The sequence below is a fragment of the Lemur catta genome, chromosome 2 (assembly GCF_020740605.2).
Source record: "Lemur catta isolate mLemCat1 chromosome 2, mLemCat1.pri, whole genome shotgun sequence".
Classification (NCBI taxonomy): Eukaryota; Metazoa; Chordata; class Mammalia; order Primates; family Lemuridae; genus Lemur; species Lemur catta.
In genome coordinates, this window is record NC_059129.1 from 79009047 (window position 1) to 79297404 (window position 288358).

Consider the following 288358-nt stretch of genomic DNA (forward strand, 5'->3'; position numbering starts at 1 on the left):
TACTGCCTCAGCCTCCCGAGTAGCTGGGACTATAGGCATGCGCCACCATGCCTGGCTAATTTTTTTTTTTACATATATATATATTTAGTTGTCCAGCTAATTTCTTTCTATTGTTTTAGTAGAGATGGGGTCTCACCCTTGCTCAGGCTGGTCCGGAACTCCTGTGCTCAAACGATCCTCCTGCCTCAGCCTCCCAGAGTGCTAGGATTACAAGTGTGAACCGCTGTGCCTGGCTGTCTTACTTCTTATTTGGTTCTAAACTCAGGATAAGAAAGAGTAGTTACTTATTATCCCCTTCAAACTGCAACAGGAGTAGAGGCTATAAAACCAGAATCACAGAATTTGAGAATGGAAATGACCTCAGAAATCTAGTCAACACCTTCTATTTTTAAGAAAAGCAACTGAGTTCCAGAAGTTTGATCTACTTGCAGAAAAGTGTTGAATCTGGTTCACATAACTTTCTCCTACTTGATTATTGATTAGATGGTGTTGGGAAAATGACAAACTATAAATAGAAATGAGAAGCTAGGAGCATGGACAACAGAGAAGTGGAAATGTAGGCCTGGAGTTATAGATTTGTTTAAGATATTTTTTTTTCTTGTGGAAGTTTTTATGTTTTTGGTAACCAAATGTCCCACTAATTCATTTATGCTTTCCACCTAGGGTGGCATGTATTGAAAGTCCTTCCCCCCTTTATATCATGAGAAGATATAAAGGAATACAGAAAATGTAAGTAAACATATACGATATATATAGAAAATGTAGGTAAATATTTATGGTTTTATTTTTTACATTAAGAACTTTAATCCAATTGGAATTTTAGTATATGGTATGGGGTAGGTACTTTAAATTTTCCTGTCAAAATACCATTTATTGGAAAACCCATCCTTTTCTCACCGATTTGAAGTACCATCTGTATCATATACCACTTCTTATGTACGCCTAGGAGTATTTCTGAACTTTCTTCTTGTCCATTGATCTGTCTGGCTGCCTTTTTGGCAATTCCACTCTATCGTAGATAGTATTGGACTTCACATAAACATCAACATGGGCAGCACGGGAAAAGGTCAGGTATTGGATCCAAACTTCTGTGGGTTTGAATCCAGGCTGTATCACTTGTAGATGTATGTTCATAAGTAAGTGAATTAACCCTCTTTGAGGCTTGGTTTACTCATCTGAAGAGTGATAAGGGAGGCAGGGTGTGGTGGCTCATGTCTGTAATCCTAGCATTTTGGGAGGCCAAAGTGGGAGGTTTGCTTGAGGCCAAGAGTTCAAGACAAACCTGAGCAAAATAGCGAGACTCTGTCTCTACAAAAAAAAAAAAAAAAAAAAAAATTGTCCCTAAGGGACAGAATTGCTCTGAGGAGCAGGGAAAATGCATGTAAAGTAAAAGGAGTACTTAATCTTTTTTGTTACACAGAGAGGAGAGCTACCTTCACCACTGGCTTCTGAGAGATGTTGGAAAGAGATGGGATCTGTGAGCGACAGAGAGAAGGGGAAGTCCAGGGATAGGGCTTTGAAGGATACCTGGGTTTACACGGGTGGAAGGAGGAGGAGGACCCTCTGAAGGAAATAATGGAGTGGCAGGGGAAATAGGGGAAAGTGAAGTGGCAGATGAAAAGAAGAAAAAGAAATTAGTTAGTGGCATCAAATGTCCAGAAAGATGAGTGCTAAGAAGAGGCTGGTGTTTAGAATATCACTTTTTACTTTCTCTAAGACGACAATTTCAGGGCAGAAGCCAGAAAAGTGTCATCATGGTTAACTCCATTTGCTTATTCTTATTGATCTGGTTCTTTCTACTGACCCTACGTGCATCTTGATTTATGACTGCTTGTGAGAAACCGATGTCACCTCAACACGAGCAATCTCCAGTTTGAGACTCTTCAGGACCACTGCTAAAACTCATCTCCCAACTCAATAAAGCAAAGCCCAGACTTCCTAACATGGCATTTACAGCCCTCATGACTTGAGCCCAAGGACTGTTCCAACTGTGTTCCTTATTACTGCTTGTCCTGTATCCTTTGTCCCATTCCAAAGGAACCTGTTCTTACACACGGCTCTGCCTTTGCCCAAACTATTGTTTACCCACCTGGGATGTTATCCCTATATTCAAGGCCCTGTTCCAATGCCACTCCTTTCATAGGCCTTCCTTTTCTTAATAAATAAATAAAATAAATCTCCAATATTTAATTTTTAATCTTTATACCATAGTCAGCTAACAAGCCTGTTAAAAATGCAATGGGAATTCAGAGGCCCCGTCCCAGCAGATACCAATTCAGGAAGTCTAGAGTCGAGTCTAGGACTTTGTATTTTGACTTGCGTTCTAGTTGGTAATGATACAGTAGTCAGGGACCACACTGAGAAACACTTTTGTATTCTTTAAGGGAGTTATTTATTTCTACTTTATATTATACACTACATGGATTGCAGAATGGTCTCTGAAACAACTTGTTTATATCTGTCCTAGCTCACACAGGTTTCCAATGAATTGACATTTCTGTGCAACAAGGTTTTTACAGTTGGAAAGGAGTTCCGTGTTGGTTGGTAACTGCACCCAAAGAAAGAAGTAGCATTAACTATTCATCTTTTTAACCTCCTATCTATGGCTCCAGGGCAGGTCCAGGAACGCTTCCCCCTCAGGATGACAGACATTGGTGACTACTTGAGCCACACAGATGGTCATGGCATTGCCTGAACAGGAAGGACAAACTGGCTGTAATGCCAGTGAAATGATGGAAGGTCTTGGGGTTGGGTGAGTTAGTTCAGAAACTATTCTACAACACCATTTTTTTGCCTTTGAGATTAAGACTTCTGAGGGCATGATTTCTGTCTGGTTTATATTAGTCTTCACACAGTATTCAATACATTTTTGTTGAATGAAAAAGATAATAAATAAATGCTATTTTACTTTGGGAAAACAAACACATGAGTATTCTGATACCAATTGCAAATGGGTTTGGAGAGAGTGACTTTAATTAAGTAACTTATCCCCACATGTGCACTGTTCTTTCTTTTGTAAATGGAAACTTGTGATACCTGTCTACTATATACTTTAATGTTTTTTAAAACCACGAGGTGTTTTAAGCCTCTTGCATATGGGTATTATCAAAGCATTTTGCATTATTAACATGCTTTCACTTAAAATTCACTCACAGTTATGTCTGCAAAACTCAATACTGTACATCTACACCTAAGCTCATAAAGCATAATAAATTTGGAGATTGCTTCTTACATTTTACTCAAAAAAGAGTTACTTTAGCTATTTCCTTATTTATACTTCTTTAAATACTTAGAAAATTTAAATCTCAACCTTCATAAATATACGTAGTACACAGATCATTGCACAATTGTGTTCTGAACAGTATAAAGTGGTAATAATTTTTATTATCTTTCGCCACCTGGTGTCTTGACCAAGTTACTACAACCCATAATTGTGAGTTTTTAATAAAAATGATCATAGCTAATATTTATTAGACTTTTTTTCTGGAATAGGCACATATAAACCCCTTACATGCATGAGAAACTGCTATGCATAAGCAACTTTTATGTATCAATGTGATTTTATTATCGTGACATTTCTTTAGGTAGTTCTGATGTTCTTCCCATGAGACTTCAGGGGAGTTAAATGGTACATGCAAGGTTATATAGCTAGATATGGAAGGACTGGTATTTAAATCAATTGCTTCTCTCACTGCCTCTATTATTTGTGTAGCCATTTTTCTTTTACAAGACGATCCTTCCAATATAAAAACCTTATCAATAATCTTTTAATATAGTTGCTTTCTTTGGGGTTAACTGAATATTTATTCCATTTTAATTCTTCTATTTGATTTTTAGCTATATCTCTTAGAAAGATTTTTTGTAGTGGGTGCTCTAGGGATTGCAACATTCATTTTTGACATCATTGTCTAATTAGATTTAATATCACACTACTGCATGCAAACTGTAAGAACCTTGAACAGTGTAATTCCATTTACACCCCATCTTTTATACTGTTGTCATATATTTTAGATCTAAATACATCACAAATGCCACAATACAATGTTATAATTTTTACTTTAAACAGTAATTTGTCTTTTAATAGAATTAAGAAATGAAAAAGAGGATAGCTTTTATATTTACTCATCAATTTAGTGTTTTTGGTCCTTTTCGTTCTTTCTATCTGATATAATTTTCTTTCTTTCATTTCTGATTCTAGTAAATTGATTCTTCTCTCTTTTTTTCCTGGTCAAACTAGCTAAAGGTTTGTCAATTCTTTTGATGCTTTCAAAGAACCCAGCTTTTAGATTTGCTAATTTTCTCTTATTTTTTTCTATTTTGTATATTATCAATTTCCACTTGAATCTCTATTATTTCTTTCCTTCTGCTTGTTTTAGGCTAAGCTTATTCTCTTTTTTTCTTGTGTCTTCAGGTAAAAGTTTAGGTTACTGGCTTAAGATCTTTTTTAATTTGGAATTTTGCAGTTGTAAATTTTTCTCCAATCACTGCTTGAGCTATATCTTATAAGTTTTTATATCTCGTGTCTTCATTTTCATTCATCTCAAAATATTTTTTAATATTCCTTATGATATCTTTTCTGACCCATGGATTATTTTGAAGTGTATTGTTTAATCTTACATACCTGTGAATTTACCAAATTTCTTTCTGTTATTGATTTCTAATTTCATTCCATTGTGGTCAGAGGACATACTATATATATTAGGTTACTAAGTATAAAATATCTTATTTCCTTAAGTACTAAGTTTGACAGTTGGTATCTCTGACATTTCACTCTGACACTTCTTGTTCACTCTGACACATCTTCATTCTTTGAAACCCATGGTTTGCCTTGTGATTATCTTTCAAATTTCCTAGAGCAATTTTTGGTGAAACCATGGATAAGTCAAAAATACATGTTATTTTCTAATGCGAGTCCCATTGTGGAACCAATGCAGCACAGCTCAAAATCTCAATGACGTGTTTGGGAAGGATGTTGCTAATGAAGACACAGCACGTAGATGGTTTGAGAAGTTCCATTCTGGTGATTTTAAACTCAAAAATGAGCCATGTGGGTGACAAGAGACCAAGGTGGACAATGATGAGCTGAAAGCTATAGTGGAAGTAAATCCATCTCAACGTATGTGTGCATTAGCAGCAAGTTTTGACATTACTATTCCAATAACATGGGAGCATTTTAAACAAATGGGCAAGGTAAAAAAGCTGGTTAGATGGGTACCACATGAATTAAATGAGCATCAGAAAAGAAATCATCTCAAAGCTTGCCTTTCTTTGCTGTCACGACATAAGGGCGAACCATTTCTACACTGTATTGTTACATGTGATGAAAAATGGATTCTTTTTGACAATCACAAACATTCGGCACAATGGTTGTATAAAGATGAAGTTTTGAAACACAGTCCAAAACCAAATATTCATCAAAAAAAGCTAATGGTGTCTGTTTGGTGGTCCAGCACTGGTATTACCCACCACAGCTTCATGCAACCTGGTCAATGGATTACAGCAGATGTCTACTGCAACCAACTGGATGGCGTTTGTCCCCTTCGGATTCCCATTTGTTTGACAGGCCCTGGCATTTTGTGTTGAGGATCCCCGGTATTGTCTGTTGTTTGTGAGTTTTGTTGCAACATAAGGAAGCTCCATCTCAAAATCTCTTGGGGAAAACTTTGGCCAAATGGTTAACTTACAGCTATAGCTATGAACCTATGTATAAAGAGAAGGTTGGTTATTGTAATCCAATGTACATGCTGGAGTGTGAGGAGAAGTGGCTGTTAATGAGAATTCCCATTCGATTGATAGGCAGTGGCAGAAGGTGAAGGGGGAGCAGGCGTATCACATGGCAAGAGAAGGAGCAAGAGAGAGAGGAGGGAGTGCCAGGCTCTTTTAAGCAACCAGCTCTTATGTCAACTAATAATAAATAGAATGAGAACTCACTCATTATCATGGGGAGGGCACCAATGAGGGATCTGCCCCCATGACCCAAACACCTCCTACTAGGTCCCACCTCCACCACTGGGGATCAAATTTCAAAGTGAGATTTGGAGGGGCCAAACATTCAAACCATATAAACAGGTAATCAACATTATAATATCATACACAATATTTTCACTGCCCTAAACAACCTCTGTGTTCTGCCTATTTAGCCCTCCCTCTCCCTAACCCCTGGCAACCCCTGATCTCTCTCTTTTTTTTTTTTTGGAGACATAGTCTAGCCCTAGAGTGCCATGGTGTCAGCCTAGCTTAGGGCAACCTCAAACTCCTGGGCTCTTTATTTCTATTTTTAGTAGATACAGGGTCTCACTCTTGCTCAGGCTGGTCTGGAACTCCTGCGCTCAAACGATCCTCCCACCTCGGCCTCCCAGAGTGCTAGGATTACAGGTGTGAGCCACCACACCCAGCCCCCAGTGTTTGTTTTTGTCTGCTCTGTTGAAAATCAGCTGAGTGTAGGTATATGGTTTTATTTCTGGATTCTCTATTCTGTTCTATTGATTTATGTGTCTACATTTATAGTACTACCATGCTGTTTTGGTTACTATGGCCTAGTAGTATAATTTAAAGTCAGGTATTGTGATGCTTCTAGATTTGTTCTTTCTGCTTGGGCATAAATTTTCAACTCATTTGAGTAAATACCAAGGAACACTATTGCTAGATTATATGTGAGAATACATTTAGTCTTGCAAGAAATTGTCAAATTGTCTTCAAAAGTAGCTATACCGTGTTTTATCCCCACCAGCAATGAATGAGAGTTCTTTGCCCATTTTTTAACTGGGAAATTTCTTTTTTATTGTTGAGTTTAAGAGTTTTAAAAAATATTAATATATTCTGAGAGCTGGGCTCAGTGGCTTACTCCTGTAATCCTAGCACTTCAGGAGCCTGAGGTGGATGATTGCTTAAGGCCAGGAGTTTGAGACCAGCCTGAGCAAGAATGACACCCCCATCTCTACTAAAAGTAGAACAATTAGCTGGCCTTGGTGGTGCACGCCTATAATCGCAACTACTTGGGAGGCTGAGGCAGGAGGATTGCTTGAGCCCAGGAGTTTGAGGTTGCAGTGAGTTATGATGACATCACTGCACTCTAGCCTGGGCAACAGGGCGAGATTCTGTCTTAAAAAAAAGTATAAGTATAAATATATATATATTTTTTCTGGACACGAGTTATTTATCATTCTGATTACTGGGTCTCCTCAAGTTCCATGGATCTTGATGCCATATCAGCATCTCTCTTGGTCACGAGGGAGAAGCATTCTGCTGTTCCAAATGCCACACCACACTGGGGACTTAGTGACACTACTCTAGGCTCATCTACAAAGAAAGATACCTACAGCTCTTTCTACTTAATGGCTCTACTTTCGTGGAAGGTGGGAAAAACTGGCTCCTACATCAGCGTGTTCTTTATATCTTTTGTTTTGGTCCTAAGCTTTGTGCCCTATGTCATTCAGTTTTTTAGGTTTAATACTTAGAAACCAGTCTTTAAAACTCAAATTATTGTCTCTGACACCAGCTTTAAAACCTATTTTAAAATTCAAAAGCAAGAATTTGATTTCTTTGCCATCTGCCTCCCTGATACTTGTGTTTGAATTTGAATGGGGACAGGGGCCAAGATATAAGGATTTAATACAGCAAAAATATTATCTTGCTATATAAAATGGTTGTCTAAAAGCAAGCTGGGTCTAAACAGGTGCGGGTTGCACAGGTAGTGAAGCTCAGTGATAGAAAGTGATCAGGAGGCCGGGCGCGGTGGCTCACGCCTGTAACCCTAGCACTCTGGGAGGCCGAGGCGGGTGGATCGCTCAAGGTCAGGAGTTCGAGACCAGCCTGAGTGAGACCCCGTCGCTATTAAAAATAGAAAGAAATTATATGGACAACTAAAAAAATATATATAGAAAAAATTAGCTGGGCATGGTGGCGCATGCCTGTAGTCCCAGCTACTCGGGAGGCTGAGGCAGTAGGATCGCTTAAGCCCAGGAGTCTGAGGTTGCTGTGAGCTAGGCTGACGCCACGACACTCACTCTAGCCCGGGCAACAAAGTGACATTCTGTCTTAAAAAAAAAAAAAAAAAAGAAAGTGATCAGGAGTCATTCTGAAGAGTGAGTAGCACCTTTGCTTTGTACTCCAGCTCCATAGTCTCGGGTTCTGTATGTGTTCAGGCAGGCTAAGGTGTCATAAACACAACTGGAAGTAGCTTAAGCAAAGCAGAGAACCCATTTCAAGGACACTGTGGTGTCTCTTAAAACCCCAGGACCAGAAAGCAGTTAGGCCTCAGGAACAAACAGAATCAGGAACTCAAATGTAGTCATCACATTCTTCACCTTTTCTGGTTCACAAAATTACTGAAAACTCCTAGTTTTTGCATTTCCCAGTGACATTCAAGGATTACCTGACCTTTCTTTTTAAATTACACTTCCAAAATTTCTGGAAAAGGACAGTTGCCCAATTTAAAATAAATGCAATGTGGCCAGGGCTTGGGGGACAGAGGACGTCTCACTCTAATAACAGAAATTTCCATGGTTACTGGGCAAATGGTGTGATGAGGATAGAGAAAATTTCCAAAAAAAGCAGTTTGCTGGGCAGACAAATCTGGCAGGTGCTCTCTTTGTTGTTCCTGACTGCATGTAGCTGGAAGTCCAAATTTCTCAGAACAGCATACAAAGACCTTCAGAATCTCCCTTTAATCTATTTTTCCTACTTCTTCTGTCAACCCTGTATCTTCCTCTGTACCCTGAATTTAGCAGCAGTAAGCTACTTTCTCTTCCTGGAACCCACTCTGTTATTTTGTGACTGTAAATCCTTGTACTTGCTTTTTTCTTTGTCTGGAATACCCTTTCCCCCATAGTCTGCCAGGTATCATAACTTCAACTCATCTCTTGGGCCCAGCTCTGTGTTACTTATAACAGTCTTGATTTCCAAAGCAGACTTTGTTGCTCTCTGTTTCACTTTGCACTATTTTAGAGCCCTTATCACATTGGATTGTAGCTGTTGTCTAATCTATCTCTTTTTTTCTAGCAATTTGGATATTTTAAACGTAAGGCTATGTCTTGGTCTTGTTTGTCTCAGTGATGGCCTGAGTTTGGCTGGTATGTAGCAGAGGTTCAGTAAAATTCTCATTAGTCCTGTTATTATTTTTCTCTTTTTCTCCCAGACCTCACTTATTGCAGCAACCCAGCTCCCTGCACTATTTGCAAACTGAGAAAATAAAGCTTGATTCATTTTTATCTTGCTCTTTGCTTTCTTTCTTTTAAATCAAACTTTGACTATGGGTCAGATGTGGTGGCTCATGCCTGTAGTCTCAGCATTTTGGGAGGCTGAGGTGGGAGGATCACTTGAGGCCAGGAGTTCGAGACCAGCCTGGGCAATATAGTGAGATCTTGTCTCTACAAAAAAATAAAATAAAATAAAAAAATAAAAAATCAGCTGCACGTGGTAGTGTGCACCTACAGTCCCAGCTGCTCAGGCAGGATGATCACTTGAGCCCAGGAGTTTGAGGCTGCCCTATGATAATACCACTGCACTCCAGCCTGGGTGACAGAGAAAACTGTCTCTAAAATACACACATAAATAAATAAAATTAAATAAAAAATACTATGTAAATGTAATTTCATTTTGTTACCTCTCTCCTTCATTACAATAAAATAAAAATACCCTTTATGCACACATATTCCCCCCACATACCGTTAAAACAGCAGAAGTAAACACTAACAAGAACCCAGATTAAAAATCCCCAAAATGTTGAATTTTGGGGCTTAGCGTGGAATAGGAATAATGGAGACATAATTCTGGTCCTCTCTTTTGGCAGTTTTTAATTGCTGTTTCTCAATCCCAGTCAGAAAGCAGGCAGCTGGCCTATCTCTCTGTCTTCCTCTCACTCCATTTCTTCTCTCTCCTCCCTTGCCACCATGTAAAACCAGATGGGTTGGGAAGCCAGGTGTAACAGAAGAGGAACTTTTTGTTTTTATTTTTTGAGACAGAGTCTCACTTTGTTGGCTGGGCTAGAGTGAGTGCCCTGGCATCAGCCTAGCTCACAGCAACTTCAAACTCCTGGGCTTAAGCGATCCTCCTGCCTCAGCCTCCCGAGTAGCTGGGACTACAGGCATGTGCCACCATGCCCAGCTATTTTATATATATATATATATATATATATATATATATATATATATATATATATATTTTAATTGTCCAGCTAATTTCTATTTTTTTTTTTTTAATAGAGACGGAGGTCTCGCTCTTGCTCAGGCTGGTCTCGAACTCCTGACCTTGAGCGATCCGCCCGCCTCGGCCTCCCAGAGTGCTAGGATTAGAGGCGTGAGCCACTGCGCCCGGCCGAGAGGAACATTCTTTTCCTCCACTCCTGCTTCATCCTCTCTTTCTCTTTTCTTCAAATTCTGTTTTTGGCCTGTCTTTTCCCACCCTCCCATCTCCATCTGGTGGACACACTTTCATGTTTGTCTTTTTCATATTTGATTTTACTGTCATATTTCACATTTTACATGATTTTTTTTGGGTAAATTCACGGACAAAGTATCCTTTTAAATATATATATATTTTAAAAGTAAAATTTGCAAAGTTAAGTATTGTACATGTAAACTAATGATTCAAATTCACCAGGTTTCTAAGCTATTCAGAGTAAGTCAGTCAGGTAATTTTTGCTGCATCTGAGCAAAAATGCATCTGAATTCCTGTTAAGTGGATTTGCAAGATGAAATCTTAAGTGTACCTCTTTCATGGTCATCTAAATCTAGAAAAACAAAATCAATAAAAATCTATTCATGCTTATTAAGCATTTCAAGGAGGGTGTGAATAAAGAGCCGAGGCTGGGAGCAGTGACTCCAGCAGTTTTTCTGAAACTCAAAACTAATAACCAATGTCAACCAGTAACTCTTTCCTCCCCTTGTTTAAAGAATAATAGAGACAACAGGAGAGGATAAAAAAAAACCCAGTTATATTTTTAAAGAAAGTATACATCTTAAAACGAAAAACCCATTGGCAATGGCTTTGTAAAAGACACCGGAAAAGAACAAACCCAGGCACGTCGTGCAACACTGCAAACAGCTGACTTTGGGAAGGCGTCACCCCCAGACACAATCTCACTGGAGCGCCCCCCACGCCTAGCCCTGCCCGGGTCCCCTCCCCGTCCCTCTTCCGCATGCGCACACCGAGCGGACGCCGGCTCCGTGCGCTCGTCGCCTTCCCCGCCCCCGACTTTCCGACTCGGGTTGGTCTGTTTCGCGGGACCGCCCCTGCGGCAGGACCAGTGTGGCAGCCGCCCCGGCGCTCCGCCCCGCCCGGCGGCCGCGTGCGGCTGCTCCGCTCGGAGCCGGGCAGCGAGCGGGGATGGCGGCGGTGGCGGCGACCGCGGGGCGGCTGCTCGGGCTCCGTGCGGCCGGGGCTGAGCGGCGCTGGCGTCCGCTTCGTGGCGCGGGGCTGGCGCGGGGCTTCCCGCAGTCCGCCTCGGCGGGCCATGGTGCGGTCCAGAGGCGGCAGGTGGCTCACTTCACTTTCCAGCCCGACCCGGAGCCCCAGGAGTACGGTGAGCCCGGGGCTACCCTCCCCGGCCCCGCTGCGGCCCGGACCCCCAGGCCGGGCGGCGCGCGCAAGGAGCGCCGCTCCTCCCATCCGGGCCGGGCCGGCGGGCTGGTCCCGCATCCCGGCTTATCCCTCCCTGCCTTACTCTCTGGACCCTCCCTGCCCCAGGGGCTGACTGTGATTCCCTCCTGGCTCTAGTCTTTGTGACTGTTCGCCCTCGAGACGCAGCCCCTCCGCACCCTCGAGATGGGTGAGACCGCGTACTGCTGTCTGCAAGGGCGCGAGGGGCAGGGTTGGTGGCCCGGGACGCCTCCCTCCGCCCCCCTCCATCCCTGCCTTCTCAACCCAGGCCTTCGGTGGTGTTCCAGCTTGCCCAAGGCTGGGTCACTAACTTTAGGCAGTGGCATTTGAAAGCAAAAAAAAAAATATGTATTTTTCCTTTCAGTAGGTAAGAAGAAAACCAAGGGTCTAAGTAACTGAATTGATTTTGCCAAGGTCACAGAACAAGTTCCTCCTAGAAATGGGAAGGAATCCAGGCTTCTTATTTGAGTTTAGTACTGAGCTTGAGCTGGGCAGTGCTGCTCCTTAGCCAAGGAGAGGTAATCCATGAAGGTGATGGGAGGAGGCAGCCACGGGAAGGGCATGTAGCAAACTCCACGTAATATGTTGCATACTGTTGCAAGACTTTTACCATTTCTTCTGCAAGTTTTATGTGATCTCTTAAAGATCCAGTGTCTGTTATCAGAATATCGGGAAATACTAAGAAAACATTTACCATTTGCTTTTCTAATAACTTCTCACGGGCTAGAGCAGATGTTTTTGAAAGTGTGTCTTGTGAATAATAAGAATGAGCATTTATTGAGTGCTTACCACAGGCAGGCGCTGTCTGGGTGTGTTTCATCTCTTTTGATGCTTAGGACAACCTTAAAAGGTAGGTAATGTTTTTATTCCCATTTTGTAGTTAGGCTAACTGAGTTCTTGAGATAGTTTGTCCAAAGTTACACAGCTAAGTTAGTGGTAGCTCCCGCTTTGGAATCTAGTTGATTAGTCAGATTCCAGAGCTTCCATTCTAAACAACCTATTAAAATGCATGTAGAAATAATTTACTAAGAGAGTGCCCCAGTTTTGTGAAACAGTAGATACCATAAAGGTGTTTTGTCACCAACAAGATAAATCCTCAATTCTGTCTTCAAAGTAAAGAAATTTTGGACCAATACGGAAGCAATAGAGCACAGGCCTTCTTAATCCCCCCTTCCGTAATTGTAAACTTACTAAAATCTCAGTAAAATGATATCACATTTATATGTTCATTCTCGTAAAAATAATACAAACATATTAACAGATAATTTGGATAATAGAGAAAAAGTAAAAAAAAATAATTTCAACACCTATGACAATAAGCATCACTAACATTTTGGCGTGTATTCTTCAGGTATTTCCTTCCAGTTTAGTGTAGTCTTTTCCATAATTGCAGTTTTAATACAAATACAATTTGCATTATTTAATCAGAAGCATTTTGCTATGATGCTATACTGTTTTTATAACCTTTTTAGAATTTAGAGGACATGTTCCATGGAGTAGAGACACAATTCAGTAATCAAAATCTTGACTCTGGAAACAGATTGTCCTAGGTTTGCTCTTGTCCCTGCCACCTATGACTTTGGAGTTATCACTTATGCTCTATAAGCCTCAGTTTCTTTATAAGTAAGGAGTTAATACCTACTTGAGGTTGTTCTGAGGGTTAAATAAAACAATCTTCATAATGTGCTTAACATAGTGTTTGACAACTAAGAAGCAAGATTCACTCAGAAAGAGGAAACTTTAAATATTACCATTTTGCTTTTGTTGTTAGAGTTTTGCAATGTTATGAGTAATGCAGATATGAGCATTTCATGCATATGGCTTTTGTGTATCTGAGATTATTTCCTGAGGTTAGCGTCCCAGGGGTGAGATTTCTGACTCAAAGTTATGAATGCTTTAATGGATTTTTAATGCATAGTTCAAATGACCAGATTGGGCCACCTTCATTAGGATTTGAAAGAGAAGGTAATTGCAGTGTAGACACTCCATAAGTATTGGAGATCTGATAGAAATTATCTCACTAAAATTCTCACCATAGCCCTACACATTAGGTATTGTTTTTCTGGTTTGTATAGAGGAGGAACTGAGTATCGGTAGTAAAGTTACTTGCTCAAAGTCACAAAAGGATTAAATGGCATAACAGGTTCCGCGCCAGGCCTGCCTTATGCGAGTATGTTTACTCCCTTTATTATACTGTGTTCTCCAAGAAGAGCACATCCTGGCCTCATTATGCCCCTGATTCTTGGGCATTGTGTGTGTGTGTGTGAATTTGTTTACTTATTCATTCTATGCATTTTTATTTTCTCCTGGATGCCAAACTCTGTGCCAGCTGCTAGGGCTATGGTCATGGCCCTATCCTCATGGAATTTGAGGTCTAGTGAGGAGACAGGCAAAATATAGCAATCAAATACATAATTAAAACAATCCCAGTTGCAATAAATTAGTGGATGGCAATGTTCAGGCACTAGGAAAGAGAATAATAGAGACCTGGCAAGGATCCAAATAACATTTAATGAAGCTCTCAGAAAGGAGTATGGAAGGAGGTGTGAAGGGGGTACCAAGTGAAAGGGGTCAACATGCGTGAAGGTCCTGAGGTGGCAGAGAGCTTGGATGGTGGAACTGAGAGAAGACTTGAGTGGTGATCTTTGGGGACAGTGGTGCAAAATGGGATCATTGAGGTGGGCAGGAATGGGATCAAGCAGGCCTTGTGAATGTGAGGACTGGGACTTTATTCTAGGTTTTTGTAGGGTTTTGAACAGGGGAGTAACATGGTGTAGTTTGCTTTTTAGGACTCTCATTAGAGCAGCTCTTTGATGAATGATTTGGGAAGTGGAATGAATAGAATGAGGGAATGGTTAGGATGCCACTTCCTGGAATGGGAAACATGGTGAGTTCTGGAATAGGACACCAAGAGTTCAGTTTTGTGTTTGTCGAGTTAGAAAAGCTCAAGACACCAAAGTTGAAGAACTGAAAACTGTTGGATATAAAAGTCAGGAGCTAAAAAAGTCTGGCTGGGTTGGAGATAACCATTTGGGAGTCGCCAGCATATAGATGGGTTTAAAAATCACTTAGAGATTGAGTAGAAAAGGAGCCAGCCAAAGGAAGGGAAGTACCATAGCACCATGACAGAAGTTACCAGGTTGGTGCCCCAAGATGGGGTAACCCAGGGACTCTAGCTACAGTCTCTTCAACTTTAAATCGTAGGTCCTCTCACTTTTGGCAACCCACTCCCCTATACTGTTTATTTCCTTTCTTTTCATGGGTATGTGATATACACTGGTACCTTATAGATCTTTCATTTACTTTTTTTTGAGACAGGGTCTTGCTGTGTTGCCCAGGCAGGAGTACATTGGATATTCACAGGTGTGATCATATCACACTGTATCCCCAAATTCTTGGGCTCCAGTGGTTCTTCTTCCTCAGCCTCCTGAGTAGCTGGGACTGCAGGCATAAGCCACCGAGGCCAGCTCATTTACATTTTAATACAAAATGTCCTGCCCTTGATATTTGGATTTTCTCTGAATCTTACTTAATTAAAAAATACTTCACTGCTGAAAAATGCTAATAATCATCTGAACCTTCATCAAGTCATAATCTTTTGCTGATGGCAGGTCTTGCTTCAGTGTTAATGGCTGCTGACTGATTGGGGCGGTGGTTGCTGAAGGCTGGGGTGGCTGTGGCAATTTCTTAAAATAAGACAACAATGAAGTTTGCTGCATTGATTGACTTCCTCCTTTCACGAGAGATTTCTCTGTAGCATGCGAGGCTGTTTGACAGCATTTTACCCGCAGAAATTCTTTCAAAATTGGAGGCAATCCTGTCAAACCTTGCTGCTGATTTATCAACTAGGTTTATACAATATTCTAAATCCTTCATTGTCATTTCAACACTGTTCACAGCATCTTCACCAGGATTAGATTCCATTGTAAGAAACTACTTTCTTTGCTCGTTCCTATGAAACAACTCCTTATCCATTCAAGTTTTATCATGAGTCTGCAGCAATTCAGTCACATTTTCAGGCTCCACTTCTAATTCTAGTTGTCTTGCTAAACTAGAGAACCATATGTGCAGTGACTTCTTCCACAGAAGTCTGGAGGGTTGGAATCAACTTCTTCCAAACTCCTATGAATGTTGACATTTTGACCTCCTCCCATGAATCGTGAATGTTCTAAAATGTAGCAGTCTCCAGCCTTTTTGGCACCATGGAAGACAATTTTTCCCAGATAAGGGGGAAGAGGTCAGAGATGGGGGTGTGGGGGGCAGGGTGGTAGAGGCAGAGCCCAGGCAGTGACTTATGGCCCTGTTTTTCTAACAGGCCATGGACCAGTACCCGGCTGCTGCTCGGGGGTTGGGGATCTAGAATGGTGAAACCTTTCCAGAAGATGTTCATTTTACTTTGCCCAGATCAATCAAAGGAATCACTATGGCAGCTATAGCCTTATGAAATGTATTTTTTAAATAATAACACTTGATAGTTGAAAGTACTCCTTGATCTGTGGACTGCTGTATGGATGTTGTGTTAGCAGGGATGAAAACAACACTAATCTCCTCGTACATCTCCATCGGAGCTCTGGGGTAACCAGATGCATTGCCAGTGAGCAGTAATATCTTGAAAGGATTCTTTTTTTTCTGAGCAGTAGGTCTCAACAGTGGGCTTAAGATATTTAGGAAACCCTGCTGTAAACACAGGTGCTGTCATCCAGGCTTTGTTGTTCCAGTTATAGACCACAGGCAGAGTAGATTTAGCATACTTCTTAAGGGCCCTAGGATTCTTGGAATGGTAAATGAGCATTGCCTTTAAGTTCAGGTCACCAACAAGAGAGTCAGCCTGTCCTTTGAAGCTTTGAAGCCAGGCGTTGACTTTTCTCCAGCTATGAAAGTCCTAGATGTTATCTTCTTCAAATAGAAGGCTGTTGCATCTCCACTGAAAAATCTATTGTTTAGTGGAGCCACCTTTATCACAGATCTTAGCCAGATCTTCTGGATAACTTGTTGCAGCTTCTCCATTAACACTTGCTGCTTCACCTTGAACTTTTATGTTATGGAAACAGCTTCCAAACTCTGCCAGCTTCAAACTTTTCTTCAGCTTTCTCACCTCTCTCAATCTTCATAGAATTGAAGAGAATTAAGGCCTTACTTTGGATTAGACTATAGTTTAAGGGAATGTTGTGTCTGATTTGATCTTCTATCCACACCAAAAAGGCTATTTTGGTTTCTTAGTTGTTCACTGGAATAATCTTTTAATTTTCTTCAAGAGCTTTTCCTTTGCATTCCCAACTAGGCTGTTTGGCATAAGAAGCTTGGCTTTCAGCCTGTCTGTCTGGGCTTTCAACATACCTTCCTCACTAAGCTTAATCATTTCTAGTTTTAATTTAAGAGAGAGATGTGTGAGTCTTCCTTTCACTTGAACACTTAGAGGCAGTTATAGGGTAATTAATTGGCCTAATTTCAATATTGTTGTGTCTCAGGGAATAGGGAAACTGGGGCAGACGGAGAGACTTGGGGGAATGGCTGGTCAGCGGAGTAGTCACAATACATACAACATTTGCCAATTAAGTTTGCTGTCTTATATGGGCGTTGTTTGTGGTTACAATAGTAACCTCAAAGATCACTGATCACAGATCAAAATAACATATAATAGTAATGAAAAAGTTTGAAATATTGTGAGAATTACCAAAGTGTGACAGAGAGACATAAAGTGAGCACATATTGGAAAAATGGTGCTGATAGATTTGGTCATTGCGGGGTTGCCACAAACCTTCAATTTGTAAAAAACGCAATATTTGTGAAGCACAATAAAATGAAGTGCAATAAAACAGGGTATTCTTGTATCTATTAAATGATGTAATCTTAGCCCTAAGAAAAATAAATTTTGAAGTAGTTATGGATATGTGGTGTGATTGTATATCCTTTGGCAAGGTGATATGCCAATACTTGCTTCAGTAAATTCCTATCATCCCCACCAGAAATAAAAGTAGAAACAGGTTATTCTGGGCACACAGGGCAGCAAGACATATCTGACTGGGGATTGCCAAGACCTGAAGCCTGGGCATTCAGTGCTGTTGAAAGGCTCAGAGAGACTTCAGAAGCCTGGGAAGGCAGAATATCAGAAGGCCGGGGTGTCAGTGGATAATAGAAGGATTAAAGAAGTCATAGGTCAGAGTCTGCTGTGGAGCCAGGCCAGGCTAGAGAAGGGAATGAGTCTCCAGGAAAAGTGTAAGGGACCACTGTGTCATGCGCAGGGGCTTGAAGGCAACAGCAGTAGCTATTGTGACCCACACTGGGAATTAGACCTTAACTTTTGGGGCATCCTGTACTGCTGAAGCATGGAGCCTGGATGGTACAGTGGTCAGGGTAAGCAGCAGGTACCGAAGGGATTTGATGTCAGCATCCTGTGGGATAAGGTGTCCACCAGTGCATAGATCAGGCACTAAGGGAAGACTGGTCTGGGGATGGGAGACGATGTAGGCACAGGCCTTTCTGTGCTCTGAATAGTGCTTTGGGAGAAGAGTTGATCTAAAGCTCTGGGATGACTCTGGGCGCTGGGCAGCACCTGGGCTTAAAATCAAAGTTCTAAGGTCATGGTGTTTCTGAATTCCAGTGCTTGGAACTTTGTCCCATGAAGCTTTACTATACTATTCAGACTAGTACAAAGACCAAGATGAAGGATATAGACAAAGCCCAGAATCTAACAATAAATAGCTAATATTTATTCAGCACTCACTGTGTCAGGTACTGTTGTAAGTACATTACGTGTATTGCTCCATGTATTCCTACCAAAAAATCCATTTAGGGGGCTAGGCATTGGCTCACAGAGAGTCTACTTCAGTAGTGAGACAACAGGAAGGACTAAGTGAGATGTGTGCAGGCGTAGGAGTATGATGTTCTCCAAACTCCAGCAGTTCTGGGTACTGAAGTTTATCTTTGTTTTACAGTCATCCTCACTGTTTTATGGTTCATGACCATTTTCTGTTGATGGCATATTTAACACATGCCACTGGTCACGTGCTTTCTTTGTGGCTTAGGTTCCCAACTCCTGCCCTGAGAGTGTCTTTCCAGACTATTCTCACCGTGGCTGGTCTCCTTTGCTGACCTTCCATAGCTTTTTTTGTCTGTGCACATTTAGCCACTTGGTTATATTCTTTCTTCCTTTTTTATACTTGTTTTTTAATTGTTTAATATGTATAATTTTGTACATTTTTTTTTTGGGACAAAAAAAATTTTTGTCCCATCAACAAGCTTCTTCAGGTCTGTATTGCTTTTGTATCTTCTACGGAGCCACCATCGTAAATAATTCAGTAAATTCACATAATATATTTTATGTTTTATACCTTGATTTTAGTCAAGTTGTAATAAACTATTAGGAAACAGGTTGTTTTTACATACCTTACAATGTATGAAATATTTTTTGATTTTCACAGGGCAAACTCAGAAAATGAATCTTTTCCAGTCAGTAACAAGTGCCTTGGATAACTCATTGGCCAAAGATCCTACTGCAGGTAAACTTCATTTGTGCTTCACTTGTGACAGCTGTGTTAATTCCGGAATTGAAGGTTTGCTTGAAGTATGTATGTGGAACTCAATGGTTAACATCATATCTGCCTGGAATTTTTAAAAGACCTGATTAAAAATTAAGGGTAAATAATCAAATTGCAATATTATTAACAAACTTTTAATCCACTTATTACTAATTAGCTTTCATGTATATCTAATATCATCAAGTTAACTTTCTCTCATGGTATGTATGATCCTGATATATTAATGCCTTCTGGATTAATACCTACTGTATACTCTTGTTTCTTTAGCATATAGAAAAAACAAAATACCACTTTATTCAGCTAGCTATTTATCAAATGAGACTTGACTTCATACTTTCCCTTGGGATACATTGTCATTCAACTTGTAAGATTTTTTGGAAATAATTTTAATATAATATTTATAATTTTATAAATAAAAATATTTATCTTATTAAATTATTGATGTAAAAACAATTGTACTTCCACTGTATGTTTTCTAAGTTTTATTGCCTTTACTTCACATACGTATGCACATATACTTGTGTAGGGGAGCCAGAGATTACCTCCATCCCCTCTTTTAGTTCTTAGTGGGCTCTTTAGCTGGGTCTAGAAACCAGATTGACACCAGGCAGATGAACCAGAGAAAAGCATATACATTTATTAGTTTTGCACGTACGTGGGGATCTTCACAAGAGAGTAAAGTCCAAAGAAGTGGCCGAAGCAAGATGCTTTCATACTTTTTAGACAAAGCATAAATTTAAGAAGAACTTATGGGACAAAGAAAATCTGGCTAGGGGCAGTAAATTTTCTAGGAGAATCACTAGGATAAATACGGGAGGTGTAAAACAGGTGGAAGATAAGGGTTACTTTGTTAAGTATGTTTATTCAGGTCCATTGCAACCTTCAGTTTTAAGTCACTGGTGATACTTTCTCTGGTATAGAGAGGGTATCCCTCCCAGAGGATTCTGTCGCTTGCTGCATGCATGAAGTGATAGGTCAGCTCACCCTTTCTGAACCTACAAGTTCTCCAATGTTTTTAACTTGAAATAATCCATATAGCAATCTGGCTTATATAGGGATAGCACATCCTTCACTCTTCCTTTTCCCTGGTCTGAAACTCACCAGAAGTTTCAAACATTAAAAGCTGATTTGGTGGCTGTGGAGAGAAAAGTTGAGTTAGTAGCTGTGCCACAAGGGATCTGCAAAGGAAGAGAAGAACGTAAATTAGGATACGAATGAATAAACAGAAAAGAACTAATCTAAGCACTGTTCCTCATACTCTATTAAACCTGTCTCCCATTCCTGGGAATAGGTCCATCCAATAAAATGTTTTGGCGTCATTTATATGATGAAGAATGTTTATCTTGTCTTTTAAAAGGTGTCAATTAGACTCTGTCCAGAATGATTCATATAGAAGCAGCGTTTTTCTCCAGTGATTGCACAGGCTCCTCCCTCTTAGGCTGTCAGTGTCTCTAGGACACAGCCATTCTGAAGGACAACAGAGGCTAAGCTATCAACTTCTAATTGGAGTGTTTTTAATGTGTGCATAGTAATGTTGAACTTTTTAAAAATTTTTCTATTTTTAGTAGAGATGGGGTCTCACTCTTGCTTAGGCTGGTCTTGAACTCCTGAACTTAAGCAATCCTCCTGCCTCGACCTCCCAGAGTGCTAGGATTACAGGCGTGAGCCACCATGTCCAGCTGATGATAAGAACTTTTGTTCTATTATTTCGAAAAGATTTAGAACTGCCTTTTCAATCTCGTAAACTCCAATGCCTGGGAAAAAAATCTTTCAGCATTGAATAAACTTAGAATTGTGATATACAAGTGGATTTTTAATGTTCCGTCTAGTAAATTTGTGTAGTGCTAAGAATTGTGATATATAAGTGGGTTTTCAATATTACATTTAGTACATTTGTGGGGTACTACCATATGAACAAAGGAGCCCAAGTGTGTGATTTGCCTAACATTTAACATAGAGTACCTGGTGACAGTGGTGCTAAGTATCTGAATCTATGTTGCCTGGTCATCTAGGTAGGAATCCTTTATATGTATTATTACCACATAAGATAAACAGACCAGTGTTGTTCACAGATAAGGTCAGAGTAGAATTTTTGACCCTCCCCCTCCTGCCCAAGTTGGGCTTTGTTGTGACTTGTCTTCTGTCATATTGACCTCTGCACATCTCCATCCTCCATATGTCCCTGCTAGTTCATAGGAACAGAACAGGTTGCAAAATATCTGATATAGGAGGCCTTTAATTTGGTTTTGGCAGTCATAGGGCTTAATTTTATTACCTGGCCAAATTAGTCCAGAGTTTTTGTCTTTTGTATGTAATCTTTTTTTTTTTTTTTTTTTTTTTGAGACAGAGTCTTGCTTTGTTGCCCGGGCTAGAGTGAGTGCCGTGGCGTTAGCCTAGCTCACAGCAACCTCAAACTCCTGGGCTTAAGCGATCCTACTGCCTCAGCCTCCCCAGTAGCTGGGACTACAGGCATGCACCACCATGCCCGGCTAATTTTTTTCTATATATATATTTTAGTTGGCCAGATAATTTCTTTCTATTTTTAGTAGAGACGGGGTCTCGCTCTTGCTCAGGCTGGTCTCGAACTCCTGACCTCGAGTGATCCACCCGCCTCGGCCTCCCAGAGGGCTAGGATTACAGGCGTGCGCCACTGCGACCGGCCTAAGTCCAGTTTCTTGACAGACTTTTCCGAAAGTCCGTTTAGTGTCCAGACTTTTATGTTCCACTTGTCCTGAGGATTGTGGATGCTACGAGATATGAAATTTTGAGTACCCCAGAGTTTTTGCGAGCAAGTGGTTTATCTCTGCTGTGAAATGAGTTCCTTGGTCTGACTTAATCCATAAAGGAATACCAAAGCAAGGAATGATCTCAGTTATCGATTTAGTGATAAAGGAGGGATAGGTTAATAGGACTTGCTCATAGGTGATCTGTCTCCATGTGGAGAGGTGCTGTGTCTTAGGAACTTGTAGGAGAGTGGATACAGCATGGGAAGGGAACATAGAGGTGAATGGGAGAGCCTAGCTCAGGAGTGTTGCTTTATCAATTAGGGCAGCAGCCGCTGCTACTGTGCACAGGCATGAGGCTTGCCTGCTGCCACAGGAGCCAAGTGGGCATGACACATATGCTACAGGGCATATCTGAGAGGCAGAGGGTTGCCCTAGAATACTTGTGTTATTTTCATGACAATACAGGTGAAAAGGTTTATTAAAATGGAGTGAGCCAAGAGCAAGGGGTGTGGACAATGCTAATTTTAAGGCTTTAAAGGAACTTAATGCCTCTGAGGGCCCCCTGGAGTGGTAGTGGGAGGAGGACATACAGTGGTTTGGCAATAAGAGCAAAATTAGGACTCCAGCCACAAGAGGGATGGACAGACTGACTCAAGGCATTTTGGAGTGAGCTTTTGAGTGCCCTCAGGTATTTTGTGCCTTAAGTAAGTGGTAGTTGTTTGTACTAACTGAAGGTCAGATCTGGAGGCTTTATTTAGCTAATGCCTTTAGGAGAATGAGAGATTCTGTAAGGACATCTTGTTCAGTTTGGTCACAAAGCAGAAGGTCATCAGCATATTGCATGAGGGTGGAGCCTTGGGTGAAGGCTGTAGAATCCACGTGGGCTTTAAGGATTTGAGAGAATATTGAGGGGGACTCACAGTATCCCTGAGGTATGGAGTCCATGTTAATGTCTCCCTCTAAATGTAAACGCAAAGAGAAACTGTGAGTCAGAGTGCAAAGGAATTGAAAAGAAAGCCTAGCAGAGGCCAATTAGTGTCAACCGGGCTGTATCAGCAGGAACTGAGGTAAGGATAGTGGCCACATTGGGGAGGACAAGGTGGTAGAGAGTTACAAAGGAGTTTATGGCTCTTTCAGCCTGTACAAATTGATAGATTTGATTTCTGTCTGAGTCAGATATCTCTTCCTTTTTTACTGGTAAGATCAGGGCTTAAAATAAGTACACTCTGCTGCAAAAGGCAGTCTGTAATAGGTTTGATTCCTCATTCTGCATCTCATGAGAGGGGTACTGAGCTACTGATGGCAAGGGTTTGTTCTTTTCCATGCAGTATGTACAGGTTCTGCACTCAGTAGCAGTCCAGTCTCATTTGCCTGTGAAGCCTGGAGATGAGTTGGGACATCTTTTAAAATTGCATCTTCTTTAGTGGAATTTGAACCAAGATGGCTTTCCATGAAAAAGAGAATAGGAAATTTAGAGTTTGGTCTGAAGGCAGAGAAATTAAAGTGCCTTTCTTATTACATTGTGTGGTGGCATTAAACTTACATAATAAATCTCTACCTAAAAGGTCTGCTGTGAGGAGTCAAGAACTAAAAAGGCATGGTGGGTGTTACGAGGGCCTAATGATACTGGGGCAGCCTGAGATACAGGCAGTGAAATAGGTTGCCCAGAGAGTCCAACAGCTTAAATAGAATCAGAGGTAACAGGTAAAGATAACTCCTGAGTGAATAGTAGAGAGACTTGCACAAGTGTTTATTTAAAAATCCGATTCCCAGTCCTCTACTTTAAGCTTTATGGTGGGCTCTGGGGTTTGACTGAGGATTGGCTGACCCTGTCAGTCAATGGGGTATTGTCCCACAGGAGGGAAAAAAAAGCCTTCTGAGGGTGCTGGGTTTTAGGGAGAGTTTCTTCCTTTTTTTTTTTTAGAAGTATAAGACAGCAGTTTTTCCAATGCCCTGGCTTTTTGCAGTACCTGCAAATTTTATGGCTTCCAAAGCCAAGAGGAGACTGAGTTGTTCTCAGAAGGCTGCCTTTGTTTCTGTAATGATTAAAGCTTCAAGGCAAGGACTGTTGATTTCATTGCCATTTTCCTCTTATTTTCTTGTAAGCCATTTTCAAAGAATTGTGTAGCCACTTCTATTATAACACTTAGAGATTGACCAGCCTAACCAATTATACTATTTTGGATTTTCCTTTTTATGTTGGGAAGATTTCCATCCGGAGCAGAGATTAGAAGATTTCTATGCTCTGGAGTTTCAGGATAGAATGCAATAAGCCTTTGAAAACCTTGTATCAATTTCTTGACAAATGCCTTGGGGTGCTCTTCCCCTTTCTGGATACACAGTGCAACATTAGACCAATTCACCTTAGGGGGGAAAGCTCGATATTGCTCCTATTAGGCCCTGAATGACAGCGTCCGTCTGCGCTATCTCTTCATCATTTGCAGGAGGGCCAGGAGGGGCTCTGGCCATCTCTTCCCTCTGTGGCAGGGGTTTTCCCCCAGAGGCCTTCTGGCCTAATAACTGCAGTTTAATCATCAAAGGGAAATATTCCCCCTAGTAGCCAGTCAAGCTCCCTATGTGTGAGGTTATGGATGGCCACTAATCTCTCCAAATCTTTTCTAAGCTTGGTAAGATCTTCTGAAAGTGGGGGCAAAAGGGCTTTTTATGATTTAAAAGCTCTGCTGCTGTCCAGGGCACATGAATTCTTTGAGTAGCGAGTCCAAGAAACATTTGCAGAAGGCATTGCATAGGGAGGTCTGGAGGTGACACGGTCTGATTACAAAGCCTGGGAAGTAGGAGAGGTAGTAAGGCATCGCAAAGCAAGCCTTGCTGTGGTTCCTGGAGACTATGTCAGATCTATTATGCTTTCTGGCTGTCAGCTTTTACACAAATGATCTGTATGCCTGGGGCTTTTAGATCAGGCTAGAGGGCTTTTTGTAAATCATCCAGAGAAAGGGGGGTTAAAGCAGGCAGCTGGATGTCTAAGGGATTTTCTGAAAAGTGTGGAGGAGTCAAGGGATTTTCTTGAGGGGACAGAGGAGGAGGAAGAAGCTGAGGGGATGGAGTTGGATTTTGAGGATGGGGTGTTTAAACCGGGGGCCCAGAGAGCCAATAGATCTTCTGGTGGGGCAGGGACAGGGAGTTGGGGACAGAGTGGAGTATAAGTGAGTGGAGCGGAGGATTTATAGTGGGAGCGGATTTTAACTTTTGCTCTAGATCTGTTTTTTTGTTCTTTAATTTTATTAAGGGAACTTTTAAGGCTGGCTGTAATACTTTTCTTAGTTCTTCGTTCTATCTAATCTTCCCATAAATATCAATAGGCCAATTGTTTAGAATGAGAGCTCTCTAAAATTTTTTTCAAATATAGAAGTCTTTTAATTGAAAAGATCCATCTTCTGGCCATTGGTAATTAGGATCTTTTTTGCTGTATATATTTCAATAGCGACCTAATCCAATAAACCTTTTTATGGAAAGACCAGGAGATAACTTTCCAGACTTGAATAAATCTTTACCAGGGACACAAGGTGCGTTCCTGGAATGAGTGCAGAAAATGTAGCCCTCGTGATCCAAAAATTCACTCTCAGAAACAGACTAAGAAAGCAGAGATTTTTGTTGCCACAGGCAGTTAATATAGTGTTTGTATAAACATTGTCTCCAGTCTCTCGCAGAATGTGAGACACCTTCAGTCACAGCAGGCAATTCTGGGGTGGGAGTTTCCCAGCACAAATCCAGGCAACAAGGTTAAGACAAGAAAAGCCCTTTATGGATTGGCCTCTTACGACAAAACTCTCTTGAGAGTGTGACACATACGGACAAAGAGAGTGCCACGTAGTATCTTACGTGTCTCGAGTCCCCAGTCATTTCAGACTAGCTGCCTGACACAAAGCTGATACTTTGTGTCCTTTGGATGGCAGAGACCAGGGAGGGTATCCGCTTTGGTCACAGAGCCAAGCTTTCAGGACATAAAGCAAGACGAGAGGGGGACCGCCTCTATTTTATTTTTTGTTTCAGGGCTCCGCAGTTTGTCTAGGTAGACCCTGGAACTGATGAGAACCGTAAACTGGCCAGTCTGTGGAGGCGGTTGGAACAGCAGGCTTACACAGACTTATGCCTTGTTCTTACCCTGTGGTTCCTGGCCTTATGACAAATGACACAAAAAGACAAAGGAAGACAAAGACTATCTTTGAGATCAAAAGGATCAAATAGAAATCGAATGTACTCACAAAACACCAAAAGTTGCTTTTTACCCAAGGAACTAGTTCACAAACGTTTTCTCTTGTCGTACCCAATTTAGAGAGGAAAGAGTCTTACTGCTCCCCCACAGCAGAGATCCAGGAATCTGGTGGTGAGAAATCTTACCTCTGCAGCTTTTGGTCAGAGGTCCAGGATCTCAGCTGCAGCAGTTCCGAGCGAGCAGCGTTCCAGCCGGTGAATATGGCACCACGCTGGCTGCCAGTTTCCGTAGGGGAGCCAGAGGTCACCTCCAACACCCTTTTTAGCTCTTAGTGGGCTCTTCAGCTGGATCTAGAAACTGGATGGATACCAGGCAGATTAACAAGAGAGAGGCATACATGTTTATTAGTTTTACATGTACATGGGGATCTTTGCAAAGAAGTGGCCAAAGCAAGATGCTTTTATATTTTTTAGACAAAGAGCATAAATTTAAGAAGAAATGACAGGACAAAGAAAATCTGGCTAGGGGCAATAAATTTTCTAGGAGAGTCATGGGAGTCACTAGGAGATATATGGGGGTAGGTGTGAAACAGGTGAAAGATAAGGGTTGCTTCCTTAACTGTGTTTATTCAGGTCTGTTGCAGCCTCCAATTCTGGAGTCTCTGGTGAAAAGGGTTACTTTCTCTCCCTGGAGTGAAGAGAGTACTCCTCCCAGAGGAATCTTTATTGCTTGCTGCATGCTTAGGTTTCTGACCCTACAATTTCTCCAATATTTTTAATTTGAAATAATGAATATAACAATCTGGCTTATTTGAGGATGACATGTCCTTCACTCCTTCACATATATATTTACATATATATTTACTATACCTTGGGCTTCTACTTGAGAACTTGTAGTTTTAAGGTTAAGTGAGAAACACGTTATTTTTTAGGGGGAAGTGAAAGCTGGACTAGAGGATGCTTGGATGTTGAGTTGTTTTGAATGCTGAGCGTGATTGAACTAGATGAGTAAATTCATAGAGGAGGGTGAGTTATTTTCTTGAGGTCCACCAAGCTGATCAGGTACATTCATGGCACTAGGGCTCAGCTCCATGAACACCCCTGTTTTATTTTCCTTGCGTTGCTATAAAGCTCCTCTCAGTTTCCACTTATAGCATTCTTTGCCTTGCTCAGTATGTCCACCATACTTACCTCCTTTTTGTTTCACACAGTCTAAATCTCTTCCTTATTTGTGGCCATTCCCTTAGCTTGGGATGCTTTTCCTTCAGCTCTTCAGAGGGCTGACCCTCATCGTGTGCTGTGTCTAAGGAGAAACCAGCGGCCTGGGAGCCTGGACTGTGAGTCACAGTTCTGCCTCTAGTTTTCTGACTGGGCCAGGCACTTTCCTACTTCTCTGGAATGAGCACTCTGGCCTCATTTTCTTCATAAGTGAAACAAGATGAGATTCTATATCAACTGGGGTTTATGTTAAACTGTCCCCCCCACCAACTTGCCTTATATTTAACAGTGTAAGTGGATGTACTTTTGTCACAACTGTGTGTGCGAGAGAGAGAAACTGTCATCCAGTGGGCAGAGACCAGCGATGCTGCTATATGCACAGGAAAGACCCCCTCAAAAGAGTTATCTGGTCTAAAATGTCAATAATGTAGGAGTTGAAAAACCTTGATCTAGATCTATGGGCCATTTCTGTTTTATGATTTAAAATGTAAACATTTAAATTGCTTATTTCTCATTGTATTATTTAGGGATTATTAAATAAAATATGTTCCTTAAATATTGTTTTTCAGTAATATTTGGTGAAGATGTTGCCTTTGGTGGAGTCTTTAGATGCACTGTTGGTTTGCGAGACAAATATGGTAAGTCAAACCTGTATGGACAATATTCCTATAGAACTTTTACTTAAAGATCTTGAAAATACAAAATATGCTTGTTACATTGTGTGGATGGGTTCCTTTTCACTTCTGTAGCTACCTGCAGAATCCTTTGGCTTAAATTTCTCCAAATGTGTTGTAACTCTAGCATTCTTCCACTCTAGTTCATATTACACATATTATAGATTCCAGAATAATCTTCATTAAATGTATTTGTTTATTCCGTCATTCCTCTGTCCAAGAACCTTTGGTGTCTTATTGCTGCCTGCTTTAGCCAGTTTCTATTCCATTGCCTCCAGTTCAAGATTCTGATTGTTGGTCTCTGTTAATGGCTTTCATCTTGGAGGTGGGGGAGGGGGAGGAAAGAAAGAGAGAGAGAGAGAGATTTATTTTTTAAGGAATTGGCTTATGCAGTTGTCGGGGCTGGCAAGTCCCTAGGGTAAACTGGCTGGCTGGCTGGAAACTCAGGCAGGGTTTCCATGTTTCAGTCTTGAGACTGAATTCCTTTTTGCTTGGGAAAGCTCAATCTTTTCTCTTAAGGCCTTCAATTGATTGGATGAGGTCCACTCAGATTGTGAAAGGTAATCTGCTTTACTCAAAATCTGATTTAAATGTTTAATTGCATCTAAAAAATGCCTTCACAGCAACATCTAGACTTGTGTTTGACTATAGCCTGGCCAAGTAGACATATAATGAACCGTCATGTTACCCTTCCTATCTGTTTTATCCCAGCTGATCTGTCCTTTGCCTGGCTTGCCTAGCATTTCTGCCTGTTGCTTTTACTAATTTTATTTGACTCAGTTAGACTCGGAACCATCAGAATGTGTTTTGGCTCATCTTTGAATTCCCACTCCTCTGACTTACTGTGTAAGGAATGTGTTTTGACCCCTTACTGATAGGGATACCTTTGATATGCTTTTGACTTTTATTTCTTCTCTCAGTCTTATTAGATTTATTAATTAGAAGTCAGCAGAGCAGTTATGTCAGGGTTAGGAGGAGTTGGCATCTTCCTTTCTTCTTACCTTTGCCATTGCCCTATAATGTGTATGTTTGTACAGGGTGAGGAGGGTCTTTAAGATTTTTTTTTTTAAATTATCTTTTTTCCTGTTCTACCATCTCTGAGGTTGTTAATATATTATACTTGAATCCAAGAAACCATAGCATGTTCCTTCTCACTTATTAGGAACTTCCAGCTCATTCTTTTCTCTTCCATTTATAGCAGGTTGAGTTTCTCAGTCTAGTCCCTGTGCTTTCTCTTAGCTGTCTATTTCCAATATGTGCTGAGAGATAATTGGGCCAAGAGATAATTGGGCAAAATATTATCTTTATTCTCTTTGAGATGCCTACAAACTTTTGGGTCTTTAAAAAAAAGTTAAAAATCTTTATACATTTGATTTTAAAAGTAATGCATATACACCACAGAAAATTTGGAAAGGACAGAAAAGCATAAAGAAAAGAAAACTGAGATTGCCACTGTACAAGCCTCGGTATATATACTTCTTGAGTGTATTTGAATATGTTTGTATATATTAACTAATATTTCAAACATAGAATTATACTTTGTAACTTAGTCTTTTCTATATGTGGTACAGCTATGCTGCTGAGCAGTTTCTGGCCTTCACTGATCTGTCTAGCCTGGCTCAGCGTGGTGGCAGGCTGTGTGCTCATTTAAGTTGGTGGGTCCTCTTTGGCTATCTGCCCAGGTTCTCCTCCATGGCATTACTGTACGCATTCTGTCTGGGGCATTTTATTCATGCCATCTGCTGTTCACACACTAGTGACTCTTGAATTTCTATCTCTAGTTCAGACCTCTGTCCTGAGCTCCAGGTTGGGACATTCAGTATTGTACTGCACATCTTCACCTCAATGTTCCACAGTCACTTCAAACTCAGAATTTCTAAAGCTAGATTCATTATAGCTACCCAGCAAATCCGTGATTCCTGCTGCATTTCTTATTTTGTGAATATATCACCATCTATTCAGTTACCTAAGCCAGAAACCTGGGAGGATCCTAGTGTCTTCCTTTTTCATCATTCCTCACGTTCTGCCAAGTCCTACAATTTTATCTTCATAGTTTATTTATAATCTGGCCCTTCCTTTCCATTCTTACTGCCCTGGTACATCAGATATTTAATTTTCTCTGCCTGGAGAGTTTCATTTCTTTTCTTAGTAATCATTCTTCCTTTAGTTTCATCTTCCCTCCAATGCATTCTCTATCTTGTTGCCAGTGGGATCATTCTAAAATGCACATTTCTTAGCAGAATATACAGAAGATTTTGAGATCTACTTAAGTAGCTACCTGACCACATCCTCTTTATTTTTTAGCTGATGTTGAATTACTGAGTGTTTCCCCTAAGCCCTCTGCTGTTTTCTACCTCTCTTCCCTTGCACATGCTATCTAGATCTGTCTTCTTCATCTGACTACCAGGCAGACTACTATTTCTCTTTCAAAAGGCTCCTCTGTGAAGCTCTTCCTTACTGTCCAAGCAGACTCAGGCGCTACTTTATCACTGTTCAGATTACGTCTTTCAAATTTTGCAAGTTATACTGTAATTGTCTCCCCACTATATCTCCACACCAGACAGCTTCTCAGAGGCAACAGATCTTTAAGCTATCTGTGCAACTCTAGCACCTAATATTGTGTCAGGCAGCATTTATTAATATCAAGTGAATGTTGTTGAGTAAATTTACCCTTTGCTCTCTTACTAAGACTGTGGTCTACTGTCTCAGAAAGCAGATTTCCTTATCTGCCTTTAACTGTTTGGGTTGGTCTGATTTTTTTTTTTTTTTCATAACAAATAGGTTAAAACAGGGAGAAACGAACTCTTACTTGCAAAACTCCAGGACTCTTAGAAGGCACCTGCAGATTTCTTTCTACATGGTAGGGTCCGAGCTAATCAATGGCTAATTAACTCTTTTGGCTTCATTGTCAGCAGCTGCTGTGAATTTTTATGACAGCTTTAGGACTATGAATTCAAACTTTTAATAATTCTAGGTTGATGTTGATCAAGGTGAACAGTTAAATCATCACTACTCTCCAATGAGAGTGAGTGATCTGTTTTCGGAATTGAAGAATAAAGGAAATAGTGGAGAGAAAAATATGTTAAAATAAATTTTTCTTGCATAGTTAAAAAATCACATACTTAAAAAAATTCTCTGCCGTTTTGAGTATAGGTGAGGAATTTTTACTATACAGAAACATGTCTGCTTAGCATTCTTTTTTTTAAGTTAAGAGAATTTATATTTAAAATAACTAAAAGATTATATTGCTATAGCTCAATACAACAGCAAAATCATTACATTGCCTTAAATGACTTAGTAAAGAAAACTTCTTGTTGAGAAATCAGCTTTCTGGGGAGAACTGAGCGTTGAGTTGGAAGAGGGCACCGTCAGTAGGTGGCAGCCTACACTTTGAAATGAGACCATCCCTGTTTGCACTGTACCAGTGCTCTGGAACTGCTGCGAAGCATTTTATACTGCATCAGAAGATAGAATTTGAAGGGTTGCGGTGAGGGTTACTAATACAATATTGTAAAGCTGAATACTGCTTAATATAAAAAAGAAAGAATTGCATAATTAGAGGCAATGCTTTAAAAAAAGGGGAGGGAGACATAGAGCTATTTTTCATTCCTGGTGATCCAGATGAGTGTGGGTTTAGCAGCACTGAACTGATTCTCTCCTCCTTCCTTGTCTTTTGATAGGACAAAATAATATGGGCTTCGAAAATGAAAAGAAATAGAATAGTACATCCCCATCAGCACATTTGTACCAAATGGCAGCTTTAACCTCTTTATGGAAAGGAGATCAGGAGCAACAATTGGAATGAGGGGAATTCTAGGGAAGTGAGGATAGGAGAGGGCAGTTAAAGGTGGTCGATTGTGGGGTATGTGTGATTTGATGCTGAATGGCACACATGCTTCCATTTATGTAAGTGATGGGACAGATTCCACGCCATTTGCAAAATCTGTCCTCATTATTGTCATTCACTCTGAGAGAGACAGTGTGTGTGTTTCATTCAAATAAGACTTTGATGTGTCAGGTTCAAGGTGTTTTTATTTAATGCTATTCTGTACTGATATAGACATTGTTGGCTGTGGTTCTTAGACTATATTTGGCCCACTTATTGGATGAAAATTAGGTGAGAAAAGCCACAGCAGAGGACTTGCTGAATTAGTCAACAGGCCTAACCATCTGTCTTTTCATGGGACTTGATGTTTTTCCATTACTGTATTCATTCCTTTGCACCACAAGTGTGGCCTGTCATAACCGCTTGGGAAAACTAATAACACCACTTGCTTGTTTTCTTATGTAAACATCACAGAAATTGTATAACCAGATACTTTAATACACTGAAGTCAGGAAGGAAAACTAGGACAGGCATTGGAGAAGGCAAGTTTCCTCTATAATATACCAATACTGGGAGTTAACTTTGGGTCTCAGTGTCCTCGTTAGTGAATGGAAGGGAAAGGACCAGATGGTCCTCATGGATCTTTCCAACACACACACTCAGGTTATCCTTGTGCTTTTATTTCTTTTTAAAAAGGAGGAACACAATTTTTTTATGTTTTGGTTTCCTTTTACGTTTAGAAGTTTTTTGAATATGACAATTGTTATATCATCTTGGAACCATGGCACTTAATTTGACTTTTTCTTAAGAAGTCACCTTTCCAGCATAATGAATTTTATTTATTTATTTACTTATTTTTTAGGCAAGCATGAAAATGAAGTTTATTGAGGAGAGAAAGATAGGATTATAGGGCAAGAGCAAGATATGCATAATGAATTTTAAAGTTGAGGGCTGTAAGCAAAATCTTTTGAGTGGTCTCTTATATTTTTTCATGGATTATGAAAATTGACATCTTCAACAGAAAAAGTGACCTTCCATTACATGTTCCTGTTGCAAAGAAAGGGCTACTTGGGTGATAATCATACCCTTGATTTTAGTGTCAGGGTTCCATTTCAGAGTGGCAGTCTGTGAGATGAGGGTTTGGCTTCTGGGCAGTTGAAGCTCATTTTACTGAAGATAAAACTTGATAAAATTCATGAACAAAAATTCCTTAGGAAAATGGAGTATGAACATGATTTATTTCCCCTCTTGAAGTGTATATATTTATGACTTCAAAAAGCAGATTGAGTAGCAGATATAGATTGTAAGATGTCTAACTGTTTGAGGAATTTGGAGTGAAAACAGGTCTTAATAGGTTGGTATAAATCTTATTTTCTAACATACTTATTGAAACGTATTTTTAAAGGATTATTAGTAGGTTTAAGTCTTTTTCTTACTTCTGGAGTATCAGATACTTTAAATTGCTCCTGGTATTACAAGGTTCCTTTGTTTTCTAAAAGTACACATGTGGCAGAACAGGATAAAGAAAATGTTTAATATATCTTTTTCTCCTCAGTGCTTAATTGGTTTCTTTTTTAAAAATTGTGGTAAAATATACATAACACAAAATTTACCATTTTAACCATTTTTAAGTATACAGTTCAGTGGTACTAAGTACATTCACATTGTTGTGCAACCAGCACCACCATCTGTCACCAGAACTTTTTTTCATTTTGCAAAACCAGAACGCCATACCCATCAAACAATAATTCCCCATTTTCTCTACGCCAGCCCCTGGCAACCACCATTCTACTTTCTATCTCTATGAATTTGACTACTCTAAGTGCCTCATATGGGTGGAATCATACAGTATTTGTTCTTTTGTGATTGGCTTATTTCATTTAGCATAATGTCCTCAAGATTCATCCATGTTGTAGTATGTGTCAAAATATCCTTCCTTTTTAAGGCTGAATAATATTTCAGCCCATATATATATATATATATATATGTATATATATATATATATATATACATACATACATGTATACACACACACACACACACACACACACACACACACACACAGAGCACATTTTGTTTATCCACTCCTCTGTCCATGAACATTTAGGTTGCTTCTGCTCTTTGGCTATCGTGTACAATGCTGCTAAAAACATAGATATATAAATAGCTGTTTGTGTCACTGCTTTCAATTCTGAAGAACAATGTTGGAGGACTCATACTTCCTTCTTTCAAAACTGACTGCAAAGCCGTAGTAATCAAAACCGTGGCACTGGAACAGTGGCCAGTGGAATAGAATAGAGAACCTGTTATAGGAATAACCCCCTGTATATCTGGTGAAATGATTTTGACAAGGGTGCCAAGACTATTCAGTGGGGGGAAGGATAGTATTTTCAACAAATGGTGCTGGAAAAACTGGATATTCACATGCAAAAAAATGAAGTTGGACTCTTACCTAAAACCATATATGAAAACTAACTCAAAATTGATCAAAGACCTAAGCATAAAACTGCAAAACTCTTAGAAGAAAATGTGGGGGAAAAGCTTCATAACATTGGGTTTGGTAAAGATATTTTGGATATGACTCCAAAGGCATATGTAACACAAGAAAAAATAGACAAATTGGACTTCATCAAAATTAAAAACTTGTGCTTCAAAGGACACTATCAACAGGGTAAAAAGGCAGCCCATAGAAAGGGAGAAAAATATTTGCAAATCACATAACAAATAAAGGATTAATATCCAGAATATATAGAGAGCTTCTTAAACTATAAGAATAAAACCAACAGCCCAGTTAAAAAATAGGCAAATGTCTTAAGTAGACATTTCTCCAAAGAAGATATATAAACCAACAAGCACATGAAAAGATGTTCAACATTACTAATTATTAGGGAAATACAAATCACCACTACACTGGAATACCACTTCATACTCATTAGGATGGCTGTTATCAAGAAAACTAGAAATACAGTGTTGTTGAGAATGTGATGAAATTGGAACCCTTGTGCACTGTTAATGGGAATGTAAAGTAGTGCAGCCACTTTGGAAAACAGTCGGGCAGTTCCTAAAGAAATTAGAATTTCTATATGATCCAACAATATACCTTTCTTTTTATTTCTTACTTTTTTCTAGTTGAAGGAGTTACCATAGAAAATGGAATGAAAATATTATTGATTGCTTCTTCATTTATATTATTTTCTCTTATTGCTTTGATGACCTTTTGTGAATTTTTCTCAAATAAAGATTTTAGAATTTATTAAAATTAGAATTGGTACAAATGGTCCCTATATTTTTAATTTCTCTAAAAATCAAAATGAGTTTTCTCACAGTTGGCTTGTTGACCAGTAGCTTAACAAATAACACTTAAGAAAATATGGTATTTAATATATTTTGTAGGATATTACAGCTGGAGAGAAACTGAGGATTTACATAGTCTAGTAGTTCTTAACTAATGGTGGTTTTGGCAGTGTGTAGAGATATTTTTGGTTGTCGCGACTGGGGGATACCACTGGCATCTAGTGGATAGAGAACAGAAATGCTGCCAGACATCCTACCATGCACAGCACAGCCCTCTCCCACCAAAGAACTATCTGGCCCAAAGTGTCAATAGTGCCAAGGCTGGGAGACTCTTATCCGGTCTATCTCTATGTGATGTAGAAACTGAAGTTCTGAGAGGTCAGTGTTACCAAGTTGCCCAGTGGTAAGTAGGTGAGCCAGGTCTGGAGCTCAAGCTACCTAAAACCCAGTTCTGGGCTTTTTGCACAATATTTTTCCCCCTTATTTATAAATGAGCAACTCATTTATATAAAAATATAAGAAATATAAGGAATTCTAATAAAGCAGAACTCAAGGGTTTTACTTATTCCTGGAGTAGAAAGAAGCTAGTTATCAGAAATCCATATTAAAAAGTTTGAAAAAATTCTCTTTTTGTGATTCTCTTGTGAATAAGATTTTCTGAGTGTGTTAAGTTGTTCTGGGGTGGCAGCTGCTGCTTTAACTATTTTTTTTTCCCTTAATTGATTAAGCAATAAATGTTAGAGCTGCCAACAGGTATTCTCTTTGACACTTTAAGCATCAGTTAGAATGTAATGCCCTTAAGTCACTTTTTTCTCAACCTTGTTTGATAATGCCATGCTTTTAAATTTTCAAATGTGAGCAACAACAGGGGCTTGGAAGGTAGACCTGGATTAAAGTGGGTTGGGAAAAATGGGACTATAGATAGTTATTGTCAAAAAGAATAAAATTGATTCATATATCTTTTTAAATTTCACAATTAAGAATTAGAAAAATGAAACTCTTTATATTTTATTAAGAGCAATACATATGTATATATATATATATGGGGAGAAAGAATAAAGGATCTTTTGTTTTGCATTTTCATTGTTAAGTATGACATATATCACATGTCCACTTAATATTAGGGATGATGTTGCTAAATTAGCTTCCCAAATCTGGTGCTTAGTCTTCTGAAAAACCTCTTGCAGACAAGTACCTTTTAAAGAGGGATGAACACAGACTGTTTTCCCTTTAGTATTTACTACTTCTTGAATTAGGGTATATGACTAGGTATTTTTAATTGTTTACTTTTTGACAGCTCACTTTTTAATTTTTGTACATTGAAGCCAGTGATTTTTCTTTACTTCTTACATATTCAGAACTGCTTCTTATTCGATTCAGATATAATTTTTGAGTTATAGCTTTTCTTTTAGTGAGCAAGAAATATTAGATTAAAAAATCAAATAAAATACAAATATTTTTATTTTATATTGAAATTTTATATTTATTTTATTTTTATTTTATATTGAAATTTTAAGAGATATTTAACATAAAATGCCATCCACTAAAAAGATGAGTCACATTAATCCTAGGTAGAGTTATAAATACTATCTCTGTATTATTGTTCTTGTTGAATATCAGGTATCAAGTAACTTCTTGCCATTCCTGGCTATGCTGACCCTACGTAAAGGTAGGTTAGAACATGGTAATATAAGTACTGTAATTATGTATTTAGCACTTTTCTTTCAGATATAATAATACCTTTTAGAAGGCCACAGGTGTCCCTTTGGGATATGGGAGTGGAAAAAAGCATAGTAAAACAATATCATCATAAAGTTTGTGATTTTGACAAATTTGAAAAATGTAGTAGTGATTATTCTTTACCCCTTTGATTCCCATGCTCCAATATTGGCTGCAGTGGGAGACAGGGTGTGGGAAAAAATTTTGCTTTTGTGCTTCCTTGACCTAATTGTTTAAGACAATTATATTTATTTATCTTTTGTCAGAGTCATTTTCCTCTTTTTCAAAGAAAAACCACAGGCCGTGAAAGAATTAAAAATGGGCCCACTGCCACTGCTGTTATATTTTGGAGATTTGTAGAGTAGCTTGGATCAGACGAGTTACGAAAACTAGTTCTTTTTTTTGTTTGTTTTCTTCAAACAGCTTTTGCCTCTTCCTTGATTTCAATTTCTCAGAGGACCTTGGGGATTATCAATTTAACAGTTCTACCAAATTCTTCAAAATTAAAAAAAAAATCGAGTGAAGAATATCAGTAAATATAGCCAATTTAGATCCCTAAAATTATCAAGGCTGAAAGAGGATCAATGTAATAATTTTTATGGAACAGTTCAGATTGGCCAATATCTAGGTGTGCCTGTATTCTCCTCTCCTATTTTGTTCACCTGGAGGAAACAGATCACAAAGTCTGTTAAATTAAAACCGAGAATGCTCTTCCTTCTAGAAGTTGCATGCCTGATAGCCGTGGGTGCTATATGGCAACTTCATGTTGACATTGTGCTCAAATACTGAGTTGATATTGTCACTGGCCTGAAGTCACTTAACTGTCTCAGGAAGTTTGAATCTAAATGTGTAGGTTATTACACAGCAAGACATTTTACGCCTCTAATTCTAACTTGGATTTCCACTGTGTATTGCCTTTAATGCAGTTATAATAATAATAATAATTAAATTCTCTAGGAAAAATTATTCTCCAGTCAGACTAGGAGAAGCCAGTAAAAACAGCCCTGCATGGAGGACAGCGTTAATATCGTTTGCCAGGTATTTGTTGAGGGAGGCTGCCTATGTAAAAGTCACAGAAGGTTGGAGCACAGTGCTTTGTTTTCTGTTCCTGTTTTACATAAATGAAATTTCTCAGTTGGCATAGTTGATGAAGGATCAGATGGGTAAAGGTTGGCAAATGTCATGTGCTAAGAAATCCGTTGGGAAGTTTGTTGGACAAAAGTTTTCAGTTTCCTGGTGAGCAGCTATACCCAAAGGCAGCTTTAGCAATGAAGTGCTTGACCTTCTCTTGTGGCATCTTGCCATCCCTCCCTTCCATGTCTCCTGGCTGCCAGCCAGGATTGGTGGCATCCGGCCAATCGTAAATTTACCCAAACAATTCTTATTCTGTAGTTTTGGCTCCTGGAAGCTCAAGTATCTTTAGTAATAAGGAATTTCTTCTCAGTTTCTTGGCAGGTGGCTCATTTAACCCATCTTCTTTCTTTTCTGTTATTTGCTAGTTTAGAGTCTAGCAAAAAGAAAGAAACTTGTTTCTAAGCCAAAATGGAACCCACACAAACCTAGTATTACGTTCTTAATCACGATCCTATAGACTCCAGATTTGAGCATTTTGTTCTTAAAAAAGTGGAAGTTCTTCAAACACAAAGGGAGACTTTATTATTTTTGTTTTTAAATAAAGCTCCTTTTAAGGCATGACAAAAGGAAACTTTAAATCACTTTTGGAACATCTTAATTCTTTAATCAAGGAAGAAAAAGCATATTAAATGACATAAACCCATTGCATGTATTTAAATCTAAATTAAACATTGATAGGATGGACATAAAAGAGAAAACTTCCGCAGTGTTCTCAATAAATTCGTAAGTCCAATAAAGCAACTCAGTCATTTGCTTGAAGAAGATACCTTTTCTTTTGGCAAATAAAGATCTGCAGAGTTTCAGCCCAAGGACCATTCAGCCATTTAGCTTTTAATTATTCTGTATATATATATATGTCAAAGAAAGTTATATCTCTGCTCACAATATATAACTCTTTATACAAAATGAGAAAAGTTCAATATATTGGCATACGATTATTGCATTAGTTGTGTTCTCTATAATGGCTTTGCTGCAGGGTCCCAGTGAAGGAAGGAAGGCCCCTGAACTCGCCAAGTGGGATTTTGGCTTTGTGGAGGAATGAATTCGAGAGCGGGCCAACTAGCGACAGACAGTTTATTGAGAGAGACAGACAACAGATCCTGCTCCACAGACAGAGTAGGGGTCCTCTCCCAAGCAGGAGGGAGACCCCTTATGAGACAGTGATACTGTTTTTTTAATTTCAAAATTTTACGGGGGTACAAACGTTTAGTTTACATATATTGCCCTTGCACTGCCCAAGTCAGAGCTACAAGAATGCCCGTTCCATAAAGTGCGCACTGCACCCATTAGGTGTGCATTTACCCATCCCCTCCTCCCCCCTCCGACCTGCCTGACACCCGATGAATACTAACTACTTCCATATGTGCACATAAGTTTTGATCAATTAGTACCAATCTGATGGTGAGTACATGTGGTGCTTGTTTTTCCATTCTTGTGATACTTAATAGAACGGGCTTGAGCTGTATCCAGGAAATACAAGAGGTGCTAGATCACCATTGTTTTTTGTGGCTGAGTAGAACTCCATGGTATACATATACCACATTTTATTAATCCACTCATGTGTTGATGGGCACTTGGGTTGTTTCTACATCTTTGCAATTATGAATTGTGCTGCTATAAACATTTGAGTGCAGATGTCTTTTTTATAGAATGTCTTTTTTCCTTTGGGTTGATGCCCAGTAGTGGTAATCTTTTTATGTGTTCAAAAACCCCGTTAGGAAACAGCTGTATGTGACCTGCATTGTCTTGTGGTCAGGCCATAAAAGTTAATTATAAACTGTTGTCCCAGAAAGGTAAGTACAAACAGTTTGTAAGGCATCTGGTTTAATAATTCATCCATCCTTAGGTAGTCCCGGGCTGGTGACTTGCTGACAACTTGTTTAGGGTAGTCGGGGTCTGGTATCAGCCAAAATGGCTGCACTTAAGCTCTCTAGACCTTCGTTTTCTGCCTTATCCCTACATTAGCTTCTTTCATCCCGCAATCTGCTGAAAGTGAATCAGGAGGGGAACCTGGATCTCTTGGGAGCTTCCAACCTACCCAGCCTCTTCTGATTTCTCTTGGATACTTGTAAGCAGAATTTGAACCAAATGATCTCAGTGAAGCATTCCTCTTACTTAGTTCTGGCCAAATTACCTTTATTTGCCCTCATATATAGTTCATACTATTTCTTTCTTAGAGCACAGGTCAGAAGACAGTTCACAACCTGGCTTTAGCTTCCATTACATTTAAAGATTTCAGGAAAGTAAAATTGCAGTAAAATTTATTCCCAATTTTTCCAGCTTAAGTACTTAGCTTCCCAGTATTCATTATTCGAGGTAGCAGTAGCCAAGTACTGTACAGTCTTTCACTGTTTAAAATTTCCTAGAGCAGTATAGTGCCACTGCTGTTGTTATTTCCATCTTACTTCTCATTTTCTGCAGAATAAGCTCCATGTTCCAAGGAAGTACCAGATCAGAAAATAGGCATCCTTCTTTGTGACAGTTGTACATAAGTACATGAGTTTCAGGTACATAATGTATCAGGATTTGCTTGCTCAGTTTTATTTTTGTAGGTCCCCTTCTGGTATTATTTGTATCTGTTTTGGCCTTTAATTTCTGCTGAACTGCTAAATGATTAGATCCAATTCTTAGCACTTGATGTAGTTTCTCCCTTCCAGACCACATGGAATCTATTTTTCTCCTGTGAGTCCCTCTTGTGGAGGCTTTAACAGTTGGTTAGTGTCTTGCCTTGTCTGTCCTCTTCTTGCTATCACTGTGCACAGCTGTGAGTTGACCGATGTCCAGCCTCTGGAGAGCAACCAAAAAAAAAAAAAGGAAAAGAAGAGAAAAGACTGGTGTTGATGGTACAGTGACATATGGATTGATGGTTCCTGCCTTTGCTAATGTTGTGGTATCAGCGGTGCTTGAGGGGACTTTAATCTTCATCAATTTCCCTAAACCATCTCATGCACACATCAAATCTAAGTAAAAATAATGGGTGTGCTATGAAAATGTAAATTTAAGACAAGCCTTCTGCTTTCAGTTTCCCACTAGAATGATTCTCCCAAGCTCCTCCTGTATAGATATTTTGGAGCCTCTGCTGCCTGGCAACTCCATCGGTTTTATTTGTTTGGGTCAGTTTTATAGTTTCTTCAGAACTGGATGTGTGCCACTCAAAACAGTCCTGGTTCCATTCACACGCGTGATATGATTTCTGGGCCAACTGCTTGCAAATAGTGAAGGGATAACAAGGCAGTGATGGGCTGATGTACACTCAGTAGAGAAAGGCTGGTGTTGACTGTTGCCATGGCCACATTGACTAATGCAGTGGTTCCCAACCCTTTTTGGCATCAGGGACTGTTTTCATGGAAGACAATTTTTCCACAGACTGGGGAGTTGAGGGGATGCTTTCAGGATGATTCAAGCACATTACATTAATTGTGCACTTTATTTCTATTATTATTACATTGTAATATATAATGAAATAATCATACAACTCGCCATAGGTTGAGGACCCCTGGACTAGCAGGCACAGGAAGTAGGTAGTTAATATTACAGTGTCATTTGGTGAGTAGAATAACCATCACCTACCTTTGTCTAGGTTGTCTTTAATATGTCCTCGGATCACTTGGGTTATTTTTGTGGTTACGGAGACCAATTTATTAGCTCTGAGAGCTTGTTGGAGATGCCATGCTAGGAAGGTAGACAGCTTCCAGTTGTATGTGTGCACTCATGTGGGATAAGGATTTGAAATAGGTCTCAGACAGCTGCAACTCTGTTCACTCTGCAGCGCTGCTTCTCGGCCTTGCCTGTATGTTGCAATAATGATGCTTAGATCTTGCCTCAGAGATTCTGAGTTACTGGTATGGAATGTAGCCAGGGTGTTAGAGTTTTAAAAGGTCCCCAGGTGATTAAAATGTGCAGCCAAGTTTGAGAACTACTACTCTACAAGGTACTAAAATTTTTAAGATGTGGTCTCTGCTTTTAAGGAAATCACAGTATACATATGCCAAAGCAGAATTACATTGTAAGTAAAATAACAGGGTAAGAATGAAATAACAATATAAAACTATGTAAGCAATGCTCAGTAACTTTGTTTCTTTTATTTAGGGTAGAACTTAAATGACAGAGTGTGAATTAAATTGTGCACTGAGAGTTTTGATAGAAAATGGCAGCTGAGACTTTTGGAAGAAGAAACAATGGAACATATGCACCTACTTTTGTTCCCTTTCAAACGCCACTAAAATGTCAAGGGATCTTCTTTTGCAAGGCTCTAAATCCACAAGGATGGGGAGAATGAGGTTGGAGACAATCGGAACAAAATGTTGGAAGCCAGAAGGTGAAGGGCTTAGCAGCCTTGGAAAAACAAAATCTGGAGTGGGCAGTGGGGGCAGCCAAGAACCAGTCTGGTTTACATCAAAGAATTACCCAAAGGCTCAGGAACTGGCAATCGCAAGTACCTCTGGGAGTAGGGATGAAGGGGGTGTGGCTCTAGAATAAGGAGAATTGCTTGAAAGTCTTTTTGAGAAGCCCTCCTATCTCCGGCTTTCCTCCACTACCTGCCAGGATCCTGGAGGTTAATTCTCCAAGGAGAGGGTGCAATACATCTAGATGTAAGGGAGGCTGGGAAACATAGTCTTTATTCTGTGTGGATATCTGCTCAGTCGAAATGCTGGAGTTCTGTTGCTATAGAGGAGGGGAGAATGAATACTGGGGGACAATTAGCAGTTGGTACTGTGCTTTTATGCACAGGCATTTGCTACATTGGTATAATAATATTGTTAATGATAATGGTGGTGATGATAATAGTAGCGGCAAACTCTTACAGTGTTTTTTACATACCCAGCACTGCTCTTAGAACGTTACATATATCAACTTACCTAATCCTCACAATCCTGTAAAGTTAGTTCTCTTATTATCCTACTTTGCAGAGAGAGAAACTGAGGCACAAAGAGGTTAAGCAACTTCCTCAAGGTCTCACAAGTAGAATCAGGCCTGAGAACTCATCTCTCTGTGATTAAGCCTTTCAGAAGAAACTGGTTTCTAATTAATGTTCATTGTATTGGTTTTGTGTTTTCTTTGAATAAAATGATTTTACTGATATATATGCTCAAGAAATACAAGGAGTTATTGCTAATTTTATAAAACATTATGTTTGCATAAATTTAAGTAGCATTAGAATACAAGTAAGTTAAATTAACGTTTGATGTCTATTATTTTTTTCCATTTAAAAGAGCTTCATACATCTTGAAGACTGTCACAGAGGGTGGTGAGTGGGGTGATTAAATAGGTACTTTGGAACATTACTCTGGCCACAGCATAGGGGAACTGAGACTAAAGACAGAGAGACCAGAGGTGAGGTGTTGGCTGAGTCCAGGGTTTTTAAAACTTCAGCGTGCATCAGGAGCCCCTGGAAGGCTTGTTAAATAATAGATTGCTGAATCCCACCCCCAGGATTTCTGATTCAGTAGGTCTGAGGTGGGCTCGAGAATTTTTACATCTAAGAAGTTGCCAGGTGCAGCTGCTGTTTCTAGTCTAAGAACGGCACTTTGAAAACCACTGCATCTGTCTGAGAGGTGATGAGAGTCTGAGCTATGGCGGTGGAGGGAAGACGGGCCAGGAAGGTGCCAGCGAGGAAGAGTCAGTCACAGAGAATTGATAGGATTTATGATTCTTTGGAAGTTGAGGCAAATGGAGAAGAAAAGGGTCCAGGGCAATAATGAGGGGTTAAACATTGAATAAAAGATATTGGACCATTTCCACTGGGTTTTGCCATTAGGAGGCCATCGGTGACTTGACCTAAATAAAGCAATTTCCATGGACAAGTAGAGTCAGAAATAGGTTAGAAAACCGAAGCTCCAAGGAGATAGGTTAAATCCTGTAGTATCAAACAGAATCAATATAGATTTCCTTAATTCTGAAATGTTGGATTATACTTAGTGCTTAGCTCATTTTAGCTGGCCATCTGATTTGGGCCAAACTAAATTCTTCCATCATCTCATGTTTCATGATACTTTCTGGCTCTCCACTGACCTTTTGTTTCAAAAATGGATCTGAAATTTTAAAAAAAGGTGTCTATATCCACTTTATTTCATGTGAAACACATCCTTGTACATGTCTGTTTATTAGTTTCAGATCAATGTAGAAACCTTTCTGCTTGCATTTTCTTATGTATGGTGATGTTTAAGCTCTGCTTCCCTCTAAGATCCTGCTTATGGATCCTCAAAACAACTCAGTTTGACTTCAGAGCTGTCAAGTTCTGTTAGTTTTACTTTGGGGTTTCTCTTACTACTGTCTCTACTGCCATTATCATAGCTCATGCTCTCATTACTTTTGATCTGAATGATTATAATAATTGTTATAAGAGTCTTTGTTCTCACTTTCCTTCAAAGTCTAGTTTATATTACATATACCAGTGAGATTAATTTTCCCCCGAAACAGCTCTGATTGCAACAATTCTTTGCTTAAAATCTTCTCCATGGTTAATGGTGAAGGCCAGTTTTCTTAGCTTGGTATAAGACTTTTGTCTCCAGCTTCAGTTTCCCCCCTATATTCTTGGCTGCATACACACCTCCCACCAGTTGTATCTAGTCTTCTCTGCCTTTCCTACACTGTTTCCGCCCCTCAGAAAGCCCTGTCTCTGCTTCAGATTCAATATTTGCTTCCAGACTCTGCACATCTTCCTCACAGCCTTTGCCACCTAGAAGTAATTCCTTTTAATTGTCTTTGTCTGTTTCCATCTGTCCCTATAACTCATTATATTTTTCTACCATGTATTTACGTATCTATACGTATAGTTCATCTTCATATCTTCCATGATGCCCATAATGGTGCCAAACAAAAATTGATTGAATGAATGGAGAATGGGAAGTCAGTTGTCATAATTTAGTGCAAATAAAGGAAATAAAATGATGATTCATTTAACTGACACGGTAAGTGCATTGCATGTCAGTGAATGACTTCTAATGGAATTTTCTAAAGGTGCTATGAGTGAAGGTTTAAGGGACCTCTTCTGAGTATAGTCAATCAACTTTGTCATCTTTTTTGATTGTTCCAAATCTCTTTTATTTAACTTCTTAGTTTTTGATTGTGTCCTAGATATTTCAGTGAGCTGAATACGTGAGATGGATGTGAGATGTCTCTGTGTTATCTTATGCTGTTTTTGACAAGCTTGTTAAGCATCACCTGGATGACACATTAATATATTATTCACATGTGAATTCACACTTTTTTTTCACCTAAGATTAATATGGGCCAACTGTATTTTCCACACAATGGAATTATTAGTTAGATGGATTAATGGGTTCACTAGCCTGATTAATGATCCATACCAGTTACTTCCTGCTTTTTGATATATTTCATTGACATATTTTCTGATTTTGCTCTTATTTATTAACTGGCATATAAACTAGAAAAATACTGTATATAAGTAATTGGATTGTAGAAGTGATGTGTAGGATTTGTTGGTTATAATTGATTTTAGAGGTAGAAACATCTAGAGGTAGCATAAGAAATGATAATGCTGTAAGTTATAAAAATTATAAAACATTTCAGATTTACAATAGAATGATATGATTTAATTTTCAAAACTAACTTGTTTTCTCTTTGGCCAAACATCATTCATTTGGGAGCTTTTAAATTGCATTGCATTTGAGACCATATTAAGGGTTGTAATTATGGCATCTTTGTTTAGCTCTGCCTGTATGTGAGCCTGTGTATTAGTTCCAATAGCAGTGAGACGCACAGATATTTTAAAAAGAGCAGATCAGATATAGCTAGTGAATGTTATTTACTTTGTGGTTAAAACTGATTCTTCATTCTCTTGCACTTTGTTTTATTAATGGCTCTTCAGTTTGGACTTAGAATTCATTTAATGTCAACCCTCTCTTGTTTACAAAGGGGAAAGCTCATTTATTTTTCATGCTTCTTTGTCATGTTGTTCCCTTTGCTTCTGAGAAAAGGGCACCAAGCTATTTTGATAGGGAAGTTTAGGCTATTTATAAAGCTAGGCAGGTTAATTGAAATTGACAGCTTGGTAATGTCCTCCTTGGTGAATGACGCACATGGGTTTTAGATGATGTTGGCATGCTGTTTTCACTTATAGTCAGGAATCAGCTGGAGGAATTTGTGTGCTTTGAGCTTTGGTGTTGACGTAGGTACCGGGTACAGATATGTTTTAGGAAACATCTCATTTCCATATAAATGAAGGAAGATTAAAAAGAAAAATTTAGATGGCTTGCCCTTAAATTCCAGCTGGTATCACAAGGATGATGAAAATACTTGTTTTGACTTTCTGGAAAAACAGCTTTGGTTGTATTCAAGCACGTGAAGTTGTTACAGGTTTATTCAGAAATATTTTTTGTATTCATTTTTTTTTTGAAATCTGTTTACTCAGCATCATCTATGCATACATTTATTTGAAAAATTACACTTTTATTGTGTATTTCTCCAAACTCCAACCTTACTCCCTTAATAAATTTTAGATAGCTCCACTTAAGAAATTTATACAGTACCATCAATAAACTTGTCAGTTTGATTGTAATAAAAGATATAAGAACCAAATAATTTGTTTTCTTTCTTATGTGACAAAACTGTGGTTCTTTCTTTTTTAGAGACATAGTAACTATCAGTTTCACTGAAATGAGTTTTTGTTTTCGTTTTCAAGTATTCCTTAAAGGAGAGTCTAATTTAGGCTTAAATAGTTACTTAAAGGAGAATCTAATTTAAGCTTAAATAGTTGCATAGTACATATTCCCTAAAACCCAAACATTCAGATTACAGTTATTTCATTCACAAGATAATTTCACAAGGAATTTTATCTCCTAAAATCATATTGATCATAAAATCATAAAATCCTGCTCAGAAACAACATTTCAGCTTACATAAGGTGTCCAAATATCAGTGGTTGATTTATTACTAGTTATAATATGCCCTCTGTAGGTCCATAGCCCTCATCCCAGCTAGTGCTGGACAGTTCCTGATGATGTCTGGGGCTCTGGGAATGCTGAGTTGGTCCTGAACTGCCAGGTTTATGCGGTACCTTTGTGATCATCGTGTCTGGCATAGGGCCTTACTCAAATGTTATGGCAAACAGTACACAGCACATAACTCCGGGACACTTGAGGGGAATAATGTAGAGCCAGGGCTTCTAAGTGGATGCTTGCTTGAATAGAACTGCAATCTATTAAAATTAACTGTCCCTCGTTTCCAAGCAGTGCATTGGAGGGCTTTGGGCCACCTTGGGTTCAATCCTTGACTTGCATAGTGTCTGAGTTGCTGCAGATATACAACTGCAGCAGCAGCATTTGTTCTTTAATCTAGGAGTTGCCTTTAATCTTCAACCCTTCATTCTTACTCTTTGGATATCATTTTTGCAGGTTAGCAGTGGCCAGGCCTCCTGTTTACAGCCCTGCTCTGTCCAGTGTTAAACTTTGGGATCTTGGGGTGAAGATCATTGGATGTGAGCCTCTGTTATGCCTATTCATGGTCTCGCTAATGCAACAAGATTTTGGTTCCTAGTTTAGAACTGCCTGTCACAGCCCTTCCACTGTGGCTGAACTTCCTTCCTCTCCCCACCTTTCACCTCAGATATAGAGACAATGCTTATTGTTGAGTGACTCTCGGGGCTGTAGACATCCTCTGCTGGGGTAGATAGAAGTTGGGAATGACTAGGGTGTAGTCAGTGCTCATGGTTTGGGGGCCTTGAAGACGATGCAAAATCTCTAGTACCTCTCAGTGCCGATGTCAGGGGGTTCTTGGCTCCCACATTCCTCACGACTCACGACTGTTAAATCCTGTTGATTCTATAGTGTTCTCAAATTCTTTCTCCTTTCTGTTTTCCTTGATACTGTCCTAATAATAACACTTTATATCCTTATAATGCTTTATGGTTTGCAAAGCACTTACTTGTACATGCTTTGTCTTATTTGATCCTCAGATTGGTAGGCAAGTTAGTTATTTTTATCTCAATTTCATGGATGAGGAAACTGAAGCGCAATTCAAGATCACACAACTAGAAAGTGGTGGAGACACATTTAAACCCAGGTATTTTGACTCCATAACCCATCCATTTAACCATCGTAGTAGCTTGCTTATATACGCCAAGCTTCCTGTCTTTTATCTCCCTTTCTAATTCCTTTATACTTCAGCCTTCTTGTTTCACTTCCGAACTCTGAATTTGTACCTATTTCTTGCCTCTGTGTCTTTGGTCACACTGTTGCCTATTCATTGTGGACCTGCTCATTCTTCAGTGTCCAATTCGGTGGCTTCTTTTTCGTGAAACTTCATATGATTCCTTCAAGCCTAAAGTAATTCCCCTTGTCTCTAATCGCATTTTATTTTTACATCATTTTCTTGTATCATAGTTATTTATATTTGACTTACCTACATATGACATTGTAAGATGCTTGAGGACAGAATGGTGTTTTATTTATCCCTATAGCATTTGTAGCAACTAACTTCAGTGCGTTATACATGGTCAAGTACATGTTGTGTAAATGTTTATTCTACATGGTAAAAACAGATTATATCAAGTTATATTTTTTTAAGAGGTCAGAATCAGAGCCTCTGATGGTGGCAAGAGGCACTTCGGGAGAGCTTGATATTATCCCTTGCGAAATCTATCTAATAAGATTAGGAAGGTATATTTGAGAAACTGTACTCTCTTACTATAGTCTCAGTTTGCTTCCTCTCTCGGGATGCAACTCATTCATTAAGGATCTTATCTAATTTGTGACCAACTGAGCACTTTGTTCATTTTAAAATAATTTCATTCCTATGTTCCATGTAGCAGTCTCGTAATTGCAAATAGTAATTGAATTTCTTGGCAAACAAAAGAAATCTAAATTTTAAGTACCAAAATTATTTTTATTTTATCCTTTAAGATTTATTTTATGATTTATTAAAAAGGAAATTTTTTTTAAATAATTTATGCCTAACTTCAAGAGCATAACAAGCAGGAAATGTTAAATATAATTTAAATTTTTTGGATAACTTTATCAGAATTAGGATAATTGTTGAACTATAAAATTGATATAGTCGAAGATTTCGGTTGATTCTGAACTGATTTGAGGACTTTCGTTGAAAATTCCCTTATCTATTTAATTATTTCCCTTCCCCTCCACCCCTTTTATTCATAAAAATGGATTATGTAAAAACAATTTGACACTTTGCTGCCAGTAATAGCTTAGTTTGATTCACAAGTTTGGAGATTTTACACATGTTTTAGAGGTAGAAGCCTGTACACATTTCCACAGAGTAACAGTGTTAACATTTCTACAGAGTCACAGTGTTGTCTTGTTGTGCAATTTACTATTGAATCAAAGTTAAAAGGTCTTTAAAAATCTATTCTTAATTAAGAGTTTTCTTGACCACCTTTATCACTGTTTTCTTGCAAAGATGCTTTTTATTTTATTTCATTGTTGTTAGTTAGGTCACGCACTCTGAAGGTTTAAAGTAGCCGTTTTATTTGCTTTAGCTTTTTGGACAAACATCTGAGGGAATTTTACGACATTGTCCACAAAGACTTTTGGCATTCGGATTAAATGTTTAAAACTATTTTATCTATCTGTGGTTGTGGTAATTAAGATCTAAATGAATACATTTTAACATTAATGAGTTGAGTAGTTTGCAACAGACAATTTAGGGAAGAGGTTTCCCTAGGCAAGGGGAGGAAGTGTTGGTTAGGGCACCAAACTGCCAGTTTCTGGCTGCTGACTTTAGGCAAGCCACTTTAAATAAAGTCAGTTTCCTTATTTGAAGACTGTGGGGCTGGTGGAAGATCTTCAGTAGTGCTAGGATTTTGTGATGCTCTAATTAGTTTTTCTGCTTGCCACCTTTTCATGCCCAACCATAATTTTTACAGATTATTGTTATCACATTGATTCTCTACTTGATTTCTCCTTTTCGATTTATTTAAAGAACATGTTTTTACCCTGTGTGCAATCTTTTGTGGATATAACCTTGAATTTCTTTTTTCCCTCCTATAGTACAATATAGGAATGCCCCTATATTCTCTTTAACTTAGAAATTCATGTAAATGAAAGATTAATTTACCTGATAACCATGTAATGTTGTTTTCTGTAAACTTTTCCTTTTTTGAATGCTTGATCTTCTGGAGCTTAGTTGGTTTTTTTTTTTTTTTTTGAGGGAGGTGGTTACTAAAATAGTGCTTTTAAATAATTGTCATACCCTCCATGTGTAATTTAATTTTAAAAATGCTTTTTTCCCAACTTATTCTTAAGTAGAATTTTTGGTTCTAAAATTGAACAGTGGAATCTATTATTTTATTTGGTATTATTTTTCCCTTTGGTGTTCTTTCTAGAGAAAAAAATACTGTTTCTGGTGTTAACTAACCCTATGTGTCTATGAATGTATTCTGGGAGTTTACATATTTTCTATGACATTTAAAATTGAGATTTTAATATCAATGATAATCTTAAAAAATAATTTCAGCATATACTGGGTCATCTGGATCATCTGCCATAAAAGCAGATATTACCACATGGTAAAATTAGTGTTGGTGTTTATTGTTGTATTTATGCTGTGTGAAGGCCAGCTATTTCATGTTGTCTGAAGTCTATAAAGGTTTCACTGAGATCCAAATAACAAACAGTGCTAGAAGCATCCCTGCATGCAAAACTCGGAAGAACCTGCATTGTAGAGATAACATTCAAGTTGTAGACAGATGAATTTTACAGATTCCATTTTTTAATATAGCAACTTGGCAACAGTTCATTAGCAGTAAATATATCAGTAAGTACACACTAAAGAATTTTCTATTCAACTGATAATTGAATAGTCACACATTTAATGCAGATTTCAATATGGTTGTGATACCAAACTTATCTTTAAATGACTTCCTTAAAATTAGCATTCAAGGAATTCTTGGTGGTGGTTTTTATTTGTTATAAGGTCTGATTATCCTCAACTGGTTAAGGAAGCCATGAGATTATAAATATTGTTTTGTATAGTACGTTTAAGTGAAAAGGCATTCTTTTCATTAGAATGATTAAAGTAAAAACAAAAAACCAGGAAAAGTAAATATAGAATCAGACTGGAAGCTTCATTGGTGTTGTTATTTCAGCAGAAAACCATTGTTACACTATAAATTTTTTACTGTTAATTTGAATTTAATTGGTTATGTAGTTATTTTTGTATTTAATTTATAAATTTGTTTTCCTTTGTTTTTTTATCAGGGTAATAAATGCTATTTAATTTTATATGTATTAAAATAACATATCATAACTGGTTTAAGTTGACATTAGGAGTGTAAGAAAATATTTTTCCTTTAAGAGTTGTCCATCTGGTACTTAGTTTGAGAAATCTTGGTCTATGATATTGAACATTATCCTATCATAATCCTGATGGTTAACCTTTGCCAGATGTTCCCCATTTTATTGTCTATGAGTTGCTTGAAATTAAGTGACTCTTTTCCGTTTCTGTCATTTTTAAAAATTAATATCTCTAAGATATGGCCACCTGAAGTATAGCCATGAATGAAGTAAGTGATCCACTGATATGTTTATGAATAATTGGAGTTTTAAAATACTATGGTTTGGCCTGATTTTTAGTTTCCCTGATATTGACTATCATTTCTATCTTAATATTATTATTTTGGTCAATTTTATTCATTCATCCATAGAACAAATATATTTTTTTCTTTTTTCTTTTTTTTATTTCAGCATATTATGGGTTACAAAAGTTTAGGTTATGTATATTGCCCTTTCCCTCCCTCCCGACCCCGAATCAGAGCTTCAAGTGTGTCCATCCTCTAGACAGTGCGCGTTGCACTCATTATGTATGTATACACCCATCCCCTCCTCTCCCCACATCTGCCCAACACCCGATTAATGTTATTCCTAAATGTGCTCTCAGGTGATGATCAGTGAAACCAATTTGATGGTGAGTACATGTGGTGCTTGCTTTTCCATTCTTGGGATACTTCACTTAGTAGAATGGGTTCCAGCTCTATCCAGGAAAATACAAGAGGTGCTATATCACCATTGTTTCTTATAGCTGAGTAGTACTCCATGGTATACATATACCACATTTTATTAATCCACTCATGTATTGATGGGCACTTGGGTTGTTTCCACATCTTTGCAATTGTGAATTGTGCTGCTATAAACATTCAAGTGCAGATGTCTTTTTTATAGAATGTCTTTTGTTCTTTTGGGTAGATGCCCAATAATGGGATTGCTGGATCAAATGGTAGGTGTACTTGTATCTGTTTAAGGTATCTCCATATTACTTTCCACAGAGGTTGCACTAGTTTGCAGTCCCAGCAGCAATGTATAAGTGTAGAACAAATATTTTTAAAATTCTGTGTGCAAGGGACTATTCTAGGTACTAGAGATGATTGGATACAGTTCTCATCTTTATGCTTGGGTTAGTCTATAGTCTCTCTTTGCTGCCACATTTTCCTATATTTATATGAAAAATATCATGTGTATATTACTTAGTACATATCTATTTCAACTACTATCTGCCTTGCTGTTGTATCTACAAATCTTAGTACTTGTACTAAGTAAGTAAGTACTTAGTACTTACCACATCATGATTATTATAGACATAAATATCTTTTTAGTCCAAGATGATGGGTCTTTTAAGCCTGTTCATTCAAGTAATTGTATGGAATGACTGCTAAATTCAAGACATTGTGCTAGGTACTACTGGATGTCCAAAGATGAATGAGACATAGTCTGTGTTCTTGGTAGAGAAATTTACAAATTTTAATCTAGTCGTTGAATCTTTGGAACTGATTTGGGCTTTGCTGGATGTGGGCATTGTTGCATCTGCACCCATAATTACAGACTCATTGAACAGAGACACTTTTACGTTTAATAAACATTCATTCAATAAACATTTACTAAGCATATACATTTGTTCCTGGTTGATTTTTATCTTCTTTAATTTTTCTCTCTTACTCATTGTAATGACTCAGATCTCTTGCCTAGGAGTATTCAGAATAATAGAGGTAGAATCTCTAGGACCAAGTCCACAAACAGCCCTTTCTAACCAATGTTTCCTTGAGGTAACCATTTGAAGAATGTTGTAAGATAATTGTAAATATAGGTAAACTTCTTAAATTTGGAACTTTGCAACCTGGCATATTCTGGAACCATAAAAATAGTGCTTCTCTCAAGTGAAAGCAGAATTGGACAGAGGGATATGTCCTGAAGGACCAATGAACAGGACCAATGACAGTCTTGGCCACCCTCGTAGGAACGCTGCAGTCACAATAACCCTTCTGAATTGTCTCTAGTTGGGCTGAGATGACCAGGCCTTGGTACTCTCACAGTGATCACTCAGTGGTTGGGGGCTGCCAAGCATGGCCTGGAGGTTAGGAGGTTCACTGCAGCTGGAACAGTCCCTGAAGGGGGTGGCAGCTGATGTGTCAGCCAACAGCATTCTTAACAAGCAGGGAAAAAAGCTATGTGATCCTCACAAGTGGGTGAGCTTAGCTGTGTGCATCATAGTGTTCACCCTAGGCGGTAAACTGTGACCAATGGCAGGATTGCTTATTCAACTTTTTTTTTCGTTTTCTAGCTGTAGATTATAAGTAGACTAATTTAGGATGCTAATATGTGGTAGATTAGGTATGGGTAAAAGGAGCATTTTATTTTTCCCTTATTACTTTCCACTTAGGTGTTAATATTACTTAACTCTAATAATAGGGTGACTATAAGTCTTGGTTTACAGTCCCATTTGCCTAGAACTACCCAGTTTAATTCTGTTGAGGATCAATTAATATCTGTTAATTATTTTTAGTAACTCTTAACACTCAGGGGTATCCCAGTTTCATGGATGAATTGTGTGGTTTCCTTACATAGCAATTTTTGTTTTTGTTTTTGTTTGCATATTCTTTAAGAATTTTTCTGGCCTATTTATCTAATGAATGGAATATTCTATTTTCCATTTTTTGTTTTAAGAGGCAGAAATGATCTTCTGGATTAGCTTTGTATTTTGGCTTTAGTCAGCCCTAAAACAAATGCTTTTCTTCTGATTTAAGAAGCTGAGAGGAAAAAAAGGAGAGATAAAACAAATGCTTTTCATCTTCATCAAATTTTTCATCAGCTAACTTAAAAACGTTTTGAAATCATGAGATATCCCATAAAGTCTATGACTAAAATTATTGGGATGTATTGTTTATTCTTTTCCCCACTGTTAAAATTGTGTCTATAATGATTTTTACTTTCCTTGTTTATTTTGTAGCTTAGTCACAAATATTTATGTCCTTATTTATTTTTCTGCTCAGGGAATCTGAGACTCTAGCTGTTTGCCTCATGGAGTTAATCATTTTCTGGAAGGCTATTCCAACCTATTCAAAACTGAGTCCTGAGGAAATACAAGTTACTTAGAGAGGGGTAGTTTTAAACTTGCTTTTTCAGAAATTTTTATGGGAAAAAGAAAAAATTAATTCTACCCCAGGTAGATTTAATAACTTGCGGGGTCAGTTTGTTCACAAGTAAAACTCTAAAACTAGTTATGGATTCTGAAAACTGTCTAGAGACAGAAGAGTTTGAGATTTTTCTGAACCTACCTGGAGGTAATTGTCTGTTACCTTAAACCATCTTACGGCTTCTTCTTTTCCCTAATTGTTGTTTCTTTGCCCTCTTTTCGCTATTTCTGGTCTACAAATGTGGCTAAGTGTTGGATAGGGAACAGGGTGCACTGGTGGACTCAGTTTTGCCCACCTTTAATTCTTTGGCTAGAGAATTCAATTGCTGGTTTTATTTTGCAGTTTGACAGCATATAGTGGGCAGTATCTTTAACAGTGCAGTGCCAGTGATGTAAAACTTCTTAATCATGCTCCCTTTACAAAAGAAGAACACTGTAAGAAAGTGGTGGTCTGAGTTTATGTCTGATCTTCAACAAATGAGAAATTGACAAGACAAACCATCTGGCATTCTGCACATACTTTCATTGGCTTGGGCAATCATGAAGTTATACAAAGATATAGCCTAAAATTAAAACAGGAGTAGCAAAATATAAGAAAATATCATGTTGTATGAATTTTTTTCTTTTATTCTAGTTATCTATACTGTTTATAGCAATAAGTTTGTCTAAAATGTTAATTCAATTTTATTCAATTATCTAAGATTCAGAAAGAAGTAATTTGGATAGTTTTTACTTTTTTTCTGACCCAGCCAAAGCTGTTTGGCATTGAGGAACTGTTTCAGAGTAGGCATAGTTTTTTCCTTCAGATGAGGTCAAAGTCACTAGCCACCTAAGTAAACATTTGTTAAGTTTTATTTGTATTAATAGCACTTTGATATAGTGCTCTTTGCAACTTTCTTTGAGTTTCAGAAACTTAACTGTGTCATTATAGACTTCAGCTGCCTTTTAAAGATATGAATTTCAACTAATCCTATATTTTAGTTATCATTTGGAGGAATGTTTTAGACCATCATGTATTTCAGGGATATCCAGTTTATGTACTAACTGAGCTAAAGCATGTGGTTTGTGTGACATTATATTATCACACACATATGACTTAATAGTAATGAATTTGAGCAATTCGGTTCTAAGCAGCCAAAAGCTGAGTTCAGTCATCTCAGAAAGTAGACAAAGACTTATAAAGTTGATTTCTAAATCAAAAGATACTAGCTCCCATTATCTAATTTATCCTTTCAAAATAAACATTTATTCAACACTTTTAATGTGCCAGCTGAGTGCTAAGCACTAACACTATCCTTCCTTGTCATCTGTGGACCCGAGGCAGTCTTCTTTGTTCCTAGCCTGGCTCACTGTCACCCTCTCCACTGGCTCACTTGTCACTTCTGTTGGTGTCCACATGGATGGTCTTCCCAATATTCTGGCTTCTCAGTTTCTTATTCTTCTCTGCTTTGGTGTCTTGTCCTCCACCCTCTGTCAGCCTCTCATTCTTAGAGTCATACCTTTGAAATTATCAGTAACTGTGTCTCTCCGCAATCTCAATTTGAAGCATCCCTGACTCTGACCACCACCTTGATACAATCTCCAGCTCACTGCTTCTAGTTACCTCCACTCCCACAATCTTTTGATTTGCTTTGTTCTTAAAAATCTGTTTAAGATTTTAATCTGATTCCACCGCCTTTTTTCTGTCTCTCCATCTCTGATGACTGTTCTTCCTTTTATACTCAGCTTAAATTCCATGTTAATATTTGCTTGGCACAGTCCAGTTGTAGTTAAACCCATCTCTCTGTCTAACTCCTAAATCCCTGAGCTGAATGTCACAGGAACAAAACGTGCCAATCATGCCAACTGGTCTTAGTTTAAGTTCAAGGTAGTAACCTTCAGGGGCCACTCATGTTGCTGCCATCATGCTGCACATTCCTGGTCCATTCAGGCTTCCATTTTCCTGGATGACTATTTCATACTTTCTTCCCCCCCCTACCCCCCTCAAAGCTGCTTCCCCTATCCTTACTTTTAGGTAATAATCTAGTTTTGTATTTTACTGAAAAGGTAGATGCCACTAATAGAGGACCTGGACAAGCTCTCACCGCCGCATATATTTATGTGCCAGCGTCAGTGCCCATACACACACTCCCTTTCCTCCTGTCAACCCCTCCACCCTAGAGCCCTTCTTCCCTGTCACCTTTGCAAACACACGGTTCCAGTCATTATTCCTTCTTTCCATTTCATTGATTTTCTCAAAATAATCAATTTCCTCTTCTTTGATGATCAAATCCCCTTAGCTGGCAAATATGCTGTTATTTTTTGTCTTAGAAAACCCTGCTTGACCCCACATTCCTTCCAGCGAGCCACTGCTCCCTTTTCCCTTCTCTGCTTTACAGCAAAATTTCTCCACATACTTGTCATTACTCATTGTCTTCAATTTCCCTGCTCTCATTCTCACTGGAAGTCACTGTAATTAAGCTTTTTGTTTACTCCCTCTTTCCTACTTTGCAGCACCTGTCATGTCACGGTCACCAATGACAAAATTCTCAGCCTTCATCTCACTTTCTGATAGCAGCTTAGGACACAAGTTGATCACTTTCTTCTTGGATATATTTTCTTCTTGGAAATACTTTTTTCTCGGATAGTACTTTCTTCTACTTTTCCTCCAAACTGGCTTTTTTTTTTTTTCCTTCTCAACTTTCTGATTATTTTTCACCTGCTGTTTTCTTAACCTTGGAGTATCCAGGATATACCCTTAGGTCTCTTCTTTTCTCCGTGTGTACCCATTTAAACTTACTAAGTTTAATCTTACCCCATGCTTCTTCGTAGCTTCACTTTCTCAGTTACTCACAACTCTGTCCTTCAGGTTACTCATGCCGAAAGCCTTTGAATCATCCATGCTATTTCTCTGACTCACTCCCCATCCATTTCAGCAGCAAACCCTTTTAGCTCTATCTTTAGAATTATGCAGAATCTCATGCCTTTTCTCTACCTTCTCTGCTATTATGCATCATTACCTGTCACCAGGATTATTGCGGTATCCTGTAATCAGCCTGGCTGTGTCTACCTTTGCTACTGACAGGCTGTTCACAAAATACAGCCAGAGGGATACTGTTGAAATGCAACTCAGACAATGGCATGACTTTTCTTGATGAATTCCTGTTACTCTCACGCACCTGCTTTCTGACTCATTCTTACAATAAAAGAGTGTTTACAATGTCCTACCAGGCCCTGCCTGATCTCTGCCACCTCTCCGTGCCACCCTCTTAACTCTTTTGACTTTATCTCCTACCACTACTTCTCTTACTCTGTTCCAGGCACTCTCAACTCTGTGCCTTTCCTCAGATGTACTAAACATGATCTTCCCCCACGGTCTTTGCACTTGCTGGTCCCTCTGCCCAGAACATTTATCCCCTCGGATATATGCATACGACACTTCCTCATTTCTTTCAACTTTTTGCTTAACTGTCACCTCTCAGTGGTACCTTCTTTATCTCCCTGTTTAAAATCACAGTAGTTCCCTTTCTCCATCAACTACTCCTTGCTTTATCATCTAACACACTATATAGTTTACTCGTTTATTTTATTTTCTGTTTCCCGTGACTAGAATGTAAGCTTTATAAGGACACGAATTTTTAAAAATTTGTTTGCTGCTATTTCTAGCACTTAGAAAGGTATCTATACAATATTAAGTACTTTATAAACATTTGTCATATGACTTATTCTAGTCTTTTCAGTATCATGAATCTTCTGTCAGAGATAAGAAATGGAGACTTAGGGAGTTTGGTAACTTGTGGAGGTAACACTTAAACCCAAATTTGTCTTGCCTCATAATACAATCACTGTACGTATTAATTCATCTATCAGGGTACCATCACATTATTTGCATTATAAGGTAGAGGAAGTCATCAATATTTTTTATTTTTTATTATTATTTTTTTATTACATGAAGTGTGAGAGAGAAGGAAGTCAATAATATTATGCATTTTATTTGTGTTCTTACCCTCAATCATTATCTGGAAGAAAATAGAAACAGATTTTTAACATTTAGTTCATGTTGAGGCACTTTCTGCTAGATCGTGGAAACTCATTAGAGAGCCTTGTTAATCTATTTCATCAAGCCAAACATGTTTTGGATTAAAAGAGTTCTGAGAACTCAACTTTTCTGCCTTCTAGTGGCAAAAAGGCTGTATTTTCTTATCGAGATGGAAAGTACCTGAATCCCTTAAACTTGAAGGAGCAAGGGATAAATAACGTTGCTTGTTTGGTTCAGGCCTTCAGGTAGTCCTGGGATGTGGATTCCACCGGAGACAGCTGGCATTTCTGTTCATTTTCTACCACCGAATTGTTGTCAGTTCAATGGAATCACAGATTTTCAAAAATTATCAAGCTACTTGTAGTCAAATAGGGAATTGATGAGGAATAGAGGTCACAGTTTCAGAAGATAGTCACAGATCGTGATGAGCATGAATCATGCTTTAAGTTTTTGCAGCTGCTTTTAGAGTCTCAAACTACAGGATGTGGCTAGTCGACATTTCCCAACACCTGCCCCATTTCTGGTGCATTTTCAAAGGGAATAATTGAGCTAAAAGCTAATTCTGTGTACCAAGAAGAGCTGGTACTCCTGGATTATGGAAATGAAATATGAATACCAGATCTGTCCCAAAACGTTTGGTTATGTGCCCAGACTGTGGCCATTGTTTGTGTCTACCCAAATCCCTGAAGTTAGAATTTTTAAGGAAATGCTGGTATTAGCTGAGAGGTGGTAAAATTTCAAGTGGGAATTGAGTTGTACACTAATAAAGTTGTACCCTGTGGTTTGAATGGAACGCCGAAGGTGTTTATCAAGCTCCGCTAATTTGAAGAGTCTCAAACTCCAAATTCTGTCTCCTCTGTAGTGGGCACAGCTGGAATCTCTGCTCTGCTCTTTCAGTGTCAGAGGATCTTTGCTGCCAGGCTTTTGGAGTATCCTGCAGGCATAGGTGTCAGTGGAGATTTCAGCAATCTACGCACAGATTTTGTAGCGTCCCCATGTGGTGCCCATCTTTTAGGGATTTAGTCCCTCAAGTTTTACCCGCTGGCAGGCTTGGACTCTCTTCTTTGACACCTTGGGACCATAAGACTGAGCCTGTTTGTGTGAATTCTTGGTGTCCTGACACATAGACTGGGAGTCCTCATTGACATGCCTTGCAAATTTATGCTCGTCCACTTGCTCCCCTCCTTTTAAGGGTGAAGGCCCCTCAGTTTATGCTCACTTTTGGCCCTTCAATGCCTTTAAGTAGTTGTTTGTTACATTTCGCCCAGAGTTTATAATCATTAAGTGTGGGAAGGCTAGTCTGAAAGAAACAACTCTGCTATTACCTTCAGAACCTCATTAAGTTGTAACATACAGTTTTTCATTATTATTCAGTTTAAAATGCTGTTTAATTTCATTGTAGTTTCTTTGAGCTATGAGTTATTTAGACATATATTTTAAAAGTTTTCTAACATAAGGATTTTCTAATTATCTTTTTGTTACTGATTTCTAGCTTAATTCCACCATGGTCAGAGAATATGCCCTGCATGATTTTAATCTTTTATAATTGGTTGAGATTGGATTTGTAGCCCAGTGTATGGGCAATTAATGTCAGTGTTTTCTGTTTATTTGAAAAGGATTTGTATTCTTAGCTGTTGGGTGCAGTGTCCTATGTCAGTTAGCTCATGTTTATTAATCATATTTAAATCTTCTATATTTTACACCTCTCTTCTTTTTGATATGTTTTCTGTCAGTTATTAAGACTGGTATGTTAAAAATCTCCCACTATATTGTGAATTTGTTCATTTCTCCTTTTAGTTGTGTTAATTTTTCCCATTTATTTGGAGCCCATTGTTAGATGAGTTTAAATTTAGAATTGTTATGTCCTTTTTGTGACTTGAACCCTTCAACAGTATGAATTTTCCCTCTTTATCTCTGGTATACCTTTTCCCTTAAAGTCTATTTTGCTATTAATATAGTGGCTTCAGCTTTCTTCTGGTTAGTTTTTCCATGGTATATTTTTTTCCTTCTTTTTGCTTACAATTTTTCTTTATAGTTTGTGTTTTCTTTTAAGTAATTGGTTTCTTTTATCCAAGTGTGACAATCTTCCTTTTAATTGGAATGTTTAGATTACTTACAGTTAATATGAATATTGATTGCATTTAAATCAACCATCACACTATTTTCTATTTCCTCCACCTGTACTATATTTCTCCATCCTACCATTATTAGTTTACTGAATTTTCAAATGTATTGTGTGTTACATTACTCCTATTTGCCATATTAACATTGTTTTCATTTTCTAGGAAAAGATAGAGTTTTTAACACTCCTTTGTGTGAACAAGGAATTGTTGGATTTGGAATTGGAATTGCAGTCGCTGGTGCTACTGCCATTGCAGAAATTCAGTTTGCAGATTATATTTTCCCTGCTTTTGATCAGGTGAGTGCATCATATTTTACTATAAATGAGCATTTCTAAGGTTGTTCAGTCTATGAAGTGTTGAAGTATTGCCTCCACCCTCAATCCCCCATCTCAGGAATGTTTGGAGCTGGAGTATTACAGTTATCACTTTCTTATGAGAACATAGTTAAAGATCTAATGGAATGGTTTAAGAAAGTGGATGGGAAAGGAAGGGCTATCGTAACGTGTCCCTTCTTTCTGTCTTCCGCCCAGATTGTCAATGAAGCTGCCAAGTATCGCTATCGCTCCGGGGATCTTTTTAACTGTGGGAGCCTCACCATCCGGTCCCCTTGGGGCTGTGTTGGCCACGGGGCTCTCTATCATTCTCAGAGTCCTGAAGCGTTTTTTGCCCATTGCCCAGGAATCAAGGTATCCTCACTTATGTACTTTCTTTGATCTCTATTTGATGTTTCCATTTTGGTTGATTCTATTAATGTTAACTAATATGCTTATCTAGAGGAAAACAAAGAGAACTTTTGGAATTTATGTGAACTTAACTGTATTTAAGAAAGGGAGGCTAGCATTTGTTTTAAATATACTAAGGCTCAGTTTTATAGAACGTCCTCTTTGAATAGCACTGCTTTGATGCTGGCATTAATTAACTTCAGAGAGTAAGACTGAGAACACAGTTCGTTTCTCTTCTCTGTCTTTCAAAGCTTTATGTTTCTTTCTAATTGATCTTTCTTACTTGACTCTGGGATGATTTTAATAATATCTGTTTAATTCGTATTTACCTCAAAGGTATGGGACTTTTGCTATTAGTCCATTTCTTGTTAAATAGACTGAGAAAAAACTGTTACCCAGATGTATTTTTCTTCTGTCTAGAATAAGGTAATGCTTACTCAAACAATTAATTTTGAAGCATCTTCCTTTTATAGCCTACTTTCCCAATAGCTTGTCTTTTGATAATAAAAATACTTTGAATATTTTATATCTTAATTTTTTATGTTATCATCTTTTCTATTTACTGAATAAGCTTTTTAGAGAATCATTATAGAAATCCACAGATACGTCAATCCAGAGATGTATGTTTGTTTTTTGACCACATGCATTGGTTGTGAACATGTGTCTATGTTTCTTATTTGTTTTTTCCTATCAGATCAAAGTCATAAGGTTTTTCTTAGTTGAGCAGAAGTTGCCTGACATTTTAACATAAGCTAGAAGTGGTAGGTTGGGACAGAAGCCACATTTGAGGCAATAGTTATTTTTGTACTTGAGCCGAACATTGATTCACATTTAATGTTTCTAACATTACTCAGTGTTTTTAAGAACAGAGCTTTACTCTCAATCCCCTATCTTCTCTTTCCCACCTTTTTCCCTCCTCCACTTTCTCTTGCTTTTTTTTTCCAGCCCAAATGAAAATATACTTAAAGGATAAAAGAAGAGAGAAGATAAAGAGAAACTAAAAAGCAGGGACATAAGATAAAGACATTGTGTGCTATAGTTATTATGTGTTCAGAAGTCTATTTACAGAAAATAAAATAGTGACATTTGTGCTATTTTATTTTTAAAATAACAAGCCTTCAATAAAAATGGCATGAAATGATTTTGAAAGCAAGTGTACTTTTCCTCAAGGAATCTTATTTGAGTCTTTGTGATAAATTCGTGTTTATTTTAATGATCATTCTTTCTATGTAATACTTGCCTTTATACAGTTATTCTCCAGTCATTTAAAATTAGGCACAAGTTTGGTTTGAGGCAACATGGCACAGAAGTTAAGAGCTTAGGCCTTGGTATTAGTCAGAAATGGGTGAGAATCCCTGATTTAGCAAGCAGTAAGACCTTAGGCAAGCTACTTGATCCCTCTAAGCCTCGGTCTCTATTTCTAAATTGGAGGAAATAATAATGGCTACCTAGTGGGGTTGCTATGAATAGTAAATCAATTAATCCACACACACACAGTGCTTGGCCATGTTAACACATGTACTTCCTGCTGTCATTATCATCATCTTCCTCATCATCACCCTCATTCTCAAAAAGGTCCTGGAGCCCGTTCCTGTCAAGCAGAAGTATGGAGTGTCCACTCTTCTCTTTTTGCTCTTCCATAACTGGACATTATGGTGCCTGGATTATAAAATTCAGTGGATTACTTCTCCACTTATGAAATGAAGACTGTTAGTTTTTCGTGGGAAAGAAGGGATTTTGGCATGTTAAAACTAGATAAGAGAGTTGCATGCATTCTGAAAGTAGCAGACTGTTAATATTATATCTTTCTTTATAGGTAAATCAGGTAGATATTGACAGTTTTACTTTTTTGCTTTCATGAATGCTCTTTGCAATTTCCTTTTCTTTTTTGTATAGGCAAAGTTAGCTGCTTAAGAGAAGAGCAGTATCTTAGTTATCAGAACATGGTAGGCATCTGATAAATATTTATTTAACAAAAGGAATTTTGTGGATAATATATAAATAATAATAAATGGTATTTAAGTTAAAAATAAATACCAGAGTTCTATTTTTAATTAGTAACAATTGGTTATTTAAATATCAATCCTTCTTGTAAGAGAGTTTACTGGGATATACTTTTACTAAAATTGTCTTAAAAACAATCTGTTTTTGCAGGTGGTTATACCCAGAAGCCCTTTCCAGGCCAAGGGACTTCTTTTGTCATGCATAGAAGATAAAAATCCTTGTATATTTTTTGAACCTAAAATACTTTACAGGGCAGCAGGTAAAGGTTTTCTTTATTTTATATTTGTGAATATCTTTATATGCTTTTTTACAGCTCAAAAAATTGTATCTTCCATAAGCTTGATTTATATTTTCTTGGTAGAAAAAAATTCTGATTGGTTTCTTCTATGTTTAGTTGTCCTCAGGTGTAAATTTTATGTTTGGGAAAAGTCCATCTAGTGGTAGCAAGAACAAAGGCACTATGTTTAGCAACATAGTATGTGTTTAGTAAGAATGGGTTGAATGAAAAAGTGAACAAGCTCATTTTACTAAATAATATCTAAGTTCCCTGTTAGTTAAAGTGATCATAAAGGTTTTCATGTAAATCAGGATGCCTTTGATCATGAAGGAGGCACCGTTAACAATTATGCTGTGCTGTCCTGTCTGCACTGGAATGTCTGTCTAAAGCAACCTGAGATGTTTGGTCCTCTTCCTCTTAGCTCAAAATCGTGCTTCTATAAACATACGTCTGTGACTGCTTTTTTCTCAGCTATAATGGAAATTTTAAACAGCAAATGTTTTGTTCTGTCTAAGGTATATTTTATTTTGAATTCAAAAAACATCGATTGCTTTGGCAAATTATTCTTTTCCTTACAGTTAAGTTTAAAAACACATATTTTTATTGTGATGTGATTTATATACAGTAGAATACGTAGATATTAAGTATCCAATTTGATGGGTTCTTGACAACTCTATCCATCCATGTAAGCACTGTGTAAAACAAGATATAGAACATTTTAATCACTCCCGGGAGCTCCTTCCTGCCTTTTCGCTGCCATCCATTCTCCCTCCCACACACTCAGCCACTTTCTGATTGCTGTCAGATTAGTCATACATGTTTTTGAGCTTCATATAAATGGAATCACACAGTATGTACTCTTTTGTGTTTGCCTTCTTTTGCTCAACCTAATGTTTTTGAGATTCATATATGTTGTTGCTTGTATCAGTAGTTTATTCCTTTTTCTTTGCTGAGAAGCAGTCTATTGTATGAATATTCACTGTTCATTTCTATTACAATAATATTGTACAACTATATACAATATTAGAACATTACTACTAAGTAATGAACATTGTCATTACATTGTCTGAATATTCATTGTTCATTGTTACTATTACTACTAAGTGATAATTTTTCTTGTTATTATTCTAAGTATTCTAGTTGTAAATACTAAGGAAAGTAGCTTCCCTCTTCTCTCTTTAGCAAGCTAATGTCTTGAGAATAGCATTAGTATATTGCAACTATGTTTCTGGGACCAGCCTGCCAATGAATTAAACTAGAAATACTTCTTGGCTATGGGGAAAAGAACACCTGAAAGTATGAGGCATGTACGGTATTATTGAATGAGGCTCATTTTGTTGCATAAATATTCATTGTGTGAATATATAACACTATATTCATGGCCTGTGCAACTGGGCTTCTATTTTGATTTATTCATTCCCCTGTTGGTGAGTTTTTCAAAGTGGTTATGTCATTTTACACTTTCATTGGAAATTTATCAGAATTTCAATTGCTCTTAAGTTTAAAAACAGATTTTAAAGTGACTCTTTAGATTTTTTATGGAATCTATTCTGATCTGTTTCCCATTATGGAATAAAAAATAATGAATGTAGGAATTTAAAATCTTGAGGTGAATAGGAAGACATCAATGAGCAGCTTTTTGATGAAAATGGTTTCTAATACTTTGGATATACTATGGGTATTATGGTTGTAATGTGAGCCAGCTGTTAGAGCCAATCAATGCAGAGATTTTTCAGTATTTAATAAATGGAGACTGAATAAGAAACATTTGAAAAAGTAATATTCACTTTGTTGCAAACTTTGAAACCAGGATTGGCTAGGGAAATATTTAATGTTTTAGGATTCCAGCTAAGAGAATGAGTTTGAGAAACTTGTTCTAGGCTTGGCCCTGGGAAAGATAATGAAAGACCCTGATGAGTTTCAGAGTTTGAAAAGTTTCCACAAGTTTCCTCATGATTGATTATGTGCCATTTCGAGGACCCTATCTAACTGAATCCCTTCTTGACCCCTGCCCCATGGCTCAGTAGAGATCATACAGGCACCATTTCTTTCTCATGTAGAGAGCTTCTCTGCAAAACAAAGTAGGATAAGGAAAAAAGAGCTAGCCACTCAAGTTTTCATATTGGTGTTCTCTAGGTGGTTGTCAGAGTTCATCCCCGGGCCAGCAGAATAAACATCACCTGTTAGCCTATTAGAAATGCAAATTGTTAGTCCTCATCTAAGACCTACTGAATCAGAACCTCTGGGAGCGGGGCCAGGCTCTCTTTGTCTTAGGTGCCCTGTAGGTGATTCTGATCCATGCTGAAGTTTGAGAAACACGGCCCAAGGTCAGGTCTGAAGCAATAACTGGTGTTGCCTATCTCCATTTATGTTATTTTACTCTTAGTTCTTACATGCACAGGATGCTTCTGACCCATGGTTTTCTTAGACTTGACGTCTGGTTCAAATCAGTATCTTGCAACTGATCATATTTTGTTTTCTTCTATTTTTTTTTTTTTTTTGAGACAGAGTCTCACTCTGTTGCCTGGGCTAGAGTGAGGGCCATGGCATCAACCTAGCTCACAGCAACCTCAAACTCCTGGGCTCAAGCGATCCTTCTGCCTCAGCCTCCCGAGTAGCTGGGACTACAGGCATGCGCCACCATGCCTGGCTAATTTTTTCTATATATATTTTTAGCTGTTCATATAATTTCTTTCTATTTTTAGTAGAGACGGGGTCTCGCTCTTGCTCAGGCTGGTCTCCGACTCCTGAGCTCCAACGATCCACCCGCCTCAGCCTCCCAGAGTGCTGGGATTACAGGTGTGAGCCACCGCGCCTGGCTATTTTTTTTTTTTTTGACTCCAAATGCTCTGACACTGATTCTGTAATCACTGCCTAGTTTCAGCCTACTCTTCAGCCCTGTCTGTTCATATCTCAGATTTACTTTATACTGGTGGAGTAAATTCCAAATTTACAGTTGTTTGGAAAGATTATAGTTGACCCTTGAACAATACAGGTTTTAACTGTGCAGGTCCAATTATACTTGGATTTGCTTTTTTCAACCAAATGCAGATTGAAAATACAGTGTTTGCAGGATGCAATTTTGTTATATGAAGGACTCCTGGAATCAATCTCTCCAGAATACCAAGGGATGATTGTACTAGATAATTATTAATAACCTAATAATGGGCTATTTTGTAATGAACATAAATTTTAATTTAATCCTAATTGTTTTTAATTGGGAAGATATAAGAGGAATGGTGCGTTTTTGTTTTGTTTTGTTTTGTTTTGTTTTGTTTTTGAAATAGGGTCTTGCTCTGTTGCCCGGGCTAAAGTGCTGTGGCATCAGCCTACCTCACAGCAACCTCAAACTCCTGGGCTCAAGGGATCCTCCTGCCTCAGCCTCCTGAGTAGCTGGGACTACAGGCATGCGCCAACCATACCCGGCTAATTTTTTCTATATATTTTTAGTTGTCCAGCTAATTTCTTTCTATTTTTTTTTTTTTTTAGTAGAGATGGGGGTCTTGCTCTTGCTCAGGCTGGTCTCGAACTCCTGATCTCAAATGATCCACCTACCTCAGCCTCCCAGAGTGCTAGGATTACAGGCATGAGCCACCACGCCCGGCCTACGGAATGGTGCATTTTTGATTCAGCATTTGATTGAGGAGCCCTATGGAAGATATTTTGTGGTGAAACACAGAATCAAAGAGACAGATAAAAGAAGATGCTTTAGATTCTTTTCAAAGACCAGAGTAGCCTGTTAATTTCTAAGTGTTGGTAATAGGAAGACTTGTAGTATCCATAAATAATAATAATAATAATTTAGTATCCATAAATAATTAAAATAATAGTTTAGTGGATTGATTTTTTTCCCCCAAATCCTTTCCTGAATTTCTAGCATACATTTGGGAACAGTTAAAATAGAGCGGACCAACTTTTACATTTAAAGTTTTTTAAAAGTGTTCATATTGGGATTTAGATGTTTATGGAGTAATAAATATAGATGTAGGATCATTATAAATGCAAGGCTGACATTTATAAAAATAATTGGGAGTTAATGGAAGTTATGTTCATTACATAATAGCCCATTATTAGGTTATTAATAATTATCTAGTACAATCATCCCTTGGTATTCTCAGGAGATTGGTTCCAGAACTGCCTCATACACCAAAATCGCATCTTGTGAATATTGTACTTTCAATCCGCATTTGGCTGAAAAAAATCTAAGTATAATTGGACCTGCACAGTTAACACCTGTGTTATTCAAGGCTCAACTCTAATCTTTACTCAATAGAACATAGTCAAGTAAGAATACAAAAAGATAACTTTTGAATAGTCAATGGCAGCTGTCCCAGCCTTTTTGGCACCAGGGACCAGTTTCATGGAAGACAGTTTTTCTATGGGGAGGAAGGATGGTTTTGGGATGATTCAAGCACATTATATTTATCATGCTGTCAAACCTCTTTGCTAACGAAAATCTGTATTTGCAGCCGCTCCCCAGTGCTAGCATCACCGCCTCAGCTCCACCTCAGATCATCAGGCATTAGATTCACATGGAGGAGGAGCACATAACCTAGATCCCTTAGATCCCTTGCATGCGCAGTTTACAGTAGGGTTCACGCTCCTATGAGAATCTAAGGTTGCTGCTGATCTGACGGGAGGCGGAGCTTATATGGTGATGGGGAGCAGCTATAAATACAGATTAATCTTTGGTGGCTCACTCCCTACCCACTGCTGACCTCCTGCTGTGTGGCCAGGTTCCTAATAGGCGGTAGACTGGTACTGGTCTGTGGCCTGGGGTTGGGGAACCACAGGTCTATGGTATGTTTATTAAAATCTATGAATTCAGGCCCTTATATTTTGTTCATGGAATAGTATCTTAAACAAACACATAAATATGTTCAAGAATTATACAATTCCAAAAAGTTAGATGTACTAGTTAAGCTAACAATAAAACTTATAATCAGACCTTAAGTAATATGGAAATGTATTTCTCCTACATGTAAATGGTTAGACTGACAGCCAGGGCTGGTGTGGTAGCTCCTCAGTCCTCAAGGGCTCTTCTGTCTGGTGGTTCTGCTGTCTTCAACGTACAGTTTTCAGCTCCTGGTCCCAGATAGTTGCTCCAGCTCCCAATATCACATCTGTATTTCAGCTACCAGGAAGGAAGAAAGGAAAAGGTATTCTTCTCTTTAAATAACTTGAAAATTGTACATATTAAATTTCACATCTTATTGATGAGAATTAATCACATGGCCATGGTCACGCCTAGTGATAAGGGAGGCTGAGAGAGGTAGTCGTTAGCTTAAATGCCTGACTAAAAATTATGTCCATCTCTTACCACCTCCAAGCCTTACCGTGGGGAAAACATTGGCCTCTAGGAGACTAGGGTAGGAGGCTGTTTGAACAGCCTATCTGTGAAATGGTGAGGGCCTGAATTAGATGAGGGAAATGAGTTAGAAATTTCCTAGATTGTATGAAATATGTTTGTGTCTAAATGAATTTAAGGAGAGGAAGAAGAGGGAGGTGTCAAGAGTGAGTATAGAATAAGATTTTCCATGATCTCAGTACCTAGACATGTGGTTCAGGCTTTATAATTCTGACTTCTTTTCTGGGATTATTTATGTGAAGACAGAGCTTCACTTTCTATGGGTGGTTTGCCATGGGATAATGTGAAATTGAGACATTGAGACCCTCAATTACTTTTACTCCTTTAACCTTTTTTTGTTTGTTTGTTTTTTTGGAAACAGAGTCTCACTCTGTTGTCCAGGCTAGAGTGCCATGGCATCAGCCTAGCTCACAGCAACCTCAAACTCCTGGGCTCAAGCAATCCTTCTGCCTCAGCCTCCTGAGTAGGTGGGACTACAGGCATGCACCACCATGCCCGGCTAATTTTTTCTATATATATTTTTAGTTGTCCAGCTAATTTCTTTCTATTTTTTTTAGTAGAGTTGGGGTCTTGCTCTTGCTCAGGCTGGTCTCGAACTCCTGACCTCGAGCAATCTGCCTGCCTCGGCCTCGCAGTGTGCTAGGATTACAGGCGTGAGCCACCACTCCCGGCCTATAATAGATAATTGTGACTAACATAGTATATATTAATAATCTTGGTTAGAGAAAGGATGCTTCTCTTTTAAGGTGAAAATATCTTCTGTTGGAGTAGCACAATAAACTGGAGCCTTTCATAATTTAATATAGATACCACTTTTGTGTTAATAGCTGAAATAGGAATCCCATCTGTTTATTCATAATCATACTTCATAAATTTGCTGAGGATTTAAGTGAGATAACCCATATATGTCTCTGCCTAGTCTTTAAGTGCTTTTTGAAGACTTATGTGCTAGACACAACTCTATATTTTGCAGACAAATGGACTATTTCATTTAATCCTCACAGCAACCTTGTCAGGTAAATTGTGTCATTATCACCATGTTTTGGATGAGGAACCTGAGGGTTAAGGAAGTTAAACAACTTGCCCAAAGTCCCATAGCCAGTATTCAAACCTGGAGTCTGTCTCTAGAGCCAGATGTCAGGCATATTTGACACACACAGATAGCAGGTTTAAGAAACTTGCTCAAGCTCACAGCAGTAATAAGTGATGGAGTTAGGTTTTAAACTAAGACATTTTGATGCCAGAGGCTGCCTTCTCTCTAGTATCAGCCTATTTTTCATCTCATTTAATTATTATGGAATGTAGGACATAAATGAAATATAACTGCCTCCCGGTCCTAGTTTCATGCCAAGAAATATGCTGTTTATTTTTTAAAAGTTTCCCACAGAATTAAAATGATCTATATTTATGTATGTATGTATGTACTTGTAAATTGTCAGTCTCCCATGTGACAGGCAAGGATACTTAGCACTATACAAATGGGAGGAAATGATCTACTTTTTAATCGAATGGAAATATATACGGTTGGCCGTTCGTATCTATGGGTTCCACATCCATGGATTCAACCAACCATGTATTAAAAATATTCAGAAAAAAAATTCATCTGTACTGAACATGTGCAGACTTCCTTTCTTGTCATTATTCCCTAAACTATGGAGTATAACAACTATTTACATAGTATTTACATTGTATTAGTCCTTAGAAGTAATTTAGAGATGATTTAAAGTCTACAGGAGGATGTCTGTAGGTTATAATCAAATACTGTGTCATTTTATACCAGGGACTTGAGCCTCCTTGGATTTTGGTATCTGTGGGAGGTCCTGAACCAATTCTCCGTGGGTCCTGAGGGCCGACTGCACTATCCGTGGCCGTGCATTAAGGCACTACATCCCTATGTAGTGTATAGTCTAAGGTTTGAGTATATACTGCATTAATTTCTCCACTGGCAAAGGATTAATTTGCTTCTTTGAAAGTTATAGAAACTACATGTCACCATCTGGTATGGTCACAGGTGGGGCTTTGGGAGCCTCTGCACCATGCAGTCATTAAGGGATCCAGTAAGATGTCCCCAGGTGAAGGCAAAGGCAGCTGGGAAATGTAGTTCTCCTGCACTTAGAGAACAAATGAAATTGGTGAATGCACAGCATTCCCCCTGTCACAGCTCTTCTCAGCTTCTCTGACACTCTCGTTTCTGGGCCTGGTGCCCATACAGTGTTCTCTGTTCTATCCACTGTGCTATGGTGGCTGGCCTACGTGACCAGCCTAAGTTTATAAACTATACAGATGAAAAGAAAAACAGGAAAGTAATGCATTCTTTATGCAGCAATTGTCTTGAATTTTGTTTTTATTTATCTTGAATATATACAATCAATAGATATAAACTGTGTGTCTCCTGAATGTAGAAGGAAAAAGTAACCTAGTAATATTTTTAAATTTCCTGGTTATGTATTGTAATTATGACATTTAAGTACAATTAATCTTTTTAGAAATGACAGAGAGAGATTTAGAAATGGTAGATGAGGAAGAGCAATCTAGGCAGTATCAAAAATGTACAAAATAGTTATGATTCAAAAAGAGAATGAGTCAGTGTGACATTATCAGACACAGGCATCTGGTGGAGAAGATGTTCCTTTATGTCTTCTGAACTTTTGTTTAATTGAATGATACATGACATCAGTGATATTGAAGTAAATGTGGCTTTTATCTGAGGTTCTTCTGGTGAAAAGGCAAGACAGACTAAAATACTAAAAGCCTTGTAATGTCTTTTTGTCAGGATTTTTGTAAAATCCAAAACTATTTCAGGTAAAAATAAGTCATAAAGATATTGAGGAATTTTCTTTTAGCAGAGATACTAATTATATATGAATTCGTATATTTTGAAGAGAAGAATGTTGTTTTAGGTAGCTTTTGAGTGGTAGGAGATTTTAAAAATATTTTTGCCAAATATCAGTGTACATAAAGAGAAGAATTAGTATTTTGTATTTTACATTAAGCAGATTATTTTTGTGCAGGTCAGTACTTTTAACAGTGGGTACACTCATTGACAAGAATCAGTTGGATCCATTCATGAGAGGAAATACATTTGTTAGATTTCTGAATTGGTTTTTAAATTGAAATAATACTTATATGGAATTTAAAAAGTCAAATAATATAACCAAAAATAGCAGTTCCTTACCACACCCTTCACCAAATCCATGTGTCTCTCCCCACAGGCAACCACTTTCGACTTTCAGCAGTTTCCGGTGGTTATTTATTATGATATTTGTAAATAATATGCTTATACTGCTTTTAGAAAATTTTAAGCATTATTATTTTAACTTTCTGCAAAGGGGGACAATTTAGCTCTTTTATGCCACCTTCCTTTCCTCAGCAGGTGCTGTTCCTCCCCCTTATACATCCAAACTGCTTCCATTATCTTCATGGAGTTATGGTATAATTTTAGGTCAGATTGTAAGTTAGTATTTACATTGCTATAGGCTTATCAGTGTGATCCACAACTGAATGAGAAATGCATCCTTTCATTTCCTCTTTGGTCTACAACTCTTTGTTTTTTTCTGGCATCAATAATGTTTTTCTCTCTTCCTTCTCTTTTCATTTGCTTAATTTCTTATGTTCCTATTATTAATGTAGTTCCTAATCTCAGTGTACTCTTTTCTCACTTTATTTGGACACATTAGGCAGTCAATCAGGTTACCCTTTTTCCTGTAGTGTCCCTTCCGTCCTCCTGGGCCAGTCTAATAATGTGGTTAAGACCGTGGATTCTGGAACCAGACTGCCTGAGTTTGAAGTCAGCTCCACTGTTTACTCCGCGAGGGCAGCAATAAGTGCTATGGTCTGTATGTGTCTCCCAGAGATCATGTGTTGGAGACTTAATCCCTAGTGTAGCAGTGTTGGGAGGTTAGGCCAAATGAGAGAGAATAAAATTGTGAGGGCTCTGCCCTCATGAATGGATTTATATCATTATTGTGGAAGTGGGTTAGTTATAGCAAGAGTGGGCTTGTTATAAAAGCAAGTTTTGCCCTCTTGCTCTCTTGAACGTTCTTGTCCTTCTACCTTCTGCCGTGAGATCACCAGGTGCAGGTTCCTCGACTTTGGACTTCCCAGCCTCCGTACTGTAAGAAATAAATTTCCTTTCTTTTTAAATTACGCTGTCTCAGGTATTTTGTTAAAGCAACACAAAACATACTAAGACAATATGGTTTGCTAAATGTCAACTGGATCCTAAACTACAATGAAGTATAGTAGTTCTATTACCCTCTCCAGTTTACTTACTTTCTTCTTTTTCAGTTAAAAAAGATACACACCTGCTGAAAATCAGATACTTTTATATTTTGGTGTAAACAATGTTATAATTAATGGTTAAAAATGCCTTACCTTATTTTCTTGAAAAGATTTATTTTTCTCATTATAAAGGTAAAGCATCCTCTATCTGTGAGCTACTGATGCTCCTAAAACATAGTGGCTAAGTCAACACCTTTTTTTATATAGCTCATCTGCAGGTCGGCAAGTTAGGCTGAGCAGTTTTGGTCTCATCTGGGTTCCCTCATAGGTCTGTAGTCAGTTGCAGGTCAAGTGTGGGTTGGATTTGCTATCTCACATATGTAGGGCTGTGGCTGGTAGGCTCTGGTCTACCTGTCTCTTTGTCCTCCCCAGGACTTGTTCACATGGTGGAAGTAGAAGTCCAGAGGGAGGAAGTGGAACATGCAAGGCCCTTGAAGCAAAGGCTGGGAACTAACACACCATTACTTCTTCTATAGTATGTTAGCCAAAGCAAGTCACAAAGTCGGCCTAAGTTCAAGAGAAGGGCAAATAGACCCCATCTCTTCCTGGGAAGAGCTGCAAAGTCACATTGGAGAAGGGTGTGGCTACCGGGATCGTTGGAGGATTGCATCTAATTTTCAACATTTCTTATGTGCTTGTATTGCAAATACAAAAGAGGATAAAAGGAGCTCTTAAATCCATCCTCTAACTACTGTTGACTTTTTGTTGTATATATTGCCAGACTGTTTTATCTGCGTGTTTAAACATATATTTTTATATTTCACTTTTCATTTATTTGATTACAAGTCATTATTGTTTATTTCATATTTATTTTTTTATGAAGTGTTCAAGTTAGTTTCTATTTCTTCTTGACCTTGTGGGGTAGCATTGATTGTAAACCTAAAACTTCAGATATCTAAAACAAGCAGGATTGCAGTTAATAGCCAATTATTCTATTTTGTGATGAGAATGTCTTGATTTAGTATTGAGTAGCTAAGAAGAATCAAAAAGTGTTCAAACAGCTTGAAGTGCAAAATTCCCTTTGAATTTGTTTATATGTCTTCGGTGATTGATCTGATCAACTGAACTATTCATAGAATAGTGCCCAGTGGAATTTTCTTATACTCTGGCATATTCTTTGTATTATTCATTTTTCAGAGCTAAGTATGAGCAAACAGATACATACTTCTGATTGTTAGCCTTAAGATATTTACATTCTCAATGACTAAGCTTAAGCTTAGTCTACCACTAAAAGTCTACCACTTTTGTGGTAGAGTGATTTGTTTTTTATTTTTGAATACAATTTGCTGCTACGAGTCTTATTCTTTCTTTGTAAAAAGTACAAGCATAAGACTATATGGAATAAAATTAGTAAAAATTCCTTTTCCCTATCCCTTCACTTCCAACTCCCTTCCTTAGGTCCCTTTCTGTGCATTTATATTTATAGACATATATGAATATATGGATCACATTTGTTTACATACACTACAAACATTGTTCTGTAACTTGCTTTGCAAATCTTTTTCTCTCTATTTAGAGAAATAGGTGCATGTGTAGAATGTATATATACAAATAATAAAAATAAGAGCATGTTACAAATATTCTATAACTTTTCTTACTTATCAATATATTTTGGATATATTTTTGTATCTGTTCACATAGACTTAGCTGATTTTTATATTCATAAAATTGCATTAATTTTATATTCATAAAATTTCTGAACATGTACCATAATTCATCCTTTCCCCTATTATGGAACATTGGGTTGTTTCTAAATCTGGCTATATTAAACAATGTTGAAGTAAACATCCATGTTTAGTATATATTTGTACATGTGGAAGAAGAAAATTATGTCTGTGTTCTCTATTGTAAAAACTCTAAAACCTATATTTCTTAATTCCTTTCTTGCTTTCTATAGCCCCATATATTCTTCAGTTCAACTCTGAGTAATAAATTATTGATGAAGCCAGATACTGTGAGTCTCTAAATGGCAGGTAGTGAAAAACTGTGGAAGGATAGGGAGTTAATGACACAGGTACTATGGGGATGCAAGACTTAGTCGGTAACTATTTGTAGCCTGAAAGCTAAAAATGAGAGCAAGAAATGTTTGTGAGATACTTAACTTGGGAATGCTAAGAGTGAAACCTAGTTTTCATTCTCTTGTATTAGTATATCAGAATTTTGCCCTTTTTAAAAAGACTATTGTTTTTAGAATGGTTTTAGGTTCACAGCAAAATTGAGAGGCAGGTACAGAGATTTCCCTTATACCACCTGTCCCCAAATAAGCATAGAGTCTTCCATTATCAGCATCCCCCACCAGAGTAATACATTTTTTACAGTTGGTGAACCTACACTGACATATCATTATTCAAGATCCATAGTTTACATTAGGGTTTACTCTTGGTATTGTACCTTCTATGGGTTTTGACAAATGTTTAGTGACATGTATCTATCATTACAGTATCATAAAGAGTATTTTCACTTCCCTGAAATTCCTCTGTGCTTTGTCTATTCATCTCCCTGTCCCCCCAACACCTGGCAACCACTGGTATTTTTACTGTTTCTATAGTTTTGTTTTTCCAAATGTCATGTAATTGGAATCATACACTACGAAACCTCTTCAAATTGGCTTCTTTCACTTAGTAATATGCATTTAAGGTTTCTCCATGTCTTTTCATGTCTTGATAGCTCGTTTCTCTTTAGTGCTAAGCAATATTCCATTGCTTGGATATATTATAGTTTATCCGTTTACCTACTGAAGAGCGTCTTGGTTGCTTCCAAGATTTGGCAATTATGAATAAAGCTGCTATAAACATCTATGTGCAAGTTTTGTTTGGAAATAAGTTTTCAACTTCTTTGGGTAAATACCAAGGAATGTGATTTCTGGATCAGAGGGTAAGAGTGTACTTAGTTTTGTAAGAAACTGCCAAACTGTCTTCCAAATGGCTGTACCATTTTGCATTCCCACTAGCAATGAGATAAGAGTTCCTGTTGGTGCACATTCTTGCCAGCATTTATATTTTTTAATTATTTTTTTATTTCAGCTAATCATGGGGGTACAAAAGTTTAGGTTATGTATATTGCCCTTGACCCCCATCCTCCCTACCCCAAGTCAGAGCTTCAAGCGTGTCCATCCCCCAGATGGTGCGCATTGCACTCATTATGTATGTATACACCCATTCCCCCCCTACATCTGCCTGACACCCGATTAATGTTATTTCTAAATGTGCTCTTAGGTATTGATCAATGAAACCAATTTGATGGTGAGTACATGTGGTGCTTATGTTTCCATTCTTGGGATACTTCACTTAGTAGAATGGGTTCCAGCTCTATCCAGGAAAATACAAGAGGTGCTATATCACCATTGTTTCTTATAGCTGAGTAGTACTCCATGGTATACATATACCACATTTTATTAATCCACTCATGTATTGATGGGCACTTGGGTTGTTTCCACATCTTTGCAATTGTGAATTGTCTTGCCAGCATTTAGTGTTTTCAGTGTTTTGAATTTTAGCCAATCTAATAGGTGTGTGGTGGTATCTCATTGTTTAAATTTGCATTTTTCTGATAACATATATGATGCAGAGCATCTTTTCATAGCTTAATTGCCATCCATACATCTTTTTTGGTGAAATGTCTATTAAGGTCTTTTCAATTGGGTTGTTTGTTTTTTATTATTGAGTTTTAAGAATTCTTTGTATATTTTAGATAACAGTACTTACTAGATATCTTTTGCAAATATATTCTCCCAGTCTGTGGCATGCCATTTTACTCTCTTGAAAGTATATTTTGTAGAACTGAAATTTATATTTAGTTTTTAAAACCTTTTTTCTGTATTCTGTCATCATAAAGAGTGCCCATTAGAAGTCTACTTTGAAGCAACTAGATCTGAAGAGTTTAATGCTAACTTTGGGGGAGTGTTATCATTACATCTATGTCCACCCACGGGTTCTCATCAAGAACAGCAGTTAACCTATTATTTGTGTATAGCGTATAATGTGTTTTTCTTAAGCAAGTAGAACACAAGTAGAACATTTTCTTTCTGTTCTTATTATCTATGATGTAATGATAATTCTTTTCCAAGAATATGGTTGTCTCCATTTACCCAAATTACTTTTATGTCCATTATTACATTCTATAGACATTTTCAATAGGTTTAGCACATTTGTGGTTAGGATTATTCCTAGATGTTTTATGTTTTGTTGCTATTATGGGTAGGATCTGTTTTTTCCCCTATTATATGCTTTAATTGGTTATTACTGGTATATAGAAAATTTATATGTTGATATTGCATTTGGAGACCTTACTCAATTCTCTAATAATATTTTAGTTAATTATCCTTGAATTTGTAGGTGGAATATCTTATTCTCTATAGCTAATGATATTTATAGCTAAATCTGAATTGCCCAACCAATGGCTATTATACTGCAAGAATAATTCCTTCCTCTTCAGATAACCGTTTTAGACCAACTATTCCTGAAACTGGCTGAATGTCAGCTGATTCCTCTTGTTAAAGTTCTATATATCTTTACCCCTCTCTGCCTCCTGTGTTAGAAAACTCCTAAGTTGTACTTATGCCCCAACATTCTGAGTAAAAGCTTATGTGTAAGGATGTTAATATTAAAATAAAGTCAGTAGCTACCATTCAGTCCCACATTTCCAGTTCTTTTGCATAGTGAGATAAATCAGAGATCTTTTCAAATAGTTGGCAAACATATATCACAAAAGCAATGATATGATAAAGCACCTTCATATTCCTTACAAATTAACCTCACTACATTTTCTAGCCTCATTTATGTAGCAAAAAAAAGCTTTTTTTATGAGACTAATATTCCATAATATGCATCAGTAAGCTTAATATATGTATTAAAATTTAACCACATTTGTAACACAACTTGTTCAATCTTTGCAATTACTCTTAGGGGTATTTTTTTTTCGTGCATTCTCTAGTATGCAGCATGTAACAGTTTAACAAAAGTTTTCCCATCATCAACTTTACTGGCAATTTTTCATCTTTCATGTTTAATATATTTGAATCCCTTCAGTAAGTACTTTCCAATGCATTTTCTATAGAAATGTCTATATCTGAATGAACTTTGTTCATACAAGGTAGATTGGCAAACTGACTAACAAAATCATTGAATGCTGAATTAAAGCCATTATTTTAAAGCCATTCTACATAAGCACATGGAGAGGTTAAATGGAAAAAAATATCACCTCACAAAAAGATCATATTGAGGTAGAAGAAAAATATTTTAATTTTCACTGTCAATTGTAATAAGTAGTTTATAAATAAACTAAAATAAGTTTATTTTATAAACTATTTTAGTTTATTTATTTTAGTTTATTATTTTATAAACTATTAAGAAAAAAACTGCCAATTAAACTGATATGCTTTTTAAATGTTTTATTTTATTCTTATTGAGAGAAAAATTGTAGCCTTAATTAGATATGAGTTTGTATTATCACCCTGATACTTACATAAAAACAAAATACAATATAAGCAAAATAAATTGGTTTAAGCTATTCCTAAAACTCTTTCACATTCACAATGTAATTCTTCTCACTCACTTTTTGACATATAATCGTCAGTATTCATGTTTCTTCACAGAATATAATTTTCTGTGTCACCAAGCACATCAGTGATGTAGCAATTTTTAAATAAATCCATTAAAAAATTAAAAGATTGGTGCTGGGCTCTCAAGCTAGCTCAGTAATTAGGTACAGCCTACTTTTGTCTCCTGCTTCCAAGGTTGTTAAACTATTGTGATTCCCTACTTTCCCCACCCTTCCATGTCAACCAACCACTTAGAACTTGGTCAAAAGATTAGTTCTCTGATGTCTCTGGAGTTTTCTTCTAAGCTGTAGATACCCATTTTGTAGGGACTGTTACTGATTTTGATATTTGTTCATGAGCAGATACTAGCAACTACTGGCCACTAGATAAGAGGGCTGCAAGATGCCACTGATTGTAAGCCACATTCCAATTTCAGAGATGTTAAAATGTGAGAGGGAAAAGGGTATCTTAGAAACAATGAAATATAGTGCCTTATATTGGGCAGATGACTTTAAAACATTGAAGAATTAGTATAGATATTTTTCACATCATACTTTTTGTACCGTTAGTCGTTAGTCCCCTGTTTCCATAAATACAGTGTTACACGCAAGCAGCAACAATTCCCATGAGACACAAGCATTAGCTGTTGCCCACTGATTTCCCAAATGCAGAGAGTAGACAGAAAAAGTCACTAGAGCACACTGACAAAAGACAATTATTTTCAGGTAAGAAAGACAAATGGAGACTACATGATATGTTTATGAGGCTGCAAAATTCCTCATTGCATATTAATTAGGTGGTTTCTTCCTTGAAAGCATGGACAATCTTTATAGATACAGGTTTTTTGCACTGCTTGAAGCATGAAACAGATTTTATAGTATTGTTAACAGTATATTGACTTAGTTTTGCTAATATAGACTGTTAATCTTTAGTTAAATTTTTAATAATTTAAGGTCAAAGGGGAGGAGAAGATTGAATACAACGGTGTTTGGGGAATAATTTAAAAGTGATTGTTAGAAGAAATTGCACTTAGTTTCCTTGTTCACATATTCTTATTTCTAGCATCAGTGTTAAAAGTAATTGTTGGTGTAGAAGTGAAAATGATTAAAAAATGATCATAATAACCTCAAATCTGAAAGGAGTTTATTCAGAAAAGTAACAGTTGCAATATAGAGATATAGTATTAATTTAAGTTCAATATCAATTTTGTACAGTAAAGGATAATATGGATAAGAACTCTTCGTAGAATGAAAACTTTATAGTTTTAGTGACTGTATCACTTGAATTATTTTAAATTGTGATGCTGTTTTCTTCCTAAGAACTGATTGACTTAATGTGTCCTCATTCTGTTCTATGATGTTCCTATGATTACTGGTAGGATACTGGGACACAAAAGTAATATAATGCTTTGTCAGAGACCACCAAGTTAAATAGATGCAGAGACCAGGCTGGAACCGGGCTTCTTGCTGGGTAGATTTACCCCCTCCCTGCCCCTGTCCAATAGACTGTGAATTCTGACAAATGAGGTAGACTTTCTCAGGTTTGGAGATTTTAAGTAGCATCAGGCAGCATGAACCAACATATTTTAAAAATATACTCAGCTTTTAAAAAGAGAACATTTATGTTTTCTCAGTTTATCATGTATAATGGAACATGAATAAAGTCCTACCCGAGTCTCACATTTGTGGGGAAACTGGCATTACTGCAGATTAGCGCTGGGGCAGAGAAATGACCCTATTATCTCTGTAGTGGTAATAGTGTGCTGCAGAGGGGAACTTGCATCATTAAGAGTGAGTTGTTATTTTCTTGCAGATGCTTTCTACACGAATTATTAATATAGTAAATCAGAAAGAATTGGAAAGTGCTTTTTAGGGACATAGGAACATAATTTATTGGTTTCAGCATTCACTTTTACTTGAAATTTTCTGTTAATCTGTGTTTTCATAGATGTATGTACAAGCACACACACAATTTCATGTGTCTGTTTCTTTGGATGTACCTTTTCTTTCTACATGGAATATCCTTTTTATTTTCTCTGGTGTCAAGTCCCTGTTTATCTCTAAGACCTCCGTCAGTCAGTTGTATCCTCCTTGATGAAGCCTTCTTGATCCTCAGAGCCAGGGTGTTGCTTCCCTTATGGTCCCAGAGCAGTTTGTGCCCATTGTCATATCATGCTTTTATTTGCTGGCTCATAAACTCTTTCCATTTTTATAACTCACAGTTGAGTGTGTGCTTCTCAATGGCAATTCAGTTTTCTAATTTCCAGCATCTCGCATTGACACCTGCATATATTAAGTATGCCGCAACTATTAAATGAACGAATGTATATTATACCTAGTGTGTATATTATTTATATACCGTCTCTTTCTAAAAAACATGTATAAGATGGCTTATAAGCAATATAACAAATTAAATGAAAATTGGAAGAAAAAAGAAGGAGGATGTAACATGGGACCAAGGATGGATGAGTTAATTCATACCATGAATCTATAAGTGAATGCGTAGTATGAATATGGGTGGATTTGCATGTACAGGGAAACATATGTAGAAGTTTTACAAAATACATATAAAAAATCTAACCTGTTTGATAATTGCTTCTTTTTTATTTTGGCCTTGGAAAGATTTCTTATTTTTGTAGGTTGTACATTTTGTCACTATATATCTGGTGCTGAAGAGTTTCTCTGGGGAATGCTCATTAGTTCTAAGATTCCAGTGAAATCGGCATGTGACAAAATGGAGTGGTCTCGGTTAGTCCCACTGCTATGAAAATAAGAATCTAATATGACTGTGTGCAGTGCTCTTTAGCTCCTGAAGATTTGTGCTCTAACTCCCGTTACCTGCTTTCTTTCAGAAAGCTCATAGCCATGGGGTAGGAATGCTAGAAAGCTAATTTGAAATAATGATCTTCTCTTGGAATAAATATCATTTAAATTAAATGTAACTAAAAAGTACCTGTGGATTATAGCTTGCTCTCCAGGTGACTCATTTGCCAAGTTTAAATAAATGAACATGTTAAAATTGTAGTCTTATTCTCCAGCTCTCAGGATTAAATTTATGCAAATCTAAGGAGAAGTTTTTTTGGTTGTTAATATTAGATGATTCCTGAGTCTTATTCTCTGCATGATGTTTTTAAAATAGAGAATAAAGCTTTGCTTTGTTGTTCTTAATTAATTGGTAAAATAATGTAGACTTATTCTGGGTAATTTAAGACAACAAAGCAGTTAGTCACTCACTGGCAACTTTACAAGAGAGGCCAAGATGCCAACCCATTTCTTTTGGTCTGCCAGCCATTAGAGTGTATATTCCAGGGATTTGCTAATGATCAGCTAGCTGGCAACTGATTTACAAGGCGGGAAAGACAGCACTCTTGAATGGCGGCCACTGACTCAGAAGCAGGATGGAATGTGTACTGGCTTCCAGCCTTGTCTTCTGGCATGCAGATCTTGCTGCCAGGGGAAAGGGGACTTGATGGCAAAGAGCCCATGTGCTACCTTTGGTGTGTTTGCCAGATGTCATCAGCATTGTTTTTGACCCTTGCTTTGGTTTAGCGCTTGAGAACTGCTAAGTAGCATATAATATTCCAGTTGAAGATGCCTGGCTCCCTGTCTATTTGCCTGCCTGCCTGCCTGTCCATCTGTCTGTCCATCCGTCTGTCCATCCATCCAACCAACGCTGGGTTTAAGCTATCAATGAATGGGTTGGAATTAGCCTCTGAAAGCATTGTTTACAATTGGAGTTGGCAATCTTTTTCTATAAAGGAACAGATAATAAATATTTTACGTTTGTGGGCTGTACTGGCTCTGTTGCAGCTACTCAGCTCTGCTGTTGTAGGGTGAAAATAGCCATAGAAAAAATATAAATGAATGATGTGGCTGTGATTCAGTGAGATGAGGTTTATAAAAACAGTTGACTTGCAGACGATAGTTTGTCTACCCCTGGTTCAGACAGTGGGACTATATGGCTTAACGTAGCTTGTGTGATACACAAAAGCTTAAAAAAATGATTTAACGCTTGTAAGTTTTTTTAACACAGCTTTATGTCTGAAGTTTGTTAGCTTAATTATCTTCTGCTTTGAGATTTACCTCCAAAAATAGTTTTATAGGTTTTTACCATTTTCTTTTTTATTTAGACATATTAATCATTTAAAAAATATTCAGCTGTTTCTGGCACTGGTTATAGAAATGTCATTGGATTGGAAATACATAAAAAATAAGAAATAAAATTCCCTACTATATCACTTAAAACAGCACCATTAAATTTAGTGGTTTTTACTTATATATATGACTTAAAAAACTTTTGACATAGAAACAAGGTCAATCTGTTGCTAAGTGAAAAAAATTGTAGATTGTGGAAGGTTTCCTAATAGTATATAATGTGATTCTATTTGTGAAAAGAAAAAGAAAGATGGATCTATGTATATGAAACATGTATGTTGTAAATATCTGAAAAGATACTGAATCAGTCAGAGTTCTTAGTTTTCAGATGAAATCAACTGTATAGCAGAAAGGATTTATTGAAGCGTAATAAATAGCTGACAGATCTCTGGAGTCCTTGATAGAACTGATTATCTTTTTGGGATCTACAATATTCAGCTTGGAAAATTAAGGTGTTGTCAGCTGCTGTGGTTGATGAAGTGTTCATAGATGCAAGGTGCAAAAATAAAATATACTTGGTCTTGTTTTCCTGTTTTTCAAACCCCCATACATTTACTGCTTGATAGAAAACTGGTCTGAGAACTTAATTCAGTCCAATGAAGTTTTAGCACATGCATTAATAATTTTTAAAACTTTTTAGGTTTTAGATTTACAGAAAAAGTGCAAAGATAGTGCAGAGTTCCCCTACATCACACACACATTTTACCCTATTATGAACATCTTACCTTAGTATGGTATAATTGTTACAATTAGTAAACCAATATTGATACAGTCTTACTGACTAAAGCCCATAGTTATTAAGATTTCTCTAGTTTTATCAGATGTCTTTTTTTCTGTTCCAGGATAGCTGATAATAAACTTGTTCATCTGTGTAGTAATGTCATGGAGCCATATGATAAATGCCATTTCTGTTTTAAATAACTTACAGAATTTGGGGAAAAATAACTAAAATAAAGCTTTGCCACAATGAGGTCCTTACATTCTTTTATGCACAGATGTCACATGAGAAAAAATAATTAACCTCTTATTTTTTTTTTTCCTGTTACATATTTAGTGGAACAGGTTCCAATAGAACCCTACACCATCCCCCTGTCCCAGGCCGAAGTCATACAGGAAGGGAGTGATGTTACTCTGGTTGCCTGGGGCACTCAGGTCAGTAGTATTGATTCCAACTATTAAAGCCCATGTTATCTTGGAAACTCTCATTTATAATCCTATTAAAGCCCATGTTATCTTGGAAACTCTCATTTATAATCCCGATACATGAAGAATCAAAAACGATGTTTCTTTATGTCTCCAATTAAGTCTGCTTGGTGCTACTGATGCTGATCTTTTTTCTTTTCAACTTCTTTGGGATGTAATTGACAAATAAAAATTATATATATTCAAAGCATATGACATGATTTGATATATGTGTAATCAAATGATCACCACAATCTAATTAACACATCTGTCACCACACAGTTATTTTGTGAAGTGTGTGTGCGTGCGCGCGTGCATGTGCATGGTGAGGATCCTTAGCAAAGGGTCTACTCTCTTAGCAAATTTCAAGTAAATAATATGATATTATTAGCTATAGTCACCATGCTGTATGTTAGGTCCCCAGAACTTTACTCATCTTATAACTAGGAGTGTGTGGTACTGATTTCCGATTAAAGGTAAGGTACCCATTCAGTCATATTAAAATAGGTAAGCATATGGTGAAGTCATTAAAAATGTTATAAAACATAAAAGTATTACAGAAATGCATTCATTGAAAATGCTTGTCTTTTGAAGCACATGTTATATGTCCTCATTAGTTTTGCTGCACTTGACTTACAATTTTCTTTTTCATCCCATTTCCTACCTTCTCTCATGATTACTTTGCTGGCCATATGGACCCATCCCATGTTCCAGCCTCAGAATTTGGTCCCTTATCTCTTTTCCGGTGACCCTCTCTACTGATGCACTTCAGCTTTCCCCAGGTCTTGTTAACATGCTCTATCTCCAAACTTTAAACCTCAGGACTCTTTTTCTCTAGCTATAGATTTCTATCTCTTATACTTTATCTTTCCTTTTAAATACATGGAATTTTTTTCTTTTTATGTGTAAAGTAAATACTTGCTTATTTCAGAAAATTTAGGACAGGATAGTACAAAGAAGATAACCAAAATCATTTGCAATCTCACAAGCTCTTATTCTCTTCTCCACTTGATTTTTGGCTTGGGGACCTATAGTCCCCATGGTTCCTACCTGCAGTGGGATAACAGTGTTGCGTGGAGGGTCACATCCCATTGAGAGTACCCATGGTGGTTGTAGTGAACCTTTTTGGCTCTTCAGTCCATTTTTAAATGCACATCTCTGTCACCCTTAGCATGTGACCTTGTTATTCTTTTTAATGGGTCAGTTAGAGTGTATTAGATACTAACTCGAATAACTTGCTCTCCCTTGACACCGACCACTTCTGCTGCTAATCTTTTCCTTCTTCTCTTTGTCTTTGAAGAAGAGGTGTCTGGTTTTGGTAGCTATCTCTCCAATTGAGATTAGGTGCCATTTTACCTTCTCCAGAACTGTGATCCATTAGCTAATCCCTCTCTCTCTCTCTCTCTCTTGCATTTTCAGTTTTTCTATTCTATTAAATATATTGTTTTTATTAAAAAGGTATGTATCTCTTTACTATCTGAAGAATATCTTTCTCCTGAATACCATTACATCTCCCTCCTTTCTTTTATCACTGCATTGAAACAGCTGTTTTCTACTGTCTACATTTAATTCTTTAATTTCCTTATTTTCTTGTACCTACAAGTTCTGTTCCTGTTAGTTTATTAAAACTGTTTTTGTTAATATCACTAATCTTCTAATTGTTACATCCAGTCCTTATCCCATAATGCTATAGTGTGTGATATTGGCTACTATCTCTATGAAATCTTTTCTTCTTTAACTTCTGGGGTACACTCTGTCCTGGTTTTCTATCTCTTGAACTGTTTTTTTTTTTTTTAAAGTGAGTTCCTCTTCCTCCATTTTCCCCTTAAATGTTGGTGATCTGCTGGATTCCATGACTTTTGTCCTTTGCTTCTTTCTCTGCATGTTTCCCCTAGAAGCTTTCTCTGCTGTTACCCTATTTACCTCTGTATGCTATCTTTGTAATCAATATCTCTAGCACTTTCTCTCCCTGTCTCTAAGAACCTCTTTCCAACTGTTTTCTAAATATCTGTAGTTGATTATTTTGGCAGAATATGGGGTTCAACACATCTAAAACAAATTTATGGTCTCCATGCAGATCAGTTCCTCTAACTTTAAACACTATCTCTATTAGTGATGTCAGAATTCAACTAGTTTTTTCAGGCTGGAATCTTTGTAGTCATTCTCTGCATATTTTTCTCCTCATTTCAGGTCCATGTGATCCGGGAGGTGGCTTCCATGGCAAAAGAAAAGCTTGGAGTGTCCTGTGAAGTCATTGATCTGAGGACCATAATACCTTGGGATGTGGATACGGTTTGTAAGGTATGAATATAATATCGATAAAACATCATTTCCTCAAAACCTTGGGCCAAATTTGTTGGATATTTGCAAAGAATTGTTTTGAAATTGTGAGCTGCATGAGCATTTTTAACTACTGTACAACTGTCAAATTTGCAGCACGAAAGGAATGAGTGCTGTATAACCAGCTTAATACTCAAAGAAACAAATTACTTTGGAGTTTCTTTTTCCTTCTGTAGTTTCCTCTGCTTAAAATATTACAAAACTATGTCCTTCATGTAGTCAGCTTGGTTGCGTTGTGTGAGAAATGGAGCTTATCAGGGATGTTGAAGGCACCTGTGTTTTTAACTTATTATTGGTTATGGTTCAGTAAGCTTGGTTTAATTTAGTCAGGTAAATGGTTTGGCTGAATTCTCATTTATCTTCTCTCCAAAAGTGATGGGAATGGACTATTTTTTAAAAATAACTCTTTATATAGCCTTAATACTGTGGATCACAGTTTGAGTGTTAAATTGTGGGATTCTGGCTACTCTGATTTACAGTTTCTTTTTTTTTTTTTTGAGACAGAGTCTCGCTCTGTTGCCCGGGCTAGAGTGAGTGCCGTGGCATCAGCCTAGCTCACAGCAACTTAAACTCCTGGGCTTAAGCGATCCTACTGCCTCAGCCTCCCGAGTAGCTGGGACTGCATGCCCGGCTAATTTTTTTCTATATATATTTTTAGTTGGCCAGATAATTTCTTTTTATTTTTTTTTAGTAGAGACAGGGTCTTACTCTTGCTCAGGCTGGTCTCAAACTCCTGACCTTGAGCAATCCACCCGCCTCGGCCTCCCAGAGGGCTAGGATTACAGGCGTGAGCCACTGTGCCCGGCCTTGATTTACAGTTTCTAAGTAGCCCCTTGACCTTTGACCTGATTAGATTGATCTTGTTCTTACTATTAATAGGATTCACATAGTCATTTCCCTCTTAAGAACATAGTTTAGTCTCATTCGCTTTTCTGTAACCAATATATTTCATATTAATGTCTAGATAATTTAAAGAGCATCTATTTCTATATTGGTACATAAGGAAGGTGAAGCTCTTTTTTTGTGATGGTCTTATCTACCAAAGTCTAGGTAAAATGACATGTATTATTTTTCCTTGCTTCACTGCTGTAGCAAATCAGTCCTAAGTCCTAGGGTATATTATATTTATTATTATTATTTTTTAGAACTTTGGCATTCTTATAGCTTTTACAGGCTGTTTCTTAGGTTAGTTACATGAATGTAATCTACAGACATTACTACTGTAAAAGTGTTGCATAGAGTGTTTTTAGGTGAAGATTGTTTTATAATTTGGTAGGAGAGTTAAGATTTGTTATAGTGAAGGTTATGGAAGATTCACTCGACACCATCTAAACACTTGACATAGTTACAAATGGTTGCAACAGTATCCTAAGCCCTTATATTTGTACTTGCCATAATTAAGAATAGTATGTCAGATTGAAATACTACATGAAATGAATTTAATGCTTTTTGCAGGCATTTTCAAATCAAGTCAGACACTGGGTTCTATTTCCAATAGCCAAGTGTCCCAAATTATGGTTAACCTGGAGCCGGCTTCTTGCTTGCAACATGTATCCCTTTCTTCTCCTGGGGTTTATATTTTCAGTGCGGATGGTGCTTCTGCATAGGGATATGATGTTTTGTCATGGCGCGGAGTCAGGGGTACTGATATGTGGTCAGGACAAGTATTTTTAGAACTTTATTTACATATTTATATACCTTCAACTTTCAAAAAGGATTTGTAGCAGCTGAAACTAAAACACAAATATAATAACACCCCAGAGTGGTAACCAGAAAAGTGAAGAGGAGAGGTAGAGGAATAAAGAAGGGGAAAACTGCTTATGTTTATATGTATCTCAATTTGCTTTTGGTCCCCTTCATTAAATCTACTGGTTGCATCTTTGTCTGATCCTGGAATGTAGATTCAGTTTTTTTAGGGTTTTATCCTACTGGGAAAGATGAAAGGGGAGACTAGAGACTTCTACTGAATGAGAAAGTGATGCATCAGAGCTCTCTCTTGTTAGCGTCATTATCTTAGTTTTATGTTGGGATGCTTTCATCATGTTCTTTCTCTAGTCGATGACCCTCCAATTGTGACAGTGAAGGCTGGCTTTTCATTTCTTGATTACGTTGTGTCTATTTGTGATTCTCTTCGTTGCTGATCATGGTACATCCCTTGTTTTCTTTTCATGTATCAAAAGAGAAAATATTTCATATGCTTTTCCCCCTGGGATTTAGAGATGATTTTAGAAAAGAGGGACGTATAGCCAAATATTTATATTAAAAATGAGATGTGGTTTTTTCCTAGAGTTAAGCTTTTTTCCCTTCATCTTCATGAATTCTATAGTAATCAAAATTTATGTTTATGATCTCTTTCAGTTAGCTATATTTTATCGGTTGTTTTTGTTTTATGACAAATGAGATCCCTTAGCTTTATTCGTTACATGTTAAACTCAACACCAATATGCATCTTTTGGAATGTCCAATCAAGAAAAGCCTATTATAGGTAAAAATGATTTATTGAACACATATATTAGCATATTCTACATAGTAAAATGACTCTGGGATGGTTGAGGAATTCACACATTTTGCTTAGGCCTTGATGCATTGTCCAAAAATTATAAACAAACAAAAAAAGTTGCTGGGGACAGAGAAAGCAGCAGAGTTTTTGAATGCTGTTCAGGGGAGTTACAAAATTGGAGACTTGAATGGACCTAAAATCCACAGCCAGTTTTTCCACTCAATTCTGAACCTGATGTTAAAGAGCTAAGCTGGAAGCTTCTTAAAAGAAGAATAGAAATTCTTCAGTTTTGAGGTGCTTAAGAGACAGAGACCTGCCCTGGGGCACAGGTGTGTGTGTGGGAGTGGAATGGCTTAACAAACCCAGCTGTGAGAGTTCAAAGCCCTGAAATGAGTGGTAAATTGATGCTGATGATCTACAGCTGCTTTTTACTTGATGGCACCTGCCAATTTGGTCTTAGCTGGAAGCTGAGAACCCAGGTGTATAGAACTCAGGTTTTGTGGGCTTTTAGAGACAGAATTGAAATTTTGAGGGGATTTAAACACGTATTCTTTCTCTCAAAGTATTTGCCAAATTCTAAAGCTGCGTATGGTGGGAGGTCAGCAGAAAATATCTGAAAAGTGAAGCTATCGCTTAATGCTGTAGCAACAAAGATGATCATACTCTCAAGTGAAAGCTGTGGAGAGTCAGGTCTTAGATTAGAGACAAACCAGAATAGACCAGGTCATCCCAAACTCACAACACAACCTCTATCGCTCTGAGTTCCTTGTTGAATTAATGTAATTTTCCTTCTGCTCTATCTGCTCAGCAGTGCAAGGAGTCAATCCTCTCATTATTTGGAACTGCTATGAACCAGCATTCAATAAAAAATTACTAAGTATATGAAAAGACAGGAGTACTAGATCAATAACTGAGAGAAAACAAACAATAGAAAGCAGAAACGTGTGGTCCAGATACTGGATTTAGCAGACAAGAAGTTTATGATTTTTATGTTTAGGAACATGGAAGGAAAGAAAAGGAACAAAATAGGTAGGAGGGTGGAGAGTTATCCTAGAGGATTGGGGTGTGTGTGTGTGTGTATGTGTGTGTGTGTGTATAGATCAAACAAACTTCGGAGAGCCATCAAAAATATATATATATCTGAAAATAAGACCTCAATGGATGAGTTTACAAACATATTGGACTCAGTAGATGATAGTATTAATGAACTAGAAAGCAAATTAATAGAAAATGTCCAAATTGAAGCACAGAGAGAAGAAAACTAGAAACTAAATCAGAAAAGAGCACAAAACACATTTAGAATATGGCCAAAAGATCTGTCTTAGATACAATTTGAATTCTAGAAGAAGAGAGGCAATTAGTCAGAAACAATATACAAAAAATATATATCTCATGAAAATGTCAGAACATCAACCTGTATATTACAGAAGCATTGTCAACCTCTAAGAAGAATATATTCAAAGAAAACCACACCTGTGTACACAACGGAATGACAAATTGCTGACTGTGCCAACCTAGAATTCTATACTTAGTGAAAACATCTTTTTAAAATTAAGACAAAATAAAAATAGTTCAGACAAACAGAAATTGAGAGAACTTATCACCATCAGGCTTTCACTAATGAAGGTACTGCAAAGGAGTTCCCTTAGGCAGAAGGAAAATTATCCTAGAAAGAAATATGGAAGTGAAGAGAGCATAAGGTATAGCTCTGTATTGATTGTCTAAAACAGTAGTGATAATTTTCTGTGGAGTTTAGTTATATATATATGTAATTGAAATGTAAGACAATAAAAATACAAAAACTTGTATATGTGAGTTAAAATATTCTTGTGTTCTACGATTAATGTGTTCTACGATTTTCATTAGATTATAATCAAGGATGCTTGTTATAATCTCTAGTGTAATAAGTGAAATAATAGTGAAAGAATGCATATCTAGTACGTTAATGAAGAGAACTATAAATTAATAAAAATATTTGGTTAATCCAAAAGAAAGAAAAGGAATATGCACAAAAATATGAGTGGGTCAATAGAAAACAGTAAGATGACAGATATAAACCCAAATATGTAAGTAATTAAATTAAATGCAAATGTATTAATTAAGCCTGGTAAAAGTATAAGATTCTCAAATTTCATTAAAAAACAACCACCACTACCACATGTAGCTTAAAAGAGCCATACTTTAAATATCAGAACACTGAAAGGTTGAAAATAAAGGGGTGGAAAATGAAAGGTGATATAATTATACTAATTTCAAATAAAGCTTTAAGGCAAGAAGTATTACTAGAAATAAAGAGGAACATTTCATAATGCTATTGGGATCAATCCATTCTGAAGGTATCATAATCCTAAATCTATTTTGTGTTCAATAATATAGGTTCAAAATTCATAAACCAAAAAGCAAAACAAAACACAAATCTAAAAGGAGGTATAAACATACAATCACAGTGGGAGACTTTAAGATACCCTTTAATAAAGCAGACAAAATTTTGGTAAGTATACAAGATCTAAAGAAAACAATCTATAAACTTGTCCTAATATTGTGCACCAAGCTACGCAACAAATCATTCTTTTCAATTGAATATGTAACATTTGTCAAAATTGACCAAATGCTGGGCCATAAATATAACTAACCTTGGAAAATTTCAAAAGCTTGGAATCATTTAGAACTGCGGTCCCCAACTCCTGGGCTGCAGCTGGTACTGGTCCGTGGCCTGTTAGAAGCTGGCCACACATTACTGCCTGAGCTCTGCGCCCAACGCCTTGACCCCCATCAGTAGAATTATCTCCCATGAAACTTAGGAACCTGGCCTCACAGCAGGGGGTCAGCGGTGGGTAGTGAGTGAGAGTGAAGCTTATCTGTATTTACAGCTGCTCCCCATTGCTGGCATCACTAACTGAACTCTTCCAAACCCCTGTCCCCCTTCCCAACCCACCATCTGTGAAAAAATTGTCTTCCATGAAACTGGTCCCTTGGTGCCAAAAAGGCTGGGGACTGCTGATTTAGAGTATATTCCCTGACAACAGTGGAATTCAGTTAGAAATCAAGGGCCAGAAAAGACAACTGGAAAAGCCTTAACTTCCTACAAATTAAATACTTATAAATAACCATGAGTTGTGAAAGAAACTACAACAGAAATTACAAAATATACTGAACTGGTTGGTAATGAAGTTTTAACATATCAAAAGTTTTAGGATTCAGCTTAAGCCATGCTCAGAGAAAATTTATAGCTGTAAATACACATATTTAGAAAACAGAAATAAGAGTAAAAAAATTAAGGGTCTAAGTTTCCATCTTCAAAAAGAAAATTAAACCTAGAGAATGTAGAAGAAATGAAGTAATAAAGATAAGAGCAGAAATTAGTGAAATTGAAACTGTGTAATAGAGAAATTTAATAAAGTAAAATTTAGATCTTTGGAGAGATTACTAAAGTAGATAAACCTTCAACAAGACTAATGAAATAAGTTGGGCAAAACCAAATGACAAATGTTACGTATGAAGACGGGGAAATCATTAGAGTCTACAGACAGAAATAAAATAATGAGGATATTATACGTAATTTTATAAATAAATTTTCAGTAAAATGAACAAATTTCTGGAAAATTCATTCAAAATTGATACAGGAGAACTTAGAAAACCCAAATAGTCATTATCTATTGAAAAAATTAAATCCATTTTTATTAACCCACATAACAAAGAAAACCTTAGGCCCATACAACTTTACTGGTGAATTCTTTAAAATACCGTACTTATGCAAACCCTTACAAAGAGTGGAACCAAAGGGAAAACTTCCAAATTCTTTTTATGAGGCTAGCATAATCTTCATATCAGACCTGTTCAGGACAGCATAAGAAAGGAAAATTATAGACAAATTTTTCTTATGAACAGAGGTAGCTCAAACATTAACAAAGGTAATGTCCACAAATATTAACAAAGCAGTTGATACAATTCCCCATATTAATAGAAAACAGGAAAATCAATTCCATGATTACCTGATAAAGCAGGGAAAGCATCAGTTCAAATTCAATATCCATTTATGATTAAAATTTCTTAGCAACCCAGAAATGGAAGTACATTCTTACTCTGATAAAGAGTAGCTACAAAATGCCTGTAGCAAAAATGATAATTTTTAGTGAAATTTTGACAGCTTTTTCCTTGAGATTAGGAATACCTAGGGAAAAATTTAGTGATACATGTGTCAGAACTTTACATAGAAAATCACAAAATATTATTCAGGGAAATGAAAGACCCAAACAAACTGAAGTATATACCATGTTAATTGATCGTAAGGCCAAGAATAGCCAAGGCACTCTTGAAGGAGAACAAAGCTGGAGGACTTAATTATCAACTATCAAGATGTGTTCTAGGGCTGTAGCAATTACAAAATTACATTGGTATAAAGACAGACAAATAGAATGGAATAGAATAGAAAGTCTAGAAACAGACCTGTTTGGTTGAGGACAAAGGTGACATTGCAATTCAGAGAGGAAAAGGTAGTTTTTTGAATAAATGATATTGATTCCTTTGAATACTGTGAAAAATAATTATCTTAACCCTTACCACACAAACATCAATTCTAGATAAGTTGCAGATCTAATTGTAAAAGAAAAAACAATAAAGCTCTTGGGAGAGAGCGTAGGTGAGTGTCTTTATGATCTTGTGCACTAACAAAACAATAACATTAAAAAAAGGCTGATGACATTGTGCTTCATTACAATTAAGAAAATTTATTCATCAAAAGGGCGCCAAAAGACCCACAGATTGGGAGAAATTCAAGGAAACGTATATCCAGAAATATAAAATATTTAAAAAATAAAAAAAAGACAGACATTCTAATAGAAATATGGGCAAAAGTCTTGAGAAGGTACTTCATAAAGGAAGATATTCAAATGGCCAATAAATACGAAAAGTTGCTCAATTTCTTTAGTAATCAGAAAATGAAAATTAAAGCCATAATATAATGCCACTAAAGCCACACCATTCTGGCTAAAATGAAAAATACCCCCTAAATTACCCCAAATACTAGGTGTCGGCAAGAATGTGGAGCAACTTGTCTCTCATATAATATTATTGGTAATGGAAATTGGTACAGCCATTTTGGAAAATTATTTGACAGTATCTACTTGAACCTTATAACCCAGCAATTCTTCTCCTATATACACATACATATATGTGTATGTACACAACATAAACACACACATACGCATATATCTCCAACAGAAATGTATGAAATACAAGCATATTCGTGGGGTGCTATTTCTATTAACGGTAGCTTCATACTACCTAAAATGCCCATCAACCAGTGAATGGATACATTAGAAGTATTAATAAATAGAATATTGTTTGGCAATAAGAGTGACTGAACTAAAAATTTAATGGAACAATGTGTATTCATCTCACAAATACAACTTAAAGAAGCCAGACTCAAGTAAGTACATACTGTATGATTTCATTTATATAAAATTCAAAAATAGGTAAAACTAATCAATGGCGTTAGAAGTTAGGCCAGTGATTATCCTGGGGGTCGTTAATGGGTAGGAGAGGGCTGTGGGCCGCTGGTAACAGTTTCTTGTTCTGAGTATTGGTTATATAAATTCTATTTTCGAAAATTGAGCATAACACTCACTTTGTGCAGTCTATATGTTATACTTCAACAAAAAGTAAAAAAAAGCACTATCTTCCTTTCTTAGTTTCCTTTACTTCATACTGTCGTGCGTACTTTTATCAAATCAGAGAGAACCCTGGTGTCCCTCAGCCAGGAGGAGTTTCCTTTCTGTCCTGCAGCTCAGTCCATTCCCTTTGTTCAGTTTCTCCCTGTAACTCAGTTCAGCTGTCGCTGTGATGTGAAACAGGAGCTCGTAAGTAGAGCTGCTCTCTCCCAAGCCTTCCCAGGAGTAAGAACGGTGGTTAGGGTTATGGGCTTTAATGGACTTTCCTGCCGAGATACAAACCACATTCAGAATGAGTTAAAAAGTGAGTGCACTGTTAGCAAAGCAGTGGCCAGGCAGAGTTAGCCCTTGAGGCGCTGTCAAGCTTGAAAGGAAGATTTTTCTTAACTGAGTAGAAATTCAGGGAAGCTGCCTACAGAAAATAAGAACTTGATTTTGGCAGGAAACTGAAAGGATTTAAAAGAAACTCAGAATGTCAAGAATCATCGTCATTTGAATCAGCTACGTAAATCCTGCAAAACAGAAAAGAAACATAATTTACAAGGTCAAGGTGATTTTCACATGTTGACAGAGAAGAAAAAATTGATACGTATGATTCTGACATGTTTACGCTTTAACGGAAGATTAAATTATGCTAATTATTGAAATAAATAAGGGTTTGCCTTTACACCTGGCAGTCTTCTTGGCTTGCTTTCTGTGGTGTCCTGCCGCCCCAGATCCAATTCCGAAGCAGATCCTGCTGGCTTCGCCTACATATTATGTCTAAAATCTGACCACTGCCTCTACTTTGGTTACCGTTGATCCTGGTTCAAACCACTAGCATTTCTCACCTGGTTTTTGGCCATAGCCTCCTAACTACTGTCTCTTGCTTCTGACCTTTCCTTGCCATAATGGATTCTTTCAAACTGAGTCACATATTCTTTCTAGTCTCAAAAGGCCTCATAATGGGTTTCCACCATTAAACTTGGTGGAAAAGTCTAATTCCTTACCAAGGCCTACAAGGATTTACCTGGTTTCACCACCTTTTAGAAAATGCTCTTTCCCCAGAGGGCCCCTTGATTCACTCTGTCTCCCTGTTTGGTCACTACTCAAATATTTTCTCATTAAGGCCTTCCTTGATCAGCTTATTTTTGAAACATTGAATCCTATTCCTCCTACCAAGACTCCCTTTCACCTTTTCTTTATTTTTCTCCATAGTGATTAGCACGATCTAACATATGTGATTTTGGTTTTCATATTGTCGATCTTTATTCTCCACATTAGAAGATAAGTTATATGAAGGCAGAGATTTTTTTGTGTTGGTTCACTGCTGAATTCTCAGTGCCTGCAACAGTGCCTGGTATAGGATTGGTGCTCCATAAATACTTCTGAAAAGCTATTATGACTATTATCAAGAGAAAGTTTGATAATGTGCTATGAAAGCTGTTATGATATTAAAATGTTTTGAATTTGGTGCTTTTTCTTATTCTTGGTGCTTAAACTTAAAAGTTAAAAAGTATGGACATTGCTCTATAAATAAATCCACTAGTTTATTCTAAACTGAACTATTTATTTAAAAGTCTTGAGTTTTACTTTGCGCTTTATTTTTCTTAACAGTTGTCCATTAGTCATAATGGTACATAGAAATTATTCACTTGAATTCTCATTAGAATAGGACCAATTTATGTACTCTGAAAGGCAAAGTGAAAATCACTCTACGGTAAATTTCAGCTATCTGTAATATCTCAGAAGTGAGTTTTTGTGTATAATTACATTTTCTGCATAGATGAAAGTTACTATTGTATGTAGCAGCTTTTGAAACTGGGACCTACCTGCTGACTTTGATATCCGTCACAGCCACCGTGTACTGCTTTGGTTAAGGGTTTTTCTCTGTTCAGACATGCTGTGGAATGAGACACTGTCTCACAGTACCCCCTGCCCCCCCAAACCCCCACCCAAAGCAATCTCTTACTTTTATTGGGGAAGTGTTTTTTAAAAAAAATTTTGACAAAACCCGGAAATGATGTAGAAAAGATCTCCCTCTCTGTCCCTTTTACTTTTCTCTCCAGACCTTCCTCCTGCTTTCCCTCCCCTTTCCCTTCTAAACAGAAATAAGGTAGCAAAAGATGAAAACGTGCCCATAGAAGGGAATGGTGGTTCTTTGGCTTCGTATTGGGCATCTGTAGACTCAGAGTACTTTGGGGGTAGCTACCATAGGAGCAGGGCAGAGCCTCAGGGATACTGCCAGAGGTAATTCAGCTGTGGCGCCAGGTAGTGATTATAGTAGAGAGGAAGGGCTCGGTGTCCTAAGATTTAGCATTCTTTCCTCCTATCCTTTCACCCCAGTTATATTTTATTCTTGCTACAAAAGACTTCACTGGGGGCATGGGATAAAGGTAAGACAGGCACTAAGGCAGGCAGGGTTGGGCGGGGATGGAGAGGTTCTGAGAGCAGAGAGGTCTTCGGAAAAAAGGAAAGGGATATTAAAGGAGTGGAATCGGGAAGGAGTTACACCTTGGGAACTGGATATGGGCAGTCATCTCTATGTAAAGGACCAAATTTGCTTACTTGGTCTTTGCATTTGCACCTGGGTGTTAATCGGTGTATTTGTGAATGGTGCAAAACGTGTTTGGAAGACCCATAGTATCACAGAAGACCCATTGATTAAATTAGAAATTTAATTCTAATTTGGTAGCCTTTAAATTTGTTTTTTTTTTATTTTCATAGGGTTGATTTAGATTACCATAAATTTCATTTTTATTAAGATTGATAACATTAGCAAGGTAATATTTAGGGTCTGTATTTGTACTGAATGACTTTAAATTGGTTTTATGGGTAAGTTGAAGAATTTGTCTTCAGAGAATCCCTGATGGTTAAGTACTACCAATTATATACATTTAAAAAATTGGTTTCTTGGGCTTACTTGAATAATCCAGTGATTGAATACTAGCTCTTTTGCTTGAGAGGGTGTGTGTGTGTGTGTGTATGTATGTATGTATGAGAGAGAGAGAGAGAGAGAGAGAGAGAAAATGAGTGAATGAGAACAAGAACATTTGCAAAGAGTGAGGGGGCCAGGGGTGGGAAGGCATGCTCGTAACTACCCATAACCACTAGAGGCCTCTCTTAGGCTGAGTTTTGTAGTTAATACCAGTAGATTTCCACAGTGGTGCCTGACTCTGTCATTGTAAATTAAACATATTTTATGTTATAGTTCTGAATAAATAGTATGACAGTAGTTTTATTCTAGGACCTGTATTATAATGTAACCTAAATGTTTTATTTAATTTATATATCAGAACAACTGATGTTCTATCGGACTAAAAATAAAAAATTAGAAATCTTTTCTCTCTGTTTTACTTCTCTGTGTAAATAAACCTTTAGTAAAAAATGTAATGAAATAATTTTGCCAGATGGAATCATATGTCTCTTTGACAGTACCAGGATCTTGGGTTTAAAATTATTATTGATTTAACATTTTGTATTTAACTGTTGAGAGTAGTTTATATTTCTGATGGTAGACTATAAGTAATTTTAAGTTATATGTTAAAAACTGTGTATATTTCTTTTATGCTTATAATAAGCTTCTAATATAATAAACCTACTTAAGAAACGATTCAAAAATATTTAGACTTACCTGGGGTAAAATTAAAAGCAATAAAGTAAATAAGTCTCATTTTTGGTTTGGGATTATTTTGAGTATAGTTTGACTTTGTAGAGAAAGCAGGTAGGACAGTTTCCTCCTGCCTGATGACAATAGTTTGTTATTCTGTTCCAAAGTAGGAAGGCTGACAGTTTGAAACTTGGTCCCTATAACATTTTCTTTGTCATGATCACAGCTAGTTAATTATACTAAGTGGAACAAGTTCTAGGCTCTTGGGTGCTATACTGGAATTTTAATACTATATTTATTGCCTTGCCCAATAGCCCTTGATCAATTCCTCTGAGTCCCATGAGGGCAGGGAGTTTTGTGTATTTTGTTCATTGCTGTATCCCCAAGAGTCTTGAAGAGCATCTAGTATATAAGAGATGCTCAGTAAATAGTTCTTGATCTTGTTGAAGTTTCAAAATAACATGAGGCATTTGGTTTTTCAATGAAAGATATTAAAGGAGGAACTGGTAATTCCTCTAGGAAAAAATACACTGAGAGTATCACTCCTGCCACCTGGTCTATTTTTGGTATGACTTATAGTTTTTTAGGTATATTTTAAAGAAGATTAAAATAATAACAATAGGTTCTGACTTTGTGTAATATATCTTATATAACAGGACTTAGTTCTTGGTAAATGGTGAATTTAAAAAGTTAAAACCACATGTCTTATGCATATCTTCTTTTGTATTTTCAATAGTTCTTCTAATCAGACATCAGCGTCACTATTTTATAAGCAAGAAAACTGAGGTTTAGAGAAGGTGAAATAACTTACAGCCAGTGAAGGGCAGAGCTGGCTTCAGCCCAGGTTGCTGAACTCCAGAACCTTTGCTTTTTTATTACAGTATGCAGCTTCTCAAGCAGAGGTTGAACAGGATTTGTAAGTATTTTTTAGATGTGATGAAATAATTATGTGATTTGTGATATGATTTGAATGTAACTTGAAAGTATAAAAGATATCGGCAATAGAAATGTATTTATGGGGAGGGGTGATACTTTTAGTTCATGTCCATTTCATGCCAGGCTTTTTGTCAGAACCATGTATGTTCTGATTTAATCCTTTCAGTTCTCGGCTCTGCTAAGAGTTATTATTATTCCTATTTTAGAGATAAGGTAACTTGAGTTTCAGAAGGATTAGAAACTTTCCTAAGTCACTCACTAATAAGTGGCAGAACTGCAGTTCAATCTCAGGTCTTAAATTCTTGAACCCTGATATTAAAACAGTACAACAGTGCCTCATGTTAGAATATTTATTTTATAATTAACTTATTTCATACTTTAAAAATTATCACTTGAGAGTGTTGCTGATGGAATGCTTCTAAATGTCAGCTTGCAACATATTTTATAACATGTCAGGAATTTTCTTTCACATCTGCCCACCTGTATAACATTAAGATATATGTATGTATAAAACACATTCCAAAATACTGTAATATACCTTATAAATCACACTACCATATTTTCTTTCATTTAGCATTACTTTTTTTTCTTCTACATGGACCTGGAGAAAGCAAGATTAAATTATATAATTATATTTTTCCATTTCACATCCTGTTTGATGTGTTTTTGAAGCGTCCCCTTATGCACTTAAATTATTTGAGTCTGACTCAAGATTTTCATTTTGTTTAAACTATTTGCTTTTGCTGTTATGAATAAAAATGAAAAGAAAGAAATCCATTACCTAATTTCATAGTGAAAGAAGATCATAGGTACATTATGTTCTTAGTTTAACATTTTAGGTGTAATGTAAGAAACCTAAATTTGTTGACTTTCTGTTCTTTTCTTTGATGGCCATTTAACTTACTCTCTTCCGTTAAACTGGTACTTACGCTTACAAAATTGTAGTATTGAAGCTATAGTTGGTAAGATTTTCTTCTCTTTTCTATTATAACAGCCTGGTTTTGCAGTGCCTAGGTGTGATAATTTAACTAAAAAATTTATTAAATCTGTGGTATACACAGGTTTAAAAAAAGAATATTACCTCTCTAATTTTCTAAAATTCCAAAATTGAGACCATTCTTATCAGTCATGAATAGTCATTCCTTCCAAACATTGTACACTCTGTGTGCTTTTGTTTTTTTTTTCTTCCAGGAACCTGGTTTGTCTCTTTACTTGTTTATACTTTCTTTTCTATCTTTAATTAAGTTATATGGTTTCTTATATAACTATTCTACATCTTAAGTTTTTTTCCCTAAAGTTTATGTATTTTCGATGATAGTGTGATAGTATCATGGTAGTTACAGTTTTTCTTTGTTCCCCTTAACTTTTTCTATTTGAATGTGACAGTAAAAAATTAAAAAAATTCAAGTAACACACTGACATGACAGCAAACTGTATAGTACGGCGGAGCTTATAATGCAGTGTAACATCTACCTTCCCTGTCCCTACTCCCTAAACTTTTAACCATTTCTATACTTTATTCTTCTGATGGCTAATTCCAAATCCCTCAGCAATATATTGTACAGATATTTCTGCCGCAATGCAATACATACATTTCTGCAAAGTCCTGGATTCTTCACAAATGCTCATTAAAAATAACAGGGCTTATGGGAAAAATAGGTGGAGCAAACCACTTACAACAATTTTGTAACTAGAGCAAAGAAGGGTTTGTAACCAGTCAGAAAGGATTGAGCTTGTTGAGTTCTAGAGTTCAGGGCAAAATGCATCAAAGTTGGGGAGAACCATGTAATAAACACTTCTAAAAGAGAGCTAGCCTGAGCTAAGAGGCGTAGTGTATGGTGCAGTATTTCTCTTAGTCTTGAGTCAGCACTGCGATTATGCTTTACCTTTTACTTTCTTAGTAAAATATTAATGTGCTGGGGCAAATTGCATGTATGCCATCATGACTAGGTAGTGGCTGCCACTTTGGAGTGAAAAACACATGGTACACTTGTACCAGGAAAACGGACTTCGCTTGTGCAGTCTGTGCCCTCGTGTGGTGCACTGCCGAGTTTAGCTCTGACTGGTGGAGCCTGGGTTACATCTTCAGGGTGGCTATGATGGAGCCTGGAAAACACAGTTTGTTTGTTTTTCAATTATACCTTGAGAAAGTGAGATTCATAATTAGGGGAACTACCAAAATGTGGAGAATATGTCAACAAATTTTAGGTTATTCAGGAATGAGAAGTCTGCCCCCCCCTCCCCACACACAGACATGTATACGTGTACACATATGTGTGTATCAATATCCATATCTTTTGATTTATCAATTTTAAACATTATTCACTGCTATGACACATAACGATTGAATGTGCTTATATTATGTTGTCTTCATCTCGTTTCCCCAATTTTGAATTATATTACCTATATTTTGTTTTTTATACTGTCACATTTTGATTTTAAATTAATTATTTTAATCTCTATATCTTGTTCCACCAACTTTCCTCAGTATCTGTTGCCCTCTCACTATGATGTTAATGCCCTCAACTCCTATATCCACCTATCTTTCTTCCCTTCCGATTCTCATTTTCTATCAGCTATTTATCTTTGCATCGCCAAGCCTGGTAACATTAAATTCTGTTCTGTAACCATAATCAAATAATTAAATATTCCAACCTTTGTCTATAGATTGATTCTAAAAGTTGAAAACCAGTAAACACTGTTGATGTTATTAGGATAACATAAATATTTTTCACCCCTGAACCAACCAGAAGGGTAAGATTTTATTCTTTTCACTTCAAGTTCAGTGTCTGCCCTTGAGACCCTAAAAAGAGATGTTCTTGGCATCTAGATACAATGGTTTGCTTTTTCATATAGTGCATTAATTGCTCAAAGTCTTGCCACATTTGGGGTGCATGATATTTGAGCTATGGCATTCTTTGAGATCCTTTGGATTTTTTAGAGCTTCTAATTACTTTACATTTTTTTCCTTGAAAATCATAACAAGCTTTTAAAATATCTTGAAGATCACTCATACTGTCTGTTCTTTTGTAATCCACTTTCTCTCCTCCACTTAATTCTTAAATACGCCATTTCCTAGGTCTTATGACTTCCTTTTTCATAGTTGTCTCCCTCATTTTCTTGGGATGCTAACATAATTAACTTTTCAAGCAAAGGATATGTGGAGTGGGAGAGGCTTTCTGACACTTGAATTTGGAAAAATGTCTTTATTTTGTACTAACACTTGATTGATATTTGCTGAGTATGGAATTCTAGGTTTCATGGTAGCTTTCACTTAGGACTTTGAAGATAATGCTTCATTATATACTTTGGTAATATTGAAGTAGAACATTTTGACACCAGCCTGATTCTCATTCTTTTGGAAATGATCTCTTTGTGTGTTTGTTTTTCTGGAAACTTTTATTTATATATTTATTTAGTCTATTTTGTACTGAATATCAGAGGTTTGAGTCTAAATGTGAGTCTGTTTCACTCATCTTGTTTTGCCTCTCATAAGTTTCTTCTGGGAACTTCTTATTTAAAAATAATTATACTATCCTTTCTCTTTTGTATATTTTATCTTCAAAAAACTCTTACCAGTTGTATCATAACCCTGGAGCTTGATTCTGTGTCTCTCATCTTTTCATCGTAGATTTTGTCCCATTGTGTTTTTGCAGTGTTTTGGGTATTTCCTTCATTCTGTCTTTTCATTCTTATTTTGAATATTTTAATTTCAGCAATAAGTATTTTTCCTTGTACTCAATTGTTTCTGAATTGTGCTGTATGTTTTGTTTTATGTTGTATCTTTTAGTTTTTCTGGGTATAAAAATTAGTTTTTTTTTTTTCAAGTTTTATATATTTTCTGTTTCCTCAGTATTTTTTTTTTTTTTGGTCACATATATTTTTTCTTTATTTGTGATTGCTGATTATTCTTATAGTTGACTGGTACAGTTTTCCTTTGTATCTCTTTCTTTACTAGGCCTCCCCTTTATGGAAAAAGTTATGTAGATCTGGGGACATGGGTGAGAGTTTGCCTTAGGGTGAGTGTATGAGTTCATTCTTGGAAGTAGATGGTGCCTCTACATGAGTAAATGGAGAACTCTTGATTGTTGGACATCAAAACTCACAGGATAGGCCTGTCTTTGTAGGTAATTTGAATTATTTTACCAGAGACTAGATCCCTTGCCTGGATTGTCTCTGGAGCCAGGGTTGGAGAGACCTGTTTTATTTGGCGGAAGTGGGGCATTTGGTACAACTGTTTTATTTAATTCTGCTGTTTTTGTTCTCAATTCTTACGCCCACCTTCTCTACCTACTGATGAGCACACCTTCTGTCTGGGAGATTAGTTTCCTGTTGCACTGTACCCCTCTGTGTCTGGGCTTTAGCTTCCTCTGGTCTTTGTTTATATTTTAATCACATCCACAGGAGCCTGTCTCAGGTTTCTTTTGTCTGATAATCACTAGCCATCCCCAACTTTGTGGTTTTTGCTTTTACAGGTTTTTTTTCCTTTTATATTCATTTCCTGTCTTGGAAGAAAAGGGAAACAAAAGCATATGCTCAGTCTGTCATCTCAGACTGGAAGGCCTCTCAAGTATATTTTCTCATTTTTTAACAGAAAGTATGATTTGTGTATCTTAGTCTATATGCTGTCATTTCACCAAAATCTTATTCATTCCAGAAGTTTCTTTGTTGAATTTCTAGATTGGTAATCATATTCCACAAGTAAGATCAATTTTGTCTCCTCTAATCTGTGTACTTATTTTTTCTTATTTGACTAGGACCACTGAATGGTATTAAATGACAGTGATGATAGCAGACATTGAGCATGGTATTTATAAAGCCCAATCTCACACTGATTGAATTATTAAGTAGAAAATGGAAAGTGTCGACTTCATTATATAGATTTCTGGCTCATCGAGAAAGGTATCAGAAATTTCTGGCACAATTAGTGCTTTTGAGGAAAAGGATTTGTCACTTACAGCCAAATACTGAGTATCTCTCATACTTCTTTTACTAATAGCTACAATTCAGAATTGGGGACGAGTAAGAAGGGAAAGTATTCTAAATTAGTAAATGCTTCCAATGGAGTTTACCTAATTTTAGGTGACAAAGGTGGTAAATCATTTTTGAGCAGCAGAATTAACATTATGGTATTAAGTCAATTAAAACAAGCCATATAACTGACAGCTATAATGGATCTTCAACTCTAAAGCCAATAAACACCCAGTGAAACAGCCATTGCTGGTGAGATACCTGCATGTGATAATATGGCCCTCTTGATTGACAGCTAAACAAAGACTCATTGCAAGAACAGAAAGATCTGGTTATTGGTTATTGTATAGAAGAAATGAACTGCTTCATTTATTTTTCATTTTTATAGGGGCTTTAAAAATTGCCTTAAAACAGATTCATGATGTGAAATGCCAGAGTATAGAATTTGAAATGCTTGGTGAAAGTTACAGGGTAGCAATGTTATGTCAAAGTAAAGACATTCTATCAATTTTATTTATAAAGACTTTTAAAATCAGATGGAACTGACAAGAAATGACATGAGTTGCCTTTTGTGGTGGTGAGACCCCCAATTAATGGGCATCTGGTAGAATGTTAAGAGAAGGATCAGGGAGGGTGGCCGAAACAAGTCTCTTCTATTTCTAAAATTGGGTATAATAAGGAAAAACTATCCTTTACCTTTTTGGAATATAAGAAGTATTAACTTTAATATTATATAATATGTTAAATTAATATAGATAAAATAAGTTATTTATTTACCTTTTACGTTTTACAAAGGATTTCTCTTTCATATTTCTAGTAAAATACCTTGTGCCCTTAGACCTTTATTTTGCTAGCTTTATCTTCTTTTTACCACAGTCAAATGGCATGTTATGTCTCCATTTTTATAGATAGAACAGATATCCATTAGCCAAGTTTTATAGTGACTTTTTGGTAACATTTCTACCACCTACCTTTTTAAATTTTTGCTGCTGCTACTATGTTCTCTGCCCTTATATAAACCCATTTTGACTTAGACTGGACCAACTGCAGCACCTTTTGAACCATTGAATCCTTTCTGTTCCCATTGCCTCATTCAAGTGTTGTGTCCTCTTGTTCCTTTGAAGTCTTTCCTCTTCACTGAATGAAGTGTCCCCTCACACACAATGGGATGGAATTAGGACGTGGGGCCTTTGGGAAGTAATTAGAGCACAAGGGTGGAGCCCTCATGAATGGGATGGATGCCCTTATGAAAGGGATCCCAGAGAACTCTCTTGCCCTCTTTCTGCCATGTGAGGACATGAGGAGCAGTTGACAGTCCACAACCAGAAGAGACACCTCACGAGAACCTGACCATGCTGGCACCTTGATCTTGGGCTTGCAGCATCCAGGCTGTGAGAAGTCAATTTTTGTTGTTTATGAGCCACCCAGTCTATGGTACTTTGTTATAGCACCTGAACTGATAGGACATGAGGGCAGTTTTTCTAAACTGAAGAACTGCTTGCATTATTCCCATAGTTTAAATCTGTCAGTGGTTTCAGTTTGCCCTCAAGACAAAAATGTAAAATCTTATGACATAATTTGTCCTTTGTTGTGGGACATAACATAACTATCTCATATTATGTTCTGCCATTTCCCCCACACGTATGTGTTAGTCTAGCTATACTGAATTGTTTGCTGGTCCCTGTCTTTGTCACTACAGTGCTGTTTCCTCTGTCCCTTCTTTCCCTGGATGGATCTGAGATCTGATTAGTCTTTCAACATTGAATTTAAAGGTTTTATCATCCAGGGAGCTTTTCCTGACCTGCTTTCCCGCAGTCTTTTAAGTCTGCATTGGAATCATCTTCTTAGTGTTTCCATGGTACTTTACATCCAGCTCGCTCAGAGTAGATATCCCTCAGTGTTGTAGTTTGTAATGTTCTTATCTATTTCTCTCACTCCACTTTGTATCCCTGTATCTTTCATAATTACTACTATGTGTAGCAGCATACAGTAGATGTGAAAAAAAATTTACTTCTTGTTCCATAATGCATAAACTTTCCATTTATCCAGAGATTAGGTTTCTTAAAATCTTAGTTTTCTAGGATGTGGCTGAGAATCTTGAAGTAGGCAGACAAAGACTTCTAAGCAGCTTGAAGAGGTTACTATAAAACTCATGCATACATAAATTCTATTGGAGAGGTTATTAGGCCCTTAATCATATCCCACCAACTAATATTACTTTACATAGAATCCTAACAAACTTGTTTTCTTGGTGTCATAGCCCACATTAGATTAGAAGAAACATGTTAGAAGATGGGGAAAATTTGTGTTGACAAAGGCAGGAATGTTGGCAAGACATAAAACCAGTATACTGATAGCCTGAAAATAAGAGAATCTATGAGAAAAGAAAAACTATGAAAAGCACATAAGAATATTTTTTTAAAAAATCACAGCCATTTGTATTCATTTAGTATAGAAACAAGGTAAACATCTGCCTTGAAAGCATGGTATTATAACTGATGTTCCAAATTCTAACCATCATCATGAAGAGATTAATTTCCATACGTTGTATTTGAAATACTGTATTATTGCTTAAAGGTATGAGTAGGGTGAACTCTCAAATATGTTCAGTACTCAGCCCCTTATAGTGCTAGATAAATGAGTTCTTGTTCAGTTTCTTTCTAAAAGCTGCGGGGTACTGGTGCTTTGCTTCTAATCATTAATTTTCCTTTGGTTATATTCACATTACTAATAATGTCATTAAGTGATCTTCTGTTAGGGCATTTCCCTATTAATTTCTAATGTCTTAGTGTCAGATTTGAAAATAATAAAATGACTCCTTTCTCTTGGCTCTGTTTTTTTTTTTTTTTAAATTTCTTTAGTTCTTTTAATCATGGAAGTGCTTATGAGTTTTAGCTGGTGGGAGCCTCAACATATCACTAATTCTGATACTATTTTGCATTAACTTCTTCTGACATTTTCCAAACACTTCTTTAAGTGGATTTGTGAGGAGGGAAATAAGAGGAGATTAATCCTCCATTTTTGCAGATTGAGATATTGAGATGTGACAGAGATACTGTGTGTAGTAACAGTACTACAAGTCCCTGTATTGGGTCTTGGAACTATTAATCTTCTTGGTGTGAATCATTGGAGACGTGTTTCTTATGTTTCTCCATGTGGTTAAACTCTTCCAGGGGAGGTTGGGTTGGTGGTGCCAAAGGGTGGAGGGGGGTTGACTAATCTTTTAAATAGCCTTTTATCTGTGAGTCTAGTTTCTCATTAGTATTTCTGACCAAAAGGATAGATGGTTGGAAATGTGGATTTTTGTTTTTAATTAGTCTCTCTAGGGATGAGAGGCTTGTTTTGAAGAGTGGAATTTTAAGGAAGCCTGACAACCTCAGTTTCCATGTGACTGAAAAAATTTGGCAGATGAGAAAAGTTTCACAACTATGTGTTAGGGCCAGATTTTCCAGTGGCTAAGCTGCATTTTGGGCGTTAGATACGGGGGTAACCTGTACCTCTGCTTTTAGGTCACAGCAGTTCCCTTTAGGGTGCTGTTCATGGGATTCCTATGCTCCTTCATGAGAGCCCCAAAAGGCTCTCAAGGGGGTTTACCCTCCTGTCATGTGCATGCTAAATGTCTTTACCATTTCATCCCATATTTGTGCATATTAATCAGGCCAATTGATGTCTACCACAGACATAGGGCTACATAGCACTTCATTATCTATATAAGAAAGATATTTTCTTCCTCTCTTATACCACCATAAAATAATAATGCTACTGTATTACCACCGTTTTATAACTGAGAGTCAGAGACATTGGTTGTTTTGCCCACGAAAAATAGTGAAGTAGCCAAACTAGGCTTTGGAAGCCATCTAGTTCAGTTCCCTGTGCACTGCAGTGTGACACCTGACAGATGGTCGCTGGGTCCTGACTGGACTTTTACCACAAAGTGAGGCAACCAGTTCACTTGTTGTACAGTTCTAGTTGTTAGAAAGCTTTCCTTTGTTGAACTGAAATTTGCTTTTCTCTGCCTTCCACCTATCGATTCTTGATCTTCCCTCTTGTAAGACCGTGCTTATACCCGCTTCTATGTAGCTTGTCTTCAAATGTTTGAAGAGAGCTTCCAAGGCTCCTTGTAGTCTTCTCGTATCTAGGCTGATCATTCCACCCGTCCCTTTCAGCTGTTATTTAAATCTCCCGGTCTCCAGATTCCTCACTATTCACACTACCATTCTCTGGACACAGTCTTAATGTCCAACAAAGCTTTTAACTTAAAGTGGCTTGAAACGATCCTTTAGATACTGCCTTCCTAGCTGAATGCCCAGGAGAGCTGTTTTCTTCTGAGGCCTCTGTCATGACCTAGAAGGAGATCTATGCTTTTTATGCTTCTGTTCTGGAATACCTGAAAAGGTAGTGAGTTTCTTGTCATGGGATATGTGAAGCAGATGCACATATGTGGGGATGTTATAGATAAAAACAAGGAGGAAGTATGTTGGGAGGTGGTGTCCTTACAAGAATAAATTAAAATGGCTATTAATATTTTGGACAGCACTTTTATGAAATATCAGTTACAAAATATAGGGTATATTACAGTGTATAATATTGGAATACCTGAGTGAATATTCTTCTCTTAGAAGGGCACGTAAGTGCATTTGTTTCTTTGACTAGTCACTGATTCAACTGGTTAGAATTTTTTGCATCTGTGAAAGACTGCATCCTTTGCAAAAAGCTTTTATTTCACAAAAATTCCATCGACATTTTCCCTTTCTGTCAACATGACAGCATTTTAATTTCCTCCACGTTTGGCCACGTTGTTTATTTATTCTATAAGAGTCAATATTTGGGGCGGTGCAACTAGATGGCTACAAACTTCTAAAAAATGCTTAGTTGGTATTGTTATTAGCATTGTTTTGTCTGTTACCAACTACTCACCCATTTCCTTCATTAGGATAATGTTACCTGTACCTCATTAAATGCTCTCAGCATTTACCAGTGACATTTTTGTAAATGGAAATATTACTTACTCTTAATCCTAAAATCAAATTGTTGGAATGTACACTGACCTTATTTATCAATTGAACTTACTATAAATTTGAGGCTGTATAGCTGATAGATTTTGCCAAATTATGGCAATGAGAGTTTTTGTGGTATCTCTTTTAGGACAAGTCATTCTTTAGTGACTATGTTAACATTCCACTGCAGTGTATATAGTCTTATTTATTTTTTCCATGAAGTAATTTTTTTAATGTGTGGCTATAGTGAGATACTTAGTCCAATAATACATTGCGTATAAGGAACATTCAATGAGGGGGTTCTTATGTTACAAGGAAAGGATGTTAAAAAACCAGAATCTCTCAAGTAAATTGTGGTCTGTAACAGTTCCACCCTTGGGGAAGGGTGGCACATTGAAACTTCCATCACTATTAATCTTGAGAGAGAGCATGCATGGTCTTGTTGGACTGGAGCCTCTAGCCATCTTATCAAGCCAGGGCTACAAAAGTAGGATCAATTTGTATCCCCTTTTTGGCCCACTAATCAAAATGAAGATGGTAAGAGTGGATGGATGGTTGACTGGATCCTTGGATAAGTAAGTGTAAAGTGTGAATCCTGCATATTTCCCATTTCGTGATTTTACCTATTGTCTCCCCAAAGTCACTCCCCAGAAATATACAGTAAGAAGTTGAATTTGCTCGGATCATGTAACTTGTTTTGGGGAATGGCTGAGAAAGATTTCCAGCTGGAGCTGTCAGGTTTTCTTTGCAGCAGACCCTTCTGAGGATAACCTGATATGCTCCTTTCTTCTTTTGCTATCATTAAGTGTATATCATCCTGGCTTTTGTAGGCCTCCAGTTTGTAAGACAGACTGCATGGTTTGGTTTCTACACAGAGCTCTGGGGCATGGGGAGAGACCTCTGGCCCTGGCTTTTCCACTGGTTGCTGGATGACCTTGGGCGAGTGAGTCAACCTCTTCTCTATTTTCTTTCCCACCTTATAAAACGGAGACTTTCTTTTTTTCCCTAGTCTTTAAAAAAAGTTTGCACCATTAATGAAAGGGTAAATGGGAGTTTCCTGAATGAGTTAACACCTATCTGGATACTTTAGTTAACATAGATAGGATGACTTTTTGGATTATTAAAGTAAATTAAGCAAAATGCTCCAAATGCATTTAATATATTATTACAGATTGTCTATGTTAACTAAAAGGTATAAGTCTTGTCTGATTTGTATAAATCCTTTTCTTTTGGAGAAAAGGAATGTAGTTATTTATGTTGTCCATATAAATTGTGTTATAGCATTAGAGAGTTTCAGGGATGCTGAAGGATTGTTTAGTCATTTAAACCATTAAACTCCCTTCAGGGAGTCTAGCTGATTCATGTGGACCCTCCAGAATGATCTAGTTTCCCAAATTTTTAAATTGCATCAGGATTATTTCATCTCTTTAGGGCTTTCACTTCACTTTTGAATTTTATTTAAAAAAAAATAGTGGATGAATTATACTTACCCTGGAAAAGTATTTGGGTTCCAGTTTCTATAAATTTAATTCAAGTTTTTGGGTCCCAGAAGTCTGCTGTGTCTTTAAAATTCTGTTAGTTCATTAACACTCCAGTTCTCATATTTGAGTGCCCTATAAACCTGTAGACTCTGGTAATCTGAGCTGCAGTTTGAAGTTAATAATGCAGTCTGTTCTTAGGTATGTGACCATAACACTCCTTAAAGGGAATCCTATGTTTATGAATCTAAAAGTGTGTGCTTGAGATAACAGTGGGGCTAAAGTCTGATGTAAGAAGGCTTTAAAAATTACAAAGTACTCTACTAATGGTAGAACTGTTATCTAATAAGTCTAAGTCTGTGACTCATTTTGGTTCTCTTGCTTTTTATTCCCATGAGCCGTAGAAAGAACCCGCTGTAGCCATAGAAAGAACACACTGTAGGGGGTTAGAAATATTCTTTCTTATGATTGTGGGATAAGAGAGTGGTTGCTTTTTCCAACCACCATATGTGATGATTAGGCTCTTCGGAATGACATTGGGGTACTCTCTGAGCAAACAGGAACAGCTTTCCAAATAACTTATAATAAATAAAGTATGTAAGACATTTTCCCCTAGCCAGATGTAGTCTTCAACAGAAGGGGAATAGATTTCAAGTGACCTCCTGCAGGAAAATTTGGGAAGTACCTAGATGGACCAAGAAGGGAGTCTTGGAAATGCTGTTGGAAATAAGCAAACTCTCCCACTTTCAGGTGAGAATATATGATGGTTCATTTTTAAATTCTGTTTTTATGATTTCTGAGATTTCTTAGAAAATGCATGGATAAAACTGGAAAACTTCAGTGAAATAAAAGTCTATTTGAACTGATACTTTGTTTCTAATATTGAAAAACATTTAAGCTGATAGTGTACAGAAAGTTGTGGTTCATTTCCCTGAATGCTTAGTAACTCATCTAATTTTTGTAAATTAAATTTTATTTAACACCTAATAGAGAACAATCCAGTTTCCAGGTGATTCTTGAAAGGTGGCAGTCTGAACTGGTGCCTCTGAGCCCCCTCTGAACCACCTAAGACAACAGCCTCAGAGCTTCTAGCAGGAGGAATGTGGGGGTTGGAGGACTTGACCTGAGGCAGCAGTTTCTTTGCACGCACAGTGCTTTGACTTGGGGTTTGTGTTTCCTTAGACGGGTCTGGGTTGGGGGGCTGTGGGTCTGTGATAGCCAGCCTTTGGTGCTTCTACTGCTCGCAGCCTGACCTGAGCCATGTGTGGAGGCAATCTGCAGAGATTTGATTTCTACTCCTGACCCAGCCTGTGGCCAGCCTGGGCTCTCAGAAGGTCTCAGAAATTTGTTCTCCATTTTGCTGAGTGGTAGTTAAAAAACTAGCAGTTGAGACATCCAGTGTGAGGGCCTGGACCTCTGAGTTGCCAGATAGAGCTAGGCTGGGACCTGGGTACTCCTCAGAGGAGCCTGGCACCTACCCAGTAGTCTCACAGCAAGCACTGGTCACTAAAACACTGTAGAAGACATCTTGCCAAACTAGGATTCCTTAAAGGCATTCTCATTAAAACTGTGTATTCATTCCATTTATTCCTTTAACAGATATTCATTGAGCACCTTTTATAACCAGGTGTTCTAGAAATGGAGGACACAGCAGTGAGCAGAACAGATACTATTTCCCCTCTTGGAGTTTAGATTCTATTAAGCAGATACAACCAGTAAACAAATATACTAATACATGTTTAGGTCAGGTCACAATAAACCTTGTGAAGAAAAATGAAGCAGCTTAAAGAGATAACAGAGTGAAGGGAAGTGCTATGTTAGGAGTTGATTAGTATGACTGCTCCCAGGTGGTATCTTTTGAACAGGACCTTGATTTAAGTAAATAAGGAAGCCATGCAAATAAATATCTGGGAGGAAGACTTGGCAGCATGAATAGCATGTGCAAATGGCCTGAGGCAGGGATATGCTTGGCTTGTTGAAGGAACAGCAATAGTTGGTGTGGGTATAGTAGAGTGAGCAAGGATATTAGAAGATGAGGTCATGGAAGTCAACAGTGGCCAGATCAGGAACAAAATGAGGATGTCTATTCTCATCATAATTAATCAACACTATTCTGGAGAGTCTAAATAATGATATAAGACTAGAAAATTAAAAAGTTGTTGTGGTATTATATTTTAGAGGAAATGATTTTACACTTGTGATATCTAAGAGACTTTTGCTAAAGAATTGACAATTAATAAAAGAATTGAGAAAGGAAGTTTTGTATAAAATGACGATTTATAAAATCTATAGCTTTTCTCCATACTAGTGATAAATAGCCAGAAATGGAAAATGACCAAAAGATACTATTCATAATTGAAATAAACTATAAAATACTTTAGAATAAATTTTACAAGAAAGATAGTGTCTGGATGAAGAAAAGAATAAAATCTTATGAAAGGCCTTAAAACCAGACTCAAATATACTATATTCTTAGATGGCAAAACAATATCAGATAAACACCATTTAATGTAACCACAATTTGAATCTCAAAGGAACTTTTAGTTTTTTTAACTGACTGAAAGTATTTAAAACTATATATAAAAGAATAAATGACAGAAAATAGCCAAAAAAACAATGAAGAGGCTTTTCTATTAGCTGAAATGAAAACTTACTGCAATTCTGCATAAACAATCTATGGCTAGAAATTGACATACAGATAAGGGACTAGGCAAACTTTTTCTATAAAGGGTCAGATGGTAAATATTTTCAGCTTTTGGTCCATATGGTTTCTCTCTTGACTATAGCTCTGTCTTGGTCTGTTTTTTGTTGCTATGGCAGAATACCACAGACTGGTAATTTGTAAAGAGATTTATTTCATATAGTTCTGGAGGTTGGGAAGTCCAGTGCTGAGGTACCTGCATCTGGTGAGGGCCTTCTTGATACATCATCCCATGGCAGAAGGTGGAAGGGCAAGAGAGGATGTGCAAGAGAGAGGGAAGGGGGCCAAACCCATCTTTTTTATCAAGAACCCACTCCCAGGATAGCAGGATTAATCCATTCATGAGGGCAGAACCTAATCACCTCTGAAAGGTCCCACCACTCAATGTTGTTGCGCTGGGGATTAAGCTTCCAACACATGAACTTTGGGGGACACATTTAAACTGCAGCAAGCAAAAAAGAGTCATATACAATATATTAATATAAATCAGTGGGCCTGACTTGATTTAGTCTTCAGCTGTAGTTTGCCAGTTCATGTTGTGGATCTTAAAACAAAATAGTGCTCAGAAATAAATAACATCATATGTGACAAAGGTGATATTTCAAATCACTTGGAAAAGATAGTTTATGTAATAAATGGCACTGATAAAGTTTATGTCACTCTGAAAGCATAACACAGTAAATTCTTACTTAATTACACATAAAATATTCCCGATATATAAAGATTTAAATATAAAAGCTAAATAGTAAAATGATAGAAGAAAATTTAAGAGACAATTTTTGTAACCTAGTGCTGGAGGAAATTTTTTAAACAAGACAAAATGCAGAAACTATAAAGAAAGGACAGAGATATTTGACTACATAAAAATGAAATTTTGTTTATGTCAAAGTTACTATAAACAAAGAAAAATGGCAGTCTGTGAAAAATATTAGCAACATATATGATGGAAAAAGGGCTAATATCCATAATATTCAAAATACCTCTACAGTTGACCTAGTAAAAACAGGGCAAAGAGCACAGTTCCTGAAAAGAGATACCAAAGGTGCAATGATTATAGGAAAAGATGCTCAGTATCAATAGAAGCTGTGTCCTTCTGTAAAACAAGGGATAGTAATAGGACCCACCCCATAGTGTTGTTGGAAGGATAAAATGAAATAATACAAATAAAATGTAAGAATGTGCTTGGCACATAGTATGTGCTCAGCAAAGGTTAGTTTATTAGCCTGTACAAATAAAAGCATGAGTAGGCCAATATTGCTATGAAGTAAAATTTATTGCAGTTTAGTTTGCAGTTGTGAATCACTGGAAACAAACTGAATGGCTCATCAACAGGGCAATCATTGAATAAATTGTTGTATATTATTACTGTGAAATTTTGTACAGTTATTGAAAATAACTGTTAATAGTTTAAGTTGTATCCATAGGTTTAGAATGTAGTTCATGATTGTTTAGGAGAAAAACAAATTTTAGAAAAATGAAAGTATGATTTATTTTGTATATCCTTTGATGTATATTAGATATGACATGAAATTTGATATGAAATCCTTTGATATGTTTGTATATGATGCTGAGACATTTAATTTCTTCCTCTAAAAATCGTGATTTTGATGCAAGACATTCTAAAAACAGAATACATATAGTTTATTACCTTCTTCCAATTTACCTTTCAATATTTGATATCTCTTTTTTAAACTAGTGTTATTACAGCATATATTCTTGGTCTAGGTTATCATATCAGAAGGCTTTCAGAGAATTAAGCTGTAGAGGTATTTGCTGAGACTACTGGCTTTTGGATGTCTCCTACCTGCTTTTTATAGTGGTTCTGTGTATTCCTTCCTTGTCAGACTGTCAAGTCTAACACACTATATCTCTTTCTTTCACTTCCTTTTTATCTCTGCTTCTAATTGGGAAATCAGAGAGCTGGAATTGATATTGTTCACAAATTGAGATCCTGTAGGCCTGAAAGGAGACAATTTTTGAGAGAGCAATGTGAGTGAGGTTTAGAATAAACAATATCTTTTGGCTAGAAAATAGGCATTTTTTTTTTTTTAAAATAAATTTGAGATAGAGTGTTTCTATGTTGCCCAAGCTGGTCTTGAACTCCCACCTCAGCTTCCCGAGTAGGTTGTATTACATGTGCGTGCTCCAGGCATTTTTTCCCTTCCAGAATTAGTTGTGTTAGTTGTATTCTGTATAACTGAGAATTCTGGTGAAGTGGGAGATGATACTCTATGTAAACTATACCTGATCTTTACTAACTTCATCATCTTCTAAGGGAGTACAGTTTCAGTACATTCTATGAATCACTCGTTTGTTTATTCAACAAGTATGTATTGTGGGGCTACTATATTCTAGGCACCATGCTGACCACTGGAGACACAGTAGTTAGCATAGCAAATGTGGTTCCTGTCATCACAGAAATGACAGACTAATGGGAGTGAGTCATTCATCTAAACAAAGAAATCATAGAGAAGTAAATTTATATTGGGGTCAAAACTGTAGAGCTATTTATAAAACTGTAGAGCTTAAGGAATGCTTGAAGGTAATACAAAGTAAACATTAATCTAGTTCCATTAATGATACTTTTTGTGGAATCTATGCAGGGAGAAAAAAATATAACAAAATGTCTTTAGTGCCCAGCATAGTACTTACTATAGTATGCACTCAAATATTGGAATACTTAGCAAGAAATTAATAAATATAACTAGAATCATAATTACTACTGCATTTCAAAAGCATATTTTTCCATTGACAGTTACCATACTGCGACCACATAAAGAGGATTTATACCCTTGCATCGACCACAGTGGTTTCACATTGTGATGATGACTGACTAGTTCTATTGAACTGTCAACAGAGAGAGAAAAGTAGGCATTCCTTCCACGTAATAAACTAATTGTGATTCTGTAGTAGATCTCTTTTATAGATCTAAATATTTATCAGCATTTTCCCACGGTCTATTCTTTCATGAAAGAATTTACTATGGTGCTTCTTTAAACAGGAGAATCCCCCTTTTTAAAAAATTATATACACACATTTATATTCTCTTTATAACATATATTTGTATATGTATATATTATATATAAATATATACTATATGTATTAAATTCTACTTATGATATAGTTATTAGTATGCAAACCACACAAATATTAATAATTATCTTATAAATATTTATATTTGTAGTGGGATATATATATTAAAAAAGATGCATACATATATATACTTTTTTTTTTCTTTCTTTATGGCAAGCACATTAAAAAACAAAACAGAAATCCAAGACAAAATTGCTTAGGAGGCCATCCCTTAATCAAGTCATTGTCTTCATTTGTTCACATCACCCTGTGAATGTGTAATTTGCATAGTAATATATAGCAATATGGTAGATATTTTATATTTTCATTTAATGCCTTTTTGTTGTCATTTGTTTTTAAATTTTTTCTTCCCCTCTCTTCAACTCCCTCCCGTCAACTAACATATCCAAAAATATTAATAATAGCTTAATGTTTATATTTTAATATTTTCAGGTACCAAGGACTTTCTTAGACTTAATCAGTATTTCCGTTTTGACACCGTGTTTGCTCTTACCTCATTAGCATAGCAAACCTAAAATGTCCTAATTCCAGGAACGAATAAAAGTTCCATTCCATTTTATATTCAACATTTCCGATTTCTACCTTAATCCATTTCTTAAGATGGCTCATGATTTTTATTAACCTATTTGTCTCCAGGGCAGTGGCCTTTCTCAAATCATTTACCAAATGAAATTCTACAAATATGCAATGAAACATCCTTGAGATCATTGTCCACTGGGAATCAAAATTAATAATCTTTATCTAAACATTCACATTCTTTTCTATGTTAACAAAAAGCCGCATTATAGCTCTTAACTGCCTCTGGATTCTTTCTCTCTGGATCAATAGTTTCCTGCTGCTTTTCAGAATGAGTGTTTCTTATTACTCTGAACCCTCTCCATCTTAATGAGGCCTCCCTGGCTCTGAGGATTATTTAGAATTTCCTTAGGTAAAGGCCACATCTATTTGGAGTTCTTAATCTCTGCATCTTATCTTCTCTGCTTGTCAGATGTTCAATGAAATGGAGTGCTGTGTGGAGTCTGAATTTGTTAGACCACCTTCTCTTTCATGATATTATAAATGTACGTCAGGTTTTATTCAGAGCCCTCTAAAAGGAGTTATGCTTTTTATTTCCTGAAATTCTAAAGCCCAATAAACCAAACAGAACAGAAATAAAAACAATTACATAGAGGACAGACATAGTGTCAGTCATCACCTTATTATTCCAGGAAGAAACCAAGAAAATCGTTCTAAAAGAACATTGTGCTAGGTGGAGACTTAAGTTTTTGGTGGGTATTATCAGAGATAGAATAGGAACATTTCTGTGCCTCAGCTGGAGGGATGGGAGTCTATGTCTGTAAATAAATTCAGACTGGGGTGAAGGTTTTTGAACAGGTCAGTAACTTAATAATAAACGGTGTCTTTAACTTATATTGCTTAGTTTTCAGAGCAAATTATAGCAATAACAGTAACAATAGCTTTGCTGATGAGGATGTAGAGAAAGGGGAAGACTCCTTGGTGGGAATGTAAATTAGTACAGTACCTATGGAAAATGCTATGGTGGTTCCTTAAAAGTTTAAAAACGGTTCTGTCTGTCATATGATCTAGCAATCTCACTGCTGGGTATATATCCAAAAGAAAAGAAATTAATATATCGAAGAGATATCTGCACTCCCATGTTTATTGTAGCACTATTTCCAAAAGCCAAGGTATGGAATCAACCTAAGTGTCCATCAACAGATGTATGGGTAAAGAAAGTGGTGTGTGTGTGTGTGTGTGTGTGTCTATACACAATGGCATATTATTCAGCCATAAAAAGAATGAAATTCTGTCATTTTTAAAAATGTGGATAGAACTGGAAGACATTATTTTAAGTGGAATAAGCCGGGCACTGAAGTAAAAATACCACATTTTTTCACTCATATGTGGGGGCTAAAATAATTGATCTCATGGTGGTAGGGAGTAGAATAGTGGTTACCAGAGGATGGGAAGGGTAGAGTGGAGGGGGAATGAAGATAAGTTGGTTTATGGGTACAAAAATACAATTAGATAGAAGGAATAACTAGTGTTTGACAGCATAGTAGGGCAACTATAGTTAACAAGAATTTATTGTATAGTTCAAAATAGCTAAAAGAGAAGATCTGGAATATTCCCATCACAAAGAAATGATAAATGTCTGAGATGATGAATATCCATCCTTGTTGCCCTGATTTGATCATTATACATTGTATGCACATACATAAATCAATAAAAAACAAAAAACAATAGCTCATACTTCTAGTGTCAAGCATTAGGTAGACAATTACATTTACTCTTTTAAATCCCCATAACCTTAAGGAATAGTTGCTGTTATTTCCATTTTACTTTTGAGGAAACATACTTAGACAAGTTAAGTAACATATGATTAATATATAAAAAATATACAAAATATGGGCTGGGTGCGATGGCTCACGCCTGTAATCCTAGCACTCTGGGAGCCAAGGCGGGAGGATCGCTCGAGGTCAGGAGTTTGAGACCAGCCTGAGCGAGACCCCGTCTCTACTAAAAATAGAAAGAAATTATCTGGCCAACTAAAAATATATATAGAAAAAATTAGCCAGGCATGGTGGCGCATGCCTGTAGTCCCAGCTACTCGGGAGGCTGAGGCAGAAGGATCGCTTCAGCCCAGGAGTTTGAGGTTGCTGTGAGCCAGGCTGATGCTACGGCACTCACTCTAGCCAGGCAACAGAGCGAGACTCTGTCTCAAAAAAAAAAAAAATATATATATATACACACAAAATATGAAAATATTTTCCTAGGATAGTATATCTTCTAGAAAGTAGAGGAGATTGCTTTTGAATTAGTGTCTCAGCTGGGATTAGAAATTTAGGTTAATCTGGTACCAAAACCTATGTTCTTGATTTAAGGTGTATTCCTTTCACTTGATTGCCAAATTAGTTATGTCCAAAGGCCAGTGGCAGTTGGTAGGTCCTATGCAAATACTTGTGTGGAATAAAATTATGTCCTGACAATTCTCCTTGCAGTTGCTCGAGTAGTGGATAGGATAACATAAGAGTCATAGCCTGCTTCTTGAACAGTCTCATGTTGTCATCTTTGAGTTGTTTCAACAGCCATCAGATAGCAACAGAAAAATAGCCAGTTGATCTGATTGCTCTGTGGAGCAGTGTTGGGAATCGATGTTCCTGTGAGTACTGGCACTGGGAACCACCGAGCAGTTAGGCCATTCAGATGGGAATGGCTCTGATTAGCTGTGGAGCCCAGTCAATGGCCAGATGCCCGTAGGATCAGGCTGTGCTGGTTTAGCCGGGAGACTAACTTGTGCTCCCTGTGGAAAGGCTGGTTGGGCAGCCTTTTAAGTTTGGATGTGAAAAGTAAAACTATTAATAATAGATTATTCAAATTTTGATTTAAAACAATTGTTCTTCTTTAGCCATTCAGGTATTCCGTCATTCTTTAATAAAATATTCAGCTGTGAATTATTGCCTCTTCTCTTTAATGTTGTGTTGCTGTGTTCCCGAAACACTTTATCTCTACAACCAGTGCATTACACATATTATGGTAATTTGTTAACTTGTATTTTCCCAGCTTAAACAAGGACTGTTTGAAAGAAGGGCTATTTTATACAATTTTGTACTCTAACAGGTGACAGACTTTTAGGTGGTCAGTCAGTGCTGAACTGATTTGAACTGTAAAAATCAAAGTCCACTGTTTTGGCTCTGCTGTACAGAATATACATATGCATTCCCTGAACAATAACTCAAACTACAGGTCTCAGCTTAGTGGAAACAATGAAAATTTCAGCTATGAATATAAATGTAAGTTTAGGTCTTATGGTCTTATATATTTCCATATGTAGCCCAAGGTTCTCTTATGTGTATGGGTAAAAAGCTAAAGCTCTCAGTGTATGGCTGTTTTAAGCATTTCACATATATTTATTCATTTATTCCTCACCATATCAGCATGAGGTAGTTACACAGAAATTACTGAGACATAGAGAGGTTGAATAACTGGTCCCAAGTCACATACCAACAAGAGTTGAGCCAGGATTTGAATTCAGGCAGTCCAGCTGCAGAGACCCATGTATGTGAGTCAATATACAGAAAGATTGAAAGAGACTTTACCAGACATTTTGTAGTGGACATAATTATCACTTCTTGGAAAATGTACAGCATTTTGCAGAAAAATCTATGCTTTTCTAAGGTCAAATTTGACATCAAGTAAAATAATTTTAAAAATGTTTTTCATATAGATATACTTTAGAGGAATTTAGATACATTGAATGGGGTTGGAAGAAAACAAACAGAAGAATAAGGAAATTTAAATTATGCTATTGTAGAAGACTTTGTAGATATTTCATTTTAAGAACATTTTATAGGGGAATTGGAAGTGTTTTTCAAATACTTGAGGGTAGAAATTGGGTGAATTTAGCTTTATTCTTTATAGTTTTGGGGATAAAATTAAGGACCTTGGGTAGCTGCTTTAGAGCAGTAGGTTTTTACTCAGTGTAAGGAGGAACTTTTTGCATGGATGACTGCCTTAGGAAATAATGAGCATTTTCTTGCCAGGATGCTTTGCAATAGATTGGAAACAAGGTTGTCACTCAAGATAATAAATCATTTGGCTGATTGAGTAATTGACCTAGGTAACCAGATTTAAGTTTTCTTCTAAACCTGTACTTGAGTGATTCTAACAGCTCAAGACAGAAGCTGTTGGGAGTTGGGGGGGGCAAGGGCAATATATGTAACCTAAACTTTTGTACCCCCATGATATGCTGAAATAAGAATAAAAAAAAAAAGACAGAAGCTGTCCTACTATGTAGGTGATTTCTGGTGAAACTTATGATCATTAATTGTAGTGGTTGCAAAAAATAATGCCTATCACATAGTTATTGATAATAAGCTCATGGAAATTTATTCATGAGGCTTAGTGTTTATTATGTGTCAGGTACTTTGTTAAGCACCTTATATTTATTGCCGTATTTACTCTCACAGTAACCCTCTGGGGTAACAACTGTTGCTATCTGTCCCATTTTATAGGTGAGAGGTTCAGTAACTTGCCCATGCTCATGTTAACCAGTAATTGGGCATGGCCAGAATGTAAGGCCTTCCGACTGCAAAATCCATATGCTGAACTACTACACAACATTTCAGCTTTCTAGTCTTGATCAGAAATTGAACATCAAGGTAATTAGCATGCCAGGCTTCTGAGAATATGATGCCTTTTGTTGTTTGCATCAGTAGAAAAGGTTTGAGTCATCTCCATCAATTGGAGCAGGCTGCTATAAGAAAAGGAAGAGTGAAATATTTGAGTTATTAAGTATGAAATGTCCGATTCCCTTAAGTACTATGTTTGACACTTGTTATTGCTGACATTTTACTTTGACACTTACTGCTTAATTTTATTGTGAAGGTATATCCTCGGTATTTCACATGCACCATTTGGCTTGTGATTATCTTTCAAATTTCTTTTTAGAGCAATTTTTGTTGAAACCACAGATAAGTCAAAAATTCCTGTTATTTTCAAATATGAGTTCTGTCATAGAACAAGTGTAACACAGACAGCTCAAAATATAAACGAAGTGTTTGGGAAGGATGTGGCTAATGAATGCACACTATGTTGATGGTTTGAGAAGTTCTGTCCTAAGGATTTTAATCTTGAAAATGAGCCACATGTGTGACCTGAAACCAAGGTGGATAATGATGAGCTGAAAGCTGTAGTGGAAGCAAATCCAGCTCAACCTACATGTGAATTGACATTACTATTCCAACAATATTGGACCATTTGAACAAATCAGCAAGGTAAAGAAGTTGGATGGGTGAGTCCGGTGTAAATTAAACGAACATCAGAAGAGAAATCATCTGGAAACTTGCCTTTCTTTGCTGTCATGACATAAAGGCGAACCACTTCTACACTGTATTGTTATGTGTGATGAAAAATGCATTCTTTTTGACAATCTCAAGTGTTCAGCACAATGGTTGGATGAAGGTGAAGTGCCAAAACATAGTCCAAAACCGAATATTTATCCAAAAAAGCTACTGGTGTCTGTTTGGTGGTCCAGTGCTGGTGTGATCCACTACAGCTTCATGAAACCTAGTCAGCCAATTACAATGGATGTCTACCGCAACCAATTAGATGAAATGATGAGGATGCTTGCAATTAAGCAGCTGAGATTGACCAATACAGACAGGCCAATCCTCCTGCAAGACGACACTCGGCCACATGTCGTACAAATAACACTGCTCAAACTACAGAAGCGGGACTTGGAAACTCTCTGTGATCCACCGTATTCACCAGAGCTTGCATCAACTGACTACTTCTTTCAGGCTTTGGGTCATTTCTTGGAAGGGAAAATATTTAGTTCTCAACAAGCTGTGAAAATGCTGTTGGTGATTTCTTGGCCACTCATTCTCTAGGCTTCCTTGCTGCTGGCATAAACAAGCTACTATTAAGATGGCAAAATTGTGACGATAGTTTAGACACATACTTTGATTAATTGTACTGCTTCTTGTTTGAGATATAATAAATAGCACTTTTGATTTGAAATTCAGCATTTCATATTTAAGGAACCTAGTTGAAAGAATTGAGGAAAGGAAAGGGAGCCAAGAAGATTGTTGTGTAGAAATCATTTCATATCTAGTTGAAATATGGTATAAAACTTAAATGTATTTTTAAAGTTCTATTTTGGCTAGCATGATTTTATGTCAAATTCTTCTTTTTTTCTAAAGGAAGAAATAGGTGTTGAGGAGATTATTATCTTTAAATTACTCGGAAAAGAACAGTTAGTTATTGACTACTTTTGAGGGGGAATTTCTTCCTGCGTGTTGAATATACAGCTCTGATACTGATGTATAATAGTATGTAGAGGTAGTGAGCGTCTCAAAGTGCCACCTAGTGGTAACTGTGTGAATGAAAAAGCCATTGTCTTTTACTTCAGGCGCTGGTGTCTAGACCAGCACTGTCCAATAGGACTTTTTGTGATCATGGGCGTGTTCTCTGTTTGCACTGTCCAATATAGTAGCTCCTACCCACATGTGAATACTGAGCACTTGAAAAGTGGCTATTGTGACTAAGGAACTAAAATTTTTTTTTTAAATTTCAAAATATTAAGGGAGTACAAATGTTTTTGTTATGTAGATACCTTGTATAATGCTTATCAGGGCTTTTGGTGTGTCCATCAACATAATAGTGTTCATTGTACCCAATAGGTAAATTTTTATCCCAGACCTCCCTTCCAGCTCTCCTGTCTTCTTGGTTTCCAGTGTCCTTTATGTCTCTTTGTGTCCATGTGTACCCATAGTTTAGCTCCTACTTATTAGTGAGAACATATGGTGTTTGGTTTTTCATTCTTGAGTTATTTCACTTAGGGTAATGGTCTCCAGTTCCATCCAAGTTGCTGCAAATGACATTATTTCATTTCTTTTTATAGCTGAATAATACTGCACGCACACCACATTTTCTTTATGCACTCATGAATTGATGGGCACCTAGGTTGGTTCTTCATCTTTGCAATTGTGAATTGTGCTGTGATAAACATTTGGGTGTAGCAGTCTTTTTGATAAAATGACTTATTTTCCTTTGGGTACATACCCAGCAGTGGGATTGCTGGATCAAATGATAGGCCTACATTTATTTCTTTGAGGAATCTCCATACTGTTTTCCATAGAGGTTGTACTAATTTGCAGTCCCACCAACAGTGCAGAATATAAGCCTTCCTATCTCTCTGCATCCATGCCAGCATCTATTGTTTTTTTTCATTTTAAATAATGGTCATTCTGAGAGGGTAAGGTTGTATCTCACTGTAGTTTTAATTTTCATTTCCCTGATAATTAGTGACATTGAGCATTTTCTCATATGTTTATAGGTCATTTCTTTATCTTCTTTTGAATACTTCTGTTTATGTCTTTTACCCACTTTTTAATGGGGTTGTTTGTTTTTTTCTTGCTGATTTGTTTGAGTTCTTTGTAGGTTCTGGAAATCAGTTCTTTGTTTAATGTATAGTTTGTGAATATTTTCTCCCATTCTGTAGGTTGTCTATTCACTCTGTTGCTTATTTCCTTTGTTGTGCAGAAATTTTTTTTTTATTTATTTTTTTATTTTTATTTTTTTATTTCAGCTCTTCATGGGGGTACAAAAGCTCAGGTTATATACATTGTCCGTGTCCCGCCCATCCCCCTGAGTCAGAGCCTCAGGTGTGTCCATTCTCCAGACAGTGCGCCTGGCATTCACCATGTAGTCATACCTCCATCCCCTCCCCACCCCATCTCCCCGCAGAAAATTTTAATTTAAGTCCCGTTTAAAAAAATTTTTGTTGTTACTGTGTTTGCCTTTGAGGTCTTAGTCCTAAATTCTTTGCCTAGGCCAATGTCTAGAGGAGTTTTTCCTATGTTTTCTTTTAGAATTTTTATGGTTTCATGCTTTACATTTAAGTCTTTTATCCATCTTGAATTAATTTTATATATGGCTAGAGATAGGGGTCCTGTTTCATTCTTCTGCATGTGGATATCCAATTTTCCCAGCACCATTTATTGAATAGGGCTTGCTTTCTTCAGTGTATATTGTCTGCTTTGTCAAATATCAGTTGGTTGTAGTTAATATGGTTTTATTTGTGGGTTCTCTATTCTATTTTTGCTGGTCTCTGTCTCTACTTTTATACCAGTACCATGCTATTTGCTTACTATAGACTTGTAATATGATTTGAAGTCAGGTAATGTAATGCCTCCAGATTTGTTCTTTTTGCTTAGTATTGCTTTGGTTATTTGGGGTCTTTTTTGGTTCCAAATGAAGCTTAGGAGTATTTTTTCTAGGTCTGTGAAATAAGAAGTTGGTATTTTGATGGGAATTGTATTGAATATGTAAATCACTTTGGGCAGTATAGACATTTTAACAATGTTGATTCTGTCAATCCATGAGCGAGGGACATTTTTCTATTTGTTTGTGTTATCTGTGATTTCTTTCATCAGTGTTTTATAGGTCTCCTGGTAGAGATATTTCACTTCCTTGATTAAGTATATTCCTAGCTATTTTCTTTTCTTTGTAGCTATTGTGAATGGTATTGAGTCTTTGATTTGACTCTCAGCTTGACTGTTATTAGTATATAGAAAGGCTACTGATTTGTGTACATTGATTTTATAACCTGAAACTTTATTTATTTATCAATTTATTTATCAATTCCAAGAATCTTTTGGTGGAGCCTTTAGGGTTTTCTAGATACAAGATCATATCATCAGCAAACAGAAATAGTTTGACATTTTCTTTCCTGATTTGGATGTCTGTTATTTCTTTCTCTTGCCTGATTGCTGTGGCTCGGACTGCCATACTATGGTGAATGGAAGTGGTGATAGTGAGCATGTTTGTCTTGTTCCAGTTCTTAGGAGGAATGCTTTCAACTTTTCCCCATTTAGTATGATGTCTATGTGTTTGTTATATATGGCTTATGTAATTTTGTGGGATGTTCCTTCTGTGCCTAGTTTGATGAAGGTTTTTATCATGAAAGGATGCTGGCTTTCATCAAATGCTTATTCTGCATCTATTGATGTGATCGTATGGTCTTTGTTTTTGTTTATGTGGTAAGTAGTGTTTATTGATTTCCTTATGTTGAACCATCCTACCATCTTTGCATCCATCAGGTGAAACCAACTTGATCATGGTGAATTAGCCTTTTGATGTATTGTTGAATTCAGTTTGGTAGTATTTTGTTGAGGACTTTTGCATCTATGTTGATAAGGGATATTGGTCTATTGTTGTTTCCTTTCCTGGCTTTGGTGTAAAGGTGATACTAGGTTCATAGAATGAGTTAGGAAGGGTTCCCTCCTTGATGTTATGGAATAATTTCTGTAGCATAGGTACTAGCTCTTCTTTGTGGAATTCGACTGTGAATCCATCTGGTTCAGGGCTTTTTTTGTTGGGAAATTTCTTATTATGGCTTCAATCTTGCTGCTTGTTATTGGTCTGCTCAGGATTTCTATTTCTTCTTGATTCGGCCTTGGGAGATTGTGTGTTTCCAGGAATTTATCCATTTCCTCTAGGTTTTACTGTTTGTTTGTGTAGAGGTTTTTGTAGTATTCATGGGTGATATTTTGTATTTACATGGTATCAGTTGTAAGTCTCTATTTTTATTTGTGATTGAGCTTTTTTGAGTCTTTTCTATTTCTGGTTAATCTGGCTAGTGGTCTATCAATATTGTTTATTTTTTCAAAGAGCCAACTTTGTGTATCATTGATCCTTTATATTTTTTTAATTGGTTTCTATTTCATTGAGTTCTGCTATGAGCTTTGTTATTTCTTTTTTTCTGCTGGCTTGGGGTTTGGTTTGTTGTTCTTCTTTTTCCTTGAGATGTGACATTAGGTTGTTAATTTGTGATCTTTCTGTCTTTTTGATGAAGGCGTTTAAGGCTATCAGTTTTCCCCTTAGGACTGCCTTTGCTGTATCCCATGGATTTTGATTGCTTATGTACCTTTTGTCATTCAGTTCAAGGAGTCTTTTGATTCTCACCTTAATTTCATCATTGATCCAAGGATTGCTCAGCAGCAGGTTGTTTAATTTCCATGACTGTGTGTAGAATTGAGTATTTCTGTTGGTATTGATTTCTAATTTTATTCCACTGTGGTCTGAGAAGATACATGGTATGGCACTGATTTTTTTGAATTTGCTGAGATTTGTTTTGTGGCCTAAGATATGATCAATCTTGCAAAATCTTCCCTATGGTGATGAGAAGAATGTGTTTTCAGTAGCTTTTTGGTATAATGTTCTGTAAATGTCTGTTAGGTTTGTGTGTTCTATTGTCTCATTTAAGTCCATTGTTTCTTTTTTCATTTTCTGTTTCAGTAATCTGTGCAGTGCTGTTAGTGGGGTGCTGAAGTCCCTGGCTATTAAGATGCTACTGTTTATTTCTTTGCTTAGATCTTGCAGAATTTGCTTTATGAACATGGGAGCTCCTGTATCAGGTGCATATATATTTAGGATTGTTATGTCTTCTTGATGAATTTTTCCCTTTACCATTATGTAATAATCATCTTTATCCTTTTTTTTCATTGTTGATTTAAAGTCTATTTTATTTGATATAAGAATGGCTACATCTGCGCACTTTTGGTCTCCATTTTCGTGGAACATTTTTTTCCATCCCTTTCCCTTGAGTCTGTGTATGTCCTTGTGGGTTAGATGTCTTTCCTGGAAATAGTAGATACTTGGTTTGTGTATTTTAACCATTCAGCCATTCTATGTTTTTTAAGTGGGGCATTCAGACCATTCATGGTGAATGTTAGTATTGATATGTGAGATGCTGTTCTGTTCATCATGTTGGATGAAACCGTATTGTTTAGTTTTCCCTCTTGTACTATTTTTTTACAAGAGGTGTGAGCTTTAACTTTTGGATTTTTTACACTGGTTGGCATCTATTATGCTATTCCATGTATAATGCAGTTCTGACCATTTCCTATGGGGCTTGTCTAATAGGGACAAATTCCCTTAGTGTCTGCTTGTCTGGCAACATCTTTATTTTTCCATGATTTATGAAACTTAGTTTTACAAGATACAAAGTTCTTGTCCAGCAGTTGTTCTGTTTAGAAAGACTGAAAATGGGATCTCAATCCCTTCTGCCTTATAAGATCTCTGCTCAGAAGTTTGCTGTTAGTCTGATGGCTTTCCTTTGTAGGTTAATTGTTGTTTTCATCACGCAGCTTGTAGAATTTTCTCCTTTGTTTGGACTTTGGTCAGATTGATGACTATGTCTTGGGGATATCCTATTTGCCATGAATTTTCCTGGTGTTCAATGACCATCTTGTATTTGGATATCTGAATCTCTGGAAATACCTGTGAAGTTTTCCTCAATAATTCCCTCAAATTGGTTTTCTATTTTTTTTTTTTTTGGCTTTTTCTTCTCCCCTCTCCAGAATACCTATAATTCATATATTGGTTCATTTCACATAGTTCCATACTGAGTGATTGGTCATTCTTCTTTATTCTTTTTCCTGTGTTTTTGACTGACTGGGTTAGTTCGAAAACTTTTGTCTTCAGGTTCTGGGATTCTTTCTTCTGCTTGGTCTAGTTTGTTGTGGAAGCTTTCTGATATATTTTCGTAATTCCCTAAATGGCTCTTTTATTTCTTTAAGTTCTGTTGTATCCTTTTTTATGTTATCTATCTCTTTAGAGATAGATTAATAAAATATGAATTTTTCATATTTTATTAATATCCTAAAATATTTGTTTTTGGTTTCTTTGTTTTTCAACTTTTTCTTCAATTCTCTTCATCTTGCTTGCCATCCATATTCTGAAGTCCATTTCTATTACTTTAACAATTTCTTTTTGGTTTGGATCCATTGCTATGGATCTGTTGTGATCTTTTGGGGGTGTCAGCCTTGTATTTCATGTCGCCAGAATTTATTTTCTGGTTTCTTCTAATCTAAAACCTCTTCTCTTAGTTCAGGGCTATGAGATTTGCAGTGCATCTGTTTCCCTTCGCTGGGAACTCTCCTTCTTCGTGAGAAGAAGAAATCCCTGCATAGTGCTTTTGTGTCTTACTCAAAAGAACTGAGCTGGTGGGAGAGGGGCAGATGCACCGAAAGGCTGTGACACAGTTGTTCTCCTGTGTCATTCCATTCCCTTGTAGTTGGTACAGTCTAAGCTGGTGCTGGGGTATATTCGTTCAGATTGGTGGATTGGTCCCCAGGCTGCTGTTGAAAGGTTGGCCAGAGGGTTGAACAAGTTCCTTTCCATGGAGGTGGTTGGCGTCGTGACCTTGGCCAGTGCCTGGGTGCGTTGCAGGACCTTGACGGGTGCCTGAGTGTGTTGCGGGACCTTTGTGGGTGCCTGGGCACACGATGAGATCCTAGCTGGTGGCAAGGCGGTTCACAGGACCTTGGTGGAGCCTGGGCTACCGTGGGGCTGCAGCTGGTAGCGGGTAGTTTGCCGGACCTTGGTGGGGGCCTGTGAAGGGTATAGGATCTTGGCGGGTGCCTGGACAGGTCAGGGGTTTTGGCTTGTGCCTGGGTGGGTTGCAGGATTGCAGCTGGCAGCAGGGTGGCTGCTTAGGCCACAGCGGCTCGGCCACCCACAGCTGGCAATTCTGGGGTGATGTGCCACGCCCTATTGGGGAGTCTCAGTGGCCGAAGTTCTTCCTCCACCAAGGTCAGATTGTGGCAGCTGCTGTGGTGCTACTCATGTGGCAATGACAGTGCTACTGATATAGCAAGCTGGTGGCAGCAGATGCTGAAGGCCTGTGGGAACCTGCTCTGCTTGGATCCCCGTGAGGCAGCTGGTGGGGCAGGATTGAAGGGGTTTATGGCACCCAGTTATAGTGTGCCTGCCTTCCCTGCTCTCTCTCTGACTCAGCAGGAGTAATGGGGAGGCAGCTGCAGTGGAGCCCCCCCTCTGCAGCCCGGGTGCTCTGGGGCTGAGAGTGTAGATTGGCATCTGTTGCTGAGACTTGGGACCCAGAAGTTGGTGGGACCCCACTGTGCCCACTCTTGGTGCAATGCTGCTGCAGTCTCCAAGCAGCTCCCTGATCAGTTTAGAGTCTTGTTGTGGTGAGGGAATTATTTGTACAGTTTTCTGGGGGAAAGAATGTTCCAGGCAGAAGAAACAGTCAATATAAGGATCCTAAGGTAGAAGTGTACCTTGTGTGCCTCAAAAGCACCAAAGAGGTTCGTGTGGCTGAAGTGCTGTTAGTGACAGCGAGTGTGGTTAGAGAGGAGGTGAGAGAGGTTGGGGAGGGGGTGTTAGGACTTTGGCTTCTCTGAGTGAAACGATGTAATGTAATATATTGTAAACGGCTTGATCTGGTTGCTATGTTGGAATACTCTGGGTAGGGTCAGAGAGACCAATTAGGAGCCTATTTTGTAATTTAGAAGAGAGATGATGGTGGCTTGGACCAACCAAAGTGAAAAACAGCAGCGGTGGTGAGAGAGTGCTCAGATTCTGAGTGTTTTCTGAAGGCAGAGCCAGTGATGGATGACGAATGGCAGAGCTTTACTGACAGATTAGGTGTAGGGAGTGGGAAAGAGGAATCAAGGGTAACTCAGATCTTTTGATCAGAGCTCTTGGAAGGGTGGAGATGCTGCTGACTGAAGTGAGATGACTGCAAGGAGATGCTTCGTGGAGGGAAGGTCAGGAATTGAGTTTTGGTTGTCTTGTGTTTATATATTTCATGTGCATCTGTAGTTTGGGAAAGAGGTCTGAGCTGGGAATACACAGTTGAGAGTCATCAGCATATAGATGGTATACTCCATCGGACTGGATAGTATCACCAAGAGAGTGAGGATAGATAGAGGTTAGGTCCAGAGAGGCAACAGTGGGACACTCCAGCCTTTAGAGATGAGGAAGATGAGGAGATGATCAGCATGGGAGACTTAGAAGGAGTGGTCAGTGAGGAAGGATGCACAAGGTAGTAGGAAATCCCAGAAGACAAGTGCAGGGAGCGTCAGGGAGGAGTGTGTGTGCCAGGTGATGCTGATAGGGTCTCTAAGATGAGTACTGAGAACTGAGCAATCGGTTTATCAACAATGAGGTCATTGGCAAACTTAATGAGAAAAACTTAAGTGGAATGTTAGGGGCAAAAATCTAAGGTGTGTTTAAGAGAAAACAAAAGGAGAAGAATTTAAAAACACTAACATAGAAAATTGTCAAAGACTTTTGTGGCAAAGAGAAGCAAAGGATGATGGTACAAAGTGGTGGGGACAAGGTCAAAAGCATGTTGTTATTTTCTTTCTTTATATTAAATACGTGAGATAAATAAGAACATGGTAGGAATTGTCCAGTAAAGGCACAAGTTTTAGTAATTGACTCATATATGTGCATATATTGTTTCTAATTTATTCTAACTGCTAGTAGTGTTCCATTGTATAAATATTTTAAAATTTATCCTTTCTCTCATTAATAGGTATTTAAATTGTTCTCTAGTTTTCTGTATTCCATACAGTGCTTCAGGCAATATTTTATACATGTTTCCTTATGCATATATGCAGTGTTTCTCTCTGGTAAATACCTGGGAATGAAACTTCTTGTTCATACGTTATCGTAATTTTCAACTTCAGGAGATATTGCCAAATTGTCCTACAGTGTGCTTTTTCCATTTACACACTCACCAAACAGTATGTGAGATGTCCTGTTGTGTTCAATCTGATTGTGGGAAATGGTGTCCTCCTGGGTTTAAATCTGCCTTTTTGTAATTGCTAATGAGATTGAACACCTTTTCATAAGCATATTGGCCATTCTGTTTCCTTGTCTGTAAATTTCCTCCCATTTTTCTATTGGGGGAAAAGTAAAAATTTCTTATTGATTTGTGGATTTCTTTTTATCATCTGGATAAGAAACCTTTATGAGTTATAGATATTGCAAGTATCTTTTCTCAGTCTATGGCTTGCATTTTCATTTTTTAATAGTATCTTTGATGCACAGAAGTTTTAAATTTTGTAGTCATCAAATTTATTTATCTTTTCATTTATGGTTGTACTTCTTCTGTGTCACTGAAATCTTTGCTTATCACAAAATTATAAAGATACTCTTCTATTTTGTTTGTATAGTTTTAAAATGTTACTTTGTAAACTTAGGTTTTTAATCACCTTTAATCATACTTTGATATTTTTAGTTTGGTTTAAGATAAGAACTCTGTTTTATTTTTGACCTAGTATCATTTATTGAATTTGTTGACTGGTGTGTCCTTTTTCATGGATTTGTGATGCATCTTTTGGCAGTATCTACCTTTCACTTACACATGGATTTGTTTATGTGCTTGCTGGTATTTCTTTGTATCTTTTCAGAGACTTCTACAATACCTCCCTGTCCTAATGATATAGCTTTTTAAAATGTATTTATTTACTTATTTATTTATAGAGACGGGGTCTCACTCTCTCACTCAGGCTGGAGTGCAGTGGTGTGATCATAGTTCACTGTAATCAGCTCCTGAGCTCAAGAGATCCTCTTGTCTCAGCCTCCTGAATAACTAGGACTACAGGTGCATGCCATCATGCCAACCTAATTTTTTCTTATTTTGTGTATAGATGTGGTCTTGCTATATTATTCAGATTGGTCTCAAACTTCTAGCTTCAAGCAATACCCCTGCCTTGGCCTCCCAAAGTGCTGAGATTATAGGCATGAACCACCGTACCCAGCTACTGTATAGCTTTATAATAAATCTGGATATCTGGTAGGGCGCATCTCCCCGGCTTTCTCTTCTTTATGTTTTTTTTTTTTTTTTGGGGGGGGATATTTTTGGTCCTTTTATACTCTGTAGAAATTTGAAGACTAACTTGTCTAGTGACATAGACACACACACACACATACACGCGCGCGCGCGGACACACAAACACACGCAACCTGTTCAAATTTTGATGGGAATTACATTTAATTTACAGATAATTCGGGGAATGTGACAGTTTGACAATATTGATTCTTCCTTTCCATGAATATTACATTCTCTCCATTTATTCAAGCCTTCGTGTATTCTTTAGTAGTCTTTGCATATTTCTCCACAAACTTCTTGCTCATGTTTTGCTAGATTTATTCCCAGATAATTTGGAGATTTAATTGCTATGATGAATAGAATTTTTTTTCCTGTTACGTTTTCTTCTCCTATTACTTTTCCAGAGAAACAATATTATTGGTGAATACTGAGTTATCTGGAGATTGACTGGATTTATAATGGAAAGGGCAGTTTGGCAGAGGCAAAGAAAGGTTCCCCAAATGGAGAGACCATGGTGAAGGACTGAACCAAGCAGCCTCAGGGAGAATGGAAACAAGAGCCTGGTTTCGTAGCTGTCTGAGGCAGGCCCCAAAACTTGGTGACTGAGTGAACTGAAGGAACAGAAAGACTTGGGAAAATGATAATAAATCATTGACAGCCCTATTAAATGAGATTGGGTGCGTAAGGGGGAGTGTTGAAAAGGAGTGGTTCAGAGTTCATTTGAGGACTGTGTTCTAGTAAGCTTTGGTTGTAAGAGCTGGGATCCTTGTGAGCTAGCTCAGGAAAAGCCTGGACAGCATTATTGGGTAACAGATAACCTTGGGGGAGTCTGTCAGCAGGAAATGGCAGTACAGTCAGGTCTCAGGGCTCTTTATCAGACTGATTATGATTGTTGCCGATGTTCGTTTGAGTCTCCATTTTCCGAGGACCAGCTTTTTGATCATCCTGGCTTCTTCAGCTCTGATCGAACCTTTCCACTGCAGTGCTTTCTATCAATTGGCAGTTTTTCCATACACCTTATTCTACATGCCAAACTGTGAATATCGTTGGCCCAATTATCCTTTAATCAGTTCCACAGGTCATATGTTGTTGGCCAGCCCACAGATTAGCTGGTTCTTTTTTGTTTTGATTTGGTTTTGGTCCAGTGCTCACTCTTGGTTCAGTCCTTTGTAGGATGACTACACATGCCAGTTTTCTCAGTATAATTATTATCTCAAAACACTGATAAAAAATACCCTCTTTTCTCTCAAAACTGTCTCAGTTTGGACAAGACATTATTTGGTCACTTTACTCATAATTACCAGGGATGACAAAACATGACTGCTTATTCCACAAGCAGGTGTTATAGGGGAGCAGTGTGGTGCTGGTTGGTAACCAGGGTAGGGGTTACTGAGTAAATCTAGGATATAGCAATGGTAAACTCGAACCTGTGGGATGTCCAGAGATAGTCCACTGGTAATGGGGTATCAGGCTACATGGACTAGAACAGATAAAATTGGGTAGGTTTACAGAGACCCAAATCAATGAGGCATAGAGGCAGATCTGTAGTTTGGATATTCAGATGGGGGTCAGAGTAGAGAATGGATTGGTAGATGGTGAAGGTTGGCATCTCTTGATCAGGCAAAGGATTCTCTCTTTCGTTTACAGATTAAGGGGAAAGGACTCAGGCAGGGAACATCAGGACTCTGAGGCATATCCCAGCAACAGACTAACTGGACAGTGTGGCCTAGAATCTAGTAACTAAAAGACTGGACAACAGGATAAAATTAGGTACAAAGACACCAAGCAACAGGGTGAAAGACCCGGCAGTGAGAGCCAGCTGGAAGTACAGGGAAAGATACTGAGCCAGCTCATTCCGAGGCAAAAGCTTATTATATTTTATTCTTTAGTACCAACAAGGAGACTGGAATGTCAGTGGGTATGAACCCAACATGGGAGTGTCCCAGTCAGGGGTCAAGGGTCAGGGGTAAGGAGTGGGAAGGTCCATGGTTCCTGACAAACTTTGCTCCTTAATGAGGTGGTAGAAAGCTAAAGCAGCGTATGTCTGACATAGGAAGATTCAGGGTAGACAGAAAGAACAATTTAAACTCATATCTGGATAAAACCTGGTTAAATTAAGTATTGCTTGACAACAGCTAAGAATTAATGAGAAAAGTCCTCAACTAGCTATATTAAAAAAAAATCTTACTTTGAATGTGTTTCAGTGCATGTGTAGGGACTTAGAATTATGAAGGCTATATTTATGTTTGGATATTTCAATAAATAATTTATCTAAAGATGAACGAACAGTCATTTATCTTTTTCATTCAGTAAGCTGTGATGAGAAAAAGCCACAGACTCTAATTATAAGCAAAGTATCCTGATGCTTGGTCTATAAACCTGAGTCTATAAAGTGACAGCAGAAGCTATTGGGTTTTTATGTTGGGAAACTGTCATTGGCAAACATGTGAAGTATTGACATGTGGGGAAGGCTGAGGTATTTGATGACAGATCGAAGCAAAGAAGGCCTGGAGAGCTGTGGAGAGGGAAGGGCACAGTCTGGAGAAATTGTGTGTGTGTGTGTGTGTGTGTGTGTGTGTGTGTCTTGAACCATAACACAGCACGACTAGAGGTGTGTGTTGTAGTAGAAGTAATAACTAGGCAATGAATGATTTCAAAAACATGTTAGAAAATTAAGTTTTCTTTTGAGGTAGTATCTCATAGAGATTCTTAGAGGGCTTGCTCATAAATCAAATCTTGAAGGGCTCCAACTTAATTACAAAAAAAATAGTTCAGTTAAAAATCTCCATTAAACGAATTAGGCATAAATTTTTTTTGTTTTGTTGTTATTTAAATAGAGAATAGAATTGTCTTTGTTCTGAGGGAAAAATGGGTAACAGGCATTTTATTTGTGTGGTTTGTTCTTTATGTGTGTGTCTACTATAATAGTAACAGATAATGCCTTTTAACAGCTCATGGACAGAGTTAGTTTCTTCCCTACCAAAAAGCTAGCCTTGTGGAAGTTGACAAAAGTCATTATATTATAATGATTTTTGGCTCAAGAAAATAATATCTTGGAAAAAGTAAAGGAGTATAAAAAGATGTCTGTAACACAACAGACAAATTATTTAAACAAAAGATACAGTGTTTCTTTAATTGGATTCTCATGGAATATCGTTTAAAATTTGCTGACTGAAGGCAGTATCTAGAAGAAAGGAACTTTAGATTTCTGAATCGTAGTTTTTCCAGCTTGGATTCAATTCAGTTCAACAAACTTTTATTGAGCATTTATTCTGGCGCCAGATGGCCTGAATGTGATGCTTGGTTCTACTAATCTACCTCTCTCTTTGTCAGTTTCCTCATCTATAAAATGGAGATGATAATAGTAGTCCTTATCCTCTGTGATTATTTTTAGGATGAACAGAATTTCAATGTCTGTGAAGTTTGCCACTTTGACACAGAAAGAGACTGGGGATTGAAAGGTGCTTGCTTACACTATCCTAGTGGGACAGACAGATAAGCAACCCAACAATTTCAGTAATATTTTATGATAATGCCAGGAAAATGTTTATCAAAAGGTTGCTGTGGGAACACAGAGATCGAAGAAATAATACCCTTAGGGGGATGGTTTTCTGGAATAAAATTCAAGAAAGGTTTTCCGTAGGAAAAAAAAAAACCAAAAACCTCCCAAAGCCCAGGAGACAAAAAGTAGACAAAGCCAGAGGCTGGAACACATTCATTTGTAGCTTTTTGAGCTTCCTTCCTTGCTGGACCCAACACTGCATCTGGTCACTTTTTAGACACTTGGTAAAAACATGATGGAGATCATTTTATGTTCTAATACTCTTCATTTATACGGTCGGTTATAGTATCTACTTGAGTCTAATAAATCAGAATAATCAAAATAGCAAACTATTCTGTAGTATAGCACTCTGTACTATTAGACAAAATACTGACTTCTGGGTTGTGTTCGAAGAACACCGTGCAGAATGAGCATCACTCTTACGTCCTGGCCCTTCTCTACTCTCTGTCAGTTCTAGTGAATTAAGCAGAAGAGAGGTGAATATTATCTGGCTCAAAATAAAAGAGAGAGAGGAAGACATAAGACCAACATGTGGAAATTGTACTGTAGGATAATCTAGATGTTGTATTATAATAATTTGTGATTTTCTAACCTATGAAAGTTGCAAACTATTAAGTAATGTAAAGCTTATACACTAGTGAATGTGCAGAAATGTGGTTTTCGCTGTGTAGGGGAAGCACTGGGAGAAGGAAATTGTCCATCCAGTCCCTAATCCCCTGGTTCTCCCTGGCCTCTCCTGTTTGTCTCATCCTGCTTGGACTTTGGCCTTCATCTTGTTTTCCCATTACTTGTCAAATGCTAGGGCATCTTATGATTGACTTTTTAAGGCAAGATAAAGCCATGCTGACTCCTTGCTGTTCCATTGGCTCGTCCCATAGTTCTCCATACTCAGTATCTGCTCCCCAACCCCGCCATGTCTCACCCCACCCCTACTGCAACAAAAGCCCTGCTGGGCCTCCCTTGAAGGGGGAGCCATGGGAATGTGTTTGGATCTCATTGACATCTCACTGGAGTCAGGGAAGACAGGGCAGTGCAGACATCTCAGTGCCACTCTGCCCTGGCAGATTTCACCATTGCTGCTCTGTGCTGTCTACCCCTACACTGGCTTAAAGGACCCATCAAAACGGTTCTCCCAGAGGGTTTCAGAAGCTGGGCACAAGCACCTAATGTTTGTGGATACCCCCCTTAGTCTTCTGAATCTTTTACCAGCTTACTACCCCATCTTCTGTCCATCCCTCTGCCAACACACACTTGTGTGTATGTGCACACATGTGTATACACACAGATACGTTCATATATACACCCACCCACACACCGTCAAAGGCCCAGACAGTATCTGAATTTGGCTCTTTCCTCTTCCTGCTAGCCAGTCAAACTTTTGTCTTTTTTCCTTGAGCCAGGGAAACTGCTCTACTATTGTGCTATTGCCGTATTCTTTAATTAACTATATAAACTCTCAATTCTACAATTCTAGATGTTCCAAGCCAAGCGCTTTTGGGCCGTCAAAACAAAACCATTTCTTTCTCAAGCTTTTGCAATAGAGACTGTGGGTTTCAAGACAATTGCTTCTGCTGATCTCATTTTTAAAATTCTATTTGGAAAATTAGAACTGAACAATAACGTCTTTGTTCTTGGCTGTATCTGCCTGTCTCGGCTTGAGTGGGTAAAACAACAAGATCAATAAGAATGAAAAACAAATCAGATGATATCTCAAAAATACTGTGCTTTTATTTTTTATTTTTATTTTTTTGAGACAGAGTCTCGCTGTGTCACCTGGGCTAGAGTGTCGTGGCATCAGCCTACCGCACAGCAACCTCAAACTCTTGGGCTCAAGCGATCTTCCTGCCTCAGCCTCCTGAATAGCTGGGACTACAGGTGTGAGCCACCACACCTGGCCATCCTCAGCGTTTCTGATTCACTAGGTCTGGGGTGGGGCCAAAACTATGTGTTTCTAACAAGCACCAGGTGATACTGATGATGCCCATTCAGAGACTACCTTTTTTTTTTTTTTTTGGAGACAGAGTCTCACCCTGTTGCTGGGGCTAGAGTGCCGTGGCGTCAGCCTAGCTCACAGCAACCTCAAACTCCTGGGCTCAAGCGATCTTCCTGCCTCAGCCTCTTGAGTAGCTAGGACTACAGGTGAATGCCATCATACTTAGCTAATTTTTTTTATTTTTAGTAAAGACAGGATCTCGCTCTTGCTCAAGCTGGTCTCAAACTTCTGACCTTAAGTGATCCTCCCATCTCGGCCTCCCAGAGTGCTGCTAGGATTACAGGCGTGAGCCACTGCATCTTGCCAATACTATCCTTTTAAATGTTATTACCTAGACCTGAGTTGTTATATCATATGAGGGAATAATCAGTTACTTCTCTAATGTTGTGATAATGAGTCAGGTTGATTTCCACGCATATTTATAAATAGAATTGTCAGGTTTTCAAAGATATGTTACCGGTGAGCAAATGTTAGATATAGCGGAGAAATTGTTGGTTGAAGTTGAAATTCTGATTCCTCTTATTTGCTTGGCTATCTTTATAATTTATTTAAACTTTCCAGCATCTTATCTTTAAAATAGGCATAATGACTCACTTATGACAATAAAGCATATTGTCTGTGCTCTTGGAGACTCTATGGAAGGATGTCAGCTGATGACCAAATTCATTATCAGAGATGTACAATGAATACGAACGGTTCTTGAAGTGACCCCTGTTCAGTCCTGAAATAGCAGCTCCCTGGGTAATCATCACTGTGAACTGCTGCAGAAGGCTGCATTAGTGGAAGTCTGTGGGGTGATGAGGACCATTTTAGCATTGGCTGTGTTGTGTGATGCTTTCTGCTGCTTAACATTCAGCATGATCCATAGCTGTAGCTAAGCTGCTATTAAAAAACTTCCAACGTCTTGTCAGTGGGAGTTCCAAATGTCATTGCCCAGTAATTAGAAGACCTACTTGCCTCAGAGTTTTTCAAAGATTAAAATCATATATGTAAATGCTGCAAACTTGCAAACTTCAGCTGTATGTGAGTGTTATGTTGTTTTTATTACCAATTTTTACTAACTCTCCTACATTCCATTTCCCCTTCATATATTTTTCTTTCTTTCTTTTCAGTACTTTGGGATATGCAGGTCTGTAAAGCTTGATTTTTTAAAAGAAGTAATCTTTTCTCAGGGTCAGAACCCCAGCTGTTCTGTGTCATCTGATATCGTCATGTCTTTCCACTGTTTAAGCCATGTCTTGGGGCTTCTTTGGTTCTTTTTGGATCTGCGGCTGTTTCTGGATTGTGAACATGGATATGTTTCCAAATATGCTGGATTTTTAAACTGAACTACATTCTGTGCTGCATGATTTTGTTTTGTTTTTCTCTAGTACTTTTGGGGCTTAGAATATATCCCTGTCATTTATAAATTGGTTTGAAGAAAGATTAATTCCCTCAGTGTTCAACGTTTGAATCAAGTGCCAATTGTGTACAAAATACAGTGGTATCGCTGGGGAGTGGGAGGAGCCCTGAACGCCCAGGCTTCCAACTTGACTATGGAGTCAGTGGCGGTGTCATTCACCAAGGCTGTGCACACAGGAAGTGGAGCCAGATGCAGGGGAGGGTGGGGGAAGGCGGAGGGGGGGAGTGATGGGAGATTGCTGTTAGCTTTGGACATGAGGTGTCCAGGTGGTGTGATACCTTGGAGAGGCTCTCACTCCAAGTGGCAGATCTGGATATCATTAGTATAAAGATAGTGATTGATGCCAAGGGAGTGAATGAAAGATAATGAAGATGAATTTCCTGTCGTATGATCACCAGACTTGCCAGGATTATTCTTCTGTAAACAGATATCTTGGTTGGGGGTGGGGAGGGGTGTCTTAAAATAGCTATAGTGATGTAGAGGTATTTATATATGTTCAGTATAATTGGTAGGTTGCCCGGAAACTACAGTTTTGAAAATCAATGACAACCATAGGCTAAAGCTTCTCAACCTTGACGCTATGTATTTACATTTGTGATCACTGTGTAATTATGTAATTACAGATTTTATTGTGGGCTGGCCTGTGCATTGTAGGATTTTTAGCAGCATCCCTGGTCTATATACTCGTTAGATGCTAATACCTCCTCCCTGCCCCACCCACTATCCCCATCTCCAATTGTGGCAACCAAAAATGTTTCTAAACATTGCTAAAAGTCCTGTGGGCTTGATAATGCCACTGGAGCAAGTTCTCTGAATTTATATAAAACATTTTGGGAGGAGCTACATTAACTTTTCTATTTTAGAATAGTTGAAAAATAAACTCATGTCTGCGATTATCCTGACTCCCATTTAGGAAGCAGCTTATTCATTCTGGAAGATTCATTGGGTAATTTTATAGTTTTTTCAAAAAATTCTTTGCTGCACATAAAACACAGATAGCTACTAGTTTCAAATCAAATCTTGTTTTGCTCTATGTGTAAATCATATATAAACCAAAGAGGGTGGGCGGGAGATGCCGTACTCCAAATAGTGGAATAGCTTGTGGTGATGACTCAGTCATTTAAAAAGAATTGCTGTCAGTTCCTTATATGTCAGACACTTTAAGGCAGACCATCCAAAAGAGTTACCTGATAGTACTTTTGGGGTGGAGGTGAGAGAGTGGGGTTCGAGGGAGGCCAACATGACCTTTTAATAGTAATTTGAATGTAGAAAGTTTTAAGCATAGGAGCTAGTGCTTAATATTTTTAAACCTGCATTTTTGTTTTTAGTTCATAAAGAAAAAGAATATAAGAAAGTAACTCAATTATCTGCCATGGAAGCTAAGTTAACTTATAGCTTGAAAACCTCCTCTTAAAATTACTCAAGTTTTAAAGAAGCACTTATAAGGTAAGTCGAGGCATTGTTGGAAGCACCTGCCTGCCTATGTGTTGCTTTGAAGTGATGTTATTAATTATGCTATTAGAACGTAAATTCCTTGAGGGCAAGGATTTTGTTCATTTTCTTTTCTTTTCTTTCTCCACATCCCATACTTCCTCCATGTTACTACAGTCCTCAGTGGTGCGGAGTGAGCATTTAGCATCTTGTTTCCTTTTGGCTCTGCTGCTTCTCTGACTGTTGGCCGCCTCCCTCCCAGCCACTGCCACTACCTCACTGCTGGTGTTCTGAACACTCCAGCGGAGCAGACAGCTGAAACCTAGGAGTTTAGGCCGTGGTGGTATCATTTCTTCTCCTTAATGAATCTTGACTTCAGCATTTACTCTTAACTAGCATAAACTTGGGGTATTGCACATTTTCTGGGCCTCACAGAATTGTGGCTGTAGACTTCCAGCCTAAGTCTTAATCTTATTCTGTCAAATGGAGGGAGAAAAAGAAATGACTTCTAGTTTTGCAATATGTGTTCAGTCTGCACTCAGAAGCCCATACCTGCTTTCTCAAATCCTGCTCATAGCCCTTGATTAACAGAAATGGGAAGTATTATAAAAGCAAGAAGGGAGAATGTCAGAGTTTTTTCATCCTGAAGATAGAAAGAGTGGTATCTGGAGAGCTGAGGAAGTAGGGGCGGGGGTCTTCTATGTACTTCTGCTGCTACTTGATTAGAACGACTAAGGTTACTTTGGAACCAGAAACTGCATTTTATCATTTAAAGCAGAATTGAGTTTGGGCTCATCTAGGCTTATACGGTGTAGGGAAGATGAACTGAAATGAATACAGTATGGTAAGTATGAATCCTGTCCCATGGGAGTCACATGGTGCAGTGGATAGAGCATGCTTATCCAAACTTAATGACAGGCTCCACGTGTGTACTTGGGCAAGTCACTTAACCTCTCTCGTCCTGACTCCTCATCTGTAAAGCCCACTCAGGATTGTTAAGATTTAATATGGTAACAGTGTAAAGCACTTAGTAGTTGTAGCAGCAGTTATTGTGGTTTAAATGGTGACTGTATAGATTGTTTATTTGCTCAGGAATTATGTAATAACTACTTAAGAATTGTAAGTAGTTCTTCTGGTTGTTCTGGGAGTTTAGGGTTCTTGTTTGATTTCACCTCTAACTAGGTAGTATTCTTGGTTAAGTCATTTAGGTTTGTAAACCCTGGATTCCTTGTATTCAAAATTTTTGAAATCAGTGATCTTTCATTTTGCTTGGACATTCTATTTTATTTAGCTATTTTAAAACTTCCATCTTTTTTGTTGTTGTTGTTGTTAAAAATACATCTATTAAATAATTTGAATTCTGACTCATCTGCTAGGTCAAAATAGCCAAGGGGATGTGAAGCTTTTCACAAATAATCTTGTGATTTTGGTCAGATAAGTACACACAAATACAAGAAATTGCTTAATTGATATTTTACAGTTATGTATTAAAGAGTCCTGTTCAAGGTTGGAAGATAGTATAAACTTATTTAAAATGTTTATAGAATTCAGTCTCACAGGGATATGTGAAAAAGGAAAAATTTGTCATTTTTAACCAAATGTTCTTTATTTCCAAGCAATCTGTTCTTGAAGGGAGTGTGGATCATGTGCCTTTTCTCTGCTTCGAATTTTCCCCTTCTGCCATATGTTGATTGTATAAACACCAAGGAGATTATGTACAATTAAGAGACAACTCCTACTCCTAGCCTAAATTTTCAAATATCATTCATACTCTCTGTTCTCATGGAAATGGTCTTTTACTGTATGAAAGACCATTTTTTTCTTTTATGTATTTCTCTTTGTTTATGGCATTAGTATTTACAGCAACCAACACCAATAGATGATTGGCTCTCTCATGTATAATTTTTCAAGATAGGAAGTTATTAAGCATCAAATCTAATACACAAAAATACTTTCAAAATAAGCTGTGGACAAATTTTTGATTGAGTTATTAACTTATTGGACTCTGCTGCTGTTAAATAAAAGTCAGTGGGGACTTCACCATATAGTTTTGTTTTTTTTTAAAGACAAGATCTTATTCTGTTGCCTGGGCTAGCATGCAGTGATGTCATCATAGCTCACTGCAACCTCAATCTCCTGGGCTCAAGTGATCCTCCTGCCTCAGCCTCCTGAGTACTTGAGACCACAGATGCCACCACACCCAGCTAATTTTTGTATTTTTTGTAGAGATGGCGTCTCTCTATTGCCCAGGCTGGTTTTGAACTCCTGGTTTCAAGTGATCCCCCGCCTCAGCCTCCCAAAATGCTAGGATTACAGGCATGAGCCACCGTGCCTGGACATATAAATATTTAAAACCCACTAAAAACATGGAGAATATGAATCATCATGGAACGAAAACTCAAATTTATGCCAAAACACTGGCTAACATTATAAAACGCTTACTGTAGGCATTATGTTAAGAGCTTTCTGTGCATTATTTCATTTAAGCATCCCAGCAGTACTACCAGATGGCTGTTATTACTCCATCCTTTCTATAGATGAAGAAGCTGAGGCTCAGGCAGGTTAAGTAACTTGCTTGTGTTCATATAACTAGTGAGCCCAAGGAGAGCTAGGGGCTGAATTTAAGCTGCCCGATTCCAAAGCCCATGCTGAAGTTGCCTTTTAAAATAACCAAAATTTCCTTCATACAATACTGGGACTAATTTTTCTCTATATTGAATGATGTGGCAAATTGGTTTCTGGAGAAATTGAAGCCTAAACAATGTTACTGCTGAGATCATTCAGATTATTTTCATCATTAACATTTGATGAATAAGACTGTGTCATACACTGAACATGTTTAGAGGAAAGTAACTTACTTCTCCACCCACTGGAATCTCAGTTGTAAAACCACATTTTGACAAGGTTATGGGTTACAAGTTATTTTAACAAATTTTCCAAACTTAGTTTTCTGAAGTTAACAAAAAGCTGAAAAAATGTTAAATTATGTTTAAAAGCACCAAATGAACTAAAACCTAAATAAAGCTATGTTCCTTGCATAAATATGGCGCCCATCCAAGGGGGTTACCTATCCTTGAAAAGGTAGTGTTTAAAATAATATTTAAAATAATCTATTTCTTAATGTTGAAATTTTTACCAAGTATAATTATATATAAATCTAAGAGGTACTAAAGGAGTAACAGGTACTAAAAGAGATACTAAATGAGTAACAGATAAATATTAAGTATAAAAATGTAATTGGACAATTAAAACCTACTCTCACATTGTTTAAATAAAAGTCAGTTAAATAGGCTTATTGGTAAAGTCCCTTACAGTCTAGACTTTCTTCTACTTCCTTCTTAAGTTACTTAGTTCACTCCTTCCTCTCTTCACACCATAATCATGATCATGATTATTACCATCACCATCCTCTCTATTATTGTTTTCCTCATAATATCTGCCTTAGTAATTCAATTACAAGCAACAAAAATTACTTTGGCTAAGGTGAGCAAAGGAGCAGTCTATTTGGAAGGATATATCTTGTAGTTTTTCAGTTGAGTACAACCTGAAGAATCAGGCCTTGTAGAGCTGTGCCTATGCAGGCTGATGTGCTTAGAATGGGTTATGGATGTGAGCAGACATAAATCTCTCAGGCCCAAGGTCAGTTGGTTGGATCCGGGGGCAGAGGGGACCTTAGACTATTGCTCCCAGCCTGTGAGTCATCTAGTCCTCTACCCACAGTGTGCCATGCAGACATTAAATTTTTGTGTGTTCTAAGACCTAAAAACAGCCGAAGAGCTCCAATGAAGAGAAGGAAACAGAGCAGATGCAGAGAGAAAGGTTGCAGAAAGTAGGGGTGGTCTTTTCAGGTGTCACTTTTGGGGTAAATTAATTTTTGGTCCTTGCGCACATGTGCTGTTTATTTTCATGTCAGCTTTCAGCAGAGAATTTTATTAATATTAGCATCATTCTTGGGTTGTGTGTCCATTCCTTGGTCAAGGGAATGTGGAGCTCCTTGACTGACAGCCCTTCTTAAGGGGAAGGGATGAACTTGCAAAGGAAATATGACCTAAAGGAGAGCACATGAATAGTAAATAGGCAAAAGAGCACCATGTCATGTCATGTCACTTTACCATGCATAGAAATAACACATAAAAATCTTCAGAACTTGAATTAGGTTTATTAAGTTGTCTTTAGGCACCATTTCATAACACATCATTACTATGCTAAAATAATCATGGTCATTACTTTATTACAAAATAACTCTAGGATGTTGTATCAGTATTAGTTTTTATGTTTTATTGAGGCATGTGCAGTGTGCATCAGGGTCATCAAAGATGGGCATAGAAATGACCTTTTTTTCCCTTTTTATAATTAAATCCAAGAAGATGAAAATTTCCCCTCTGGTTTCTTAGTATCCTAATATATTATTCGTACTTTATATCTGTTAATATTTTATCCTGATCCTGTCCCCATCTTTTTTAATACACTTATTGTTCGTTTCTGACACATCATGGTTTTAAAATCAGATTCTTTTTGAGAATTTAAATGTTTTCCCTCCAAATGCTATATTATGAAGTGTGATTGTAAAGTAATGTGAGTGATCTTTTTAATTGTTCATAAACTAATTTTTAAAGATAATTCCCTCCCCCTAAAGTTCCAAGGATGTGTTAAACAAAAGCTTCAATTTTAGAATAACAGTATCTCTGGATAAGTGTTTTGAAGAATGTTCTTTGTTTAAAAATGAGTTTGATTATATAATCACTACGTTATCTATTTTTTTCCCATATACTTTTAAAAATACATTCAACAGTCTCCTAGATTGTAAACTCCTTGAAGGCAGAGCCCAGGCCTTATTTGTATTGATTTTATACCTTATTGTACTTTTGTTAACAGTATATTGCACCTCCATAAACTATAATATGGAAAAGAAGTGCTATAACTAATTCTTTGTGAGGACTATAACAAAATAATTTCTGTTTTTTCCCCCAAATCTATTAAAAGTGGCCATCTTTCTACAGTTTTCCAGAAATGAATATTCTGTGTAAGGTTTTTCATATTTTATTTGTTTGTTTCCATTGATAGTAGTCTCTGTTTTTCTGTATTTAAAACCATTGAAATTCTCCAATACTTTATTTACAAAAAGTAAAAGAAAAAAATCAAAATGACCGCAAACAGCTTGTCACTAAGGAACCTGCCATTATTGTACAGCATGCAGTGGGGGAAGGTAAATGTAGAGAAAACAATAAATTTTCCATGTTATAGGATCATACAAAGAGAAGATTTTACCACTGTCTTGCAACATATAGGGATGCAAGCTGTGGGTTTGGTTCCATGCGATTAGACAACAATGGAAATTTCATTTCCCAAATTGGAATCGTGTTGTGTGATTTCCTACGGACCATATCTTAGCCTCTTGACCATAAAGAATATGCCTGATGTAGTGTGTTTAATGTTTCTTATTAGAGAAAATGTGAAGGATATAAAAATGTCAAATATTTTATCCTAGTCACTAACGTTATTTATGAACAACTGATAAAAGATAATAAGCCAGTGGCAGAAATTTGACTACTGGTTTCTGGTATCATGACTCTGCCATTAGGGAAGTGATTCGTGCCGTGATGCTATTTGCCTTTGTTTATTTCCCCCCAAAGGCTGGAAGTTCTGTAATATGCTTGTCTTTGAATTAAGAAACTATTCATTTCCCTTTGGATCATAAGACTGGCAGCAAATAATAAGCTTAAATCAATAAAATTCAAAGATCATAAAAATGATTCATGTTATTTAACTTCCTCCTTTAATGTCACATTTATATGTATTTGTGTGCGTGTGTGCATTGTGTATGTACAGTCATGTGTCACTTAATGACAGGGATATATTCTGAGAAATTTGTCATTAGGCCATTTTGTCATTGTACGAACATCGTAGAGTGTACTTATCCAAACCTACGTGGTACACCCTACTGCACACCGAGGCTGCCTGTTGCTCCTAGGCCGCAAACCTGATAGCACGTTACCGTATTGAGTACTGCAGGCAAGTGTAACACAATGGTAGATATTTGTGTATCTGAACATATCTCAACATAGAAAAGGTACAGCAAAAATGCTGCATTATAATCTTATAGGACCACTTTGGTATATGTTTTCTGTTATTTCTTGAAGTATCATTGTGTGGCACATGACTGTACATACATCCATCTATATAAAGTTGCTTGATTATCTAAGGACACTTTGATTTAAACTCACAAAATCACCAATTTTTATAAAGCTTTTTTATACTCTAGCTTTTTATTTGAAAAGCAAACAGTCTCATGTAGCTGTTTGTTGGTTCAACTGAAGAGCACTTTTCTCTGTGCTGGTGAAATCCAGTTGCTTTTTATTTTAGGCTGCAGTCATACTTTCTAAGCTAAATATACTGTAGTTGACATCTTCTGTTGGCTTAGCTTTTTAGTCAGGAGGTATAATTGTTAATAATATTTAGCCATAATAAATGTAGTTGTCTCATAGTACATATTTTTTAAAATAGCAACATGGTTCAAAACAGAAACTTCTAATTAGACAATTATTGGGTAACAGGAAAGGATGTTTTCTAATTTGCATACTTATGGTTTTACTCTACAATCTAGTAGTTTCCTGATGTAATTTTATAGTTTTCTATCGTTATTTACAACTGTGATACCTACATTGTTAAAAATAAATTTACCTACTGGAGTTATAGCTTCTTTAATGTTGTTTATGTGAGACTACTTTAAAAGGGGAAAGCAATCATAATGTTTAGCCCTTCAACAAATGAGTCTGTTGAATAGCTGCTATGTACTGAGGCCCTGATGTGCAGCAGTGGAAAAACAAAGTCTCCCCTGTCGTGGGGCTTCTAGTCTGATATTGGGCTGATCACTATTTTTGGCTTAAAATCCTAGTTTTTTTGGTCTTTAATGTCTGTCAGTCTGTCTCTCCTGCTCCCTCTCTCTCTATGTGCATGTGCACACACACACTATCTACACAGACACACATACATATGTATGATATTGTGTACTCTGTGTGTGTGTATGTAACATAACCTTCAAAGAAACAGAATTGGTAGGAGACATATAGCTACAGGAGAGGGGATTTATTAAGGGGATTGGCTCACGTGAGTATGGAGGCTAAGGAGTCCTGAGACAGGCTGTCTGCAAGCTGGAGATCCTGGGATGCTGGTAGCGAGGCTCAGTCCAAGTCCAGAGACTTTAGAACCAGGGAAGCCACTGTTAGGCCTGAGAATAGGGGACGGGAGAGGTCACTGGTGCAAGTCCTAGAGTCCAAAGGCTAGGGAGCCTGGAGTCCAAGGATGGGAGTGGAAGAGTATATCTCATTCTAGCAGATAGACGGACACATTCCCCTTTTCTCTGTTTTTGTTTTTTCTTGACCCCCAGCAGAAGAGGTGGTGCCTGCCCACAACGAAGGCAGATCTTACCCCAGCTAGACCTCTCAGACTCACATGCTAATCTCCTCTGGAAACACCCTCACAGACATACCCCCAAACAGTGCTTTATCAGGTTTTGAGATATTCCTTAATCCAATCAAGTTGAGACCTAAAATTAGCCATCACAATATGCATACATATATCTTTTGTTTTGTGATAAAACCTATAAATCAGGGAATTGATTTAGTCTGTATGAGAATGAGGCATACTTTAAGAATTTTAATTCTGCCTTTAAATACTCCCTTTTATATATCCCAGATTTTCCACTTAAGGTTCTGGCTGTATAATATGTATGCCTTCCACATTAATTTTTTTCTTTTCTTCTTATTTGAAACAAAACAAAACACAGTGACTGATGAGGTACTGTTTTTGCCTAAAAGTTCAGAAGCACCCCAACATCAGTGACAGGTTCTGTTTTCACGAGCTCTTGGTTACCTTTTCATGGTGCAGGTGCCTAAGGGAGAAAAGGCCACCCAGCCAAACCAAGGATTCACCTTTTCAGAGACTTGAAGGGACTTTTAGCACATTTTTAATCTAATGCATAGAAAACCAGTAGAACTCTCATTGCAAATACAGGACGTAACAGGGTTAAGACACTCCCCTTCTTTGTTTAGAAGGTACCAGAGAAAATCTTCAACAAAACCTTTTTATCCTTCTTTAAAAAAAAGTCAACCTTGCAAACATCTTTTCATCACTAGCCTGCAGTTCTGTTGATAAAATGTTCTGAAGCAGCAAACACTGGGTCTGATGCGTTGGGGTTAAAGATAAGGGCCGGGGAGCAGGCCAGGCAGGCTGCCCAGATGGCTCTGAGCCTCACCCGAGCACCACGAGAGTGAGCGTCTGTCTTTCCCAGCCCGAGGCTCCTGACTTGGGGGTTATCTCCTAAACGATGATCCTGATGAGGAGGATAGACAGTGCTAGGCAGTGCGAAGTTATTCCATGCTGTGCTATTTGATGAGCATTAGTAGAAAAAGCGACAGTTTTAGTAGCACTCATGCATTCTATCACTGCAACTCAAGTTAACACATAAAGACATAAATCGTATTCTTCACCTTCATGTAATAACTCTTTGGATCGTAACTGCCTCCCAAACTCCTCCCCAGGCCTTTCTCCCAAGCTGTAGAGTGGACATTTTACGCCTCTAATTACAGTTTACTTTACTTGCATGTGTTTTTTCTCAATGTAAGGCCATTACTGTAAGGTGTCATGGGGTGAGGGCATGGTATCATATTGTGGTCTTTAAAAGTGGTGCAGAAACACGTCAGTGTTGAAGGCAGTGTAGATACATTTATTATTACTAATCACCCCACTTAATTTTGTTCGAAGAACTGACCTTTGATATTTTCCCAGTTGGATACTGGACTCTTTGTTGGCTGTAGCATATTAAGAATTTGAAGATTTATGTCTTGAATGTCGTTCTCCAGCCACCCGCGCTTCCCCACTGCCTTGCTAAGGGATCAGCAGCTCGCTGCTGCTCCAGGCCAGCTACAATATTATGGTTTCAGCATCAGTCTTGCAGAGCCAGTCGTATTCCCATTTCAGAATTATGGTTGGCTTTCCCGGTGTAAAGTGATACACCCTGGCATCATGAAGTTGTAGAACTAGGCAGTAGTAACGTTGAAGGCTGCATAAAGATTCCACCCTCATGGAGGTTTCCTGGTTACATTTGAGGCTGTGGTTTAAAATACATGAACTTCACATAATATAGGTTAAAAAAAAGTGTGAGAAAGGTATGTTTATAAACACAACCACACATGTTTATAAATCATACAATTTTGATAGTATATGTGAGAAATGATCGTTTTTCTTCAAGACAGAGTTTATGAATGATTTCTTATTAAGTTATTTAGGACTCTGGGTAGCCAAAATAATAACAAAACCCTAGTATGTTTCTTTCAATTTATTGGAAATATTCATGACATCAATCACCATCAGAACTAAAGGGGCAGAGTATAATAGATTGAAAAACATCAATTTATATGTTTAATAGAAATGAATTTATGATGAATAAAAGCCAAAACCCAAATCTGAGCTTTAGTTTTGAATATAGTTAAAATGTACCAAGTGGGTGGGGTTGGTAACCTCTGGGATGATGGCAGTAGTGACAGTGAAGTGATACATACCTGTCACCCTAAGCCCACACCCTGCCTCTGTGAGGAGAACCTCCTAGTCTTATCCTCATCATTTGGATCTTTGGATTTTCCAGCCCCTGTGGTCCTGAAATTAACCTGATTATTTCATGGTACCACCTGTATTCTCTTCTGTGTTTAAAACACAGTAAAACTTTTAAAACACAAAGTAAAACTTTTTTACTTCCTCTTTATACCTGTTCATACCTGTGGCTAAGACCGACACACTGGCTTTGGACGTCACTCTTACCACTAGTGTCCTGGCCCCGCTCCCAATACTGATGGCCAAATTTAGTAATTTACTCAAAACTGATAGTGGTGGTAGTGTGTGTATGTGGTAATAAAAAATAATCCTATTGTTTACCTTTTATGTAATGTTTCTAGAAAACTATAGTTTTGATAAAATTATAAAAACTTCTTTTAATCAATAGAAATGCATCTCATCTATTATAGATATTCTTGGTACAATATTTCTTCTGTGAGGAACTAAAAGTAATGGGGTATTTTGAAAATGGAAACTGGTTGTCACTCTTTCACTAGTATATGAGCACTCTGAAGTCTTGTGGTAAGGACCCAGGAAAGCCTCAGGAGTACAACAGGTTCCCAGGTGCATTTGGGGGAAGAGTTCAGAGCTATCGAATGCTTTTCCCTGCACATTTAAAATTTCAAATGCTGTAATTGTCCACTTATGATGTCATTTTGGAGCATATAGCAGGACTACCAAACACTTACATTTACACATTATCTTGGATTGCTGATTGTTTTTCTGGGTTTTAAAAACACGTGGTGAAGAAATGGCTCAAATATCTTTCTTTTGAAACACTGGGTCTCCTCTGCTAAATGTAGCTTTACAACAAAATGGGTGTTTATACTGGTGAATATCCACAAAATGTTTGGGAAGGCCAGAATGGAAGCCTGCCTAATTCAGTGTATAATTTTGCGGGTAAAGATAACATAGCAGAAAGTGCATCTTGACATTTGAAAAAAAAAATAATTTTGCCAGAAAGATGTTTCCTTAAGTATAGGTTGCAGACTCTTAGGCAGAATTACAGAATCTGGCCTGGAGGTATGTTTTGCTTGGCTTTCACGATATTAAAAAAAAAAAAAAAGGGAAGAAAGAAAATGAGTCTGACCCCCTAAATCAGAGACTATGTTCTCTGGTCATCCACACTACCCACCACTGGTTATTGCCTCAGTTATTCACAGTATTTCCAAGGGTCCTGAGGCATTTATCTTGTGACTCTTGCTAAATGAAAGCTGTTTGCAGGCAGTCTCTGATTTGTGTACCTCATCCTTTAAATTGCTGTCAGACTGGCAAGAGCAACCTACTTTCTTTCCTGCTTCTCCTTGTTCCTCTTGGCTCCAGTCCCAGTTCGGGCAGCAGCAGGCCCCAGGTGGACTTCAGGAAAGGACAAATGGAAGGAGAAGGGCAGGAAAGCCTGTCCATGCTCTCCCAAAGTGATCCTTGGCCGTCAAAGAGAAGGGAAGGAACCAGGGTAAACCTCCTCACTGTCAGTCTGTGGCCAGGAGAGAAAGAGCAAAGGAAACTGTCATTACTCACCTTGCCTCCCTGTCTGCTTGCTTTATGACCCTGTATTTTTCAGACATTTGTGGCTGAAGCTAATTTATCCAACCCATTCATTCAGCAAATAGACTTGAAGTCTGCTGAGTGTGGAGCACGGTACCTGGCTAGCAGAGGGCAAGAGGGGAAGATTATAAAATAAGACACAGATCTGTAATCGTCATGGGTTTTAGTTTTACAGTGTGGTTTTAGCTCACCTGTGAGACTGTCACTTCTCTTCTGTATCCTTTCTCACCCAGCCTTATTGTCTCCCTAGAGTTATTATCCTTATTTCTTGGAGTTTAGGTCCTATATTCAGTTGAGAGTACACAATGGTTGTTTGATACTTTCTTCTGGATCTTGAGTAGATTATTCTTAGAGGCTTGCTTTTCCTTTGAATGATAAGGATAATTTTCAGCATTTTTTTTTATCAGGCTCTGTTTGCTTCACTATATGTTTTGCTTCCTTTACTCATCTTGTCTAGACTCATTTGCCTATAATCAGAGTATGGGGGTTAACTTTGATTCTACGCTTAGTTTTTCGCTGGGGGAATCACCTTCTCAGACTTCCAGCCAAAGGGTAGTCTGCTTAGCTCCCAGCCTGGTCTCCAGCATATGATCTGTGCTCTGCGGGTAACACCACTCCTGTGCTGCCAGCCCTCTACTTGCTTCTCTGCCAATGAACTAAGGGTCACAAACTCAGGGACCTGCAGAGGTGAGGCAGAAGAAACAAAAATCAGTGAAGCAGTGTACAACCTAAGATAGCTGTGGAAGGCACTTAAGTGCAGTATTTCTTAAGTGCTTTGCTCTTTTAATGGAATTTGTCCATGACCAAATATGGTATTTGAGTTTTTAGTACCAAGCTCTGGCTCTAAAACAGTGTTTCTTAAATTGTTTTGAATTTTTTTTTTTGAGCCAGGTGATACACACACACACACACACACACACACACACACACACTCATACCCACACACATGCTATTTTACACCAGAAGTTCAATAATTTACATCTTTTGAATTCTTTTTCTGAGAATAAAGTCTCAGAACTGAGATTCCTTATTCAAGGGATCTAAACATTTAGGAGTTTTTGGTAAATATATTCCCAAAATATTTCTCAAAAGACTTATGCTAATTTGCATTGTCAGGAGGATTTTACTGTATCCTTGCCAGAAATTAAATTAATTTGTGACTTTAAAGGGTAAAGTGCCACTTTAGTCTTATTTTTAACTTATTTTTTAAAAATTATTAGCACGATAGAACATTTTCTTCATTGGCTATTAGTGGTATTTTTTCTTATATGGTAATTATTTTATTCATAGAGGTTATAGCAAAATGACCAACTTCTTATGATAAAGTAAGTCATCAACCACAAAATATTCTTGGATTACTCTTCCCCCACAAAAAAACCTTTATTTTTCACAACCTAAGTTATTATATCCTTTTTGTGGTATAATTGCCAGAATCATATTACTGTACTAGTCCTTGTCAATAAAAACATTGCAGTGAAATAGGAATGGCTTGTTGATATTTTTGTGGTATATAAGGATAAAACATTTCCAAGTTTTTTTTTCCCCTGAAAAAATGATTTAAATCTAAATATAAATTGATTTTTAAAAGTTAAATTATATTTCAAAAAAACTATTATTATTATATCTTCTCACTAGTATATAATTGGCAATGAATTTTGATACTGTAATTTTTGACCTTGAGATTTCTGTGCCTCTGTGTTTCTCACCTTCTCTGTCAAATCATTAATGAATGTTTTGTGGACAAATATTATTTTTGCTAGTGATTCTTTTCCTGAAGCTACGTGTCATATAAATAATTTCCCCCTATGATTTTGGTTTTATTCAAGGTATGTAATTTATATACTTCATTTCTCTCTGTGCCATCTTAGTTATATATACTCAAAAACATATGTGTAATTTTTACTGAAATATCCTTTGAACTTTATTGTAACACTTTTTTGAGTCATACCCAAAAAAGACCCAAAAGATTTTAAGCCTTGCCCATGTCTTATGAACTACACATGATTTTTGTTTCATAATGGACTAAAAATTCATTTATTCCAACAAAATTGGACCAGATTTTAGAAAATAAAACCATTTATCCATGGTGATACAGAAGTGTAGCAGTGTTTATACGTTTGATCATTCCTTAGGGAAATATTACCTTGGTAGACAACCAGCTGGCTTCAGGGAAAATAATACCCTTGATACGTGCTTAAAACAGCAGTGTAAAATGTAACTGGCTGACAATCTTGGTTTTGGTTAGGGTCATTTTCTTATTATTCACGGTATGCTGGGAGTACAAGGAATGATGTCAGTTTCTACCCTTTAGAACTCTTATGATGGCCAGACATAGTATTTCCCTCTGTTGTCAACACTTGAGAAAAATTTGCCAAATGGAGACTTATGAATTGAAAAGGAGAGGATATTAGTAATTGTTTGTTTTAAGAAGAGAAAAATTTGTTTTTCAATATTATTTTAGAATTAGAACATAGGAAATTTTACATTCTTAAAAAAATTGTTTTTAACAAAAGTAACTTGATTTTTAATATCAGTATTTTGTCTTTCCTTTTCACTTAAAATAATTAATTTCTTTCTTTCTTGGGTATGCTTTGCCATAGGGCATTTTGGTAACCCACATCACAACCCCAGTATTAGCACATGTGAGTGGCTCAAGAAATTGTTTTTGATGTGAATTGGTGACTTTTGGAATTTATACTACATTAAAAGGTAATTGAGATTTGCATATAATGCTCAAATAACATGATGAAAGTGATTTCCTGGTTTATACTAATGGTCCAAACTTTCTTAGTTGGCGTTACTTATCTCCTAATTATTGGCACAGTATGGCGCAAAGATACAAGGCTTAGAAGGTTCTGTAGTGTGTAACTGGTGTCCATTGTTTCTCTGGGCAGAGGATTACAGGTGCTGTTACCATTTATAAATTATCTTTATGGCTCTGATTAGCTGATTTACCATTGAAGATTTTTCAGGAGAGGAGTGCTGTCTAGGATAATAAATTTGGGAAAGGATCTGTGACATTGTTGATGTTAGGAAAAAATTTTCCTGTGTTTGATTCAAAATGGAGTATGATGAGGAAACCAGATTGTGATTTTTTTTTTTAAGGAAAGAGGATGTGGTAAACAATTGGCATTTGATTATATGTTTTTCCCTATGGAATATCATATTCCGAAAAGGTTTTCTTTCTAGTACCCCAGGGGACCAGTGTAAGAATTTAGATGTATTAAGCACCTTTAAAGCACTCTCTTTATCAACAACAAAAAATCAAACAGGGTGATTAAAAAATGCGCCAAGGCTTTGAGTAGACATTTCTCCAAAAGAGATATATAAGTGACCAGTAAGCACCTGAAAAGATGCTCAACACCGCTAAGTATTAGGAAAATGCAAATCACAACCTCAATGAGATACCACCTTATACTCACTAAGGATGGCTACTATTAAAAACATAGACAATAACAAGTGGTGGCACAGATATGGAGAAATTGGGACTCTTGTGCATAGTTGGTGCGAATGTAATGGTGTAGCCACCATGGAAAACAGTATGGCTGTTCTTGAAAAATTTAAATATAGAATTATGGTATGACCCAGCAATTTCACTTCTGGGTATATACCCAAAAGATGTGAAAGCAGGGATTCAAACAGGTATTTGTACACCCATATTCTTAGCAGCATTATTTACAACAGCCAAAAGGCAAAAGGAATCCAAGTGCCCATTGGCAGATAAATAAGTAAATAAAATGTTTTATATATTAATACATACAATGGAATATTATTCATTCTTAAAGGAGGGAAATTTTGACATATCACATGGGTGAACCTTGGAAATGTTATTCTCTGTGAAATAAGCCAGTCACAAATACTGTAAGATTCCACTTATATGAGCTTCCTAGACTAGTCAGATTCATAGAGACAGAAAGTAGAATGATGCCAAGGTCCTGAAAGAGGAGGAACGAGGGGTTATTGTTTAGTGGCTACAGAGTTTCAGCTGTGGTTGATGAAAGTACTGGAGATGGATGGTGGTGATGGCTGTACAACAATATGAGTATACTTAATGCCACAGGACTGTACAATTAAAAGTGGTTAAAATGGTAAAAACAAACAAAACTGTCTGTATGGAATTTTTCAGTCAGCTCATAATCATAACCTGAATGGTAAACTAGGAACAATATGTATGTAACACACGATAACAAAGTAGTATCAATTGAATGAAGGTGAACTGCCTGAATTAATGAAAGCTAAATATAGTGGAATTATACTGCCAGTGGTCTTTGCTATTGGGTCAGGTTCTTAATTTGCCAAATACTGGTAAGTAGCTCTTGTACCCTCACTTTTTTATTTATTAGAAGAGTATATGCATATTTAGAGTAAGACTTTAGTTATGTGGTTCTTCCAAATGCTTCCCGCCATTGCAAACTCCAAAGAAAAAGCCTGGAAGAGCCAGAGTGGTTCTAAGACTAGGAGATGCAACACCCTTGTTGTGTTTCAAAAGCACAACCTGACTTTTTAATAGTTCTTATTAACAGTTTTCTAAAATTCTCTGACATGGAAGTCAACAGTATTAATATCCAAATAACATGTTGCAATTTCTTATTTTCATAAAAAGTGAAAGCAATAGAGTTGAGGTAGAGATTAGGTAAAAGTTTATGGAAATATTTTTGAACCCTGCCAAAAAGTTATAGGAAAGTGATAAGAATGAAAATACAGAAACAACAATCCTAGAAGTGACTACTTCAATCTTTGAAAATTGTTTTGGCAGAAAAAAAATTATGTTACTACCTAGGGATAGTTATGCTTTGCATGATGTTTAAGCTAACCGGGAAAATGGAAAAAAAAAACTTTTAAAACATATTTATTTACATATTTACCCATGTTTAACTATATAGCTAATAAATGTCCACTAGACTAGTACAATACCTTTATCACCATGGTGAACTGTTTTCAATAGGAAAGGAAAATTTATGTTCTGGACCAACTCTGTGTATTTGTTACAATCATGCATGTTTTAAAAGGTACATAAAAACAGAAACATATTTTGTATTGCTGATTGCTTAGTCTAAAAACAGTCTGTTGTAAGACAAATAGGTGGAAAAAGGTGGCCCAGGGTAGTCCTCTATCAGAATCAGAATGATTAGAGTTTAGTTTTTGGGACTTCCCTTTTAGTGCCCTTTAAAACATTGATCATCCCTCCTAAGAGATTAAAGGCATCAGAAACTTGGAGGCTGGAGAGTGATCCATGTAAATCATTGTGTCTATGTGCTTCTTTTTGGATCAATATAAACAACATTTATTAATATTTAGCATGCATATATACAACTATGTATAGGTATTCTGGTTAGGTATAGAATATCTGATACTTCTGAATTTCATGCTCTTGAATGATTTAGAGTCTGCTGGAGGAGACAGTATAGAGATATCCCCACTACCACACCATGAAAAAGAATATTCCTCAAAACAAAGAAACAAAACAAAGATTCTTTGGGACTTGTTGATAAAGGCCATTCTCACTGGAGTTAAGTGATATCTCATTGTGGTTTTGATTTGCATTTCCCTGATGATTAGGGATGTTGAGCATTTTTTCATGTTTGTTAGCCATTCTTATATCTTGGATGCGGAGAGACAGGAACACTCATACACTGCTGGTGGGACTGCAAACTAGTGCAACCCCTGTGGAAAGCATTATGGAGATAACCTTAAACAGATTCAAGTAGACCTACCATTCGATCCAGCAATCCCATTATTGGGCATCTACCCAGAAGAACAAAAGTCATTCTATAACAAAGACACCTGTACCCAAATGTTTATAGCAGCACAATTCACAATCGCAAAGATGTGGAAACAACCCAAATGCCCATCAATCCACGCATGGATTAGTAAACTGTGGTATATGTATACCATGGAGTATTACTCAGCTATAAGAAATAATGGTGATACGACATCTCTTTGGTTCTCCTGGAGAGAATTGGAACCCATTATATTAAGTGAAGTATCCCAAGAATGGAAAAACAAGCATCACATGTACTCACCAGAAAATTGGTTTCCCTGATCATCACCTAAATGCACATCAGGGAAGGATACCAATTGGATATTAGACTGAGACGGGGGGTAGGGGGAGGGGATGGGTGTATACCTACATGATGAGTGCGTTGCGCACCGTCTGGGGAATGGTCATGCTTGAAGGTGCTGACTCGGGGAGGTGGGGGGTGGGGGGAGGGGATGGAGGTATGACTACATGGTGAGTGCCAGGCGCACTGTCTGGAGAATGGACATGCTTGAGGCTCTGACTCAGGGGGATGGGCGGGACACGGACAATGTATATAACCTGAGCTTTTGTACCCCCATGATGAGCTGAAATAAAAAAAAAAAAGAAAAAAAGAAAGTCAAATTCAGTCTATGTTTGATTCTCATGGAATCTCAAAATGATGAATTCCAAATAAAACTATATTAAGCCTTAGTTTTTCACATAATATGGTTTTTCTAACAGTTCATTTTATGATAAAATGAAGAATAAACTCCAACTTTGATGAAGTTGAAATATACCTTTTTTTTTTTGGCTAAAATACAAGAAAAAAAAAAAAGAAAGTAAAAAGAAATACCATGAAAAAAAAAAGGAAGGAAGCTGGAGGATTGCTTGAGCTCAGGAGTTCGAGACCAGCCTGAGCAAGAGCAAGACCCCGTCTCTACTAAAAATAGAAAGAAATTAGCTGGACAACCTAACATATATAGAAAAAATTAGCGGGGCATGGTGACATGTGCCTGTCGTCTTAGCTACTTGGGAGGCTGAGGCAGAAGGATTGCTTGAGCCCAGGATTCTGAGGTTGCTGTGAGCTAGGCTGATGCCACGGCACTCTAGCCTAGGCAACAGAGTGAGACTCTGTCTCAAAAAAAAAAAAAAAACCATCCATTTAAAATACTTTTGTCTGTTATTTGAAAAGAATGCATATTCTCTGTTTACTGGTCAAAATGCTGCCCATTTATTTCTATGACTAATCAGTCAAACATTCTAATAAAATTACCTAACACTTTAGGTTAATTTATTTACTGTATACCAAAACAGTTCATTTTTATGATGCTTTTAATGTCACCTCGTATGACTGAAAATATGTCCATTTGTCATTTCCAATGAATCTCTGAATTATTTATTTTTGAACAATAGGTATTTTATCTATAAATGTGTCATGGCTTGGTATAGTACCTAATACACTGTATGTGCTAAGTAAATACTAACCACCTTGAGTCATCAGATGATCTCTTATAAATACCATTCAATTATAATATTTTGTATTTGTCATGACAAAAAAAAAACAAAGATTCTTAGGTACTTTTAAAGCCTATTTATTTTTTAGTAATATATGCATTTTTCCCCAAATAACAATAAAATAAAATGAGCATAATTTGCTCAATTTAATACATGTTCGTCACATATTATGTTCTGTAGTAGACCCAAATATGAAGAACAGAGTTTGTGTCTTCAAATTTGTAATTTAGGGTATGCTTGGACAGGTTGTTAAGACATACTTACACAGGGCTATACCTTGAGGTAAATTACTAGTGTTCCTAAGAGAGCTACAGCAATATGTGCTGCCTTGACCCTATTACTGTACTTGATTCTTGCTCTTGTATCCTGGTTTTAATTTTCATAGAACATCCTTGCGTTGTCGGCAACCTCAAATTCTATTAGGAAGTAGTCACTAGAATGTGGATAATCTGATTTAAAAAGAAAAAAAAAAAGAGGGAAAGGTACCATGGGATTTAAAACAAGGGAAAGCCCAGCTAGTTGGGGGGACCAGGGAGGAGGGGATGTATGAGATGGGTCTTGAGGGAGGGATAGTATGTCTGCCAATTTGGGGGAGGAAGTCAGAGGTGGAAAAGCATGGATCACATTCACAGAGTAGCGCATGGCCTGACCTGCCTGGAGCGTAGAGGGACTATTAGAACACAAGCTAGAAAGGTAAGATTAACTGACAGGAGCATGTTTATCTGAAATATTTTGAAGTAGCGTTCAGAAAGATGTCCACTTTTAATTTTGCAAAAGCAGTTTTTCCTAGATTCTTTAGTATTTCAGCTCTGAACGTTACCAAAAATTCAGGAAAGAGTGAACCAGTGAGGATGTCCGAAAATTTCCCAAACATTTCATTTCTTTGTCAGTATTATTTGCTTATTCCTCTATTCTTTATTCAATTCTTTTTGTGCTCTGTGTGCTCCTTTACCTACTTTTTCCACATGGGTGATAAAGCCCTGAGGATTTAGTTTTTCTCAGTTTACATCACTTTGCCACAATACTAAAATATTTGTAACCCTATCACCAACATCTTTGCCAAAATGGACTTTTCAGAACTGTCTCTGAAGCTCATGATTGTTCTTCTCTTTTAGCATTGGTAGTTCTCCAGCAGAGTATCAGCCAGTGGTCCAGCTGTGTATGGAGGTCATGCTGACTAGTAATAGCCACTAGGCATGTATTAATATAGTTGTTAGCCTGTGATTAATTGTGAGGCTTTTCTGGCTGACTTGTCAAATGCATTTGGCTATCAAACAGGAAAACATTTAAAAAAATTTATCTAATTCATTTGCATTGATATTTGAAGCTCACCAAAATCATGTCCTTATTGATTCTAGATTGTATAAATAATAATTAATATGTTCTTGATTAATGAAACATACATGTTATGACTTTTACCATTAGTTGTGCTTATATGTATGTATTACATACATGAGGTTCTTTTGACTTCAAAAGGAAGCAGTAAAGGCCAGCTTTGATGTTTCTTTGGCTTTTTATTAGCTTTATAGTCAGATAGAAAATGTTAAAAAGGCTATAAATTTCCTATCCAAAATGTTACTTTCCTCCTTTCTCTTATCAGCAGTCAAGAATAGGCTGCTGAACTTGATGTTGATAAGGTTGAATTGTCTGTAGGGAGAAAATCTTGCTATAGATTTTGAATAAGAAATAAGATACACACACACACACACACACACACACACACACACATGATACATGGCTTTTTGAATGTCAGTGTTAACTTTCAGGCATGTGCAAGCTTAATGCTTTGCTTGTCTGTATCATTTCTCCTGGAATGACAGCTTAACAGTTTCCCTGGTTGGATTGTGTTAAAATCTTTAAAGGCTACATTCACTAAAACATATGTGTAATGTTTGGGCAGCCAAAGTCTGTGCAGTCATTTTAACAGAGTATAACTTAGCAGCTCTTTTATTACTACAGATATCTTATTGTTAAAGCTACATTAACATTTCATCAATTTACAGCCTACTATTTCATAATTACATTGTTGTGGGATGTGTGGAAGTATATACTTTTGCACCATCTTAAAAACGGATTTTGCTAAGAAAACAATAGCATAAATAAATTAAAAAAGGACATGCATAATATACTTAAACAATTTATTTTAATAGATTTTTATCTAATTAACTTTCTTAACTTTTCATTTTCACAATATGCATATGTTCAGAGCACTGTGCCAGATATCCTGCATAGATAACTTTAATAATTTATGGCCATTAATAAAGACCTGTGGGTAGAAAATGGATAAGGGGGAAAAGTCATGGAGTGGCCAAACAAGACGTAAGTTATCTCCAAGGTTCCACCAGAACAGGGATGTCATGATATGTCTGTTCTTGGCAATGTCACGTGTTCAAGGGATTTTTGATTGCTCCTCTTGTGATAGGATGCTACGGATGCTCTGTTGGAGGGAATGACTAACTAAAATGGTGAGAAAAGCCTTTCAGGACCGTCTTGTAAGTTTTCTTGACAAATCTTCTACAGCCTTTATGGGGAACAAAGTCCTTTTGTTTTGTGGTAGAGGACACGGAGAACAGTTACTCACAGTCCTGATCTTTAACTGGCTTAGCTTTCCTTGGTGCCATTTGTCACCTTTAACTCATTGGTGCTCCATCTGCCATAGGCCAGAATCCAGGAGCTTTCTTTGTGGTAAAAAGTTGGAGAAGCAGATACTGGAAAATCCAGCCTTACGTGATCTTTCCTGGCTTTGATAGGTTTAGCTTTCATATTGAAAAGTTGTTTAAACACTTTTAATTTTTTTCGAGAGTAGAAATGCATTTATTTCAGAAGAAAACTTTAAAACTTTAAAAAATATTTTCTTCCAAAGAAAATGAATTTTAAAGTATTATCAGTATTTATATCTACAGTTATTTATTTTTAAAAGGTTAATGGCTACCTCCATTGAAGAATACTATATTAATTTTTACTATCTACATCAAAATGCTAAATGTGATTAGGGAAATTTTTTGGCAGTTGTGTATTATTTTGTCTAGATATGTGAACATTAAAAACCTATTAAAGTTGACAAAAATATGTACTTTAATTAGAATATCTCATTGAACCACAAAGAATAGAAAGAGTAACATTCTCTTCAGTTTTATGTATTTGTGATGATTTCATTTTCACAATATTAACAAAACAGAATAGAGAAGCAATCTTTAGAAATTTTAGTAAATTAAAATTATGAATGATAAAAAACATAACAAATTGAATTTCTACTATACTTCACAAAGTGATGTGCTACACAGTTCAATATATGCTAATTCTTTGAGAGCGGGACTGAAAATGTCAGTGTTACTTTTAAATTTTGGCATTTTCAGAATTTTGATATAACTTTATACATTTTAATACTTTCAGATATCAGAGATGACTTTTAAAAAGCAAAAATGAAACTTAAAGTGCTCTCCAAAATTAAATGGAGTAATTGAATGTAAAATGTGCAGCTCAGAGCCTAGCACACAGCAATCTCTGTGACAATCATTGTTTGTGATTATGATCGTTACTTCTGACTCCTGTCTTCTTGCTGCGCTGTTTCTCTTTCACTTGTTTGTAGACAAGTGGCAATTTCTACAAACTCAAAGTGTTTCCTGTGTGTCTAACCTCTAGTTCTTGGTGTTTTTGAAATTTCTGGAATTCTTTCCATATCTGTCAGTATAACTCCTCATTCCAAGAACACAAGTTTTTTGTACCGCACACACAGAGGTGTTGAACAACTTGAATTTCTGATACTAATAGTTTATTTCTCATTTTGTCTAGTATCCAACAGCTTTGAGGGTCAAGTGATGAGCTGGATATGATCCCGACATGCAATGGATCACACAGAGTGGGATGGGAAGACTGGCTGTCCACATTGTTATTGTGCCTGTTTGCTGTAGGAGTTTGGGATCTCAGGATTCCTTTGTTTCTGAAGCTAGTGATAAGATATCATAAAAAACATCATTGTGTTTTTTGAGAAGATTATCACTACAAAGTAGATGTGTTTGTTACCTTCAACATTAATTTCAGGGCTTTCCCTTTATTTTTATTTATTTTAGATTTATTGAGAATACTTTCAATGATACTTTTATAAATTAAAAAGTATGACTTTCTCACACTTTCTTCACTGTTGTTTCTCAAGAGAAACAATATTTGGTAGTTAGAAATGCATCTTTCCAGGCTATTTACACATGTTCTCTCAATATACATGCTGAAAAGATATTTTTCTTGGTGGCCCCACTGCTGTGGTGGTGGTTTTTCATAAAAATGAGATTGTATTGTCCTGCATCTTGCTTATTTTACCAATTAACTTATCATGGGCATCTTTCCATGTCCTTGGTCTTTTTCAGGGCTGCGTAATATGCTACTGTATTGCTGTGTGCTGGTCTGTTTATCTGTTCCCTTGCTGAAGGACACTAAGAAGGTCTCCAGATTTCATCTGTTTACATATCATATTGCATGAACCCCAAGGAGTGGAAGCATTTGTCCTTGGTCTTCTGTGCTTAGTTTCCCTACTCCACTCTATAGCATATAGGAAGCATAGGCCATCTTCCCTGGTTGCTTGTTGGCTTTCAGGGATCATTCTAAAGGTTGACATTTGGTCTTGGGTAGGCCTGAGCTCAGATAAAAAGGACCAATTTGGTTGTGTGGAGTTTTAGGGTAATAGCATTTTTATATAAGTTTCTTATTTCTACCTGCTGGAAATTTAAGACGCACCATCTAGCATGATGGATTTTGGCTCTCATCCTTTGATAACTTTTATGTTGGCAAAATTCTGGGTTTCAGAGCTATGAGAAAGGTCTGATTCTCAAACCTGTTTTTTTTCTTTTCTATTGGTTATCTTTAAAGTGAGATCATCTTTGAGAGAATATTTTAAAAATACATTTTTTGTATATGTGATTGCAGAATATTTTTGTCTCTATATTTCTATCCGAGTGCATTGAAATTTAATTTGTGACTTTTACAAATGGCATAATTAATCACAGTCATAAAAAGATAAATACTAATATCCCAAGGTTAACGTTTCGTTGGGGATGCAGTGGTACTCATTAAGGTGTTTGTAAGATTTTATGTTCTTCAGTCACTGTTTACTTAGTAGATATAGTAACTTATTTTTGTCATACTATTGGCAATATCTTGCTGGTTGAAATGGCTGCATACTTTTAAAATTCTAAACTGTAATTACCTGGAATGAATGAAATCTTTTATCTTAATACATATTTTTTTTTGGAAGATTTCATATTCATAAAATGGTAACGTTTTAAGAAAGGTGATATCAAATTGTTAGAAATTTAGAGACAAAATTACTACTTCTCTTTGGTAATATGGTAATTGGTCAACATATTTTAAGCAATAACTTGCTGTTGATTTTAATAGTTTTTACCTGCCAACACAGCTGGAATCCTATGATATCATAGCTATACTTTTTGGTTGAATATTATACAGAATATATGATGCATAGTGTGAACAACTGCATTGAGCAACTCTTCAGAATACATCCTTATTGTTTGTGACATTTTCCATGTTAAAGTGGAATGTGGTCATTAACTAGATTTTAGTGCACATTAACAAAGAGGGATTTAACCGTTTTACTTTTGCAGTGATTTTACTGCTGGGTTTCCTCAAATATCTAGTAGCTTGAGCTTTTCCTTTGTTATAGCTTTTACATGCTATTTTTGTGTCTTCCTTTTCCACAAAATAATATTTCCTAAAGCTATTGTTATTTATATGCAAACATGCCCTAAAATGAACAAAAAAGCACTTTCACTCTTAAAGTAATATGAAGAAACAAATATGAAATATAGTAATTCAGTTTATAACACAAAGATCTTATAATAATGGATATGCATTTTAAACTACAAACAGAATCAAAAATCTCATTTTTCTTTTCTATGGGGATTACAAGCTCTACTGAAACATTTTTTTAAAGTACAAAAATCAGTTGATTGGCCTCTTAAATGGGAATTGTAACTTGTTTGGCATAAAATTGAATTAATGATTTGTATATTATTTGTTGAATTTAATTTATTTTTGTAACTGAATTAAAACTACCATCATATGCTTGAAATACGTATTCTCTTCAACATCAGGTTTTCCTTTTCTCTTTCAGTCTGTGATCAAAACAGGGCGACTGCTAATCAGTCATGAGGCTCCCTTGACAGGCGGTTTTGCCTCGGAGATCAGCTCTACAGTTCAGGTAAGGTAATTGTTGGCGCTGATTCTAACACTTGTGCAATTACACATGCCTCTTCCAGAAGAAAAAAAATTACTTATCACAGTGTATGAAAGTATGCACTTTTTTGAAATGTACAGTTCCATTCTGACTTAACTTCCCTGTTCTTTAGTTAATGGTCTAATTACATCTTTTAGAAAAGAGATCTTAAAATAATAAAAGCTGAAAAATCCTTTATGGGAAGAAGAAAATTTGAAATGAGTTTAGTGAGTTAACATTGGTTATATTTGCTATGCTAACAAGAAAAGAAAAATCTTTTAAATCTGAATCTGATAGTTCTCTTTTAATATGATTTAAGGTTGTTCTGGAATTGATTGATTATGAAATTCACCTTAGATTTTCACAGCCTTCCCTTTCTAAAAATGAATCTCTCAAAATTCAATAATTTAAATTCAATAAATAATTTTTAAAATAATGTAGTAGATTAATTAATAATCAAATTATGTTATGCTATTGGCAGTGCTTCAGAAATGCTTTAAAAACTTATTTTTAAAAAAATGTTTATTTAAGATGCTAGATATCAGGAAAAATATTATACACTTCTTTCTGGAGGAGCTTTACTTGAAACTTTTATTACATGTCATAGATATGCATAAAATAATTTAAATGCTTTTCATTTTTCCTGATTTTTAAATTAAAACTTATTTTAAATGTAAGGTACATGCATTTTAAATTCAGAATGTCTTTGCAGTTTGCAAACATTTTACTTCTCTTTACTGGTATTAAGATGCTTTAATTATTAAGATACGTATGAGTAGAGAATTTCTTTAGGAGTCTTTCACTTACTAAGTTGATATAAAATTATGATATTTGAGTAATGATAAATTTATATTTTTAAACTGTTAATGAGTAAACAATTCTTTTACCAATAAAATATCTTTAAATGCTAATTGGCAAAATTACAAATATTTTTCAAATGAAGCAAATTTAAACAAATGTTTTAGAAACTAGATCAAAATAATTCATAATTACATTCAAAAACAAAATTATTTTTATGTTATATATAGTCACTGACAAAATCAAGAAAAGCAAATATTTGAGTTTTGTAGATTTGTTGGTTTCTTAGTTGTTATATAAATTAAAATTTAAAGCATACTGATTATCATTATATAACATGAGTACCCAGTGTTAATAGTGCCTTTTATTCATTTAGTAGCATAATGCACTACATTTGTGAAAAAAATGGGTATTGCAAGAATGAATCACAATAACACCAAGAAGTTATTTCAAGCCAGAGGCAAAACTGGAAAAAGAAACTGTATTTTCTGACTCCTACTCTACTAAACCATTTGAAATAATAGTTAGTGCTATCATTTGCTAATAGAAACTTTGACGAGCCTGTTTGATTTTGCCCATCTTCTACTTATTATTATCTCAAAAGTTTCATTTGTATTAACTGTAAAAGGAAAACAAGTAGAACTTAGAATTAGATCTTACTACTCCTCTTGTGAAATTTCTTCCTCTAAGTGTGCTTTTAGAATTTGATCTCCATAAATTATTGGTAGACTGCAATAGAATATAATATATTTTTCAGACTGGAAAGGAATTAGAAAGATGATCTAATCTAGCGTCTCTTGCTCTTGAATAGTACTTGGATTTATGTTAATGGAAAAATGTCTTGCAGGCCCCAAGAATACATTAGTGAATCCCAGTTTGAGAAACACTGTATTAGGAATTAAACATAGTCACTATAATAGCTAGCTAACACCAAAAATCAGAAACATAATTATCAGGTCCTGAAATTATGTGATAATAATCAGTGGTAAAAATTGTCAATGAGACTATCAGAATATAATTATATTTATATCATAATATAAAGGCACCAAAACAAAACAAGACATCTTATGATGCTCCCAAGACTATGTTTGTAGATCCTCAGGTGTCTGCCGTCTGTAGCTTGAGCAATATTGTTCTAAACCAACTGCTTTCCTTTTACAGATGAATATTTGTCATCCAGAGTACTTGTGCCTCATGCGGTTTTTAGAGACAATAGGATATCTGGGATTAGGACAGGCATCTTGAATAAATGTGAAGTGTGTACATATGCATTCTTTATCCAAAATCCCCTACCCACCCCCAAGAGAAAGATAGAAGTTTTGGATTCATTATAAAACGTTCTCTGTTTTCCATGGTAAAATTATTCAATCAGCTAACCACAAAATGAATTAAGGCACTGTGATATTTGTAGGGGGAATCTGCATTTAATATTGGGTAATTTGAATTTGGATTTATTAACATGAGGATGAATTTGAAAGTGTACAGCATTGTTTTTGCTTAATTGAGAATTTATGTGCACAAATAGAAAGTGCAGAAATTGAATTTTAACAAATTTAATGAGCATGGTATTTCCAAATGTCTGCCGTTTGTGGCTTTATCTGTTGATAATGGAGATAAAAAAAGAAAGCTAGACACTTGGAAATTTTATTTTCTTTTTCAGCAATAATGTTTGCGTACAATTTTGAGTAATCTGAATAATAAAATTTACTTTCCAGTAATTATTTTATGCACATATTCAACTATATGCAATGTAGTATATTGAGCATCTCTATGGAAAGCCTCATTCCATATTATAAGTAAAACCTGTGTCAAATTACCAGCGCCTTGGGTTGTTTAAACTGAAATCACCTAAGTGTGAGGTGCGGTTGCTTTCACCACTTGGAATGATTCATGTTTCTATATTTCTTTTTGTTGTGCGTACTTTGTAAGGTTAAAAAAGATAAAACAGGGTTAAGATATTGAAAGCCAGCTTTCTGGGACGGCAGGCAAAATCTGCACGAACGCCTTTTTATTGTCATCTTGGAAAAAAGTTTGAAATTATGGATGAGAATGATCTATAAATTTGAGTACTGTTAATTAAAATACTGAGTTATTGTCATATCAACCAATGCAAATTTTATGTGAAAGTGAGTAAAAAAAAAATTGCTCCGTAGGCACTATTTTGTGGGAGATATATGGTAGCTTTTTAAAAGCTCATGGTTAATTCTACAAAATTGCTATTAAAATAATATTTTAAGAGAATGATTATTAACAATAAAATTACTGTTTGAAAATACATTAAAATCTGAGAACACTTGAAAATCTGAAAATTCTGTTTTATTCAAATTTTAAATTATTACCTATAATAAAAATAAAAAAGTATAGAAGAGAATACAGCACTGTAGAGAGTATTCTTTTAAGTTTATAATTCTTATTTTTACATAGGAAAATTATATCATGCTATATAAAATTAAGTATCAAATAAAGGAACATTTATTATTAAGACAGATTATTGATGTTACTATTAAAAGATTATTTTTAGTATACAGATAAAATATGAAAACAATGAATATAGAATGTCATAACTTATTTATATAACTCTTTAATTTATGGCAGATGGCTCTTCCATCATACAAGGAATTTGGTGTCCACATTGGAAGCTTGTTCATGCCTGCTGCATCTTTTTCATAAAGCCATTTATTTTATTATTTTAAAAAAGTTTATTGTTAATACCCTTAGTTTGAAATAATGCTAAACTCACAAAAGTGATTAGGAGATTACCTTATATTGATTAGACATACATTTTTTAATCTTATATTTATTAAAAGTTTCTTTATAAAATTTTTACGTATAGAAATAAATGCTCGCAAAAATAAAAGAGTGCTTCTAATTTAAGAAGCGCTTTACATTCCTATTGGGTTTAATTTGTAAGTTAACTGGGAGGCAAAACAAGCTGAGGTCTGGTGTATTTGGCCCTGCTCTGGGGAAGATTTCTTGGTCGGTCATCCAAAGCTTCACTGTCTCTTCCTATCTAATTTTACATTCCCATCTGTTCTCACTTTGGGGTGAGGGAACTTTTTCCTTCTTTTCTTTCATTTTACACATAACTGCAGCTTGAAGTACTTCATTTAGGGAGTCATCCATTGTGCATCCTCATTTGTGGAAGAGTGTGAAGATTACGGAGTGTAGATAATTCAATGACTATTTTGTTGTGTATCTTGTAGCACAGATTTATTTTTTGTGTAGTTTGAGCAAAGATTTCATTGTTTCAGAAAATTATATGAATTAATTTTATGTGGTGCTTGTATTTTTCAGCTTTATGTAACTACTGCTTTTTCCCCCCAAAGTCTTTAGTGTGCAAAGTGTTAACCACATCTATTTTAATATTCTCCCAAATGAATTTATATTTTATGTTCTAGAATCCAATGTTCAACATAGGCATTATTTATTTCAGCAGTAAAACCAAATAATTTGTGATATGTTAGCAGCTTTAAATAGCATAATTTTTTAAGCATTCTAGAAACTGACCTTTATTATTAATTTGCAACGTATTCCCATAATGAGGAAATAAATTCTGAGTCTGATAGAATTGTGTGATAATAAAACATTTTTCCCCCCTTTCTGGATTCAATGCTTAATAAGAGTGCCAAAAATTTTAAGGATGTGGTTGGCTTAAAGGTTTGAGGTTTTTTTTTTTTTTTTTTTTTTTTATTTAAAACACATGGAAGCAATAAGTCTGCATTAAAGAGTCCAATTGGAGAGGATGGTAAGTTTCCATACCATTGTTACATCCTTTCTGTGCGGTCTCTTTTTTAAGAACTCAGAAATTGTGCACACTGACATATATTTTTAAGATTATCAGATTCTAATAGTTTGAAAGGATTTTTATAGGTCCTACCTGAGTCGTTGGGTAAAAGAAAAGTTTTCAAAGTTTCAAGTAAAGGAATTTTGCTTTTCTCAATGTTTCATGTTAGAAAGGTTTATACAGGATTTTTTTTTCTTGTGAACTTATTACTACTAAATTTACAAGCATTCTGTTTAAAGACATCAATTTGAAGAATAGAGGAAAAGGTTCTATATGGTCTTGAGTGTTTACCATTGTGGAAAATATGTTTAATTAAAATTACCATGCCGATACATTGAGTCATCAGAGAAAACAACCAGAGTAATAATTTGATGAGTAGTTTACTGCAATTTTATACTCTCAATTCTTTTTAAAACATTTTATCAGTGATGCAAAACATTTTCCAACAACAACAGATAAAACAATCAGGAGAAGTACACTTCTACGCTAAAAGATGGAGCCAGAGCATCAGGAAAGCAGCTTAACATAGAGTGTTCAGATATAAGATGGCCTTTTTAAAATGCAAGTTTGCCCTGAATCCTGTTACATATTCTGTAAATAGCTTTTGTGACTACAGATTCATTGCTGTTTGTAGTTAACTCTGTTGATCCTTCTCTTTGCCCTAACCACACCTGGTCTCCTTCCATGTCATCTCCTTTGCTCGTTAGTGTAAGTGTGGCCAAGTTTCTACCATTAGTCCTTTCTTTCTATTCCCCATTCTTTCCTGGGTAGTCTCAACCATTTGCGTGGCTACTCTTGAAATCTTCAAATTTGAAACTTTTAAGATTTGACCTGCTGTTGAACTTTAGACTCAAAAATCCAACTTCATGCTCATTTTGGTAGTGATAAAAATTGTGTATGATAAAATGGCTTATGTGGAAGGATTTGAACATGAAACAGTGAGAAAAGGTAAATATGGGCACATGGATATTTGCCAGTTTATAGAAATCAGCTTATCTCAGAATGAACTCTATTTCTGCTCAACTGTTTCCGAACCTTTTAAACTGTCTCCTTCCTTATCTTGTCTCCAGCCTCTCACCTTTCATCACATTGCTGTTATTTTCTTAAAATACACATCAAATTTTGTTCATTGTCCATTTGAAAACCTCCAATGGATCTTCTCTGGCTAAAGCAATAAGATCTTTATGTCAGGCATTCAAGATCCTGATCTACCCAAATCAGTGTTTCCAGTATTATTCTTCACATCTCTTTTTGACTCCAAAATGCTGATCACACTGGCCTACTGGCAATTTCCTGAATGATGATTCTTGTAACTAACCTTTATTGAGTATTCTGGGCACAGTCCTTTAATGTGGGCATTTCATCCAAGAAATAGAGTGCTTAATTTAGAGACAGAGTTTATTGGAAAAAATAGATGATGATCAGATAATTATAGTAGGATACATGCCAGGATAGAGTATTCAGAGAACTATAGGATTATATTATAAAATGCTTGATCACAGCATTTTATGCAGATGTGGCAACTAAGTTAACTCTTGGAGGATGAGTATGATCCTGGGTGTGAAGGTGGGTGAATATTTCAGGCAGCAGAAAAACTATCAATAAGGAAGCAGGAAAAGTATTTGCTATTCAAGAGATTAAAATGGTTTTGATATGTTTGAAGAGTAGCATGTGAGGCTGTAGGATGAGGTAAGGATTGATGAGTAGGTAGGAATTAGATCCTAAAGAAAATAAAGAATTTTGTGTAGAGGAAATAGATATGACAGAATAAAGCCAGTTCACATAGATGTAAATTCCAGTTTTCTCATATATTTTAGATACACATTATAGAGTTCCTGGAAAATAGGAAATAGGAACTAAAAAAATAATGGTCACAGTTATTACTATTATTAAAGGTAAAGGGGTACAATTGAAGGATTTTAAGCAGGAAATTAGCATAGATGAATTTACAAGTTAAAAAAACTCTTTGGCAGTTATGTTGAGGATTCATTGTGGAGGAGCGAGGCAGGAAGTGATGGAGATGTATTCAAAAACTATAGTCATGAGTTATTTGTGCATAGTGACATTTCAGATAACGATGACAATGATCCCATAAGATTATAATGCAGTATTTTTACTGTACCTTTTCTATGTTTAGATACACAAATACTTATTATTGTGCTATAGTAGCCTACGGTATTCAGTACAGTAACATACTGTACATGTTTGTAGCCTAGGAACAATAGGTGTATCTGAGTAAACTAGATGAGAGATTTGGGTCTTTTAAACCAAGGACATTTGGAGATTTGAAGATTTGGGTCTTCTAAACCAAGGAAAGAAAGGTGAATTTTAGAGAGAGTAGTAGAGAGAATCTGAAAGAAAGACTTGTTGACTGACTAGATCGGAGTGGGGCAGGGCTGAAGTGGCTGATGGAGAGGCAGGCAGAAGGCAAGACTAAGATGTAGCTTGGTTTCTAGGTTGGGTGATTTTTGAATACAGGTGCAGTTTCACCGAGATGGGGAATACCATTGGAAGGCAGATTTAAGCACCTTTTGTTGAAGATTATGGGTGCATTTTGGACTTGTAGAATTTGAAATGGGGATGAAAATGTCTCTGAAGTTCAGGATCAGGAGAGAATCTAAGGTGCAGGAAATGATTGAGAAATTCAGCAACTTATGGTGATGGCTGAGGCCATTGATCACGTGGGAAGAAGAGAGTCTTAAGGGAAGGTTTCTGAAGGAGCAGCCCCTGGGTACACCAATGTTTAAGAGAAAGAGAGGAAGAAGAGCTGTGAAGGAGGGTGAGATGGAGTGGCTAGAGAGAAGGGAGTAAGAGAGAGCCATTATGGAAGACATATGGGGAAAAGTTTGACTATGGTATATATGGCCAACAGTATTAAATGCTTCTAGGGTTTAGGTTGTAGCAACTAGAGGACACTGGTGACTGATCAAAACAGATGAGTGGCCAGGAAGGAAACCAGGTTGTATTTGGGCTGGTGAGTGAATGACTGGTGAAGACTTGAAACAATGAATATAGACTACTGTTTCAAAAAACTTGACTTTTAAGGAAAGGAGGAATTGTTAGAAATGGGCTCAGTTTCTTTCTTTTCTTTTTTTTTTTTTTTTTTTGAGACAGAGTCTCACTTTGTTGCCCGGGCTAGAGTGAGTGCTGTGGCGTCAGCCTAGCTCACAGCAACCTCAGACTCCTGGGCTTAAGGGATGCTACTGCCTCAGCCTCCCGAGTAGCTGGGACTACAGGCATGTGCCACCATGCCTGGCTAATTTTTTCTATACATATTTTTAGTTGTCCAGATAATTTCTTTCTATTTTTAGTAGAGACGGGGGCTCGCTTAGGCTGGTCTCGAACTCCTGACCTCGAGCGATCCACCCGCCTCGGCCTCCCAGAGTGCTAGGATTACAGGTGTGAGCCACCGCGCCCAGCCAGTTTCTTGATGCTATTTGCTCAGCACAAAATGCCATCCTTTCAGTTTGCAGCCCTCCCTGGTAGCCTCCTTGAGTTCTCCCTCTTCTCCTCACTTCCTTGCTGTCCTCATCCTCTCCCTTCCCTCCAGCCCATTTAGCAGCTGGGTTTTAATCATCTCCCAAATCTGCCTTCTTCTTTCCATTCCCGGAAGGAAGGAAGGAAGGAAGGAAGGAAGGAAGGAAGGAAGGAAGGAAGGAAGGAAGGAAGGAAGGAAGGAGGGAGGGAGGGAGGGAGGGAGGGAAGGAAGGAAGGAAGGAAGGAAGGAAGGAAGGAAGGAAGGAAGGAAGGAAGGAGGTAGAGAAGGAAGGAAGGAAGGATGGAAGGAAACCACAAAACCTAAAAGAAAAACAGAAAATAACTGATAGTAAGATGGGCAAGAAATTTGTAAGCAAAAAAATCAACAGGCTCAATCACGTTGCCGCAGATTAATATGTTTGCATAAAATGGGTTGTTTTAATATGACAAAAGCAAGCACAATCAAAAAGATAATGACAACCAGGACTATTGGAACACATGACAAAAGATTAACATGTATACGCTATTAAGCATTCTTAAATGTCTATGTAAATGAATAGGACCTTTATTTAAAAGGTCAGAGACAGATTATTTTTAGAATTATTCATGGCCAGTAAACATGAGAAAATATGCCCCTTATGGATAAAAATGCTAATTTTAACAATGAAATATCAATGTCATTTTTACTTGTGAGAGAGGCACCTCTTAAAAATAAATTATATTTTGTATTGAGATGATACAGGGTGAGTATAGAAATTGATTCATATTTCCAGGAACTCAGTTTGGGAATGTGTGTCAAGACTCTTCAAAGTGTACATATCCTCAGACTCAGGAATTCTTGGGATCTTCACTTAGGAGTTACAAAAATGTGTATTCTTCTTAGTGCTGTTTATTTGATAGGAAAATATTGGAAACAGCATTAATGACAATAACAGGAATATATTTGAATAAGTTGTGGTTTGTCCATTTGATGAATGTTATGTATTTATTAAAATCATTAAAGTAGTTTATAACATTTTAATATTTGTGTGGGTATAATATTAAAGGAAAACTCATTATGTAAGACTACTGGTGTTTTACTTGCCCAATTTTGTGAAAAGAAAGAAACTTCTTATGTACATATATTTAGACATAGGGAAAGAAACTTACAAAATAAGACTTCTATTGATTTGTATTTTCTTCCTAATAGTTTCTTCATTTTCTATGTATATGTATGTATCACTTTTATAATAATAAAAAGCTTTATTGTAATTAAATGTCTCTCCCACATGGCATGATTATGCTTCTAAATCTTCCTAATTGTTTTCAATAAGAGAGCCCATTTTGCTCATAAAGTTGATTTTTAAAAATTTTACATTATTTTGACATGGTTCCTTAGTCATGTACATTTGAGTTTTGAGAATTACCATTCATAGTGATGGTGGTTACTTACTCAGAATTGTGATGTGGGTTAGTTTTAAAATCAGTGAAACTCCACTGCATAGGTTTGGTTCTCCTGCAGGTTGGTTTCCATCTTTTACATGTATAGAATATTTTGATTCATTGCTCTCATTATAAAAACGAAAGCAGCATTATATTGGGGTATTGAGATTACTTAATTTTTTTGTATAAATCAGTCAGTGATACTGTACTACTAACACTGGATTTGCTGCTTGTTTTCCATCCCTTCTTTTGGTATTAGCTTTGTGATAAATTGCCATCATTCTTGTTGAATGAAATCTTTCTGGATGTGAGCCAGCCAGAAAAAAGATCATCCAGATTTCATCTCTCTGGGTCATGATAAGTGCCACCATTTCTCTCATGCAATCCTTAATATTTATCCAGTCAAAAGTAGCCTCCTGGAATTCAAACGTACACTCATACCAAGTCCCCCTTGTCCTTCTTTGTCACCTCTGGTTAGCATTTTGTTGTGTCCTTTTGGTGATGTTCCAATACTGTGCCTGTCCACCCCACTTAATAAAGACTGACTGATCTGCCAGTTGGATGGGAAAATTAACTCTGCTGGAATGTTTGAAAAGAGATGTGTTCAACTAACTGAAATGTTATGTTATAAAAGTAGAACCCTTGGTCATGAGTTGAAAGCATGAATTAGACGTTTTTTAAAAGGATACGTGGATTCTACAATAACCTCAGTTTTGAAATAGTCTCAGAAAGGCATTCTCTGATGCCCCATCTAAAGTAGCCCCTCACTCCTAAAGTCTTTCTCTGTCGTATCATTTCTGTCTTACTGTCTTCCTGGCCCTTGCAATGTCTGCAGGCATCTTGTTTATTGTGTGGTGTCTTTGTCCCAGTAGAAGGCAAGCTTCATGAGCGTGAGGACTGGGTCTGGTTTGTTCACCCCTGCAAGCCCTGTGTCTAGAACCATGCCTGGCATTAAGTAGGAGCTCAATAAATACTTCAAATGAATTCTTTACCTCCAAACATCACTGTCGTTAGCAATTTCTTTGACAGAGAATGATCTTTTTGCAGGCTTATCTTGTCTATATAAATTCCCAGTCACAAAAACTACTGGACTGAATGGTTTCCCTTTATATACCACCCTCCAATTCGTTGACCAAAAAAATTTTGTGTTTGTTGCACTAACTTCAGAAATGGGCACCGATACTATGTGCTGTTGTCTTTCACCTTTCCATTTAGAACCTTTGACAAAGTGGTGTCTCTTTTGAATAAACTGGGCATACTGTTTTTTTTCTCATAATTCTCTAGTGAGGGTAAAGAAGATATTTATATTTATATATTACCAGTGAAATTTCATAGACCAAATAGACTATTTAATTACCAAAATAGATTCTCTGGAGGAAAGCATTACTTTCTTTAAAAAGTCACAATGATTTCTATGATTTGGTATCTTTAAATTGTTTTTTAGTATCTACAGAGTTGTAGTTTCTGTTCAGTGGATGATCCTTGAAAATCTGGTCGTGTCCTCAAAGAAAATTAGAACTGTTTTAATAATATTTAAGTAAAATATTTTGTTTCCTTATTTGGTGTGAAATATTTCTTGTATTTCAAGATATATATATTTTCTAAAATGTACAATATTGTTTAAAAATTTTCAAACTACAATAAGACTATTTAAAATTTTATAAATGAGAGACAGCAGAGAATGTATCCATGACCTGGCCAATCCTCTTGGTCACCTTGCACAACATTTTAGGCAAAAATGAAGATGTATATAAAATTTGCCAAGAAATGTTAGCCATGTTTTGCCAGCATTGCACTCACAGTAACAGGCTGAGTCTGCCTCTTGAAAACAGAACTAAATTTCTGAGTGAGTTTGTCATGACCCTTGGTAGGCAGTAAAATTGGTGATGTTGATAGTCCATTTTATTTTGGTAATTTGGTGTAATTGAATTTGTAGATCAAATTAGTTTATATTTTGTTATAAGGGCCATCATCTCTTTTCATGAATGAGTTTGTAGCTCACCAAAACATGCTCAAGTTTAAAATAGAAATTAACTACTGCTAATGAATTTTCTGCTTAATTTGAATTTAAACACTTGTGAAAATTAAGACAAGTTACAATCAACACTTACGCAAAAAACGAGTTGAAAGTGAAAGCTATAAGCAGAAATCATCTAGTTTATAATTGTTTTGATTTTTCAGATCTATCAATATTAAAATGTTGAAAGTGAAAGCTATAAGCAGAAATCATCTAGTTTATAATTGTTTTGATTTTTCAGATCTATCAATATTAATGTAAGTGTTCCAGATGTCATTTTAATTTTCAGAAATGTCAGAAAATTTGCACTTGATTGGAGAAGTGTTGAATGTTTGATTATTTTCTTTCAAGTTCATTTAAAGAAGGGACTTTATTTTTACTTCCTGATCCATCTGAAGAGACATACTTTTCTATTTTAATCCTTTAGAGGATCAGATAATGATATTTATTGTTTAAGACAGTTTTATATTTCAGATGGCACAAAGAATCTATTTGTCTTTAACAAAATTATTAACTAATAATGTATAATTCATACTATGCTTTAAAGGGGGTCTAAATATTTATGTTTTTAAAAGTGCCTTAGAGTGACTATTTATATCATCCACAATTACAGTTGTGCCGTTGCTTAAAACAAGTCCTGATTATTTCCTACCTTTTGACAGGATTAGTTTGTTCTCTTAATTGCAATATTTCTGCATTTCTTTTCTGGATTGATTTTAAATTCCAATCTTCAAAGAGCAAAAAAATGCTCACTATGCCTGTGTTGTTGAGTATTTTCAGAACCAGTCAGTTTTCCCTGGAATGGCTTGATTTTTGAAGTGTTCTAACACCATTTTTCTCTTTGTTCTGCTAGTCTTTATTTTTAATACTAATGATTAACTCTATGTTAGCAGTTAAAGAAACTGAAACCTAGTTTTACCTTTCCAGCTCATTACTGATGAATCTCCTGCGTGTGCCCCCTGACACTAAATTTATGCTTTGTTTTTAACCATGAACTTTTCTGGGCATAGATTTATATATAAGTGTGCATAGCGGACCAACTTGAATGTATTTTATGAGTAATATTCCAACATCACATAATCCTATATTTTATTAAAACCAGTGTTCCTGCGGCAGTTCCAAAAACATAGTTCAGGTACATTAAAATAATAAAGTACTGTATAATTGTTGATAAAATAGTCTTCTAATATAATGGAATGTCTAATTATGTATGTAGCTATAAATTTACCTAGTAAATTAAATGCAGTATCCATTTTAATAAAACCCATGTACTTTACAAAAATAGGACCTTGACTAACCTATATTTATATTGAGTCTGGGAGCTGCAGTCGCATAGGTGAAGCTACGCAATCCTGTTAGTGAGTCTGCCCTTGAATTCCCCTTCAGCTGTGCACAGAACCCTGGTACCTTTTCTCCCTCCTTCCCTGCCTTCCTGTTTGCCTTCTTGCCTGCCTCCCTTTATTCCTTTTTTCTTTGCCTTTCCTGGCAGTGTTCTCCATGCCAGTCTCGGTGAACACGTGGATCTTTGCAGCCAAACTAGAATATTTCTCTCACTATGGGCAGACTAAGCATTATTTTGGGTAGCTTGTGCTTAAGAATGCTCTCTCCATCCTGGTAGGCCAGAAATAGAAGTGTCTTATAATATTGGATGAAAGAAAAGGAATGAAGTTGGATATAAGCAAATCTTTTTTCCTCCCATGTGCTTGATCAAAGATGACACTCATTTAAAAAAAATCATGAAATTACTTAATACTATTTGAAAAGCACTTTTAAAATGGATCTTTAGTCAGTATGAGGGATGCACATGTGTGTGGTGGGGGGTGGTAAGGGAAGTTGCCTTTTCTCCCTAAAGAATACACGAATTACTTTTTTTACTGGTAAGTTTTTAAATGGTGTAAGTGAATGGTGTGTGATGTATGAAACTTCTGCCTATGCTGTTAATTTCCTCCAAGGATCTTGTAGCTAACAGTGGGTTTACTGGTACTGTCAGAGGATAATTGCGGCTTCATTATGGCATGTAATTAAGAAAGACATTCTTCACCAAATCTAAAATAAAGGGGGAAGAAACCCAAGTAGGGAAACATAAAATGGTTTTAAAAAATTTCTCCTAAGAGTAAGGCCAATTTTAATTTTTTCCTTCAGAGCAAATGTCCTTCAGTAAAAAGTCCTATTTAGAAATGTCGTTTATCCTATCTGAAGAGATTTGCAAAGTTCATTTTGTGTGACTTTTCTTACTACTTGCCTTGTTACTAAAAATTGAGACAAAATATTATTTGCTCATTGATGAAGAAGCATTTAGTTAATAATCTAAAGCAGCATTATCTCTAACATCATCATCATGTTATCTCAATTAAAAAGCTATCTTTAGAACCAAGGCTGAGCTGATTTGCTACCTGATAATCAGTCTACTTCCCTCAGGGACAAATTCTTAGCCTTAAAATAATGTTTTCTGAGAGGATAGAATTTTGTATTGTACACATAAGGATGCTTCCCCTGAGTTAGGGGGAAGGATAGGTGAGTTTATCAGGTGAATACTAAGTTGTCTTTTGAAAGTCTTTTGCCTTACAATTATGCAATCAGCAGCATTGCATTTTTAAATTGATAAGTATTTTATAGATAAAAATCTAAAGTCCTTTGTTATTAATGAAAGTTTTCATCAGTAAACGTTTATTTTTTGGTGTTAGAGAGGTAGGGTATGATCACCAATAGATTTATCTTTTCATGATACATACAAGTCAAGCATTTTAGTGTGATTTCATTATATTTGTATTGGTTTTTATGAGCTTTTGGCCATCTGTATGTCAAATAGGGCTGACATCTATATTACATTACAGTTTTCTAGAGAAGAAATGATCAGAAATACACAGTAAGTGAGCACAGAGTTTCAGCTTCTATGTCAGACTAAGGAGAGGTGAACTGGTAGGGAGTAGGGAAATTAGATCCACTTCTGTTAGTCCAGCTGTTGCAAACATTGTTTCCATTTCTACCATTTTCAATAGTTTGAAAATTGAGTAATTTCTAAATGTATTTAAAATAATTGACAAGATTTTTTTCCTCTAAAATTAGATGTTTGGCAGTTAGTATTATGCACAAAATGAAAATAAAAATATAATTAAATGACTTTTAATATGCCTTTTACTTTTTAGCTGCCCCAGTGAGTGAAAAAATGACCCTTTCTGTTAACTTTTAATTTTTTACAAGTTTTAGTTTTTGAATTAATTGCTAAAGGGGCCAATCACATTGTTTTTTTAATGATAAATGAAGGATCTAGGGAGAATTATTAACTATTTCAGTGTATTTATTCTTTCAGTACACTTTATTTTTATTACACTAAATCATATTATTAAAAACCTGAAATTATTTTATAATAATTTATTTAATGGCATACCGACTTATTGTTCATCAGCCTTGGGGTTTATGCTTTTGAAAAATGTCTTGATGAGAAAAACTCAGTTGGTAAGATCAAAATCTCACGGAGAATAGGGATTTAGGAGCAAATAAATATGACATTAAAAATACTTTAAGTATGTATTTAAAATAAGGTAAATAAGTACACTACTTCCAAAAGAAACTATAAAATTCAAGTGAACAAATACAAAGCTGTTTTCTCAAAACAGAGATTGACTAAACCCTCGTTGCTAACGGATTTTTGAATGGTCAACCCTTACACTTCTAGAACTTTCAAATCTCTTTTTGTAGGGAAGGAGGGATTTCTTTTGTATTGTTCTTTTTATGGTTCATTAAGACATTTTATAGGGCCGGGCGCGGTGGCTCACGCCTGTAATCCTAGCCCTCTGGGAGGCCGAGGCGGGTGGATCGCTCGAGGTCAGGAGTTCAAGACCAGCCTGAGTGAGACCCCGTCTCTATTAAAAATAGAAATAAATTATCTGGCCAACTAAAATATATATAGGAAAAATTAGCCGGGCATGGTGGCGCATGCTTGTAATCCCAGCTACTCCGGAGGCTGAGGCAGTAGGATCGCTTAAAGCCCAGGAGTTTGAGGTTGCTGTGAGCTAGGCTGATGCCACGGCACTCACTCTAGCCTGGGCAACAAAGTGAGACTCTGTCTCAAAAAAAAAAAAAAAAAAAGACATTTTATGCAATATGGTTGCATATAAAATTTCATTGTATACTCTAAAATCTGAGCTAAAAATAGCTACCTTTTAATTGATTCCACAAGTACTCTCAGGGTTAAAGTCCAATGTTGATTTTCTCCCTTCTTTGAAAAGGGAAGACTGCCGAATATATCAGCAGGGGAAGTAAATATAAAATTGTACTGATAAACTATAAAAAAATCAGGAAATAAGCAAAATATATGATAATGGTAAATTTTATAAAATAGTGAGCATTTGTAATCTTAAGTGATAAATAGTTAATAAATAATTTGTCACTTAGTATAATTGGTCAGTTCACATAGCATCTGGGCTTGCTATAGTAGAAAATTTAGTTGAATATTTTTAGGGATGGCAAATACTGTCTCACATGCTTGTCTTATTGAGAGAAAATTCTTTTTAGATTTTTCAAAGAAACCATTGGATGCTAAATATTAATGACTGATCAAATGAGATTTATGCTTTGTGCTGTAGCTATTATATGTTTGGGTTTTGAGATATTTATCCTCACATATAGTCACTTTGGTAAAATCATTTGGAGAAAGTTATTTTTGAATGCATTTAATGAGGTGCAAAGGAAATATTCTAAAATGTTAGCAGATATTTGTTATTTCTAGGTAAAGGGATTATATTATGAGTGATTTTAAGTTTTTACTTTATCTTGTTTGCAATTTTCCAATATTTCCTACTCCTTATTTCAAATGTCCATTTGGCTGTCTAATAAATATCTCAAAAGAAAAAATAGTCCAAACCCACTACTGTTTTCTCAGTGTTCAATACCTCAGTTAATAGCTCAGGCCAAAAGTCTGGGAGACCTCATTAATGCCCGTCTTTCCCTTATACCTTACGTTCAATCCATCAGCTGGAGCTCCACTTTAAAAATACAACCCTAATCTAATCACTTCACTTAAACCACCCCCACTGCCTAAATCAAAACCCTTTTTCCCTTAAGCTATCACACTTTCTTCTCACAAGTGCTTCCTGCAAAGTAGCTGGAATGGCCTTTGAACAATCCAAATTAGGTCACGGCATTTCCTCATTCCCATGGTATTCCATAGTCCTCATAATGAAATCCTAACTCCTACTATAGCCTGGATCTCGCTGTCTCCTAACCTTATGTTCTAACACTCTTTGCCTGTTTCACTTTTCTCTAGCCTCAGGGACTTTTTTGTTCTTTGCATGAATCTAATTGTGGTCTTAAAAAATTAAATATGAGATTAGAAACACATACTTCTGACTATAGCATCAGGATATCTTACAGAACAGATTAAAAGAGAAAAATTGGTTGATGACACAAAAATGCCCTGGATGAGTGCCGAAGTTTCTTCTGGTAGAATGTTCTTTTTCACCTTTTTCATAATACCATATTTTGAATAACACTAGAATTGAAAATATAGTCAGTGCTGACTTAAGTAATTACAAGTTAACTATGAAAAATTAATTATCTTTTAGTTTAATAGATAAATGTTTTATTTGGTAGTATTTTATTTATATTTTCCTGTCATTTAATCACTATCTCAGCATTCATTTAACAAAGATTCAATGTAGAATTAGCTTTTTTTTTAATTGGCTCACACTGGCTTTTATGTCTTTCATATTTAACTAAATGCTGATGAGAGAGGTCCTCGATTACATTATATTAATATTGTTGCAAAGGTCATGTTGTAATTGAAGTTACAGGACAGAAGAGAGAGAAAATCCAAAGATATAGATAGAATCTACAGAAAAAAGGAGCAGCTAGATTAAAAACCAAAACATTACATTCAAGGAACACCACCACCAATTATGGTTTACTTCTTCTTAGAAATAATGGAGGTCGGAAGGCAATAGAATAGCATCTTTAAAAGGCAGGAAATAAAAAGTAACAACCCAGAAATCTGTATTCAGTTGAGCTATCCTTCAAAAATGTATGAAAAATTAAAGACTTTTTAGATAACCTCCTCCCCCCCAAAAAAGAGAGAGAGAGAGAGAGAGAGAGAGAGAGAGAGAGAGAGAGAGAGAGAGAGAGAATTCACTGCCATTAGACCATGAAATGCTAAAGGAAATGCTTCATGTTGAAAAGAGATAACACCTTGTGGTAACTCAGCTCTATAACGAAAAACTGCAGAACACACTGCAGAATTCCTTTTCAAGTGCACATGGAATATTCAACCATATGTTATGCCATATCATGTTTTAATAGACTTCAAATGTTTGAAATTTTATATAGTATGTTATCTCACCACATGGAATCAAATTAGATATTAATTAAAAGATACTAAAAAAAACCCCCAAATATTTGGAAGTTAAAAATACACTTCTAAATAATGATAGGTCAAAGAAGAAATCACAAGGGAAATTATAAAATACTATGAATTGAATGATCCTGAAAACACAACATAAAATTTGTAGGGAGCAGCTTAAGTGGTACTTAGAGGAACATGCCTAACTAGCTATAAATGCTCATATTAGAAAGAAAATAAAACAGTGATCAAAGTTTCCAATGTAAGGTAGAGAAAGAAGAGCACCTATAGTAAGTAGGAAGAAGGAAATAATAAACATAAGAACAGAAATCAGTAAAATAGAAAGGAGGTAACAGAAATTAACAAAACTGGAGAAAATTGGTTCTTAGGAAAGATTGATAATCGCCTAGCAAGGCTGATGAAGAAAAGGTGAGAGAAAACACATGTCGTCCACATCCCAGGAATGAAAGTGAGAGTATCATTACAGACCCTGCAAACGTCAAAGTAAGGTAAGGGAACCTGTGAATCACAACGTTCTGTACTGGATTTTTCTCGGCCCAGGTGTCCTAACAGTGACGGGAGGGTAAGGAGCAGGGCTTGGGAGGGCAGGAATGGAAGGCAGCTGTTGAGGACCTGCCATGTGCTCATGCCCTGCTGCAAACTTTATGCACCTTCTTTTATTTAATCTTCACACCCTCTTAATGAAGTGTTTGTGATGCTCATTTTTACAAATTAGGAAACTGTGGCTTGGGGAGGGTAGTTAATTTGCCCAAGACTAGATGGCAGGGATGTAAAGGAACCTAAAACTGTACAATTCCAAAGCCCATATGGTCCCCTGACTCGTTTTTAATATATTATAAAAATAGCAATAAATAATCCCAGGAAATGAAGTACAAAGCTCATGAGACATCAGTCTGTTCAGGCTGCTATAACAAAATACCATAAACTGAGTAACTTATTAAATACAGAAACTTACTTCTCACAGCTCTGGAGGCTAGGAAGTTCATGATCAAGGAACTGGCAGATTTGGTGTCTGCTGAGAGCCCACTTGCTGGGTCATAGACAACTGTCTTCTTGCTGTAACTTCACATGGTGGAAGGAGTGAGGGAGTTCTCTGGAGTCCCTTTTATAAGGGCACTAATCACATTCCTGAGGGCCCTTCCCCCCTGATCTAATTACCTCCCACTGGCCCCACCTCCTAATAGTATCACCTTGGAGGTTAGGTTTCACTGCATGAATTTGAGGGGACACAAACATTTAGGCTATATAGCATGGGGCCATGTGAAACTGGATCTCCTATGTGGGTGCTAATCAAAGATCCCTGATGACCACATCATTTCCTCTTTTTTTATTTATTTAATCTAAAATATAATTATTTTTTTGAAGTTTAGTATTCTCAAATTACTTTCTACTTTTTCAGAGTAGAAATACTCTGAAAAATGAATTTTATTGTGTATTCTTCTTGGAACTGTCATAAAAAATGCCAGTTATGTGTAACTCTTTTTTCTGAGTTATTAGGAAAAGGAGACTTTTTGCATGGCTATTTCTTCATTGTGTCCAGCAAGTAGAACATATCAAGAAAAAATTATTTTTATTTGTGGAATGCAAAGTATTTTCAGGCATACATAAGAATAACAGCAGATAAAGTAGAATACATGTTTGTAGGAATTCTTTTGCAGTCTGATTCAATTTCCAATGTTTAAAAATTTACATTAGGTGGTGAATTAATAGTACTTCAGGGATTCATCTCAGAACTATGTGTGTGAAGCTCATGTTAAACCTCAAGAAGAAAAGAATCTTTGCATATATTGAAATATATTTTACATTAATTATGTAATTAAAGCTATTCATACTAAATTATTTTTAAAAACAAATCATAGAATTTTTCTTATAAATTTTTGCAAATGATCTCTTGAGGATGCCAAAAGCTTATTACAGATCTTTTCATTTGGCAAAATGTTTAGTTCTGTAATCATGATATAATCAGTGTGAGACATGTTGGAGGACTGGATGTTTGAAATGCTGACTTTTGTGGCAAAGCCTGTGTTGTCACATAGGTGATAGAAGTGTTTTTTAATAAAGGTAGCACAATCTGTTTGTTATGTGTCAGTGCAAACCAAAGGAACTTGAGTTTTCTAGCTTGTCAGACTTTGGAAACAATAACCAGTTTTATCATTAATTGCACTTTTACATTTGTTTAGCTTTAAACTATATCTTGTATTTTTTTGTTGTTCAGTTACACTGTTAAAGGGAAAAGGAAAAAATCTTACCGGAAGTTTTGCTGAACCAAAATTCTGTAATAAAATGAAATATGAGCTATCTATGAAACAAACATTGCAGTATGAACATATGGAATGAAGCAGCATTTATTGGAAAACTCAGATCTGTGGAGGTGGCCACACCACTTGTGCTTGAGATTCAACAATATTAGTGTTAGCTTAAGTAAGGGGATGATGCCTAACAAAACAAAACAATTTCCAGTGTGCATGGAGAGAAATGTTGAGAAGATTTTATTTTATTAAAACTGGAAAGTAAAATAAAGTCATACAGAATAAAGTCTTCATGTGATATTACCTGAACTGAAAGCGTCATTCTGTTGTGTTGTATGGCTTCAGTTAGTTGGATTTACATAGTCTCATGTCAGTATCTGCTAGCATTGAGATAGGGCTACTGTAATAAGAACTCTAGCAGACTAGATAGAGAAAGAAAGAATTTTCAAAACCAGTTAAGTCCACTTATGAATTGAAACTGAGTAAGTCTGGGAAAAATAGATGCTAAACAAAAGAAACTAAAAATTAGGGCCAAAAATATGAAACTAAAAATAAATAGAACCTTAGAGAATGTCCAACCCAGCTGCCTACTTCCTCTGCTCTGATTTCTTCTGATCTCTTTGAAACTTCTTCCTATACCTGAAGTGTGCCAACACCAAACTACACGTGGACAGGTACGAGCATCTGCTTTAGAACTAGGAGTGGTCTTCAGGCCCAGAACCCACGGAAACCCTGCTCAGAAAAAAAAGACCTTTCTTAAGGAAAGACTATACAGAAAGTCAACTCTGCCTGTGCCAAGGTCTCTTTCTTAACAGAAAGTTTAGTTCATAATAGGAACACGTGTACCCCCTGCCCCGTGTGTGTGTGTGTGTGTGTGTGTGTGTGTGTGTGTGTGCACATGGACATGCCTGTGTTATTTGATGAAACTAGAAACTCTTCAAACATTCACATCCTTCCTTGGGATGTGATTTTGTCCATCTTTTTTGTTCATATTACATATAATTTTCTCTTATCAATTGATGATAATTGGCTTTTGTTTAGATGTTCTTGTCAGTAAGGTAACCTGATGTCCATCACTGGTTTCTTTGTTTTTGTTTAGGAAATTGTACCAATTAATAAGACAGTGCCCTAGACCATTTATTTCATTACTATGTGTATATTTTAGCTTCTTAAAGTTATGTCTTCATTTTATCGTTGCTTATTATTAAACAAATAAAAGGTCTACTTAGGTGAGTCTCCCAGAAAGTATTAATAGGAACAGCCTGTTCCAAAAGGAGTGTTTCAAGAATGTTCATTTTTCAGTAAATTTTTTTTATCCTACGTACTTCAAGGTTTTAAAAATCTTGAGACTACATAATCAAGGCACTTGGGCCTTGGCCAAAAGGTTCTAAAAAAATTTGGCCATCTGATTCCAGATTGCTGAATTCCTCTAAAATCTGTCTTTAACAGAAAAAAGATATGGTATCTCTAGTAAAAATTAAAATCATTTCTATTAAATTTTTGATCAAGTTTATGAAAGTTTGGAACACTGGAATTAGCCTTAGTTAATTAGGCTTCTCAGTGTGTTTTAATACATGACTGCTACAAGTTTCATTAGAAAAAGAAATACTTTATATAACCTCTACCAGAATAATCTTTTTTTATTTGTTTAAGCAAGAAGATAATTTTTCAAGCACTTTGAACTTGTCAAATTGGGTAACAGTAGATTTGTCAAGTTTTGGCAAGTTTTTTAAAAAAACACAAGTAGTCATTATTTATAATATAATTTCTGTGCTTTTTTTCCCCCCAAGAACTAGAAAATTTCATTCTATGTATTTTTAAAAGGTTGTAGATAATCCAAATTTTCAATACCAACACACTTCCATATTACTGATAGGAGAAATTTGGCAAACAAGCTTTCTGACTTAGTTTACAGTTTTTCATAGACAACATAGATTTTTTTGGGGGGGGGTTGGTGATTGGTCTATATGTTGTGAGTTTTGAATGTAAAGGTTTTGTTCTTTAATGTGCTGTTGAACTCATAATGTATTTCCCAACATCTTTAAGATGACAAGATCCATGATTTTAAAAAGTAGAAACAAACTCAAGGAATCTTTTCACTATTTCAATACCTTTTAAAACTTTTATTTTACTATGTTCTGGAAGAATGAAAAAGAAATAATTTAAAAATCAACATTAAGCATAAAAGAAGTGGAGTATATATGACAAGTTAATTCTATACTACCTCTTTCTAAATTTTTTTACATTATCAACAAACATGAACAAAAGTTTACTAGATATATAAAATTCATTGTGCTGATATATTTTGGAAATGAAAATATGTTTTTCATTTTTATTACTCAATTGAGTGAGTTAAAAATAACAGCATGGGAGGAGGCAGAGCAAGATGGCCCAATAGGAACCTATAGTGAATGTTCTTCTGCACGAACATCAAATTCAATGACTATCACAAAAGCAAGCACCTTCAGAAGAACCAAAAATCAGGCGAATGATCATGCTACATGGTTTTAACATTATATCAAGGAAAGATGCATGGAAGAGGGCAAAAAAGGCAATCTTGCATTGCCTATGCCACCCCTCCGCCAGCCCCCAGCAAAGCCACACCAGCATGCCCGGTGGAAAGAGAATATGTGCCTGGGGGAGGGACAGTGAAGTGATTGTGGGACTTTGCATTGAAAACCAGGGCTACCCTGGTGCACGGGGACACAGGAAAGTTCAAAATTCTCCTGGTGCCTAAGGAAGGAGCATTTAGACTAGCCCAGCCAGAGGGAAATCCTCCACCCTGAAGCTGGAATTCTGACTAGCCCCCTACCACTGGCTGACAGATAGTAGTCTGGGGGCAGTTGGGTCACAAAGGCTGCAGTCCTTGGGCAGTTCTTGTGGCTGTACTGGCTCAGAGCCAGTGGACTTGAGGTGCACATAACCCAGTGAGATAACAGCAGTGGCAGCCAAGCCAGTGCCTGTGTCACCCTCTACCGCAAATACAGGCAGTGTGGCTTAGGGATTCTTCTTCCACTTGGGGAAAGGAAAGGGAAAAGTTTAGAGGACATGGTTTTGCAATTTGAGTACCAGCTCAGCCACAGCAAAATAAAGTACCAGGCAGACGCCTAAAGCCCCCGGACCAGGATTTAGTTCCTGGAAGGCATTTCTGGACCCACCTTGGGCTAAAAGAAACATGGTTCCCTGAAGGGAAGGACCCAGTCCTGGCAGGACTCACCACCTGCTAACTAAATAGCCCTTGAGCTTTAAATAAACATCAGAGGTAGCCAGGCAACAGTTACTGCAGGCTTTGGGTGAGACTAGGCTGGCTTCAGGTATAACCTGGAACTGGTGGCCACAAGGGAGTGCCCACGTTACTCCTCCTCCAACCCAGCAGCCCAGCACAAAGAGTGAGGGAAGAGAGTGAGAGACTTTGCTAGGTAATCTAGGGAACTCTTCTGTATCTTACCAAAGTCCACCAAGGTAGTATCAGCAGGAGTCTACAAGTCACAGCATTACTGGGCTTGGGGCACCCCTAGTGCTGATATGGCTGCAGTGACCAAAGACTTAGACCACAACACTCAATTCCCTTTGAATACTTGGAAAGCCTTCCCAAGAAGGACAGGTTCAGACAAGCCCAGACTGCGAGGATTAAAATAAATACCCAACTCTTCAATGACCAGACATCAATGAACATCCGCAAGCATCAAGAGCACCCAGGAAAGCATAGCCTCACCAAACAAACTAAATAAGGTACCAGTGACCAATCCTGGAGCAATGAAAATATGTGACCTTTCAGACAAATAATTCAAAATAGCTGTCCTGAAGAAGCTCAATGAACTTCAAGGCAACACAGAGAAGGAATTCAGAAGCCTATCAGAGAAATTTAACAAAGAGATTGAAATAATAGTAATAAAAAAATCAAGCAGAAATTCTGGAGCTTAAGAATTCAGCTGACAAACTGAGAAATGCATCAGAGTCAGAATTGACCAAGCAGAAGAAAGAATTAGTGAGCTTCAAAACACGCTATTTGTAAATGAAGTCAGAAGAGAAAAAAGAATAGAAAAGAATGAAGCACACCTACAAGATCTGAAAAATGCCTTCAAAAGGCCAAATCTAAGAGTTGTTGGCTTTAAAAAGGAAATAGGGGGTAGAAAGTTTATTCAAAGAAATAATAACAGAGAACTTTCCAAGCCTAGGGAAAGATATCAATATTCAGGTACAACAAGGTCATGGAACATCAAGCAGATTTAACCCAGACAAGATTATCTCAGGACGTATAATAATCAAGCTCCCAAAGGTCACAGATAAAGAAAAGGTCCTAAGGGAAGCAAGAAAAAAGAAAAAAATAACGTATAAAGGAGCTCCAAGACTTCTGGCAGCAGACTTCTCAGTGGAAACCTTATAGGCCAGGAGAGAGTAGCATGACATATTCAAAGTGATGAGGGGAAAAATCTTTACCCTAGAATTTTGTGTCCTGCAAAAATATCCTTCAACCATGAAGGAGAAATAAAGACTTTCCCAGACAAACAAAAGCTAAGAGATTTCATCAACACCACACTTGTCCTACAAGAAATGCTAAAAGGAGTCCTTCAATATAAAAGAAAAGGACATTAATGAACAATAAGAAATCATCTGAAGGTGTGCAAATAACTAGTAACAGTAAGTATAAAAATACAAAATACTCTATTGCTATAACTGTGGTGCATAAACCATTTGTATAATATCTTGAACAAGTAGACTAAAATGCACATATAGTAGTAAAACTCAGTGTGAATGCCTTTGAGAGACTGCCATATATTCTTTCTTTACCCTTCCTCATTCCTACCAATTAAAGATCTCTCAATCACTCTCTCTCTCTTCTTCCCCTGCCCACCCCCAAACAATGTTTCCCTTACTCATGGTTTTCTAAACATTGGCTGTTTTTTCTATATGCCTTTAATAATTAATTATTTTATGGGCCATCTAACACATTGACTGCCACACTACAAAAAATAAATTTTTCCTTGGGGCCACGGTGTTTTATTGCAAAGATGGAAAACAAAATGATCCTTTCTGATTTAATGAAAAATTTGTTATTTTTTATTGTTTTCTGTATGTGAGTTATATGCAACTTGAAAAATAGTTCACGTGACTCCCAAGGTAGAGACGTGTGAATTATATATGCTTCACGAGGCTCTGGGCTCAAAACTAGTGTGAGTTAAATATAACTCACATGGCAGTTAATGTGTTAAGTATCATTCTTGAGATTTGGTAGCTGACTTCGGAATTCCCTTCTGTCATGGAGTTGATCATCCAGTTGCTTGGTAGAATGTTGGAAGCACAGTGTGACTACTGGTTGAATTGATCTTGGTCTTAAAGATGAACAAACGTCAGTTCTTTTTAAAGATCGGTATTGTCTGAAAATGTGAACTCGAATACTTTTTAGGAGGCTTTTTAGCAAATACAGGTTTTATATTCCAAACCTGTTGTGGCGTTTTAGAAAACATAGCAAGTAGTAATTTTCTTCTTCTAAATGACTCTTTCAGTTGACAGACCAATTCTCTAATGTGAAACTTTGAATGGAGAAGGAGTTAATTAGAGGTGTCATGAAGTGATATTGTGTAAATTTTTAACTCAAGTTCCTTAGGTCTTTTGCTCTACCCAACCTCTTTTCTAAGAAATTTAAAGGAAAAAGCCAGGTGCGATGGTGCACACCTGTAGTAGCCCCAGCTACTTGGGAGACTGAGGAGGGAGGGTCGTTTGAGCCCAGGAGTTTGAGGCCAGCCTGGGTAACATAACGAGGCTCTGTTTCTAATAAAAATAAATATTAATAAATAAATAAGACTAAGAAATACAAAGAAAGAAATGATGTGTTGCTGAAGCAGATCACACACACAAATTTATAATTTTATTTCTGATTGACATATATAAACACCAAATGTTCAATTTCTATGTACCTTCGTGTTTATTTGTATCATTTTATTTTTACAATTTTGGGATTATGCTTTGTGTGTTTGTTTCTTCCTTTTTTTCATTTGGCATTATATCATGAACATTGTATCATATCCTTAATTAATTTCAAAAATATTGTTCAATGGCTGTAAGTTATTCCATCATATGAGAATTGTTTAAACATTTTTCTGTTGCTGATCATTTCATTTGCTTACTCACCACTTCATGCCTCAGCAGAAATGAAAGAGCAAAATATTAATAAACATTTTTAACATAAAGTGTATTCAAACATGTTTTCTACTATATACATCAGTCAAAAAGTATCAGATCATACATGATACTGTTTAGTCTTATATTAATAATTGTTAAACAATACTATTCAGATTAAATAGAAAAAAAACCCACCACAGGTCAATTTTCCTATTTCCTAATTTTGCTTGCCATTCACATATACGCACACACATGATTTTCATAATTTTACCCAAATGAAACAATTTATTGTGTACCTGCTATTATTTGCTTTAAAATATTTCTTTACAATAAACCTATTGGTTATTTTTGTCCTCTATTAAAAGCATAGATTACTGACAGTAAATTTGAATATTGGATATTATTCAGAATGCATTTTATCTGCTATTTCTGTCTCATACTTTCTATGGCCTCATTATTAATTTTATTAAAATATTTCTCTTTGAAATATTTACTTTTTGTGTAACAATGACTTTAAGTTATTTTAGTTCGAGAGTAAGTAGTGGAATCCTGTGTTTTAGCCTGTTGCTTTTTTAATCTATAATATGAGACTCATAGTGGTTCACTGGGATGACATAAAGCAGTGGTCCCCAAGCCTTTTGGCACCAGAGACTGGTTTCATGGAAGTCAATTTTTTCACAGGCCCAGGTGGGGGTCAGGGGGTGGGAAGATGGTTTCAGGATGATTCAAGCACATTACATTTATCGTATGCTTTATTTCTATTATTATTGTATTGTAATATATAATGAAATAATTATACAACTCACCATAATGCAGAATCAGTGTGAGCCCTGACCTTGTTTTCCTGCCTAGATGATCCCAAGGGGTGATGGGAGACAGTGACGACCGAAGTGTGTTGCTTATGTCACGTCTACTCCATAATCTCGTTTTGGTTGCTGTCACTGTAGAACACCCTGCAGCACAAAGACTGAATGTTGGAAATGGAAACAGTTTTTTCAGTGCTTTTGTGGCAATCTCAGGATATTTCACCTTGATTTTAATCCAGAATGTGTGGAGATTTGAAGTTGTCTCAAACATACTTTTAAGGCCACCATCATTTTGCGATCTCAAGCAATTGATCGTCTTCTAGCATGGTCAAAGTCAATTCACCTGGCTTATTCACAAATGGGTCACAGATCCATTCCTTCCCAGTTTGGGGGGCTTTTGTGGTTGGGAAGTAATGCTCAAACTCTTTTGAAAGCTGAGATAGGTGATCATGCACCAGCTGCGACAAAGAAGGCCCTGCCTCAGTCTCTTTCAAAAATCTCTGCTAATGTTTGAAACGTGTCAAAAATCCCAATTGGTCTCTTTCAAAATCTCTGCTAATGTTTGAAACATGTCAAAAATCCCAATGTTCACTCATCTCCTCCATAATTCCAGTGTGGCTTTGAATGCAGCCACTTTATCTGCTGACTTGAACACAGTTGTCATTCTCCCCTGAAGTGACAGATTGAGTTTGTTGAGCAGGTTGAATATGTCATACAAGTAAGCAAGTTTTGTGACCCATTCTGTGTCACGGAAATGTGCTGCCGGTAGTGACTGTTTTTGTAAAAGAAATTTCTCTAGTGACTTTCATATCTCAAAAACTCTGGCCATTGATCTACCTTTAGAAAGCTGTCTCACTTCTGTGTATAAGAGAAGACACATGTGCTCTGCATTTATCTCCTCACAGAGCTGTGTGGACAGACGTGAGTGAAGGGCAGGTACTTTAATGTGGTTAATAATTTTAATTACATCCTGCAAAATGTTATTTAGTTCAGGTGACATTTTTCAGCTAGCCAGCATTTCTCTATGGATAACACAGTGCATAGACTCACATTCAGGAGTGACCTCCTTGACTGGAGTTGTGAAACCAAAAAACCGTCCATTCTTGGCAGCCGCTCCGTCCGTGCATATACCGACACAAAGTGACCAATTCAGTTTTCCTGATATGTAATCATTCAAAGACGAATAGTTCTGCAGCTGTGGTGTTGGTTGGCAACAAAAGTGCAGATAACATATCCTCATACACACCCTCCTGAAAAATGTATGGCACAAAAATAAACATTGTTGCTTTGTTGTCAACATGGGTAGATTTGTCAACCTGAATTGTGTACCATGGTGACTCATTAGTCCTAACAATTGTGCCTCAGTATCCTCTACTATTTCATTAATTTGTCTAGTTATGGTGCTAGCTGAAAGAGGAACACATGCCACCTTTTGAACTGCAGCCAGTGGTGGCCTTCAATAATTGCTTCTGTTCTTTGTGTTCACCCTTTTTCTTTTGGAAAACTCCAAAGACTTGTCGTTTAATGCAGGGTGCTTGGTCTCCATGTGGCCAAGCAGTTTTGAAGGTTTCATGGCTTCATTGGATAGCTGGTCACCACATATTATATGAAGCGGGCTTGGAGAATGTGAATCATCTGTTGCAATGAACCTGTAATTTAAGTAGGACTTTTGGTATTTTCTTTTAAATGCAGCTTTCATTTTGTTAGCAGTTTTAAGAGTCTTCTGCTGCCTCATCATTGGGTCTTTCCCCCTTTTCAAAGAAGCTCTCCAACGACATTTGTTTTTTACTCATTTTTGCTAGGGTTAACTTATGGGCTTAGCAAAACTGTGACTGACACAAGTGTGCAGTGTGGGAAAAAGGTGCAAATGGAAGTGGTAAATAAAGTAATGGGTGGGCTATGCATGGACTAAAATAAGTGGTGTATTCTGACTTACAGCCTGCCACCAGATGCAGCTTAATTGTCACTTGCCTCTCACTGACAAGGTTTTGATACGAGTCTGTAAGCAATTGATTTATTATGGTCTCTGTGCAGTCAGACCTCTCTGCTGATGATAATCTGTATTTGTAGCTGCTCCCCAGTGCTAGCATCACTGCCTCAGCTCCACCTCAGATCAGCCTTCATTAGATTCTCAAAAGGATCCTACAACCTAGATCCCTCGCATCAGCATTTTACAGTAGGGTTCACAATACTATGAGAATCTAATGCTTCCGCTGATCTGACAGGAGGTGGAGCTCAGGCAGAGATGCGAGTGATGGGGAGCGGCTGTAAATACACATGAAGCTTCCCTCTCTTGCCTGCTGCTCACCTCCTGCTGTGGGGCCCTGTTCCTAACAGGCCACGGCCTTCGGGATTGGGGACCACAGTTGTAAAGAGTAAATTCTTTAAATATATGTAAAGCACCCACTACAATATCTGGCATATGGTAAGCACAGAATATATGACCACTTCCTTCTCTTTTATTCTTGTTTACACCGTAAGTTAGAGCATTAACTGGTCGGCACAAGATTCTATAAGGAAAAATGCTCTATCAATTAGAGCCTTGTAAAAAGTGAAGATGACTGTCAGGGATCTCTCTCCCGTCAGGCGAGTTGTTGGACGGGGGTGACTTCTAAGGTTTCATTCATATGCTGTAATTTCAAGATTCCAAAACAGTGAAAATAACTGGTATGCTTCATTAGGTAGTATGGTCTCAAGTTTAGGATAATTTAGTTTGACAGTTAAATCATAAAACAGATGTTAAAACATTTACAAACCTAAATGAATTATTTTTTAATTGGCAGTCCAATCATCTTAAGAGTTTAAGCTATATTTGATTGTCTGAGATTTTCCTTGAATCATAATGATTTAGTTTGTATATAAAAAGTAATTCCAGTTCTGTATCATTATGAGACAAAATATTTACTGAAACTCAAACTGCCTTTTTTTTTTTCCATTTTGCATCAAAGTCTGTTCCCTTTTGCATGGACTTTATTTCAGTTCTTTACAAGAATAAAAAATATACTCCTTTTCATCAGAAATTTCCTTCCCAACAATCACTGAGTTCATATAGTATGACTATTTGATGGATAACAATATAATCAAATTTGTTTATGACATACATTCTTTATTTAACTTTACTCTTAATTAATGGAGAAAATTATGTAATCAAGGTACTTCCCCACAAAGAGTTCTTAAGTTAAAGTGCTTCATACCACTAACTTTTGTCTTGTGACTTCTGTTTTCTTTGCCTAGAAGCACTGGAAGAAATGAGAGGAAACTGATCTTATTTGTTTTAATCTCTGAGTGGCTATTATTTCCCTGCAGCTGGGGCATAGATTTTGTTTCAGGGCTTTGTAGACTGCCTCCTTGTTTCATGCATAGACTATGCTGACCTTGGATTGCAATGGAGGACAGAAACCATTTAGTAGCACCCAACAGTGTAGCCTTTATTTTGATTCTTTTTGGATATTCTAACTAAGTTGGCTCAAAGCAGGTTTTCCAGAGCAGAATCTAGGGTGGAGTTTAGAATTAGAGAAGCATTTCTCCATAGATGAAAAAGATTTACCCTATCAACCTTTTACATTAGGTATTCTCACTGGGCTTGCTCTAATTCTTTAAAACGTTCTTATTCCAATTCCTTTCATTCTTTGTTGAGCTGTTTAGGTCAGATGTGGCCTTCTTCTCTGACTGCGCTTCTGTCATGCACACTTAGGGCCTCTGCAGTTTCTCTCCTTCACCTTTAAGGGGCAGACTTCACTAGAATTAGAGGATCCCCATGTTGGTTTTCTCTTGCTGCTGTAAAAAAGTACCACAAATTTAGTGGCTTAAGACAACAAAAAATTAATATCTTTCAGTTCTGTAGGTCTGGAATTTTTGGTATAGAAAAGAATTACGTGACACAACCTGCATTTTCTTCTCCTTGTTTTTAGAGGGAACCAGTAGGAATCAGAGTACTGGCTGACCCCTTACTAGATGTGTGGTCTTAGACAAATTTTTTAGCCCTTTAATCTTTAGTTTTTCCATTGGTAGTACTCAACTCACTGAATTGCTGTGAGGTTTGAATGGGGCCCACCATATAGAAAACATTTAATAATATTATTGCAATATATCACCATCACTGTTTATCATCACCATCTCTCTTGAATTACTCATTTTTTCTGTCGTCATTATGAAACCAATTTCTTGATTCGGGCCAGCTTTTCTCTCTTATTTATGGTTGAGGAGTTACCTCTAGATGGTGAAGGAACCTTGTAGCCTTCTGGCTGTATTGCATAAGTGGGTGTGTAGTGAAGCCAGGTGAATACAACTTCCAGATGTGGGAATGTGTGTATCCAGGTGTAGAAGTTGTCAATTTCTTACAAGGCAATTTATAATGCTTAATTGACATAAGGAAGATATTTTCACATTATTTTTTCTTTAAATTATGTATTTATTGTTTGTCAATTTGGTGACAAAATTTTAAGAATGATAATTTAAAAGAAACTATAATTTTCATTCTGATTAACACATTAACTGCCACATGAGTTGTATTTAACTCAAGCTAGTTTTGAGCTGGGAGCCTGGTCAAGCATATGTAATTCACACATCTTTTTACCTTGGGAGCCACGTGAACTATTTTTAAAGTTGCATATAACTCACACACAGAAAACAATAAAAAATAACAAATTTTTCATTAAATTAGAAAGGATCATTTTGTTTTTGAAGTTTTTATTCTATTTTTGTAATAAAACACTGTGGCCCCAAGGAAAACTTTTTTTTTCTATTGTGGCAAAGTGTTAAGTTATATGATTATAACCCTAAATAAAAGTGAACTCCAAAGTAGCTTCTTTTAAAATATTATCAGGCAAAATATATAAGAGCAGTTCTTGTCAGGTTGGCTTATCAGCCACATGTTATATCTACTTATAATCTTCAATGAAATAGGAAATAGTACGTAAATGTTGTCAAATATATATACTGCTAAATTTAAAATGTATTAAATATGAGCATTTTCTCTTTAGTCTCAAAAGAGCAAAAGGAAATCTGAGTTATATCAAAGTGAACATACTTTTTTAATACAGAAGGCATGAATTCAGCTTTATAAAACTATTATAAATAAGACTAAGTCTTTTTTTCTACCAAATTTAATAGGATATGTTTACTTTTAAATTTTAGTTTTGTTAATTACAGTATTATACTGTGAATGGTAGCAAATATGTCCTTATATAGTTTTCTTCCAGCATCTTGCTTTATAATAGAAGCAAATATTTTCTTTCTTTTTTATTATTTTTTTGTTCCACAGAAGATACAAGTTTTAATAATTTCTTATAATTTTACCTGCTTGGTTATAGTCATGATAATATATTTTCCCCTATATTTTATGATTGACCATTTCTGACATGAAAGTTAAGGATTTATATCATTTAAAGAGCCTTTCATCTTCTTTCTCTTTTTCTTCATATATTTTGATAATTATGGTATTTTTTGTGTTTGTTTCTTCCATTATCTATCTTTCTAAGTTTGTAAAACATCATTAAAATTTCATTTATAGCTCTCCACTAACAACACCAAAAGCCAACTTTCTCTTTTTCAGGCTCTACTTAAGTATCCAGAGTTCACAATTTAACTTCCTTCTTTAGGGTAGAGGCCTGTGGGGGAATCTGTCTTATTTCTACAAAACCCAGAAGAAGTTGTACTACTAATATTTGCATGGTCATAAAATTGCAAAAATTGTATTGGTTTTACTGTTTTTAAATTGGTAGGTAATTATGGTATTATCTTTGTAAAAGACATTCTAATAAATGTTATCAATGTGGACAATATTTGGTTTTGGAAGGGATGGTGAAGAAATATAGTAAGCAAATATTTTCTTCTAACATTTATATATATGCAACAATGGCCATATTTTTGAAATGTAAATAAAGATGTAGCACCTCCTCAGATTTTCATTTTGACCATTGATTGAATTAAATCTTCAATTATCTTGTAAAAATGAGATATTTTCCTCACCACGTTTCTGATATGGCCCCTCCCAAAAGTATGAAATTAGTACAAATCTAGTAAAAAATACCAAGAAAGACAGAACCCCAAGGATTGATTCTATCCTGATCTAAACAAGTTTATATTATGAAAGTGGTGATATTTTAACAGATCATGAATTAAACAATTTAACCTCTGTAGGGCCGACAGCTTCATTTCCCATGCAACTCTTGTCGTGCTTCCTAGGTGCTTCCTAGAGCATGTTTTGAAAAGGATGCCATGATCAAGTAGTGATGTCTGCCACGGATACAGAATGTCAGCAGTGCATTAGGAGTGGTACACATTTTCTATCCTTAAATGTCTGGATGGGAAGGGACACAGAGAACAGTAGATCTTATATCTTCTGACTTGTAACTTGGGATCTTTCCTCAATTCCTTTGAATAACCTCTTGTGGGAAGCCCTGTCCCATCCTTCATCAGGGAGGATTGTCTGCATAGGACTCCTGTGGAATGAGCATGGTAATTAACCTACATAGACACTGACAAGTTGCCATCCATGCGGTCATGAGGTTGATGTTGGAGTCCTCATGTGTGAGCCCCATAAGGGCTCTGTGTTCAATTCTTAGTGGCCCTTTTACACCTACCTACCTATTTATTTATTTATTTATTTATTTATTTTTGAGACAGAGTCTCACTCTGTTGCCCAGGCTAGAGTGCTGTGGCGTCAGCCTAGCTCACAGCAACCTCAAACTCCTGGCTCAAGCGATCCTCCTGCCTCAGCCTCCCAAGTAGCTGGGACTACAGGCATGTGCCACCATGCCAGGCTAATTTTTTCTACATATTTTTAGTTGTCCAGCTAATTTCTTTCTATTTTTAGTAGAGACGGGGTCTTGCTCTTGCTGGTCTTGAACTCCTGAGCTCAAACGATCCACCCACCTCAGCCTCCCAGAGTGCTAGGATTACAGGTGTGAGCCACCATGTCTGGCTTACACCTACCCATTTATGTTTTTCATTAACATAACTTACTTTCTGTGAATCCAGAAAAGAGAATCCATGTTTGCTTATATTTTTTTAAAAAAAGGGATTTTACTTAAATGAAGGAGATCTTTATTCTGATATATTATCATCTTTAATGTACCCCAACTAATGTGAAACAGAAAACTAATATCTAATATCCTTGGAAGCTATAAAATATTCAATAGTAATCAAAACATAAAATGATCCTTTCCCGAATTACTGTTACTCTCTACACCTGATTACATTTTGTAAAACACGGACAATTATATCTGCAAGTTTCAGTAGGAAAAATACTATCATGAAACCAAATGTATATTCTCACTTCATGTGTGTATTGTAGTATTTTGGTTAATATTAATCAGTAAATTAGCTCAGCAGATATTTACTATATGTGCTGAGTGGAAGAGAGGCAATGATGAATGGAATGTGGTACCTGCCCTCATGGAGCATAGAGGTGCTCCTATTTGGGTCTTCATTATATAGACTATGTATGTGTACATTATTTAACAAATAAGAGGCGAGCACTTAGGCAGAATACTGCCGTCATTTCTCCTTTATGTACTATAACGTTACCATTTTCAAGTCCGTGGAAGCCAGCCTGTCATGTGTGTTTTCTAAACTAAAGTGGAGTCATTAGAAATTGGGATCTGCTTAGCCATCTTTACTTAGAGGAGACTTTGGCTTAGTGACTTGTGGTTGTGTATAAATGAAAAGCAGAGTTACTGAGAAATATATTCACAAAGGGAGAACTTTAAAGTTGCAAAAATAGCGTGCATCGAGAGTAGTATAAAATCTTGATCCCTCCGTCATTACCAATAAACATTTATGGAGAATCCCTGGAGTAATGGGCTCTGGATTTTACATCTTTGGTTAAACTGCCTTTGTCTTCTGTTACTGCTGTCCTGTAATTACCCAAAATGCTCTCTGTTAATTTTCACAATGATTTTTATTTAGAGTGTAGCATAGAGTGTCTGTGGGCTTTTAAAAAAAATTTTAAATTAAATTTGATGAATCCTCCCGCCTCGGCCTCCCAGTAGTGCTAAGATTACAGGCGTGAGCCACCGCGCCCGGCCGAAAGCTTTTCTTTATCAGAGTTTAATAAGTGAGTTTGCAATCTAGTGTATAGACCTAATTCAAACTGTTCTACAGTAGACAGGAATTTGTATGTTGGCCAATTTTGCATACAGCGATTTATCCTAATTCTTTTCCCTTTGCTATTTCCCTAACATACACTTTCTCATCCAGTATTTTTTTTCCCTTAAATCTCATACTTTAGTTATATAACTCACTTTATTCCTAGAGTTCTTTTCTACACACTGATTTTGCTGCTCCTTTTCCCTTTTTCTGACCTTATATAATCATTAGTGAGAAAAGATAAATTATTTCTCCTATATGGTGACTTCCCCCACCCACCATTTCAGTTTAAGGTGGAGAGAGCTGAGAAAAATTCCTTGACTTTGACGATGCAGAGGTCATTTGTATCAGCTGTTCAGCAGTCCACAGGTTCTCAGCCTGCTTGTCCATTAGAATTTCCCAGGGTTTTAAAAATTCCTGATGCCCCGGCCATACCCCAGAATAATTAAATCAGAGTTTCTGAGGGTGAGATCCAGGCATCAGCTTTTGAAGCTCTTCAGGTGATTTTATTTTGCAGCCAAGTGTGAGACCTAGTCCAGGAGAGTGTTGTATGGCACAATTAGGTTGGAATTGTAGGAATGGGAGTCAGGGGAGAAAACTGGGACAGGAAATGTAGGCTATCATTTTGATAAATTTTGGTGGTGAAAGGCAGAAGAGAGATGGGACTGTAACTCAAGGAACTGATGGGAAATATAGCATACTCATATCAGTAAGAACATTCTGGCATATTATGTTAAAATATACCAGTGAGTCTCAGCCACTCCCTTAGGACAACAGTTTAGGAGTTGGGGATGAGCATGCAGTTTGCAAAAGTTCCTAGGTAATTGTGATTAACTCTTCCCTTCCCCACTTCCTTCCCTTCCTTCTTTCTGCATCCATTCCTTTCCATACTGTTATCCTCCTCCCCCTGCTACTAGTTACTTTTTCCTTTTCTTTCTTAAATCAGCTGGGAGGGGGGTTGGGTATCAGACACTTGATGTCAAAGCTGACTTTCCTCATGGTGGCCCTATTGCTCCAGCACTTCTGGAACTCCAGCAAGAGTTCTAGATTCACCTTGATTAGACCATAAAGATCATATTTCCTCAACCAGTAACTGAGGCCAGGGGAATGGAACATGCTGATTTGCTAAGCCAATCAAGGAAATACATAGGGAAATGGGAATGGATGCTGTAGATAGACATCCAGTACTACCTACTGCATATATAGAAGTCACAGTGATTCAATATAATGAATTATTTTACATATGCAAATTATTGATGCTTTTTAAATGAGGACAGTTTTGAAGAGCATACAGAAAATACTATTTAGTGCTACTATTATTTTTCTGAGCATCAAATATTTCAGTGAATAAATCATCTCTCTGTGATATTTTAGAATATGATAAATATCAAATTATAATTATATCAAATGTGATTTGTTCACTTAAACACTGTAATGTATGGAAAGCTGTGTCTTATCTTACTGATCTTTCTTATGAAGACTCATTACTTCACAATGTTGCTATTGTGACAGAATCTAGGAGTTCTATCATTATATTTCTGGAGATTGTCAGGCAAACGTGTTGCTGTACTTTTTCTGGTTACTATTAATATTTTATAGAAAAATATGGTTCCTAGGTATGCCATTTTTAAGACCCTGCAAATTCTTTGTCTGGAAAATGGTATAAATGCCAGTAAGAGTTTAAAAGGACTGCCAAAGCCTCCTACAAAATGGAATTAGCAATTGAAAGAAAAGAAAGTAGTTAGTAAGAAGTCTAAAGACTGTTTAAGATAAAGCTCTTAACTGTGAACTTTAGTACTGTTTTGTGTATACCGTAGTTGGCACCCATTAGAGTTGATCCATTTCATGGTGGCAATCATGTTCTTAAGAAATTGTTTGGTATCCCAAAGCAGTTTCTCAACAGGACAGTGAGCAGAAAAACACTTGCTAGTATCTGGAAGTTTAAATCAGACTGCAATCACTTCTATTTAATTTGGAATTAAAGTTGACGATTAAAAGTACTTGAGATAAAACCCCATAACCCCAGTCCAGTCATGAGAGAAACACCAGATGAATCTCAATTAAGGGACATTCTGCAGAACACATGACTAATCCTTCTCAAAACTGTTAAGGTCATCAAAAACAAGGAAAGTCTGAGAGACTATCTCAGCCAAGGGAATCCTGAGGAAACAAGAGGACTGGATGTAACGTGGATCCTGGATGAGATCCTGGAACGGAAAAAGAACATTAGGGGAAATCTGAAGACCAGTAGGACTTTAATGAATAATGTATCAATATTGGTTCATTAATTGTGACAGATATAACTTAATAATGTAAGACATTAATATTAATAATAGTGGGAACTGGATGTAGGGTATATGGGAACTCTGTGTACTCTTGTCACAGTTTGTCCTCAAATTTAAAACTATCCTAAAATAAAAAGTTGTTTTTAAAGATTTGGGAATAAACTTTGCAGGAAAGAAAGAGCTTCTACCATAAGGTTACTGTAGCAGAACCCCTGTGCTACTGTTTGACTAAGGAAAGAAGCCCTGCATTCTCGGGGACCTCTCTGTCGTCATTGAGGCCGGAGCATCCCTTAGATTTGGCATTTTGGACCTTTATTGTGGGTCTTTGATCTCCTGTTTTATGTCTGTCTGTCTGCCTGTTTGTTCACCGTAGTGTAGTATCATCTAACAAACAAGGAAACTGTTGTTGTTTTTTTTCAATATCCACTGTGTGCCAGACATGTACTAGATTTCACTAAAATTGACACATTCAGTTTATAAAAGCCTGTGGGACAGGCTTACCGTTTCCACAAATAAGAAAAATGGAGACTTAGAAGACTAAGTAACCAGCATCACTCAGATGTGTACTGACTGCGTGAGAATCTTGGTTATTACTTGAGTCCAATTCCCAACCTTTCTGCCTCCCTACATATGTGCCTTCTCTGTTACGGTAAGATGCAGGTTAGCAAGATATTCTTTTTAACCTGTACCTATTCAAAGAAAAAAAAAACTTAAAAAAAATTTGAAATAATGATAGGCACTCAGGAAGTTGCAAAAATAGTACTTACAGTTCTTTGTATCCCTCACCCAGCTTCTCTCAATAGTGACATCTTATCTATTAATAACTATAGTGCGATATCAAAACCAGGAAATTGGCATTGGTACAATAGTGTTAACAAGGCTACAGAACTTTTTCAGTTTTCACCATTTTGTTTTACCCACATTCATGTGTGTGTGGTGGGGCATGGGTGTGTGTAGTACTGTGCAGTTTTATCCCATGTGTAGATTCAATAGCCATGACCACAGTCGGGTGACAGAACTGTCCCGTCACAAAGAACTCTCTCATGCTACACTTTTATATTTGCACTCCATTCCCCCAATACTTTGGCAACCACTAATCTTTTCTCCATCTCTATAGTTTTGTCTTTTCAAGAATGTTTATATAAATGGAATCAGACAGTATATTACCTTTTGAGTCTGACTTTTTTCACTGAGCATAATGCCCTTGAACTCCATCCAGGTTTTTGTTCTTTTTCATCGCTGATTAATTTTTCAGGGTATGGATATACTATAGTTTTTTAGCCATTTACCTATTGAAGGGCTTTGGAGTTGTATTCAGTTTTTGCTATTATGAAAAAGCTGTTGTGAATATCTGTACATACATTTTTATGTGGATATAAGTTTTTATTTCTTGGGGATAAATGCCCAAGAGTGTGGTTGCTAGGTCATATGGAATATGCATGTTTAGTTTTATAAGAAATTGCCAAACTGTTTGCCAGAGTGGCCATAACATTTTACATTTCTATCACCAATGTATGGGAAATCTAGTATCTCCACATCCTCACCACTGGTTGGTTTATCACTATTTTTATTTTTCTGCTCTAATAGTTAGGTAGTGACATCTCACTGTGATTTTAATTTTCATTTCCCTAATAAGTAATGGTGTTGAACATCTTTTCATGTACTTTTTTGCCATCTGCATCTCCTCTTTGATGAAATGTCTGTTCTTATCTCTTGGCCATTTCTTTTTTCTTTCTTTTTTTTGAGACAGAGTCGTGCTCTGTAGCCTAGGCTAGGGTGCAGTGGTGTCATCATAGCTCACTGCAACCTCAAACTCCTGGGCTCAAGCAATCTTCCCGAGTAGCTGCGACTAAAGGTGTGTGCTACCACGCCCAGCTGTTTTTCTATATTTTGTAGAGACCGGGGTCTCACTCTTGCTCAAGCTGGTCTCGGATTCCTGAGCTCAAGCAATCCTCCCTCTTCAGCCTCCTAGAGTGCTAGGATTACAGGTGTGAAGCACCGAGCCCAGCTCCATTTTCTAATTGGATTGTTTCTCTCCTTACTGTTGAGTTTTGAGAATTGTTTACATATTCTGTGATATAAGATCTTTGTCAGATGTGTGGTTTGCAAATATTGGCTTCCAGTCTTTCCTGTGCCTATTTTTACTAAACCTATAACATTACTATTTCCTAGAGGTTCTGATTTTCCTGTGGGGAGATGATTCCTACCTTTTTTCCCAGAAATTATCTTTTGCATTTCACCATGGAAGAAGATTTTTGTCAAACTTTCTGGGTTTCTATTATGAAAAAAATAGTGTTTTCCCATCCTCTCTGTATCTCCAATCCAAGAAATTCTGACACTTTCCTTTGGGGATATCTTTCCCTACCAATTTGTTTATGGTGCTAAAATTATTTTCACCAATGTGGCCAGCTTATATGTGCTTTGTGATTTCATTACTATGAAGTTAGCTCCCTTCATTATTTATTCAGAATAATACCTTTAAAAAAGCATTTCATGACTTCTTAAGGTCCTTGGAGTTTCTTTTGGTCCTTCCTTCCTTCCTTCCTTTCTTCCTTCCTCCCTCCTGCCCTCCCTCCCTTCCTTCTTTTCTTCCTTCCCTGTTTTGACTCTTTGGCCATCCACATTTTTTTTGCCATTTTAGTGTTAAAATGGTCATCTGACAATCTTCTGAGTCTAAGCTTTGTCAAGAATTCAGGGCTGAAGTTCTTTTTGCTAAGAATATGTTGCATTCTGATATCAGTATTGAAGGACAGGAGACTCTCAAGCCTTGTCATTCTTCCAGTCTGAGAGATGTAAAGATAAGTGAAAACTAGAATTTTTTCAGGTAAATTTTTATTTGCTGAGTACCTGCTATGTGCCAGATATTGTATGCTGGCATAACTTCTATTAAGGAATTCAGGAAGCACATTTAATCTTTCAGCTACTGGAGTTTGATTTCCTTTATTATCATGTTGATCAGTGTATACTGGCAGTGTAGATGATTGAGTAGAAAAGGGAGAGCCATGCTGTCTTGTCACTTGCCTAACTAATAACAGATTCAGACAAGGACTCAAGCCTTCTACTTCCTAGTACAGTATTAGCCCTAAACCCAAAGAAGTTGGGATATTTTGTCATTCTTTGCTTTTTCATAAAGGGAACATTTCTTCACAACATAAAAAGATAACCAGTTGGGATTAACTTAAACTTTCAAAGAAATCAATACATACCTAAAAACCAAATAATAGAATTTTTAAACAAATTTTATAAATCATAATTCAAATACATACTAAGGAAAAACAAACGTACCCCTCTGAACTTTGTGTAATTGGGTACATAGAAAACTTTCAAATTATATTTTGCTTTCATTTTTAGATTACTTCACAATCACTCCAAGTTGCTAGGTAGCAAAATTATTATGGTACTAGCTTAGAATTTGCTATATTATAATTAGTTTTGGTGACTGAAAACACAGAGAGAATGTCAATGAGGGAGAAAGGTTTCCCTTTACTGCCCCTAGATAAAGCATATGAAAATCTATCCACTGTAGATTCTTCCTTCTTGCCAAAGGAACAATAGACAACATTTATAAAAATATGATCTTTATGCACATTGCTAGGTTACTCGATTTTGAGCTTTTTTTCTTTACAATACATAATCATAAGGAAAAAATTCAATACTGAGAGAGATAAGAGATAGGGAGTGGAAACCAGTAGTGCAAATGGGAAATTGATATTATCATTAAGGTACTGTATATAGTAATAATATATTAGATTACAGGAAGAGAAAAGATATTTGAATACTCACCAAGAAAGGATTCCAGTTAGCTGTAAGCTACAGTGAAGTACTTTCAATTCTAATCCCCTATTTTTATTTTTCCAACTTTCTCTGAAGTGGGTATTTTAGTGTTGATTCTTAAAAAGTTTTTTACTGAATGAAATAATTTCCCCCAAATTACAAAAACATATGATCTGCTCATATTGATTATGTACTTAAACTTCCTACTCTCATCACCATATTGTGTCTCACTCAGATTGTCAGCAACTGTATTTTTTATCTCTAATGATATTTCTGGATTTCCTATCAGAACCCTGAAAGTTTACCTGGAGAATCTTATAAAGATCGACAGCTACTCTTGTACAGATTCTATAAAGTAGAGCTATGTAAAATATCAAAACCATCTGTCACTCTCTTCCTGCCAGGGCTGGTCCACTGGCCATCTGGTTGTCCCCTTCTTCTCACCGCTCCATGTCCCTCCTTGGGTGTGCACTCTCCCCCTCCTCCCTAGGCTGCTGTTCCATGGGCCTCCCCTCCTTTCCATCACTGGATTTCACCAGGCTCTTTCTGCCTCTGTGCTTTTGCATTTGTTGTGTGACCTGTCAGGAATGCCCCTCCCAGGTTCTTTGCAGAGCTGGTTCCTCCTGTTTCTCAAAGGACAGCTCCTTAGAAAGTCCTCCCCTGAGCACACTGTACCACTCAGAGCTCCCTGATACTCTCTATCACAGACCCCTGCTTACTTCCTTTTGTAGCCCTCCTCAAATATATCCGCTCCCCCCATTAGAACATAAAACTCTGTGAGGGTAGGGACATAGTGGGCATTCAAATATTTGGTTAAGAAATGATTGAAAAAAAGGAATGCATTTTTAAAAGATCAATACCAAGGTCCTGAAGACTTCCTGGAGAAGGGCATTTGAGCTGAATTTGACAGATGGACTATGTGAAGATACCAGAGTATAGGAAAACAAGAGTTTGATAAGAGAGAGGCTGTGTAAAGGTAGTCTTATAAAAAAAGCTTTGGAATGAAGGTAGGCATGAGTATGTCTGTACCGGCCTCTGTGGGGGAAATAGGGATACTTTGGGGTCCCCAACCGATGGTGAGTTGTGTAGTTATTTCATTATATATTACAATGTAATAATAACAGAAATAAAATGCACAATAACTGTAATGTGCTTAAATCATCCTGAAACCATCCCCTGCCCAGCCACCTCCCCCCACCCCCTGCTCCATGGAAAAACTGTCTTACATGACAGTGGTCTCTGGTGCCAAAAATGCTGGGGACCACTGAATAAAGAATAAGCTTTGGGGAGCTTGGAAATCCTTTTAATTAGGGGAGGGACATGATCACAGTGGCAGTAGTGTAGCATCTGGTGGATGAGTAAGAGAGTGTTCAGGAATTGCTAAGGAGTAAAAATATCCACACCCTACTTCCTGTCTTGCTGATTTTTTTTTTTGCTTCATCAGTGACTAAGCTCATTAATGCCCCAGGGTGAACCAGAATATAAGTATAAACTGGAATTATTTGTTTAACTCATACATTCAATCATGCATTAGCAAATATTTATTGATGACAACTCTGTGTCAGGCATGGTCCCTCTAATATCATGGACTGTGTAAATCAGCGTATATGATACTTTGCATTGTTGGTTTTGCACACCTTAGATGACACACCAGTTAGAGATTTAGCTATTGCTGCCTGAGCCAGTGAAGACAAAGCTGGCAAATACTTACCTCCCTAAATAGGAAAATGTATTTAATTTGGAAAATGTCAATTTATTTATTACCTTGCACAGTGGTAATTAGATATCTAGAAACAACTAGATAAGACACAGAGCTATTGAAATGTGTGTTTTTTTGTTTTTTTTTTAAAAAAACTCCAAGACCTGTGTGGAAACATATGTGGTTTCCTTGCTGACAGTTTTGCTTCTGATCTGTCATTTGCTCTCTAAAGACCTGTTTTTCTTCTGCCTGGACCTGTGCACATAACCCACTCCAGCTGTAACATACTTAGATTACTTACGTCACGTATTTTACCTTGTTTTGAAACTGGATTACAAAGGCTGATTTCACTGTTTTTACATTTATTTACAAAGCTGACTTCTAGTAAAATAATTCAGTCAGCAAAGATATTGTGTGTTTTGCACTAAAAGAGAGGTATATTTCAGTTTGAAACTAGGTCATATTGTTAGTGCCACAGAAAAGGAAATAGAAATAGTTTTTTTCAGAATATTAGTCTCTGCAGAGCTAATAAGCTCTTGCTTATTGATAGGGAAAGGGTAGTTGCCATAGTGATCTAACAGCCCCTGGAGGGAATGCGGTCATGGCCTTAAGCATCCGGCAACCCACCCAGTTGGGAGAGCCCCTCTGAAAAGGATTTCCTTCCATGGAAATTATTTGAGTTACTGAAATAAAAAAAGGAGTTTAATTTCTGTAGCTTAGATTTGCCCACAGATTTGTTTTTAACTCTTACCGACTGTAATTAAAGGAAAAGCATTTATTATAAAGATAATATTATAATTTTCTTCAAGAATGAGGTTAAATATACCGTATGTTACTTATTCCATAAATATGTTCTCAAAAACACGAAGTAACCTTTACTGTTATTCATGTGAGCTATAGAACTTGAAAACTAACCACTTCACCAAGAGGCTGATTGAATGTGTTTATCAATAGTTGAGGTTTTGAGTGTTTTAGTGTATGTTCTTACATGAAGGGAACTCTCACGGCGTATAGAAATCTGCTCAAGCTGTGCTGGATGAAACAAATGACTTAATACTCATATATAATACTCATATAACAATAACAAACCTGCAGTCGGTAGTTCTGAATTCCACGTTGCTCACAGCACAGGTTGATGTGTGAACACTGTATTTACGGGACCAAGACTGCACATTTGCTGCGCAGCTGTGTTTAACGGTTATCAGTTTGGCATGCAGCATGATTGTACTGGAGGGAGAATAGACACTTCGCATCCCTTTTGGCAGTTACGAAGTAACTGAAGTACCTACTGCTGAAGTGAATCATATGAACTTAATTAGATTTGCTACATAATTAGCATTGGAGGAAACCGAAGGAAAATCCTTGTGGGTTGGTGATTTGTTAAATGCAAGCATGCTCATTTGGTGGACTGGGAATTGAAAATGATGAAATTCTAATGCATTGTAAACCCAGATATATTATATACATATATAATTTTTTAATCGAGCTTTTTAAAGTGATACTTTCCCAGAGATGGCTGAAATGCTTGTCCCAGACGAGTGGGACCTATCTGTTTCCATGCACGGGGTTTGGTCCATCTGCATATGTCCGTGTCTGCTTGATGGCAGTTATGTGTGAGCATCTAGCTTTCTACCTCCAGTTAGAGCCCACAGCTCTTTAATAAACACCCCAGTGCCAGTGGTGGGGGCTGTGCCAGTAACCACTAATAGAAGCTGCAGAGTGTAGTCTGAGACAGACCCTGCACCACACTTGTATTTACATTTTAGTTTAGATTAATTTAATTGCAGTGGCCTGCTCTGTCATCTGTTGTTTTAATTGCAAAAAGAAATTTTAATTTTATTCTCAAGAGACATTTCTTTAAATAGTCTAGAATTTTTGTTCTATAGTACTAGAGTTCTACAAAGTGAGTCAACTGTGGAAAATAGCTATCAAATATTTACTGTGATGAGAGGATTAAATTTCATATTCCAGGTTAAGACTAGGATAAAACTTGCAAACTATGTTTATTTAAAATATTTTGCTAATCAAAAAGTTGTCACATTTTTATCAAATTACTTGTTTACCTAAATTTATGTAGATTATATCATAAATAAGGAAATAAATGTAAGGAAACAAGTCTAATTTCTTGATGAAGCACTTCAATCACTATAAGAGTAAAAAAAAAAAAAAAAACCTCCAAACTTACAGCCTACCATAGGTTGAATATGAAATTTCAAATCAGAATTCAAAATCAGCTTTAGAACTCATGGTGGCAGCTCATGCCTTGCACTCAGGCAAGCTGCTAGGAATTAGCTAGAAACAAGTTCAACTCATGTCTAACCTTCCTCTCATTTGTACATCTTCAGCAAGTATTTTTTTTTTTAAAGCCAAAGCACATAAATTCGAACTTACCCTACTGCAACTCTAATTAAAGAGACCCACGTATTCCCCAGTGACTGCCCCCTCCCCCAAGGCACTAAATTGCTAAGCTTTTTATAAAAGTTAAAAAAATATATCTTGATTGGACTTGACATAAGCAGATAATTCCACCAGTTTCTCTTTCACAGGTACAATAATAGCATTAAGTACAGAATTTACCTTGTATCCAAGCAAGACTCTTTTGAACACTGAAATCTAAAGTCTTTTGCAGTGCACCTAAGATTGACTGGGAGAGTTGGTGCACGTACCAACAAACCGTGTACACTGGTGTGACATTGGTCACCTCACTTAACCTCTCCCAGCCTCGGTTTCTTACTTGTCCTGACCATGTAGAGTTATTGAAAGGATTAAAGGAGATTATATAAATAGTTTAACTTGAATATTAAATAAGAATATCTGTGTGGTTACTATTTAGTCTGGGTTACTAAATATCTGGGTTTTTTGTTCTCTGCACACATTCCTTTTTTTGAACTGATAGGCATATGGGCAAAGACATTTCTTTCTCTATAGGCCTCTATGTTGTTTCTCTGGATATCTGCCAGGATGTGTTGATTATGTACAGGATTTCATGTGTCTGGGGGTTCTTATGTACGCTATTGTCTTTGGTCTATGACATATACATAAACTCCTGTGATCTCTGTGGTGAAGTCAGTGCTATGTGTCTTAGCCTCCGATTCCTAATTGAGGGACCTGATTGAATATACGTAGTTCAGCCCCCAAGTAGGTAGATAAAAAATGTTAAGTAAATGCTCTGGACCATCTAAATAAAATATATGATTATTAGCCTTTTATATAAACTGTATAAATTTAGTTAACCTAAATTTATAATTAAATAGTATCTTTGGGAATTTCTAATTTTATATTTTTACACCTAACTATAAAAGTATCCAGAAGCAGATCCTAGTCACTAACCACTCCCTTCATTAATGGATCTACAGTTTTATCAAATCTATTAGAAATTTGCACTGAGAATATAATACAGACTCTGTGAAAATATGTGCAGAATTGAGTTCATCTTATCAGCATACCATTTACCCAGTTGCAAGAATAAAAAAGGAGGTATGTGTATTTTCCACCTAATTCTGAAATATCTCCTAATTCTTAAAATTCTAACATGAAAATGTGTATATGCAAATTAATAGACATTCAACCTGAAAAACTTTTTTATAAAGAAATATTAACCAAATTAAAAGGTAGAAACATAGATATGTAAACATAGTGGAGGGGAAAGTACATTTTGGATTCTGCATTTTATTTTAATTGCTAGATTTGTTTTAATGAATAGTTTGAACTCACCATGCTAGCAAAAGTCATCTGCATATAAATAATGGAGCACTTACAACCCTTTTCTTAGATCAGATATTCTTGCTAGAAATTTATTCGCTGTGCTAATTTGTTCAATTATTAAACTTTGGGAATACAAAATTAAATCTACTAATGGGGTTCAATTAACAAGTTTTTGACTACATTTTCCAAATAATTGATGATAGCATAAAACATTTATTTCTGCTGTGCTTTATTAGTAAAATTGCAATGATCTAGTGACTGGAATTAAACTGATGAAAAGTGCAACTTGGTCTGATTTACTCATTCAACAAAGCCAAGCTTTAAAGGCTGTGTTGCTATGGCATCCAAGATTAATTTTTTTAAAAAGTATTTTTAATTTCAGTAAAAACATGGCATATCTCTTTTGGCATTATGAAAATAAAAATATAGCGGATTTTCCCTCTTTTCTTGTCTTTTTTACATTTAGCAAGTTCTGGCATTCTTTTAACATAATCTAAAAGGTAAAAATTTAGCATATTTAAAGAGAAGGAATAAAGCAGTAAAATTTAAAAAATCTTTTGTCAAAAGATTACAATTTATAAAATAGCAGATATTTTAGCCATTTAAAAAAAAATCTAGCTTCTCAAACTTTTTAGAGAGATGGTGCCAGATAGGCAGAAATCATTCTATTCTAGTAGTTTCAGTTTGTAATTAGTCTTGAAACTTAAAAATGGGTTGCAAAATTGGGACAGAGACAAATCCTAATAGAAATCTTCTTAGCAAGGTTTCAACCCCTCAGATTCTAAAAGAATGTATTTTCTCTGTCATGAAAGAAAGGAATCGTCAGGTTGTTTTAGCTAGGATTGATTTCTGCCTCCGGAACACCGTTTGGTGGTGTCAGACTACTACACGAAGAATTTTGTGGAAAAACAAGCAGAAAAATCGAATGCTTTGTAGAATCATCAAAAGTCGCTTTTTAGGAGTGTTTTAAATTTCTTGGTGCCAAGCAAACCCGAAATCCTACCTTACAGAGAGCGATTTGTTCATGAGATGACCCAGTGCTGGAAGTCGCTTATGTTTGTCATTATGCTTCCACATTCTAAGGAATTCCACTTTCAAACGTTGTTGCTGTCAATGCTTTCTTCTATAGGAAGAATTTGAACTATAAAATTTGAGAAGCCTCAGCGCCTGTGGAAATTTAAGAGCATTGCCTTTTTCCTCCTTTACTGAATGTAAAGTGTTTTAGCAAAAGCATTGTAGCCCAGTACATTTTAAAGGTCAAAACTTGCACATAGGATATCTCATAAGAATTTAAACTTTGGACTTTGAACTTTTAAAGCCCCAAAACATCGTTAGAGGCTAACTTTAGCAAATAAACAGAATGTGTTGCAGGGAGATTTAATGAAAAATTTTGTTTTTTAGCCGTTGTTTCTCCCAGTGCTCTGCAGGTGAAAATGGTGAGGGGACTTGGTTCATAGTTCAAAACTGTGTCCAGGGGAAAGTTCAAAAGCAGAATTGAGCCTTTACAGGTTTTACCTGCAAAACCAAAGTGGTTTAGATGAAGTACTAGTTCTTTCTTTTGTGATTGCTAATTTAGGTTTTATGAAAGTTGAAATGACTTAATGTTTTGAAATATTTCAGGATGGTCCCTGGACCATAATAAACATGGTGTGCTTTTTTAAAAAGTGATTTCAGATAAGATTATAAATTACCAAAATGAGGTGTCACTTCCTTGCTTTCACTTATTTCTGATTTTAAAATAGCCAAATTCACAAAACTATGGTTTTGAGAAAACAATAGCAATCTCTATTATATAACTGTTATAATAATCTCTAAATTAATACATACATTATTGATTTAATGTTAAATTTTGATTTTAAAATTTATTCCACTTCAGTTCCTACAGGTAATATATCAAGATTCATGGACAATTTTATATTAACATATGTTTTCATTCTGACGCGACTATTGAATATGAACCATGAATCATTTCTATGCATATTTTAATACCATTCTTCAACTTTGTTTTAAGTAGCTAGACTGTATCCAGGGAAACCCGTTTAGATCAGAAATAGCATTTCTTTCTAATTTCAAAAAATAAGCTTCCATTTTAAAAATGGAATCTGAATTTAAATACAAATCCTAATTTAGGATTCAGTTTCATTCTTTAACTAGCTGAAAGAAATCTTAGGAGAAAAATGTACCAAATTACCAGTAATTTGCATTAAAGGGGAAGAATTTTTTTTGGTCAGCAGATATGGAAGATGTTTCAGTGAAGTTAAGTGATAGAGATCTTAAATTTTAATTTAGTCAAGATTATGATTTTACCTAGAAGCTTTGCAGAAATAATTGGACTTGACAATAATGTTTTAGCTGCTATGTCAGATCTGGTTGAAATTGTATTATTCATATACTGTCTTATTTAGTTATTTGTTCAGCTGTGTTTTAAAAGTGAGAAAACTTAGATCAACAAATGTTTGTTATATATATCTCATGTGTATGGCCTTAGCAAAATAAAATAAGCATAGCTCTAACATTTTGAGGAGTATCCTATTAGTTTGGGGGAAGTTTAGGGACTCTGCTTTCTGAAGAATTAATTTCATAGATCCACGTTCCATGGAAAATTGGTACACACTAATATATGTCTTAAACTCTGTTTTAAAAACATGATAATTGTTTAAAACATTAGCTGAAATAAAAATAATATTTTACATTAGTAAAGTTGTATTTCTTTAATTTGGTAATGAAATTAATGTGGAGTTGTTGGCATACTGCCTTCACAGGTTTCTATGACTCATTTGCTGAGAAAGTGTGATTCAAGACACCAGAATCATTTTTTCTCATCTGCTAAAATTCATGTTTTGACTATGGGCGAGTTTTCATGGCAGATTTAAAACAAATTTAAAACAAATATTCTGTGATTATATTTAGAAGCTGGGTGATATCTAGCCTTACATAACTAGGACTAATAGAAGTCTCTGAGTTCACAGACTTTAAAGCTATCAAACATACATCATTTTGGAATACTAGTTTTTTAGTTTTTCTCATTTTTAGAGTTTAGCTCTTACATTGCTAATTATGACTTCTATACACTAATTGCATTTAGAAGCAACATCTCTGCTGTTTTATTAGTTTAATAACTAACAAAGACTAAATGGTATTAGGAATTAGGTTTAAAACCAAGCACATTCACAACTCATTTAGAGCTGTTTCTTAATGGTTTCTCTAGAAAAGAAAAGATAACTCTGTGACCTGTATGTCTTATTCAGTGCTCATTACCTTTATAATTTAATCTACTCTCCCACCAAAATAAAATATATTATCATAGATTAAGTGTGTGATAGTGGCATAATATTGATAATTATATGATATAACCTGAACCCTATTGTTTATAAAGTCATTTAAAAGTGAATTTTTTGAGTTATTACTTTGAAATCAAGAGATGAAGTCATGTTTCTCATTATTCCAAGCAGGACCATAAAATTCTGATTTATATAGATAATCCTACAGATAACATATGCCTATTTTGACTTGTGATATATTCCTTATTACAGTGTCCTATTTTTCTGACTTTCCATTAAATGTTTAGAAAAATTAGTTAGTAGTTTTTTCAGGAAAAGAAAGGAATTTTTTCAACCTATACCAGCTATAAGAAAGTAAGAACATTTACAAAAGATCTTTAGTTTTTTCATCTCACTTTGAAACTTTCTTCATAGCTTTCCAACTCAAGATGGTGTATAGTCTTGCACAATGGGCTGTATCCAACTTTCTGTCATTTAAAGAACTGAGTAAAAATTATTCCAAAATTGTTCTTAATAAGAAATCTGAGCCTGGAATTGTCTTTCATTAAAAAACGAAACGTAAATGATTGCTTTAAAAACACCAAATAATATTGGATGGTCTTTATTCTTGACTCTATTTTTCAAAGGATGTATTGATTACATCCAGTTATTTATTCGGCTCTTTTACTCGTAAATTTTCGGAAGCTGACTGACAGGCCACCTTTCTATAATATCTCTGCTTGGAAAATATGCTCTTTTGTAGGGGCGCGGTAGAGCGTAACCATTGGCAGAGCTCTTGACTTCTCATTCCAGCCTCAGCAATCAACAATTAGTGTCCAGGCTCCTTGCTCCCCACCAGGGGGCAGCACCTGACACCGCCTTTCCTTGCCTGAGAGAGCAGCAGCCGCCTCCTTAAACAGCACTTAATGTATCTTTGGTCTTTTCCTACACTTTTTAAGGGTTAGTAAGTGTTCAATAAATGGTAGCTGTTTAGAGATTGTGTTGCTGCTTCTCAGATGTGACTGTTCTGTGTGCCCGAATTATGTCTTCAATGATGATTTGATCTGTTATTTCAAATACCTTGTGTTCTTTTTTTTTTTTATATGTATAAATTAGAGACTCCTTTAACTTGGAAAACCTTCAAAAGAAAACAAAAACCTAGCAATTATTGAGTGCTATGACATGTCAGGCATGAAACCAGGTACTTTTCATATGCTACCGCACAATCCAAAGAGGCAAACAGGCAACATAACAATGGAGTTATAAAACAATAGGAAAATACAATAATGCAGAATTTTTAATACTTCTATTTTGATGTACAGTAAATAGAGGTTCTAAAAGGTTAAATTGTAGCAGAACAAAAATTCCTTCAGACAGAATTCCAAATTCCATGCTGTATGAATTATATTATGCAACCTTGCCATAAAAACATAAAAAGGATTTGCTGAGGGTGACTGAAGCCACAGTGTGGAATGCTTGACACAGAGATTTCAGTGATCTATCTCCAGTGACACTGACAGGAGAATTAGGGGTCTATGTGCTTAAAACTTAAATGGGGAAATAGGATTACATATTGAGAGATCTTGAGGGATCCCATGAAAGCCCGAATATATATGCATTTGTGCATATATAACATATAACATATATTACATTCATCAAAACATAAAAATAAAGGCAGTACGCTTAATATTTAAAAACCTCTCAATAATATTTTATCTTAAAACCGGAGTGGATCCTATTCTATTAATTTTTATATACCCTCTCTTACCTGCTAGAAAACTTAAAGGTTCTCTGTCCTCCCTGATTTCAGTAAGGTACTTTGTTTTCCAAAAACAAAACAGAACAAAAAAAGGTTTGTTTTGTTACAGAAAATAGGCAAACGATAATTTATTTTGCCTGTGTATAATTTTAGTGATTTGGAATTATTATTTCATGTTTTTTGCTTCCTCTTCTGGTTATAATATGCATAGCAATCCAGATGGCTAATATGTAAACAATTTGAGTTATGCTCGCTGGAATCATTTAGTATAGTTTAGGAGGTTCCCGATACCCGGGACCATCTGTGTATTACCATCATGATTAAGTTTGTACTTTCAGCTTCTTGGCATATCTTGGCCTCTACCCTTCTTATACATGTGGAACAGGCTTTTAAGACCGAACTTAACCCATCTGCCTCTCAAGGTCGCATTGTAAAACCTTGGTAATCCTAGCCTGCCTTCCATTCTACCATTCTTTTTTATTCCAGTTTCATTTTTTTCCCTTGTTATTGCTATTCTCAATAGCAGTGCCTCAAAATTTGCTGAAGAATGACTGAGAACATGGTCTTTGTAGCCAGGCTTGAATCTTTTTTGGCTAGATATTCATCTATTTGACTGTGGGTGAGTTCCTCCATCTCACTTTCCTTACCAGCAAAATGGATCTAATACTTACCACATAGACTTGTTAAAATTATTAAATGAGATTAAAATATAACTCATTTAGCACCATGCCTGATACATTATAAATGCTGGGCACTATTCTTATTATTAACATATTTCAGAATGAAATTCTCACAGCTGCAAAAAGGCATATTCAGAAGTAAATTCAAATACCATATTTAGAAGTAAATTCTAGAATTTCACATGAATCTTTTGGAAGGAATGTCTGTTTCTCTTAAGCACCCAATTATTTATGTGATAGCACATACCACAACAGAATATGTGTAGGTTGTACTACATGATTGTTTTGGGGTTCACTTTCAGTCTTTCTCACTGGATCCTGGGTGAAACTTTAGACCCCAGATAGCTGGAGAAAGGTCTCTCTTGGTGACTGTTGCCCCTGGTTACATGTTACACCGTGATCTGCTTTGGAACCTGATAGTCACATCTGTCATTGTTCTGTGTGGATTGAGCCAGTCCACATACACAGCTCTCCAGGGAGAAAGACCATAAACTGACACTCCCCATCTCTAGCCCATATTCTAGATGCTACCTGTAATTCTCCCAACAACCCTGTGGGTTAGGCCATTATTTAATTCTTAATTTTGTGTGGCTTACTATTTCTGAATCAAAAGTCATCAAACATGAGTTTTTCAGATATGAGTGTACTTAAGGCAGCCAATGGAACAGAAAAATATGATTAATCTGGATTGTCTTGAAAATTCAGGGCACATGGTTACTATAGTTACAGTGTCCTGTGTTTATAATGGAGAGAGATACTTTGTAAAGGATTAATTTTGTACATTAATCTACAAATCTGCCAGTACGATTCAAGTATTTCTTTCTGTCTCCGTCTCTCTCTCTGTATTGTGTGTATATACGCGTACAGCTTCTGCATGAAAAAGCAGGCTGAACAAGGGTGCCCTGTTTTGATTGTTGCTCAAAGAAACATATACCCACATGTAAATCATTTGTATGTGAGCCAGTTCGAGGGGAAGTAAGTGTAAGTTGCTTGATGGACCCAAACATCTTATTTCTAGTTGTTTGAAAAGAAGGTTTAGCCAAAGTCCATGGATGAAATGACGTAGGCTCTTTAATATACTCTGGCTAGCAAACAGTTGGAATTTCAATCTGTTTCGATCAGTCAGAGTATATCCTTAATCATTTAATTCTACATAATTTACAGTAATTGTTTTCAAATTAAGGAAAGCCTACATGTAAAAATCACAAATTTATATAACATAAAATAGGAACTTTTATTCATATAAGAAAATGATTCTTCACTCTTTTTTCATTTCACTGTCATTTGATTGCAAAATTAATACTGTCTCATAATCAGATGATACATATAAAGTACAAAGTGCAGTCTTTTCTCACCTCTTTGCCATTCCTAGCCTCAAAGGGTAACCACTGTTCACAGTTCGTGTGTGTGTGTGCCCTGCAGCAGATGTTTTTCTGTGCTCGTGCAAACATATAGATGTATTCTTGGAAAGAGTGAGGCTCACATTCTTGAGGAGTTAGGAACATTGCTATTTGAAAAAAATTTAGTTTGATGATGTTAGTCATTATGCTAAAAGGAGTGATTTTAACAAACACCGACAGATCATTTTGTGGAGGGCCAGCTTTCCAAATTACTAGTTCGAAAGAATAGTATTTTATAGCAGGTGTAAAATCAGAGACATTTAGTGAAATATTTTGCCCTAGATTTCCCATGGCTAGTTTGTTTACAAAGAGTTCAGTATTCAGGGAAGATGGAAAAACAGCCTGTGTCAGCTAAAGTAATAAAACTGAGTTAATCCCAAACTGACAATTTAAAGCCCTTTAAAATTACTCGTTGCAATCAAGAAACAATTCACCCAGTTTGTCATCTCTTTTCATCTTATTAACAGTGAATCTCTTAGGTGAGTCTGTAAACTGTATGTATTAAAAGTTCTAAAGTTGTTCATGGAGATTTCCTGTTGCTAGGAAATACCAACACTTATCTGGTGTTTGATACTGTAAGTTGCGGTGGTTATTGAGGCCAAAGGGAGGTCTGTAAATGTTCAGGAGGTTCTCTTTAGAGCCAATTTGTCCTGTTTGCATTTCCATCCTGCCCTGATACACTTGTCACTGAAAGAAATATACATAGAGGGTAGTGATTGAGCATGAGATGTCAGGATTCTTTCATGTAAAAATTTCTGCTGAAATGAAACTTTAAAAATACAGTTAGAACAATATGTAAGAAAATTTGGGCTCTCCTCAAATCCTTTGTGAAGCAAGGCAATGTGTAAATATTTGAATAAAAACCAAAAGTTTTATTTCAGGTAATAGCTGTGAATGGTAAAATTAATATTATTTTTGTTAGAATAGTTTAATTATGTATCTCTCTTTTCAGATTTTTTAAACTATATAAAATTTTTATTTTCAAATTTGAATTGTTTACTGGAATAATATTTTTTTCCTAAAGATAATTTCTACAGTGTTCTACTGGGGTTGAGATTTTACATGTTTGAACCAGATCTCTAGCCTCATGGCATTCATAGTCTCTCAGGGGAGACAGATAATTGGGCACTTACAATGGATGGTACTGAGTTCATGCTCTGGGAGATCAGGGCAGAAGCCAGTCCCTCATCTGTCATATAGGATTGGGGAAGTACTGTCAATGAAGACTGCCTAGTGGAGGTGCCTCCTAAGGTGATACCTGAGAGGTGTACACATATCCTGTCAGGCAAAGAGCAGTAGGCTTGGGGTGTGAATGGTCAGGGGACCAACAGCATCTACAAAAGCTTGGCTGCAAGAGAGATGGGGACACAGTCAAGTAACTGATCGCAGTTCAGTCTGGCTGCAGTATAGTGGAATTACAAACATCTGTTATGAAAGTAACCCATGTTCATTGCATAAAATTTAAAAAATACAGGAAACAAGAGGAAAGCTATACCAATTTCAAACCTCAGAGGTAACTACTATGAACATTTTGTTGCACTTTTATCATGCCTATATTCACAGAACAGCATGTTTGGTATGTTTCCAGTTTGGCTTAGACAATAGATATGTATACAGGCATAAATGCACATAAAAGTACATTATAAGTAAAGTTGAGATCACGTTAACATTTTATTTGTTACTTGCTCTTTTCACATCACAATATACTTAAATATGTTTAATATCCTTGGGTGCAATTGTAGTTTAAGTGAGTGAGTTATTTTAACTTGCAGTGTTTTATTTCCATGAATAAAATAAATTCTTGGAGTTAGCCATCTTAATTCTTCTCTGTAGGAAGAATGTTTCTTGAACCTAGAGGCTCCTATATCAAGAGTATGTGGCTATGACACACCATTTCCTCACATTTTTGAGCCATTCTACATTCCAGACAAATGGAAATGCTATGATGCCCTTCGAAAAATGATCAACTATTGACCACAAAGGTAGGTATGCCCTGCATTTTGAGAAAGCTAGTATGTGCGCCTGATATTAATATACTATTAGCCGAGGAGCAGCAGCCATCAGTGTGTTATATTTTAGTAAAAGGCAATTCTCAGAACAAAATGTGTACACTTCAGAAAAAAAACTCAAATTTATAGTAGTATAATTACATTTAGTAGAAGCATATCAACCATATGTATTATGTGATTTCTAGAAAACAGATGCATGCATGTTAACATTGAATAATCGCTTGATAAAGATGCTTTCTACCATGATTTAGATTGAAATTACACCTTATACCATTATTCCAACTGCTACCTCCATTCTTGTATACTTTTTCACCTGTTTGAACTGTTCATAAATAGGAGTAATTTCTGTTATTTAAAAATGGCCCTTCAAGCACCATTGATCTGGATTCCAGTTATTTATATGGTAATTCATAACATTCTGAAATTTGCTTTTATATTACCTGAAAAATAGATTTGTTGAGCAGAAAATCTCTTTATTGTATATAAGGGAAATTTTCACATGGGGGTGGGAGGGAAGCCAAAAACCTCAAAACCCAGCACCACTACCATTTCCAGAACCTTTTTTGGCAAGTGAATGTTTTTTAAATAGTGAATAATAAATGCTGTTTATTCATTATGATTTCCTAAGTCATGCTTATCTGTCCCTTCAGCAGTGTTATTCTTACAAAAAATGAATACCATTAAAAATTAAGTTACTTTTTCAGAGTTTTAATATAGAAGTTCGTATCACTGACACATTGATTTTGAAATGTTTCAAAATGAGTAGACAGAATTAGATCCTTTACATTTTAATCTCTAGGTTGTCCAAAAAAATAATAATAATACATTTGGAAGAACCATAATTTTTCAAAAGAATAAGAGAATAAGCTCTGTATAATAAACACATCCTATACTTTTTAAAGACCAAAAATGCTATAATTCTTGAATACTGTGTGTGGGTAGTAAAGCTAGCTCACCTAAAATGAGAGAAAGATAACTTTATATTTGCTCAGATAGAGAAAATAATCCCCCCATCTGCCTCTGTGTTACCATAATCCCCACATTTTTTATAGTTCTATTCTGAGAATATTGTTATAGATGTTGATATTCTCTCAGACATGCCAGTGTAGGTGCTGTATTTCTGATGTCTTAATGTTTGGGAGAGCAATTGGCTTCTACAATAAATCACACTTAGAACTGGTTAGAAGACATCCTCATTTTTTTTTTTTTTTTCTGTCCATGTGGTTCTGTTCTGTGGACCAGCCGCAATGGAAAATCAAGGTAATAATGGTGGCCATAGGCCTCGTTGCTATTTTTAAAGTAATATTTAGATGCTGGTTTTAAATTTGTATTTAAATTTATGTACTAGTATATAAATATATATTATGTATTTCTTTTTAAACCCAAGAAAAATATTTAAACCTATACTGGAAATACAATAAAAGAATAGTTGTTTTATGCTAAAAGTTAAATGTAGTATTAAAGAAAGTAGTCATGCATGCAATTGAGAATGTCTATAATTTCTTTTACAGAAAAGCTGGAAGATTGTGACTAGATATGGAAATATTTTTCTGAATTTTTTATATTTCCTCAGATTTATCTCTTCTTTAAAATAGACTTTTTAATGAAATGAACCATCATGGATATTGGCTGACAAGTTATAAATTAATTATTGTATTGTAACACACATGAATTGATGATTTTCATTGAGTGTTTCAGATTAACTTTTTAAAATGTTCCCCATGGTAGTCTTATGAATTCTGTTTAATTTTACATCTGTAAATATTGGATTTGGGATAGTATTCAATAAAGCAAAATCAGATTGTCTTCAGGTTGTATATGTCCTTTTTTTATTAGTAAAAATAATTTTTGTTGCAGAATAATAGATTAACTTGTTAATTAAATCTGAATTAAAGTGAAATATTTACTGTAGAAATGGCAACTTTTCAACTTTATTGTATTTGATTTAGTTCTTTATGACCAAGATGGTTGGATTTTGACAAAACTTCTGGAATGTTTTTCCTCATTCTTTCCTCTTGCTTCAATAAGGTGTACTGATGGATGCATCCACTTCTTCAGAGTGTGGTGGGGCAGGGTCATTCCTGCTGCCTCTCTTCCTTGGTGTGGATGGCATGAGCCTGTCTCTTATAAAATTGCCGAGTTTGAGCTACAGTTATAGTTTTTTTGCTATGATATTGCAAAGCAAATATTCGTTTACCATGTTTTTATATTATTATGTAGATAAAAAGAAAAACAACATTAACAGCAACAAAAGGCTCTGACAGGAGGAAGCCTCCTTTTGGGGACATTGCCAGGTCTTCTTGTTTCTTACTCTGTCTCTTCTGCCCCTCACCATGGTTTTAGACAGGCTGAACAACCTAACGAATTCCCCTGCAGAAACCCTCACCCCTGGCCTGCCTCGCCTCCCATGGTCCCAGAAGAGTTTCTTCTCGTGGTTTTCAGCAGAAAGGTCTCCACCCCCCAAAAGCAGAGAAACAGAATTGTTGTGTTTTCCTTTCACTATAAACATTGAAAAAAAATGGACATTTTCCCGTGATTACAAAAGTATGTGTTCCTTTAAAACTTTAATTTAAAAAGTTGTGTCTGTTTATTTTTACCAGCAAGTTGGAGGAGGATACAAAAGGTAACGTGCAGATTGCCAGAAACTTGGAGGTAAAGTAAAGGCACTTCATCACAGATTCTGGAAAGCAATGGGCCGAAATAATGAACCAAAGCGTTTATTTATTAAGGGTAAAAATAAAGCCTTGCCCTTGGATTAAAAATAGAAAAATTTGTACAGTATAGCAAGGGAAAAGATGTAGTTTGTCAGCCACAAATTTGGGAAAGATTTAGGGAATCCAGTTGGCTTACCGTAGAGGACATTCTGAGTTTAAGATGCCAAAACTCACTCTGGACTTTGGCTTTGGTTTTTGTTCTCCACTGAAGGCTCAAGGCATCCTGCAGGGAACTTTATGCTCACATGGTCAGCCCCGCAAAGCGGGAAGCGTATGGTGGTCAACTGCACCTTGGCCTACAATAGGGTCTATTTGAGCATGATTGGTTTTAGTTCAACTAATTTTTTTATTGCCAATGTATCTTTTTAATACTATATTTTGTATTCATTTGATGTTTTAAGAATTTTCCTCTAGCTATTTTAATTTTACCTTCTGTAACTCTGTTTTTGAAATAGCAAACATGAGAATAACTGTGAGGGTAATCTATGCACTAAGTACCTGCATTTGATAGCCTCTTCCCACCTCTATTTAGCGCTGCAGTCACCACCAGGAAATACTTCCTTCCCTTCCAAAATAAACAGCTTTCAGTTAATATTAAACTCAATCTACGGCACAAGACATACATATACATCTGTATCATTGTCAAAAATACATTTTTTTTTTATGTGAAACAAATGTCCCATATTGTGAAAATAAGAAAATTGTGGCCAAAATGCGCTTGAGAGATGTTGAATGATTGCCAAGTTCAAAATCCCCCAGTACTACCAGCTTCAGCATAGTAATGTCTGCTTCCTGTGACAACATCGATATTTAAGCTAATTTAATTTTCTGTAGTGTAAATTATCTAGTTTCTTTAGGGGAAAAAATGACATAATAACCATCTTCTATACAACTAATAGACATTATCCAAGCTAAGTAAACAGACCTGTGTGAGGGCCGGGCGCGGTGGCTCACGCCTGTAATCCTAGCTCTGGGAGGCCGAGGCGGGTGGATCGCTCGAGGTCAGGAGTTCGAGACCAGCCTGAGCAAGAGTGAGACCCCGTCTCTACTAAAAATAGAAAGAAATTATCTGGCCAACTAAAAAATATATATACAAAAAAATTAGCCGGGCATGGTGGCTCATGCCTGTAGTCCCAGCTACTAGGGAGGCTGAGGCAGTAGGATCGCTTAAGCCCAGGAGTCTGAGGTTGCTGTGAGCTAGGCTGATGCCACGGCACTCACTCTAGCCCGGGCAACAAAGTGACACTCTGTCTCAAAAAAAAAAAAAAAAAAAAAAAAAAAACAGACCTGTGTACATTAAAGAAAGAAATGAGAAATAAGATCCAGAAAATTACCTCAATTGAATCGCTTAGGTTTAAATCACATAATCTAGAAGCTCTTGCTGAGAATTTTTAGAAGACGACTCACAGAGGGTCCACATTCGGTTTAATGAAACCCCTTCTCGTCAGCCTGCCTGCAGTGGACATGTGTTTTCTGGCTGCCCAGCTTCCCTACCCCACCTTCGAGTGACAGCACTGCTGTTTGTTTACAGAACTCCCTCTCCCCACCACATGTGGTCTGTAGGGGCTGCCAGTCCTAATACCAAACAGCGTTAGCCACAGAGATGGTCCTGACCCAGGCCCAGCCAGGAACCTCAGAATAGCAAGTCAGGATACCCACGCAGAAACAAAAAGTAGTTAGACTCAGCCTCGTCAATGACACTAAGTTCTAAGAGACTGGTTCTCAAATTTTTACCTGCTCCAACTACATCCGAGGATACAACTGATAGATATTAACCAGCTAAACACACAGACTGTGTTACCTTTATCAGAAATCCTAGGCTTGAGGAGTGAGGAACATGACTCCAAAGAAGTCGTGTTGGGATTTCCAGGGAGATGTGAGGTTTGGAGATTTAGAAACCCTGGTTCCCCTATACCTCCTTGAATGTACTAAGATATTTACCAGAAAAATCAGACATAAAACAAGAACAAGAATGAGGAAGAACTAGAAGTAAGAATGGAAACAACTTATTAATAAAAGATATGCATCTAACTAATTGTCTTAAATGCACTTTTTATGGGAAATGCTCCATATTTAAAAAAAAAAAGGTTGTGATCATAAGTATAACTTAAAGTTTTAAAGACTGGAGGGGTAGATTTGCTAAATGGAGTTCAAAAGTTCTAAACTCTTCATCTTCCATAAAAGGGGACAATAACTTAATTATTCTGCTCTTAACTTTGAAAATTTAATGGTTTTTAAATGCTTCAAAAAATTAAGTTAACCACTAAGGAAATTAAAGGCAGCATATATGTTTTCCACACCATTGCACAAATAATCTATACAATACTTAATCTGTTAATTCATTTCACAAGCATTTTGTGGTTACCTGTCATAGACCAGGCATTGGGCTAGATTCTTAGGTGCAAAGTTAACTAAGAAACTGTCTCTACAAAGAAAATGAAAGGAAAAAAACAAAACAAACAAACAAACAAAACCAACAGTAAGAAGAGAAAAATAGGATAAAGGTTAAAATTTGAAAATGGATAAGTATAATTTAGGCAAAAATGAAAATGAAGAAAACAAATGTGGCAGATTTATATCAGACAAAACAGAAGACAAGGAGAACAATGTTCATTTGATATTGACTAAAGGAACACATCACAGTGAAGGTATGACAGTTAAAATCCTTTATGTTCCAAATGTGTATTAATAGTATCAAAATGTAAGCAAAAACTTATAAATACAGAAGATAGGGACAGAACAGGTGTAGAAGATGACTTTATCACCCCACTTTCAATTTGATAGTTGAATAATCAAAGACTATAGGATACTTTAATTAAGTAAGTAATGGGATTGAGTCAACAGATATATATTTTAAACTTTTTATCTCTACAGAGAATATATCACCTTGCAATGTATGCACAAGCAGTTAAAACTATTGATAATGTGTTAGGGCAAAAAAAAAAATGGAAGTAAATTTTCCAAAGAAAAGAATATTAAAAAGCATCATGTTTTCTGATCACATCCCAAATTAATAACAACTATTCCAACTACTTGGAAATAAAAAACACCCAGTTGACCGTGGAACCAAAAAAGAAATATAAAAGCAATTGCAAAATGCTAAAATCGTAAGCTCACTGCTGTGCTTCAGCCAAGACTCTATTTGGAGGTAAATGCATAGACTTCAAATCTTGTAAAGAAGAAAACTGAAAATATAAGAATGCAAGAATAAAGGAGAAAAAAAGCATAAGAAGGATGAAAAATAAAAGTAGAAAGTTCCAAATGAGAAAAATAAAACTAAAATTGAAATTTTAATAAAAATAATTTTTTCTTTCTTTCATTTTATAATGCTTTATACTGTCTGTATCCTATGAAGGTGGACCTATGTTTTTATGTAATCATGATACCTGCAAATAAAGACCATGTAATGGCTGTGCTTGAATTGACTAATACTATCAAAGTCCTTTCTTTGAGGGAGGGGAAATAGTTTTGTAAAACCTCATAGTTGGTTTTGATAAATAATAGTCTTAGTCATTAGGATATTTTATTCTACCATTTTAATAAAATAATTATCAGTGTCTTGGTTTGCTTAAAGTCCTTCAGTTTCTTGCTAAGGCCTACTTGGCTACCATAAGTATTTTATTTTATTTACTAAGAACCCTCATAAAATTCAGTAGCTATAAAGACTTAGGAAAATTATTTAAAAAGTGTTTCCTTGATCATTTGAAACATCCACCTATTTATCTATCTTGATTTTCTATTGCTGTTGTTGTTGTTGTTTTTTGTATCCTCAATATTTAGTGTTTCCAGAAGGACAGAGGACATTGTTCTGTTTTGTGTACTGCCCATTCCACAGAGCCTGCAGTAATGCTTGGTCTACAGAAGGCTCTCAATATGTTGCTCAAAGAACAGAAGAAAGCCTGTCCCTGAATCATACCTTGTACCTAAAAAACAATTTGTTAGAGCCTCTTCGGTTAGTGTACACATTTAAAATGATATTTTGGTGTCATTTGATACTCTCTACCAGTTCTTATTTATTCCACTAGACTCATGGAGTTGTACTTCATTTCTTAAAGAATTTCAGGAACAGAAACAGTCCTTCAAGTAGGGCTAAACTCCAAGGGTCCCCAAGAGATGAGCATTGTTTCTGTATTTTTAGGCCTGTTTCTTGAGATAGATTTTAAAAACCATATATTTGTTAAGTGGCTCTATGACAATATTGTACATTAAAATGCATATGTATGTGGACGAACTAGAATAGAATACTCATTCAAAACTGTTAATTTAAGGGTGATGAGACTGAGGGTAACTTTTATTTCCTTAATCCTTTCTGTTCTTGTCACACATGCAGAGCTGGCCTGGCTCAAAGCTGTCCTCCTGGGGCCCTGTCTGTGCACACTCCACTTCTTCCCGTGGGCAGAGTCTGCAGACTTGAGAGTCGTCAGTGACAGGACGCCATTTCCATGGCCACAGTGACTGGTCAAGGGATAGAAAGTGACCAGAATTGGGCCAATGACAGCCCTTCTTCAGGATTTTTTGAACCAGTGGATCCGGAAAGATGTTATTCTGGAGGGACTTACAGCCATGTTCCCTATGGACGAAGGCATCTTTATCTCAAAAAGAATGAAACCACTATACTGAGGAAAGCTGCAGTGCAAGGTAGAGTCAGTCCCAGCCAAGTTCCAGTCTCTAGAGTCAGTCACCTCCCAGGCCAGCTCCATTTCTGTCACACACAGCCTCAATGTTCCATTCTTCTTTCATTTTGTGAGAATTAGCCCACGGTCCTTCCAATAAACTACCGTTTTCTTTGTTCAAGTTGGGTTTCTGTTGCTTGCAACCAAAGGCATCACAAATGCAACCATTCTCATGTTTTGGAATTTATTAAATTTAAAAGAGGAAAGTCTGCATATTTCTAATAAAGTATACTTGGCAAAACCCTCCACATTTGGGATTAATTTACAGATTGTTCTTGATTTTTTCTTATGACATGCAAATTAGCTGAAGATACTGTGTTAATGTCAAGTAGTTTAGCCATAAAATAAGTGAATTCAGACTTTCAGCCTGAAAGTTGAATGGGGCAACCTTCCCTTAGGCCAAGAAACGAGCAGTTCCACAGCATCTGCCTTTTAGAAACCTTACTCTGTGGAGGCTTATTCATATGAAGTTCTTAACTGAAGTTATAAGATCTTAGAACCATTATTAACCATATAGCTGAAAGACAGCCCTTGGAAGTTTTCTTGTTCAAAGAAGTTTAATATGCCTATTGTCAGTCTAATAGCAAGTTTTTCTTTGAAAATATTTTGTATAAATTGACTATATCTACCCTGTTAAAGTATACATTTACTTTCATCTTTATTTGATCCTTTTTAATGAAATATTTCAAGGAAGTTAGAGAACCCTTTAGTGAATGTCTGTATACCTTTCACCTAGCATAAAAATTGTAAAGGACAATTCATCTTTCCTAGCTTTCTCTAACCCAGAGGATAATGAAGGCCCCATTAACAGTAACTAACAGTATTGTTTAAAAAAATTCTGTCCCAATGGCTAGAAAAACTCCACAAGGGATTTCCCAATTATTTTTGAAAATTGCTGGAGGATTGCTTTTAAACACAGTCATTTGAACAACCACATGGAGTACACGGTTCACTCTGGTTCTGGCTCCAGCTCCCGGTGGAAATGTCTGCTGGCAACAGCTACAGAAGGCACCCAAGGCCTGCTACTGCCACAGGTGGTATCTGCAGCGACATGCACTGCTCTGAAGCTCCCCTCGAAGCTGCTTACAGGTGTGGATGCTATTGATGCTACTCTTCCTCGGGCCTCTGGAGCAGTGACAGTGCTCTTGTTCTCCCTGGAAGCAGAAGAATTTTTTCTACCCATTGAGATAGATGGATCCCAAAATAGTATGGCCTTGTGTCCCTAACACCTCAATATTTGGTGAAACAGGACTCACAGCTGTTCGTTGGACAAGTTAAGTAATAGACCGATTGTTGTTCTTAGAACCTCTGTCTGTCTCTGGGGCTGAAGCATTGTTGCTGGACTAAGTCTGGGCCTTCAGCTCCCTTTTCTCCGAGAATGGGCTTCACCATGGGTCTGCTGTGTTTCTCAGGACACATGGACCATTGGCCAACTTGCCGCCAATCCGACAGGCCAGTCTAGATCTTAGAGCAAGTCTCAACTTGGCTTACTCTTCTGAGGGAAGAACTCATGTCTATCATATTTATTTGATGTTGTTTTCTGCACAGTAAAAATTTTCGTATCGGTTATGGGAAAATTGCCTAGGAAAAAATGGAGAGCAGTGGTTTGTGATTTACAGTACATCCACATGATTAGATACAATGTAGAATTTGGAAGTAATGATTATGAAAATTATGTAGCAACATGGAAATATGTTCATTATATACTTTTAAGTGGAATATGAGGATTCAAAATTATATGTATATTATGATTACAACTATTATTACATGATTTTACTTGCAAAAGAATATAACAGCAATGTTAGAGTGATCATGATGAGTTATAATAAGAGAATTTATTTTTTAGCATGTTTATTACATAAGGTAATAAAGCACTTTATAGATACTTTACCAAATTGTTACCAAGTATTAAACATTACATAACCTTCCTATTCTTTTAAATACTGTCCCCAAGCACCAGTAGCAAAGAATCTTTTTGTCTATCTGATTACTGCAAGAACCTGGAATAAATAAAATACAATATTTTTCTTTCCCCCTCCCAAACTTTCTCTCTTCCTCTCCCTCTCTCCCCCATGCACACAACACAAATGATTTGTTAGATAAACTCAGAAGGGAAGGTTAAAAACAAAATAATTCACCTTCTACAATACTATACTAGCACCAGTGTAAAGTTTGACACTCTGTTAACTCTTAAAAGAGCTTATTATTTAGGGTTACAGCAGAAAAAAGATGCCACATTCAATGGTTTTTAATTGAATAGACTTTAATAAAGGGACTGTTTACAAAGGTATGGGAAGATTAAGGTAACTGGGAAGGAAGGATGAGGCACCCAGGAGCTATTTAATAGCAGCTGTGGGAAGTCATCACCACCCTCGCCTGCAGGAGCAAGGACGAGGGGATTGTCCTGGAACCTGGTGAGAGCTGTAGTCATGGAAGAGGGGCTGCCCTCATCAGTGAGGGATGCATTAACAGAGAAAAAGCACAGCTGGCGAAGCAACAAGGGGACGGGGTGTATGTCCTGATCTCTCTCTCCTCCTGCCTTCTAATCACCTGCCAGTACTTCCCATGGGCCCCACCCAATTGTCAGCCAGAGGCCAAGAGAGCCTAGTATTGCAGGACCTAGAAGTCAGCCTCTCTGGGCATAGGGCAGGACAACGAAGGATGGAGAATGGATTTGGAGGGGCAAACGGAGAATAACCAGCACACAGCCCCCACTTTTCCGTATTATAGTGGTCAGGTAAATATGTTTACCCGGAAGCTTACTATTTTGAAGCTGCTGAGAAGTGTAGATCCCTTTTAGACATGCCATCCTTTCCTGCGAGGCCTAGACGTGGGTGGCTATGTGTTCTGCTACGGAACCTTAGAGCAGAGTGTCTGCACCCTGTGCTGTGTTTGCAGGGATACTCTGGGAGTCAGTCCTCCGTCTTCCTGCACAGACCCGGACGGATGACACATCCGCCTGTGCCACGGCTGCTGGGCTGGAGCTCTGCTCTGCTGCCGGCCGGACCCCATCTGTGTCCTGACCACTGCCTTTTCCTTCTCTCGCTTTGTAGCAGCACACAAGTAGATTCCTTAGAAAGTCTTCACGGAAGCTAATTTTCTGAGACCATTCATGTCAGAAAATGTCCTTACTCAAACCTTTGACTAACAGTTTGGCTGAGTGTAAAATTTTAGGCTAAGAAACATTTTTGTCTCATAATAGTTAAGGCATCGCTTAATTTTCTTGTCACACTTAGACAAATCTAAGTCTCTTTTTTTCCTCTCATAAATTCTGTCTGTCTGTCAGACTTTGTGGGATATTACCTTATAACCTATAAAGTGTTTTTATTTTGGTCAACTATTTTTTTTAGCCTGTTTTTTTCTTACAGCATCCTATTATTCTAAGGATGCCATATATCTGTAGCATTGTGTATATGGTGTGTACATACATATATATTCACATAAATATATACACATGTGTGTTTTTTAATCTTTCAGAATACATATGAGTTGTTACTTCTTTAGAAGTTTGATTGTGTTCTCTGAATTATATTGTTTCCTCTAGTTTCCATTTTTCTGTTTATTTTGGTTTCTTTCTTTTGTCTTATGTATGGTGATTGCTGATTGTTTTTATTCAAGACTGAGGCATCAAAAGCTGACCTGGATTGTAATATATCCACTCAGTGGGGTATTATTCAACCCTAAAGATGAGTGAAGTATTGATACATGCTGTAATATGGATGAACCACCAAAACATTATGCCAATTGAGAGAAGGAAGTCAAGCACAATTGGTTACATATTGAAAGATTCGATTTATATAACATATCCAGAATAGATAAACCCATGAAGACTGGTGGTTTCCAGGGGCTGGGGAACGGGAGAATAGGGAGAAATGCTTAATGGGAACAGAGTTTTACTTTAGCATGATGAAAATGTTTTGGAACTAGATGGGGGAGGGGGGTTGCACAACATTGTGAATGCACTAAATGCCACTGAATTGTTCATTTTATTTTATTTTATCTTTTTAGAGACAGGGTCTCACTCTGCTGCCCAGGCTGGAGTGCAGTGCCAGGATCATGGCTCACTGCAGCCTCCAACTCCTGGGCTCAAGTGATCCTCCTGCCTCAGCATCCCGAGCAGGTGGAACTACAGGCATGCACCACCATGCTGGGTTAGATTTTTTATTTTTTGTAGAGACAGGGTCTCACTATACTGCTGGTCTCAAATTCCTGGCCTCAAGCAGTCATCCTATCTATATCAGCCTCCCAAAGTGCTGGGATTGCAGGCGTGAGCTACTGCACCTGGCCAGAAATGTTCACTTTCAAACGGTAAATTTTATGTGACTATCACCTCAAAAAAAAATTGTTTTTTAAAGAGCTGCCTGGGAGATGTGTGGAAGTGTGTGTGGCAATGACCAACAGCACCTTCCTTTCCGGATGATGAGGCAGGAAGCTGATCACTGAGAGGGGCCCGGCACTGTTGGGGCCTACATGAAAGGAGCTCCTCTGAGGCTTTTTCACAAGAAAAATGTTCTAATCTCACCCCTAAAGGGCAACAGCCCAGTTCATTAAGTTTGCTGGGGTCTAAGGTCTGGACGTGACATTAGATCCCATGTTTTCCACCTTGTGTGTCATTCTGTTCTTGCTCTGAACCGACGTTCCTGCTCCCCAAGTCTCTCCCCTCAACTTCTCCAAAGGTAAGTAAGCCTCTGGTCTCCCCTAGAGCAGGTAGACACCTTGTTCTGCTCATGGGGTTCCAGGGGGAGAAAAAGGGATCCTCTGGTTTTCCTCCCTCACCTCCACCCTGCTGTGGACGGCCCGCCCTCCGCCACCTGCCCTGCTGTGAACCGGGGCTTCCTCCCCTGGAAACTCCTCTTCTTTCAGTTTTCTGACAGTGTGCTCATGTCCTCTCACCCGTTTTCTTTGTCACTGGGGTTTAAACTTTTGAAAAAGTTTTCCTCATTATCATTTTAATGCCACCTAAGAGAGGAGAGGAGGTAAGCGTGTTTGTGGCTCCACAGGCTTGTTTCACTGTGCCTGCCTTTTGAAATCTTGTCAGGGGAAATCTTACCTGGGAGTGAAAAGAGTACTGCTCGGCTGTCAGCGCTAAATGAAGCTGTGTTCTGTGGCAAATTGACAAAATGCCTCATCTTTTCTCGAGCCTGGGTTTTAACTGTTAAAATGATGATGGGAGGTGGTGAATGGCGGCAGGACATTTATTAAATGCTGATTATGTGCCACGTGGACAATACTTTATCTCCTCAGGCTTCAAGTGCAAATGACTGAAATTAAACTAATGTTTACCTGTCTTGTGCAATTGTTTTTAAGTAAGGTAGTGTCTGGGAGCCCGAGAACGTCACCCTGTGCCTCTAGCACAGGCTTCTCCCACGCCAGTGTCATTACGTGTTGGCATCATGGAGTCCCCAGCAGGAAGGAATCCTGACTTCCTCATCACCGTGCACAAGGTAGCTTGGTGAATTATTGTGGAATATATGGTGCTCCTGTTATAGGGATAATAATTTAAAAGGAAGAAAATAAGTGACAAATATAAAGTGATCTCTGAAATCAGTGTCATCTATAACTAAAACTATAATAAGAGCCTTATGTTCACAGATTGCTACTTAGTGATCCTATTTTTTGTTCCAAGAAGTCGACTGGTACACGTACACTTCTTTGTGAGGACCAGAAATCTAGTCATGTTAGTTTAATCAAGGTGGAAATTATTCTAAGGAATCCAATTTTAGGAAGAACTCTAGGGCTTGTAAGAATTAGAAAATTATCATATAGCTTTTTCTTTTATTTCCCCACCTCTCCCTGCATCTTCCCTGGGGACTTGTATCTCCTCTATGCTTCATGCCAGCTTTGTTCTTTTCTCTCTGCTGACTGCTTCTCCATTCACTCATCGCTTTGTGCTCGGCTGCTTTAAAATGCCAGCCTCTCCCTGCTGGCTTTCTTAGTGTGGCTTCACATAAATGACAAACTCCATATTTGTTCATTCTAATTCCAGATTCCCAGGAGTGACAATAATTGGCCCAGTCTGGGTCAGGTGTCTACTTGTGGTCCATAGCTGGGACACGGTGTGCAGGTGCCATGGATGTGGAGGGCTGGCAAAATATGGTATCTCCACTAGAATATACTTGACAGGTCCCTCTCTCTAAAGGAGTTGCTATTATTGGTGTTATTATTTCTTCATGAGTAAGGTATTTTATCCAGAACTCCATAGATGAAGGTTAAGGTGAAGTGTGGATGGGCATGTTCTCCTTTAGAAGACTTTGTGCAGCAGAAGAGCCACCTTGGGCTGGTAGTGAGGGTCCTTCCAGAGTATCCTGTCTGACACTGCTCTTATGGTGATCAAATAGGAGCATTCACTCCCACTAGAAATAGTACATTTTCTCTGTTTCCGCAAAAATTTCTCGAGTGGTCATTCAGATGTCGACAGCTAAGAAAGCAGTTGCAAATAGAGTTTGGGAAAACGGAGCCTCTATTATGCCAAGGATTGGGAACCACACATGAGCAGACGGATTGTCAAGTTTCCATCTCCGTGATTCTCTAAATGTCATTTTGCACACAGAGGTCACACGTCATGGATTGAAAAGGACATAGGAGTAGAGGTAAATTCTGAGAGAAAGTCAAAAAACTGAAATGGCAGAGAGCTAGTGAGCTGCTCCATAAAGCAAAGTGCACATGTCATCTAGAGAGAGTGGTCCTGAGAGTTGCACAAGGCCATCTGTGTGCTAGGCCTTCTCCGAGTTGAAATGAGACACTGAGCTGAACTTAAGAAACGGAGAAATGATGATTAGTTGCAAAGATAGACATGGACCAGAACTGAAAGCCTGTCTGGGCTCTGAGGCAGCCCTAGGAAAGTGGCTTCTTGTTTCTTCCCTGATGTTCAACTCGATCTTATTTTTATGCTCTCTTTGGTTATCTCCTCTCTTACTTTCACTCCTCAGAGCAGGGGGATCTGATTGCATTTTGACTCAGAGTGACACTCGAGCCCCCAGTCAAGATAGTAGAACTTGTATGAGTGCACTGAGGCTTTTCTCTGAAAAGGGCCTTAGGGGCCAGGATAAGTAATGGGCATGATGATGCTTCATGTGCCGCCCAGTGTAATCAGAAGGTGATATCATTGATTTTTCAGTCCTCCAGCCAGCCAGCCACCCAAAGTGTCTCTCCTGGTAATAATAGGGCTGGGTCACTCTCATAGTTTCTCTGGATGACCCAGAGATAAGGTCAACCAAGGGTGGCCATAGGACCTCCTAAGGCTGTGTATAGAGGATACCGCCTCATAGAATGCTCCTTAGATAAGAAAGTTTTAAGTAGACTCTGGAACCTAAGATGAATATTTATTCTGTGGAAGAGAGCAGAAAAGCCTTTATAGGTAGGCGCACATCAAAGATTTAATGTGAGAAAAGAGGATCAAGTGGACCTCACAGTTTTAAATGACATTTTCCTTTCAAAATTGTCCCTGAAACTTTCAAAGATTATAAGCATTGCAACCTGCTTGAATTTTAAATTTAATGGATGTTGTTCTGTCAGTTCCCTGACTTGAAAGTTGCATTAACCAAAGACGTGCCTTTAGATGTAAGTTTAAATAAAGCATCTCTAAAGGAAACTCAAATTCTATATAATTTTACATAATTAAATGTAGCTATTTTGTCATACTACAATTTTCTGCTTTGCTCCTTATGTCTACAATTTTGATGTTCGTCGTGGATGTGGATGGTTTATTTCAGTGCACACTTACCCACATTTGTAGGGTGCAGATGGTAATTACTCTCTACCCAAAACCAGACAAGATGCCCCAAGTTCTCAGTTTAATGACACTTGGTAAATTTTTAGCAAAGAAAATAGTGAATACTCTTCAAATGTGAGTACAAACAATGAAGGCAAAAGTAATTTTCACAAGGTCGCTTCTACTCCTGCTGCTGTTGTGCCTGTCCACTTCTCTACCTTTCATTGGTGAGGACTCGACTGAGCATATTGACACGAGCATTTCTAAATAGGCTGAGATTACTGTCCAATTCTAAGGGTTAATATGTTTTTGATTACAAGAAACCATTTTTCAAGAACCTATCTTTAGGAAACACTTATCTTCTTGTCTCTTCAAATAAAGAATCATGCAAAATGTCAAAGTTTGAAGTCCTATGAGTCTTACATGCAATTTTTTTTTCTCATTCCCCTTCCATCACACGTGAAACTTAATATTTTGAATTTTCTGTGCTTTTTTGTGTAGAAAATGATTCACGTACTAAGCTCCTTGAAGTTAGAAAAGCTGACCTCAATCTATGAGCATTGTCATATGTACTTTATTATTATAAGCATAGCACAGGGCTGTGGGCCAAGGCAATTACGAAAGAAACGTAGGATCAAGTCCATGCTACACAGAACTCACGATCCGATGAAGTGCAAGGAGTACATCTGTATTTACAATTTTCTTTTAAAGTAGATAGATTTAACTCTCTAAAAGTCTGAGAAAGTCTACGTAAAAATATTGAGATTTATGAATACAAAGAGTATGTTAATATGGCAAACATTATATAGGTAGCTTGTGGGTGACTGACATTTGTGCAGCCTTGTGCTTACTTATAGTCTGACAGCTTTGCAGTGAGCACTGGGCTACTTGTAAGGAGGATCAGATCACTGTTATTTATGCCATCAATATACAAGACATTTGAGGCAGTGGGCTAAAAGTTACTAACAATTCACAAATATTTCCAGCCAGCATGAAATGCCCTTTCTTTTTTATAAAGTTTGGAATGACTAACCATAGTCCTACAGTGATGTTATGCAGCTTCTTGTTCTCTTTTTAAATCCAAATGTGTATATGATTCTTGGGCACTAAGATTTTGAGTAGGTACCACTTGCATATTTATATTTTTACTGTGGAGTTAAACATGAAATTACCTCAAACCTGAAATGAATAGGACGAACTGAGGAAGGGAAGAGCAGGTAGCTAGCATCCTCAAGACATACCACAAATGACCAGGGCTCTGAAGCAGACTACTGGCAGTGAAGAAGCCTGCAGAGATGCACAGATCATTGAATCGGGCATTGGATGGGTGGGGAGAGGGAGGAGATCCAGGTGTGTTTGTGTCTCCACGTAGGGTGGGAGGGCATGAGCCGTGAAGTCCTGGTGAGATGACAGCCCTGCTCTCTGATTTTTCAAAGTAATTTTGAGACAAGTATTACTCTACAAATAACATATCTTTATCAATCTGTTTCAGAGGTAAGTAGAGACTCTTCCCTCACTGTTTTCCTCAGGCCTCTTTGTTACATCCATTTATACCAAAGTGAGTGAACCCACTCATTTGTCAGGAACCTCAACTCTGTGGCTCTCAGCTGAGATTAAAACCAAAACTTGTTCACACTGTCAAAACAAACTCATGATAACAAGAGCAAATGTTGGCAATTCATAGTAACCTAGATTTGCTTCTACTTTGGCTTTCCCTGGTACGAGATCAGTGAACCTGTTGAAAGCAAAGTTGGGGCCAGGAATGAGTTCTGAGTAGGAGGCTATAACATGACACTTTTGGAAATATTTGAAAAGCTAATGATCTCAGTGCAACTGGTATTAGTCTTTCAGGTATAATCACTCAAAGATGCCTTACGGTATGTGCAGTTTGTGTTTTTATTAGTGAGGAGTGTGTTTCAATGTGTTTCAACTTTCTGCAGGCAATTTTACTCTCTAGACCAATGCCATAACCTTAAACCTGGAATAATAAAAGCAGGAATTTCCCTGTTGTTTGGCACTGAGCTCTACTCATTAGCTGCTAATGAAGCAGAAGTTGTAGAGCAGAATTCCATGTGGGCCAGTTGGCTTCATATTGAGAGGAACATCTTTCAAAGCTGCAGATTGAATTCCCATCCCTAGGCAACATCAGGGAAATGCCTATCATGGGACACAGTTTGATCTTGAGGAAAGTGTGTGAATGTTTACTATATTGTATCCCATAAATATAACTAGGAAAAAAACCCACCAAACATGGCTTACTGTTTAGTACAACCCTAGCATCATGTTCGTAGATATAGTCAGCAACATTTCTCTTTAATGGTGAGAGGAAAAATCTAAAAAAACAAAAAGACCAAAAAAAGTCCAATTTTGGCTTATAGTCCAAGTGTGCTGTTAAACCTAAAAGTGATATTTTGTTTTGCATAGAATGTTTCACACATTTTCAGTGTTGTTCTTGGTTAGTCTTATAAAAGTCTCCCATTTTCTCATTTCATAATGTAATGCCTGACCTATAAAGAGTAGAAAATAAGATACACAAGTCAATTCCTCTATGTATCCATCCATCCATCCATCCGGACTTCCAACACAATTTTGGAGAGTGTAATTTATCCTTTCCTCATTAATGTTCTCTTTGCTCACTCCTTACTTCTTTGAAATCTGGCTTAAAATCTAGCTACTCTCCCCATATTGCTCTCACAAAAGTTACCAGGGATCACTTAACCTCCATGTTCAATGTCTATTTTCAATCCCCAGCCTTTGGACAAAAGGGCAAAAAGGTGAACTTGGGAGGTAAGCCATGTCCCCGTAGCCCTGGCCCTATGCCAGCTGGAAGGACAGGGATGAACAGTCTCGCTGCCAACACCACACCAGCAACTGGACTATATTTGAACAAATAACCAGAAGTGCTCTCTTCCAAACTCTTCTCTTTTGACTTCCATGACTCTGATTATCCTGCTTTTCCTTCAACCTACTGACCTTCCCAGGGTTGGGTCTATAATTTTTGGGGCTCAGGACAAAATAAAAATTTGAGTTCTCTTATTCAAAAAACAAGAAAAATTCCAATTAAAGGTACTCAAATATAATTTTTTTTTCCTTCTGCAGTTTCTCTCTTGACTTACCATGCTATCTTTTATTTACAATTTAATGTCATTCATTGTAAGTAAAGAAAAATTAAAATTTTAAATTATTAGCGTGAATTTTACCATTTATCTTTACATAGTGCAATGCAAATTTAGCTCATATAAATAAACAATTATTATTTTGTAGTTCATATGTACATATATACATACGTATTGCATTCTTACCAGAGCAGTAGAATCACTGAGCAAAACAAACTCTACTGTTTTTTATTTCACTTACTGACATGAACACATTCTACTCCCTATGGTCAGCTTACTGATGAGTAAGGAAAGACTAAAGGAAGAAGGAACTGTGGGTTTCATTATCTTTCCCTTTCTTTCTATGTCATCATTTTCAGTATAAGTGGTTGGTTAAAACAGGGCAGTAACACAGGTAAGAAAAGATATGACAGGGTTTCTCAGTCATTCATATTGCTTAGAATGTCATTGATTTATTTCAAACCAGCAAGTTGTGGTTGGAACAGAAAGTATGGTCTCTCTGGGCTTTCAGCCCCCAGGCCCCCACTCCACATCTCCTTACTCGGTCTAAGATGGGATATGCTTTCCTTGGACTCGCTTTGAGTCTTGCTGAACTGCCACACCTTGTGAGTGCACTGGAATTCTGTGCTTACGAGATGCCATGTGTGAGTGGGGAGGCAAGGAATGGTGGATGTGCACATTGTGCATCGTTCCTGTCCTCGCCCGCGTGCTCCATTGCCCCATCTGACTTGTCTTAGCACAAGTTCAAAGATAAAATTTTTAAGAATTTCAAGACTGTGGCAACAGAGCATTACACTAGGCTTGAAACTCTTCTGAATGTGGAGCCTCATGAGACTGCACCGGCCATATATATACCCATGAAGCTGGCACTGGACAACTCTCTGGTTTCTCTGTGTCATCCAGTCCACCTAATAAATGTCATGCGTAGTTCTGTTATCACCTTCTTCTCTTTCTAGATTGTATTTACCTTTATAGCTTCAATGAACCCGCCTCTGTCTCACTCCCAGCTTTTCCCCAGGCTCTGAGTATCTAACTGCTTGCTGAGTACATCAACATATACCATTTCTAAGATAAAATCCACAATTTTCCTCCCAAAGCTGTTCTTCCTGGTTCAGTTAACAGAACCAAAATCCTCAGTCATCTGGTCCACAGTCTGCAGAGTGCTGATAACATGGTAGTTGTTCAATATACACTGGTTTGTGGACCATATTGAAAAGCTAACTCCAGCTACACTATGTAAGATTCGGGCTCAATCATTCAGAAATCAGTTGTTCTGGTTGTAGATTCTGCATGTCCTTATTGCTTTTCTCTTCCACTTTTCAAGGTCATTCTTATATTATGTTTTCAAGCCCTTGGACAGAGTCAGGGAATGAAAACAAAGTTTAACCATCCACTTCTGCTTAGCACTAACCAAGAACTTTAACAGGAGAGGCATTGATATTAATAGTTAAAATGGATTCTGGGATTTGGAGTGGATTTCATTTACATATGCTCACAACTTTGCCTTTCAATCATTCCTACATAAGCAGTTTTATTTCTTTTTTTCTTTTCCATTTCCAAATTTTTATATACATGCACTTTTTAAAAACTTCACCAGTGGGCCTCAGACTTAGGCCCCGTCAAGGGCACACTGGCTGCTGTCTTATTATTTGTATTCTTCTTTGTTGCAGGAATTGTAATTTGATGGACTTTAATTACAATGTCATGATATTTCCAGTGCTTCCCTCTCTGGTTAGGCCATAAATACAATGACAGTATTTGTGTTGTTTTTCTGTCACTTCCCATTTAGACTAGAACCCAGAAAAGGCTGAAGGATATTAAAAACAACAGCAGCAATGAAAAAGACAAACAGAACTAATAAAGAAAGATGGGGGTTTGGATTATTTCAAACTTCATGATGATATTTGGCTTATAGTTAAGTGAGTTTCAAGTCAGTTCCTGTTTTTATGGGACCCTCTAGGTCAGTTTCTAGCTATCTTTGCATTAGGTTTGGCAGTGTGGAAAGACTAAACTGCCTTCTTGCCTGGTTAGGGTTCAGCCAGTCATTAACGGCCTGCAACACTGAGGTAGAATTTTTACTTATTTCAGACAGCCCAGACACTGGAAATAATGTGCTGTTTGTATTATAAATCCAAAGAAATTCCAAAATAACATGTGGCTTCCCAGAGGTGACCCAGAGTACTATTATGCCGAAGGAATAGGACGCCAGCTTAGAACCCAGTATCAGCCTCTCCATCCAATCTGCATTCTGGCAGAAATTAAAGTGCTGGTTATTTGTGAAATTTGGAAGTAATATTTTAATAAGACTTGCTTCTAGGCTGTCCTGAGATATATTTCATTTTATGATACATTATAGTAATCCTCTAATTTAGAGGTATTTTCTTTCATACTGTTATTTTTAACAGTATTAATAGTTTTGTGACATTTCATTATGCAACATCAAAGGCAATAAAGTAGAATACCACTCAATAAAAAAAACATTGATTGAATTTTTGATGCACATAGCACTGTGAGTTATGAAATAGAAGTAAAATGAATAACTCCTATCTTCAGAAAATGTATTTCTTAGAGGTGACAATAATATAGGTCTATGACTAATTAAAGGACAGTACAACACAATATATAGTTCAGTTAAAGAAAGAGGATAGAAAAGAAAGAATCCAGATCCCCGTGAGGAGAAGAAAGTGAGGCTTAAACTGTCTTTCTCTTTGGAAAGTTGGTGAGTACCAGAGAGGTCATCCATCTATTCAGAGAACTAGTGAAAAATAAAATCTCTAAGGGCTTTTAGACGTTGGTAGATGCTGCATGATATTTTTCACTTCTTTAGCCCATAAGAGGGCATGACATTTTCAAAGACTTGGCTGTGTAGAATAATGAAGAGTTGGAGTATGGCTCAATTATGATGAAACTTAAGAACTTGATGGAGTAGCTTGTCTTGATGGGATAAGAAATTATTTCTTAAAGGGAGTAGAGTGGCAGACGGACATGAGAAATATTGATTCAGATTCTTTCTCTATTTTTAATTGTGTCATTTGTCTTTTCAATGTTGAGTTGTAGGAGTTCTTTATATATTCTGATAGATATATGTCCCTTATCACATATATGATATGAAAATATTTTGTTCTGAGAAAATATTTTTTTATTTCAGAGTATTATGGGGGTACAGATGTTTTGGTTACATAAATTGCTTTTGTACAGTTGAGTCAAAGTTATAAGTGTGCCCATCACCAAGATAGTGTGCATTGTACCTGGTAGGTGTAAATTTACTCATCCTCTTCTTCTTCCTCCCACCTGCTTGATTTATGATGAGTTTTATTTCCATATGTGCACGTTAAGTGTTGTTCGATGAGATCCAATTTAATGGTGAGTACAGGTGGTGTTAGTTTTTCCATTCTTGTGATACTTCACTTAGAAAATGGTCTCCACATCTGCGCTTGAATATTTACAGCAGCACAATTCACAATTGCAAAGATGTGGAAACAACCCAAGTGCCTGTCAATACATGAGTGGATTAATAAAATGTGGTATATGTATACCATGGAGTACTACTCAGCTATAAGAAACAATGGTGATATAGCACCTCTTGTATTTTCCTAGATAGAGCTGAAACCCATTCTACTAAGTGAAGTATCCCAAGAATGGAAAAATAAGCACCACATGTACTCACCATCAAATTGGTTTCACTGATCATCACCTAAGAGCACATTTAGGAAAAACATTAATCGGGTGTCGGGCAGATGTGGGGGGGATGGGTATATACATACATAATGAGTGTGCTGCGCACCGTCTAGGGGATGGACACGTTTGAAGCTCTGATTCGGCGGGGGGAGGGGGGACAAAGACAATATATGTAACATAAACTTTTGTACCCCCATAATATGCTGAAATAATAAAAAAAAAGAAGAATGGTCTCCAGTTCCATCCAGGTTAATACAAGAGGTATTAGTTCACTACTTTTTTTATGGCTGAGTAGTACTCCATGGTATACATATATCACATATTATTAATCCACTCAGGTATTGATGGGCACTTAGGATATGGAGAAAATATTTTTTGATGATATCCTTTGAAGTATATAGTTTTTAATTTTGATGAAGTCCAATTTATCTATTTTTTTGTGATTGCTCATGCTTTTAGTGTCATTCATATCTAAGAATCCTTTGCCAAAACTGGGGTCATGAAGATTTATCCTTATGTTTTCTTCTGAGATTTTCAGTTTTAGCTGTTACACTTAGTTCTTTGATCCATTTTGAGTTAATTTTTGGAAAGGGTATGAAGTAAGAATCCATTTCATTCTTTTGCATGTAGCTATCCCGTTGTTCCACTACCATTTCTTTCCCCATTGAATGGCCTTGACAACCTTGTCAAAAAACAGTTGACCATAGATATATGGGTTTATTTGCAGATTCTAAATTCTAGTCCATTGGTATATATGTCTATCCTTATGCCAGTACCATACTGTTTTGACTATTGTTTTGTAGTAAGTTTTAAAATTAAGAAGTATGATTTCTCTTACTTTTTCTTCTTTATCAAAATTGTTTTAACAATATTGACTCTGCTAACCCATGAGCATGGTATGGTTTTCCACTTGTTTACATCCTCTGCTATTTCCTTCCTAAGTGTTTTCTAGTTCTCCCTGTAGAGGTCTTTCACCTCCTTAGTTAAATATATTCCTAGGTATTTTATTTTCTTTGTTACTATCATGAAAGGTATTGAGTCTTTGATTTGGTTCTCAGTTTGTTGTTGGCATATATGAATGCTACTGATTTGTGTACATTGATTTTGTAACCTGAGACTCTGCTGAATTTATTTATCAATTCCAATAGTCTCTTGCAGAATCTCTGGGGTTTTCTAGATATAAAATCATATCGTCAGCGACTTCTCCCCCCATTTAGATACCCTTGATTTCCTTCTCTCGTCTGATTGCTCTGGCTAGGACTTCCAGTACTGTGTTGAATAGGAGTGATGATAGACGGTAACAGCATCACGGTGGCTTTGTAAAACGTGCTGAGGAAGATTCCTTCCTTCTTGATGTTGTGGAATAATTCCTGCAGGATAGGCACCAGTTCTTTGTAGGTCTGGTAAAATTCAGGTGTGAAACCATCTGGTCTGGGACTTTTTTTTAAGGAGGGTTTTTTATTGCTGTTTCAATTTCAGTACTTGATATTGATCTGTTCAGGAATTCTATATCTTCCTGATTGAGCCTAGGGAGGCTGTATGTTTTCAATTTTGTTTAGTTTTGGAAAGAACCAACTTTTGTTTCATCGATCTTCTGTATACTTCTTTTGTTATTGATTGTTGGAGTTGATGTCTAATTTTATTCCACTGTGGTCTGAGAAAATGCACGGTGTAATTTCTATTTTTTTTAAATTTGTTGAGACATGTTTTGTGGTCTAGGATGTGGTCAATCTTAGAGAATGCTCCATGAGCAGATGAGAATACCTTCAGTGGTGTTTGGGTAGAATGTTCTGTAAATGTCTGTTAGGCCCATTTGTTCTAGAGTCCCATTTAAGTCCAGTGTTTCTTTATTTTCTGTTTGGAGGATCTGTCCTGTTCTGTCAGAAGGGTGTTGAAATCCCCAGCTATTACAGTGCTGCTGTTTATCATTTTGTTTAGATCAAGTAAGATTTGCTTTATGAATCTGGGAGCACCTGTATTAGGTGTGTAAATATTTTTAATTGTTATGTCTTGTTGAATTGTTCCCTTTATCATTATATAGTGACCATCTTTGTCTTTCATTACTTTTGTAGATTTGAAGACTAAGTTATCTGATATGAGAACTGCTACACCAGCTTTCTTTTGGTTTCTATTTGCATGGAACATTGTTTTTCATCTCTTCCTCTTGAGTCTGAATGAGTCCTTATGGGTTAGATGTGTTTTCTGAAGACAGTAAATACTTGGTTTGTATATATTTATCCATTTGATCCATCTATGTCTATTTAGTGGGCAGTTCAAGCCATTCATTCACATTCATTGAAAGAATTGAAAAGTGGGGTAGATTTCTGTTCATCCTATTGAGTTGAACATTGTTGCTTTGTTTTCTCTCTTGAACCATTGTGGTATCTGGCCTTTGACCTTTAGCTTTTGGGTGATTTTACACTGGTGATTGTTTATTGTGTTGATCTGTGTATAATGCAGTTCTGAGTACTTCCTGCAGGGCAGTTCTTGTCTTGACAAATTCCTTCAGTGTTTGCTTGTCTGAGAAAGATTTTATCTCCCACTCATATACGAAACTTAGTTTTGCAGGATACAAAATTCTGGGCTGGGCATTATTCTGTTTAAGAAGACTGAGAATGAGGCCCTAATCCCTTCTGGCTTGTAAGGTCTCCGTTGAGAAGCCTGAAGTTATTCTGATGGGTTTTCCTTTGTAAGTTACCTACTGCTTTTTTGCCTTACAGTTGGTAGGGGTGCCATTTTCAGGTTTATTTTGGCCAGTCTGATAACTATGTGTCATGGTGTTTGCCTCTTTGTAATGAATCTTCCAAGAGTCCTTTGAGCTTCTTGCACCTGGATATGTAGATTTTTAGCAAAGCTAGGGAAATTTTCCTCAATTATGCCCTCAAAAAAATTAGCCAACCCTTGTGTATTTTTGTCTTCACTGTCAGGGATGCCTATGATTCTTATGTTAGGCCTCTTCACATAATCCCGTATTTCTTGTAGGCTTTGCTTGTTCCTCTTATTTCTCTGCTCTATCTCTGTGACTGACTTGTTTAATTGAAAGGTATTGTCTTCAAGCTCTGAGATTATTTCTTCTGCCTGATCTAACCTATTCTTATGCTTTCCACTGTGTTTTGTAATTCCTTGAATGAATTTTTTATTTCCAGAAGTTCTGTTTGAATTTTCTTTAATATTTCAATTTCTTTAGTGACTATTTCCTTCATTTCCTGCATTGTTTTTGTGGTTTACTTGTGTTGGGTTTCCATTTTGTCTTGCATTTCATTGAGCTTCCTTCCAATCCATGTTTGAAATTCTTCATCTGTCATTTCAATATTCTGATTTTGTTGGTATCCATTACTAGAAAGCTGGTGTTCCCTTTTGGGGGTGTCCTTTCACTTTGATTTTGATACTTCTGGAGTTCTTTTGCAGATTTCTTCTCATTTGGAGCAGCTATTGCCTTACGTTTGGATTTTCTTTTGTTTAGATTATGACACACACAGTTTAATTTCTGAGCCAATAGGTGGTGCTTGTGGGTGAGAATAAACCACACCCTGTATGATGAGTCAGTAAAAGGGTTTGCAAATTGACCACCCTGTCAGTAGGTGACAAAGCAGACAAAAACATACACTAGGGAAAAGAATTCCTATTCAATAAATGGTGCTGGGAAAATTGGATTAGCCACATGCAGAAGACTGAAACAGGATGTGCATCTTTCACCTCTCACAAAAATCAACTCACAATGGATAACAGACTTAAATCTAAGGCATGAAACCATAAGAATCCTAGAAGAAAATGTTGGAAAAATGCTTACAAACATTGGCCTAAGCAAAGAATTTATGAAGAAGATCCAAAAAGCAATCACAGCAACAACAAAAATAAATAAATGGGACCTGATCAAATTAAAAACCTTCTGCACAGCCAAGGAAACTATCATTAGAGTGAATAGACAACCTACAGAATGGGAGAAAATATTTTCAGGCTATACATTGATAAAGGGCTGATAATTAGAATCTATATAGAACTCAAGAAAATCAGTAAGAAAAAATAAAAAAATCCCATTAAAAAGTGGACAAAGGACATAAACAGAAACTTTTCAAAAGATGACAGTCTAATGGCTAAGAAAAATATGAAAAAATGCTCAACATCTCTAATCATCAGGGAAATGCAAATCAAAGCCACAATACGATTCACTTAACTCCAGTGAGAATGGCTTTTATCGAAAAGTCCCAGAACAACAAATGTTGGCATGGATGCGGAGGGATAGGAACACTCATACACTGCTGGCGGGACTGCAAACTAGTACAACCTCTGTAGAAAGTAATATGGAAATATCACAAAGAGCTACAAGTAGAACTACCATTTGATCCAGCAATCCCATTACTTGGGCATCTACCTAAAAGAACAAAAGACATTTTATAAAAAAGACATATGCACTAGAATATTTATAGCAGCACAATTCACAGTTGCAAAGATGTGGAAACAACCCAAGTGCCCATCAATACATGAGTGGATGAATAAAATGGGTATATGTCTATCATGGAATACTAGTCAGCCATAAAAAATGGTGAACTACCTCTTGTATTATCCTGGATGGAGCTGGAGCCCATTTTTCTAAGTGAAGTATCACAAGAATGGAAAAACAAACACCACATGTACTCACAATTAAATTGGTACTAATCAATCAACACTAATGTGCACGTATGGGAAGTAACATTCATAGGGTGTTGGGCAGGTGGGAGGGGTGAGGTAGGAATGGGTAAAATCACACCTAATGGATACAGTGCGTGCTTTCTGGGGGATGAGCACACTTGTAGCTCTGACTTGGGTGATGCAAAGGCAATTTATGTAACCAACGCATTTATACCCCTGTAATATTCTGAAATTAAAAAAAAATTGTTTCAGTTATTCTCAGTTCCTTGTATTACACTGAATTTTAGAATGCGCTTCAGCTTGTCAATTTCTACAAAAAGCCACCTACAATTCTAATGAGGGTAGTAGATCAGTTTGGGGAATATTGGCATATTAACAATGTTAAGTCTTTATATTCATGAACATGGAATGTTTTGCCATTTGTTTAGAGCTTCTTTTATTTGTTTCAACAATGTTTTGTAGTCCAGAGTATAAATTTTATCCTTACTTGATGATTTTTCCTAAGAATTTTATCCTTTTTAATGCTATTGTGAATAGAACTCTTTTCTTAAGTTCATGTTTGGATTGTTGCAAGTGTATGGAAAGATAATTTTTGTGTATTGATCTTGTATTCACCAAACTTGCTGAGCACATTTATTAGTTATAGGAAGATTCTTAGGATTTTCTATGTACAAAAATCATCTCATCTGTAAATAGAGAGGGTTTTACTTCTTCCTTTCCCATCTGTATCAGGGAAATATCATCCATATCTTAGGTTTGGAGGATAGGTATATAATCCAGACATACAAAATGATTAGGTGTTTTTTTTCTGCTTTTCTTAGGTGCTTTCTAATCTCCTTTCACCTTATTTATATGGTCTGTTATACATGTCTGTATTTGTGACATTTATTGTTATCCTCATATCCCTTTTGAGCAAGGTATACCCTCCTATATCAGCTAAGCCCCATTCCATCAAGCTCAATAATACCTCTGAGAATAGAACTTCAAAATGATAACATATACTTATAAACCCTGACCCAGAATGTGGATCATGCCAGGTCTCAGTATAATTTGTCTTTTATCCACAATTTATATAGCCATCAGCAAAAGAAAGTGTAATGCCTAGTGTTATTTCTCACCATCTCTTATGTAACAGTTACACAGATTTTGTTGTTCATTATCCTCCAACTCCATCCTATTTTAATATTAAGCCCACTTCATGAGGTCAGCAGGTTTTCCAACTAAAATGTTTTCCTTTATCTTCATTAAGATACGTCTCGTATGTCATTTTTTCAATAGCGTATTTTTACTATCTTTTATTTTTAAAGACATTTCACTAAATTATGCTTCCTGTGGTTATTTTTAATAAATTCTGCATCACTATTTTGTGAAGGGCATTTCTAACCTCTAGCCAAAAGGTTTTTTCTTCATTTAACAAGTATGCAAAATGGTGAGGCTTGTAATTCCCCTACAGTCTATTTTATTATAAAACCTAAAGTACAATGGCTCGGTTCTCAGAATCAGTGTTTCATATTTTAAATATTCAGTGTAATCTTCTGTGGGTTGGAGAAACTCCCAACACCTGATTAAATAAAATAAACATGTGAAGGTTTTCTACATATTATTTGTTATGGTTTTTAAATTTTTAAAAATAAGTTATTTTTTGAATTTTAATTTTTTTATAATAGAGACAATGTGTCTTTCTGTCACCCAGACTGGAGTGCAATGATGCAATTGTAGCTCACTGTAACCTCGAACTCCTGGTCTCAAGCAATCCTTGAGCTTTGGCCTTCCAAAGTGCTGGGATTACAGGTATGAACCATCATGACCAGCCTGTTATGTTTTTATTAAATGCAACCTAACTTGTGGTAAATTGGAACCTATGCAGTCCTATTTAATAGCCAATATATTCATTTTTATGATAATAATGATGTATTACAGGAAGAAGAAGCAAATGTTGAAACTGTTTACCATCATTCTTGATGTTTTTTGACAATCATGGATTCCAGGCTAAAAGTGCCTCTTTTTTATTACTTTCAACCATTAAGTATGTTTAATAAGATGTGGAAGACATGGTATTAATTTGTAATACTCATGGTCTTGGAAATATCAAGACAAAAATGTTGGTTCATAAATTTTGATTCTGATAAAGTTGTATAAGAAAGTCACCAAAATAGTATTGAGATAACAAATGGCATTTGAAGTCCCTTCTCATCCAGAGAGCCTATGGTTCTAATTGTATGGAGCCAAAGGTTATTTTCGTTAGATTCAAAATATATTTTCTACGTATTATTAACATCTAGTCTATGCATGCATTTTACTGAAAAGCCCTATGTGAAACATGATAAGTGACGTCAGTGAGAGATGCTCATGCCTTGAGTTTGTGTTGAAACTCTGTAGATGCTCTAGTTCAGCATTCAACCTGCTGCCCTGATCTGTCCCTTCTATCCCTACCCAAATGTCCTTCCCACTTTACAGAGGATTAACGTCCCCAATTCTCTCTTCCCTCCCCCACTCTCTTGGAAGTCTTCCGTGTCTTGAAAACTATGAAAGAAAAGAAACCCATTTCAATTTGAAATGGTCCTTTACTTAAATAAAAATCCAATGATCCAATGTGCCAATCAACAAAAGGTAATCAAAGAATTCTTACTAATAAAATTGAATTATTGTCACATTTTGTTTGTGAATTTATCTCCCATCCAAGTACTAACCAGGCCCGACCCTGCTTAGCTTCCAGTTGTTTGTGAATTTATATTGCCTCTTCTCTCTTATAGCAGTTAATAAATTCTTTTCTTCCATATTATACTTCATTTCAGTCATTCATTATCTCTGCATTTATCATTACTCTATCAGTCAGGTTTTGCTAAGGCATACTGTGGACATATGTAACCACTGAAATCACAGTGGCCTATAATTACCAGCCTTTATTCTTCTGTCACGAACATGTTGGCTAAGGGCCAGCTTTCGCCGTGTTTCATGTCTTCTGCATTTTGGGATCAGGCTGAAGGCACAGCTACTATTTTGGTCTGGTGGCAGAGGGGAAAAGAGTAATATAAAAGCGAGTTCTAGCCAACTGGACACACTAAAAATGTCATCTTTTTGATGTAGGGTTTCATATCTTTGATTTAAAATGTGGTCAGCTATTTCCCATATGTTCTGTTTGTTTTTTCTGTAGTGAATTGATTGTTTTTTGTCCTTTACCGAGTCTTCTAGAAGAAGGTTAGGTATTCTTCTTACTGGTTTCTAAGAGTTCCTGAACATATAATATTAGCATTATGTTCTATAACTTTTATAAACATTTTTCTAGTCTTTTTTACCATTCAATTTACAACTAATTTTGTTTTAGGTGCATGGAAAACAATTTTTTTATGCAGCTAATTATATAAATACTTTGACTTTTTCAAATGACAATATAGTTCAAATGCTATTGTGCATAATCAATTCACTAATAGCTTTCAAATGTTTCAAATTTTTTATTTAAACATTCAATTCATTTAAATGTGTGTTTATGATATGAGGAAAAGATCTATATTTTTTCAAACTATCTCTTATTGTCTCTTTTTTTTAAAAAAATGGTTTTCGAATAGGCAGTATATTCAAAATTCATGGTTCAAAATTCAAAAGTATAAAATTGCAGTATCCTTCCTACTCTCTGCCACATCACACAACTGTAAAGGGTGCTAGCCTTGAGGCAAAGCCAACTCACAGGAAGCATAATTTCTTTTCTCTTTTTAAATGTTTCCTGCCCCAGTCCTCATCTTTCTAAATATTACATAGGCTTAACATGTAGATAATTGTTATTTTTTCTTTATACACATTCTATCTTCAGAATTATTTTCCTGTTAAGTGATATCTCATTGTGATTTTAATTTGCATTTCCCTGATGATTAGAGATGTGGAGCATTTTTTCATGTTTGTTGACCATTTGTCTATCTTCTTTTGAAAAGTTTCTGTTTATGTCTTTTGCCTATTTTTTAAGGGGGTTGTTTGATTTTTTTCTTGTTGATTTGCTTGAGTTCCATATAGATTCTAGTTATCAGCCCTTTATCGGATGTATAGCATGCAAATATTTTCTCCCATTCCTTAGATTGTATATTCACTCTAATGATAGTTTCCTTGGCTGTGCAGAAGCTTTTTAATTTAATTAGGTCCAATTTATTCATTTTTGTTATTACTGTGATTGCCTTTGGGATTTTCTACATAAATTATTTGCCTAGGCCAATATCTATGAGTTTTTCTTACCTCTTCTTCTAGAATTCTTATAATGTCATGCCTTAGGTTTAAGTCTGTTATCCCTCGTCAGTTGATATTTGTGAGTGGTGAGAGGTGTGAATCCTGTTTCAGTCTTCTACATGTGGGTATCCAATTTTCCCAGCACCATTTGTTGAGTAGGGATTCTTTTTCCCAGTGTATGTTTTTTCTTCTTTGTCAAAGATCAGATAGCAACATGTGGATGGTTTTAGAAATTTTATTTTATTTTTTTGTCTAATTGTTTTTCAAAATTTTGCAGTATCTGGAGTTAAGCAAAGAGTATTTTGCTTTAGAGAGTATCTTTCAATGGATAAAGAGAGATATTTGCAGCGTCCTAGTTGCTGTAAGTCCTGGAATTCTGAGATGTGGATTGATGTTGACAGAGGCATAAAAAAATCTATCTACTCATTCTTAGGAATTTTGTTGCATAAAGCAAAATGACAGTGTATCCGAAACTACAGTTCTACCAACTATCTATTAGCTAGTGCTTATTCCTCCCAGATTAGGTGTGTCTTTCAGTCTTTGTTTCCGATATTATTGAGAACTTTCTTTTGCTTTTTTTTTTTTTTCCAACAGCTATTTAGTGAGAAGTTGAGAGAGGATGATTGGGGATTGCCACCCAGATTTCTTTTAAGCCAGAATTCTCATGACATTTGAAATTATTCTTGTGATTAAATTTAAGCTTTAAAAGCATCTTTTTAACCTGAAGTTCTCTAAGGTTCTTTCTAGTGTTAAGCCTGAAAGACACATTTGAAGACTATTGCATATTTTTATTCTTCCCCTAAGCCACTTCTCATTCTTACAATTGCTTTTGGTAATATAACCCAGATTAGTGTAACTACATTGTTTTATATTATATATTTCCTTTAAGTACTTATTTTGAGCATTACGTTCAATTTGATAAACATTCACATTTTTACAAGTCTATGTATCAACTGTTACTTTTTACTTTCAATACCATTTTTAATCTTAAGAACCCTGTTCTTAAGGCATTTAATATAATTTATTCACATTTAGCTAGAGGATGCTATAAAGTTAAAAAAATACTTTTGTTCTCTATTTCTTTTCTTTTTGAAGGGATACTTGAGTCAAATATTTCTGAATTCTGGCATATATGAGATTTTCATTCTGTTGTTCTTAGTACATGGTTAATGAATTGATTCTTCTTATAGAATTCTTTCATCAAGTTTTCATTTGCCAGAATCAAAGATGTTGCAACATTGTTTCCTGGCAAAAGAAAATATTTGTCAGTGTCATTGTAATCTATTGTTCATTTGCTTACATGTATGCTTGCAGGATTTCTTTTTTCTTATCCTTCTAATTCCAAAATTCTTCTACAATGTGTTAAGTCTGGATATCTTTTTTACTACATACATTTACCTAAACTATTGCTGGCTATTCATATCTGCATATTTAAACCTTCTGTTTTGTTTGTTTGTTTTTTTTTCATTTCTTCTGTTATGTCTTGTTATTTCCAGTCTATTCTTTGTTGTATTCTCTTTTTTGGAGGCATCTCTAAGTCTGAGATTAAAACCTCTGTTCTCACTTCTCTGCTTTCTATATCTATCATCCGTTTAAATATTCTTCAGGTTCTTTTTCTTTTCTTCACTGTTTGAGGCAGGCACCATAAGTTTGCTCAATATCTTGCCACTGCAGTTTTGCACTTTCTTCTTGATCTTGATTTCATGTCTGTTATTGCTCTTTTATTTTCACTTGGTCTTTTCTTCTCTCACTCAGTTGTCTATTCTCCCTAGGTTATTATATGTGCATTTCATTCTGTAGGCCTTTTATTTTGGTCTGCTAGAGACTAACTAGCTGTTTACCTAATCTGTTTTGCCTTTCTCCCAGATATCCAGTAGTCATTTTCTCAGCCCCTTTTCAAGTAAGTTATATCCATGTGATCAAATTTTACCAATGAACTATACGAAGAATTGATACAATCCACTTCTAGACATGGCCCATAGAAATCTCCCACATGCAAACTTCCATGCTATTTCCCCTTCTATGGTGAACTTAACAGCCATATGTTGGAAATGGTGAATGCATGTGGAGGAGGGATCCTGGTTCTCTGAATTACCAATTGAAGGATAGCCATCTGTTAATTAGAAATATCTATTTTGAAATTCCCATGCCAGAGAAGTAAACTTTTTTCCTTGGGCCAATGAAATTTGGAGGGCTTGTCATGTAAATAAGTATTATCTTAACTAATATTCACAGCCTATTTGTTCATTATACTTTTTTGCTCTTTTTTGTAGAAGATATCTCTTTATTACGCTTTTGAGAAGGACAGTTTTCTCTAAGTTTTATTGACTATCACCTGAGTCTTTGATATAATATAGTCTTTCACTTGTGTGGTCATGTTTATAAATGTCATGTTAATTTTTGTCCCTTTACTCATCCTTTAAAACGTATACTTTCTTGTTGTTTGTGTTTTGGTTTTTTTGCAAAATGGAGATTGTGCAAAGGCTTTTTAATTTTTATTTGAGTATTCTAACTCTACACTTATTTTTATGATTGAAATCTCCCTAGGATTTTCACCTATTGAAAGTATCTGGTCTGCATCCCTATAGAGCTACTTTCATGCATCAAAGTGCAATTCTATCCTACTCCTATTACTTGGTCCTTGGATAACATAAACCAAAAAAAAAGTGTAATAGAAGCAATAGTCTCTCAGTATGCACAGCTGCCAGGGTTTTCCTCTTTTTGCTCTAGCTCCAATACTTTACCTTTGGGCAGCAGAACTAATTACTCACCCACTCCCTCCAATACAAATGCTTTTCTTCATGACTTGCTTCATTGTTTAAATTGTCATTACAATTGGCCAAGAATACATTGATATGACATGCAGACTGGTATTAAGACCACTTCACAAATAGTACATTTTAAGGAGAAGGACAGCTGCCCAATTACTTTTTGGTAAGAACCTAGGCTTCTGGGTTTCATAAAATACCAATTCTTAGGTCCCTCCATGGAAATTATTATTTAGTAATTCTAGAGTTGAACCCAGAAATCTATATTTTTAAAAAATTCCCAAATGATTTTAACATGTAACTGAAAACTTGATCTGGAAGGAAGTTAACATAGCAGATAATTAAAAAATAAATTTTCTTATGACTCAAGATTCCATTGATGGATGAATGGGTAAATAAAATGTGGTATATAAATTAAATGGCATATTATTCAGCCTTAAAAAGGAAGGGAATTCTGACACATGCTACAACATGGATGAATCTTGAAGGCTTTAATGCTAAGTGAAATAAGCCAGTCAGAAAAAAAAAGGCAAATACTGTATTATTCCCCTTATATGAAGTACCTAGAATAGTCACATTTATAGATACAGAAAATAGGATGTTGGTTGCCTGGGGTTTGGAGTGGAAGAAAGTTGGAGTTATTGTTTAATGGGTACAGAGTTTCAGGTTTGGAGGATGAAAAATTTCTAAAAATGGATGATGGTGAGAGGGTTGCACAACAATGTGAATGTACTTAATGCCACTGAAATGTACACTTAAACTTGGTTAAAATTTTAAATTTTATGTTATGCATATTTTACTACAATTAAAACATAAAACATATAAAAACAAATTTTACCTTTGCCACTTGAACTTGTATGTCATTAGGATCATAGACTTTGAGATCCAGAAAGATCTTAGAGATGTGATGACCTGAGAGATGGAGAAATTATAGTCCAGCAAGTAAGTGAGTAACGGAGATAGAAGAACTACTAGACACATGTCTTGGTTGTATTTACCAGTATACCTTATTTCAAGTATTGGGTGTCTCTTTTTTCCTGTTGGCTAGTATGAAAGGTTTGTTCTGGAGACTATACCATGTCTTCCACTAGTCTTCTTTTTGAGACAGGGAAGTATCTTTGTTCAGAAACAATATGGCTAAAAGTATCTCTAGTAAGTCCAATAAATGTCTTGGGCTATTGGAAGCAATTAGGATTTTTTAGCAAATGGTGCATTTGGGGAACTTCTCAGGTTGACAGGAGAACTTCACATCTCAGGAGTTAATGATGTCATGGCTTCATGGCTGGGTTCCTAGCATGAAAAGCCATGGGATCTGGAATGGAGAATGGAAAGGAATTCAAGGAAAGCCTGTCACAGTCTTTCTGGCTTTGAAGCTGGGAAGTGAGTGTGGATATACCCCTCTGTGGTGTTTTATGACTAATTAAATTGGACTTATGCAAAGAAGTAGAATGGCCAAAATTACAGATGACTGTTTGCAAAAGACTTTTCCCAGACTGAAGAAGTGGAACAACTCACTGATAGAGAATTTAAGGAATTACAGCTTAGAAGAAACCAAACAAAGATGAATTTACACTAATTTGCCACACACAAAACATTCTCCAAATATACAGGGGATAATGACTAAGCCCTGTGTAAGGGACTTAAGTGGGTTATATGTATGCCACAGCTTTGGAAAAAGAGACAGCTAACATTCCTTAGGCCACACTGGAATTCAAGACCAAAATAATTAACTCATCCAATGGTTAAGTATAAATTGTAAAACCACTGAGCTGCCAAAGTTTCCTTTGGTTATGACTTGTTACAGATGCAACTGCCACATGTCACTAAGAAATTGTAACAGCTTGGTCATGTCAACTGAAGAAATAAAGATTCAAAGAATTTGCCCTTTACAGCATTTTTCAGAGTAAACCACTGTGTGGTCAATGAAGGGATTCCATCTGGAGTGTCTGAAAATAAGTCATTTCACAAACAGTATTAATTGGAGGGACTTAAAATAGCATGTGTGGGGATAAGTTATTTTGTTCTCAAGGAGGCACCAAGAGCTTTGGACACTTAGTCACCACAGTGGCTAATGACAACGAGACCTAAGAAAGCTGATCACTTTAGCATGATCTTCTGTAAAGTTCTTACAACTTCTACATCAGGCATTCTCATTATAGTATATTTTTCTTTTCTTAATGTCTACAATACTGTGTCTTGTAAGTGGAAAAATGGATAGTGTTGTGAGATGAAACCTCTTTCTCTTGAGTTGAAAAATAAAATAAAACAAATGTAGCATCCAGCTAAGTTGTTTTCAAAGCAAGAGACTTTCTTTGCACACTTAGGGACTGAGAGGAATGTTTTCTTCAGCTTTGAGTCTAAAATAGAAAAACAAAACCCACTTTTCTGTTTCATTTCAGATTTTATTGGCAAAGACTTATTGCTGACATGGGTCTGGTTCAGGCTCAGATTTTCCTCCCAAGTCATAGTTAGCAGAGTAGTATTCCAAATACAGCTCCCATTTACATAACCACCACACTTTGCTGTCAGGCTAGGTAGAGACAGGCTTCTTATATCTTTGCCAGGTTTTCTGTTAAACAGGAAGAAAAATGTTTTCTAGCTATAAGGAAAAAGATTAAGAATGTTGTCTGCCTATAACTAAGAATTGCTTAATAATTAATGGTAATGCTTATATGAAGATGATTTGATACTGCATCGTATAAGCTGTTGAATTCACATTGGCCTCTTTGGCTGGGCATAATCATTTCTAAAAACTAGAGTTTAGCTTCATTTATTTTCTTTATTATTTTACTGTTTCCTTCTGCTCTTGCCTTTGCTACTGCTTTCTTGTGTTTAATTTGGGTTTAATTTGCTATTCTCCTTAGAGCTTATTAAGGTGAAAGCTTAGATCATTTATGTGAGAACTTCTTTTCTAATATAATCATATAATACTATAAATTTCCCCCTAAGCATTGCTTTAGCTGCCTCTCAAAAATGTTAATATGTTGTATTTTGATTTTTATTAAGTTAAAAATATTTATAATTTTTCCATGTGATGTCTTCTTTCATCCATGGGTTATTTAGAAGCATGCTTTTTAAATTTCTAAAGATTTGGGGATTTTTCAAATATTTTTCTGTTATTAATTTCTAGTTTAATTACCTTATGGTCAGAGAACATACTTTACATAAATTCAATCATTTCTATCAAAATTTTTTAATTTACTAAGTTTTTTTTGGCCCAGAATATTGTCTATTCTGTAAATGTTCAGTGTACACCCGAAAAAATTGTATATTCTACTATCATGGAAGAATATGCTATAAATATAAAATACATTGTTATTTTTGCTTTTAATAATTTTATTTTATAGAAATTTGCAAATGAGAAAAACAATCTAAAAAGGATTTTACATTTACCCATGTTTACTATATGAGCACTTTTTTTTAAATTTCAAAATATTACAGGGGTACAAACGTTGAGGTTACATATATCACCTTTGCAACACCCAAATCAGAGCTACAAGCAGCCCCATTCCCAGATAGTGTGTACCATACCCATTAGTTGTGAATTTACCCATCCCTTCCTCCCTCCTGCCTGACATCTAATCAATGTCACTTCCATATGTGCACATAAGTGTTGATCAATTAGCACTAATTTGATAGTGAGTACATGTTATGCATGTTTTCCCATTCTTGTGATACTTCACTTAGAAGAATGGGCTCCAGCACCATCCAGGATAATACAAAAGGTGTTAGTTCACCATTGTTTTTTGTGGCTGAGTAGTACTCCATGGTATACATATAACACATTTTATTAATCCACTCATGTATTGATGGGCACTTGGGTTGTTTCCACATGTTTGAAATTGTGAATTGTGCTGCTATAAACATTTGAATGCAGGTGTTTTTATCATATTAATAGGATGAATTTTTTCCCATAGAGTTATACTAGTTTGCAGTCCCACCAACAGTGTATGAGTGTTTCTATCTCTCCACATCCATGGCAACATTTGTTGTTTTGGAACTTTTTGATAAAAGCCATTCTCACTGGTGTTAGGTGATATCTCATTGTGGTTTTGATTTGGATTTCCCTGATGACTAGAGATGTTGAGTATTTTTTCATGTGTTTCTTGGCCATTAGTCTATCTTCTTTTGAAAAGTTTCTGTTCATGTCCTTTGTCCATTTTTTAATGGGATGTTTTGATTTTTTCTTACTGATTTTCCTGAGTTCAATATAGATTCTAGTTATTAGCCCTTTATCAGTTGTATAACATGCAAATATTTTCTCTGATTCTGTAGATTGTCTATTTGCTGTAGTGATAGTGTCTTTGGCTATGCAGAAGTTTTTTTAAATAGATCAGGTCCCATTTCTTTATTTTTGTTTTTGTTGTGATTGCTTTTGGGGTCTTCTTCATAAACTCTTTGCCTAGGCTGATGTCTATAAGAGTTTTTTCTACCGCTTCTTCTAGAATTCTTATGGTTTCGTGCCTTAGGCTTAAGTCTGTTATGCATCATGAATTGGTTTTTATGAGAGGTGAGAGGTGCAGATTCTGTTTCAGTCTTCTACATGTGGCTATCCACTTTTCCCAGAAACATTTATTGAATAGGGATTCTTTCCCCCATTTTTTGTTCTTGTTTGCTTTGTCAAAGATTAGATGGGTATCTGAGGATGATTTTATGTCTGGGTTCTCTGTCCTGTTCCATTGGTGTATGTCTCTATTCTTATGCCAGTACCATGCTGCTTTAGTTACTATAGCCTTGTAGTATAGTTTGAAGTCTTGTAAATTGATGCCTCCCAATTTGTTCTTTTTGCTAAAGGTTGCTTTGGCTATATAGGATCTTCTCTGGTACCATATAAAGTGTAGAATTATATTTTTTAGATCTGCAAAAAATGATGTTGGTATTTTAATAGGGATTGCATCGAATCTGTAGATCACTTTGGGTAGTATAGACATTTTAATGTTGATTCTGCTGATCCATGAGCATGGTATGGTTTTCTATCTGTTTGCATCCTCTGCTATTTCCTTTGTCAGTGTTTCATAATTCTGCCTGTAGGGGTCCTTCACTTCCTTAGTTAAGTATATCCTAGGTATTTTATTTTCTTTGTTGCTATTGTGAAAGGTATTGAGTCTTTGATTTGGTTCTCAGTTTGACTGTTGTTGGTGTATATGAATGCTACTGATTTATGTACCTTGATTTTGTAACCTGAGACTTTGCTGAACTTATTTATCAATTCCAGTAGTATTTTGGCAGAATATCTGGGTTTTTCAAGATATAAGATCATATTTTCTGCAAAGAGTGATAGTTTGATCTCTTCTGCTCCCATTTGGATGCCCTGGATTTCATTCTCTTGTCTGATTGTTCTGGCTAGGACTTCCAGCATATGTTAAATAGAAATGGTAATAGAGGGCAACCTTGTCTGGTTCCAGTTCTAAGTGGGAAGGTTTTACATTTTTCCCCATTCAATATGATGTTAGCTGTGGGCCTGTCATATATGGCTTTTATTATTTTGAAGTAAGTCCCATATATCCCTATTTTGTTAAGTGTTCTTTTCATAAAAGGGTGCTGAATTTTGTTGAATGCTTTTTCTGCATCTACTGAGAGGATCATGTGGTCTTTGTTTTTACTTCTAATTCTGTGGTGAATTACATTTATAGATTTGCATATGTTGAACCACCCTTGCCTCTCTGGGATGAAGCCCACTTGGTTGTGATGGATTATTTTTTGATGAGCAGCTGAATTTGATTTGCTAGGATTTTATTGAGACTTTTTGCATCTATATTCATAAGGAATATTGGTCTGTAGTTTTCTATTTTTGTTGAGTCCTTTCCTGGCTTTGGTATCAAGGTGATGTGGGCTTCATGAAACATGTTGGGGAGTATTCCTTTTCATTCTATTCTGGAGATTTAAATTTCAATCTGTTATCATTTTCCTTCTGCCTTAACATTTTTTAAAATATTCATGTCTGATGACAGTGAATTCTTTCAGCTTTTTTCTTTTTAATTTCTTTTCTTTTGGTCTGAAAGAAACATTTATTAGGTTTTCATTTTGTAAGATATTTTTGCTTATTATAGAATTTTAGGCTTACAATCTTTCTGTCTTTTTTTAATTTTTTTCTTAAAAACCTTGACTTAAGCATTAAATTTTCTTTCAGTTCTTCAGAGATGTTGTGACATTGTGTTCTGGCTTATCTACCTCTTGATGAAAAGTCTGCTGTCATTCACATCTTTTTTTTTTTTTTTTTTTACATGATGTCTTTTCCCCTTTCTCTAGCTGATTTTAGGATTTTTTTTCCTTTATTACTGATTTTTCTGAAATTTGTGTGGGATGGGTTGTTATGTATTTTTCTTTTTTGTTTGTTTTGATTTGAATTCATTAAATGTTTTGGTATCCTAGATTTATAGGCTTTCTCAAATTTGAAAAATTTTCAGGCATTATTTCCTTAAATATCTTCTCCTTTCCCCCTAACTTTTCATTTCTGGGACTTTGATTGAAAATATGTTAGACCTGATATTGTTTCACAGGTCACCAATTCTCCTTTTAAAAAAATTTTCTTTGTTTTATTATCGATATATAATAATTATATATCTTCATAGCGTACTTGTGATGTTTTGATACAGGCATACAAGAGGAATTAGTCAAATCAGGGTAATTGGGGTAACCATCACCTCAGGCATTTAATTTTGTCTGTGTTTGTGTGTTTGGAACATTCTAATTCCGCTCTTTCAGTTATAACAGTCACTTCGTTGTGCTATGAAATATTGTTCAATTATATCTAACTATATTTTTGTACCCATTAACCATCCCCACTTTATCTTCCACTCTCGGCTACCCTTCCCAGTCTCTGGTAACTATCATTCTACTTTCTGTCTCATTGATATCAAGTGTTTTTAACATTTAGCTCCCATATATGAGTGAGAACATGTGAGATTTGTCTTTCTGTGCTTGCCTTATTTCACTTAACATAATGTTTTCCAGTTCCATCCATGTTGTTGCAAATGGCAGGATTTCATTTTTTTGTGGCATATAATATTCCATTGTGTATATATATCACAATTTCTTTATCTATTCATCCATTGATGGACACTTAGGTTGATTCTGTATCTTGGCTATTGTAAATAGTGCAAAAACATGGGTGTGCAGATATGTTTTTGATATACTGAATTCCCATCCTTTGTATATATACCTAGCAGTGGGATTGATGAGTCATATGGTAGTTCTATTTTAAGTTTTTTGAGGAACCTTCAGACTGTTTTCCATAGTGGTTGCACTAATTTACGTTCCCACCAACAGTGTACTAGTGTTCCCTTTTCTACATATTCTTGCCAGCATTCATTATTGCCTATCTTTTTGATAAAACCATTTTAACTGGAGTGAGATTCTCTGGTGTTTTGGGGGGATGAGTCTGTTTAGTTTTTCTTTAACTTCTCTGTGCTTCATTTTGAATAATTTTGGATAGTTTATATTCCTATGTTTAGGGTTCACAAATTAATTTTTTCTGCCATAATAATCTGCTGGCAATCATGTTCAATACATTTTTAAAATTTCAAATATTGCTTTTTTCATCTCATAAACTTCCATTTGGGTTTTTTTATATCTTTCATTTTTCTCTTCATCATTTTAATGTTTTTTCTACTTCTTGAACACATGCAACAGATTTGTGTTACTCATGGACTGTTTCAATGTCCTTGTCTGCTAATTTCAAAACCTCTGTTTTGGGTCTGTTTCTTTTGGTTGATTATTCTCTTGGTTGTGGTGTAAATGTTTTCTAGGTTTTTGCATAGATGATTTTTCATGTGATAATAGATATTGTTAATCTTTTCATTGTTGAATACTTTAAAAATATCTTTAAAGAGTATTTAATTTTGTTCTGATGTGTATTTAAATTACTTGAAACCAGTTTGATTCTCTCTTTTCTTTTTTTAGCTTTCTTAGGGCTTGGTTAGGTACAGAGAAGCCTCTTGTCTTGAGCTAATTTTACCCCATTACTAAGGCAATGCCCTCTGAGAACTCTACTCAATTTCCTACAGATTATGAAATCTCTCTACTCTGGCTTGTGGTAATCTGTACTATTCCCAGCTGTATTTGAGCTCTAAAACTTGTTCAGTTTACTGCTTTTCAGTGATTCTTTCCCTGGCTTTGGATAGTTTCTTTTCATACATTCACAGATCTGTACCCCGCCAGAAACTTCAGGGTAATTTTTATATAGATCTTCGGAGTTTTTTTTCCTGTGCAGCTTTCTCTTCTTTAGTACTCTGCCTTGCAAATTCTAGCTATCTTGGCTTTCCTTAACTCTAATCTCAAAGTTAGGAAGACTGCCAGGCTCTGTTTGGATTCCTCCACTTAAAATTGTAGACTGGAAAGTATTTCTAGGCAGCAAACTGGAGCAATTGTAGAATTTACCTCATTTATTTCTCTCCTCTCGGGGATCACAGGTCTGTGCTGTTATCCAGTGTCTTAAAACCATTGCATCATATGTAGCTCTATCATGGCCAGCAACAGAAGTCTTCAGCTGGGCACAATCTTAATCTACTAACATTTGTCATTTAGTTCCTTATTTGTTGTTTGAATTTATATTTAGGATCCAGTATAAAGTAATGGGAAAGAATCAGGACATGGAGATCGATAATCCAGGCCTGAACTGTACCTCTATCTAAATATATATTAATTATTCAATTTATTCATAACTTCATCATTTTATTTTTACAATATTTATTGAATGTCTACTTTGTGCTAGGCACTGTGCTATAGTCCAGCCTTAGTAGCTCATCTATAAAATAGGGAGTAATAACACCTACCTTATTGCAGTAGATTGTGAGAATGATCACAAATACTTTCCCTGTTTTTCATGGTCTTGTAATGTGACCTTACAAACTCTGTCATTAAGAGGTAGACTTCCTTCATCCACTAAATCTGGGCTGGTCTTGTGATTTGTTTTGATCTATATACTGTATCAGAAGTAATGTATGTGAGTTCTGAATCTGGGTCTTAAGAGACTTTTCAGGTTTTCACTCTCTTTCTTGAAACCCTGTGCCTGCCATGTGAATAGGCCTGACTTGGCATCCTGAAGAATGAGAAACTAAGTGGAAAAAGCCATTGATTATTCCAGCCTTCCTAGTCAAGGCCATTGTAAACCAGCCAGCCCCAGCCTATGCAAAAAATTTTTAAAATTTGTTGTAGATATGGGGTCTCACTATGTTGACCAGGCTGGTCTTGAACTCCTGGACTCAAGCTATCTTCCTGCCTTGATCTCCCAAAGTGCTGGGATGAGATCCATGGGCTACCACGCCTAGCTAATATTGATATTTTTAACATTATTGCCATTATCAGATATTAACATGTCAGATTGGTAGGTAGAAATTACCTGAGACCTCTGAATGCTTCCCTAATTCTGAATTCTTTACGTGTGGTATTTCAGCTATGTAGTTGCTATGTATACATATCACATACATGTAATATACAGATATGCTTACATCTATATATATGTATTAACAACTATTAAATGAAAAAATTGATATGGTAATTTAGTATACTGTTTTATAATCTGGTTAAGAACAGGACAATCTAGTAATAATATAAATATTAATATCATATAGTATGCATGTGTATAAAATTTTTCAGAAGTTTTAAACATTAAAAAACACTAAGAATTACAACTATATAAGCCAAGTGTGATTTAACTTGGATGATCCAGAAGGCCCTGAAGGCTCTTTCCCCATCCAGGGTTATCATTATAAATATTAACTGTCATTTTATGGTATATCTGTGAATATATTGGCTAGTTGATGTTTTTGATTGATTAAAAGAAAGATAAGCTAGCTACATAGTTGTGCACAGGTATTTTTAAGTAATTAAATAAAGCTTTAATATTTAGATTAGAAGTCATTTTCTCAGTGAAATTTCCCTGACATCTCCAACTAACTTCCCATATACATTCATTGCATACTATATTTGTTCTTTGTATCGGTAATTGTACTGTAATCAAATCATTATTTCTGAAACTGTTTAACATAAAGCTCCCCTATTTTACTATAAACTTCATGAGTGCGGGGACTATATATGACTTCTTCAGCATTTATTCCTGGCACCTAACACAGTGTCCAGCACTTAATAGCTATTTCGAAAATATTGTTTGGCTGGATAAATAAGAGGTCCAGTAGGTTAAGAACTGAGAAATGTCACTTGGATTTAATAACAAAAAAGTTATTAGCAAACGTGATGACAGCAATTTCAATGAATTGATGGGAAAAGACGTGAGACCACAGGTGAATAAAGATTGCAAAAAACACTGAGAAAACAGAAAGAAAACCAAAGCCAAAGTTACTAACTTTATTTCAAAATGAAAAATTCCTTTTATGCTTTATTACTTTTTCTTTTAAACTTAAAAAACATTAAATCTAAAGTGTCAGGTAAAAAATTACAAAATTATTTTTGTTAATTTGACCATTAACGTGTCTCTGAGAATCAGCACACGGAGGACCTTTATAAGTGGCAGGTTCTCTTGTGACATTAACCTCTTTCAGTTTTGCTTGCACACTTGTTTTGAGTTCTCCAAAGTTTGACAGCCAAGAGGACATATACATAATAGAATAAGGCAATGTGTTCAATTTGGTTACTATAAACTAATTGAAGAGGCTCTGTAGAAACTGTCATTTGGATATTTGAATAAAACTCCCATTTAAAATTGGGTGAAAATTTATCTTTCAAGATCCTGTATGCACATTTTCTTTACTTCTGTCATGACAGAAAGGACACGTCTTTGTATGTTTATCCTCTGCCTTTGAAAGCGATTTCATTATTCTAAGTGTCTGTTTTAATCATCATGTGAAGTTCAAGACAAGAATTGAATGACCTTTAGTTTCAATGCCATAAATATTTCAAAAGAAATAGACCTTTTGAGTTTGGGAAAGGGTGTGCCAGAAGAACAGGTGTCACTGCAGGTTAATTGGGTGGCCTTTCACCACCAGCCACCTGGACTGTAATTGGGGATGTGTTGTGACACATGTGCATGAAATTGGGCAACTTAATCCTGACTCTCCTGGAACTGTGTCCCTATTAGAAAACCATCAGACAAATAGTCCACCCTGAACTCTATCATCGGTCTCCCAAAGAAAGATTGGGCTTGGAATGACAAGAAAATTAAAGCCAGTCCCTTCGGCAGGCAGTTGGCCTGGGCAGTTTTCTTCCTATATGTCCTTCCCATTATGCAGCTAATGAGTCCTTGGAGATGAGTGAGTGACATTCAACTGAAAGAAGAACAATTGTCTAAGTGAAAGGAAGTCCCAGAGACACACTTTTGGAAAGGAAGATGTACCAAGCTAAAAACAGAATAAATTATATCTTTAGGTAACAAACATGGGCATGTGGGATGTTTATGAGAATGGAAGAGACTAATCAGTGTAATCTAAAAGGGGCACAGGATTGAGGTGTGACCTTCTCCTGAAAAATGAGCAGTTTCTTTAAAATATCAAAAATCTTATAAAAGGCACACACTAAAGAAGCTGTCCATTTATTCTCTTCCTTTGACTCTTTTTATATGACATTCACTTATTTATGACTGTGCTTAAAGAAGCCATCTGGTAAAGTTGATGGTACCTGCTCCTACTTGCTCCTCTCTGTTTTATGTTGAGTACTTAGTCATTGTATCACCTTTTACACAGTCCTTGGCTCATGGATACATTCCACAGACTACCTTTTTTATGAGGTCAGAATGAAGTGGGCTGCAGGCTGAAGTCCTGAAGTTACCTTTATTGGGATTTAGTTATGGGCTCCCTTCTCATCTAACAGCATGCTGGCTCAGTAGAGAGTGACAGCACATCAGAAGCTATGGTAACATCTCTAGCAGCAAATCTTGATCACATTTATGCATCTTATATTTCTGTCATTACTATATTTCCAAAGTGCCCTTTTCACATGGCCATTTTATTGCTCCCTTTGAGTTGCCAAAGTTCCTTGACTCCATCTCTCAGTGCCAAAAAAGGCATTACTATTCAGCTGGTCTTATCATCTTCCAGAAAACAATAATGGCCTTTTTTATGCCTTTAGTTAAATGTGTTCATTGTGCCAGCGAGACCTGAGTGAGGCATGTCTTCTAGTACAGACTTAAGTCCAACCAGAGAGGATTACGGCTTCCTTTATTCTGAATCCCAGGCCCAGCTTTGGAATTGACTTCCCTGTAGATAATACATTTGGTGAATTTTGTTTGTAGACACTGAATTTTTCTTAGACTTAATCACTTTCAAGATGCTAAGTGATTACAAATTTGTTTTTGGTTACCCTTTGAAAAAGTGGCCCAGAGTGGAACAGTCATGAGATAAAACTGCCACAAATTAAAGACGTGTGACAGTTTGGGGTGTGTTGGGAACTTTGTTCTAAGTCATTGTGATATTTCTACAGATGAGGAGAAATGATTAGTTACTTTAGATGGCCTAGGGTAGACCAAATAGTAAATGCTTTAAAAGAAAATTTCCATGTAGTTTAAAAGACATGTATATAAAAACATATAGTAATTCTGTCTTCTCCTGGATTTGACTTTAGGAAATCCTGTCTCCTTAATTTAGTTCAGTTATTTGAATCATTACTATGATATTTGGGGGTTTAGTAAGTGAGACTGATAGTTCCACCAAAATCTGTTCTCTCCTTTCACTGTGAAAATTGAATTGTGGTTGGGTCCAAGCCTCTGAACTAGATCATATTTCCCAGCCTCTCTTGCAGTTAGAAGGTCAAGTTCTTATTAATACATCTTAATGTTAACATGGATTACTTTTGGATTCCACTTCTTGAAATCTGTCTTACAGAAATTTTGCATATATGCACAAACATATATGTTAAAAGACATGAATTGCAAAGATTTTTTAATAGGAAAAACCGTAAACAACCCAAGCATCCATCAATACAGGAATGGCTACATAAACTAATGAAAAAATCCACGCTGTAATATCCTCCTTAAGAAAGATGAGGAACGTCCTGACGCAGGAAGATGGCTAGGATGTAGTAAGGAAAAAATATGTGACAGAACAGTGTGCATATTATGACACCACTTGAGACTGTGTGTGTGCATGTGTGTGTTTCTGAGCGTGTATATGATCAGAAGAAGAAACCGAGGTCAAGATAAGAGTGTAATTTGCCTTTGTACTCCTTCATTTTCTGCAGTATCCAACATATAATAGAAGCCAGATGTTGACCCAGATATAAGTAGTTTCATCCTTTTTATTATCCAGAGTGTAATAAGCTGTATCCATGTGACTAAATACATTTACGAGATATACAGGACAAGCATATAAGACAATAGACCCATGTGACTTCTGGCAAGGCAAACGGGATTTGTGGCATAGACTGGAGCGTGAAGGGGCGCTGTCACTTTTCAATTCTGTATACATCTCTGTTCTTTGACCTTTTAAATATGTCCCATGACTCCTTGACTCAAATATAGCATAACCTTTAGAACCACAAAAAATTTAAAGTGTTTGATGAAAATTTATGCATCGTAGGAGCTTGGTAAGGGTGTCAGATGCTAATGCTGCTATGGGATTTATCATCTCAAAACCATGAGCTTCAGAGAAATTAATCATAATCTAAAAGGAAGGCTCTGGAACAGAAAGAAATTCAAATAAAAATGGAAAATATGACTTATCCTGAAACTCTTCAAGCAACTTTTGGACTTTTCTTTGAGAACACTGCAGCTTCCCTGTTGGTAAATTGGGAATAATGACGGAAGCCTCTGGGGATGAGAGCCTCCAGGCCGACCAGTAACTGTGGCAGGGAGATTGTTGTTCCAGAGAGAACTGAAGACAACACCAGGTTAACAAGCCAAGCAAACAAGCCGCCTAAATTTGGCTTTTGAAAAAGAAGTCCTTTTGCAAAAAGGGAGGTGAATAAACATTCAGCTGTTAAGAGGTTTTGAAAGAATAGAGAAATGACTATTCTTCAGGATGAATGATAATGTTTTGAAGCTTCCTTTCCAGAAACAAAAGTTAAAGTGTAATAACACCTTAGACTATTGTTTTAATTGTGTAAGAATTTTTTTAAACTGAACTTCGTGGTGATTTTAAAAATTTTAACCAGGGCAGGCTATAATGTGAACATTTCTGAGATGGCAGGATTCAGAAGTTTAGAAATTCAAACTCAGATATATGAAATCAAATATTATTTTAAATGCTCTTAGCCACTAAATTAAATAAAAATAGTACCCAAATCATTGCTTTCTCATCTAATAATATTATGGGTGGTATGGTAAAACAATTAAAAAAAACTAAAATGAATATTACACCCAAAGGTTATTTCACAGACTACTTAAGTAACTACCGATGCTTGGCATGTACTATTCTGGAGTGTTCTGCCAAAGCATTTAGTTGAGTAGTGACAATCAATCTCCAGTTTGGATTGTCCCAGTGCTTAAAAGGAAAACATATTCCTAGAAAAAGTAATCATGCTATCAGGCAGATGTTCAACATATAATCATGGATCGCTACATGGACTTAGAGAAAGGAGTGAAATGAGCTGTAGATCTCCCTCAAAAGAGAAAGAGTATTAATCACATATTTATAAAGTGAATAGCACTAAAAAGTACTATGAAAATACTTCGGGATCACAAAGTAAGGGAAGAACAATACCTATACCTCTAAATTGGCAGTGGTTTCACGGAGAAAGGAGGTGACTTTTAAACAGTCTTAAAGGAAGCCTAAAATTATCTCCAAACATGGAAAGAAAAAAGTGAATAAAAAGCAACATGCATGTAACATGTTTTAAATACAGGGGTAAATGATGTAGGTAAAAACATGAGATTATAACAGAGTAGTATTTTAAAAAATGTGATTGTTTCAGAAAGAATGCAAATAAAATTAGTATTCAGCTTTGGACATTTAAAATAGGATTTTGTCAACTGGCAATAGATTTGAGAGACTAAGGAGTATAAATTCTTTTAATTTCCATTTAACACCAAGGTTGGGCTTGATGGATATCACAGCTTTTTCTCTCATGTATAGAAGAGATAACCTGACCAGTATTTAAGCTTAGCCATGAGAATGGAGTTTGTAAGATGAAGGATATGACCTAGAGGAAAGAAGAAAGTATCTCAACTTCTTTGATTACAGGGAACATTGTGAGAGTGAGAGAACAGAGAGGAGAGACAGAGGAAAAAAGATACCAGAGTTCCTCCACCATCCTCCCGAGTACACACACTCAAGGCTGAGCTGGTGGGGAGAGAATGTCTTTGAGATACTGCAGAAGAAATGGAATTCCGAGAACCAGGAAGCTTTTGCACTATCCTAGAAGGAGATAACTTGCAGGCTACCTCCAGATCAATTGAGGGACACATCCACGTTACAAATAAACATGATAGCAGAGTGTGATTAGACAGAAGGAGGCCCTGATAGTCACCTCTCTGGAATATTTTTGACGTCTGGGTAGTGGGGCCGGAGCAGTTGTAGCGGGAATGATGAACTGCACTGCAAAGGCAGCAGGCTGTACTATCTGCGCGGGGACCAAGTAGATGACGTACTCAGATCTCAGGGTGTGGCTGGGGTCCAGAGACTGGCGAGGGCCAAGATGAGTCTGAGTCATCAGGAAGGGCTATGAAGTTATGAAGTCAGCAGGGATCAGCCAGACAAAAAGCATTGCCAAGGCCACGATATGGATCTAAGGATCACTTTTCCCGATTTCTAAAGAGCAGTGAGAAAGACACCAACATCCATTGCCAACTCCCCTCTTCATTGCAATTAGGGAGGCTGAAAAAGCCAGATATCCTCTTTCTATATCTTCCCTATAGACTGGGGTGAGTGTTTGGCTAAGTATTAGTCAATGAGATGTAAGTGGCATTTGCTGGGGGACTTTTGTGTAGTAATTTTGTGTCTTGATAAGGTAGGGATGTGGCTAGAACCACCCCTGACTCTCACTTCTCTCCTTCGATATGAACGTACGCCTGAAGCATCCCTCTTTTGTCTATAGGGCAAGAAACATGAGGATGAAAAGCCTACATGTTAACAATGTGGAGTGAAAAACAGAAGGATCATCTTATTCATATTATCACTGCGTAGCTAAATGAACAACAACACCTGCTTGTCTTTGGATTCTTTTTGTCATGTAAAAAAACCCTCCTATTTGTTTAGGTCACAGCTAATCATGTTTTCTATAATTTTCCACCTTTTATTTATTCACCACAATTTTTATTGAGTGCCTGTGTGATATTTATGTAATTTTACTGAGGGTCCATCTAGTAGATCATTGTGTAAGATCCCATATATTTAGATATCTGAAAGACGGTTGTGTCTACCAGAGTCACCTAAGCCAAGGCTAGGTAGCTAAGAATGATTGAACCAAGCCTAAGATTTAAAAATTATTTTCCTCCTCTATTTAGTATTAAAAGCCAAAACAAATATGTTACATATTTCACTACTCTCCAGATTGTGATATGGGTAAATTGGTGACCCCATTACAAAATGTTTGGGAATTATGAATTTTAGTGAGCTGGAAAAACAATTTTTTTTTCTGTGAGGAGGAGCTGGAATAGAGGAAAATGAGACAGGAAGGTTAAGTGGTAGCCAGATTGTGAAGGAACTTGTATGCCAGGATTTAAAAAAGGACTTTGACTTGTAGATGGTTGGGAAGCATGGAAGACTTTAAAATAGGAGATTAATATCAAATTAGTATTTTGGGAAGATTGCTTTGGTATCTATGTGGAAGGAAGAATGGAGGCAAAATAGAACAGTGAAAATGAGAACTATTAAAAGGCAAATACATTTAACATGTTGCTCCATGCCTGGAGTATGATTATTGATACTCACTAAAAGAATTTAAGCTGTAGTTTTGAATTTGCCTAAAATTATCATTATAATAGCAGATATAGATGACAAAAAGTAAAGAGTTAAGTCTGTTTAGGATAATTTTACTATAGTCAGAGTATTTGCCACATTAACCACTTTTCTTTCATGTTAGTCAAAACCACACAGCTGTTAAATTTAAAAGTTGCAATTTATATGAAATTGCATTTACTATCTTCATCCCAGCAGGTTCACAATAACTGCTTACTGATTGATGAGCTGAATTGAATTTAATAACTTTTTGCTAAATGTCTACTACAAACATTGCATTTGCAAACAATTTTTCTTACATCTTGCCTGTTGATATGACCACCATACCACCCAGATTTTCTCAGGGCAAAGATTAGCTTCTGACTTTGTGTTCTATTGTCTTCATAAACTTTCTTACACTTGTCAAATCATATCTCAATTTTTGTTTCAAAAACGTTAGTCCATATTCTGGCATTGTAATATAACCTAAGACGTGTGAAAAATTATAATGTTGCTTGCATTTTCCTTCTTGCTGTAGAATTTTTTAATAGAATGAGATGTCCTCAAATTTTTAATGTAGTTATTTATAAAAATGAATTGTCTAAAACAAACTTTTGAGTCTTCTTAAACTGCAAGGTTCATTTGGAAGAAATATCTACATTTAGTGTGAGGCAAGCACTCCCTTGCTTCTTGTTTAGATCTCCTTTGGCACTAAAAATGATTCTTACCCTGCTTGGCCCTGTCTTCTTGACTGGGCTCCACTGTTTACCCCCTTTGCCTGGCACATCCCATTGAATTTATGTTTAATAAGACAAGGGACTTTTGTGCTTTAATTATACAGGGCTGGAGAAATTTTATACTCTTATTTTTTTATCCCTTATGTGCCAAGATTAAACATTTAACTACCTCTAGTTCATCAAAAAATATATCAAACCATTGCTTAAAGTATATTTGTGTTTGTTGTTACTATTGTTTTTCTTCTCCAAAGAAAAAGATCCACGAGGATTTATTTACAATGCTGGGGTGAGACTGTTGGTGAGCATTGGTTCCCACGGTAGAGTGAGACTCATTTGAAAGAAGCCAGGGAGAATGACTTTAAGGCAGGGTTCAGAAGAACCAAGCACAACTGTAAATATATCTGCATCTATAGTCTTTTTAAGGATTTGCAACACTCCATAGAATGCATGACCTTGTATGGCTCTTTTTAAGCTGACAATACCTAAGTAGCATAAGACCACAGGGAATTGGAGAAAACACATCTTGATAACAGAGATCATAAGAATCAGCCCTGCACTGCTGCTCCCCATCTCTCCCCTCACCTCCTCTTGGAGGTGAGGTCCACAGACTGAAACATTCTGGCACCCCAGTTCCCCTTGACCGAATATGCTCTTTATGATTCTACAAGCATTTATTACCACCTCTGCATAGCAGCCATGTCAAACCTTTAGGACCTTTTGGGGCACATAAGTGAATATATAAATACCATGGGCCATCTCTGTGCTGAATTATTCAAAGGGGCAAGGGTGTGGAAAATCGAATGCTCGGGAGAATGTTCAGGAAACAGGGAGTGGTATGGTGTGGCTGAAGTGTGAGGTGCACAGAAAGCCAAAGAATGAGATTTGTTTCAAAGATGGATTACATAGAATTTCAGGGGCTGCAGGGCCCTGCGGTTGCTTCAAAGAGACAAGGAGGCTCTGGGACTGAAAACAGTATCTGGAATTAGTGGCACAAAAGTAACACTGGAAAGAAAGTAAACACAGACTCATTCACCTGAAGTCCAATGTAAGTTAAGTAATATAAGTTAAGTCCGTATAGATTAATAGTTTAGAGGGATCGTTAGCTATCCAACTGCATGAGAAGTTGACTTAACTGCCCAATTTTGAACATGTGTGTGCACTAGAGGTCTGCTCTGCAGCCTTGCCATTGTCTGATGTGGTGGGATAATTGGGAGCTTACCACATTCCTTCCTCAGAAGACACAGAACACATTTTATATGGTTTCCTGTATTTGTAGAGCAGCCTATTGGCACAAAGACAAAAGACCTGTTCCAGTTAGAACTGCAGGACTCAGCTGGGCCCTTGGAGCATGGAGCCTGACTCCACACTGAGAGGCAGCCCCCTGTACATCAGCAGGCCCAGTGCCTCCCACCCCAGGAACCAGCAGGTGCAGAATGAGAGGGAGGGGTAGGGGTCAGGAAGCTCAGTACCTCAGGTGAGTATCATTGTAGGTGCTAAAGAATAAATATCAGGTTTTTGGAGTATATGGTTGGCTGTGTAGTTCAAAGTCCAATTGTGTCATCTTCCTGACCTGTCTTTTTGTACCCCAGCTTTCTTGTTTGCTAAATGAGGTTAATAATTCCTGGTCTATTACATACTGTTATTGTGAGGATCAGATGCTTGATGTATGGGAAAGAAACAGATGCCATTTATTGAATATATTCATTACACCAGGAATGGGACCATGCACTCTCTGTTCAATACCTCATTTAACCTTTACAAGAACCCTCTTGGGCAAGTATTATCATCTCCATTCTGCAGACATGGGAACAAGTTTGGTGAGTTAAAAATAACTTGCTCATTCACTTATTCATCTAACACATTTGTATCGGCCATCCAATATGTGCCAAACTTGGTAATAGATGGATAGTGAAAAATAAATAAATAAAATGTAAAACATAAACATATTAGTTAATACATTAAAATAAGACAAGAAAAATATATCACATAGTGGTAGGTACTACGAAGAGGATTAAAGTGAGGTGTGGGATCCTGTGATTGGTTGGTATGTCTGAAGAGAAGCTTTTAGGCTGCATGCTGAATGGTAAGGAGGAGCTGGCCTCAAGCCGGTGGGAAGAATGAGTGTAGAGGCCCACCCGGGAAGAGTTTGGCATGTTGGAGGAATGGAACCTAGGATAGTATGGCTGGAATAACAAGGATACAGAGAAAGGGGTGGAAGATGAAGTCAGAAAAGGAAGCAGGGGCCAGACCTTGTAAACCAGGGACAGGTTTTAGATTTTTATACTAAGAGTGATGGGAATCTTTAGAAATACTTTAAGCAAGGAAGTAATATAGTCTGATTAAGTTTATGGCTGCCATATGAAGAATAGATTTTAGGGAAGAGGAATGAAAGCAAGAGGACCAGTCAGGAAGCTACTTGGTACATTAGGATGATGGTGGTTTGGGACCAGTATGGAAACCATGGAGACGGAGAAAATTAGAAGGATTCAGGACTTATTCTGGAGGTAGGGTTGACAGGCTTACATGTGGGGCTCATAGAATCAGGAGGCAAAAGGGTAATTCATACCTAATATTATTTTTATGGTATTAATAAATTTCTCTCTATTTGTGTAAATGTATGAGGTACAAGTGTAATTTTGTTACATGCATAGATTGCATACTGGTGAAGTCAGGGCTTTTAGGGTATCCATCATCCAAATAATGTGTATTGCACCCATAAATCTCTTTTTTATGAAAATTTTCAACACACACAAAAGTAGAGGAAATAATAAAATGAATCCAAATACCTTTACTGCATTTGCTTCCTCTATCTGTGCTGAAGAATTTTAAAGAGATATCCTTGATGACATGAAATTTCACACTAAATATACATACCTACAAATATAAGGACATTTTCTTTCATCATTACAACCTGATTATTATTCCTAACATCAATAATAATTCCTTGTATCAATTGATACCTAATCAAACTCAAGTTTCCTTAATTATCACAGAAACAATGTCTTTTTACTGTTTGAATCAAGATCCAATAATTCATACTTTGCATTTGGTTGTTAAGTTGCTAAAGTTTCTTTTAATCTAGAACAGATTCCTCCTCCCTTTTTGTCTCATGTCATATGCTGGTTGAAGAAACCAAGTTGATTTTGCTGTAGAATGCCCAACATTCTGAAGACAGATGATTGCTTTCATACTTGGAAGCAAGTTTGGTGAGGTTAAAATGACTTGTTCATTCATTTATCCATTTAATACATTTGTGTTGAAAACCTAATATGTGCCAAATATGGTAATAGACCCTGGGAATACAGTGGTGACTCATTTATATAGTCCCTGTGCTGTTGGAGCTTATATGCCACAGGGGCAGATGGATAGTAAAAATAAATACACGAATAGGTGAAAATTAATAGAAATATTAAATAATACATAGAAATAAGACAAGATTATGTCAAATGTAATTTATTACTCTCTACTACCCATATTTTCTATAAGTTTAAAGTTAGATCTAAGGAATTGATTAAAGTGAAGTTTATTTTTTTTGACAAAAATTCTTCATGGATGTTGTACGAATTTCATGTTGAATCATACCAAGGGGTCATCGTATCTGGTTGTCCCACTTTCAGAGATGGTGAGGTGTGCAGCCTGATCCTCTTGTGTAAAGTTTCATTTCCCCTTTTATAAGTCGGCATCAGTCCATACAGTAGTAAGTTGGCATCCTGTAGATATCCAGTTCTCCGTCAGCCTTTCACCAGTTTTAGAATCTATTGATAATCATTTCTTGAAATGATTATTTTATTAGGGGTTGCAAAATTGTGATTGTATAGTGCTATCATCATTTATGCAGTATTTATCATCTGGAATTTTTCTGTAAAGGGGATCTTTCCCTTATCAACCCAACTTGTTTTTTAAATGAAAAACAGTTCATATAGTTCATATGGAAATATTTAAGCATTTAATTTTTTCCTTGATTTCCCAATAAGGAAGTTGATTCCAGAGCAATCTCAATGGTGACTAATGAATTTATTTTTGGATTTTCTTGGGGGGGAGTATTATAACGAGCTTCTGGATTTTCATATAATAATGTATTTCAAACTATTGCAGTCAATAGTCTTTTTGAGTCCTAGTCAGTTAACAGGATTCTGAGTGGGGTGTGTGGAAAAACTGCCTCTGAGATTACAGAAAGAACTGCAGAGGAAACTGCTGTTGGGAGGGTGTTTTGTATTGGCCAAGGTGAAGCAGCTCATGCAGCGGCAGACCCACTTGATGATAAAGCTCATGCCTCGCCCATTATTCCCAGCTCTTTTAAAAATGAAATTTTAAAAGGCCCCTTACTTTTTAGTAATATCCTACTTGGAATGTATATTAATCAGCCCTTCTGTAATAGCAAATAATCTCTGAATCTCAGTGAACTGGAACAACATTTATTCCTTACCCACAACACAGTCTTTGGCTATGAGTTGGCGACGGCTGCTCGACTGCTGAGCTCTGTTCCGCGTGTCTTCCCCTCTGAGCCCCAGGCGACTGGAGCAGTCACTATTTGGTATAGTCTGGTGGTGGAGGGAAAGAGTAAGAGGGCTGGAGGAAAATAATGATGTCTCTTAATTCTTCCTGACATGGTTTACATCACATCTGCTCACAGTCCAAAGCATGTCTTATGGCAGAGCCTGATTTCAGTGGGGTAGGGATGTATATTCCCCAGCAGGAGGCGCTGCAAATCACATGGCAAAGGCAGGGAATGAAAGTTTTCTTCCAAGAGAGGGAAGAGCAAATACTGGAGAAAAATAATGCAATCTGTCACTGATTGTCATTGCCTGGTAACCTTAATAATAGAAACAGAGACATGAGTATGACGCTCATTATTCAAACGTAATTTCTAAATGGTCAAAATAGATGCAGGGGATATAAGAATCCAAAGTGATCATTAATGTGAAGGCACCTAATATACCAAAAAGGATTATGAAATGTTGATTTTATTATTATTTCAAAGAGTCTGTGTGACAGCTTAACTTCTTTACTCACAGAGGTATCCTTTAGTTCCTCGTTCAGAACCTAATTGCTCTTAATTTACTCACAATTTTGAGCCAAATTAGAAGCAGAAGGTTGTGGTGCATATGGAGCTGTCTGGAGGCAAATACTGACAAAAGGAAGGAGGGACAGTGACAGTTGACAACAAAATAAATCATAAAAATAACTACCTCAAGGATAAATGGATTCTCAGGAACCAGAACTATTTGGAAGGTTTAGGGACAAATGATTTTACACAACCTAATACCCTTTTTAGCATACAGCGAACTATCTCTTATTCTGTAGCTAGTGTTTTGTCTTCCTGTCTGTCTTAAAGTACATTCCTTTCCCCACAAGACACAAGTGCACAGAAACATGCATGGATGAAAGTCACATGCATTTAGGTCCTGTTTTCAGAAAATCACTATTATAATGCATATGTTTATCTGTTTGGACAGACTAAGTTATGCTGCAGTAACAGACGACTCCCAAAAGTTTGGTGGATGAAAATCACAAAGGTGTATCTCCTTTTCTCATGGTTCATTTCCAGTGTGGTTAGGTGGAGTGGGGGGCTCTGCTCATTTCAGTAACCCAGGGCCTCTGGCTGATGCAGCCTCCATGTGAACACATGCTTTACTGTGAATGAAGCAGCAAAGGGACAATGGTGAATCATGCTCAGGCTCTTAAAGCTCCTGCCTAGAAGTGCTGCATGTCACGTCTCACATTTCATGGCCAAAATAAATCACAAGGCCACTCCCAGGGGCAGGGAAAAACACAGGACCCTTTAAGAAATGCAATTCCCCATATGCCCCGGGGAAAAATTAGAGATATTTAGCAAACAGCATTAATGACCACCACTGTAGTCCTATATGTCTGGGCCTCCTGGAAGTATACGGCATAGTTGGACAGCCTGCCTGACTCTGGGCCCCTGCATTGGTGAGGTTTGCTGGGGCACGGCAGAGAAAAGGAGTAGCATGGGGTATGCAGTCGAGAGGCTGGAGGACATCCTCTGCTTTGGGGAGGAAGCAAGTCCCCAAAGTGCTGAAGATTTTAGTGTGTTCTAATGTTTTCTGAATCTCTTCCTGTTCTTCCTGCTTTGCTTAGAGAGTTGGGTACTCTGCAGGCTTCTCGTATTTTCCTCTGTCCTCCGTTTCCATTCTCCTCATTCAATACTATCTGCATCAGCTTGCTCTTCACCCTCTGCTCCACACCGCTGCCTTGTTTTCCCACAGACAAAAATCCTGAGAAAGGCTCTGTTTTCATTTTTTGTTAATTTTTAATTTTTTTTGAGATAGAGTCTCACTCTGTTGCCCGGGCTAGAGTGCCGTGTGCTGTGGCGTCAGCCTAGCTCACAGCAACCTCAGACTCCTGGGCTCAAGCAATCCTCCTGCCTTAGCCTCCCGAGTAGCTGGGACTACAGGCATGCACCACCATGCCTGGCTAATTTTTTTTCTATATAGATTTTTAGTTGGCCAGCTAATTTCTTTCTATTTTTAGTAGAGACAGGGTCTCGCTCTTGCTCAGGCTGGTCTCGAACTCCTGACCTCGAGCGATCCACCTGCCTGGGCCTCCCAGAGTGCTAGGATTACAGGCGTGAGCCACCACGCCCGGCCTCTGCTTACATTTTCCACTTTTCTTTATGTTGAGCCCTGTGATGTGAGGATTTGGGCTTCTGTTAGATGAAGATGAATTTATATGGAATGGACTCCTAAAGGAATCTTCTTCATACAATCTACCTGACCCAATTTCACTTTAACTTTGTGGAGGGTGGCTTTGAAATCAGAACTGGGTGCAGGGGGTGTCTAGAGGTCAACACAGTGAACGCGGGAGGGGAAGGAAGAGTCCTGCAAGCACAGATGAGAGTTTACGAAGCCGAGCTGCTGGTAATCAGCCCGTGGCTCCCTAGAAACACAGGCACGATGAGTAGACTAGAAATACACTCTGTCTCTGGAGAGCAAAACCTCACAGTCAGCTCTAGTCCCTCCACAAAGGGTGTTTCTGGGTCATTGTTCTTTCCAGCTACAATTAGTCACACTTGTTTTTTTCCTCGGTGGCCTGACAGAAGTTTTGGCCGCACGCTACTGAGGCATGTGAACTCACCGAGCTGGAAGGCACGGCTGCTCACAGGCACGACTCACGCCACTCTGGAGGATCTACACTTTCTGTTTAGTGAAGCTGTGCAAATCTCATGCATAAAACATTTTAGGGGTAATGGGCTGAGACTTGATAAGTCTCATAAGTAACAGAAGTCAGGACTGCAGACCTCGTGGCCTCCGATCTTCCACAGAGACCTGGATGGAGCCGAGTATTGTTTGCAAGGCATTGGACCCTGTAACCGTCTTTCCAGATGGGTCCTCAAGAGATGAAGGCCCAGAAGACCCTTGCAGTATGTGTATGGGTTTGTCTGCAAGACCACACAGAATCAGCAGCCCCTCCCTGAGCTGTAGACAATTCCATGCTTTTCAGAGTCACTTGCAGTCTATTCTACACTCTGGCCCTGGCTTGTCCTTCCTCACTTATGCCCAACTTGTCTTGCTTACTGACCTTCCCTTGTGGTTTGAGCTTTCCTACCTTACTCACATATTAGCCCATCAATTTCAACAAACTATTTTAATTCTAATTATTTTTTAGGATTGAGCTCAGCCGTCACTTTGTCCATGAATTCTGTCTAATCACTCCTGCTGGAAGGGGTCTTGCTTCGTATCTCCTGTCTTACGCATAGCTCATTCCTGCCCCCTCTCCCATTCATTTCATGTGCATAGAACCATCTTGTGTTTAACATTGTGAATGTATCTCATGCTCTGATGAATAATATCCTTAAAGACCAGGGTTGTGTGTGTGGGAGGTGGGATGGGCAGTGTAGAGATGTAAAGAGATTTTACATTCTTTTATGTGTTTCAGTTGTCAGCTGATGTTACCTCAGCCGTTTCAACATAAATAAAATTATCTCACATCCTCTGGGAAGTTCAGGACCTCCCCCAAGATCTCTACAAATTCTGAGAGGTTTACAGCCTCCTTTTCATAATTAGTCACCCTCATTACCATTTCCTATTTGTCTGAATCTCACACACGTCTCATCTCCTAAAGACTTAACCTTATCTCAGCTCTGCACCAACTTGACTTGGAAACACGTTTTCTTTCATTTTCCCCATAATACTGCTCATGCACTTTGTAGTGTTTGTAGTGGCAGACTGTACTAAAGTCTTAGTAGTGCTTAGACTCCTTTTGCACATGTAAAAACAGGATATTAGATATTGTTTTTCCTCGGTGCCATTTTAGCACACTTCAACTGAGAAATTTCTCACTAGCTAACATTTCTCCACAAGACCTGCACCTATGCAATGCAATGTTGTGTCCTATGGAACTAGATCCGTTCCCTATTGGCATGTCTCCAATTACACATAAATCCCTAGCCCCTAAATTCTCCTTAATTTTTAAACAAATATTTAGCTATCACTTTTCTTATCATCACATTTTCAATCACATGCTAGGTACCTCATATTTCACACCCAAAACGAAGTAGCAGGTCAAGGTGGCAAGCTAAAGAGAAGACTCTGGACTGGAGTCTTCTGCAGAGAAGGCTCTGCACTGGAGAGCAAGCATGCTATTTTTGCTTCCACAGAGGCAAGTGCAGCTTGTTAATTGTTTTTTTAAATAGCAAATTTTGTTGTCATTCTGATATATTTGTATTCAACTTATAAAAATGTGGTATTTTTTTTTTGAGCACTAAGCATAGTGCTTTTAACAAAGTAGATATTTGACATCTATGAAATGAAAGAATACCTGCAACAATAACAAAATCCAAGGTACTTCCCTGCTCAGGTAACAGGCTGTGGCTCTGACAAAGCTTTAGGTCCCTCTCACTTGTGCCCCCATCTCCACTTCCTTTCCTAGCCTCCAGATTTCTGTCTGCAGTCTGCAGTTGTTAGCTGTTTGTCATTTAATCTCCAGTAAAAGTCTATCTTGTCATGGGGTAAACTGTGTCTAGCACTTCTCTGTCACCTACCAGAAAACAGAAAAGCCTTGAAGATCCAAAGTAAAGCAGCTAATTGCTTAAGTGTGAAGATATAACAACATTTGGGCAGATGGTCCTGCCAATTGCTTCTTAAATGCCACTTCTTAAGTAGCATCATATACTACAAGACAGCATCACTTTGGGTACTTGTTAAAAATGCAGAATCTTGTTGAATCACAATATATGAGGATCTTATTGCATTCCTAATAAGTTCCCTGGGTTATTCTTATGCTTTAAGATATAAAAGCTATAGTGTAAATGCATTCTTTCATCTGCATGTTGGAAAGAAAAGGATTCTTCCCTTCTTAGGACTAGTACATCTTCTATCATGACCCACCTGCCTTCTCATGGGGAAAAAGATGGGTTCATTATGCTGTGTTGACAGCCATACATTTTTCTGTTTTGTTTTCATGTTGGCTACAACAAACTTTTGTTTTTCCTTGAGAATAATTCAATTAGACTTATTCATCATAAATAGATTACTGGACACAGCCACTTGTAAATTGATCTGACACACTTCTCTTTCAAGTAAGTAGCTAGAGAGTAAAAATGAATCATATAGATGAATTTGTAAACCACAGGAGGAAAAGAGCCAGAAAGAAGTAACCTCAGCTGGAATGTGGTTTGCAACCAGAGGTATTGAACATGGCACACCTGGTGTGAGCTTGGGGCATGTGAGTAGGACTTCAATGATCAGCCACCTCTGCTGAATTTCAGCCTTATGCCTTCTTTGCAGGCAAGCCCCCTGTACCCTCAGAACCATGAGAATGTTGTTGCTGACACCAGTGGGGAAAATCCCACCCATCCAGTCACCTATGGCTACTGCCTGACTCTCTCAAACTACAGCAGAACTCACCTCCTCTGCAAATCCTGACCCTGCTGAGTGTGTGAGCTTTGGCACGGCATTCAGGCTAAATTGGCACACACTCCCTCCTGTCTGTTTGGGTGAGTCACTGAGCGTTCAGAGCACATTTTCCCTTCATTGGCTGCCAGCTGTAGCTATTGGCTCACTTGTTTTCTGTTTGGAACGACTCTGCAGTCCTGTGCTAATTCAGTTGCTTGAACTAATGTGCAATTGTGTAGGGTCCGGCAGAAGACCACAAAACTCTAGTTACCATGAGGCTGAAGAATGAGACCCCTTGCATCTGCGAGGACATCGGACAAAGATCCTTGCCTTTTCGGACTGTTGCTAACCTACTTATCCTGTCTGTGGCTTTCTTATCACTTCCCATTGTACAGAAACCTCATAAACTGCAAAGTCAGAAGAGTGCCAGCGGTCAGGAAATCAAAAGCAAATGTTTCCCCTTTCATCTGTGTCTTAAGATAAGAAACAAAAGGCTTGTATATCTGGAAATATGGGCAATTTTCCTCCCTTCTCTGCTATCCTCAGTACTTATGTGGAGTTTGGAGTGCATTATCTGGAGCTTGTATATGAACATAGATTTCATGTAAGTTAATCATCTTCCTAGATAAACTACTATCTTCATTAAGAGCAGGGATCCAGTCCTCCAACTTCTTTTGTGTCTGCTCCAGAGCCTACTATAGGTTGAGTTCAATGCAGCCTTAGAAAGGCTTGTTGAAAGAATGAATGGGGCAAACTCCCATGGAAAAGTCAAGTATGTTGAAGGAGGGGCCATTTTGCCAGTCATGTTAACTTTTTCCACACATTTTCTACACATCAAAAGCAGGCTTCACTTATTCTTGGATAGGAAAAAATGCACAATAAATCAGTCTGCAGTAACCTAATTTCACCTCATGGGTCAAGCAAATAGCCAGAATAAAGTTTTAAAGAAAAAGTGTTTGTGGGCATCTGGGCACACAACAGAGGCTGGGTATTTTATGTGAATTTGTACGTGCATATGCATGCCTAAAGTTTTCCAGTTTTTGTTTAGTGGATGGAAAAGGCAGCAGGAAGACAGGCAGTGTGTATGGTGGTTAAGATCTTGAGTTCTGGAGTCAGAGATGGAATCCTGTGTAGGCCATGTACTAGCTGAGTGAATATATATGATATCACCTAACTTTTTTGAGTCTCAGCTCCCTCATGTTTCAAGTGTGTGTTTTACAGAACCCTAATAGAATTGTGACTGTGCTTAGCCAGGTAACTGATATATAGTAATCAATAAATGATAGTTATTATTATTAATGGTGTTTGATGAAATGTGTGCTTTGAAGGGTGGGGCAGTTAAGGCTTATACTCGTGTATTAATTTGTTCCCAGAGTTGACCTGAATTCCTAAGTAGTTCACTGTGAAATAAAAGGGAAAAAAATAATCAAACTGTCATAAAAAAAACTAAGCTAAATATCAAAGTCACTAATCACCAGGAAAATGTAAATCAAAATTATAATGAGATATCACCTCACATCTATCAGGATGGCCATTATGAAAAAGAAAAAAAACAGATAACAAGTGTTGAGAGTGTAGAGAAATTAGAATACTTGCATAATGTTGGTGGGAATGCAAAATGATGCAGCCACTATAGAAAACAGCATGGAGGGGCCTCAAAAAATTAAAAATAGAATTACCATATGATCCAGGAACCTCATTTCTGGGTATCTGTCCAAAAGAGTTGAAATCAGGATCTTGAAGAGATATTAACACTCCTGTGTTTACTGCAGCATTATCCACAGTAGCCAAGACGTGGAAACAATCCAAAAGTCTGTTGACAGATGAATGGGTAAAGAAAATGTGGCATATATACACAATAGAACACAATTCAGCCTGAAAAAAGAAGGGAATTCTTTAATATGCAACAACATAGGTGACCCTTGAGAACATTAAGCAAAATGAAATAAGCCAGCCACTGAAAGATAAATACTGCATGATTCCACTCATGGATTATCCAAAATAGTCAAATTCATAGAATCAGAGTGGAGTCGTGCTTACTAGTGACTGGGGAATGGACAGTTACTAATCAATGGGCATAAAATTTCAGGCAAGCAAGATGAATCTAGAGATCTGCTTTACGTCATGGTACCTTTCTATCATTAACAATAATGTACTATACACTTAAAAATTTGTTGGGAGGGTAGATCTCATATTGTGTTCTTACCTCAATAATAATTTAAAAATCCCCTTAAACTAAAATTAAATATAAGTATCTGGTACAGTCTTGTTGGTCTATTGTTAATGCTTTACCTTGTGGAAAGTTGGCAACATGAGGGTTTTGTGGAGATAAAATTGTTCCATCACTTTTATTCCCAAATATGTAGCTAGTGTTCTTACCCTTTCAAAGGTTGAATTTCAAGCTTATATAATTGCGTGGAATTACTCGATGATTTGAGTGATTCCAATTCATTGTGACAACTTGGACCCATAAGCCATTTCCCAAGCCATCCCAAATAGATAAAGATCATCTACTGTCAGTAGATCTGGGATTTAAATAAAAAAATTGGCAGAAGATACATTTTTTCATGTGCTCCCAGTTTTTGAGAGCTGTTCCATATGGAGAGCTACGAGAGAATGCTGATTTTACCCCATGGCTTCCGTATTAGAAAAGGTGTAAGAACTACACTTACAACTTATACCTTTTAAGTCTTCAAAATGTAGCTAAGTGATGAGGAAATATTTACAGGAAGAAGCTGTGAACATCCTGCGAAAATCACGTTGTATTTTTCTGATGGAGATATTACAAATGATACTGAGCATGTCTAATACAACTCTAAATCAAAGATCACTTATTTTAACTATTAATAATAAAATTGCCCATAATATCCTTTAAAAGTAAACTTGGAGAAAATTTTTCTTCATTAAAAATGAATATTGCTAAACAAAACAATTACTAATGCAGAAGCACTTGCTTAATTTATATTTCCCAGTGAACTCTACTTGACCTTCACTTTAGGGACACACAGCAGGAAAGCTGGCTGGATACCCCACCCTAAACAGTGGATGAATTCATTACATCCCTGAGTAAAGAATGCCCAAGCATTGGCTCACTACTTAATAGAAGAAGAAAAACAAAAATAGCCCAAGCCCTTTTTTTCAGGAAAAGTTCAATTTTTAAGTTTATCCTCAAAACATCGAAGTTGAAGAGACTTGGAACTCTGTGATTTAACAATATATTTCAGTTGTGAATAATACAAGATACAAAGCATTAGTTGCTATTGTAAAAAGCTCATGAGTTCCATTCCACAGTGAATCAAAACTCTGCTGAGATAATACTTTTGGAGAAGACTCATCTTCTTGGCTTGAATACTGTGTCAAATGGCCACTTTTGAGACCTTATCTTATTTGACCACTCTGCAACATCTGACATTGTTGACTGAACTCTCTTCAGTAAAATACTCTTCTTTGGCTTCTGAAATCTTCAACTCTCAGGGACAGTCTGTACTCTGCATTGTGATGGCTCTTCTTTCTTGACCGATCCTTACTAGTTGGTCTTCCTGCAATTTTGTCATGATCTTGTTACATCAAATACTGCACACATTCCCCTGGTGATGTCATCCATTTATGACATTAACTGGCACATATAAGGTAAAGAATAAAAAAATTTATTATTTCCTGAGGTCAAAATATATATTTCCAACTGATTACTAGATTTATTTTTTTAGTTGGATGTTCTTCTGGTACCCCATATTTAACATGTCCAAGCTGAATGCATTATTTTCTTCCCTGCTTCTCCTATTCATCCTGTTTCAATGAGTGCCACCACCTTGTTGTCTAATTAAAAACCTAGTGTCACTCTTGATTTCTCCACCTCCATTATTCTCCACAAATAATCAGTCCCCAAGACCTGCTATATCTATTTCTAATCATCTCATGCTTATCCATCTCAGTCCATATTCATTGTTCAGGCTCCCATCATCTATCTCTTGATCACTGCCTCAGATTCATAACTGGTTTTTCCTGGCTCCTTCCTCCATGCCTCAGAGTTTTACAAAGTGTTACAAAGCAGACCCCTGATCATTTCTCTCACCTGATTAAAACTTCAACAATTTGCCATCATCCTTATGATAAAGTTCAAACTTATAAGCATTAGCATAAAACTTCCTGGATGCAACCTTCCAGAGCTGGTGTACCCTTGGCTCATTTCCAAGACATGAGAGTGATAGAGAGATAGTAGATAATTGATCTGAGAGACTACAGTGGCCACAAACTTGACTCTGAAAGTCTACAACCAGTGTTTCAAGAGTCTTCTCTATGTCCTTTTAAGGAAGCATAAGAGAAATCGTTCATTGTTTTTGAAGGCATTATGTGCCCCATGGTCTCTGAAGCCAGGGAAATAGTTAACTCCACATTCATGGCTTTTGGGAATTCATGTGGAATGCAGAATGTTGGACCCGATACTCAATGAATATGTGGGAATCAAATCAAGGTTGTCAGTGGCTACAGACTGCCAAGAATTTACATAGATTTTCTTCTTCCAAATGAACCTTGGGATTATTTGTCTATAGTTCTGCCAGGGGCCTCTCCAGATTGTGATGCACTGGGAGCAAGCCACCATGAACATGTTCTCAGGTCTCCATCCTGCTGCCATTCAATGAGAAATAGAGCTCGTCAAACATGTAGCAGAGCTGGACTTTCTGAATTTCACAGGACTGTTTGCAACACTTGGAATGACACCCACCTACAATTAAAACAAAAAAGAAGGATGAGTAAGTGAGGAATGGAAAATCACATATTTTATAAATTAGATTTATCTGTAAGCTTTAAATATGTGCAAACATATTTTAAATGATCTGGTATGAATTATGGTTTTGTTATTAAACAGCCATGTTGTTTTATCCTTATGGGCAAAGTAAAAAAAGACTTACTTTGCTGGATTTTTCTCTTTGGTAGGTATCGAATTTTGAGGGGACACTAGTCTCTCTAGCCAAATTGAAAAATTGTGCAGAATTTAAAGGATACGCCATCTGAATTCAAGCTGTGTTTGAGTTTGGTTACATACTTTTCTTTGGCAATGAAAAGAATGTTTGATTCTTATGACGTGGTAGACCTCAAACAGGCTCACACACGAGCTGTTGTCCTTATGACGTAGACGAGGAGGAAACCAACAGACAACAGTAAAATTTACGTCAAATAAAGCAAAGAAATGAGGAGTTTAAAAGATAGAGAAGAATTGCCTTTAATTAGCTTTGAGATTTTGAGCTTCTTATATTTTGATTATCAAATATTATTTCAAATTCTGAAAGCTACTGAATTTTTCTGGCCCTTATTCTTTGTTTCATGTTCCTGTCCATAAATAATAGAAATAAAGTTGTTTTGACTGCTTTTAAGGCTTAAAAGAAAAACTACTACCTATATGCTATAACAATGAACACATTTCATTTAATTTTCACAACTTCCCTATACAAGAGTATTATTTTCCCCACTTTGCAGATAAGAACAATGAAACTCAGACAGGTAAAGTGATGTGCATGAAGGCACACAGTTAGTAAGCTTCAGTTCCTATCTGGCTGCTGTTCCGTATGCCTGGAATGTTCTGTCCAGAACTCCCTTGAGCTCACTCCTTCTCCTATCTTTCCCACTTTAGATAATTCCTACCTCCTTCAAACTTCAGCCCTTTCATGAAGCCTTCACTGGTTTTCTAGCCACCCCTCCTGCTTTAGTTAAGTCTTCTCCTAAATTATACCAGATTGTGAGTCTGCCTGCAGCAAGTACATATTGTAAGTATATTGAGTCTCTCTTTGGTCAGTCTCATCATCTGGACCATCAAGTCCAGTTCACTGCTGAGGCTCTGTCATGTTTCAATCCTCAGTGATTCACCTAGCCCTATTAAACAATTAATGTTTGTTGAATTTTAAAAAAAGTATATTAGTGACTCCCTGAAGATTTCTATGACTTACCGCTTCATTGCCTTATCTTAAAAGAAAACCTCATTATACAATAAAAATTCCTTTCCCCAGCCCTGCCCAGTGGAGTTTTGGCAATTTACTGAACAAGTGAAAGGAAACTGCTGACTCCTTGTTCCCCATGCTTCTTTCATGTTATTTTCCCAACATAATCACTAATTTTCACCTGAGAAGAAAGGCCACACTATTCATCACACCACTTCCTATGGTTTGAATATGGTTTATTTGGCCCTGCCAAATCTCGTTGAAATTTGATCCCCAGTGCTGGAGGTGGAGCCTAATGTGAGGTGTTTGGGTCATAGGGGTGGCTCTCTCATGAATGGCTTGGTGCCTCCTCACTCTCAGCAGTGCTTCTTACTCTATTAGTTCTCATAAGAGCTGGTTGTTAAAAAGAGCTTGGCACCTCCCCCTTCTCTTTCTTGCTTCTGCTTTCTCACCATGTGGCCTCTGCACATGCAGGCTGC

General features: G+C 36.7%; 1 protein-coding gene across 3 annotated transcripts; it reads left to right on the top strand.

Moving 5' to 3' along the window:
- The first annotated feature begins 11252 nt into the window (after window positions 1–11252).
- BCKDHB (branched chain keto acid dehydrogenase E1 subunit beta) lies at window positions 11253–228646 on the top strand. Of its 3 annotated transcripts, XM_045543934.1 has the most exons (12): window positions 11268–11521; window positions 19020–19097; window positions 27823–27891; window positions 60584–60717; window positions 60952–61107; window positions 63298–63406; window positions 83821–83918; window positions 86139–86249; window positions 165294–165380; window positions 220913–221061; window positions 222331–222348; window positions 222600–222894. In XM_045543934.1, the coding sequence occupies exons 1-10, from the start codon at window positions 11326–11328 to the stop codon at window positions 221051–221053; spliced, it is 1179 nt and encodes a 392-aa protein (XP_045399890.1). In that variant the 5' UTR covers window positions 11268–11325; the 3' UTR covers window positions 221054–221061; window positions 222331–222348; window positions 222600–222894. The 3 variants fall into 3 exon arrangements, with proteins under 3 accessions (XP_045399892.1, XP_045399890.1, XP_045399891.1); XM_045543936.1 differs by lacking the exon at window positions 222331–222348 and having other exon boundaries at window positions 11253–11521; XM_045543935.1 differs by lacking the exons at window positions 222331–222348; window positions 222600–222894 and adding an exon at window positions 228133–228646 and having other exon boundaries at window positions 11315–11521.
- Window positions 228647–288358: the final 59712 nt, after the last annotated feature.

Excerpts from the sequence above, each read along its gene's own strand:
- BCKDHB (XM_045543936.1), top strand. The coding sequence starts at position 11,326 with ATGGCGGCGGTGGCGGCGACCGCGGGGCGGCTGCTCGGGCTCCGTGCG. Across the intron at positions 19,098-27,822 it reads GGCCAAAGATCCTACTGCAG|TAATATTTGGTGAAGATGTT; the intron begins GTAAACTTCATT and ends ATTGTTTTTCAG. Across the intron at positions 86,250-165,293 it reads ATGTGGATACGGTTTGTAAG|TCTGTGATCAAAACAGGGCG; the intron begins GTATGAATATAA and ends TTTCTCTTTCAG.